We start from the raw sequence: 288,358 nt of genomic DNA, 5'->3' as shown, positions 1-288,358 counted from the left end.
CTCATTTTTTGTTGGATCTTCCAATCTCTCACACCTTAGCATGGCTCTCCTTAGAGTACCTCTACCAATTTTTAATTTTTTGCTTGTTTTTCTCATGAGTTGAGCTTTCTTCATTTGGGTACTTACTATTATTGATGTAAGTACTCATCTTGTGATATTACTATCTTTGGTGGGTGATTTAGAACCCACTTTGTCATAAGCACTCATTAGATTTTTTACAATGTTTTTTTCATTTGAATCATCCATCGTTCTTAGCCCAAGAATCTTCATGATAGGCATAAATTTCAAATTCCTCATCATTTCAACAAATAATTGGCATTGACCTATAATATTTAATTCTTCAAAGAATAATCTCCACATACGATTAACTTTTCTTTGACAAGCATGCTTCTAATCTTGTCAAGCATTGATTTCAAAATGTTAGTATCGATATCAATCAAATATTTTGGTCTTCTAAAACAAATTCTAGAAGGTGTTATAATCTCTTCCATTCCTTCAACATTTTGAACATCAACATAAGGTTGAGCATATTGTGTACCTTGAACTGAAGATGACGTGCCTTGGCAATAAGATGCAAATGATGGAATATCACCTACTTGATATGTTGATGTTATGTCTTCAACATGACATGATGGAGTGTCTACATCATCAGATCTACAAATTAGCATCTCTCCAATATGAGAGGATGATATGACTCCAACATTGGAAGATGGTGTAGCTTCACAATTCAATTTTCTTCTTGAGTGTAACAGTCTCGTTCATTCTCTTTGTCTTTCCAATTCTTCCTCTTTGTTTCTTTGTATTAGTGGTTCTTGATCCTCTTCAAAAGTCAATTCTTCATTATTGCTTTGCAATTTTCTTTGTTCACATAGTAGTTTCAGTTTGTCTCTTTTAATTGCCAAATCTCTCTCTCTCTCTTTATCTTCATTTGTTTGAGTTTTTGGTTTCTTCCTTGGATGATGATGATTTCTACATGTCAAATTATTTAAACATACGAATTACTTACAATGTGTAAATTAAAAATCATTCAAATACATATAAAAATTACAATTATTTCAATGAATACACAATATATATCAAACAACTTGTCAAATTTCTAACCATTTCGAAATAACATTTCATTCAAACATACAAATTTCAATGAATTCACTATATATTAAACAAAATGTCAAATCATAATCAAATTTGTATCTATATATCAACAAACAATATTTAAAAAGGATTGCACTAACCTTTTCTATAGAAATAATATTCAAAATGCCTTCAAATAGCATATCCAATGATTGAATTTGGTGTTTGCTAGCTTCAAAAAATCTTGAAATAGTTTTTGCTAACTTCCAATAGCTTGAAACCCATGTTTTCTGTCAGAATAACAAAATGCACAATAGACAAAAAGCAGAGAATGGATGAAATGGGACCCATACTTTCTTTGTGACCATTTTTGGGTGATTTGACATAGTGCATAAAGTGCGTATGTGTTATGTCAAAACACATCTCTCCCTATCCCACCATCCCCCATCCCCTACTCTCTCTCTCTCTCCCTACTCTCTCTCCTCTCCCATCCCCTAATCTCTCTCTCTCTCACTCTCCCTCTCCTACTCCCTCTCCCATCACCTACTCTCTCTTTCTCTCCTGCTCCCTCTCCCATCACCTACTCTCTCACTCTTTCTCTCCCATGCCCTACTCTCTCACTCTCTATCCTCTCCCATCCCCTACTCTCTCTTGCTCTCTCTCTCTCCCCTCTCCCATCCCCTATCTCTCTCTTTCTCTCTTTCTCTCTCTCCTCTTCCATCCCCTACCCTCTCTTTCTCCTTCTCCCACTGCCTACTTTCTCACCCTCTCTCCTCTACCATTCCCTACTCTCTCTGTCTCATAGACTCTCATCCCCCCTCTCTCTCTCAGGCTACTCTCTCTCCCATCCCCTTGTCTCTCTCTCTCTCTCTCTCTCTCTCTCTCTCTCTCTCTCTCCCTACTCTCTCTCCCCTCTCCCATCTCCTACTCTCTCTCTCTCTTTCTCTCCCTCTCCCATTGCCTACTCTCTCTCCCTCTCCCACTGCCTACTGTCTCTCACCCTCTCTCCTCTCCCATCCCCTACTCTCTAGATCTCTCTCACACACTCACATCCCCCCTCTCTCTCTCAATCTCCCATTCCCTCTCCCATTGCCTACTATCTCTCACTCACTCTCTCTCTCTCTGCTCTCTCTCACATCCCCTACTCTCACTCTCTCTCCTATCCCCCTACTCTCTCTCACACTCTCTCCCATCTCCTACTCTCTCTCTCCCATCATGTTCTCTCTCTCTGCCACCCCCTATTCTCTCTCTCTCTCACACTCTCTACCATCCCCTACTCTCTCTCTTATACACACTCCCATTCCCCTCTCTCCCTCTCCCACTCCCTCTCCCACTACCTACTATCTCTCTCTCTCACTCTCTCTCTCTCTCCCTCTCTATTCTCTCTCTCCCATCCCTTACTCTCACTCTCTCTCCCATCCCCTACTCTCTCACACTCTCTCCCATCCCCTACTCTCACTCTCTCTCTCCCATCCCATTCTCTCTCTCTTCAACCCCCTACTCTCTCTCACTCTCTCACACTCTCTCTCATCCCCTACTCTCTAGATCTCCCACACACACTCCCATTCCCCCTCTCTCTCCCTCTCCCACTCCCTCTCCCACCACCTAGTCTCTCTCTCCCATCCGCTACTCACTCTCTCCCCCTTAGGCTACTCTCTCTCTCTCCCCTCTCCCATCCCCTAAACTCTCTCTTTTATAGATACACACTCCCATCCCCCCTCTTTCTCCTCTCCCATCCCCTACTCTCTAGATCTCTCACACACACTCCCATCCCCCTTCTCTCTCCCTCTCCCACTCCCTCTCCCTCTCCCTCTCCCACCACCTACTATCTCTCACTCTCTCTCTCTCCCATCCCCTACTCTCTCACACACTCTCTCCCATCCCCTACTCTCGCTCTCTCTCTCTCTCCCATCTTTTACTCTCTCTCTTCCACCCCCTACTCTCTCACACTCTCACACTCTCTCCCATCCCCTACTCTCTCTCTTATAGAAATTCCCATTCACCCTCTTTCTCCCTCTCCCACTCCCTCTCCCACCACCTACTCTCTCTCCCCCATCCCCTACTCTCTCTCTTCCCTCTTTGATCCCTCACTCTCTCTCTTTCATAGACACACACACTCCCATCCCCTCTCTCTTTCTTCTCTCCCATCCCCTATTCTCTAGATCTATCATACACACTCCAATCCCCCCTCTCTCTCCCTTTCCCACTACCTACTATCTCTCTCTCTCTCAAGTTCTCTCTACTCTCTCTCTCCCATCCCTTACTCTCACTCTGTCTCTCCCATCCCCTACTCTCTCCCTCTCTCTACCATCCTATATGAGCTCTCTCTACCACCCCCTACTCTCTCTCACACTCTCACACTCTCTTCCATCCCCTACTCTCTCTCTTACACACATTCCCATTCCCCCTCTCTCTCTCCCTCTCCCACTCCATCTCCCACCATATACTCTCTCTCCCCCATACCCTACTCTCTCTCTCTCCCCTCTCCCATCCCCTACTCCCTCTCTTTCACAAACACACACACTCCCATCCTCCCCCCCTCTCTCTCTCCTCTCCCACCCCCTACTCTTTAGATTTGTCACACATATTCCCATCCCCCCTCTCTCTCCCCCTCCCACTCCCTCTCCCATTGCCTACTATCTCTCTCTCAAGTAGTCTCCCCCTCTCTACTCTCTCTCTCCCATCCCCTACTTTCACACTCTTTCCCATCCCCTACTCTCACTCTCTCTCTCTCTCCCATCTTGTATGAGCTCTCTCTACCACCCCCTACTCTCTCACACTCTCGCACTCTTTCCCATCCCCTACTCTATCTCTCTTACACACATTCCCATTTACCCTCTCTCTCTCCCTCTCCCACTCCCTCTCCCACCACCTACTCTCTCTCCCCCATCCCCTACTTTCTCTCTCTCCCCTCTCCCATCCCCTAAACTCTTTCTTTCATAGATACACACTCCCATCCCCCTCTCTCGCACTCTCTCCCTCTCTACTCTCTATCTCCCATCCCCTACTCTCACTCTTTCTCTGCCACCCCTACTCTCTCTCAAACTCTCACACTATCGCCCATCCCCTTCTCTCTCTTACACAGACTCCCATCCCCCTCTCTCTCCCTCTCCCAGTCCCTCTCCCATTGCCAACTCTCTTTCTTTCCCATACCCTAGTCTCTCTCCCCTCTCCCATTCCCTACTCTCTCTCTTTCACACAGACACACACCCATCCCCCTTCTCTCTCCTCTCCCATCCCCTACTCTATCTCTCACTTGCTCTCCCTCTCCCACTCCCTCTCCCATCACCTACTCTCTCTCTCTCTCTCTCTCACTCTCTCTATCTCTACTCTCTCTCTACCACTCCCTACTCTCAGACATTTTCACACTCTCTCCCATCCCCTACTCTCTCTTGAGCTACTCTCTCTCTCTTTCACACTCATGCACTCCCATCCTCCTCTCTCTCGCTCTCCCTCTCCCACTCCATCTCCCACAACCTACTATCTCTCACCCCCATCCTATCCCCTACTCTTAATCTCTCTCTCCCATCTTGTACTCTCTCTCTCCCCATCCCCTAATCTCAATCTCTCTCTCATCCTATACTCTCTCTACCACCCCTAATCTCTCTCACACTTCCTCTCTCTCCCATCCCTTCCTCTATCTCTTACAAAAATTCTCATTCCCCTCTCTCTCCCTCTCCCAATCCCTCTCCCATCACCTACTCTCTCTCTTTCACACACACCACACACTCCCATCCCCCCTCTCTCTCTCCTCTCTCATCCCCTACTCTCTAGATCTCTCACACACCCACTCCCATTCCCCCTCTCTCTCCCTCTCCCACTCCCTCTTCCATCAACTATTGTCTCTCTCTCTCTCACTCTCTCTCCCCCATCCCCTACTATCTCTCCCATCTCCCATCCCTTACTTTCTCTCTCTGCCACCCCTACTCTCTCTCTTACTCTCACACTCTCTCCCATGCCCTACTCTCAATCTCTCTCTCCCATCCTATACTCTCTCTTTGCCACCCCTACTCTCTCTCTCACACTTCCTCTCTCTCACTTCCTCTCTCCCATCCCCTACTCTCTCTCCCCGCTCTCTCATCCCTACTCTCTCTCTCTCTCTCTCTCTCACACACACACACACACACACAACCATCCCCCCCTCTCTCTTTCTCTTGCTTTCCATCTCTTCTTCCCTCTCTATGCACTATTTAGTTCTCAATAGTGCATGCACACTATAGCACACATGCACTATTGAGGCCCAAATTCAAAAAGTTATAAATAGCGTGTGTGCACTATAGTATGCACACACTTTGGGATGTATGCACCATTCAAAGCTTTGCATTAAACCATGTCTAAGGTTTGGGTTTTCCTTGGAGATCCAACCCAAAGGTTTGGAGTCTATAAACTAGTCTGAGACGTGTTTTGTTGCAAACATACAAAAAATGATTTATTTTTCTTGTGTTCTCTCTTTCAAGATTCCTTGTGGTTGAGCATCAATAAGAACGGGTTACATGACATTATAGGTCTCTATGTTAGCTATGGGTAAGTGCACAAAGTTGTGGTGCCAACAGGGGGGTATAAGTGGACACTTTTTTCCTGAAATCTGCAAATTTTGAACTTTAACAAGAATTTGAAGATAGTTATGCTCAAAAATTTTAGATATGACAAAAAAAAAAAGTCGTAGTCCTTTGAATCTAGTTTCTAAACTACTAATTTTTTTTCAAAATGGTTTAGTTTTAGGTCCTCAAAAAAGGGGGCCACAAAAAGTGGTACTGTTTATTCCAAAAAAACATAGCATAGTACAAAGTGTGGCCCCCCTAAAATTTTAACATTTTTTTGAAATTTTTTAATCGCTCTGGTCAGAAGTTACTTAACACTATGTAGTTTATCCCAAATTTTTCGAGTAATTTTACAATGTTTATATTTTTTTACGAATTTTTTAACTAGACACATCCCAAAAACATGAAATTTCTATGTGTTCCCCCTAGAAATAATTGAAAACTAATCTAAAATCAAAACTACTTTTTTTCAAAGTGTGTAGAATGGAGTCTAGTTTCTAAAAAACTAAGTTGTTACAAAATTCAATGAACGAGCTAAAATCTATAGCCCAATTAGTACGTGGTAGTTTTTGACAAAAAATGAATATATATTCAAAAGAAATTATAGATGAAAGGCTTGAAATAGTTCAAATTAAAAATAAATTATATGGTTAGATAGCTAACACAGAGACCTATAATGCTATGTAACCTGATCTTATTGATACCTAACCACGAGAAATCTTGAAGGGGAGCATAGAAGAAATAATAATCATTTTTTGTGTGCACTATAGGGTGCAAGCACTATAGTGTGCACGCACTATTAAGATGTAAGTTGCAAAAGAGAACTAGGTGGGGGGAGGGGATAGGGGAATGGATATGTGTGTGCATGAAAGAGATAGAGAGAAAGTAGGGGATAGGAGAGGGGAGAGAGTACATGATGGGAGAGAGAAAGTAAGAAAGAGTAGGGGTGGCAAAGAGATTATAGGATGACAGAAAGAGAGTAGGGGTGGCAAAGAGAGGAAGTGCGAGAGAGAGTATGGGTGGAAAAGAGAGTGCGAGATGGGGGAAAGAGATTTAAAGTAGGGGATGGGAGAGAGAGGAAGTGTGAGAGAGAGTACAAGTTGGGAGAGAGAGATTAAGAGTAGGGGATGGAGGAGAGAGAGAGTAGGTGATGGGAGACAGAGTGGGAGAGGAAGAACTTGAGAGAGAGGAGGATGGGAGTGCATGTGTGTGAAAGAGAGAGAGTATGGAATGGGAGAGGGGGAAGACAAAGTATCTCAAGAGAGAGTAGGGGATGGAATAGAGAGTAGGTGATGGAAGAGGGAGTGGGAGAGGGGGAGATAGGGGGAATAGAAATGTGTGTAAGAGAGAGAGAGAGAGAGAGAGAGAGAGAGAGAGAGAGAGAGAGAGAGAGAGAGAGTAGGGGATAAGAGAGAGTGTGAAAATTTAAGAGAGACTAGAGGGTAGTAGAGAGAGAGAGTGGAGAAGGAGAGAGTGAGAGTGAGAGAGAGAGAGTAGGTAGTGGGAGAGGGAGTGGGAGAGGGAGAGAAAGTGAGAGAAAAAGTAGGGGATGGAAGAGGAGAGAGGAGGGATGGGTGTGTGTGTGTCAAAGAGAGAGAGAGAGTCAAGAATGAGAGAGGGGAGAGAGAGATAGAGAGAGTAGGAAATGGTAGAGGGATGGGAGAGAGAGGGAGAGAGTGAGAGAGAGAGAGATAGTAGGCAGTGGGAGAGGGAGTGGGAGGGAGAGAGAGGTGGAATGGAAGCATTTAAGAGAGATAGAGTAGGCAGTGGGACAAGGACTATGAGAGAGAGAGAGGGGGGGGAATGGGAATGTGTATTTATTTATAAGAGGGATAGAGTAAAGGATGGGAGAGAGTGTGAGAGTTTGAGAGAAAGTAGTAGGGGATGGGAGAGAGAGTGAGAGTAAGGGATGGGAGAGAGAGAGAGAGAGAGTAGAGAGGAAGAAAGAGAACTTGAGAGAGATAGATAGTAGGCAGTAGGAGAGGGAGTGGGAGAGGGATAGGGAGAGGGAGAGAAATAGGCAGTATGGGAGTGTGTGTGACAGATGTAGAGATTAGGGGATGGGAGAGAGTGTGAAAGTGTGAAAGTAGGGGGTGGCAAAGAGAGTACAAAAATGGGGGAGAGAAAGTAGGCTGTGGGAGAGGAAAAGAGAAAGGGGGGATGGGAGTGTGTGTGTAAGAGAGATAGAGCAGGGGATGGGAGAGGGTGTGAGAGTGTGAGAGTAGGGGATGGATGAGAGAGAGAGTAAGACGATGGGGGAGAGAAAGTAGGTGGTGGGAGAGGGAAAGAGAGAGGGGGGATGGGGGTGTATGTGTAAGAGAGATAGAGTAGGGGATGGGAGAGAGTGAGAGTGTGAGAGAGTAGGGGATGGGAGAGGAGAGAGAGTATAGGGGATAGGGGAGAGTGTGAGAGTGTGAGAGAGTAGGGGATGTGAGATGAGAGAGAGAGCAAGGGATGGGGGAGAGAAAGTAGGCAGTGGAAGAGAGAGTGGGAGAGGTAGAGAGAGCTTGTACAAGATGGGAGAGAGAGAACTTGAGAGAGAGAGATAGTCGGTAGTAGTAGTGTGAGTGTGAGAGAGAGTAGGGGGTGGTAGAAAGAGTATGATGATAGGGGAGAGAAAGTAGGTAGTGGGAGAGGGAGAGAGAGGGGGAATGGGAATGTGTGTAAGAGTGAAAAATTAGGGGATGGAAGAGAGATAGAGAGTAGGGGATGGGGGAGATAAATTAGGTGGTAGGAGAGGGAGAGAGATAGGGGGGATAAGAGTGTGTATGAGAGATCTAAAGAGCAGGGGATGGGAGAGGAGAGGGGGTGAGAGAGGTAGAGAGAGTAGGTGGTGGGAGAGGGAGAGTGAGAGAGAGTAAAGCATGGGAGAGAGTAGGAAGAGAGAGAGGGAGGGGATGGGAGAGAGAGTAGGGAGGATAGAGAGTAGGGAGGATGGGGAGTGATGTGTTTTGAGAAAGTAGGGGCTGGCAGAGAGAGAGTATGGCGATGGGGGAGAGAAAGTAGGCGGTGAGAGAGGAAAAGAGAGAAGGGGAATGGGAGTGTGTGTGTAAGAGAGATAGAGCAAGGGATGGGATAGAGTGCGAGAGTGTGAGAGTAGGGGGTGGCAGAGAGAGAGAGTACGACGATGGCGGAGAGAAAGTAGGCGGTGGGAGAGGGAAAGAGAGAGGGGGGATGGGGGTGTATGTGTAAGAGAGATAGAGTAGGGGATGGGAGAGAGTGACAGTGTGTGAGAGTAGGAGATGGGAGAGGAGAGAGAGAGTAAGGGATGGGGGAGAGTGTGAGAGTGTGAGAGAGTAGGGGATGGGAGATGAGAGAGAGAGCAGGGGATGGGGGAGAGAAAGTAGGCAATGGGAGAGAGAGTGGGAGAGGTAGAGAGAGCTTGTACAAGATGGGAGAGAGAGAGAGTAGAGAGGGAGAGAGAGAACTTGAGAGAGAGAGATAGTAGGTAGTAGTAGTGTGAGTGTGAGAGAGAGTAGGGGGTGGTAGAGAGAGTATGATGATGGGGGAGAGAAAGTAGGCGGTGGGAGAGGGAGAGAGAGGGGGAATGGGAATGTGTGTAAGAGAGACAAAGTAGGGGATGGGAGAGAAGAGAGAGAGTAGGGGATGGGGGAGAGAAATTAGGTGGTAGGAGAGGGAGAGGGAGAGAGATAGGGGGGATAAGAGTGTGTGTGAGAGATCTAAAGAGCCGGGGATGGGAGAGGAGAGGGGTGAGAGAGGTAGAGAGAGTAGGTGGTGGGAGAGGGAGGGTGAGAGAGAGTAAAGGATGGGAGAGAGTAAGAAGAGAGAGAGGGATGGGATGGGAGAGAGAGTAGGGAGGATGGGGAGTGATGTGTTTTCAGAAAGTAGGGGTTGACAGAGAGAGAGTACAATGATGGGGGAGAGAAAGTAGGCGGTGGGAGAGGAAAAGAGAGCGGGGGGATGGGAGTGTGTGTGTAAGAGAGACAGAGCAGGGGATGGGACAAAGTGTGAGAGTGTGAGAGTAGGGGGTGGCAAAGAGAGAGAGTATAACGATGGGGGAGAGAATGTAGGTGGTGGGAGAGGGAAAGAGAGAGGGGGGATGGGGATGTATGTGTAAGAGAGATAGAGTAGGGGATGGGAGAGAGTGAGAGTGTGAGAGAGTAGGGGATGGGAGAGGAGAGAGAGTAGGGGATGGGAGACGAGAGAGAGAGAGTAGGGGATGGGGGAGAGAAAGTAGGCAATGGGAGAAAGAGTGGGAGAGGTAGAGAGAGCTTGTACAAGATGGGGGAGAGAGAGTAGAGAGGGAGAGAGAGAACTTGAGAGAGAGAGATAGTAGGTAGTAGTAGTATGAGTGTGAGAGAGAGTAGGGGGTGGTAGAGAGACTATGACTATGGGGGAGAGAAAGTAGGTGGTGGGAGAGGGAGAGAGAGGGGGAATGGGAATGTGCATAAGAGAGACAAAGTAGGGGATGGGAGAGAAGAGAGAGAGTAGGGGATGGGGAGAGAAATTAGGTGGTAGGAGAGGGAGAGGGAGAGAGATAGGGGGGATAAGAGTGTGTGAGAGATCTAAAGAGTCGAGGATGGGAGAGGAGAGGGGGTGAGAGAGGTAGAGAGAGTAGGTGGTGGGAGAGGGAGGATGAGAGAGTAAAGGATGGGAGAGAGTAGGAAGAGAGAGAGGGAGGGGATGGGAGAGAGAGTAGGGAGGATGGGGAGTGATGTGTTTTGAGATAGTGCATACGCACTATAATGCGTATGCGCTTTATAATGCGTACGTGCTATAGTGCATATGCACTATCTCAAATCACCAAAAAAGGGTCAAAAACCAACCTTGGGGCCCATTTCATCCATTTTTAACTTTTGGTCTATTATGCTCTCTGTTATTCTGACAAAAAACACGGGTTTCAACATCTACCAAACACTATTTCAACACTTTTGGAAGCTAGCAAACACCAAACTCAATCATTGGATACGTGATTTGAAGAATTTTTGAATATTCTTTTAATAGAAAAGGTTAGTGCAATCCATTTTAAAAATTGTTTGTCAATATATAGATACAAATTTGATTATAATTTGATATGTTATGTAATATATAGTGAATTCATTAAAAATTGTAAGTTTTAATGAAATGTTATTTTTAAATGGTTAGAAATTTGACAAGTCGTTTGATATATATTGTGTACTCATTCAAATAATTATAATTTTTATATGTAATTGAATAATTTGTAATTTACACATTTTAAGTAATTCGGATGTTTGAATAATTTGACATGTAGAAATCATCATCATGCCAAGGAAGAAACCAAAGATTCAAACAAATGCAGATAGGGAGAGAGATTTGACAATTAAAAGAGATAAAATGAAATTACTATGTGAACAAAGAAAATTGCAAAGCAATGATGAAGAATTAACTTTTGAAGATGATCAAAAACCACCAGTACAAAGAAACAAGGAGGAAGAATTAGAAAGAAAAAGAGAATGAATGAGATTGTTACGCTCAAGGAGACAATTGAATTGTGAAGCTACACCATCCTCCATTTTTGGAGCCATATTGTCTACTACACCATCTTCGAATGTTGTAATCATATCATCCACTACACCATCTTCCAATGTTGAAGTCATATCATCCTCTCATGTTGAAGAGACACTGATTTATAGATCCGACGATATACACACTCCATCATGTCATGTTGAAAGCACAACATCAACACATCAAGTAGGTGATATTCCATCTTTTACATCTTATTGCCAAGGCACATCATCTTCAGTTCAAGGTACACAATACACTCAACCTTATATTGATGTTCAAAATGTTGAGAGAATTGAAGAGATTAGAACACCTTCTAGAATTTGTTTTAGAAAACCAAAATATTTGATTGATATTGATACTAACATTTTGAAATCGATGCCTGACAAGATTAGCAAGCATACTTTTCAAAGAAAAGTTAATCATATGTGGAGATTATTTTTTGAAGAATTAAATATTACAGGTCAATGCTAATTATTTGTTGAAATGATAAGGAATTTGAAATTTAGGCCTATCATGAAGATTCTTGGGCTAAGAACGATGGATGATTCAAATGAAAGAAATATTGTAAAGAATCTAATGAGTGCTTATGACAAAGTGGGTTCTAAATCACGCACTAAAGATAGTAATATCACAAGACAAGTACTCACATTGACAAAAATAAGTAGCCAAATGAAGAAAGCTTGATTCATGATAAAGACAAGCAAAACATTAAAAATTGGTAGAGGTACCTTAAGGAGAGCCATGCTAAGGCGTGAGAGATTAGAAGATCCAACAAAAAATGAGTTATGGACATTTAGTGGTAGACTACTACAAAAGGATAAAGAAATTGGTGAAGCCTTGAAATCATTGATCGAAGATTTTTGGAAAAATAACACATGTGTTTCTCCTAATCAAAGAGATGTTGTAAGAAGGAGGATTGGTAGCCGAAATCACGAGCCACATGCAAAACATTTTTTCGACTCAACTCAAACACAATTTTTTGCAAAATTTATTGGTATGTATCCTCAAATTCGAATAAGTCAAAGATTTTTTGAGATGGGTAAACCTTTTTATGTGAAAATAAATCACACATGCACAACTTGTTGTTGTAGGATACATATTGAATTTTCTAACCATTTTGATGTTTTTAGGCACATATGCGTAGTGTTGCATTCTCAATTTATTTTGTAGGATTGTGACATAAAAGAGCCACCAAGATCTTCAAGGGAATTCATATCCAACATTTTATGTGAAATAGGGGACGACCAATAATTTCATAAGTCATCATGCTTGGATGGTACGTGCTTCTTTTGTGGTTCTTTGCAACTTTTATCAACTTGTCAACATATGGATAGTACACATGCAACTGGAAATGAAATAGTAGATTATAGAAAATTTAAGATAGTGACATATGCTCTAAAAGATGGGAAACATGGTAAAAGATGTGATCTAGTTATTGAAAAGATTCCAGCGTATGAGCTCATGAAGATTTTTCATGAAAAGATTATGTACGAGTATGCAAGGCATAACCATAAAGCTCGATGGTTGGATTTGCAATTCAAGTTGTGCAAGGATACATTTCCATTAGATACCATTGTTTTGGTTGTAGATTTTGCAGAGAACTACACACTACAAACACAAAATGAGGTGCAAGCAAAGTATTATACATCTCAACAGGTTTCTATATTTGTCCACATAACATTCATGCATTCACCTACAAGTACAGAGGATGACAGGAAGATTTTGAGGGAGTACCATTTTTACATCAGTGATGATCGATCACATTTTACGGAGTTTGTACATGGTTGTTTTCAACTATTTTATGGAAATTTGGCTAACAAGGGCATATCATATCGTCAACGCATTATTTGGTCAGATAATTGTGCATCTCAATTCAAGAATGCACGGATGTTCTATTGGTTGAGCAGGATGCACAGGTTGTGTAGAATTCAATATATGTGGAATTTCACAGAGGCTGGTCATGGTAAGGGAGAGCATGATGTTGTAGGAGCATGCATTAAAAGATCCTTGGCTCGTGAAGAACTAAAGTGCAAAGATGGAGCAATATTGATAGATGCAAAATCCATCATCCAATGGTGTAACGCTACAATGGGTCTAGGTAAGGAAGGTGAGTCTACAATTCGTAGATTTTTTGGTTGATAGATAATACTAACATTGAACCATATCAGGATTGTTGCACACTAACAAGATCTAGTGAGTTATACTCTTCTAGAAGCTCTGATGCAGGTTCATGGAGTATCCACACACGAAAAATGGCATGCTATTGTCCATCATGTGTAGAGGAAAATTGGGATGACTGTGAGTCAACTGAATGGGTGGAGAAACAGGATATATGAGTTTTGGACCCAATTGACACCTATCGTCCCCCACAAGCATTGGAAATGGTAGAGATGGATTCATGTATTGACTTTGACTGCTTGTCAAATTTAGTGCAACCTGGTAATATATATATATATATATATATATATATATATATATATATATATATATATATATATATATATATATATATATATATATATATATATATATATATATATATATATATATATATATATATATATATATATATATATATATATATATATATCTTTGTAATTTCAATATGTAACTTTATAACTTTTACCCAAGTATTTTCTAAATTAATGACCACATTTTGTACATTTGTCACTTTAGGCCATGTTTTTGTTGTTATTGCACCTGAAGACAATGAAGAAGGGATAGATTATTATTTGTGTCATTGTGTTGAAGACAAACAAAAATTGGATCACTCGATTATAGATGGTGAAGGTTTAGAGTACCATGTCAGTGCAGTGGTTGTAACATGCACATGGCTTAGACGATATCCTATGAAGAATCCTAACTTGTGGTTATTCAAGGATTGGAAAATAGAGAGGAAGATTCTTCATTATTCAAACCTTGTTGTCGCATCAAATGTCCACTTGATAAAATATGGTGGAAAACCACATAATAAGATTCTTTGGAAAGTTTGCGAGTCAGACCATGAGGCAATACTTGAGACCTTAAAATGTCGAGCAGATCCAGTTGGCTCATTAGATTGGATTGGGAGAGAGAGAAAAAGTGATTAATTGGATCCAAATACAATGTTACAACCTCTTCCCCAAGACTATCACATGACTAAGGTGGATCATATTTTTATGATGTGTAAGTGATGAGATTTAGTTTTGATTTGTTTAGAATATAGATACATTATTTGAATTTATATTAGATTCTTTAATAAGACCCATTTTTTTAATCTTATCTTAGTTTTTTTTACTGTGCTAATTCTTCATTTTTAGGTCACCAAAGAAGAGGGCTAATAAAGTTGATGCACAAGTGATAAAGGGTGAGATGCCAAAATCATCTGTGAAATGGTATTATCAATTCACATCCTCAATATTTATTAGTGTTCTTTGTTCAAGTACCATTGTATGCTAATCATCTTATGCCTGGAATTGCAGAGGTTAAATTATGTCAATACTAAGGTTTGTAGCATCAATACTAAGGTTTTTAGCATCAATTGGTTACACTAAGTATAGTAGTTGTATCATGAATCCTTCTGAACCAATATGACTAAGATTCTTGGAAGAAGACTAAACCATATCATTTGTCTACTCCCTCTTTATATAAGAGTTTATCAAACAATGAGAATGAAACATTGATTATTACTCCCCCCTCAATGTAAAATTCTCATTGATTGCATTTTGTAAAGTTTTAAGTCACTATCAACCTCTATATCATTGTATTCTTCTTATCATCAAATTACACAACAATGAGAATATGAATGATGACTTCTTCACATGAACCTGACAATTATAAATACTACACCTTAATAAATTTTTGGGCTTGGTCTTTACCATTCAAGCTTATAATACAATAAATTGGCTTCATTTGTATTTGGAAGTATTTATTATGTTTGTTCCAAAAGTCATTCTTCATTTGCCAATATGAAAATGCGACTATCATGAAAGGCATAGTCTTATAATTTGTAATTTGTATAATGGTATAAAAGCTTGGTTGTGGATTTGAATCCATGTATTTATTCTATTTATTCTTCTACCTCCTCCTCCGCTTGGCAATTTTGCAACACCATCTGGATGGAACTCTAGCCTTCCTCAAAACCATTATACATGACCTCTCCTTCTTCAAGATATTTTATAAAAAGTTCCTCAACCCTTGAACCTTTCAAAACCCCAATCTCAATGGAAGGCTTCTAGACCAAAGGAACTAGTAGATCCGGTTCTTTAAGAGAAAAAGACAACAAATCCAATTTTCTAGTGACTAGATGGAAAATTGGGGAAATCATTTCAATTAGTTGTAAATCGAAAGGAATTATAAGTAAACTATATCAATATAATAAGTAACTTAGTAATTATATCAATATAATTTAATTACTAAGGAAATGAATTTATTACTCTAACATATAGTACATTAATTTGCAGACAAAGGTGTTGAATTTGATGCTTAACAAATTTACATACATGTATAATAAATAATAAGTGTTGTAGCTTTGGGATCAATACTATAAAATGAAGGATGTCATACTACATTCACAGAGGTACCAAAATATTTTATTTGATATGGAGACAAAAGAAAATGTGTATTCTTCATAACTGCATTTGAGTCTCATGTATTATCATTTTCAGCTATTGACATCAGAGATACATTTACATCTTCATCATTGTATTGATCAACGAGTCCTTATTGCACTCACTAGTTCTAAGCCAATGACTAAGGTATGAAAGAGTTTACATTAAAATTTCATTAGTACTAAAATTCAATATAAAATACATAGGCACAATCGAGTGGTAACTTTGATGGTTTTTGTAGGGTCTTATTACTCATGACCATCAGTGTATCCCTGAGGTGTATATACAAAGGAATTATCAGCTAGCTGTAAGAAAATATTAAGTTTTATGTGTAAATATTTTTTATTCTTTTATATAAAATAGTTATTTATTCATATATAATTTTGATTGTAACATGTCAAGTTACAAAAGATTCTAGACTAATGGACTAGTGAGCATGTTAGGAAGACCTCGTTATATACACTGGTCATCTCCCACTTGTTGGCAATTAAAGACAATTAGGGATTTATTCTGTTCCCCTAGTTGGAAAGAGTATATATCTAATTATGTACATTTTACACCTATATGGCATTATTGGGCATATGTTTTGTATAATTTTTCTATGTATGTCATTTTTTACATATATTTCGTGTATGACATTATTAGACATATGCTTATGATGTTTCAAATTATATGATATTGTTAGACCTTATGGAATCAACTTTGATTTCTTGTTATCACATTGGTTTGATGCTTGTACTGAATCAATCAACATATTTTCCTTTAAATTCTTCCACATTTGGCATATCCATCTAACAATGAACTTAGGATACTCCCATCAAGAAGTGCATGATTGCATGGTTTTATGGTGGATGTCCCTCTCTTTTTTAAATTCCAATTTTATTCATCTACATGAGTAAGGGAGATCAATTCCATTTCTTTCAATTGTATTTAAAGGTCATTAAAGTTTTTCAAAAAATGTGATTAAATAAATATTATTCAGCATTTACCTTTATCATCAAGGTTGATTCATTCTTCCTCTTATTTTACCAAATAATTTGGATGAATCACCCATGGCTCCTTGCATTTCTTGATGAAAATTTTCAAAGACTTTGCAACATGTCTTCTCTTCTTCCATATAGTTCATGTTCATTGAAGACATTTGGTCAAACAATATATATGCTTTGTATATTCTCACAACACCAATAGTCATGGTACAATGCTTACAAGATCCATAGTTGAAGAGAAGCTATGTGAAGCTTCTAGAACCATGGACCTATACTTAATTTAGTATTATTGCATCCATGTTACTTATGAAAGTATAACTTTCACATAGATAAGTAGGGAAACCAAAATTGAAAGCCAAACTTAACATAGAAAAGTAAAGCAAGCCTCAACTATATTCTCATTAAACACTGTGAATTCAAATATCTTTGACAGGGCCTATCTCAGAGCTCGTGCAAGACATGGATGAGGTTTTAGTTCCTACAGGACCATGTTGTAGAGACCTACAATAAACTCTCTTGCTTTTTGGAGATCGCATTTTGTTTTCATTCTACAACGCCATCTCGGGTGATGTTGAAACTTGCAGTGTTGGTGAGTACAAAGTTGTCAACTGCCAAATCTCTCTCATCTTTCATCATGGGATCAAAATGTTTGCTCCATTAGCTCTAGGTGGCTGGGTAAACCCTATCCCCAACCTCATCTTGTCCCCTTCAGTGCTCAATTGTTCTTAGGCACGCTCAACCGAAATGTCCCTAAGGGTCACTAAATGCCACAGGGCTGCAATCTTTGACGGGGCATATCTCAAAGCTCGTGTGAGATATGGATGAGATTTTAGTTCCTACAGGACCATTTTGCAAAGACCTACAATAACCTCTCTTTCTTTTTGGAGATTTCATTCCATTTTCATTCTACAACACCATCTCGGGTGATGTTGAAACTTGCAGTGTTGGCCAGTACAAAGTTGCCAACTGCCAAATCTCTCTCATCTTTCATCGTGGGATCAAACTGTCTTCTCCATTAGCTCCAGGTGGCCAAATAAACCCTATCCCCAAAATTGTCTTTTCCCCTTCAGTGCTCGAATGTTCTCAGGCACGCTGAACCGAAATGTCCCTAAGGGCCACTAAATGCCACAGGGATGCAATCTTTGATGGGGCATATCTTAGAGCTCGTGTGAGATATGGATGAGATTCTAGTTCCTACAAGACCATGTTGTAGAGACCTACAATAACCTCTCTCACTTTTTGGAGATCGCATTCCATTTTCATTCTACAATGCCATCTCGGGTGATGTTGAAACTTGCAATGTTGGCCAGTACAAAGTTGCCAACTACCAAATCTCTCTCATCTCTCGTCGTGGGATCAAACTGTCTGCTCCATTAGCTTTGGGTGACTAGGTAAACCCTATCCCCAACCTCATCTTGTCCCTTTCATTGCTCAAACATTCTCAGGCACGCTGAACAGGAATGTCCCTAAGGGTCACTAAATGCCACAGGGTTGCAATCTTTGATGGGGCATATCTCAGAGCCCGTGCAAAATATGGATGAGATTCCAATTCCTAAAGGACTGTGTTGTAGAGACCTACAATAACCTCTCTCACTTTTTTGGAGATCACATTCTATTTTCATTCTACAATGCCATCTCAGGTGATGCTGAAACTTGCAGTATTGGCCAGTACAAAGTTGCCAACTGCCAAATCTCTCTCATCTTTCGTCATGGGATCAAACTGTCTACTCCATTAGCTCCAGGTGGCTAGGTAAACCTTATCCCCAACCTCATCTTATCCCCTTCAGTTCTCAAACATTCTCAGGCATGCTGAACTAGAATGTCCCTAAGGGTCACTAAATGCCACAGGGCTGCAATCTTTGATGGGGCATATCTCGAAGCTCGTGCGAGATATGGATGAGATTTTAGTTCCTCCAGGACTATGTTGTAGAGACCTACAATAACCTCTCTCACTTTTTGGAGATCGCATTCCATTTTCATTCTACAATGCTATCTCGGGTGATGCTGAAACTTGCAGTGTTGGCCAATACAAAGTTGCCAACTGCCAAATCTCTCTCATCTTTCGTCATGGGATCAAACTATCTACACCATTAGCTCTGGGTGGCTGGGAAAACCCTATCCCCAACCTTGTCTTGTCCCCTTTAGTGCTCAAACATTCTCAGGCACACTCAACTGGAATGTCCCTAAGGGTCACTAAATGCTATAGGGCTGCAATCTTTGACGGGGCATATCTCGGAGCTCGTGCAAGATATGGATGAGATTCTAGTTCCTACAGGACCATGTTGTAGAGACCTACAATAACCTCTCTCACTTTTTGGAGATCCCATTCTGTTTTCATTCTACAATGCCATCTCGGGTGATGCGTATCTTAATTATATTGTTGAAAAGCGTATCTAGCATGTCATTTTTGGAAAGACAAATCATGGAAGTTGGTAAATGTTTCATAAGTTAATGAAATGTATTACTACCAAGTTATGTAAACTTAGGATTATATGATCTCCAAGAGTTTGGTTATGTTCTTTAGCACACCTTGGACGCAAGGTAGTGTGTAGCTTCTACTCCCTCTTTGTGAGTAATGTTAGTCACTTTGTATATGTAAATTGGTTTTCAATTGGGTATGTTGTTTTCAACCTTAATGGTGATGAAGGATTAGCTTGAATCAGCTTGTAACTATCTAGCCACCAAATTTTCTGTGATTCCATCAAATGTGGGTTTTGTTCGTATTTATTTATTTATTTTTTATTTGTTGTGCTCTTGACCTTTGAGGCTTTGAATTTAAAGTTGTGCACTTTGGTTTTTGAAATTTTATGTTCTTGAGGTGGCTAGGAGGTATGTTCTATGTTGCTAGTTATGTGTTGTGATGTTCTCTATCAATTTCAATGTGAAACATTGATAGAATGTATAAGGGAGTAGATTGCGAAGAACATACCATTCTCCTTTTTGTAATACACTATTTATTGTATTTTAATTAAACTCACTTCTAAATCATATCTTCCACTTGGACCCATTCCTCTTTTGGCAATCCCTGAGATTGCCAATTCTTATTAATTTGAGTAGAGATAAGATGAACCAGATTAATACAGTGACCTATAGATCGAAGGAGGATGGTTAAGAAATGGTCTACCAGAGATTAGCCAAGGATAAGGATAGCATAATAAGAAAATGATTATTTATCTGGTGGATATAAGTCTTTTATATAACAAACCATTTATATGCATAGTAAAAGAACTGAATATAGATTTGAGACATATTGATCACCTGCAATCTAATCATCTTCACAAGTATGCAACTTTTGTTTCACTATTTCATGCGGGTTTATTGAACTTTCTCTATGAGGTCATTTACAGATGGGATGTTCAAAGGTTGAGTTCCTATGGGCTGTCAATACTTTGACTATACTTTAAGTCAATTATTATCAATATGGGAAAAAATGGAACTCGTTGTATTTTGAAGTACTGAGAAGATGGCCTTGCCCTTCCCTAGGAGTTTTAGAAATTTGAGACATTAGGTAAGAGAGTGAAAATGTTACTATCACTTCAACGCACATGACACAATTGGAAATGCAAATTTTGATGGTAATCATTTTGTGATAAGGGAGAGACTAGGGATGATCATTGTTACTATCTCTTTAGTAGTGGATTTTTGTTTTCTCTTGAATTTGGTGGTGGGGGATCAGTGGTAATTCTCCTTGGATATTCCTTCTTATGATGTTAGTGACAAGTGTTGCTCTTTGAAAACACTTGTACAATATTTTTTAAATTATTAGATAAAAACAAAGAATTGTAAGTATTAAACATGATTAGCCTTTAGTTCCTAGAAGATCTTTATTTCCCCATCAATGCATTTAGAAAGTTAAGTTTTAAGAAGATCATAAATAGAAAAAATTAGAGAAGTGATTTAAACATTTATATTGATTGGAAACATGTGAGTCTTGAGTTTCCTCTGCCTTTTAAAGAATGTTCCTTAGCTAGCATACCTAATTCCACATTCCATAAGAGTGTCATTGCGCTAAAGATTTAGGAAACCAACTACTCTAAGATAAAGCTTCCCGGTCAATAATAATCTAGCCTATCGAGGTACATAATACTTCTCAATTAAACTTGTGCTAATTCAGTATTAATTTTGTAATTAACGACAATTTCAGTATCTGTGTACAGGGGGTGACTGAGAAAACTATTTGAGATCCAATTTGAAAATATATTTGTAAGGATCTCGACCAAGGTCCACAACTTTGATGATTAATACATTCATTCAGGCTAGAACCTCACTACAAAAAAATAATATATAAAAAAGGTAGTGAATAACATCATGTCTAGACCCAAATCAACCAATGAAAGTCAAATCAGCATAATGTGGAATAACAATATATGCATTGAGTGGGTTGTCATAGAAAAGCTTCAGAATAAAATTCATGTCTAGAATTAAAAGACCTTAAAGAAAATGTATGCTTGTAACACAAATGGCCATTCAAAATTGAATATGATTAGAATATGTGAAATAGCATTACGAGAACTTGTAATGCTCTTGTGAACATTGTGTTAATTCTTGTAAGAATCCCTAAGATGCTTGTTATACTCAAAATTTTGTTGAAATTGAATTAATTTTTATCCTGTCGGTTAATTGGCTTAGGGTGATATATGCTTCTTGGATGAAATAATGAGTTCGTGATTAACTCTATATTAAGATTCATAGCATCTTCTAGTTATTTGAAAAGGAAATTTATAAATTAAGCTAATGTCATATGGCTTGCTTGAGAAAGATGTTCATGTTCTTATTGATGGGTACTAATGACTGTCCACATTTAGTTCTTCAATATCCTATTTGACAAGCTTTCCATAGACATTTCTTTGCCATACTAAGTATTTTTGAAAACATATTTGAGTAGAAGCACTAAAGTAGATACTACATGATGTTTTAAAAAATAAAGTAATGGGTTAAAGACTATTATTTCCAAGGTATTATGTCATAGTATTTTAATTGTAATGATCTTAGACTAATGATATTCTTGAAGGTAACTTTGACATGCAGCAAGAAAGAAAACCTACAGCCAAGGCTATATTGTGCCTACAACCAAAGCCATAAATGCTCATAGCCAAAGCCACTAGTGCACATAGCCAAAGCCATGGATGCTTATAGCCAAAGTTATGAGTGTTCGCAGCCAAAGCCATGAGTACATGAAGTCGATGATCACAATTGTTTACAACTATTCACCAGAAATAGCTTCTTTGTAGTTTTTGAGAAATACTAATAAAGAAAAAAAGAACATCTACTAGTTGGTAGACATAATGGCAACTCTCTAGCACATATATAATTTAATTTCATACACGACCATATCTAATTTAACGTCATACATGAACAAACATATAATATAAAATGATAACCAATAATGTCATACATCAAATATAGAATATCATATGTACATCAAATGTATGTTGAATATGTCTCTCTGATGCCTATATATATACATGGGGAAGGAAACAAGTCTATATATATATATATATATATATATATATATATATATATATATATATATATATATATATATATATATATATATATATATATATATATATATATATATATATATATATATATATATATATATATATATATATCTGTGTGTGTATCAAATATCTCAACTACATCTTTTCCTTCCCACGAGGGGAAGGAAACAAGTCTCTCGACGTCCTCTGCCCTCATGTGGAGGGAGACAGTGCAGATGACGGGGCCCTCCTGACATGCTCACTTGATCTCTTATTGAGGCTCTTCTCCAGGTCCAACTGATACAAAGAAAGTAGATATGAATCAATATTTATTATACGTTGAAATCAAATATATGTACACACAAAATCAATTATTTTCTTACCACCAACAAATAGTCACTCTGTAAGTCCACCTCAAATGCTCGTGGATGATCAGGCATGACAAGACTCTACAACAATTCAATAAATATAATAACTTATAAGTAACATTAGAAATTTTGAGATTAACTATTATAAATAACAACTAAAATGAAAAAAATTCTTTCATACCTTCGTCAGTGGCTGTAAGCTAGCCACAGTTGTGGCCACTCCATTATCAACAAACTGTCGCAAATGAGGAGGTGTGTCCGACATCATGAGCTGCATGTCATACAATACATGTTATATCTAACATGAAACATAGAATAAATATAATCAAATGAATTAAATTAACATGAAACAACTGTACTTGTGTGAAGCTCGTATGATGTCTCTGCTCTATGTCTGTGGTAAAGGTTGAGGGTCCTGTGGAGAGCTGATGCACATGCATAATTTTTTTTGTCAATCCTTAATATGATTACATAATAAATATATGTATTAATTAAAATTATTAAATTGATACATACCTCAGGACTTGTCAAAGGGACAAAAAAAGGGCCTGGAGGATCGCTGCTAGGCCCAACAACACTTTGACCCTAAATTTTGAACAATGTCAATAAATGCTAATTAATTAATCATTCACTATACATATGAAATGTGATCAAATTAGTAATTTACCTATGTGTCAATGCCAAATGTCTCGTTCAGGAACTCATCGGTGATAAGCCCATCATCCGCACCATCTCCAGCATGAGTGCCAAATGTGCATAGGGATCTGCATGAAGTGCACATGTGACCACAATGCATAGAAGGCTCCCCCCCAACTAATGGGCTTGTGGAATGGATGATGGTTTGAGTCAAAGAATTAATGGTCCCTAGAGTTTTGGCCTCTGCATGTTCCTTCACAACTGAAGGGAATATTCACATGCTCATGCTGTGGATGGACCACAGGTGCCCTAACTACATTAGGGTCACGACGTGCTCCTGGCCTCTCAAATGATGACCCCCCACCTCTACCCTGGGAGTCTAACATATCAAAATAATTGGGGATCTCCCCAAGGATAAACTCACAATATAATTTTTTCAAAAAATACATGGGGACCTTGTGATTGTTGCAAGGAGGGGCATCAAAAACCATCCACCATCTATCCCAAAAATTATTTCTAATAGCATCGTGTATGCACCAATGGATGGGGAATCGTTTAGTACCCTCTCTAATAGTATTTGGCTCACCAGGTTTTCTAAATAATGCACATATACTACCTTTTGATATTTCTTTTTTTTTAACATCTTCATATGACAATTTATTTGCATAAAATCTTTTTTGTTCATCCCTCTTAGCCTGCCAAATATCTAACTGACCACTAACTGAGGCTATCTAAATGTTAATGGATTCGAGGGATGATGCCAATTGAGCCCTCATTGGATTGGTTTTTCTGAATTCTTTCAACCGAGCAATGAGTCTTTCTAATTAAGTTTTGCCTCTCTGTATTTCATTTCTTATATTTTCTTGTGTGCCTGGCGGAGGTCTTGCAATTGGTTCAGGTTGTGGAATTTTTTGTTCTTCTTGAGGAGGGTTTTGATTTTGAAGTTCTTGAGGGTTTTGTGGATTTTTCGGTTGATTATGGACATTTCTTGATAAAAAATCAATTGAAATCCAACTAAATAAACAAATCTAAATGAAATTTGTAAAAACCCTACAAAAGAATATCAAAAACCAATAAAACAATATGGAAAACATATTAAATAATGCAAAGTTAAGTTTATATCACTTACCTCGTTGTCGTGGGTGTGCTTGTTGTCTTGGATTTTGTCGGTGAGGAGGCATTTTGGAAAATGGTGGTGAATTTTTGCTGTCAAACCCGCATATGCGCTATTGGAGAGCCAAAAAACAAAATGAAAATGATGGGCTGCGAGTCTACAGCCCATCATATAACTTTTTGGACATCAGAATAGTGCGTACGCACTATTGAAAATTAGAAAAAAAAAAAAAAAAACTTGTCATCTTTTTGGCACCACAACTCGGTGCATATGCCCCTATATAACCATATAATTTATTTTTAATTTGAACTATTTCAAGCCTTTCATCTATTATTTCTTTTGAATGTATGTCCATTTTTTTGTCAAAAATCAACATGTACTAATAGATTTTAGCTCATTCATCTAATTTTGCAACAACTTAGTTTTTTAGAAACTAGACTCCATTCTACACACTTTGAAAAAAAGAAGTTTTGATTTTAGATTAGTTTTCAATCATTTCTAGGGGGAGTACACAAATATTTCATATTTTTGGGATGTGTCTAGTTAAAAAATTCATTAAAAAAAATACACATTATAAAATTACCCAAAAAATCTGAGATAAACTACATAGTGTTAAGTAACTTTTGACTAGAGAAATTAAAGAATTTCAAGAAAAAATTTAAAATTTTAGGGTGGCTACACTTTGTACTATGTTACATTTTTTTGGAATAAATAGTACCACTTTCTGTGGCCCACTTTTTTGAGGACCTAAAACTAAAACATTTTGAAAAAAAAATTAGTAGTTTAGAAACTAGATTCAAAGGACTACTACTTTTGTTTTTATCATATCTTAAAATTTTGAGCGTAACTATCTTCAAATTCTTGTTGAAGTTTAGAAATTGTTGATTTCAAAAAAAAGGTGTCCACTTATACCCCCCTATTGGCACCACAGCTTGGCACACTTACCCAATACATAACTGAGTACTCTATCAACACAGAGAAACCCTTTGTTAACTGACCCAACTTGGTCAATACTAACTTTTGTTGACTTTCCTTTGGTAACTAGGTGAACTTGGTTAACACAACAACCATGCTAACTTTCCTTTGGTAATCAAGTGAACTTGGTTAACACAGGATCCATGCTAACTTTCCTTTGGTAACTGAATGAACTCGGTTAACATATGATTGTTGAAAATTTGATTGAAAAAGAATACTATCAAAGAGGGAGATTGCTTCAATGAAGAAGATTGATTGAGAAGAAGGGAGATTGTTGATAAAGAATGTTTTCAATAATTTTTTTGCCATTGATGTCAAACCTACTATTTGTTGGAATGAAAATTGCTTATAAGATCAAAGTACTATCACTTAGTTGATTGTTGAAGAGGATTTAATCAACAAAATGTAACAAGAGTACCTAAGGGGAAGGTTGAGTTATGATTTTTTAATGAAGTGCAAGGATCAGTTAAGACAATGCTAAAATGTTGTATTGATAACATACTTAAAGAGAAAGAGGCTAGCCACTTTTAGAAATAGTGGAAGAATAAGTTGTAATAAGGTTGACTACAAAGCTTAAATAAGTTCATCAGTGACTGTCAAGCAAGCTAGTTTGAGCCGAGTAGATTTTCAATTAGTGCTAAGCAAATGCAAAATTTAGTGTGTGTCAAGTGATACTGAAGGAGCCAAGCATGTTCAGGTGTTGAGCAAAGTAACATGTGTCGAGCATCAGTAAAACTTAGTGGATGTTGAGTGAATCCAAAGTTGGTGTCGAGCATCAGCAAAACATAGTTGATGCTAAGTAACACAATATGTGTCAAGCACCAGAATTTCAATAATGTCGAACTACTACATTATTGGAAAAGTCAAAGATTTGCCAAACCTGAGCCAACAAATTTTTTACCTTGAATTTTGTGAACTAGTTGGAGGATAGGGATGGTGAGCTGGTGGCACAGAATTTTATGTAAATTGTTTTTGAGAAAATTCAAAAGGATTCTTCATGATATTTCTAGGAGCAAGATATGGGTTAGATTCAATGAGTCTTACTTCATCCATTTGAATTGAAATTAAAGGAGGGAAGAATTGAGTGAGAAAAGAAATTTCAGACTTCTATTTAAGGAGTCACAAGCCAAGAAGCAAGAGCTGCTAGTGTGCCAAATTGTGAAGTGGTTGAAAGGTGTCAAGGAGAAAACATCAAGAGGAGAAGGAAGAACAAAGCACAAAGATTTGAAATCTGCAAGATAAGTTGTGAGCTGAATAGAGATCTAAAATCTACAAGATAAGTTGTGAATTGTAATCAAGTCAAAACCCCTTATAGTTACTCTCTAGAAATTGTATTAGTTAGGGTAAAAATCCTATGGACTTAGGTTGGTTTAACAACCATTTGTAAATGCTTTAACAAGGTGGCATTCCAAGTGAATGTTCTAAAGTCCTCTAACCAGGCCCATTTCTAATAGGGTGGTTAAATCCTTTAACCAGGTCACATTTAACAGTGTGTTGTTGCCTTTAATAGTGTAGGCCTTTCATAGGACATCACCTCAGAAGAGTGAGAATTGAGTAGCATGTTACTGGTAGTTTTTCCCAAATTGTGTTTTCACATAAATTATTGTGCTATGTGTTGATCTTTCATGTGTTATGCTTGGATGTTGATTTACAATAACTTGGTAAGAAGGAAAGTTTAAGCTTGGATGTATGAACAATTTAATAGGCTCACTTTAAAGTTTGAATTGTACATTTGGACTTTGAATAACTGATTCATCCCCCCCCCCTGCCACCCCTCTCAATTATTCTAAAGAATTTCTAAAAATTGGTATCAGAGCCATCTGTTGATTTAGTTTAAAGGTACTAGAAGTAGAAAGATCAAGATGTCCAAGATAGAAGTTCCCAAGCTCAATAGACACAACTTCGTTGCATGGAAAATTCTAATGAAACTACACCTAGGATCAATAGGTAACTATGCAATAACCTCAATCGGAGTGGAACATGTAGATCTAGTTGGGCCCCTTTGTACAAATGATTTGAACAAAAGGAAGGAGCACAATCAAGCAATGCTAGAGATTGCCTCTACATTTAGCTATGCTGAATTTGATGACATTAAGGAATGTGACTCTGTATTCAAGATGTGGAAAGCCCTATCAGATATCTATGGAGGACATTAGAATGTTCAAAGAGAAAAAGGAGAAAGCCTCAGAGGAAATTTTGATGACATGAAAATGGAGGAAGGTGAGAATGTTTCTCAATATGCCTCTAGGATGAAAGAAATGGAAAGTGCAATAAGAAGTTTGGTTGGTCATTTAGAAGATGATACCGTTAACAATAAATATTTAATAATCTTGTTCCCTATCTATGCTATTAGAGTTTCAGCCATCCAAGAAGAACGGTGTGTCCAATGAAACATACTAACCTTTGAAGGTATAGTGGGAAGACTCACTACTTTTGAGTTGTCCAACTTTGATAACTATAGACCTGAGAATCTTGAATCTACTTTTAAGGCCAAGTTGACATTGAAAGACATTGACAAGGTGAAATCAAATAAGAAGAGTAGAAAATGAAAACATGCATCCAGTGATAGCAACACAGATGAGGAAGATGTGGAACAATTGGAAGCATTATTGGTCAAAATATTCCATAGAGGCAAAGGTAAATTCAAAGGTAAGTTGCCTACCATTTTTTTTAATTGCAATGAAATAGGACATATTGCTACAAGGTGTACACAGAAGAATAATTACAATGAAGGAAACAAGTACAAGAACAAAAGAGAAGATGACAACATAGATTACAAGGACAAAGGCAGAACATGCTACATTGTTGAAGAAGATTCTGATGAGAATGATGATGAAGTAGTCTACGTAGCCATGAAGAATGAATCAGATGAAGATGATGCAACAACACTGGTAACTTGTGTGAACAAAAATGACAAATGGATCATAGATAGTGGATGCTCACATCACATAATAGGAGATAACAGTAAGTTTATTACCTTTATCTAGTATGATGGAAATAATGTTAGATTTGGTAATGATGCCCCATGTCAAATCAAAGGAAAAGGTTCCATCAAAATTACAGAGAAAATCTCATGTGATAATGCATACTATGTTGAAGGACTAAACTACAATTTACTAAGTGTATCACAGTTAGGCAATGTAAGTTGCAAAGTAGAATTTGGAAACAAAATAGCCAAAATCTATGACAATGATGGAAATCTAATAGGAAAAGGTGAAAAAACTAGGAGCAACCTATTTTACCTAGATATGGAAGATGCAACTTGTCTTATTGCTAGACTTGATGATGTTTGGTTATGGCATAAAAGGCTATGTCATGTTAACTTTGACAATATGATCAACATCAACAAAATGAACAAAGTCAGAGGTTTGCCTAAGCTAAAGAAGCCTAAAAATAAAGTGTTGCAAACAATGTCAACTAGGAAAGATGACCAAGTAAATGTAATGCACCACCAAGGGATCCAAAGAATTAACCTAAGTTTGCCAAACAAATTTTTTTTTTTTTTAAACATGAAAGTAAAACCATTCATAACATCTGTGGAAGCAATAGTAACATCCAATTAAAAGTAAACATAACATAATAGATTACATTCTTTAAAGATCCCTTAACGTTGAATTACATCTAAACCAATCATTCATCTAACATCACATTCTTATGAAATAACAATGATACATCCAACATTCTTAAACCATATACAAGTGTCCTTTTTGTAACTACATTTTAGTTTAGCTCAATCATCCATTGTACATGTTACAAGGTATGAAAGTCTTAAAAGAATAAACATCTCTATAAATAAAGTACATCAACATCCAATATTAATCTATGATGCAATTAAACTAAATGAAACCATAAACAATACTTGATACATCATTATAAAAGATATAAACATCCATCATAAAAGATAACCATATATCACAAACATAAATAACTAAGTGCACGATTCCTCCCAACCGTAAATAGCATCATTAGACCATCATAGATCCTAGCCATCCCTCCATGCATAACATTCCAAAGCACCGAAGAGATCATCGGTATTATCATAGTAGGAATGTCACTCCTATAACATCCTACTAACATGCAAAGTAAAGCATAGGATACCATCATCTAACATATACAAATCATCAGTATAAGAAACATACCAGAAAATATATCCATCACAAGGTATATCATCTATCATAATGATCCAAGAAAAGAATGAAGATAAATACAACCCAAGAATACTCCAGCCACGGTGTCTCAATGGATCTCAAATGATAAGAGTGGAAAAAACACTACCACCTGACCGCGTGGAACCTAAATGGTCCACTCCCACCGTGCTAAGGAGATAATCTCAAGTCCCAAATAGGCTATCAAAACCACATAGCATAAATCTCTAAAGTCCAAGAATCCTAAAAGTATACTACTCAAAGGTTCCAACACATACAAAATCGACATCTAAGTCCTAGAGGCACAACAATAAGTACCCCACCAAAGGTACACAAAATGTATAGAGGAGACTCATGCTACATACTAGGGAGTGTCATCACATGGCTGGTTGAGTTACCCTAGACTGGTCTCTCATTAGACCTCAGACCCTCAAGCATTGAGTTACCCTAGACTAGTTACTCTGAACCCCGGACCCTCAACGTGGCACATGTGGAAACCAACAAGCCCTCTCAAGAAGACGAGGCACTTCTCCCATCCTTAGTCTATACAAGCACTCAAGGAATGGGTGGTTTAAATATCTCTAACTTATCTTTTTAGTGTATTTTCTCCACATAAATTTTAATTATTAGATTATCACTTATTACATAACTTGCATTAGGTTACCCTGGTATTGACCACTTTGGGCCCCAGACCCCTATGCAAGCCACTCCCATAGTCATGTACCTAGACAACCTCTCCTAGGCACATAAATCCATAGTTGTGTCCCATACCACAACACTCATAAAGATCAAACTCGATTCCTTAACAAGCAACTTGATACTAAGATGGTTCTCCATACAAAATAAACTTCATAAATATAATCTCCAATATGAATCACAATATCCATTGATTCTCAACAAGCAACCAAAGAATATCTCAGAATAATACTGATCAAAGACTCCAAAATGGTTGAGTCAAACATGTCACAACATGACATCATCATTAAATAAATCAACACTTCAGTCTCATCAAGGTGACTAGAAAGCAATCCAAAGATAACTGATCGATGACTCAAAAATGATTAGCTCAAGTGTCTCATACACATACATCTCAGCTTCACACATGAAGATTGATAAACAATAACAATCAGTAAATACAAACATCTCATAGAGCATATGATCACATTACCATGGTTGGGTTTATAAAGATCAAAATATGACATCATCATGACATCACAATCATAACCCCCAAGCCTCTGGTAGACGTCCTATAACTGGTCAACACTAGTCAACCCAAAACTCAAAACAAGAAGCATAGAGAACACAATGCAAACACATGTTTTGGTTTATTAAAATCACATACTTGATTAATGTGTAGAGGTTTCCAATTTTTGTTTCAAGTATACTTCAAGCGTCTTAAGCTTTATCATTTGACCTACAAGTCAACCCATTTGTACCCCGATAGCATTATCCTTCTATTATTCAAAATTATATTCTAAGAATAGCTGAAGGATAAATATTAAATCATTTGACACTTAATAAAATCATTTACTTAATTTTGCTAAGATCAATGTTACAAATTGAATGACTCTTCTTAATGTTACTTCAACTTCTCAACATAATTAAAGGATCATTATTCATCTAAATTATAAGAGAGCCAATTACTAGTCTTTGAATAAGAAGATTATAACTTAATTAAAATGATCAATTTAACCAATCAATTAACATAGGTACACCATCCATGACCTATTATCATTCTAATAATTCTTAATTAAGACTTAATCAAATATTATTAAATTTGAAGCTTCTTAATTCAATCGTTATCATCATTGACAATCATATAATATCTAAAGTCATAATTCAAGTCATAAGACTTAACAACTTCAATATGGATAATCTACAATCTCGTTAAAAGAATTGTATCAAATAAATTTCTATTACATAACTTAATTATATTGACAACTCAATGATTATCAACTGATTAAAATCAATTATAATCTAAATTCAAAAATTATTATCTTTTACAAACTTCAATTAATAAATAATTTCCACTAGATTATCTCTAGTCAAATTAATTGGTAACTGTTTAAACCATTTATATTAATATTTATTAATAGTTTGTTAGACCCAACAAATAATAAACTTATCAAAACTATTATTAATTGATCTTAAAGAAGCCTTACAAACTTCATTGGTTAATATTTAACTAATTCTTAGCACAATTAAGGTGTACCATTAGTCTATTTAATAATACAAATGTATTAATAATTCAAACCATTGCTATATTATAACAACGTTTTAATTTTAACTATGACTCCTTGCCAAAATAATAATTCTTAAAAAATCTAAATCCAATTCTCATAAAGTATCAATGACTCCTTATCATTTCAATAAATCTCATATAATTCGTCATTTACGCCCCCAACAACTACTCAATTAAGACTAGATGAAAAATTATCCAAATTGGAATTTCTTAATTGAATTATTAATTATAATTATTTCATAAAGGATAACTAACCGTCTAACAAAAGAACTACCCTTGATATATTAGATCAACCTTCTTAAAGTATACCAAAAGATAATGGTTAATTAAATTTAAGGCTTGGATTAACCACCATATTCATGAATCCATAATTTCATTTGATCGCAATCAACATCTATTCAAACTCTAATGCATAGTTTAATTATTAGTTAACTTAATTATTCCTATAATAATTAAATTAACTTAATAATTTACATGACTATAATAATATCTCTACATTGACAAATTATTAATAATTAATAACATTATCAATGTTACCTAAATGTTATTATTTAATAATAATGTAAAAATATTATTAATCAATATTTTTATTAACTTTATTAATAACAATAATGTTTTTATTTATTAATGATTCGATTAATACCAAATTCTCAAGACATATTAAAGTTTCAAATACACTCTGACCATGGCTTAATAGTACCACTATCGCTGGTACCCTATGAGTACCCTGCGACCTTACCACATGCCACACATCTTGCAAAGAAGGTCGGAGGAAGGCACGAGGGGTTTAAATCGCGTCGACTCCACCCATTTTCGGCAATGGTCAAAGGCAGGTACCCTGCAACGTGCAGGCACCCGCAGGTACCTTGCACTCTGATCCATGCGGCAGCGTCAAGTGCACTGTCGTGGCAAATAAAGGAATGGGGTGCAGTGGGTATAAACCCCCGCCCACCCCAAAAGTTTAATATATATATTTTTTCATTTTATAAAATGTTTGCAATAACGTTTTCTATTATGCGCTAAAACATGCGATTCAGGTTTAATAAATAAAGTTTCTCATTACAACTTACACAAATATATATACATATATGTATATATGTATATATATATGTGTTTATATATATATATATATGTATATACATATATGTATGTGTATATATATATATGTATGTATGTATATATATATATATGTATGTATGTATATATATATATATGTATGTATGTATGTATGTATGTATATATACATACATACATATATATATACAAAATTTTCTATTAATTATTACTGGAAGAGAAATAGTGGAAAGAGAGTATGTGATTATCATGAGTGCACCTGGATATTGATGTTAATCTGTCATGCCTCAGAAGTGCATAGAAAATCCCTTCCTTCTCCATCATTCACAATTCCTCCAAGATCCAAGCCAACCGAATCCTCTAAGTGACTAGAAGTGTTAGAAGAAGCATAGTAGCATGTAGAAAATATATGAGCATATGAACTTCTCCAATGCATGTAAGCTTTAAAGCTTCCATTTTAAGCTTGTAGCTTGTAGCTTCCATTCAGCTTGTCCAAACACACTAGGAGAGCCTCTATTTAAAGGCCTCTAAGATGCATCTAGAGTGTCTTTAGAAACAACTAAAAGATAAGCATTATAACTAAGCATGAGTCTACTCCAACCTTCTAGATAAGTCTTAAGGTTGTAGACACCATGTGCTCAAATAAAATGCTAACTTCTAAGTGTAGACAACTTGTGCATTCTTAGAGCGCAAACTCCAGTGTTGTCTACATGACAACTCTTGAGAATTTGCAAACTCCTAAATATTAAAAATAATGCACATTAATTAATATAATATTTACTTTACTCTCTCCAATTTAATTTATTAATTTCATGCACTAACTTTAATAATTTCACTTTTTAATCTTAATATATTTATATTTTAATCACATGAGATTTAAAATCTTTTAATAATTTTAAAATATATTTTTCACTTTTAAATTTCATTTTCCAAAACTTAATTGCTAAAATATTTATTAGCTGTTAATAATAATATTATTTAGTCATTTATTTAAAAATGAACTCCAATATATTATTTTTAAAATAAATATTGTCACATTCCAAATTTAAACATTTAACTTTTATCTTCAAATTTAATTATTTTATTTAATTAATTTCTCAATTAATTAAATAAAATAAATATTAAAATATCATATTAATTTTCCATTAAATTAAATCATTAATTAAATCTTTTAATTAGGCTTAATTAATAGAAAATTCATCAAAGACTCACAAGGCAAAAATATGAAAACCCATCATAGCCAAAATACATACAAAATCAAACCAAGGGTTTATATCACGAATTACGTCATCTGACGCATTCGGAGGGTACTCAACTCAGATACTTGTCCTAATTTTTCAATTAGAACAAATGGCTTAAAGGGTTGAGATTTGGACTTGAGAATTATCTCCCCTTTCTTATCATTGAGATAATGTGATAGGGTATGCTCATCCTGGCAATTCAGGGAAGTCGATACCTGGTACCTGCAATCTGCATAAAAAACCATGCATGTACAAGCACAATATATACTAAACTAAACATGTAATGGCAGGAAATGGTGCATCGTGTAGATCCTAACTAGCAGGTGACTACGACTCCCTTCCTTAACCACATCAGACACACCATTCAAAAGCAAACACGCACACCATACACATGCAAGTATGGGGTAAGTATCCATAAGAAAATACATATGATAATAAATCATCTTACTAATTATCATTAATAATTGAAAGCAATGTAATAATCATCATCAATAATTGCCAACACTAAAAATAATCATCATACATACATGAAATGTAGAGTCTAAGTAATCTCATCACATAATAAACTGAATCCATAGCACAATATCTGTTAATCTGATAACAATACTGCTAACCATCAATATAAAACTAGCTCTTAAAAGAGTTCAACAACGATAACAAAATGCGAACTAGGGCAGGCACTACATCCACCCCCCTAGGATTAGGCTTACTCCTAGAAGCCTACAAGAATGAAAAATTAAGATACTCACTATGCGGGTCTCATTGAACCCTTTCTCTCCTATAGGGAAATATGATTCCACTAAGAACACTACAACATACATAGAGAAATATGATTCTGGTTTAATGATAAACCGAAAACCACATTGATCCAACATTCACTCTTTTAACAACTACTAAAATAGATCCCCTAATACATTCTAAACAAGAGCAACTTAATGCTCACAAAGACAATCAAAGACATACTACCTCAAATCATAGATGAAAGATACATGTTTTGCAACTACAAGGAGTTTCAATTTCCAATTTTACCCTCATCTAGGATTAAGTAGAATTTTCAGTTTTGAAAGCTAAGTGTTGAAGTATGAAAAATTTGCAAGTAACAATTTTAAGTTCTATTTCAATTCACCTAGTTTCAAGTTTCCAGTTTGAAAGAGATACACATGATAGTTCAAAGTTTTCATTTTGTTCAACTAATTAACAACTAGTAGCATTCCAATATACCTAGAGCTCCCAATGTTGAAACTCGAGCTCTGATACCAAATGTAATGCCCCGCCAAGAGATCCAAAGAATTAACCTAAGTTTTCCAAACCATTTTTTTTTTTTTAAACATGAAAGTAAAACCATTCATAACATCTGTGGAAGCAATAGTAACATCCAACTAAAAGTAAACATAACATAACAGATTACATTCTTTAAAGATCCCTTAACGTTGAATTACATCTAAACCAATCATTCATCTAACATCACATTCTTATGAAATAACAATGATACATCCAACATTCTTAAACCATATACAAGTGTCCTTTTTGTACCTACATTTTAGTTTAGCTCAATCATCCATTGTACATGTTACAAGGTATGAAAGTCTTAAAAGAATAAACATCTATGTAAATAAAGTACATCAACATCCAATATTAATCTATGATGCAATTAAAGTAAATGAAACCATAAACAATACTTGATACATCATCATAAAAGATATAAACATCCATCATAAAAGATAACCATATATCACAAACATAAATAACTAAGTGCACGATTCCTCCCAACCGTAAATAGCATCATTAGACCATCGTGGATCCTAGCCATCCCTCCATGCATAACATTCCAAAGCACCGAAGAGATCATCGGTATTATCATAGTAAGAATGTCACTCCTAAAACATCTTACTAACATGCACAGTAAAGCATAGGATACCATCATCTAACATATACAAATCATCAGTATAAGAAACATACCAGCAAATATATCCATCACAAGGTATATCATCTATCATAATGATCCAAGAATAGAATGAAGATAAATACCAACCAAGAATACTCCAGCCACGGTGTCTCAATGGATCTCAAACGATAAGAGTGAAAAAAACACTACCACCCGACTGCGTGACACCTAAATGGTCCACTCCCAACGTGCTAAGGAGATAATCTCAAGTCCCAAATAGGCTATCAAAACCACATAGCATAAATCTCTATAGTCCAAGAATCTTAAAAGTATACTACTCAAAGGTTCCAACACACACAAATTTGACATCTAATTCCTAGAGGCACAACAATAAGTACCCCACCAAAGGTACATAAAATATATAGAGGAGACTCATGCTACATACTAGGGAGTGTCATCACATGGCTACTTGAGTTATCCTGGACTGGTCTCTCATTAGACCCCAGACCCTCAAGCGTTGAGTTACCTTGGACTGGTTACTCTGAACCCTGGACCCTCAACGTGGCACATGTGGAAACCAAGAAGTCCTCTCAAGAAGATGAGGCACTTCTCCCATCCTTAGTCTATACAAGCACTCAAGGCATGGGTGGTTTAAATATCTCTAACTTATCTTTTTAGTGTGTTTTCCCCCCATAAATTTTAATTAATAGATTATCACTTATTACATAACTTGCATTAGGTTACCCTGATACTGACCACTTTGGGCCCCGGAGCCCTATGCAAGCCACTCTCATAGTCATGTACCTAGACAACCTCTCCTAGGCACATAAATCCACAGTTGTGTCCCATACCACAACACTCATAAAGATCAAACTCGGTTCCTTAACAGGCAAACTTATACTAAGATGGTTCTCCATACAAAATAAACTTCATAAATATAATCTCCAATATGAATCACAATATCCATTGGTTCTCAACAAGCAACCAAAGAATATCTCAAAATAATACTGATCAAAGACTCCAAAATGGTTGAGTCAAACATGTCACAACATGACATCATCAATAAATAAATCAACACTTCAGTCTCATCAAGGTGACTGGAAAGCAATCCAAAGATAACTGATCAATGACTCAAAATGATTAGCTCAAGTGTCTCATACACATACATCTCAGCTTCACACATGAAGACTGATAAACAATAACAATAAGTAAATACAAACATCTCATAGAGCATACGATCACATTACCATGGTTGGGTTTATAAAGATCAAAATACGACATCATCATGACATCACAATCATAACCCCCGAGCCTCTAGTAGATGTCCTATAACTGGTCAACACTAGTCAACCCAAAACCCAAAACAACAAGCATAGAGAACACAATGCAAACACATGTTTTGGTTTATTAAAATCACATACTTGATTAATGTGTAGAGGTTTCCAATTTTCGTTTCAAGTATACTTCAAGTGTCTTAAGTTTTATCATTTGACGTACAAGTCAACCCATTTGTACCACGATAGCATTATCCTTCTATTATTCAAAATAATATTCTAAGAATAACTAAAGGATAAATATTAATTCATTTGACACTTAATAAAATCATTCACTTAATTTTGCTAAGATCAATGTTACAAATTGAATGACTCTTATTAATGTTACATCAACTTCTCAACATAATTAAAGGATCATTATTCATCTAAATTATAAGAGAGCCAATTACTAGTCTTCGAATAAGAAGATTATAACTTAATTAAAATGATCAATTTAACCAATAAATTAACATAGGTACACCATCCATGACCTATTATCATTTTAATAATTCTTAATTAAGACTTAATTAAATATTATTAAATTTTAAGCTTCTTAATTCAATCATTCATCATTGACAATCATATAATATCTAAAGTCATAATTCAAGTCATAAGACTTAACAACTTCAATATGGATAATCTACAATCTTGTTAAAAGAATTGTATCAAATAAATTTCTATTACATAACTTAATTATATTAACAACTCAATGATTATCAAGTGATTAAAATCAATTATAATCTAAATTCAAAAATTATTATCTTTTACAAACTTCAATTAATAAATAATCTCCACTAGATTATCTCTAGTCAAATTTATTTGGTAACTGTTTAGACCATTTATATTATTATTTATTAATGGTTTGTTAGACCCAACAAATAATAAACTTATCAAAACTATTATTAATTGATCTTAAAGAAGCCTTACAAACTTCATTGGTTAATATTTAACTAATTCTTAGCACAATTAAGGTGTACCATTAATCTATTTAATAATACAAACGTATTAATAATTCAAACCATTGCTATATTATAACAATGTTTTAATTTTAACTATGACTCCTTGCCAAAATAATAATTCTTATTTATCTAAACCCAATTCTCATAATGTATCAATGACTCCTTATCATTTCAATAAATCTCATATAATTCGTCATTTACACCCCCAACAACTACTCAATTAAGACTAGATGAAAAATTATCCAAATTCGAATTTCTTAATTGAATTATTAATTATAATTATTTCATAAAGGATAACTAACCATCTAACAAAAGAACTACGCTTGATATATTAGATCAACCTTCTCAAAGTATACCAAAAGATAATGGTTAATTAAATTTAAGGCTTGGATTAACCACCATATTCATGAATCCATAATTTCATTTGATCGCAATCAACATCTATTCAAACTTTGATGCATAGTTTAATTATTAGTTAACTTAATTATTCCTATAATAATTAAATTAACTTAATAATTTACATGACTATAATAATATCTCTACATTGACAAATTATTAATAATTAATAACATTATCAGTGTTAACTAAATGTTATTATTTAATAATAATGTAAAAATATTATTAATAAATATTATTATTAACTTTATTAATAACAATAATGTTTTTATTTATTAATGATTCTATTAATACCAAATTCTCAAGACATATTAAAGTTTCAAATACACTCTGACCATGGCTTAATAGTACCACTACCACTATCGCAGGTACCCTATGAGTACCCTGTGAGCTTACCACACGCCACACATCTTGCAAAGAAGGTCGGAGGAAGGCATGAGGGGTTTAAATTGCGTCGACTCCACCCGTTTCCAGCAATGGTCAGAGGCGGATACCCTGCGACGTGCAGGCACCTGCAGGTACCTTTCACTCTGATCCATGTGGCAGTGTCAAGTGCACTATCGTGGAAAATAAAGGAATGGGGTGCGGTGGGTATAAACCCCAGCCCACCCCAAAAGTTTAATATATATACATATATGTAAATATGTATATACGTATATGTATGTATATATATATATATATATATGTATATATATATATGCATACATATATATATATATATATACATACATACATATATATATATATACATACATACATATATATATACATACATACATATATATATATAGACATATACATACATATATATATATATATATATACATACATACATATATATATATATATGTATATATATATATATACAAAATTTGCTATTAATTATTATTGCATTTAATGTATATATATATATATATATATATATATATATATTTACAAAAGAGAATTAGATTTAAAGGACTTTTCTAAACAAGAATTTTTCCTTTTAAATGATTTTTTTCTAAACATATCCATTAATCCATCCAATAGGTTTAACTATAAATTTGAAATCATCTTTCTCAATTTGATTCTAATTCGGACCCAAACCAGTTTAGATCTAATTTCTTTCCTGAATTGGATCTAGGGTTTTCTAATATTTTCTTTGCAACTCTACATATCTAAATTCCAATTTAATTGTAGATTCATTCACAAGAGTATTCAGACACCTATAATAGGCATGATGAAGACAGGAAGAGAAATAGTGCAAAGAGAATATGTGATTATCATGAGTGCACCTGGATACTGATGTTAATCTGTCATGCCTTAGAAGTCCATAGAAAATCTCTTCCTTCTCCATCATTCGCAATTCCTCCAAGATCCAAGCCAACCGAATCCTCTAAGTGACTAGAAGTGCTAGAAGAAGCATAGTAGCATGTAGAAAATATATGAGCATATGAACTTCTCCAATGCATGTAAGCTTTGAAGCTTCCATTTTAAGCTTGTAGCTTGTAGCTTCCATTCAGCTTGTCCAAACACACTAAGAGAGCCTCTATTTAAAGGCCTCTAAGATGCATCTAGAGTGTCTCTAGAAACAACTAGAAGATAAGCATTACAACTAAGCATGAGTCTACTCCAACCTTCTAGATAAGTCTTAAGGTTGTAGACACCATGTGCTCAAATAAAATGCTAACTTCTAAGTGTAGACAACTTGTGCATTCTTAGAGCGCAAACTCCAGTGTTGTCTACATGACAACTCTCAAGAATTTGCAAACTCCTAAATATTAAAAATAATGCACATTAATTAATATAATATTTACATTACTCTTTCCAATTTAATTTATTAATCTCATGCACTAACTTTAATAATTCCACTTTTCAATCTTAATATATTTATATTTTAATCACATGAGATTTAAAATCTTTTAATAATTTTAAAATATATTTTCCACTTTTAAATTTCATTTTCCAAAACTTAATTGCTAAAATATTTATTAGCTTTTAATAATATTATTATTTAGTCATTTATTTAAAAATGAACTCCAATATATTATTGTTAAAATAAATATTGTCACATTCCAAATTTAAACTTTAAACTTTTATCTTCAAATTTAATTATTTTATTTAATTAATTTCTTAATTAATTAAATAAAATAAATATTAAAATATCATATTAATTTTACATTAAATTAAACCATTAATTAAATCTTTTAATTAGGCTTAATTAATAGAAAATTCATCAAAGACTCACAAGGTAAAAATATGAAAACCCATCATAGCCAAAATACATACAAAATCAAACCAAGGGTTTATATCACAAATTACGTCATCTGATGCATTCGGAGGGTACTCAACTTAGATACTTGTTCTAATTTTTCAATTAGAACAAATGGCTTAAAGGGTTGAGATTTGGACTTGAGAATTATCTCCCCTTTCTTATCATTGAGATAATGTGATAGGGTACGCTCATCCTGGCAATTCAGGGAAGTCGATACCCAGTACCTGCAACCTGCATAAAAAACCATGCATGTACAAGCACAATATATACTAAACTAAACAGGCAATGACAGGAAGTGGTGCATCGTGTAGATCCCGACTAGCAGGTGACTACGACTCCCTTCCTTAACCACATCAGACACGCCATTCAAAAGCAAACACGCACACCATACACATGCAAGTATGGGGTAAGTATCCATAAGAAAACACATATGATAATAAATTATCTTACTAATTATCATTAATAACTGAAAGCAATGTAATAATCATCATCAATAATTGCGAACACTAAAAATAATCATCATACATACATGAAATGTAGAGTCTAAGTAATCTCATCACATAATAAACTGAATCCATAGCACAATATCTGTTAATCTCATAACAATGCTGCTAACCATCAACATAAAACTAGCTCTTAAAAGAGTTCAACAATGATAAAAAAATGCGAACTAGGGCAGGCACTACATTAAAATTTTAAAAGTAAAGTCTACATTTCCAAAGAAGTATTAGAGTTAGTGCATACTAACTTATGTGGCACAATAGAAGTACAAAAAAGCTACCAAGGAGATAGATACATAATGCTATTTGTGGATGACTACTCGAGGATGATGACTATCATGTTCTTGAAGCAAAAATCTAATGCATTTCAAATATTTAAGTGGTATTTGACCAAAGTTGAGAAGGAAACAAGAAAGAGTCTGAAGTGCTTGAGATCACACAGAGAAGGAGAATTTATATCAAAATAATTTGAGATATTTTGCAATGACAAAGGAATCAAGAGACAAACATCAATACCAATAACTCCCCCACGGAATGGGATTAAAGAAAGGAGAAATAAATCAGTAATAGACTATGCTAGAACGTTAATGATGGAGAAAAATGTTGCTCTGAAGTACTAGAGAGAAGCTATAAGTACTACTGTTTACACCCTAAATCGAGTACAAGTCAAGAAAGGAACAAATGCAACACCTTTTGAACTATGGTATGGTCAGTCACCTAATGTAAACCATTTCAAAGTATTTGGTTGTAAATGCAATATTCTTAAAGATGCTAGAAACTACAAGTTTGATGAAAAGAGTGATGAAGGCATATTACTTGGATACTCTACTAGAAGAAAAGCATATAAGTGTTTAAATACTAACATTAACAAGACTGTGGAGAGTGAAAATGTAAATTTTGATAAGCCTGCAGAAGTCCAAGTTGAAGAATCCAAGAAACTAGAAGATTATAATTTTTTTGTATAATTCTATGAAGGAATGCCAACTGAAGATGATGCTACCAATCAAGTTGGAAATCAACAACAAATTTGGGTATTAGCTAAGTTATAGATAGTGAATGTTGAGCTACATTTAGAAGCTAAGTTGCAGAATGAAGATAATGTATATTTTGATTCTAAAATTAGTACACATGGAAGAATTAATGAAATACTAGATAGTGATGTACAAAGTGACTCAAAAGTTGAAGAACCAAACATGGAAAGAAGGATAAAACCAAGACTATCTAGGTATGTGAGAAGACATCACCCTATAGCACAAATCATTGGTGACAAGGAAGCAAGACCAATGAAAAGGAATAGACTAAGGAATGAATCATGTCTACTGAATAAGATTGACCCCAAAATAGTGAAAGATGTACTACAAGATGAAGATTGGCATAAAGCAATGAAAGAAAAGAAAGATTAGATTGAGAAGAATAAAACCTAGACTCTAGTTCGAAGACTAGCTAATAAGAATCTAATTGGTACCAAATGGGTCTTTAGGAACAAACTTAATGAGAATGGTGAGATAACAAGAAACAAGCCCAAATTAGTTTGCATAGGATATGCACAAGAAGAAGGACCCAGACTACGTGGAAACATTTTCCCCTGTTGCAAGAATAGAAGGAGTAAGAACACTACTTGCATATGCTACTTACAAAAGTTTCAAAGTCTATCAAATGGATGTCAAGCCTACTTTTCTGAATGGTATACTAGAAGAGGAAGTCTACATAGAACAACCAAAGAGATTTTTTGATGATAGCAACAAAAATATGGTTTGCAAATTGCATAAAACACTCTATGGTTTGAAGCAAGCACCTAGAGCCTGGTATGAGATTGCACAAATATCCTCTAAAGATAGGATTTGATAGAATACATTATTGTAGAAAAAGGTAAAGATATTTTGATATCTAAAATCTTTTTTTGATGATATAATATTTGGAGGAAAACATGCTCTATGCAAAGATTTTACTGATCAAATGAAACATGAGTTTGAGATGTCAATGTTTGGAGAAATCAAATTCTTTGTTGGGTTACAAGTACATCAACTGAAGCATGGAATATTTGTGACACAATCAAAATACATCAACGAGATACTCAAGAAATTTGGATTGGAAGCCTCAAAATTAGTCAATACACCAATGGTAATAAGACATAAGTTATCCAAGAATGATGAGTCAGTTGAAGTGAATCAAACATTGTCTAAATCAATGATTGGAAAGTTGCAGTATGTTGTACATAGTAGATCAAACATTGCATTAGCTACTGGAATAGTGGCAAGATTTTTTGCTAACCCAAGAGAAAATCATTTGATGGTAATGAAGAGAATACTGAGGTACCTAAAAGGAGCTGATGACTTTGGTTTATGCTACAAGAGAAGTGAAAAGTTTGAGTTGAAAGCCTACACTAATGCAAATTGGGGAGGTAATATTGATGATAGAAAGAGCACAAGTGGAGGAGCACTTTTCTTAGGTAAAAGATTGATTACTTGGACCAGCAAAAAGAAACTTTGTACCTCATAGTCCACAACAAAAGCTGAACATATTGCTACTACTATAAACTGCACTAATATTGTATGGATCAAACATCTATTGCAAGGTATGAAAGAAGAGTAACTAAACCTATGATACTCTATTGTGATAATACAAGTGCCATCAACATATCAAAGAATCATGTGATGCATGCCAAAACAAAGTATATTGCAATCAAGTATCACTATGTAAGAGAATTGGTGGAAGACAAGAAAGTAAGGATGGAATATGTCAGCTCAAAGGAGCAGATTGCTGACATCTTCACAGAAGCACTACCTAAAGATGCTTTTGAAGATCTTAGTTGTAAATTAGGGATGATACAACTAGCCAAGGCTACTTAAGTAACAACAAATATTGTCCTACATCAAATGATTTAATTGTTGAAATATTACATTGATGCAGAGGATGCTTACTTTAGGATTTTTCCTGAAGTAATCAAAGTGTTCAAGTTCCAAATTAGTCACAAGCAAGCTGACAGAGGGAGAAAGTGAAAGTTTTAGAAGATGCTATACCTGCATGTTAAGATGCTAAAGTAATATGTCTTTGGCATTGTTTTCAAAGATGGAGAAGTAGCAAGAAACTGATTAACAACATTTGATCAACAATATTAAATTGGATAAAAGAAGAAGCAGCAAGAACTGATCGAATCCACAAGATTAAATGGATAGAAGGAGAAGTAGTTAGCATTAGAATAATAGAAGATTATCAATGTATATAAAGGGAGAAATAATGTAAGAGGGAGTCAAGAGCAGAAAAAAGAAAAGATATGCAAAAGGAAATAGTAGCTTAGAGGGAGAAATTGATATAGACAAGAATCAATTAGAGAAAGATAGTTTATCAGTAAAGAATTTAGACAGAGTCGTAAGCTAGTTTATGCTAATGATAGAATGAATAGTTTTGAATAATACTTTCTTTTTGGCATTTGATATACTATTTTAACTTAGTTAGCATTTTGTTAACTTGGTTGATTAGTTTGGTTTGCCATCAATTCCAAACAGGGAGATTGTTGGAAATCTTATTGAAAAAGAATAGTATCAAAGAGGAAGATTGTTGCAATGAAGAAGATTGATTGAGAAGAAGGGAGATTGTTGATAAAGAATATTTTCAATCATTGTTTTGCCATTGATGTCAAACTTGCTATTTGTTGGAATGACAATTTCTTATAAGATCCAAGTACTATCACTTAGTTAATTGATGAAGAGAATTTAATCAACAAGATGTAACAAGAGTACCTAAGGGAAAGGTTGAGTTATGGTTTTGTAATGAAGTGCAAGGATTAGTTAAGACAATGGTAAAATGTTGCATTGATAACATACTTAAAGAGAAAGAGATTGGCCACATTTAGAAATAGTGGAAGAATAAGTTGTAATAAGGTTGACTACAAAGCTTAACTAAGTTCATCAGTGAGTGTCGAGCAAGCTAGTTAGAGCTGAGTAGATTTCCAATTAGTGCTGGGAAAATGCAAAATCTAGTGTGTGCCAAGTGATACAGAAGGAGCTGAGCGTGTTCAGGTGCTAAGCATCAATAAAGCTTAGTGGATGCCGAGTGAATCCATAGTAGGTACCAAGCATTAGCAAAATGTAGTTGATGCTGAGTAACACAATATGTGTCGGGCACTAGAATTTCAATAGTGCCGAGCTACTACATTATTGGAAAAGTCCAAGATTCACTAGATCTAAGATGACAAATTTGTTACCTTGAATTTTGTGAACCAGTTGGAGGATAAGGATGATGAGCTAGTGGCACAAAATTTTATGTAAACCATTTTTGAGCAAATTCAAGAGGATTCTTCATGATGTTTCTAGAAGGAGCAAGATATGGGTTAGATTCAATGAATCCTATGTAATCCATTTGAATTGAAATTAAAGGAGGGAAGAATTGAGCGGGAAAAGAAATTCTAGACTTCTATTTAAGGAGTCACAAGCCAAGAAGCAAGAGTTGTTGTGCGCTAAATTTCAAAGTGGTTGAAGGGTATCAAGGAGAAGACATCAAGAGGAGAAGGAAGAACATAGCACAAAGACTCTGATTTGATAAGTGGTTAGAAGAAAGATTGCACTCGTAAATTGAGCATGGGGACTCAAGGAGACAAAGCTTGAAGAGGAGAAAAAGTTTACAGAGCTACAGAGATGGAAAGCCAGGTAATGTTGTGAGCTAAATAGAGATCTAAAATCTGCAAGATAAGTTGTGAACTATAATTAGGTCAAAACCCCTTATTGTTACTCTCTAGAAATTGTATTAGTTAGGGTAAAAATCCTATGGACTTAGATTGGATTAACAGTCATTTGCAAATCCTTTAACAGGTGGCATTCCAAGTGAATGTTCTAAAGTCCTCTAACTAGGCCCACTTCTAACAGGGTGGTTAAATCTTTTAATCAGGTCATATTTAACAATGTGTTGTAGCCTTTAATAGGGCAAGCCTTTCACAAGCCATCACTTCATAAGAGTAAAAATTGAGTAGCATGTTACTGGTGCTTTTCCCAAATTTGGTTTCCACATAAATTACTATGTTATCTGTTGATCTTTCATGTGTTATGCTTGCATGTTGATTTACAGTAACTTGCTAAGAAGGAAAGTTTAAGTTTTGATGTATGAATAGTTTAATAGGCTCACTTTAAAGTTTGAATTGGACATTTGGACCTTGAATAATTGATTAACCCCCTGCCCCCTCTCAGTTATTCTAAAGTAGTTTTAACAATGACCTACCTTCAATGCCTAATTGATCTCAATAGATACTAACTCTAAACTTAATTATAACTAGAATGCTCAACATACACAAGAAACTACCTTTGATTGCTGAGTGGGTTTGGCTAGCACTGACTATCAGGAAAGGCTTGACATTTTGTGCAACATCAAAGACAACATATAATTGAATAATTGTTTTCAATGGTAATAAGCTCTCGCGAAGCCATCATGAATTCCCAAATGGTAGAGCCCATTGAAGGGTCTAGGACAGTAAGAAATCTGGAAGGTTCCAAGTTATGTAAATATTTCTCTTGTAAAAGGCAACAACATTTGATAGAGGGTTTGTCATACATTTTCCAAAAAAATTTAGCACCAAAATCCCTGTTCCTATTAGTAATGTTGGGAAGTTTGACACCTCTTGTTCTATAAGAGGTTGACATGGCATCAATATAAATTAGAGGTATTTTCTTCTATCCATTCATTTTGTCTAACCAAAGAAATGTGCAAATTAAAGTTTCAATTTGAGATATGATATCTTTGGGGGCTTGTAGAATGGAGAAGTAATAATTAGGAATGGCAGAGAGAATAATTTTGATAAGGAAAAATTTACCCAAGAGGGATAACCAGCGAACCTTCCAAGCACTAATTCTACTTTTGATACAATCAATCACATATTCCAATAAAAGGATTTGTTTAATCACATAAAAAAGGGAACACCAAGATAAGTAGAAGTCAAATGATCAAGGGGAAAACCAAGAAGATGGATTATTCTTTGAGTAACCAATTGGGATGTATTAAAAAACATAAATTTTAGATTTAGTTGCATTGATACATTGTCTTGAAACTTGGGTATATAGATCAATAGCTTTCTTCATACTTTGTGCTTCTTGATATGTAGATGATCCAAAGAGTAAAGTATCATCAACAAAAAGAGAATGGGTAATGGACAAAGATGTACCCACAATATTGATACCTTTCCACAACCCTTTTGTATTAAAAGAGTTAATAAGTCTACTAAAGGCCTCTGCCATAATGATAAACAAGAAAGCAGAAAGAGGATCACCTTGACAAACTCCCTGGGAAGAGGAAAAGAAACTTATTGGACCATGATTTATGAGAATAGAAAAATGTGCACTTGAAATGCAAGCTTTAATCCATGTATACCACTTAGAATAAAAACCAAACTAACAAAGGATTACAAGAATAAAAGACTGATTCAGTTTATCAAATGCCTTCATCATATCTAATTTGGCAATAAATGTCAAACTATTATCTTCATTGATGGAATGAAGGGTCTCACGGGATATTATGGCTCCCTTAGTTGTTTCTTGACTAGGAACAAAAAACCCTTTTCCTGTCGATATAATTTTTGGAATAATGGGCTTAAGTCAAAAATAATTAGCCTTTTTAATAATCTTATATATGGTGTTACATAAAGGAATAGGGTGAAAATCAGCAAAAGAATAGAGATCATTAACCTTTGGGATGAAAGAAATATTAGTGGTATTAAAGTTCTTCAAATTGGAAATATTTTTTCTAGATTCCTCAAGCACCTCAAGAAACTCAAAACAAATCACATCCCAACATTTTTGGAAAAATAGTGCAGTAAACTCATTAGGGCCTCGTGCCTTATTAGTAGGCATAGAAAAAACTACAACACGTATCTCAAAAAGAGTAAATGGGGCCATTAGAATCAAATTTTCTTGTTTTGTAATCAAAGAGGGAATGTAATCCAAGATCTCATAAACAAGGTGAGAAGAGGGGGGATCCTATGATGGAGGGGAAAGTTGATTAGAGAAGAATGTTACAATCTCATTTTGAATACCCTTAGCATCAGAAATCAAATTTCCTACATGGTCATGAATTGTAAAGATTGTGTTGTTAGCCTTCTTAAGTTTGGAAGATGAATGAAAAAACTTAATATTCTTTTGTCTTGAAAGCATATCAACATTTAAACAATGGAGTAAAATATGTTTATTAATCTTAGCTAGTTTTTCTTCTACCACCTTTTTCTCCTCAATTCTTTTTAAAAAACATGTTTATTCCATATCTTGATAAGCCCTTTCACATACTACATTTTCTTGTGAAACTGAAACATTTTGGTTCTTGGCTCTAGTGGAGCATTCTTCCACCAGTTTTAAAGAGGCCATAAAAGTGGGGATGACAATACCATACACTTTCAAACTTAAAAGATGGTCTAGAAAGACTAGTAAAAGGAGAATTTGATGGAAGAATGAACAATTGAATAGGAAAATGGTCATAATTAGAATATGGATATATATCTGATTGGATAGTATAATTCCTCAATTTCCAACACTATGAACACAAAAATCTATCCAGTCTAAATGCAATCCTATGGAACCCAACTCTTCTATTAGTCCAAGTGAAAGATCCAGTTTGTGAAGGAACATCTAATAGAGAATTATTGTCAAAAAAGTCATTAAAATCCTGGGTAGCTCTAGGAGGGGGAATAATACCTTCATACTTATCTTTGGGATGAAGAATGGCATCAAAGTCACTAGAAATAATAAATTTGGTACTTACTAATTGTGAATAAAACTTCTAAGAGTAAGCCATAAAATTTGTTTATCTGACGTAGGGGTAGGGACATAAACATTAATCAAATGGAATGGAAGTTCATAATGTTGAATGGCTAACATTTTCCAATTGCTTCCTGATGAAGATGTTGAGCCTTAACAGTATTAGGATTCCACAATACAAAAAGGCCCCTAGATGAACCTAAGCTAGGAACATGTGAGGAATTCCATGTTGACCAACATCTAATAGATTTTTAAAAGTTATTTGTTGATAGCCTAGTCTCCTGAAGAAAGACTAAATCACATTGGATAGAATCATGACACTTCTTGATCCTATTATGTTTGTTAGGGGCATTAATTTCACTGGCATTCCATGTGAGGATCTTCATAGCTAACAAGGAGCACCCTTGGCACTCCTTGTTGATTTTTTAGAGGTAGGAAAATTACTATTCAAAGTTGACTAGATCCCTGCATCAACTTCTTCTTTAACTTTTGAAACTTTTGATGGCCTACCCTCAGAGTTTGAAGATTTTTTAGTCATAGAAGATGATGAGAGGGGGCTTTTGTAGCACAAAAAATTTTTGGTAGAAATCAAAACTAACATTACTAAGAAGTGGATCAACAAAGTGGGAAGTAGTTTGAATAGATCTATCTATTTGAGTAGGAGACTTTTTGACTGCCAAGCCAAGATCTAGAACATTCATCAATCCCTCCATCCTAGGTGAATCAAGATCCAATTCAAAGTTTACATTATCCTTAGGTAGTTCATGGGGCATTTTATCTTCATCAAAGAATTGGGGAGAAATTGGTACACTACACTCTTGTAGTGAAATTTGAGCATATTCAGTAGACAATGAATGTCCTTGGGAAACTAATGCAACTTATAATATAGAAAAAAAGAAAGAGGTTGATCATTAAAAATGAGCTCATTAACAATAATATCCATTTGAGAGGAATGAATAACATCTTCTTCATTGGCAGCCAAATATGTAGATGCAAGCATAGAAGATATCAATGATGTAAAAAGAGACTGATCTAGACTTATATACTTATCTCAATGAGTATTCCATTTAGAGAGAAGATGGGTGTAAAAAGAATTAAAAATTTAGCAACATCAAAGGAAAAAGACCCTAAATTAGGAAAATTCTTAAGAGAAAAAGCATTCACTGAAAGTGAACACTGGGGAGGAGTGAACAAATTAGACACAAAGTTATTAGGACTAGAATAGTCTCTGTGGGATACTACAAGGTAATTAAGAGAAAGAAACTAAAATTTTATAATGGTAGTTTAAGACATTTTTTTGTTAATTATAGAAAATAGAAAGCTATGTTTGTGGTGTAGATAATTTATTATATTGTTTTAACTAGCAGTTGCATGCTTTTGTGCATGCAACAAGAACCGATGGGATTTTTTTAAAAGAAATTAAATAAATTTATGATGAAAATGTTACCTAACAAATTGAAAAAACTAAAATAAAAACATAACAATTATTTAAAATTTGTCATATTTTCATTTGTTTGCTTATTCTTTAAACATAAACCATCTTAAACACTTTACAATTTGTAGAAATAGAGGGAAAATTAGAAACTTACAAAGAAGAAAGAAAATTTAGAATAAGATTGATAATGTAATAGAAACTTAATTTTTAAAAAATGAAATATTTATCATCAGAAAATCTTAAATAATCTTATTAAGAAAAAAGAGTAATTTAGAATAAAAACTTAAAAAATTAGAAACTTTTCTCAACATTGATAATGGAAGGAAACTTCAATTTTTAAAAATTATTTCTTAACATCATCAAAAATCATAAATAATCTTATTAAGATAAAACATTAATTTAGAGTACAAAATAAATTTATAGACTATCAAACAAAATTACATCAAGAGATTTTTACTTAAAAAAATTCACATAAGTTTATTACCTTTACAATTTCCTATTTTCAATATTTTATTATCTTAAAATAGAAATTTATGTAATAGTCAGATTAGTAAGTTTCCTTTTAATCTAAGTTTTGAAGAAATATGCTACTAATGGTAATCTAATATTTATTGTTAAAATATATTAAATGTAATAAAATCATATTACAACTATGTAGTAATTTTTATTTAAGATAACTATTTCATTATATATTCTTTTCTTCTCAAACTGATACATATTCCATTCTTTTAAAACTCTATACCCTATAAATTAGCACCATTTAATCTGAATGAACATATGCACAAAGGACATAATACTTAGAGTTCACAAGATCGAACAAAATGAACAAATTAATTCATAGAACAAAATTGTGTATAGCATTCAAAGGAATTATAGTTGAAAGATTCAAGGCCATTTTTTCATGGGAGATTGATCATAACAATTGAAATAAACATAATTTCATAAAGAAGAGAAAGCACAATGGTTAAACTTAATAAAAATCATTTTTCATTCATAAAAAATATGCTTTTACCCACTTTACATCCATGGACTTTTGATGTTTTGCAGGCTTTTCTATTTGATCTCTCACTGATTATCTAGTAATTTTCAATTTAATTTTTGTTTATTCTAGTGAGTACTAAAGAAGTGATACACAATTCCCATAGAAAATAAGAAACATATCAGAAATAATTTAATAGTATGTATTTTACACTTTTTCTAAACATATTAACATTTAAATATAAGAACATTAAAATCAATAAATAGATAATTATATATACAAAATCTAATCAGATAATAAAATTTACTTGTTTAAAAAAAAAAAATTTAACAAAGTAATATAATAGTCCTAAAGGCTCAATTTAATTGGGACCCTTATAAAATTAGATCCAAAACAAATTTAAATCTAAAACTAAAACTAACTCAAAACTATTCTTAAAATATGTTATACAACTTCAAAATTTCTTGGTCCTCTTCAAGAATATAGTCATTTTGTATGCTACATTTCTAATGAATATGAATCATTTCTTGGTCTTTACATGCAGGAATTTCCTCCCTCAGAATTTGATATCACAAATTAAGAAGACTATGTGAAGGTAATTAGATGCCTGAACAAAGTAATTATTTCATAAATAATGTAAAGGAACATACATTTGGGATTCAATATAGTATTTTCTATATTAGACAATAAGTGCATAAAATTTATCAAAAATATTTGCCAACTTTATGGGATCCTCAATACAACCTTTATCCCTTGTATGGAAAGATTCCCTTTTAATTTTGAAATATTAGGCTTTGATTTTTCCATGCTTATTTTAATTGATTTAGTAAACAAAGTACAACATTAAAGGAAAGTATGGAAAGAATAATATTTCAATTTTAGAAATTTTCTAAAGCAATTGGTTTTAAGTATATCATCGGAAAATCAATCAAAAAGTTTAAAAATCGGTGAGTCTTACAACATTTCTGTCAAAAATACAATTTTTTGGGAGCAAAGCTCCCACAATAAGCCTATCGGCTTAATAAAAAAAAATTATAATTATTTGTAGTAGTATAATATTATTTATTTTCTTTATTTAGTTGGTTAATATTAAATTTATGAAATATCAGCTATGATGAGAGCAAGGTGAAATTTTCAATTAGAGGAGCAAAGATGACAATATCAAAGAGAGTATCGTAGACAAAGAAGAGAACAAATGACATGTGCTCAAATAGAAGAACAAAGAAAAAGACACAACAAAGCTGATAGACAGTGATATGTCAGAAGAAGGGCAAATATAATAGCAAAAAATTTTGAGGTTGAAAATAGAGAGGAAATACATGTGCGTAAAAATTATCTCTAGAGGAAATATTTAAAAAAACTCTCATTCCAAAAGACATGAAGGGAAAGAGGTTGATGCCCAATCAATTGTGAGACACAATCAACCATTTACTAGAAATATTGAGTTAAATCTTCAAAATCATGAGAATCAAGTATAGATCAATGCAAGTGCTCAAGGTTTTGTAGAGAACATATAAACCCCATATTTTTCTCTTCAGTATAATTTTAAAAGATTTGAAATGTAGTTCAGAAATTAACTAGATAGATTTAAAACCCCAAACACATGTTATATTTGTCAAGAATCTTATCTTGGAATCAAAGTAGCTAGAAGCTTTGAAGGTCCAATATGCACTAGATGTCAACAAGAGAAGGGAACTCACAAGTTTTCCTCATCAAATAATATGGAACCTAAACCTCAAGTAGACGAGCTTTCAAAATTAACTCAAGTTGGGGAATGTTAATTTCCCATGTTAGTCCAATATTACAAGTTACACATGCAATGGGTGGTCAATATAAATACAAAGGCCACACCATAGGTTTTTCCCAAAATGTAGAGCACGTTTCAAAAGTATTACCACATATAATAGACAACTTGCCTATAACTATTGTTAGAAGAAGGGATCAATGTGGCACAAATTATAATTTTATAGTTGATAGAGAATGTGTCTATAAAGCCCTCAATTACAAAACAAAGCATGAAAATTTTTACTCATATGTTAGTATTGATGAAAATTCTCTCAATGATCTACCACGAAATAATGATGAAAAGATTTTCAAAAAATTGAAGATAATATATATTATACTTGATTATGATACAAATGAAATCACATTTGTGGGTCCACTTATTGAGATTGATGAAGATAATATAATTGAGCACACACCATCAATGGCTTCAAGACCACCAAATGCACAACAAGAAATGGAACTAATATATGCATGGGTTAATTACCCCAATGCAAATCTAACAACGTTGATTGATTGGATAGGTATTGGCATAACTCCAGTAGATGAATATATGACACCAAGGTTACTTGACATGGCATTTCCAACATTATTTATGGATGGTGCATGTGATTGATTAGAATCATGAATAAGACATGTGCATATTCATGTATTTGTGAAGCATCTAATTCGATATAGGGATCATCGATTTGGCTAACATCCAAGGTTTAAATATTTTATTATGAATATGATAATGAGGTCCACAAAATTCATCTGCAGTATTTACAAAAGGAAATATTGAAGACATGCCTATCAGTGTCAATGAGTTATGCCAACAAATGGTAGATATGCCACAATCTCATTTGGCCGATAAATTGATGCACTTTGGAACAAGTTTAAGAGGGACAAGATCTTATTGGGCTAAATGTCACACATAATTAATCAACATGCTTCACAAAATTGACACTCCAATAATATTCTTCACATTAAGTGCAATTGATATGAATTGGCCCAATTTGCATGCCCTATTGCTAGGAACATCACCATCTGATCCAAAAGAAGCTCAAAATTGGAGAAAACAAAATGTTATTAAATATCCTAATATAGTTGCGAATTACATGTAGTTGAGATTTACAATATTTAGAAAAGAACATTACATGTAGTTGAGACATACAATATTTAGAAAAGAATTATTTGAAAATGGAATGAATGTCAAAGATTTTTTGTGTAGGTATAAGTGGCAACATAGGGGTTCACTGCATGTGCACATATACTTGTGGATTAATGGAACACCCAATATGGAAATTATTGATTGGTCAAATGTGGAGGAAAGAAGAAATGCTAAGAAATATTTTCATTTTATTGTTCATGCTTGGAATCCTAGAGAAGATCTGCATCAAAGAAGTATACAAGTAAATTCATAAACAATTTGAATTAAAACTCTAATAGTATATTACATATATTTTTTATAAAAATATTATTGGTAATTTCACTTGTAGGCTTTCCGAAAAATTTGTCAACATCCATGCCTAAAAAATATGGTACAAATTCAAGAGATGGATAGTGATAATGATTATAAAGAGCTATTAAACTATGTAGAGAAACATATAGTATGTAGAGAGGGTGCATGGCTGCAAAAAAAAAAGGAAAGAAAGTTTGCAAATAATGATGAACCAACTAATATTTGTATATCAAATTTTCATATCTACTTAGAAAAATATGGCATGAATTCTTTTATTATAATTATTATAGGTACAATGCTCCTTGGCTAGGGGATCCAAATTATATGAAGATATAGAAATAGTTGTAAGAAATTTTGAATCAAAAATTAATGATGATGGAATGAATTCACATAATCGTCACATATTACAACAATGGAGAGAAAATATCAATTGGCAACATATTTTGTCCAAACATTTAGTGATAAAATACATTGAAAAGTATGCATCAAAAATTGAGGAAAACTCATAAACATACCACCAAATGTTGATGCACCTTTCAAACATGAAAATCCTAATAATTTAGTTGCACAAGCATATAGAAGGCTTCTAAAGTTGATATTTTATTGAAATGATCATTTGATTAGAAAGATTGCTGAAGAAGACTATGTATTTCAATCATTTTTTGTCACTGATGTCAAACCTGCTATATGTTGGTAAGACAATTGCTTATATGTTTCAAGTACTATCACTTAGTTGATTGATAAGGAAGATTTGATCAACAAGATGTAACAAAAGTACCTAGAGGAAAGGTTGAGTTATGATTATGTATTGAAGTACAAGAATTGGTTAAGACAATGATAACATAATGTATTGATGATCTACTTGAGGTTACAAAATTATTGGCTACACTTAGAAAGGTTAGAAAAATAAAGTTAGAAAAAGTTTGTTTGCCAAGCTTGACCAAATGGACAGTAGGTGTTGAGAAAAAAGTCATTCGGAGATGAGTGAAAGAAAAATCTAGTGGATGTTGAGCAAGTAAGTTGATGCCAAGCACCAGTAAAATCCAGTTGATGCCAAGTGATTTTACATTTGATGTCGAGTAATACAGTATGTGTCGAGCATCAGAAGATTGATAATGTCAAGCTATTGCATTATGACAAATATCAAAGATTAGCCAAATAAAAGCTAACAATTTTGTTTTCTTGGAACTTGTGAAATAGGAGGAAGATAAGATTGATGAGCTAGTGGCGCAGAATCATATGTAAATTATTTTGGAGGCAAATTTAAATGGATTCTAAGAGAAGTTTCTAGAAAAGACAAGATATGGGCTAGATACATTGTATCCTACCTAATCCATTAAAAACCCTAATCTTGATGATGGATAATGAGTGGGAAAATGTTCTAATTTCCTATATATAGGAATGTCTAGTCATGAAGCAAAGAGTTAGAGAGAATTTGATGCAAAAGTCTAATAAGGAGAAGAAAAGGGGTTTTGCTTCATCAAGTGACCCAAGTGAAGAAGTCTGGAATGGTGTACTAAGCTAGAAGGCTTAAAGAGGATGAATGCTTGAAGGGTGAACAAGCTATCAGAGCTACATAGATTGGATGCCAAGTAGAGTTGAGGACAGAACAAAGATCTATAATCTAATATTACTTTCTAACAATTGTATTAGCCTAGCGTAAATCCTTTGGAGTAAGGGTTGACTTAACAATCATTGGAAAATCCTTTAACATGGTGGCTTCCAAGCGAATGGCCTAAAGTCCTCTAACAAGGCTTACCTTTAGGAGGGTGACTGAAATCCCTTAACCGGTTCAGATTTAATTGTGTCAAAGGATAAAGGGGAGGAAGAGTTGGGAGAGAAGGTGATTGTGGATTCTTTACCTAGGGAAAAGCTTGAGGTGGAGGTTGTTGTACTTCTAGGTGAGGAAAAGATAGAACTGGTGGAGGCTATTGGGATCCTCTCCCTTTTTTGTAAGGTCTATATTAATGATGGTTATCCTCTCCCTTTTCTACAAGGTATCGAGGATCTCCTTGGAATCCCATTGAGAAATATGGTGATTGAGGAGGTGTGTGGGGAGTTTGGAGGACAAAAGTAAAGTGATAGTGGAGGATAAAGGGAAATAGTTGGAAGTGGTGGAAGTCGCTAGAGTGCTTAGTTGTAGTGAAGATGTAACCCCAACTACTAAGAAGATAGATAATAACATTACCTCCTTGTCCCTACTTGAGGAAGAAGAGGGAAAATGGAAAACTCAAAGAAGACAGATCAAAGTCTCAAGGAAACCTAAGGAGGAGAAGGAGTTGAAGTTGTATGTGGGAAAATCTAGGGAACAAAATTAAAAAACAAAGCAGATGGCAAGGGAGGTGATTAATGGTAGGCAACTGACCCTAGAGTCTATGATCAAGGGTAGAAGATGATTATTCTATCTTGGAATATGAGGGGGTGAATAGCCCTCAAAAATAGTTTACTGTCAAGAAACAACTGTCTAACATGAAAGTTGATATCCTTCTAATCCAGGAGGTTAAAATGACCATGTCTAATCTTGAAAGTATTGCTAGTTCTATTTGGTCAAGGGCTAATTTTTGCAACAGTGAGGCGGAGGGAGTGCCAAGAGGTGTGGCTACCTTTTGGAACCCAACTGCAAGTAAAGGGAATTTTATACATTGCTCTAAAAAATTACCTTATTACTGAAAACAAGGAAGATGATAAGATCTGGAATGTCATTAATGTGTATGCCCCAAACTCAAGACAAGGAAGAGGTCATCTTTGGGAGGAACTATTTGTTTTCCTTTCCCATACCAAGAATACTTTTTGCATGGGAGATTTCAACTCCCTATTATACCCCTCAAAGAAAACTAGTGATGTGGTGAATTTTATAGATATCATGAAGGATTTAGGTGAATTCATAAATAAAAATGATGTGATGGACATGGAGATGGATGGTGTCAAGTTTACTTGGTCAAATATTAGGAAGGGGGTTGACCTTATCCAAGTCAAACTAGATAGACTTCTAGTCTTGGTTGGCTAGAAGGATTTGACTTCTTCTTCTCTCATGGGATTACCCAAAATGGTCTCGAATCATGTCGTTGTCATTTTTAATTGGAAAGAGGTGATGTAGGGGTCCCAAGACCTTTTAGATATGAAATAATGTGGCAATCTCACCCTGAATTTTGTGCTCAGGTGGCAAAGTGGTGGGGGATAAAAGTTGAAGGAACTGTGATGTTCAGACTCTCCGCCAAACTTGATAATATTAGAGGGTGAACCCACAATAATGGGTTCCACTTTAGTGGAACGAACAAAAATGGAAAAAAATTGCAAAATCTGAAATCAAATTTACCAAATGTTCGTAGCAAACATATTTTTTAAACTATGTTCACAACAAACATATTTAAAAATGATTACATATGTTTGCAGTGAACATATGAAACGTCAACTTTCAACTTTTTAAAATGTCATTTTACCCCTTTTTTTTTCATTTTCTACGACGTTCACTATTCAAGCAAGGGTTGGAGCGAATGTGTGCTTTCTGTCAGCAGTGCCTTACCATTTTCCTTCAGATTCTCGTCTTTAGGTATGTCCATATATTATTATTTTAATGTTTATAATGTTTATAATGTTTTTAAAGTATTTTTTAATGTTTTCAAAGCATTTTTTAATGTTTTCAAAGCATATTTTAATGTTAATTTAATATTTATGTTAAACCTAATTATATTAACTTAGAAAAATTTAGAAAAAACATTAGAAAATTATTATATAAAAAACATTAGAAATTTTTTTTAGAAAATATTAGAAAAACATTATAAAAAACATTTTAAAAAAAATTTAGAAAACATTCAAAAATTTATAATAATATAAAATTTAGAAAATAAATTTTAAAAAAACATTAAAAAATATTAGAAATTTTATAATAATATATATTTTAGAAAAAAACTCTAGAAAAACATTAGAAAAAACATTAGAAAATTTATAATAATATAAGATTTAGAAAACAAATTTAGAAAAAACATTAGAAAAACATTAGGAAATTTATAAAAATATAAATTTTAGAAAACAAATTTAGAAAAATATTAGAAAAGACATTAGAAAAACATTAGAAAAAATATTAGAAATTTTTTTTTAAAAAATTCAAAAATTTATAATAATATAACATTAGAAAACAAATTTAGAAAAACATTAGAAAAAATATTAGAAAAACATTAGAAAAACCATTACATTTAAATATTAGAAAAATATTAGAAAATATATTTTTTTTAAATAGTTTAGAATTTAAGATTAGAAAACTACAAGAAAATAAATTAGGATTTCAACATTATAAAATATTAGAAAAATATTAGGAAAAAATATTAGAAAATATTTTTAAAAACATTAGTCTTGAAAATTAGAAAACATTAGAAAAATATTTTAAAAAATTAAAAAAAAATAGTGTAGAAACTAAAATTTAGAAAAATATTTTGAATATTCATATAAATTTATTAATGTTAATGTACATGTTATTGATTTTCTAATACATCTTAATCTTTTATGTTTACGTATATGTTTTATTCATGTTTCTATATATGTTATTCATCTTAATGCCTTATTCATGTTTTCAATATTCATGTTTATGTATATGTTATTCATCTTTATGTCTTAATCTAAACTATGTAATTAAATATATTTAATGGCATACATCTTAAGGGGAGATCATAAATTATACATAAGAATGCAAATTAAAATATACATATTCTATTTCATAGATATATGTATATATGTTCATGTTAAATATAGACATATATGTTTTCAATATTCATGTTTATGTATATGTCAAATTGATCTTAATTTCTTAATCTAATTGTAATTAAATGACATGTCTTAAGAGTCTAGATCCTAAATTATACATAAGAATGTAGATTAAAATGAATTTTTTATTTTGAACATAGATGTATGTATATTTGTTCATGGTTAATAGTAGACATGTACATGTTTTCAATATTCACATTTTATATGTACATATGTTAACGATTGATCTTAATTTGTCTTATAACTAAGTGTAATTAACTATATTTAATGACATGTCTTAAGGGGAGATCCTAAATTATACATAAGAATGTAGATTAATGCATATTTTATTTCGTTAATGTACATGTAAATATGTTCATGTTAAATGTAGACACATGTATGTTTTCAATATTCATGTTTATTTATATGTTATTATTTTTAATGCCTTAATCTAAGTATATAATTAACTATATTCAATGGCATGTCTTAAGGGGAGATCCTAAATTATACATATATAAAAATGTAGATTAATTTGCATAGGTAAGAATATAACATACATACATACATAAGAACATATAAAGAATGTATGACCTGAAGAATACATGTTACAACATTTAATTAATGAAAGTTAATTATAAGAACATAACTTGATTATATACAAACATAAAGAATGTACATCACATAAGGACATGTAAAATTTATATATATATGTAACAACAATAACTTGATCATAAGAAAACATAAACAATGTCTAGACATAACCCTAAAACTAACTATGACCAGGCTAAAAGATAACTCTAACCATGTAACCCTTTAAGCCTAACTCAAACTCTAACCCTAATTTCTAACCATAACTTGAAAACTGTAACCCTAATTTCAAACTCCTACATATTTGTAGACTTTCTTAAGACCAATAATGTATACATGTCCACACTGACTTAGCTCGAAAACAAAGAGAGGTACTTAGATCTACTCCTATTAAATATGTTAACAAAGAGAAGGAAGATATTATACAAGAAGTTCATGCAAGGTTCACAACATTGTCTATCCATTTTAATTCTTTTGTATCTACCTAGATTTTAGTCATCACCATCATACCCATAGCTCTGAATGATCTAATTGTTTAAAGTTACCAGTGTTATGTTGCCCTTAGAAAAATAATAGTCAAGATGGAGTGTGCACATGAGTTGCATTTGATATACCTGATCATTCACCAAAGACCATAATTTACAATTCCTTACTATAAGTTTCTTCAATCCTCAACTAGATTCAATAAACATGCTTTGATACCTTGAATGAGAGAGTTGATCTCTAGTTGCTTAGATTTGAAGCACAAGAACCAATTGTGAAGCTTAGGTTCTAATCTTGTGGCTTATTATTCAATTTTCTAAAGTTCAATTACATCATCCTCTCCCACATAGTAATGGATAAATTTCAAAGTCTCTTTACCTTGGGGCATTTACAAATTGGTCTATTGTCAAATGTTCTCTTATTGCTCAAGGGTTAGAGTGAATTCATTTATATCTCCAAATCAATGAAGAACAAGGGAAAATATGTGATATTAAATTTTTAGTTTTGAGGATAACATTCAATTTATTTCTCTTCTTTGTCATTGGGCATTATGAAATTTTTAGTCTAACCCAATTTAGCTAAGGTTGCAAATGAGGGATCCCATCTCAGGTGAAGATAGCATATTAACATGAATAGTCCTAATCTTCCAGCTCAATATCTTGTTAGGGGTACAATTCCCATGGGTATACTAGCCCAACAAGCATTTGAGTACTAAGTCATAGATATGAACTCTAACAATGTCAACTTGAAGTTTTAAATATGCAAGCACATTGAATTTCTTAGGGCATAAGGACCAAAATCATAAAAGCCCACAGGTTGTTTGAACCTTAGTAGAAACATTAATAAAAAATTATTTAGCCATCATATTAGACCTTGGACAACATATCTCGTGATAAAAGATTGAGATTCTTCTAAATTATTTAAAATCTAGTTTGGATAAAAGATTGAAAATAAGGGATTAAAAAGGGTGTCAAAAGTTGATTTTTTTTCCTCGAGATAACCTAAACTTGAACATCTATGAAAATTTGGAGATAAGGTTAAAATTAGTATGATAAAAAATTGAGTGCACATGCATTTTTTATTTCATAAATCTAAATTATAATACATCTTTAATCAAATGATACTATTTTCACTTATTTGAAAACAACACAGATTAAAATACATTATTATATATTATGACATTGTGTTATTTCTATTCAAGGAAAATATAGAAAATCTAGCTAATTTAACATATTTTTAATTAATAATAAGTAAATATATTATCACTTTCTTATTATATGTTTGAAAGTTTATTTTGAATAAATTATTGTTAAATGAAATATAGAAAATCTAAGTTTACTTATTATTTACTTACTATTAATTAAAAACGTGTTAAATTAGCTAGATTTTCTATATTTTCCTTATAGAAATAACACAATGTCATAATATATAATAATGTATTTTAAGTGTATAGTAGACTTAGCTAAATTTTAATCAATAATAAGTAAATATATATAGCTAATTTAACGCATTTCCATGTTTGAGAGTTTATTTTGAATAAATTATTGTTAAATGAAATATAGAAAATCTTTTCAAAACATGTCATAATATTGATAAACTTAGAAGACATTCTCATGAGAAATGGATTTGTGTGAATCACTACTCTTGAAACATGGGTCAATGAGATTGACTCATAAACTATATGATTAATTCCTTATAGAAATAACACAATGTCATAATATATAATTTCATGTATTTTAATAGAAAATTTGAATTGGCCTCATATAGAACTCAATGTTTTGAATTGCACTTTTTAGAAAATTATAAAAACATATTACTTAAATATCTAATAAGATGAACCCTTTATATTTCTTATACAATTAGTAATCAAACTATAAAATAGGAAAACTATATATATATTTTAGAATTTAACTACTCCAAATATTTGAACTAGGGGATAAAATAAGATCTAATATCCTTAGATCATGTTCTTATTTTATATATATTTTAATTGATGGCTTATGGACCAATGTCTTCAAATTTATAATTAATTACACATGTTTAGACTAAATTTAGAAGGATTCATGACCAACCTTTGTGACACTGCACGTGATGTCTCAACAAAATGAATTTACTTATATTATCACATGAAATTGAGCAATATTTTGAATTGTTTAAACTTTTAAATTTTGTGTATTAGCAAGTTTTGATTATCCCTAAATAACTCTAACTCTCATGTACATGTATATGCATTCAATAATATATTAAAATTTTATTAGATCATATGTACATGTTACAAATTATCTAGACATACATTATGATGTATGTTCAATTACATGTATAATTTTTAAGTAAAAATAAAAAATTGTGTGTATAGTAGACTTAGCTCTTGATACATTTCTATAGATATGGCTTCACACGATTAGCTTGTTGCAGCTCCTAGTGCGACACCTAATGCAGTTCCTACTGCAGCACCTATTGCAACACCTAATGTGGTTCCTATTGTAGCACCTGATGTAGTTCTTGTTTTGGCTCCTTGTGCAGCTCATTTTGTTGCTTGTGGTGGGGCTCATGTTGTAGCTTGTGGTGGGGCTCGTGGTGTACCTCGAGGTAGGGCTCGTTGTGTTGCTCATGTTGTGGCTCCTAGTGTGGCTCCAGGCAATGTAGGTCTTGGCATGGCTCTTGGTGCAGCTCCTATTCCAAGTCAAACTTCACCTATAGCTCCTGCTGGAGGTCATGCTGCACCACCTCCACACATCGATATCAATTCTTTATTTGCATTTTCAGAGTAGGAGGTTGCTAGACTACAATAGTCTATATTTCCCTCTGATGATGGTCTTTATAGAGACATATGTGCTACTATATGTAGGAGTTTATAGGATTTGAGAGCTAGATTTAGAGCTCACCATTCATTTACTCCTGACATATTAGCTTCCATATCTAGGGAACTTAAGATGCATCTTTTGATGATGTCAAGAGGGTGGCCCCCAAAGACGTCATCAAAAGAGATCTATTTCTAGGATATGAGGTAGCATAGGGTAGGGTGAGAGGCTACTGAGTCACATGATGCAGAGATCCTATTATTGCTAGCATGATCTATCCTTTATTTTTAGCTACACATGGTCGTTATCCTAATAATGACCAGATACCTCTTTATTTTGCACAGAAGCTATATGCTAAGTTTTGCATGGGGCTCAACGTCAACTACTTGGACATTCCAGATTATTGCGGATAGGGGCATGGTTGGATTGCAGATTGTAACTAGTATCACAGTGCACATCATCTGCCACCTCCAGATGTCAAATAGTTTGTTGGATAGAGACTGCCTCCTGTGACTCCAACACATGTACCTATTGTAGATAGATTTTTCATTGCTTCCCAAAGAGGAGCAATTGATACTATTGGACACATTGCATTTGCGACTTCTAGTATCACATCTAATTCTATTGGTCATTATATTCATAGTCGACATCCTCGTCCACCTGATCGACCATCTTCAAAGGCATCTAGTAGCACTTCAGGCACTTCCTTTAATGATGCACATAGAGCTTCTAGCTACCACTACCAGGTGATGTTCATGCTCTTTTAGGACATTATACACATATGGATTTGGCACTATATTTTTTGGAGGATATGTTGCAGATTATCTATTACATTTCTGATACACAGGGGATGCTAGTTCACTTAGTGATAAATGTTGTTAGACAACATTAGAGCCCCATAGTTCCACAAACACAGGCCACCACACTAGTGACAAATGATACACCTATGCATAGTTCACAACATTCAGCACCAGGCTCACAACACTCTATAGATGACTCGAGCATACAAGTTGGAGATGCCAAGATCATAGCTAAGGGTCTTGATGATTTTGGTGAGTAATTGTGAGGCCTGTCTAAGATTGATACTAGTTCGAGCATGGGTATTTCATTGTACATGGAGATGTTAGTCTGACCTGACAGCCATGATTCCACAACATTACCTAGCTGGTTACATAGCCCACTTCACTCATCATTCCTAGCAGTTGGACATGGTGCTAAGGGTGGTTTAGTAGCTGTCAAAGTTTCAGGAGGTGCATCAATAGACGATACAATGGAGTCTTTTGATCATCCTCCACCTCTGGAGACCCAGGTACATATATATATATATATATATATATATATATATATATATATATATATATATATAATTTTTATTTTTAAATTTAAATATGTACATGAAATTAAAAAATATGAATTTATTTAAAAATTCAATTCAGATAGATATTTAATTCAATCTTTAACTATAATATTTATCATGCAGGCATAGGTCGATGAGCACATGGTTACATCTAATGTTGGTTTAGGGCATTATGTACGTGAGAGAGATGATTCTATTAAGGCACCTAGTAGTGCTCAGGTACAAGTTTTAAATAGTTTGTTTTAAGTTAAATTTATGTTTCAAATTATATATATATATATATATATGTACTCATATTTAACTTGAACGTACACACATGTATATATATGTTTAGATGTAGAACTCGAATGTACATGCACATGTGTGTGTGCGCGCATACACACACACACGCACGCACGCACGCACGGATATGTGTACGATCATGGTGTGCCAAAAATTGGCGATCTAAAAAATTTATAGTTCTAAAATATCTCAAACCATTTCAAAAACTATTCCAACTTTTTTTCTACCCACCCTAATACTAAATGAAAACAATTAATATCTTTATAAGGTCTACTATATCTTTTTATACGAAACCTATATGCTCAACTTTAAAAACATCCTTAAAATGTGTTTTTGGCCTATTTTTATGTGATTTTTACTTTAAACATGTAGCTAACAACTTTTTTTTCACCAAAATTTGATGAAATGAAAAAGGGTTTCTTAAGAATGCTCTTATCTTTCCATAAATGTAAGGTTTGTCAAATTATGAGTTTAGTAAGTAATTATTACTTATTTTCTAATGGAGTTACGTATAAAGTGTTAACTAACACACTACTTGAAAAACAACAATAACTTTCAAATGGTACAACATTTTTTAAATCCGAAAGATTCATCACATTCTATGTTTCTCCTACTATAAGGAAAATAAAATTAAAAATTGAACTTTGTAGAGTTTTGAATTAGTTAAGGTGATAAGACACGAGAGTTTTTTTATTCCAAAAATACTAAAGTCAAAAATTATTTATTTATTATTTATTTAGAATAAAAATACCCAAAAATATGTGTCACGTCCAGGCATGAGTCTACTACTTATATGTAGAATATTATTAAAAAATATTATCATTTGATTTTGATTAAGGTGGTCAGACATATGTTTACTTCTTATTTTTGTTCTGAAATTTTTGTAATATTGCATTAAAATTCAAAATTTTGACCAATCAATTTTTATTTTCTTGAGATAAGTCTTAGTAGTTTATAAACTAGATTCAATTTGCTAGAGATTCTTTTCTCTCAACTCTTTTATATAAAGTTAATAACAAGTAAAAAATTACATGTCAAGTTGACATGACCCTAATTTTCTAATTTTTTATTGCCACTTAAGAGCATAGTTCGGTTGACCATGATCCTGCACACACACACGCACACATTGGCAGGGCTTGGTTGATGCGCCTCGGTGAGAGGATGTACAGGAAACTCGATCAGAGGGTCATTCTATTCGTATGCATCTTGAGGGGTCCCTCTAGTACTATAGTAGATCTTTATATATTTTTTGATGCATTTATATATTGGAGATAGTTTACAGACACACATATGTGTATTTTAGTACATTGACATGACACATGTATACATATGTTTCACTATTTATTTGATTATTTAGTACTTCAGTAGTTAGATGGTCACATATATATATATATATATATATATATATATATATATATATATATGATATTTTATATTTTGCTATGTACATGTGTTATTCAAGATTTACAGTTTGCATATGTATGTATTTCAGTCATAGAGATATATTGGATGTAGATGTTTATTCTTGAGATGTGTATATATGTGTACATGTGTTTTTTTTGTATTATAGCTATAGAATGTTCACGTTCTTGAAACGTGTACATGTGTATATACATGTGTTCTTTTTTTTGTATTATAGTAGACCATGTATAATTTTTAGATTATAGCTTTTAAACTTTAGATTTTATTGTCATCATTATAAAATAATCAAATTAACTTCTCTAAATACCTACTTCAATAGTTAAATAGTCAAAGAAGTTCCCAATTGATCTCTATCAAATCTAATTAATTTTTTTCAAAAATAATAATAAGTTATAGGGTGATTGAATTGAATTAATATAGGTGCTTAAAACTACTAAATGGACCCAAATGATTTTAGATTAAATAAATTTAAAACATTATATTTACTTGTAATCATTAAATGAAATAAACAATTAGTAAGACTAAAGATACATAAATTTGGTAAATCAATTAATAGGAATAAAGGTACAAATTTGTTAAATGTATTAGTAGGAAGTTAGAAAGATACATATTTCTTAAATTATCAATTACTAACCCGCTAAAGATAAATATTAGTTTTATGTGGATAAAAATATGTTAATTAGGTAAGCCAATACATTATTTTAGAAAACTTTTACAAAATATAATATTTAAAAACATATTAATTCAAACTAATTTAAACTAAGAGTATGACCGTAGATGTAATAAAATAACATTAAAATATATAGTTTTAAAATAAACTAATGATCTAACTAGATGAACTTATTAATTTTACAATTTTAAAAGCACATATAATTCACTTATGAAATTCAATAGTTTGAAAAAAAAGTTAACTTATGAAATTAATTTATTATTAAATTATATAGTTTTTTAATAAACTAATGATAACTAAGAACTTATGATCATACAATTAAAAACACATTTAATTCAAGATGAAATTCAATAGTTTGAAAAGAAGTTGATATTTAAGAATTCTAACATATTAAATTATCTTTGATACATGTATCTATAGATAATGATTGTGTAAGTGCGAACTAACTTAGCCTATTTATATATCAAGTTGTTAAATTATTAAATTCATCCATGGTGCAATTAATATTATTAATTTATATAGTTTTTTAATAAACTAATGATAACTAAGAGTATGATCATACAATTAAAAACACATTTAATTCAAGATGAAATTCAATAGTTTGAAAAGAAGTTGATATTCAAATTATTATAAAATAAATCTCAAATGTTAGTTCAACCATGATGTACACTTATAACATGTAATATCTTCTCATGATCTTCACTGTCTAGTCTCCACTTGTGATGTGCATGCTTAATTTTGACTAGATGTAGACAAAGCCTGGTAGCAATGACCAGGTGGTTGTATTTTAAAACCTTGTTGTTAGGTTGATAATCAACAAAGTGTATTCCATGTTGGACTATTTTGTCTCGCTTCAAATATGTTCCCTCTATCACAACAGAACCTGCACCACAAATTTAAGTATTTTAAAATTTGATAAATATAAAATTATATATATATATTCATATAAAGTTACCTATGGGGAACAACATTCCATCACTTTCTTCAGGGTCATATAACTTTGTCCTCTCTCTAGTACATCACAATAAATAATAACTGACACCTTCATAATTTCCAGGCTTAGCAATCACTGGAAAGATATCTTCTGAATAAAAAGTATAAATGTGCATGTGTATAGTACATATATAAGACAGTTCAAATTGATAATTAAATAACACTTGTTCAAATTAATTTTTATGATACTTACCCACTTTTACCAATCCAGAGATATGATTATAATAATCAGAAATCAATGGAATATCATCAAAAATTTCATCATCTTTATCAAATGTATCAATAACATCAAGTGGTATCGAAATCCATGCACCTATATATCCATGTGCTTGACTGATGCATTCTTCATAATCTTCATCAATGCAACTATGACAAAAACATGAATATTCTCGTCTTCAATGTCCAATTGCAATTATCTGTACTCATGACTGAATGTAAGGAACGTGTGTTTTCTATCCTTTTGCAACCATGCATGTTTTTTTCTATTAACACCTTAAAGTTCATTAAATTGAAAATATGGACAAATTAAATTTAAACTTCAATGAATTGAAAAATAAAACTTAACAAAAAAATTTATAACTTAATTTCATTAAAATTAAACAAATGTACACATCCATACTGTTATCTCCCAAAAGACTTTATATGGTACCTATTGACTCATTTTTTATGATGTATTAACCTCATCTAATGAAAAATGTGTCTTACACCATTCAACAACATCATGTGCATCATTTATACGAACTCCTTGATAATTCATTTGATACTTTCATAGAGCATGTTTGATGCAAGCTCTACCACCATCATGTTCACCTTTTCCATGACCACTCTCGAAGAAATTCCATATGTGTTTTATATTCTCATTGTGATGATATCTACATAATGTATAAAATGGTCTATATGATTTGAACTGTGTGGCACATCCATCAGACAAAACATAATTTTTATCAACATTTATGTTTCTTTCTTTCAAATAAGAAAAGAAGATATTGAAGAAATGTTCAACATAGTGAATGTCATGTTCTTTATCATCACTTATATAGAAATGATATTCACTTTTAATTACTCGTGCTTGACTATACTCTAAACACCATCCAAATCTAACTATGCATGTCTATAACAAACATGTACCATAATAGTGACCTACTTAGAAAAGTAATAATCTGATTGAATTGCTTTCTGATGAACAAAGGAATAATTCTCTGCAAAATCAACAACTGATACATCTTTCCAAGTGGGAAATTATCTCTCAAAATTTGAAACTGTTGTACTTGCCACTTTGCAAAAAATGTGTGACAAATATAAGGTTGAATCAATTTCTTAAATTTGTCTATAAATGTTAGAACATGTAACTCCTCTTCAACATATTCCAACCTTTTTGTCTCTTTTCCCAACTTTGTTTCATTCTTGACATACTTGTAACTTTTGCAATTCAATTTTTTTTTTGCATCAATATTTTCTATTTTCAAAGGAAATAGAGTCAATTCACCACATGTTTCACATAATCCTTTGATGTAATTTATTTGACCAACTGGATCATCTATTTTGTCACATAGAATGGATGATATAAACTCACTTCTCCTATTAGGAGGAGCAGCATGAAAATGATATGTGTCTTCTACAAACTTTTGAAATACTTGATAGTGGAGATCAAACTCAATATGATGACAACAACATGTTTCAAACGCTTTGTTTGACCTCACTCCCATCTCCACTTGTTCCACTTCTATCAAGCCTTCTTTAACATTTCCTTCACCTTGTTGATTGGCTGCAACAAATTTATAAATAAATCAAATTAGATTAAAAAAATAAGATTGAAACATAATTAAATTCAAAATCATAAAAACATACCTTGTTTAATTCGATGATAATGTGCCATAGTCTTCTAAAGATTTCTTTTTTTTGCTTCATCAGATCTCTTCCTTGCATATTTTTTTTACCTTCCTTTCTTGTTTCCCATTATAAAATCATAAAAAATAGAATTTACTCCTTGCCTCAACATAAATTTTGTACAATAACTATATAAAAATGTTGTTGTATGAATTCGCAGTACAACTTTACTATTTTTAAGCTGACCTATTTGAAGCCGACGTCAGCATTTTTTCTTTTTTTATATTTGCACAAACGCAAAGAAGTATATATGTTTGTGTGAACATATCAAGTTTAATTTCCATTTGCCAAAAATGTTTGGGCTGCATGTTCGCAGTGAACATATGTTCGCAGCAAACATACATAATATGTTCACTGCAAACACACAAAATTACATTTTTTGGGCCCTTTTTTCTTTTTAAATTTTTTTTTGCTCTTTCGACACCCATAATTGTAGATAAATGATCTCCTATTGTAAAATAAAAAATTCCAAAATGTGCTACTCAAAGCAAGCTTTCCAATGACCATAATTGTAATACATATTTTAATCATTAAGACTTTCAAATATGAGTTTAACTCATCATAGGTTCATTACCAATTGAATATCAACTAACTTTGACACTTCAAGAAAATTAGTAAATTAGGTCAAATTTTTTTTTTTTTAAATATCTATGAAATAGCTTATTGAGTTAGCTTTCTATTAAAAAAGAAAAAGAAAGATTCATTATAAATTGACTTCAAGTTATCTTTGTAAAAATGAACGTATGTTTGAATTATGATTGGTGTCACTTTAAAACTTCATTATCTTTTCTGAAAAAGAATTACCAACGCCAAAAGAATTACCTCATTATCTTTTTTTAAAAAGAAGTTATATGTGTCAAACGGAATGTCACTCTTTAAAAATATTGAATTTTATTATGTAACACTTTTTGGAGGAGAAAAAAAAATTGACATAAATAACTTTTTTTTTTAGATTAACAAATTTGGTTACAAAATCATAATAGAGTACTAAAAATCACTAGTTTATGTCATCTTGAAATTATTTATAGTTTTAGAGATATAGTCACTCGAATGTGAGGTTTGTTTCAAAAATATTGATTTCAGCATCAAAATTGGTCAAAAAGTGGAACCCATTATTGTGGGATCACCCTAGAAGGAATGTTCAACCATGGAAAAAGAAGTAATTTGGTGATATCTTTAAGACAAAGAAGGAGGTGGAAAGGAAGTTAGAGGAGCTCCAAAAATTGATGGAGGAGGGCTTGGCTTCAGAAGACATGATTCTAGAAGAGGAAAATTGTAGGAGGGTGTGGAAAGATGCAATTTAAGAGAGAGGAGACTTTCTAGAAGAAAAGATCGAGGGTTTTATGGCTCAAGCTTGGAGATAGAAATATTGTGTTTTTCCACTGATTGGCCTCCATCCACAAAAGGTGAAACACCATTGATGTTGTGAGAGACAATAATAATGCAAAGCTAACAAAAATAGAAGAGATTGGTAGCTAGGCTAGGACATATTTTAAAAATTCTAGGAGGAGCATAGAACTACGAATGAAGAGGATAGACTATGGTTGCTTAACTCCATGTCCACTGTGATATCAGTAGAGGAGAATGAGGAACTAACATAGCTGGTCATGAAGGAGGAAGTTCACAAAGTTTTTTTCTATATGAAACCCTATAAGTCCCTAGGCCCTTATAGTTCCCCTCGACCTTTTTCCAACACTTCTAGGAGATGATTAAGACTAATCTGCTCTAGGTTGCACATGATTTCTTTAGAACTGGGAAGCTTCTAAAGTGACTTAATAAAATTTTTATTGTTCTAATCCCCAAATTCAAGGACCCGAGAGCTCTTTCAGATTTTAGACCGGTTAGCCTATACAACACTACTTATAAAAAAATTTCTAAGATATTGGGGAATAGATTAAAGTCATTGTTGCACAAATTTATTAGGAAAACCCAGAACGGGTTTGTCCTAGGTCATCAGATCCTTGATGCTACTATAACTACTCATGAGGTACTTCACTCAATGGAGAAGATTGGTAATCCTAGTATGGCATTGAAGCTAGATATATCAAAAGCTTATGATAGGATCAATTGGAGTTTTTTGTATGAAATTATGGTGAAAATTGGTTTTAGCTAGGGAGTTATAAATCTAGTTTAATTGAAGATAAAGATTGTCAATTATTCAGTATTGGTGAATGGATCACCTTGGGGTAACTTTAGTGGGGGAGAGAGGCTCAGAGGCCTAAGACAAGGTGACCCTATGTCTCCTTGTCTGTTCATTATGGTTGCTGAAGTGTTGGGAAGAGCATTCTTGAGAAAAATGGGAAGGAGGAGAGATAAAAAGGTATTAAACCTGCTACCTTACTACTAGTAGAGGTGATCTAACATTTCATTGATGACACTTTCCTAAGTGGGGACTCATTTGTGGAAAAAGTAAAAGCCTAGAAATTTGTCCTAGAGATATATGTTGTCAATCCAGGACAAAAAATAATAATTTGGATAAAAGTAAGGTATTTTTCTTCAAATCTATGCCCGATATCTAGTGAAGGATCATAAATATCCTAGATTGCAATATTGCCCTTCTCCCTAATACATACATGGGGTTTCCTTTAACTAAGAAAGAAATAATAATTTTTGGAATACCATTCTGGAAAAGATGCAAAAGAAGTTCATTGGGTGGAAAGGTAAAACCTTGAGTAGCACAGGTAAGCTACAACCGTTGGCTTCATCTCTTCAAGGAATCCCAATTTACTTCCTCTCCTTATTCAAAATCACTAAAAGTATGCTGGAGAAACTAGAGAAAATCCAAAGAAATTTCCTTTGGTTGAGGGGCAGAGAGAAGAATAGATTAAGCCTAGTGAGTTGGGAAATCTTTTGTAGACCCAAAAGTAGAGGAGGTTTAGGAATTAGAAGGATTCCTAATTTGAATAATGTCCTTCTTACTAAGGTGGGGTGGAAACTAATGAAGAATGAGGCTAATTGGTGTAAGATTTTAAAAGCTAAGTATCTGGGAAACTTTAATGTTACCCATTGCATTTGGAGAAATGACCTCCCATTGGGTTCAAGGATTTGGGGTAATTTTCTTAAAAATAGAAGTTTAATTAGCAAGGGAATGAGATGGCTAGTGGAAATAGCTTTCAAGTTAATTTTTGGGAGGATACTTGGCTAATTGATAAACCTCTAGTTAGAATGAAGTATGGGTTCCTCTGGAACCACCTCTAGGAGCAAGCAGGGAATAAGGTGTTCAATTTTATTAGTCCATGGATGAAGTGGAAAAAGTTAGAATTGCAATGGAACTTTTTATATGGTGAGCAACTGGTTGAGGAGGTAAATGAGCTCCTTAAAGGCTACAAAATCCCAGGAGTGGCTAAAAATGATACTTTTATTTGGAAGGCGACCACCATGGGGGATTTTACTATCAGTTCTGCCTACAAAATAGTTTTTGAAAAGGAATTAGAGCCTATGTACTGATGAAAAATCTAGTTTAGCCATTTGATCCTGAAGGTCAATATTTTTTGGTGGACCTCTATACATGGGAAGATTTTTACCATTGATAACCTAAGGAAAAGGGGATCCCAATTACCTAACAGATGTTACCTTTGTAAGAGAGTGGAATAGAATATTCTTCATTTGTTCCTTGAGTGTAACTATGCTATTAATATATGGGTTGGGTTGTTATAGAAGCTGGATATGGTTTGGGTGTTTAATAATGGGATTGACCAATTTCTTCAGAGTTAGCAATGTCCATTCACCCACACCCTCCTTATCCAAATGTGGAAGGTAATCTCCCCCCCCCCTGCCCCCCATGTTTTCTAGGGCATTTGGAAGGAGAGAAATAATAGGGTTTTTAGAAATGAAGAAAGAAATGAGGATATTGTTTTAGATATTATATGCAAGCTTTTGATGGAAAATATGAAGAGCTACAAGTGGAGGAAACTGGTGATCCCCCCTAATTAGATGGAACAAAGGATAGCTAGAAACTAAAATCTTGCAGAAGGGTCCATGGAGATTGATAATTCCAAGCAACTTGGTGGGAAAAGGAAGAGATGGAGACCCCCTAGGGAGAATTGGGTTAAAGTTAATTTTGATGGAGCTGCGAGGATGGATGTGGAAGTTAATTCCCCCCCCCCCCCCCCCCCCCAACACGTTTTTGTTGTGGCATTTGGAAGGAGAGAAACAATAGGACTTTTAGAAATGAAGAGAGAAGTGAGGAGATTGTTACAAATATTATATGCAATCTTCTGGTAGAAAATATGAAGAGTTACCAGTGGAGGAAACCAGTGATCCCCCCCAATCAGATGGAACAAAGGATAGCCAAAAAATGGAATCTTGAAGAAGGTTTCATGGAGATTGATAATTCCAAACAACTTTCTAGGAAAAGGATGAGATGGAGACCCCCTAGGGAGAATTGTGTAAAACTTAATTTTGATAGAGCTGTGGGGATGGAGGAATTGGATAGAGGGGGTATAGTCAAAGACAACGAGGGAAAAATGCATCTGGCCTATGCTGGACACTTGGGGAAAGTCTTGAATAATGTTGCAGAAGTAATGGATCTATTCTAGGGTTTGAAAATGGTAATTAGTGTAGGATTGGAGAATGAGGAGATAGAAGGTGACTCAAAAATTATAATTGAAACAATGAAAAGAATCATGAACAAAGGTTGGGCAATCAAAAGGGTCGTGGAATATATCAGGCATTTATTGATCATCTTGAAAAGATTTGAGTTTCACCATATTTTTTAGGAGACAGGATGGCGGTGATAGGATTGAATGTGCAAGGTCTATGATGCTGGAGAGAATTTAGAGTCTTACCAAACATGGTAAGAGTCTAAGTGAACAAAGACATTAAATCATGACTAAGTTTAGTTTGGGGGTTTTTTTATTAATAATGACAACTCATTGTTGAGTGGGCTAATGAGGTGGGTTCATTATGGATAGATGGCAAGGTATGAAGAAAGGGGCACTTGTGATAATAATTTTGCATGGCTCAAAAGGGAAGGTATATCGAAGTATGATACGGGTGTATTTTTAATGATTTTCTTATGCATGTCCTCATACTTGGTGCTAAGTAAAAGTTCAAATTTTAAAAGGTTTGGATTTATTGGAAATGATGGAAAAGATTAGAGTTGGTGTAATGATAGTCGACATGTGACAACTAAGCCAAGATTTGACATGGCTATTCATAAAATTAAAGGCCTTTATGAATACCTAAATCCACCCTTTTTTTCACCTAAGTGTGACTGCATTGATAGTAATTTCCTCTGGTTTTTGAGAATGGAGAGAATTCTAGTGGAAGTTGCTAAGATGGGTGGTGATCTTCTTCACATTGAGCCTTCAATGGTTGAGGATGGTGCCCATAAACTATTGGTTTGGTATATGCTTAAAGAGGGAGGGTTTATCCCATTCATGAGGGCACTGAATAGATATGACGAAAGTTGTTCTCTGCAATTTGTTAACTCTTGGGAGGATAGAAAGGTTACTGTTAATGGTATTTCGTTCCATATTTCTAAGGAAATAATCTCTTTGGCAATGGGCCTTGTGATGAAGGGGAGGAAGTGGTAGAAGGTGACTAGGGTTGCTTATGAGGTGAGCCTAAATCATTTTTGCTGGAGGGTGAAAAACCCATTCGTCATAGGGGAGGGTTTATGAGAGAGAAGCTTTCGGAGCCTTGGAACAAAGTTTTCTTGGTGCTGATGAAGTATTTAATGCTTGAAGGGAGGTATGGTGTTTGCTACTATCATCATTTTCCTCTTCTAAACCATTTCCATCACTGTGATCACATTTTTATTCTATTTTTTCTATTACATGATTTGGTTGATATGATTGCTGATGTTAAGGAGAAAATGAGAAAGGGCATTAATTATACTATTCTCCATCAAGGGTTGATGTTCTACCTATATCAATTTCACCTAGCTCTATTACCCCCTAAGATTGTCAAGGTGTACATCCCTACTCTCCCTAACCCCCACCCCCACCAAATCCTGCTCAGAATTATTAGACCTAGAGCCCCTATCCCCCAACCTTCTCCTAGTGGGTCCCCTATAGAGAGGAAGAAGAAAGGTAAAGAGAAGGAGTTGGAGGGCTCTTAGGATGAGGGGAGAGGTGGTGGAAGGAGGTTTGGGAGAATTTTCAGATGCAATGCAAAAAGGAAGTTGAGGTATGGGGCCTTGTAGGAGGAGGATTTTGATTCAAAGGAGATGGCCCATCCTAAACAAAGATTAAGATAGAAGACTTTAAAATTTGGTGGGGGAGAATATGGAGGAGGAGGTGGTGGAGGTCTCAGACTCCTCAATGTTTGGTTTAGGAGGTGTGTCTAAAGGTGGGAAAGAGACAACTCATGTTTCAGCTTCCATTGCACTGGGGTGTGTGGAATGCATGCAGAACCAGTTCCCTGACATGGTGGAAAGAGCACCCTCCCCTTTGATGATATCCTCACTTGCTAGGGTTATAACCAAAGACAATTTTATCTCTAATCCCTAGTTTTACAAGAAGTTGCTAAGGATTTGGTAGATGGTAATCAACGTGGAAAATAGGAGGTCCCCAAAGAGGCTCAAAAACTAGCTGACAAAGAGTTGTGAGAGAAAGTGTATGCCCTAGAGGAAAGAATGAGACTTCTAGCTAAACTCACAATCAAGGTGACACATATTGTAGCTACTACTTTGCATCTGCTTAAAGATTACCAAGAGGAAGATTTGACCAATGAAGATTTCAAAATGTTGTTCGACTCCTTGGCTGAGGACTAAGCTAGCATCCTCCTTAAAAGGAATGATGAGAAGAAGTCCAATTAGGGTCTTTTCCTCTTTGTTTCTATGTTTTTTGTTTTTTTGTTCATAAACTTTGTTAGTTCTAAGGTGGTTGTGCTTTTGTTTATAGACTTTTACAGTTTATGTTGCTATGGTACATACAATAGTAATATGATGCCTACTACAACTCTTATTTTGATCTTTTCAACTGATTTTTTTGTGATTAAAAGCATTAGGGGGTAATTTTTTCTGGTGGTTATCTGTTAGTTGTTGACCAATTTGACTATTATAAGGGTCAGCCTCCTTGTTTGGCTACTTTTTAATTCATAAACATTTCCCATTTGAATATTCATAACCTTAAATTAGAACTCAACATTCTTGAAATGAGTGAAGAAGAAACAAACAAATATAATATGCCAGCAACAAATTACGAACAACAAATCAACCAAAACCCCAACCACAAATTATAAACAACAAAAGGGCAAACACTCCAGCCACAAATTAGATAACAAATCAACCAAAACCCCAACCACAAATTAGATCGGCACTCACAAGACTAAACCTCGTGTTATTCTATAGTGTGTACCACACTTCACCATAAATACCAACCATAAAATTCTATGAATCTAATTGAAAAAATACAAAACAAAAATATAGAAATCATTTAGCATTATTTCAAACCGGGCTTCCAATACAAAATCTATCTGGATCAATCAAAAGTTAATTCTGACTCCGGATAAAATAACATTTGAAATTGACACAACCTGATGATTTTCTTGGTCAAAGTAAAATTAAAATTTTTATGTTCTTTTCAAATGACTCGCTTGCCTGAATTTTACTAAAAAGGTACTCACTTAAATTTTCAGACCATTAATATAATATATTTTTCATAATTGCTAGTTAGAAAAATAGTCCAACACCCAAATTCAAATCCCCAAATCAAATATTAAACCCTACTTCTCACTCTAAGGCTATCCTATTCAAATTAAAGATAAACAAAAACACCATGTCAAAACTAAACAAACTAAAAATATGTCTAATAAAAATAAAGAAGGAAATTTACCTCTGATTCAGCTTTAGTCTCCTAAAATATAAAGATGGTCTTCCCAATAGAACTTTCCACTTCAACCTTCAACAGATGGTCTTCTCTTGGGTTTCAAAATTTAGAGCAATTACAAACACCAAATGAAGCTAACAATTCTCGACGAGCACAGTGAAAAATGAATCGTGCGGCAGCAAAAATCGCCTGCAATTGTCTCTGAAAACAGGGTATTAATTTGTTTATAAGCTTGGTTGAATTAGTTTACCTTGAATATTTTGAGGGGGGAAACTTTTACACTCTCATTTTTTTTCCGGGGAGGATGACGTGCAAAGCCCTTAAACGATCAGTTAAAAGATAAGTTATATATCTTGATTCATCATGCATTTTATCTTCAATCAATCGTAATTAGTTTTTGAAATAATATTTTCTTAGATATTTAAATGTGTAAGATTAATAACAAATGGTTTGTATTTGATATTTAAATAATCTAAAAAAGACCATAAAAATATTTATTATTAAAAAATAATTTCTAATTCATTATATAAATATTATGTGATGGAATTTGGATTTAAAGAACTATAATTTGGAATTGCATTAACATTCTATATTTTGTGGTTTGATTTGTTCTATGGCCATGTTCCTATAATTAGGATTAGGTTATATGATGTTTTAAGTTTTTTAATATTTAGTTAAATCAATACAAATCCACTCTAAATCTAAAATATATAGAAAAGAAATTGGTAAACTTTTGGCACATGTTTGCATTCTAAAATATCTTTATTTTTTATTAACATAATAATATTTTTAATTATTTTAAAATTAGACATATGAAAAGTAAATTAATAAATATAATATAAAACTTGTGAAATTTCAATTGGAAAACAATTTTGATCGTTTGAAACTAAAATTTTGTGTAAGAATATGTTAAGGCAAGTTCACTCCTCTAGTATTCTTTTATTAAAATAAGATGCTATTTTTAAATTATATTTGTTACAAATAATATTTAAAAGTAGATTGATATTTATGACTTAGAAAATACAATAGCACTAATCTACATTATACAAGGTTGCATAGCAATTAAGTTCTTACCAAAATTAGGTAGGATTGTTTAAAATTTAGAAAATATTATATATATATGTAAATATTAAAAAATGTCGAGATAAGTAATACTAAAAGTTAATAATTATTAATTTAAGTTTAAATATCATATTTTGTTTTTGATAATAAATATTTACATGTAATAAATATTATAATTAATATAAAATATTTTTTAAAAATATAATACATAAATCAATCAATTTATCAAATAGTATAGATATAGATATAATATATAGATAATATAAACAATTTATATATTTTGAATTGATTTTAAATTTCATTTTTAAATATTAAAATATCAACTTATAATATTTTAAAATTATAACATATTATAACTAATCAAAACATTCTAAAATTTATAGAATGATGATATTGAATCTGAGATCTATAAAAGAATATGTTTTGTTTTCGAAAAAAAAGGAATTTTGATAGAGAAATGAGATTTGACCAAAACAAAATTGGATATCCTAAAAGATGACACATTTATGTGTTTTTACCCATTCAAGAAATTTGTTTATTAATAAACCATAACCAGAATAACCGAGTGTTGTTCTTAAATTCCTATAAATTTAGTTTTTATCATATTTGTCATTCTAATTAAATTAGATATGCTTTTGTATCAATTAGAAAATATAAAAGATCACAAATATGATCTAAATGTTAATTAAAAAAATTACACAATTAAATTTAAAAAGTAGCTACATTAAGGCAAGAGTCTACAATGCATCGATAAAGTGAATTTGTAAATTTTTTAATCAAAGAACTTTTAGAAATAACTTTTTTTAAATTTGATTGATTAAAATGTTTTGGGCAATATGAATTTTTTTTCCTAAGCATAGAAATTTTTGAAAACTAATATGCTAAAGTTGATGTACAGAATATTTAGATGAAAATTTGACTAAACTTATGTTATTTTTTCAAAAGATAAAATTTAAAATAACTATTATATAGTACATTAGATATACACACACACACACACACACACACACACACACATATATGTACATGTATATATATATATATATGTACATGTATATATATATATGTATATATATATATATATATGTATATATATATATATATATATATATATGTATATGTATATGTATATGTATATGTATATGTATATGTATATGTATATGTATATGTATATGTACATATATACATATATATATGTACATGCATATATATGTACATGCATATATATATGTACACGCATATATATATATATATGTACATGTATATATATATATATATATATACATACATATATATATATATATATATATATACATACATATATATATATATATACATACATATATATATATATATATACATACATATATATATATATACATATATATGTATGTTTATATATATATACATGTACATATATATATGCGTGTACATATATATATGCATGTACATATATATATATGTGTGTGTGTGTGTGTGTGTGTGTATATCTGTTTTGGTCAAATCTCATTTCTCTATCAAAATTTTTTTTTTTCGAAAACAAAACATATTCTTTTATAGATCCCAGATTCAATATCATCATTCTATAAATTTTAGAATGTTTTGATTAGTTATAATATGTTATAATTTTAAAATATTATAAGTTGATATTTTAACATTTAAAAAATGCTCTCTAAGAAAAGAAAAAAAAACAATAGTAAATCATATTAAAAAAATTAAAAATCTATATTTATTTCTAGAGGAGTCCTCTTAAGATTGATCTTGAGTACTTATAACAAAGAAAATATACAACAAAAATAATTATATCTTTTTTTTCCCTAGCTATACATGTCATCTATAAGATACTTTCAAATTAGAATAAAAAAAGATTATTTGCATATACTTGTTTGATGGGAACTACACTCTATATTTTTCTGAGTTAAAAAAAATACTTCAAAATTTTTAAAAATGAATAATTTCTTATTCAAAATTTTTATAAAAATTATAGGCATAAATTCATCCAATTTTACACGTTTGATCAGTTTACATCATCTTCAAATTCTAAACACAAATACTATTTTTATCTCATTAAAGTTGAATAATGAATTCTAAGACCCTTTTTCTTTTTAAAAGATGACATAGGCTTGTGCTTTTACCCAAATACCTTGGTTATGGTGGGTCTGACTAACAGTGAGCTAAGGCTAGTAGAAGATTTTTAGCTCAACTTTCGATTGCCTTTGACGACCATGGGAAAAGAGTCAAAAACAAGATGATTCTAATACGACCACCCTTAAACATCACACACTAAGGAATAAATTAAGCTTGGAAAAGTAAGTAAATTTTGACTATTTAACACTTTTTAGTTTAGGAATCAAGCTTTAGTGTGTGATGTTTAAGTCATCCCCTCCATGTATGAATAATGCCAACAAAAAGAAATAACTTGTTCACAAATTACCACATATTATAAAAAGAGGCACACAAATTTGTTCTCTCCCTCTAATTTCAAGTCCAATTGGACAAATTAGTTGTTTTTATTCTATTCTATTTTGAGTGATTGTTCTATTAGATTGGAATGTTTGATTGTTGATCATATTCAAAAGTGTTTATGACCTTTAAAGTCATATGAATTCAATATGAAATTATGATAAATAGTACAATTGTAGCTTTCATTGGAATTGGCATTACCCTGAGCTCATTTATAGGAAATCTAGAATTGATTTTAATTGTATTTCATAATTTTTCTTTAATAGATAGGAAAGCATCATTTTAATAACGGACTCTCATTCTCTGCGAGATAATAAAATTTTACAAATAATTTGACCGACACTCTGATTTTACACTTAGCTAAGCATATTTTCATACAACGTCACCTGCAGTAGTCAATTTCCAATATAGAATGATTTGTTGCTTTAAATTTTTAGGCTCTTTACAACAGGGATTGCATTATCATATTTCATTTACCATTTTCATACACAAATTTAATCTAATATCTAACGAACACTACAATTTTTTTTTTCCTTTTTTAAAAAGCAATCAACAACTGACTACAAAATATTCATACAACAAAGGTACAATGTTCTTCATACTTAATCAAATCAAATACTAAATCCTCTCTTGTCAAATGTTGTTGCATGTGCGCTGACAATGCTAAAATTTTGGTAGGTACCAATCTGAAGAAGAGAAATGCACAGCTACGCATTACATGTTTCAAAAAGCCTACTATATATATGCATTCAACTAATACTCAAGAGATAAAGACTTATTAAGACTTTTAGCTATTACAAGGTTAAAGGATTGCAATACACAAATGATGTAGATTATGTAAATATATTTTAATTTTTTTTTCTTAAAGAAACATTGAAACAACCACTGTTTTCTCATTAAAAATTATTCAATGTATTCATTGTCTTTGAATACAATGCAATTATTACATATCACACAATATTTGCCATCAAGTTATAATAATTTAATTAGATAAAATAGTACTTTAAACCTAACAATTAATAATTTGATAATGATAATGTTTAATATAGTTTAATTCAAATTTTAATATTTTCATAATATTTTAGATATTAAAAGTTGTAATATTTAATTTATACTTTTAAAATTAATTATTATAGATATGGCTAGGTCCCTATTTCCACAATATAAACACATATGTTTGCATGCCAACTTGAGAATGGAGGATTTTGGTATAATGTCATTTTTTTCCCATTTGCGGGGTCAGTTATTAGGCAATTTAGGCCCTGCTTGTTTTGGTACATGAGTTTTTATTTGGTCTGCAGCTATTCATCAGAGGCTTACAGTTGTCCAGCTTTATCTGGCTCTTTTATTTCATATAGTTTTTAAATAGCTTTAATGGGTTGGGGCCCCATTATAATCCTCAAATTATCAATAAAATTACAAGTGTGACATTTTTTAATTTAAAGAATGGTGTATTCTATCTCTAGTTGAAATCTTGTACTCTTTAAAATGAAAAACAACTCTAGGAATAATTTATTGTTAGAAATTGTGGTTGCCATTGTTTGGGTGGTTCTTATATTGATATGTTACATTAAAACAAATGTATTCTGTTACAAGATTGTTGAACTCTTATATGGTTTAGAATGTAATCAGTTTCTTATTCATAATGTATCTATATATGAACATGGTTTAAGTTTGACGTAACTTTTACTATTCCTACAACGAAAAAGGTCTTAAGTGTTTTGGCAATTGGTGTACCAAGCATGCAAGCTGGTGAACATGCATTGCTTCATGTGGGATGGCAAATGGGATAGGGGAAGAAGGCAATTATTCTTTTCCCAATGTTCCTCCTAAGGCCGATCTTATATATGAGGTTGAGTTTATTGGTTTTCAAGAAGCAAAGGAGGTAAGTCTAATTCTTCTCTTTTCACACTAATTGGTCAAGCTATATATGTAGGCACTAAATGGGTAAGAGTAACAGAGGCTCAAATATTAAATGCTACAAATTGTGTGATCCAATTTCCTTTGGAATGGCTAGTATTAGGGACAGAAAAGGTGAAGGATGTAGTTATATGTCAATGCTACTTTTATTTTGTATCATTGTTAAATGTTAATGTCTTTTGATAAGATGAGAGGTATGCTATGTCTAGTGTTAATTTTGAGTGCTTGTTGCACAATAAACCTAGGTCAAATTCCTACTACATATTTATAGTCAAACAAATTGGTTCTATGTTAATAGTCACTTCAATGTTTTGTGCTATGATCAAATACTAATTTAGCTAGCCCAAAGAGTGGTTCTTAGCATATCCTGGTATATAATCTCTCTTAAGATGATAAATTTGGCATGCCAAATGGAAATGGTTGTATATATGAATGAATTGGAATGTCGCATATGTGTAATTCAAATAACTCTTGATATTTCAGATACTGAATATGTATTCCATTTTTGTGGTGTTGAGATTTTAGAGCTTATATCTTTTGCTATTGCAAGAATGGCATCATTATCATCAAGTTCCTACTCAATTTCTATCATTTGGTGCTGATTATATGTAATTACCTTGATGATTTTAGCATACTATAAGAATTATTCTTCTTGTTACAAACTGATTTATAATGTCTTAATGTTGGTACACTTAAACTTTGTACTACTAAAGGCAGAATTTTATACAACAGTGAAAAAGAGATCTTTCTTATAACTATTGTTATAACTATTTTAATGAAATTTTGTTATCTATTTTCTATATAAATTTTATGCCCTATTCATTTTTAGTAAACATCAAAAGTAGTTGTTCCAGTGCTGAAGTTTTTGTGGAATAAAATGCATAATTTTCATACAATGGTGTTCAGTTTAGGATACTTTTCTTCTTCAACTTGTGTACTATACTATATTGTACTTTGAAAACCAACTATCATGAATATGAAATCCCTTTATTACTGTGATTATATAATATATCATTATTCACAATTGAAATTTTTTTGGTCAACTTTGGCAATATCAAGAATGCATAATGAGGCATGTTACACTTCAATAGTTATGGTTTTTCTTACATTCTTGGATGCCTTCATTTCAAAGAATACATGGCCATGTTATATGTTTATGTTCTTATTTGTTCCATGTTGTATCAATAAATTGTTTCTTATCCAAGCCCTTTAGTTTGCAACCTTTTAAATATCTGCAAAGATAAAGTTGGAGTAGGAGAATTTTTCTTCTCAAAGGTGTCCTTTAATTGTAAATTGTCTATTCCATTATTTGTTTAACAAACAAGACATATCTATATCAACAAATTACAAAGAGAGTTTTTCCTTATAAAGGAGATCGAAACCCTAAAAAGGTCTAACCTAGGTTGCATAATAATAATTAATAAAAGAATTAATTATTATATGCCTAAATTTTAGCTTAAGTAGACTATAGTTAATTAGAAAATATCTAATTACTCTAACACATGACACATCACCAATCTTTATCTAGTCAATTTGACATCATTATTCAATCACTCAATCCTATTTCAATCCTTTTTGAAACCATCAGAATTAATTTAAATCATCATCATGACCATCAAAATTGGGTTATCCTTGCATTAAACTCATCAATTGGCCAATCATTAACTAATTTGTCACTTGGGAATAAATAACCCTTAGTTTATTCTTGTCTCATAACTATTTGATCATGCTAATTTCCCCTTTCTCCTAACTTTTGCAATAAACTAATTGTCGCCATTTCTTGAATAATGGGAATTTTGTATTCTTAATTCCTAATTGATATTTTGACAGGATTTATAAATTTCAAAATTTAGAAATACTAACTCTTACACCCCTTTCCCAATTTTACTTTTCATCTCCTAAAATCGTGCTTCATGACTCCCCACTTATTTACCTCCAAACTTCTTCCACTCTTTTCCCTAATCTTTTCTTGTTAATTTTTTTATTAATTTTTTCCACATTCCCTTTCATCCTTTTTCTTAATTTCTGCAAATATTTGTGCATAGTAACTTGTGCAATCAATTTTTCACAAATATGAAAATCCTTTCAATTTTTACATTCAATTTCCTATTTTTATATGTAGCTTTCAACTCTATAAATTGAGCCTTTTTCTACTTCTTGGGTTAACCACTCCCCTAGTACTCCCACTCTTTTACTTTTCTTCCAACTACTTTGTCAACTTTGTCATCAGTGAGAGAAACATCACATCTTTTGTATCAGAGGAGAGAGGAAAAAATAAGATCAATAGTTGAAGAGGGTTTTCATTTTGTTTGAAATATTTTATATTCAAGTTATCTTTATGATACAATTATCTAGGTTGCACATGTTTTTGAGATCTATGGTTGTCTCAATCATGCTTTATAACTTTTTATATGGTCTTATAGTTTCTTTAGGTGTATCTTTTCCTTCTTCTTCCTCGGCATCACTACCATCAAGTTCACTTTCCATTGTACCAATACTAGTTGAAAGGGCTACTTCTCCCATTTCTCTTGTTTGTCAAAATACATAAGACATTGAATGATAAATTTATGCTTCCTAGGGACAATTTAAGAAAATAATTCAAGTACTTGAAAATGCATCAATTAAGGACAAGTATACTTTTGATAGAAAGACGAAAGACATCATACAATCATTACTCTAGCACCTAAATCATAAGGTGGATGTAAAATTAGCGAGAATTTATTCTTGTTATTCTTTGATATTTCAACCAATTCAAAATTTTGATTGTGATAAGGAAGTTTCTAGGCCATTGTATGTTAAGTGGATTCAAATAAAGATAAGATGGGGTTACTAAATTTAGGTTCAAAATAACATAAGGAGAGCCCCCTTTTAGGTTCAAAATAACATAAGGAGAGCCCCCTCAAGATATAGCCCACATTCCAATATGTAAAAACTTTGCAAGATTTCCAAATGCTCCTTGAACATATAGAGGATAGGATGAGGGGACTTATGAGTAACTTCAATGGAATGAAATATACTCTCCTATCAAGAAATGTCGATCAAAGGGGAAAGGTAAAGTTACTACAAGCCTAGAAAGAAGAAGACGATTAAAAAAATGAATGCTGTAGTGGAGTAAATTTGTGATGATCTTGATGCAAGAGTCCTAGAAGATAGTATGGACAAAATCATTGTAATGAGTATATTCTTTTATAGTTTTAAAAAATAAGCAAATTAGCATGCATTCAAGTATACTCCATTTATGAATAAGTTTAATGACATGATGGGTTTTGATTGGCCTACTGATGAAGAGTATAATGGATAATAAAAAATGTTTGCTCAGGAGTGAAGTGGAGTAGCGCACACTTAGTTTAGCTAATATTTTTGTCAGTATTACATCATTTTGAGTTTGATATCACCTCCAAACGTTAGCCTAGTAGTCACAAGTAGTAGGAAAATATTTACATAAAAAAGGACATGATGAATATATTCTTGGTTAGTAGTTTCTATTTTTTTATATATGTAGCTTCCTTTTTAACAAGAATTTGATTGGCCAATGTATTTTTTGGCAAGTGTCTCCTCTTTCTTGTAGCTCATTACCACCCTTGATCCTATAATAAGGTAATCAAAGCCATAGGATAGGGTCCAATTTTTTATAATTCAATAGAATTCTTTTGAAGTTTATTAATCCTATGAAGTTTTTGTGTTATTTTGAACAAGTATTGTGAACTTTGGCAAAGCAATTTTGAAGAACCAAAATCTATTTGTCACAAATTTTATGTTTATTGGAGTATATGGTTTATTGAAATATAAGAGAAAATCTATTATAAATGAAAATTATAGAGCATTTCTGATCAATTTCTCTCCTTGTTTAAATCTTATGCGTTTTAATTTAATTAGATCAAATATTTGATCATTTTAGTTCATTGTTGTGATTTATGTAGTTGAATTCATGCTTTAATTCAAAGAATAAATTAAAATTCTTGAAAGAATCACTTTAGATTTATTATATTCTACTAAGGGATTTTGATAAGTAGTGTCAATCAAGAATTTAGTTAAACATGTTGTAATGCAGAGGTATTTTAGACACATAGTTATTATTTGATAATCTTTTTGTAAGATGCTTATATATGTCAAATTTTGAAAAGACCAATGAATAGGGCAATCATCTAAGATGTGAGTCTTTTTTGGTTTCACATATGTTCATATTGCATATCATTTCATACAAAAGTGAATGAACTATGGAATTTACTATGAAATTAACTTGTGATATGCACTTCACTGACATTCTCTCTCTTTCGGTTACACAATGGGAAGACCTTGTAGCCAAATACTAAACTAAATTCATGGTGCCTATATGAACTAGTTACTATTATCTTTTTAATTCATGAATTTGTCAACGACTATTTTTATTCATGATGGATGCATGAAGGAATCAAGTTGTAACTATCCTTATATTTCACTTACGAGCTAGCACTATAATCTCTTTGATGTATGTTGGAGCTTCTCACTATGTATATGCTATGTGGTAAATCTATCTATATAGTGTACCTATGATGTGTATAAAATAGACCTTGATTATATGACTTATTCTTGAGATAACCATATGAGTTTGATTTGTGATATGACCTGTATGCATATGTGTAAGTTCTTAAAACCAATGATTAGCAATAGTTGGTATGAAATGAAAGCATAATGAAAATTGGTATCATTTATTATGATGGGATTCCATAAGTAATTAATAGTCTAGATCAAAGAGATCAAACAGCTTATCAAGAGGTGAGAGTAAACTCCTCCTAAGCATGAACTAGCCTTTGACTTCTCACAAGAGGATACATAGGTAGGACCATTAAGAGTGAACCCTCAAGGCTGAGGTCTAGGTCAAGAGATGACCCAAATTATGGATGCTTAGCATTATTAAGTATAGACATATATGATTATACTAGATCATTGACACCATGATAAATGAATGAGATTTAAAAATATCACTTTTGAATTAAATGGAAGATATTGGTTAGTTATGTTAATGATCAATGAAAAAATAAGAAATTATGTTGGCCAAGAGATAAATTTTTCATAGTACCTCATTTAATTTAGTCAACTTCTATAGTTCTCATTCATTTGATATTTAGATTAATATTTAATACCATCTATTCTTATCTTTCATAAATTAGTTATCTCATCAAAATTATCATATTTATAATTCTATACTTTATCTAACTAGGAGTAAAACTTGGATGTCTCAAAAGCATTTAATACCATGCTTTTATAATAGCCGGAATGCCCAAAATCTTATGACTTGAAAACTCAAGTAATTTTTTTAAAACTTAAAGGTGTAGTCCCCATTACATTGCCTACTCCTTGAGAATGTAGAAGTTATATAGATAAATTTTGCATATGCGCTAGCTATCTAATCATGTTTCTTAAAATTCAAATGCAATAATTGATTTGCTCACTTATAATAAATTGCTTAATTTATGCATTTTTGTTAGAATGTACAAAAATAAACAAAATCTTATTGAGTGAATGAGAATTATGATAGAATAAAATAAACTCTCTTTTAAACAAATACTATAATGTCTAATCTTCGTATAATTTATTTACGTGATAAAATAACATTTATTTATCTTAAAGAAATAGAAATTTTAAATTATATTCCAAGATTTATTATTATGTATTCTTATCAATTATTATTATATTAAACATGAATAGATCCGAACCCAAACCTCTTCGATTAGAGGCTCACAATTTACCATTATGTTGTAGGCTCTTGCCTAATTCAATAAAATTATTTTACTTTCAATTGATTGGCTCAATTATTTAGGTTCTTATAAGAGTGGACTACCCTAAACTAAAACACATTTAATCATTTTTAAAATAAAATAAAATATTAATAGAATAACATATTATTATGCATATTTTTCAGATAAATAAAAATAGTTTTATAGATAAATGTTTTATATTGAAAACCTGTATACTAGCAGTTGCACATTTTTGAATGTGCAACAAGAAGCTGATAGATGTGATATGTTTTTGTAAGAAAGAGAACAACATTAAAAGGAAATTTTCAACTACATAAAGAGTCTGACCAAACTATGGAGTGGAAAAGTCATGACATCTAAACATCCAGGAGCATCACACTTCTTATTCTCAATGGTTCTTGCAAAAGAGGTTGAAAGAGAAGTTTCTAATTTTTTCCCAAAGTTAAATTTAGTAGAAGACTAAATATACAAATAAATCACATCAAGTGTCTATAATAATGTAACTCGATTCATGCACATGTTAGACAATCACACAAACATGAAGATAACCAACTCCATGGACATGGTAAATATTGCAGATTTGAGATTCCATCAGTTTCTGAAACCATAATAAAAATGGATACAAATATTTATATTTACATCTAACTTACCAAGGAGTAAATCTAATTCAGTGCTTGAATTTCAAACATAACATATTAAAATTTAGAACGAGTTAAACTTTTTTTTGCAGATATCATATATAATCCAGTAACAAATAGTAAGTTTTGTTAGACCAAAAAAGTACACATACGCCCCTAATGGAAGACTAATGTACAAAAAAATTAGAAGATTTCAAAAAGAATTAGAGAATACTTTCTACGATGCTATAATTGCAGTTAATTAGAATTCTAAACAATGTATAAATTTAAAAAAAATCAATAAATTTTTAAACAGAAACTCAATATTATCAAATCAATTGGCAAACAATAGAACATTCTAGAACTTGCCATTTGTATTTGGAAAGAACAATGTGACAAATTTGTAAATTCCAAATAGAAGCTAGTGTGGATGAAATTCCATAGTTTCATGATTTATCATATGGTAAATCAAGTGCAATTATTTTGTGTACATGAGAATAAGCTGAATTTAGTTGAGCCAATTTGAGTAACCTACAACTAAACTAGTAAAATTGTTAATATGTATATTTTCTGAGTAGTAGACAACATGAATTTTTGCTTGTAATTCTATTTGTAGTAAATTAGTAGAGTCAAATAGCTTATATGGCACTCAAAAAGGATTTATCACGTTTCCTGCTCCAGATATGAGAAGGGATAGATGCATGTTCATTCATTATTCCTTGAAAAAATAGTTATATGAAATTATACGATCAATTCAATGCTTTAAAATAATTCATAGAGATAGTGTTGAATTGATCATATACTTAAGAATTCTTTATCCTCCTACTAGAATTAGTTGTATTGTATTATAGCTAGGAACACCAAATCCACTACCATTGTGGCATGATCTAGTGGCATGATCTCTCCTATTATGCCATAAACTAAACCCTCCTTTAGGAGGGTAAACCAATCGAGTACAAAGGAAACAAAATAGGAGTTATGAATTACAAAGTGATATAACTCAATACTTTTTTTTTTGGAATAGTCTTTGCCAAAAAATTTAACTTCATCTAATTTTAGTATTTGTCACATTCATTAATACCTAGAGGCATTGCTTAAGGCTATCCCTCGTAGCTTAGAATTTTTTTGATGGAAAATTACACTTCAATACTGTCCTCGGTAGCATGGACCTGTATCTATATAGGGCTGGAAGTGGATTGATTGAACAAACCTTTGGTTGTTGCAGGCCCTTGTGCAATGACATCTGTCTTTGCTAGTCCATCTTCTACAACAGCAATCAATGCACCTTATGTAGCTCTAACATTGCTGGTTGCAAATAATAAGAGGAAGAATTCAAATTCACTACCTGAAGCATCACTAGCTACAAAGAAATCTCACGGTGTAGCACATCAAATAAACATGTTTTTTTTGTCTTTTTACACATGCTATGAAAACATTTACTTTTTAAAGGTTTCCATCTGTATTTCTACAACATCCATAACATAGTGCTAATGCTTGAACACTGCATAGTGCATATTTTATTATGGCAATATATGGTTCCTATGTGCATATAAAGACATGTAGATAGCCATTGTTTCATAATGATGTGATTTTATTTGTTGTAGAAAACTCTCAAGGACTTCAGATGGGAGTAAAAAGAAATTACCAAGCAACTCAAGTAGGATAGACATCACAAGCAACTCAATCCACAACTTTGTTTTGGAAATGGTTAGATTTCCTATTCTGGCATCTATAGGTCTTGCTTGTGTAAAGTGTGGGATTTTATAGTGGTGGGCATTGCTAATTGTCCAAATTTGTTGCAGTAGTATGTAGACACCTAAATTTGATTACACCACTTTGGTAATCTAATTTAGCCATCTCTAAAGGCATCATTAATTAAATTCTTATTTAATTAATCCTTTGCCATCCCTAGCTGATTAATTTAATTAATCATCTATAGTCCTAATTGATAAATCAAATAAACCTATTATTTATCAATTAAATCCTATTCTTCTATCTAATTCCAAAAATCCCCATTTATTAAATAAATCTATTTGATAAATAAAATCCTCAAATCCAAAAACCCCTAACCTATCCCTAATCCTCCATTTAGCCTAATCCACCCCATCCACCCATACTAACCAAGCTTAGCCACTAACTCACCCACTCTCATTAATGCCATCCACTTGCACATCTCTAACATCCCTAATCTAATCCTAAACCCAAGCCTAATCCACCCCCTAATGTTGTCACATTCCCTAAACAAGTTTAAGACTTCCCTAAACCAAACCAAAGTCTCCCCTCAAAAATCCCAACCACCAAGTCATGAGTGCTCTTACAAACCATAAAACAAACCATAAAAGACTCTTACAAGCCCACTCATGACTCTTACATCCATCTTCCACACTCTTCCCTCTTCCACACTCATTCCTCTTACATCTCTCTTACATACTCAACCCCACTCATCGTGCCTTTAACCAACCCTTTACCCTACCCTCTCACACTCATCCTCCTTGTGACAAGTGTCACCTTCCCATTGGTGCTAAACAAGCACAATCCATGTGCTCCCCTTTGAGTGCATCTTAGCCCTCCTTAACCATCTCCCCATCCTTGCATCTAAGCCCTCCATCCCTCTACCCCTTGGCCTATAAATTGAATCCCATCCCAAGCCATTTCAACAACAATCCTTGAGCTAAAGTTATCATGCCTTTTTGAGAGCCAAAATCCATACCCATACCCTTATAATGCCAAATTGAGAGCTCACAAAGCTACCAATTTGCCATTACCCATCTCCATTGAAGCAGCTTTGAGCATCTTGAGCATACATCCACATCAAAGGACACATCTACAAAATAAAGAAAGTATGGAGTGTTTTCTCTTTTGAGGTTTGCACTTCTTGTTTGCTTTTCTTTGTCTAAACATATATGTGAATTTAGTTTTGGTTTGTGAATGTTTACTTTATTGTTAATGGGCATATGCACCGAGTTGTGGTGTTAAAAAGGTGACAAGGAAATTTTTTTTTTCCTATTTTAAAAAGCACGTACGCGCTATAGCACGCATGCGCTATAGTGCATATGTGCTATAGCGCGTACGCACTTTTAAAAAATAAAAAGTATATATGATGGGCTGCAAACCCGTAGCCCATCATTTTCATCAGGATTTTCTTCTACTCCTACAACGAGCAGCGCGTACGCGAGTTGAAGACTCAACATTTGCACCACCATTTGCCAAAATGCCTCCTTGTCAATGAAATCCAAGACCACAAGCGCACCCACGACGATGCCGTAAGTGATATAAACCTATTTTTGCATTGTTTGATATATTTTTCATATTGTTTTGTAAGTTTTTTATATTCTTTTGTAGGGTTTTTACAAATTTCATTTAGATTTGTTTATTTATTTGAATTTCAATTGATTTTTTATCAGGAAATGTTCATAATCAACCAGAAAATCCACAAGAACATCAAAACCCTCAAGAACCCCAAAACCAAAACCCTCCTCAAGAAGAAGAACAAATTCCACAACCCGAACCAATTGCAAGACCTCCACCAGGCACACAAGAAAATATAAGAAATGAAATAGAGAGAGAGGCAAAACTGAAAATTAGAAGGAATCATTGCTCGGTTGAAAGAATTCAGACAAACCAATCCAATGAGGGCTCAATTGGCATCATCCCTCAAATCCATTAACACTCAGATAGCCTCAGTTAGTGGTCAGTTAGATATTTGGCAGGCTAAGAGGGATGAACAAAAAAGATTTTATGCAAATAAATTGTCATATCAAGATGTTAGAAAAAAGGAAATACCAAAAGGTAGTATATGTGCATTATTTAGAAAACCCGGTGAGCAAAATAATGTTAGAGAGGGTACTAAATGATTCCCCATCCATTGGTGCATACATGATGCTATTAGAAATAATTTTTGGGATAGATGGTGGATGGTTTTTGATGCCCCTCCTTGCAACAATCACGAGGTCCCCATGTATTTTTTGAAGAAATTATATTGTGAGTTTGTCCTTGGGGAGATCCCCAATTATTTTGATATGTTAGACTCCCAGGGTAGAGGTGGGGGGTCATCATTTGAGAGGCCAGGAGCACGTCGTGACCCTAATGTAGTTAGGGTAGCCGTGGTCCATCCACAGCGCAAGCATGTGATTATTCCTTTAGTTGTGAAGGAACATGTAGAGGCCAGCACTCTAGGGACCATTAATGCTTTGATGCAGACCCTCATCCATTCCACAAGCCCATTAGTTAAGGGGGAGCCTTCTATACATCGTGGTCACATGTGCACTTCATGCGGATCCCTATGCACATTTGGCACTCATGTCGGAGATGGTGCAGATGATGGGCTTGTCACCGATCAGTTCTTCAACGAGACATTTGGCATTGACACACAGGTAAATTACTAATTTGATCACATTTCATACATATAGTGAATGATTAATTAATTAGGATTTATTGACATTGTTCAAAATTTAGGGTCAAAGTGTTCCTGGGCCTAGCAGCGATCCTCTAGGCCCATTTTTTGTCCCTTCAATGAGTCCTGAGGTATGTATCAATTTAATCATTTTAATTAATACATATATTTATTATGTAATCATATTAAGGATTGACCTAAAAAAATATGCATGTGCATTAGTTCTCCACAGGACCCTCAACCTTTACCACAGATGCAGAGCAGAGACATCATACGAGCTTCACACAGGTACAGTTGTTTCATGTTAATTTATTTCATTTGATTATATTGATTCCATGTTTCATGTTAGATATAACGTTTATTGTATGACATGCAGCTCATGATGTCAAACACACCTCCTCATCTGCGACAATCTGTTGATAGTGGAGTGGCCGCAACTGTGGCTAGCTCACAGCCACTGACGGAGGTATGAAAGAATTTTCTTCATTTTAGTTGTTGTTTATAATAGTTAATCTCAAAATTTCTAATGTTATTTATAAGTGATTATATTTATTTAATTGTTATAGGGTCTTGTCATGCCTGATCATCCACGAGCATTTGAGGTGGACTTACAGAGTGACTATTTGTTGGCGGTAAGAAAATAATTGATTTTGTGAGTACATATATTTGATTTCAATGTATAATAAATATTGATTCATATCTACTTTATTTGTATCAGTTGGACCTGGAGAAGAGCCTCAACAAGAGGTCAAGTGAGCGTGTCAGGAGGGCCCCGTCATCTCCACTGTCTCCCTCCAGACAACGGTAGAGGACATCGAGAGACTTATTTCCTTCCCCTCGTGGGAAGGAAAAGATGTAGTTGAGATATTTGATACATATATATAGAGACTTGTTTCCTTCCCCATGTATATATATAGGCATCTGAGAGACATATTCGATACACATTTGATGTACATATGACATTCTATATTTGATGTATGACATATTTGATGTATGACATTATTGGTTAATATATGATATGTTTGTTCATATACCAATAATGTCATATATGAACAAACATATCATATATTAAACAATAGTAGATGTTCTTTTTTGCTTTATTAGTATTTCTCAAAAACTGCAAAGAAGTTGTTTCTAGTGAATAGTTGTAAACAATTGTGATCATCGACTTCATGTACTCATGGCTTTGGCTGTGAACACTTGTAACTTTGGCTATAAGCATCCATGGCTTTGGCTATGTGCACTAGTGGCTTTGGCTGTGAGCATTTATGGCTTTGGTTGTAGGCACAATATAGTCTTGGCTGTAGGTTGTCTTTTTTGCTGCATGTCGAAGTTACCTTCAAGAATATCATTAGTCTAAGATCATTACAATTAAAATACTATGACATAATACCTTGAAAATAATAGTCTTTAACCCATTACTTTATTTGTTAAAACATCATGTAGTATCTACTGTAGTCCTTCTACTCAAATATGTTTTCAAAAATACTTAGTATGGCAAAGAAATGTCTATGGAAAGCTTGTCAAATAGGATATTGAAGAACTAAATGTGGATAGTCATTAGTACCCATCAATAAGAACACGAACATCTTTCTCAAGCAAGCCATATGACATTAGCAAGTAATTTATAAATTTCCTTTGAAAATAACTAGAAGATGCTATGAATCTTAATACAGAGTTAATCACGAACTCATTATTCCATCCAAGAAGCATATATCACCCTAAGCCAATTAACCGACAGGATAAAAATTAATTCAATTTCAACAAAATTTTGAGTATAACAAGCATCTTAGGGATTCCTACAAGAATTAACACTATGTTCACAAGAGCATTACAAGTTCTTGTAATGCTATTTCACATATTGTAATCATATTCAGTTTTGAATGGCCATTTGTGTTACAAGCATAAATGTTCTTTAAGGTCTTTTAATTCTAGACATGAATTTTATTATGAAGCTTTTTTATGACAACCCACTCAATGCATATATTGTTGTTCCACATTATGCTAATTTGACTTTCATTGGTTGATTTGGGTCTAGACATGACGTTATTCACTACCTTTTTTATATATTATTTTTTTGTAGTGAGGTTTTGGCCTGAATGAATGTATTAATCATCGAAGTTGTGAACCTTGGTCGAGATCCTTACAAATATATTTTCAAATTCGACCTCAAATAGTTTTCTCAGTCACCCCTTGTACACAGATACTAAAATTGTAGTTAAATTACAAAATTAATACTGAATTAACACAATTTTAATTGAGAAGTATTATGTTCCTCAATAGGCTAGATTATTATTGACCGGGAAGCTTTATCTTAGAGCAGTTGGTTTCCTAAATCTTTAGCGCAATGACAGTCTTATGGAATGTGGAATTAGGTTTGCTAGCTAAGGAACGTTCTTTAAAAGGTAGAGGAAACTCAAGACTCACGTGTTTCCAATCAATATAAATGTTTAAATCGCTTCTCTAATTTTTTCTATTTATGATCTTCTTAAAACTTAACTTTCTAAATGCATTGATGGGGAAATAAAGATCTTCTAGGAACTAAAGGCTAATCATGTTTAATACTTACAATTCTCTGTTTTTATCTAATAATTTAAAAAAGATTGTACAAGTGTTTTCAAAGAGCAACACTTGTCACTAACATCATAAGAAGGAATATCCAAGGAGACTTACCACTGATCCCCCACCACCAAATTCAAGAGAAAACAAAATTCCACTACTAAAGAGATAGTAACAATGATCATCCCTAGTCTCTCCCTTATCACAAAATGATTACCATCAAAATTTGCATTTCCAATTGCATCATGTGCATTGAAGCGATAGTAACATTTTCACTCTCTTACCTAATGTCTCCCATTTCTAAAACTCCTAGGGAAGGGCAAGGCCATCTTCTCAGTACTTCAAAATACAACGAGTTCCATTTTTTCACATATTGATAATCGTTGAATTAAAGTATAGTCGAAGTATTGACAGCCCATAGATATGCCCTCTCAAAGATCGTAGCCCTGTGGCATTTAGTGACCCTTAGGGACATTCTGGTTCAGCGTGCCTGAGAATGTTCGAGCACTGAAGGGGATAGGAAGTGGTTGGGGATAGGGTTTACCCGGCCACCGAGAGCTAATGGAGTAGACAGTTTGATCCCATGATGAAAGATGAGAGAGATTTGGCAGTTGGCAACTTTGTACTGGCCAACACTACAAGTTTCAGCATCACCCGAGATGGCATTGTAGAATGAAAATGGAATGTGATCTCCAAAAAGTGAGACAGGTTATTGTAGGTCTTTGCAACATGGTCCTTTAGGAATTGGAATCTCATCCATATCTCACACGAGCTCCAAGATATGCCCCGTCAAAGATCGCAGCCCTGTGGCATTTAGTGACCCTTAGGGACATTCGGTTTTGGCGTGCCTGAGAACATTCAAGCATTGAAGGGGAAAAGACAAGGTTGGGGATAGGGTTTACCCAGCCACTCGAAGCTAATGGAGTAGACTGTTTGATCCCACGACGAAAGATGAGAGAGATTTGGCAGTTGGCAACTTTGTACTGGCCAACACTACAAGTTTCAGCATCACCTGAGATGGCGTTGTAAAATGAAAATAGAATGTGATCTCCAAAAATTGAGAGAGTTTATTGTAGGTCTCCACAACACGGTCCTATAAGAACTAGAATTGCATGCATACCACACACGAGCTCCGAGATATGCCTCGTCAAAGATCGCAGCCCTATGGCATTTAGTGACCCTTGGGGACATTCTGGATTGGCGTGCCTGAGAACATTCGAGCACTGAAGGGGATAGGAAGAGGTTGGGGATAGGGTTTACCTGGCCACCCAGAGCTAATGGAGCATATAGTTTGATCCCACAATGAAAGGTGAGAGAGATTTGGCAGTTGGCAAGTTTGTACTAGCCCACATTGCAAGTTTCAGCATCACCCGAGAGGGCATTGTAAAACAAAAATAGAGTGTGATCTCCAAAATGTGAGAGAATTTATTGTAGGTCTCCTCAACATGGTCCTGTAGGAATTGGAATTGCATCCATACCTCGCACGAGCTCCGAGATATGCCCCGTCAAAGATCGTAGCCCTATGGCATTTAGTAACCCTTGGGGACATTCTGGATTGGCGTGCCTGAGAAGGTTCAAGCACTTAAGGGGATAGGATGAGGTTGGGGATAGGGTTTACCCGGCCATGCGGAGCTAACAGAGTAGACAGTTCGATCCCACGAGGAAAGGTGAGAGAGATTTGGCAATTGGTAACTTTGTACTAGCCGACATTGCAAGTTTCAGCATCACCCGAGATGGCATCGTAAAATGAAAACGGAGTGTGATCTCCAAAAAGTGAGAGAGGTTATTGTAGGTCTCCAAAAAGAGTGTTTAAAAATGCAAAAACAGTGGGGGGTCCTTTGTATGGTTTGGGAGTTTGACAGTTAAAACTAGAAATTGTCCTAGTAGTAAGTGCTGGTAACAGTTTTGAAATTTGATTGTTGAGTGTTGAGAAACCTCAAGTTTGGGATTTTTCTTGTTGTTTTGAGTCTATAATAACCATTTCCATCTAAAAAGTCAAGTGTTGAAACCATTTAAGAAGTATTTGCATAGTTTTCCCTAAAATTTGAGTGCATAAAAAGGGGTATGTGATTGCTCCCAAGGTGGATTTAGTGTTTTCTCCAAACAAGAGTTGCATTTTATGTTTGAAGTCATCTAATATAACCAAAGTGAAGGTTTTTGAACCATTTTGGGGTTCTAGAGACGTTGCAAAGTAAGAGTTCTAGAAAGCCCTAGGGTAAAGGGGCTAGAAAGGAGGGTTTTGTAAAAACCATTGTAAAGTTGATCATGAGACCAAAAGAAATAGAAGAATCCTTGCATTTGATTCATGTCTTAAGACTTTTTTGGGTCATGGGAGTTCCAAAAGTCAAGGGATTGTGAGTTGCTTTGTAAATGGCCTCAAACTAGGCCTAGTTGGCAAACTGAAATAGCCAGTTTTGAGTGATATTTTACAAAACAAGTGTAGTTGGTTTTGGAGTATATTTTAGAGTGAGGAAAAGGGTATTTTAATCACCCAATAGTTTTAGGAAGTTCTATGGAAAATTTTGGAGAAAACAACAAATTAGTGACTAGCAAGGGCTAGTTGGAACAAGCCTAGAAGAGGCAAAATTGAGAAAGTGTAAGAGATGAGTTGCTGAGAGTGTGCAAGGAGTTGGAACATGTTAGATGAGATTTTTTGAGATGATCCAAGGTGTTGAGGCCATGATATGATGCCAAGGACGAGTTTTGGTACTTGCATAGGGTGTTCCAACCAAGCTACAAATGCATAGGATAGGACCTTGTAAGGTACTTGCAAATTATGGTTCTAATGCCGACAAAATAGAACTCCCACCAAACTTGAAAATTTACCTTATCTTTAATGTCAAGGACTAAGTTCAATATAAAGGGCCTACATTCATAGAAGGACAAACAAAATCAAAGGTTGAAGAAGTCACTATCCCATTATAATCTCAACCAAAAGCTGAAAAGGTTATGGATTCAAGAATCAAGAAGAAGACTTGTCATGGCACCTATATGGAGCATCTTATCAAATGGAAGGATCAACCAGAATTTGAAGTAACATGGATAGATGAGAGTGATTTTGGAAAGAAAGGTATTCCTACAAAATTCCTTCAGATTTATCCACCATGAGTTCTTTGTCACATGGGGAGAATGGTGCAAGAGCACCTAGTGAGTTTGAAAATTTTGGCCTAATTGGGGCTCTAGACCTAGTAGGTCAAGTAAGAAAGAAAAGGACATCTATGATTTGGGTTGGTGAGTGGAGTCTTGTGATGAATAGGAGAGTTTGGAAATATCAAGTTGAGGACCATATAATAACCCTAGATATTGCATTGGGGTTTGTGCCCAAATTTTCCTAGTAGAGAGAAAATGCCTTCATTTGAATATTGGGGTGATTGAAGTTGACATAGTCAATTGGTGTGCATAGATCCTAGGGAAGGGGATAGTTGGGAGATATCCTCTTGGGAATAGGGTCAGGAAGAAACCCTATAGGATCAGAAGAAGTCATTGGTTAGTTTGGGCATAGTGGCCTAAACTAGCAGGGTGGGTCTCCTTACATTACTGTTGGTTAGAGAATTCCAATTTTTATTTGTTCAAGGCTAAGAGACATATAAAAAACTACATTTTCAATTATGATCTCAAGGCCTACATGGCAGTCCAAGTACATGGATGGATGATGAAATAATTATTCTTGAATTGGCTAGACCACTTTGTAAGAACAATTCCATGTGGGGTGTTTCTCTCAAAAAGGTGTCTTCTAGTATTTGATGATCATGGAATCCATATGACATGGAAAATAATTGATAAAGCAAAGAAGTTGGGCATAGATTGTGTGTCACTTGTAGCGTATACCATCTATAGGTGTCAATCATTGGATGTTAGTTTTTTCTCACCATTAAAATCTTACTTAAAACATATTTGAAATGTGTGGTTGGCTAGGAACCCTCAAATCAATATTGGTCGTGAGGAGTTAGGAATGTTATCCAGAAAAGCCTCCAATTTGGCACTTACACATGATAATATAATGAGTGGTTTCCATAGGATAGGGATATGGTCTTTGAATAGGGAGGTTTTAGTGAATGATATAGGCCCAAGAAAGTGCTTCATTGTTGATGAGGATGGAAAATAGGGATCTAAACCACAACCCACAAGTAGTGGATCAGAAGAAACAACTATTGTAGATGATGCAAATATTGATGAGTTGTAAAGCGAGGGGGAGGAAATCACTATTGAATCCTTCCTAAAAATCAATGGCTTATTAGATGAACCAATTAACACTTTATTGAGGAGTTATGGACAAAATATGAAGGGACTAGGTACAATTGCACCTAAAAATACCCAACCAGAAAACCTAAACCAGCCAGTGGACTATTATAGGAGATAAAACCTTGAGCATACAACAAACATTGATATTAGATTAAGCTTGCTAATGCAAGATTCACAACCAGATTGGTTGTAGGAGGTTGTCACAAACCTTGGGTAACCAAATACTTGTGGGGATGAAAATGTTTCCCTTTTAATTCCATCCCCACCACATGTTGACCCCAAGGACGTCATCTAATGCTTTGCAAATGGTGGCAACCATGATGAAATAAATAGTTAACAATTTTTTGATACCCAGGCCCAAAATGACTATGATGGAGATGTTGATTTTATATGTTACATGCCACTAGACAGAAAACAACATAGTGGTTTACCCAGTAGATTCCTATAGCTACCAAAGAAAAGGATACAAAATTCTAAGGAACAAGAGAGACTAAGAAGTTATTTGAGGCTAATGCACTTTACATGAAGGAAATATTCTGATATACCTTTACATGAAGAAATATTTGAGGCTAATGCCCAACATACCTCTTCTCCCATAGCATAAATCACATTCTGATATGTTCAATGCTCTAACCCCTAGATTAGGAAATATTCTTACTTAATAAGTGTAACCCCAAGCATTGTCACCATAGTTGGCAACAAATGGTGAGAGTCCCAATCAACTAGTGAAAAAAATGACTAAGTTGATGGAGCTGAATCCTACATTACACACATCTCCTAGTAGTGGACAGGAGGATGTTGGGATTGGGAGCATAGCACCTATTCCCTTTCCCAGTTTTATGGACAATTGATGGGAACTCAAGTAGATGGGAGAAATTCCAATTTTTTTGAAGCGATAAAGTTTTGTGATGTATTTAGAATATCTAAGATAGACTTATTTTTTATGTGAACTAAACCATTCTTACATTACTATTTAAATGTATTTGTATTGTTATAATAGTTTGATTGTTGGTCATGGTGTACTACTAGCATACCTAAAATTTTAATTAATTTTATTGGTAAATTAAGTCGAGAGATATCTAATTTAAAATATGTAAAGTTTAGAAATATAAATAGTTCATCATAGACATATTATAGAATTAATTTATTTTAAATAAAAGAAATAATCATAAAAAATAGATAGAAATAAAAAATAGTAATTTTATACAAAAAGTTTTAATTTATTTTAAATAATTAAATAATAGAAACATCATAGAATTAATAATTTAGTATAATCATAACAAATAGACACTAAACAATCCCAAATTCAAACATATGAAGGTCCAACTAGAATAATGACTTTAAATAACCAAATACCAAAGCCAAACAAAGGAAATGGGACTTTTACCTCAAATGAATAAATTATATGAAGAAGGGTGGCTGGCTGTTTGAAAATCTACTTATTTTTCTTCTCTCCCTCCTATCATCCAAGAGAACATGCAATGAAAGAAAAATATCGTCACAATAAGAAAATATGAAAAATATTGTTCTAGCTTTAAAAAAATTGGAGACATCAAAACATAAAATCTAGATTCTAAACAAATCAAAACATAAAATCTATGATTTAAACTAAATCTCATCACTTACGCATCATAACAATACGGTCCACCTTAGTCATGTGGACAGTCTTGGGGAAGAGGTTGCAACAATGTATTTGGATCCAGTTGATCACTCTTTCTCTCTCTCCCTCTCTCTGTATTCAATCTAATGAGCCAACTGGATCTGCTCGACATTTTAATGTCTCAAGTATTGCCTTGTGGTCTGACTCATGAACTTTTCAAAGATTCTTATTATGTGGTTTTCCACCATATTTTATCAAGTGGACATTTGATGCGACAACAAGATTTGAATAATGAAGAATCTTCCTCTCTGTTTGCCAATCCTCGAATAACCACAAGTTAGGGTTCTTCATAGAATATCATTTAAGCCATGTGCCGGTTACAACCGCCGCACCGACATGGTACTCTAAACCTTCACCATCTATAACCGAGTGATCCAATTTTTGTTTGGCTTGAACACAACGACACAAATAATAATCTGTCCCTTCTTCATTGTCTTCAGGTGCAATAACAACAAAAACATGGCCTGCAGTGACAAATGTACAAAATGCGGTCATTAATTCAGAAAATACTTGCGTAAAAGTTATAAAGTTACATATTGAAATTACAAAGATATATAAATATATATATTACCAAGTTGCACTAGATCAGACAAGCGATCAAAGTCAATAGATGATTCCATCTATACCATTTCCAGTGCTTGTGGGGGACAATAGGTGGCAATTGGGTCCAAAACCTGTATATCCCATTTGTCCACCCATTCAGTCGACTCACAGTCATCCCAATTTTCCTCTGCACATGATGGGCAATAGCATGCCATTTTTCATGTGTGGATACTCCATGAACTTGCATCAGAGCTTCTAAAAGAGTGCAACTCACTAGATCTTGTTAGTGTGCAAAAATCTTGATATGGTGCAATGTTAGTATTATCTATCAACCAAAAAAATCTACGAACCGTAGACTCACCTTCCTTACCTGGACCCATTGTAGCGTTACACCACTGGACGATGGATTTTGCATCTGTCAATATTGCTCCATCTTTGTACTTTAGTTCTTCACGAGCTAAGGCTATTTTGATGCATGCACCTACACCATCGTGCTCTCCCTTTCCATGACCAACCTCTGTGAAATTTCACATGTATTGAATTCTACACAACTTGTGCATCCTGCTCAACCAATAGAACATCTGTGCATTCTTGAATTGAGATGCACAATTGTCTGACCAAATAATGTGCTGACGATATGTGATGCCCCTGTTAGCCAAATCTCCATAAAATAGTTGAAAACAACCATGTACGAACTCCGTAGAATGTGATCGATCATCGCTGATGCAAAAATGGTACTCCCTCAAAATCTTCCTATCATCCTCTGTACTTGTAGGTGAATGCATGAATGTTATGTGAACAAATATGGAAACCTGTTGAGAAGTATAATACTTTGCTTGCACCTCATTTTGTGGTTGTAGTGTGTAGTTCTCTACGAAATCTACAACTGAAACAATGGTATCCAGTGGAAACGTATCCTTGCACAACTTGAATATCAAATCCAGCCATCGAGCTCTATGGGTATGCCTTGCATACTCGTAAATAATGTTTTCACGAAAAATCTTCATGAACTCATACACTGGAATCTTTTCAATGACTAAATCACATCTTTTACCATGTTTCCCATCTTTTAGAGCATATGTCACTATCTTAAATTTTTTGTAATCTACTATTTCATTTCCAATTGCATGTGTACTATCCATATGTTGACAAGTTGATAAAAGTTGCAAAGAACTACAAAATAAGCATGTACCATCCAAGCATGATGTCTTGTAAAATTGTTGGCCGTCCCTTATTTCACATAGAATGTTGGATATGAATTCCCTTGAAGATCTTGGTGGCTCATTTATGTCACAATCCTGCAAAACAAACTGAGAATGCAAAATTACGCATATATGCCTAAAAATATCAAAATGGTTAGAAAATTCAATATGTATCCTACAACAAGTTGTGCATGTGTGATTTATCTTCAGATAAAAAGGTTTACCCATCTCAAAAAATCTTTGACTTATTCGAATTTGAGGATACATACCAATAAATTTTGCAAAAAATTGTGTCTGAGTTGTGTCCAAAAAATGTTTCGCATGTGGCTCGCGATTTTGGCTACCAATCCTCCTTCTTACAACATTTCTTTGATTAGGAAAAACATGTGTGTTATTTTTTCAAAAATCTTCGATCAATGATTTCAAAGCTTCACTAATTTCTTTATCCTTTCGCGGTAGTCTACCGTTAAATGTCCATAACTCATTTTTTGTTGGATCTTCCAATCTCTCACGCCTTAGCATGGCTCTCCTTAGAGTACCTCTACCAATTTTTAATGTTTTGCTTGTCTTTCTCATGAGTCGAGCTTTCTTCATTTGGCTACTTACTATTGTCGATGTAAGTACTCATCTTGCGATATTACTATCTTTGGTGCATGGTTTAGAACCCACTTTGTCATAAGCATTCATTAGATTCTTTACAATATTTTTTTCATTTGAATCATCCATCGTTCTTAGCCCAAGAATCTTCATGATAGGCCTAAATTTTAAATTCCTCATCATTTCAACAAATAATTGGCATTGACCTGTAATATTTAATTCATCAAAAAATAATCTCCACATATGATTAACTTTTCTTTGACAAGTACACTTGCTAATCTTGTCAGGCATTGATTTCAAAATGTTACTATCAATATCAATCAAATATTTTGGTCTTCTAAAATGAATTCTAGAAGGTATTATAATCTCTTCAATTCTCTCAACATTTTGAACATCAACATAAGGTTGAGTGTATTGCATACCTTCAACCGAAGATGATGTGCCTTGGCAATAAGATGCAAAAGATGGAATATCACCTACTTGATGTGTTGATGTTGTGCCTTCAACATGACATGATGGAGTGTGTATATCCTCGGATCTACAAATCGGTGTCTCTTCAACATGAGAGGACGATATGACTTCAACATTGGAATATGGTGTAGCGGATGATATGACTCCAACATTAGAAGATGGTGTAGCTTCACAATTCAATTGTCTTCTTGAGCGTAACAGTCTCATTTGTTCTCTTTGTCTTTCTAATTCTTCCTCTTTGTTTCTTGGTATTGGTGGTTCTTGATCCTCTTCGAAAGTCAATTCTTCATTATTGCTTTGCAATTTTCTTTGCTCACGTAGTAATTTCATTTTATCTCTTTTAATTGCCAAATCTTTCTCCCTATCTTCATTTGTTTGACTTTTTGGTTTCTTCCTTGGCATGATGATGATTTCTATATGTCAAATTATTCAAACATTTGAATTACTTAAAACGTGTAAATTATAAATTATTCAAATACATATAAAAATTATAATTATTTGAATGAATACACAATATATATATAAAACGCCTTGTCAAATTTCTAACCATTCGAAATAACATTTCATTGAAACATACAAATTTCAATGAATTCACTATATATTAAACAACATGTCAAATTATAATCAAATTTGTATCTATATATCAACAAACAATATTTAAAATAGATTGCACTAACCTTTTCTATACAAGGAATATTCAAAAAGTCTTCAAATCGTGTATCCAATGATTGAATTTGGTGTTTGGTAGCTTCCAAAAGTGTTTGCCACCTTGAAATAGTGTTTGCCACCTTGAAAGAGTGTTTGTTGTGTTGAAACCCACGATTTCTGTCGGGATAACAGAGTGTAGAATAGAACAAAAGCAGAGAATGAATGAAACGGGCCCCAAAGTTTCTTTTTGACCATTTTAGGTGATTTCACATAGTGCGTATGTGTTATAGCACGTACGCACTATGTGAGAACACATCACTCTCCACCCTCCCTACTCTCTCTCTCTCTCTCCCTACTCTCTCTCTCTCTTCCTACTCTCTCTCCCCTCTCCCATCCCCTACACTCTCTCTCTCCCCCCTCTCCCATCCTTTACTCTCTCTTGCTCTCCCTCTCCCACTGCCTACTCTCTCTATCTCTCTCACCCTCTCTCCTCTCCCATCCCCTACTCTTTAGATCTCTCACACACACTCCCATCCTCCCTCTCCCACTTCTTACTCTCTCTCTCTCTCTCCCCCATCTCCCTACTCTCTCTCACACTCTCTCACATCTACTACTCTCTCTCTCTCCCATCCCCTACTCTCTCTCACACACACTCTCCCATCCCTTACTCTCACTCTCTCTCTCTCCCATCCCATTCTCTCTCTCTGCCACCTCCTACTCTCTCTCACACTCTCTCCCATCCCCTACTCTCTCTTACACACACTCCCATCCGCCCCTCTCTCCCACCCGCTACTCTCTCTCTCTCTTGGGCTGCTCTCTCTCTCTCTCTCTCTCCCCTCTCCCACCACCTACTATCTCTCTCTCTCTCCCTCTCTACTCTCTCTCTCCCATCCCCTACTCTTACTCTCTCTCTCTCTCCAATCCCCAACTCTCTCTCTCACTCTCTCCCATCCCCAACTCTCTCTCACACTCTCTCTCATCCTTTCACTCTGTCTCTCTCATCTCGTACTCTCTCTCTCTGCCACCTCCTACTCTCTCTCATACTCTTTCCCATCCTTTCACTCTGTCTCTCCCATCTCGTCCTCTCTCTTTGCCACCCTTACTCTCTCCCATCCCCTACTCTCTCTCTTTCATAGACACACACACACACACACACACACACACACACACACACTCCCATCCCCCCTCTCTCTTCTCTCCCATCCCCTCCTCTCTATATTTGTCACATGCACTCCTATCCCCCTCTCTCTATCTCCCTCTCCCTACTCTCTCACACTCTCTCCCATCCCCTACTCTCACTCTCTCTCTCTCCCCCATCCCATTCTCTCTCTCTCTGCCACCTCCTACTCTCTCTCACACTCTCTCCCATCCCCTACTCTCTCTCTCACTCTCTCCCATCCTTTCACTCTATCTCTCCCATCCTTTCACTCTGTCTCTCCCATCTTGTACTCTCTCTTTGCCACCCCTTACTCTCTCTCACACTCTAACACTCTCTCCCATCCCCTACTCTCTCTCTTTCATAGACACACACACTCTTATCCCCCCACTCTCTTCTCTCCCATCCCCTACTCTCTACATCTATCACGCACACTCCCATCCCCCCTATCTCTCTCCCTCTCCCTCTCCTACCGCCTACTAGATCTCTCTCTCTCAAGTTCTCTCTCTCCCTCTCTACTCTCTCTCTCTCTCTCCCATCCCATCCCTTACTCTCACTCTCTCTCTCTCCCATCCCCTACTCTCTCTCACACTCCCATCCCCTAATCTCACTCTCTCTCTCCCATCCCGTATGAGCTCTCTCCGCCACCACCTAATCTCTCTCACACTCTCACACTCTCTCCCATCCCCTACTCTGTCTCTCTTACACACATTCCCATTCCCCCTCTCTCTCTCTCCCTCTCCCACTCTCTCTCCCACTGCCTACTTTCTCTCCCCCATCCCCTACTCTCTCTCTCCCCTCTCCCATCCCCTACTCTCTCTCTTTCATAGACACACACTCCCATCCCCCCCTCTCTCTCTCCTCTCCCATCCCCTACTCTCTAGATTTGTTACACACACTCCCATACCCCCTCTCTCTCCCTCTCCCACTCCCTCTTGCACCACCTACTATCTCTCTCTCTCTCAAGTACTCTCTTTCCCTCTTTACTTTCTCTCTCCCATCCCCTACTATCACTCTCTCTTCTATCCCCTACTCTCTCCCATCCCCTACTCTCTCTCTCTCTCTCTCTCACCCCCATCCTGTACAAGCTCTCTCTACCACCCCCTACTCTCTCTCAAACTCTCACACTCTCTCCCATCCCCTACTCTATCTCTCTTATACACATTCTCATTCCCCCCCCTCTCTCTCTCTCTCTCTCTCACTCCCTCTCCCATTTCCTACTCTCTCCCATCCCCAACTCTATCTCTCTTACACACTTCCATTCCCCCTCTCTCTCTCTCCCTCCCACTCCCTCTCCCATCGCCTACTATCTCTCTCTCTCACTCTCTCCCTCTCTCTCCCATCCCCTACTCTCACTCTCTCTCTCTTTGCCACCCCTACTCTCTCTCTCTCACACTCTCTCCCATCCCCTACTTTCTCTCTTACACACACTTCCATCCCCCCTCTCTCTCCCTCTCCCACTCCCTCTGCCATTGCCTAATCTCTTTCTCTTCCATCCACCCTCTCTCTCCCTCTCCCACTCCCTCTGCCATTGCCTACTCTCTTTCTATCCCATCCCCTACTCTCTCTACCTCTCTCTCCCCTCTCTCATTCCCTACTCTCTCTCTTTCACACACACCCATCCCCCCTCTCTCCTCTCCCATCCTCTACTTTTTCTCTCACTCGTTCTCCCTCTCCCACTGCCTACTCTCTCTCTCTCTCTCTCTCTCTCTCTCTCTCTCTCTCTCTCTCTCTCTCTCTCTCTCTCTCTCTCTCTCTCTTTCTCTCTTACACACATTTCCATCCCCCCCTCTCTCTCCCTCTCCCACTCCCTCTCCCATCGCCTACTCTCTCTTCCATCCCCTACTCTCTCTTCCATCCCCTACTCTCTCTCAAGCTACTCTATCTTCCCCCTTTCCCATTCCCTACTCTCTCTCTTTCACACACATGCACTCCCATCCTCCTCTCTCTCGCTCTTCCTCTCCCACTCCGTCTCCCACCACCTGCTCTCTCTCTCCTCCATCCCCTACTCTCAATCTCTCTCTCCCAACTTGTAATCTCTCTCACACTTCCTTTCTCTCCCATCCCCTACTTTCAATCTCTCTCCCCCATCCCGTACTCTCTCTTTGCCACCTCTACTCTCTCTCTCACACTTCCTCTCTCTTGCATCTTGTACTCTCTTTGCCACCCCTACTCTCTCACATTTCCTCTATCTCCCATCCTATACTCTCTCTGCCACCCCTACTCTTTCTCACTTCCTCTCTCCCCTCTCCCATCCCCTACTTTCTCTCTATCTCTCTCACACAAACAAATATCCATTCCCTCACCCCACCCCCCCATCTCTCTCTTGGTTTTGGTTTGCAATTTAGGTCTCAATAGTGCGTGCGCACTACCTCGAATTCAATAGCATTTTAATAGCACGTGCGCGCTATAGGGCACACACGCTATTCAAAGCTTTGCATTAAAACCAAGCCTAAGGCTTGGTTTTGCCTTGGAGATCCAACCCAAAGGTTTGGAGTTTATAAACAGGTCTGAGACGTGTTTTCTAGCAAACATACAAAAAATGATTGATTTTTCTTGTGTTCTCCCCTTCAAGATTCCTCGTGGTTGGGTATCGATAAAATCAGGTTACATAACATTATAGGTCTCTGTGTTAGCTATCTAAACATATAATTTATTTTTAATTTGAACTATTTTAAGTCTTTCATCTATAATTTCTTTTGAATGTATGTTTATTTTTTGTCAAAAACCACCATGTACTAATTGGGCTGTAGATTTTAGCTCATTCATCAAATTTTGTAACAACTTAGTTTTTTAGAAACTAGATTCCATTCTACACACTTTGAAAAAAAGAAGTGTTGATTTTAGATTAGTTTTCAATCATTTCTAGGGGGAGCACACAGATATTTCATGTTTTTGGGATGGGTCTAATTAAAAAATTCATTAAAAAAAAAATACACATTATAAAATTACCCGAAAAATCTGGGATAAACTACATAGTGTTAGGTAACTTTTGACCAGAGTGATTAAAGAATTTCAAAAAAAAAAGTTAAAATTTTAGGAGGACCACACTTTGTACTATGTTATGTTTTTTTGGAATAAACAGTACCACTTTCTATGGCCCCCTTTTTTGAGGACCTAAAACTAAACCATTTTGAAAAAAAATTAGTAGTTTAGAAATTAGATTCAAAGGACTACGACTTTTTTTTTTGTCATATCTTAAAATTTTGAGCATAACTATCTTCAAATTCTTGTTGAAGTCCAGAATTTGTTGATTTCAGGAAAAAGGTGTCCACTTATACCCCCCTTTTGGCACCACAACTTTGTGCACTTACCCTAATGTTCTTTGCATACTAAATCTTGTTCTACATAGTATACTTCTTAAAATGCACATACATTTCCTTATCTATGTGCCTATTTACTCGCAACAATGTGTTGTTTCTAATTGATCTCTCATTTTTTTGGCAAATGTAGGCAAAACCTATGAATCACTTAAGGGGCCAAGTTTGCCAAATTTTTGGGGATGATGTTGGGCTAATTGTTGATGAGGATCTATTTGTAGCATGCATTGAGTGTTCTTTTCCTGTGTGCATGGCTTGCTATTATTAATGAGAAAAGGGATGAGAAAATGTCTTGTCTGCAGTGCAAAAGTAGATATAAAAGACATCCAAGTTTGAACATCTGTTAATTAAATTTTATTTGATTAATATATTCTAAAAGTCAACAGTACTGAAATATGAATTAAACGTAGGGAGGATACTAGTTTCTAATTATATGCAATATGTGGAGGAATCCAATTGCAAGATGACTTGAAGAGTCATTGTTTTGTAGATAATCTGTTCTCTCTCTATTTTGGAATGATGACAAGTAAGGATTTTAATTTTTCTACAAATAGGATGCCGCTGCGTGGAAGGTGATGAAGAAGAAGAGCATTCTAGGGACTTGGGGAATGATTATCATCACATGCCCCCTGGTGGTAGAAATGAAAAATAGAAGATTGTAGAGGCAATGGTGCATTGGCAAATGAGTTATGGCTGAGGGGAGGATGTTGGTGCCCCAAGATCTATTAGGCAGGAGACTTGTCAAACTCATATGACTTTGGTTGCCAATGGTCAAGTGGTGAGTCCCAATGAGTGTTTCAGTAGTTTGCACTACCATATGCATTTTAACTTTCATTTTTCCTATAAAAGCTCTTACCATTCATTTGGATTGGAGTTCTATAACCTTCCATACATGGATTGACTCTCTTTTAATCAATTATAGGTGTCTAGAAGATTTCCAACATTATATCTTGACCATGTTGTCGATGCACCTCCTTCCAGGTGATGGTGGCAGCAAGTGGTTCTTGCTCTTGATTATTATTAAATGAAATTATTTGATGCCTTTGACTATGATAAAGTACTATAAGTAACATATTGTGTTCTTGTTTTGTATTTATTTTTCTAGGAAACTTTTTTGTTTGTTTGATCTTCCCTTTGATTAATTTTTTGTTGGTTTTTAAATTCGTGTTTTGAGGTGGCTCAAACCCTAAGCAAAATTGGGGAAGAAAGAGGTCAAGAAATTCACATTCTTAAATCTTCAATGAAATGCCAAAAAAAAGAGAGACCTACAAGTAAAAGATCCCCAATCTATACTCATTCTAAAGCCACTATGGGTTAGGTGATTTCACTGCTACAATATTACATGCCACAAATATTATGGCATGTTGTTCTGCCTGTCCAGATACAAACTCTAAATTTGTTCCTTTAGCCATTCGAGGAAAAAATTACAAGACATTTAGCAAAGTCATACATGATTTTTTTATTGTATGGCTTATCAAAAAGAGCTTCAAACAAGTAGGTCCTCTAATTATCAATGGGCCCCATTATGCATCTCATCTCATTTTTTATATAAAATTTTGTTAATTTTTTTGGTGGACTTGATCAAGAAGTAAGACATAATTCTAATTTAGTATTCTTTTATTTATCACATTAAATGGGTCACAGGGGTTTCATAAGGTGGATCCTAATCGATGTAAGTTCGCAGATGAATCCTTTCTAAGAGGGCAAAAACAAAATCTCAATGACATCTGTCAAAGGAGGCTTAATTATCATGAGGGCATGGAATTGGGCTTTGCGAACAACAATGGACTACAGGGGCTTAACAAGGAGGAGGACACTATTATTGTATAGATTGTTCAGGAAGGAGGAGCAGAAAAGCATTGATAAGGATATGGAGGAGTTGGACCGACACTTGAATTTGATAGAGCAGAGGCCTTACCAAATGATTTTGTTTCTATCTACAATGGTGAAAAATATGAATATGATTACCCAAATACTTCAGAACAAGGGGCATCTCAAAGGCGAAAAAAGAGGAGGCGGTTGCCCTACAAAGAAGAAGAGGGTTTCAAGGCTAAATAAGGGTTTGATTCCTTGATTGAATCTATGATTGAAGCCAAAACAACTAAATAAAACAGCTAACAAATCAAAGCATAAAAACATAAAAAATTTACGATAACTGTAAGGCCCCACTAGTACTCTCTTTTAGGTCCGGATGAACTAATTATGGTTAGGAGTTAATTGAGTTATGATTTGCATTTCGGGATCCTATAGGAGACTAATGTAGGTTTTGATACTTTATCCAGTAACATTAGGTCGATAAGATAAGACCACATGGAAACGAGATTTAAAATATTCGAGACAAGAACCTGACCATGAGACACTAGGGATGATCTTCTAGGCAGTTAGGAAGGATAAAATAACTTTCAGCCTACTAAGATCAACTATGAGTATAGATTATGATGCTAATTAGATACATGGATATGTTTGAAAATTGGTTCTAAATTATTATGATATAATTACTGAAACATTCTGACAGTCTGTGGAGTTAAACTTGGAAAATCACACAAACCCCTCATAATGTGATAAGGGGATATTGCTTGGAATGTCACTATGTTTGACCTTTATGTTTAACTTGATTGAAGTTACCAATTAACCGATCTGTACATATCCATTTTATATTGTTTTTTTTTTATTTACTAAAGATGACTTAGAGTTTCATTATTATGTGAGGAAGTGTTGTGATGATACTCTAATTGAAAATGATTTATGTTAAGAAAGACTACTGTAGTTACAAATGTTTGATATTTCAATGTTTTAAATATTTTATGAGAATGTAATGTTTTGAATATACACTTAGATGAAAATTAAATGGAATATGATATTGCAATGTTTTATTGATAGTACCTAGAACAGACATGATTAGATGATACTTACTTGTATACGTTAATGAGAAGTATGAGATAGTGGATTTATGTTGTATGTGTTGTATGTACTCTATACTATTTTATTGTGTTACTGATGTTTAAGTTGAGTGTGCAGGAAAGTGGAACCATGGAGATTAATGGGGAAACAAGGTTCAACCTTATGTGAACACGGTTAAGCCAAGGTGAATCTTTGGAAGATTCTAAACCTCGTTGTATTGTGTTTCCTTCGTAATGTGATTGTGCATGAGTGTTATAGTCAGAGAGCATGATTAATTAGAGACATGTCATCGTGATGTGAAAAGTGTTTTAACGTGTGCGAGTGTGTGTGTCATTTGACACTTGTGTTGTTTATGTGTAAATGACATGTCAGATAGGATTCTTTGGCATGAAGTTACTTAACCTAAGCCTAATCCTCATTTTGAAATCAATTAAACCACCTTGGAGAAGTGTTAGGAAGAGTCACCTTCTTGACGAGATTCAAGTTATAAGATGACAGGAACTTTAGAGAGCCTAAAGTGAGTCCTAAGTGTTAATTTTCTGAAAATAAGTTACCCACATGGTAATGGTATGGGTTAGGGGTTTAAATATAATCATAAGTGGGTCTAGGGGACCTAGGAGACCCTCAAAAAAAGTCATTTCCAAGCCAATTCGAAAATCATATTATCACATGACTTCTTCCCTCATTACACCACTTGGTTAAGTTATCATTGGTGGAAAGATACAAGGAAGTAAAGAGGGGTAGGTGAGGATGAAAGTGGAGGTCTTTATAGGAAGCTTGTGCCAACCTTGAGGATCATTCACCCCCTCTCTAATTTTAGAGACAACCAGGGAATGGAAAGGAGAAGTTTGAAATCCAAGCAAGAAGAGGTCTTCATTCCATTGCCATAGCTTGTAAGCAGGTTAGTCCTTCATGCTATGCTTTCTTTATATCTTATAGCTGAAATGGAAAATTGTAAGAGTGCCTTTGGTAGGAGTGTTCTTGGTATTCTTGTGTTGTGATAATGTGATGTACTCTTGAAAATTTCTTGTTTTATTTCTACTTGGTTTTGTTTTCTTCTTTGTGCTTGAGCGTTGCTATGGGTGTGGGACTTGCACTCACCCTTGTGGGAAGGGAAGAGGAGTCCAGGGTGAATGGGCAGCAGTTGGATTGCATAGTTGAGGACCCTCGAGTATGGGCTCCATTGTATGCCATTGTCATATTCATATTTTGCCTTGGGGGAGAAAAAAAAAAAGAGAAATGGTGAGGAAGGAAGTAACCGAAGTATGGGTTTGTAGGAAGCTAAAGCTATTGGTTGTGTGTGGTGGAGGATGTTGTGTTGGTAGTGTGTGTGGTGGAAGATGTTTATGAAGCCCCGAAAGGGAATGATATTATGAAGCCCCGAAAGGGCCTTGTATTTTGTTGATTTAGCCCCGAAAGGGCATGATTTTTATGGCAGATATGATATGAAATGGTAAACCTCCTTGTGTTTCCACCTTCACCCAATGTTTATTATTCCATTTGTGAATCATTGTTGAATCATTGTGCAAGCCTTGGTTGGGAATTGTAAATGTGTTGTTAAACTATGATTTTCATGTTGGCTTCTTTTTATTATGATGATGTTTGAATGTATCCCTGTTGAGCCTTGTTTCCCCTAGTGCGGGGGTGGTCTCTTCGAGGCCTAGGTTGGGAGGTGAGCCTCCATGCTTCTCCATTGCTATCTCTCTTTTGTAGGTTCTTGTGGAGGAGCTTGGAAACTTGGAGATTCTTTTTGTGTTCTCTCCCCATGTACATAGGTGAAGGAGATGTTATTGTGTTTGAGTTGAGATAAAGAGCAAACCTCATTTTGTTTGTGAGTCTAAATCAATTGTAAAAGAAATGTTATTGATTGGAAAGGTGGTATCCTTATTTTGTGGAAGGTATGTCTATTGTGTAAATTTAATATTGATTCCATCACCTTTTGGTGTTGCAAGAGAGTATCATTGAAGAGGATCTTAATGTAATGATATTGTAGCTTCATTGTCCTGGATAGGAATATCTGTCAAGGATTTAAAAGACTGATGTTCTTGAGTGGTATGCAAAAATTGCCAAATCCAAATTTGATGTCATGAAAGAAATTGTTTTGATAGAAAGGATAATCCTTGTTGAGTATTATTATCAATTTAGTTAATTGCATAAGAGTTGTGAGAGTAAATTCAAATTGAAATCTGCATGAGAATATAATGTTAATCCTTGGGCAAATGAATTTGTAAATTTCGTAATCCATAGTTAGGAACAATTCTGATGGTTTCTTATTAAACCTTGTCATGAAAAGTATATTCAATGCATTGAGTTTAATGGTTAATTGTTGAACGAAATTCATCGACTTAAACTGTACAAGTATTCAAAAAAAATACTCCAAATTTGCATAGTAATATCCTATAAGAATATTACAGACTTAGACGTAAGAAATCCATAGAGAACAAAGAAGTATATTGTGTGAGAAAAATAGACTTGCTATAGATGAAATTTCAACACTCTAGAATTTGTATGGGATGTGGAAATAAATTCTCAGATAATACAGTTGAATAAAATAATTGAAGAAAAATTAACCTACATTTAAATAATAAGATATGTCTTGTTTTCAAAAGAAAACAAATCCTCTATGATTTGATTGCCTTGTCACAAACAATAAATAAGTCTAATTCTATACAAAGATCGAATATTAATCAGAAAAGACATTAATGGATAAAATAATAAAAAAAGTCAATATATTCCTCCAATAGTAATCATATAAAAAGAATGATTCTAATTTTAAAAGAAAAAATAGATTTCCATCCCTTCCATCTCGCCTAGGGAGGAGAGCATACGAATTCTAAGGAGGGACAGGATTAGATTTTGGTAAGACCCGAGTCAGATCAAGGTACCTTGGAATATGATGAGGCCTTGTGACCTTTCGTGTGGCCATTCAGAGCTATAGACATGCGTGTACCTAGGGAGAAACGAAAGCCATTTAGCCGCCCACTTGCTATTTATGAGGAATGGAGAGATTAATTGTTATGGGGGCACGTACAAGTATGAAGTAAAGTATTTTACTTTATTTATTTATTTTCAGATTTCATCGTGAGCAGAAGTCATGGGTAGAGGGATGTTATATTATGAATGTTAATAGATGTAAAAGGAATAAATATAGGTAGGAAAAGGGTAGAAGCCTATAGAGCTTAGGACTTAGGATAGTGGGATAGGAGCAGTATGGGTGAAGTTTTAAATTCTTATTTTTTTTAATATGTATTCATAAGCAAAGGATTAAAATGGTTAAAGTTACTATTTGATTAGGATAATGAATTGAAAGAATATAGAGTATGCACCATTGAATATATATATATATATATAATTTATTTTACTGGAGTGGATTAAAGCATAGGTTGGGGAAGAGTTTTCAATTAGCTTTAAGGGTGATGAAATCAAGTAGGCTAGTAAGGTTTTTAATTCATAACTAACTTTATGAGAATACTTATAACAATAGTAACAACAACAACAACAATAATAATAGTAATAATATAGGTATGTAATAAATATGTTTGGATAAATAATCTAGAAAATCATCTATAGAAAGCCAACACATGTATACAAATCAAATACATGACAAAAGTATTTAGTCACCATTAATTAATTAATAATCGTAAGGCATGTCATTTGCTTGGAATTATCGGAGATATATATTGTACTAATCAAGTAACTATGATGTAATGAATTGACTTGGGATTTAGGCAAAATATTGAAGTCATTAGTATTCTAACGTTCACAAAGGTAATTGTAAGCAAGTAGTTATCTAGTAGTAGTTGGATTTGAAAATTGATTGGTATCAATATTGTGACTACAAGAAATTGGGTATGATGTGTAACCATCATTGCTAGAAATGAAATGTAATGTTATAGATTTCAAAGGCTAAGAGAATTAAGTAATTCAAATTCAATTTTGTTATTTCACTAATGTTATGTGAAAAGTTCCTTTGATCAAATGGGCTATGAATAATGTCTCATGTAAATGGATAAAGTTCTATATATTAATAATATTAAATTTAAAATTTAAAAAAAATTGGCATTGTTTTACCTCGTAAAAATTGGGCATGACAATAACATTCATACAAATTTGAGAAAAACTCACCACATTGTAATAATGCAAACAGGTTTGAAGGCTTCAAACTATATCAATTCAAAATGGGAAAAATGAACAAATTGTAAACCTCAAACAACTATGTTGATATTTAAACATGGGAAGTTAAAAAAGCTAGACATGGAAAAGGAAATAACAAGAAAACCCTATAGAGGAGGAGGGAAAAATAATAGAAATATTTTCTTGGATTTGGATGAGAATTAGTAATCGAAAATTTTCTAACATTTAGAAAATCCGACGACAAGGCTAACAATTTGCCGGCGGAAATAAGCCTATCAACTTAAAAATATACTTTCAAATAAAATACTATTTTATTTAATTAAACTATTCTAGTTTATGACAAATAGCCATAGCCAATGTTAGTTCATTTGAAAAAAAAAATAGAAACATTTCTATTTATCAAATATATTTTCTCAAACAAATAAAAAACTATATATATATATAATATTATTTCAAAATTGATTGCCATAGATTAAAGATTAAATGCATAATAAATCAAGATATGTTACTAACTTTTCTTTAACTGAATTGGTTAAAATCTCTCACTTTATAATTACATAAAAACAAAAATCTTTTCTTCTTTCCAGTTACATTAGGAAGGCAATTTCTAAACTGGTTGTTTAAGGCCTTGCATGTCTTCCTTCCACCCATAAAAAACAAGAAGATAATAAAAGTTTCCCGCATCAAAATAATTATAAATATCTGTTGAAATTCATCGTTCTTTGTCAGAAGCAAAGCAATTGAATTTCGAGGCAAGCATGAATCATGTAAAGAAAAGGAGGATGAACAGCACAGGTGTAGATAGTATTGAATCACAACATGTGATTTGCTCATGTGATGATGGTGCATCAGCCTCATCCTCTGCCTCTCCTTCTGCACTTCAAAAACAATTGGGCTCTTCTCATAATCATCATGCACCAGTTGTAACTCTTTCTACTCCAAGAAGGGGGATCCGCTTGAGTGATACAACTCCAAGAGGCATTAAGAGAAAATGTGGTTGCATAGAGGAAACCACCCAAATCATCAAAGACCACAGTATCGAATCTGATTATTATATGGGGTCAATTTTGGGCAGAGGCAAATATGGAGTTGTAAAGATGTGCAAGAACAGAGTCACAGGAGAAGACATGGCATGCAAGACTGTGTCCAAAGATTGTCCACAAAATGTTTACAAAGAAGTGGAGATTATGCAGCATTTGTCTGGTCACCCCAACATTGTAACACTTCATTCAGTGTATGAAGATACAGACTCTTTGCATCTCGTAATGGAGGTTTGCTCTAGAGGATGTTTGGTTGATTATTTGAAAAAGAAATTTTATTCTGAGAGAGAAGCTGCACAATTGGTCAAACAGTTGCTCAGTGTAATTCTACACTGCCATGAGATGGGAGTTGTTCACAGGGATATAAAACCTGAGAACATTCTTCTCACAAGTGATGGACAAATGAAATTGTCTGATTTTGGCATGTCTCTGCATGTTGCAAATGGTATGGGATCCAAAACTTACAGTTCTTTTCATTTTATGAATCCTAATCATTTTAAAATAGATAAATTAGCAAGATTACTGATCAATTGAAACTTCTTGTTTGTATTGAATATAGGCCAAAATTTATCAGGTTTGGCGGGCAGTCCAGCATATGTTGCCCCTGAAGTTTTGGCAGGGCAATATACGGAGAAGGTGGATGTATGGGCAACTGGTGTCATCCTCCATGCCCTCTTGATTGGTAGATTACCATTTTGTGGGGATTCTGCGGACGCCATTGTTGAGGCAGTGAAATATGTACAGCTGGATTTCCACACTGATAAGTGGAAGTCTGTTTCTGAACCTGCAAAGGATTTTCTTTCCAGAATGCTTTCAAGAGATGTTGAGAAGAGGGTTTCTCCAGAGGAAGCTTTGAGTATGTATATTTTTCTAGTTTTGAAATTTTTTGATATAAATTTTTATATTTGTTGCGAGGTTTTTCTTATGCATTTTCCCCTTTCTTTTACAGACCATCCTTGGCTTCTGTTTTATACAAAATCTAATATGGAGCTATTTAAGCCAAACAGAAAGCAAGACAGGGATAATTTAAGCCCAGAAGAGAAGTGCATATGGAGGAATCTGCAGTCCTCACTTGTTGATGTAGTTGATAATGCTCTTTTGTCACTTTCAGAAAAAGAGTTTCAAAAACAAGAAACAAATATGGGTCTTGTAGATGTTCTGTGTGCTGCAATTTCGCAGATGGGAATATCAAAACATAAAAAGAGCTATCTGTATCTTGGGCAAAGCCATATTCATTCAAGATTGCCTCTTTATACAGCGTGCTAACCGTTGTGCACAATTATATTGATAATCCTGTGAGGCAGGAGCTTATGAAGATTCAAATATTGAATCTATTTATGTTTGTGTAGATTAATTTTTTGAGAAAATGGCTGTTGAACAGCTTGTACTGTACCCTAAGGTGGTGCTCAGTTGATACATTCAAATTTTATACTCTTGACTGGAAATAGAGCTATTGTACATATGTTGGTTTGGCAAAGAAGCTACACGAATTGTAAAAGGTTGAAAAAATGACCATTAAAAAATGTTAACCTATTTAGAAAGAGTGATATGGAGATTAAAAATAATGTTTGAAACAAATAATACAAATTTTAAGTCTCAATTATAAAACCTTTTAAAATTAGAACTATTGCAACTATACAAAATAAAAATGTTTTAGAAGGGAAACGAGTTGGAATAGATCATGTAAAAGTACAGAAATTAAAAGAATTTGACATTTGTATGTAAAACAATGGTTTTAGCCGATAGGCTATTCTGTTTCCAATTGCTACTGACTTCGTCTTGAAATTTAAGTAAACAATATAAGCAATTTTAAATATCAACGTTGCTACAAATATCATGAAAAAGAATCAAAGGTTTGTTTTCAAAGAAAGGGGCAGTACTGAGATAAAACGCCAAAGATTTTTATCTCCAGTGGTACTGCTTACCAACCCCAGAAGCATTCAACTATAAAAAATAGTTAATAATAAAATCAAACATTGTGCTTTCTCACAAACTCAGATTGTATCCGCCTCATCAAATCTCCCAAGAATAATTCAAAATAGATTACTGTCAAATCTAATTCTCACAAGAAAACGAAGCAGATGCCGCTCAAATTCATTCCTTCCCATGCTTATCAGGTTTGAAAGAAAATCTATTAAAAAACACCAACAATATTCTCGTAATGATTTTAGTGCATTGAACATACAATAAAAAACGATAAATTATCGCTGGCAAGTGCAGATGAGACTGCAACACACAAAGATAGGCAGTAAATTCGGGGAGAGAGAAAAAACAGTAAATAGGCCTATGACATGGAAATTAATTTAATAGAAGTGTTTTTCTCACCTGAAAACTATGACCATTTAGTATGTGTCAGTACGAAAAGACCTGCCTTTAATTTTTTGGGGGCAATATTACTCTCGTTTGTAGCTTAAATTTTTAAGAAATATTTGTGGATTGGCATGGAGAATATTCCTAGGCAATTAATTAATTTGGAGACACTTTGCATTATGACGAAAACTTCCACAAGAACAAGAACAACCATCGATTTTGTGCAACATAAAAGGTAACATCATATAAAGATTACCAAAATAATAGAACTATAAAATAATTTATAGTTAGTACATTTTGAAATTGTGTGCACATAATAATTTGAATTTGAATGGATAATTCTAACTTATTTATCTTAGTCAACCAAACATCAATCAAATACAATATTCAATACCAACTAGTCAAATACAACCCCACAAATCAATTAAAATGTATCTCATAATTGATATGACCATACCAACTAGTCAATTTTTTATAATCAATTAATAAAATTATTTTGTTTTTAGTAGTTTGTAAGTCATAGATTAATTCTATGAAAAACTATTTCATTTGTTAATACTTAATTATTCTTATAATATTATGACATTTTTAAAATTTTATCCTTGTGAGTTAAATTCTAGGTGCCATATAGACTTGTTTATTCATGAACTAAAATAGATAAGATCTTTGCTAAAACCTAATTTAACTTACTGTACATGTAAATCACATTCATAAAAACTATTTATTTATATATTTAAAAATTATATACTAATTATATCTATTATATTTTTCATTATAAAAATTATAGATTTCATAAAATGTAGAAGCCTCATTGCAACAAGCATTTGTTAAGCATTTGTTAAGTATATTCCTCTTGATGGTCAAGGTTTAATTGGAGCTATTTTTTTCCCCAATATTTCTTTAAACTTCCTTATTTAAGTAAAATATTTCAATACCATGATTGGTAGCCTACAAAATGTCCATCCTTTGCCTTTAAGAATTCTCTCTTCACACATGATGAGAAAATATATGAAACCTTCTTTAAAGCGTAAAAATCATTCACAAATCGCTCGCCAAAATTGTAAATGGTCCCCTCCTAGAAGTGTTGGTACAAGTATTGATATGTAAATAAATAATTTTATTTTAACATTTAAAACTAAATCAAGCAACCAAAATTGTTACAGTTTAAATACTATCCTGTTAAATTGCCATGCACGCCGTCATGCATTTCAGTTTTTCATATCATTGTGAAATCGTTATCCAGTTATGTGTGCAGGTTAATTTAACAGTTAGTTTGCACGTAGTTGATTCGTAGATGCACAGATTAGAAAGAAAACTCTCCATTTTACCGTCAATATTCAGATTGTGTAATCTGTATAAAGACTACAATTATAATGAGAAAAGACTGTAAAGCCCCTATGTTTTGTTTTAAGTGCTATCAAGTTAATATTTTTGTTAGTTCTTACAATGAAGAAGAGTAAGAGATAGAGTTGCTGGCTGTCTGGATTAGATACCTGTTGTATCCAACTCACATCTAGAATTATATCAATTTGTACATTTTGGAGTGACTTAATGGACACATTCTAACGATTAACTAATAGTGGCTAAGAGTAGAACCACTATTATAATTTCAACAAATGAAAAACCCAATGATCATTTTACACTATTATCCCAGCTTACCATATACATGAGAAGAAAGATTTACTAAGATCGATTTTGGTAATATAGTTGTTCGGTTCTTAGTCTATTTTAGTTTGTTATAGGGTGAGAAGGTGGCCAAGAGACATACGTGGCATGTATAATGACATAATTAGTTAATAATATATAATGCTTCTTAGAGTACTTCTTAGAAGTGGAAAAAGTATAAGTAAATTAAATGGTATCAATTTATAAAAATTATAATAAAATAAAGCAAATTTCTTTTTAAAAGTAATATTATAATATCTAACTTTCTTGTAATTTATCTTAAATCATTTTATTATTATTTTAAAATAAGATAAAGTATTATTTATTTAAATCAAATTCTAAAATTTCTTAAAGAACAAAATTTTTGAAATTATATTTCTTATTTTTAACACTCTAAATCTAGCCCTCTTATCCATGCAAGACGGTACCTCTCTTTGTTGTAAACTATGGATTATTGCCCTCTTTATTTTGAGTGTGACCTTTACACAATGTGCTTGAATGCATATGCATCTCTTTGTACCTTTAGTAGGGTATTTGTGCTAGTACATCATCTAGTGGATTTGATCCTCTTTTAAGTTTTTGACTTAATTGGGTTTTTATGGAAAAAAATTCTACTGTTACGTGTTGTGGTGTTTTTTAGGATATAAATTTTGATGTTTGATGGAACAAACTATACAATTTGGAAGGGTAGAATGATTACACATGTAATATGCATGAGAATGAAGTATTAGGAAGCTACAAATAATATTAAAAACCTCCCGATTTGACTACTACCCTTGATCAAAATAAGGGATTTGGATATACATGAGAGCCAAGGAGGCCCTATATAGTGTCTTATTAGATCTAGAGTACAATAATGCCATGGAATTAGAGGTCGTATAAGGGATATGGGTAAAATTTGAAACATTGCATGTAGGAGATACCTCTGTAAAGAAAGTGATGAAGGGCCATGACCACCGTTACAAACTTATTGCCAAAATCATAGCAATATGGAGAGAAATAGATGACAAAATGCTTCACAGAGCATGCTTTTATTATACTTGAAAATCCTTACAATATTCTCCAAATGAGAGAACTCAAAATTCTTAAAATATGATAGTTTACAAAAATAAAGCTTCTGAACCAAGAGCTTCTACAAGAAGAGCTTACAACCAAAGAGCTTCACCAAGAAGAACTTCCCAACCAAGATCTTACACATTAAGATCCTTCACCTATAATGCTTCTATACAAGAAGAGATTACACCTTGAGAGCTTCACTACAAGAGCCTACACTTGAAGAGCTTATACATGAAGAGCTTCTACTTGAAGAGCTTGATTACAAATGATCATAAGCCTTGCTTATATAGGAACTTAGCACCCAAGATATTATGAACACAACTAATGTGGGATAAAAGGTAAATATAATTACCTCACAATAAATATTTAATTCTCACCCAAATACAACTAAGTACCACCATGTGGCCAAACAAATATTGCATGCATGATTTAAGGAACTTTTCACAAACTTCTAAGATGCCACCTACACACCTCAATAAATGAAATCACAACAATATGTCTTATTTTTCTATTTATGCCACCTATGCACCTTAAAATAGATATTCCTTTTCCCCCTTTTTTTTCTTTTTAATTTTTTTAAAAATATATTTTTCCTCTAATTTTCGTCACTTTCTCCATCGTCCAATTTTTTTTTAAAAAATATTTTTAATTTTTTTTTTATTATTATTATCATGCCTCCTTTATTTTTGTGATGTAAGATACTCCTGCATCAAACACCCATGGTAGGAAATTTTTTGTCGATATGACTTAACAAAATGAAGTAGCCACTACTAACATTTTTTTTCTTCTCTTCCAACACCTAGCTGGAACAAGTATCCACTACTGATATATTTCCTTCTTTCTTATTTTCCAACATCTAGTTGGGACAACTATTTGCTTCTGAAAATACTCCTCTGTAATGGACCATGTCCAACTATAACTCTCATCCTTCCTCTTTTATTTCGAACCAACTGGCATTAGAAAGGAAAGTTGTAAAGTTTGAAAGGAAAGCTTCAGATCTTGAAGATGAGAATACTAGTACCTATGTGCAAAAGGTGATCAAACTTGTTTGTGAAAATAGATGGGTGAATGCACCAAGTTGTATTGCCAAAAATATGACACATTTTTTTTCTTAAAAATTTTCAATAGCGCACACGCACTATGACTTGGGTAAGGCTTGTTAATCCCAAGCCATAGCACATACACGCTATGGAAAAATGGATTTCTCAATAGCATGTGCATGCTATAGCATGTATGCGCTATGGAAAAATGGATTTCTCAATAGCACATGCACGCTATAGTGCATACACACTATTGGTTATCACTTACAAAATAAAAATTCGTACTCTCTCTCTCTCCCCCCTCTCTCCCTCCACCCTCTCTCTCCATTTCTCCCTCCCTCTCTCCCTACCCCATCCTCTCTCTCTCTCTCTCTGCATCCTATCCCATAATCTTTCCCTCCTCCCTCTCCCCCCCTCTCTCTCTCCCTCCCTCTATCATCCACTACTCTATGTCCCCTCTCTCTCTTTATTAACTTCCTATCCCACATACTCTTTGAACCCCCATTCCTCTCTCTCTCTCTCTCTCTCTCTCTCTCTCCCCCCCTTCCCTCTCCATTTCTCCCTCCCTCTCCCTACTTCATCCTCTCTCTCTCTCTCCCTCCCTCCCTACCCCATCCTCTCCATCTTTCTTTGCATCCTATCTCTTACTCTTTCCCTCATCCCCCCCCCTCTCTCTCTCTCCCCCTCCCAATCCCACCCTCTCACATCCCCTACTGTGTGTCCCTCCCACTCTTTCTATGCATTGTATCCCATATACCCTTTGATCCCCCATCCTCTACTCCCTCTCTCTCTCTCTCTCTCTCTCTCTCTCTCTCTCTCTCTCCCATCCCCTACTCTATGTCCCTCTCTCTATTTCTATGCATCCTAATCCATGTACTCTTTGAACCCCCATCCTCTACTCCCTATCAATCTCACCGTCTCTTTCCTATCTACTACTCTCTCTCTCTCTCTCTCTCTCTCTCTCTCTCTCTCTCTCTCCCTCCCTCCCTCCCATCCCCTACTCTATGTCCCTCTCTCTTTCTATGAATCCTATCCCATGTATGCTCTAAACTCCCATCCCCTACTCTCTCTCTCTCTCTCTCTCTCTCTCTCTCTCTCTCTCTCTCTATCTCTCTCTCCCTCCCCCCTCCCCCCCTCCCTCCCTCTCTCCTTCCCTCTCCATTTCTCCCTCCCTCTCTCCCCATTTCTCCCTACCCCATCCTCTCTCTCTCTCTCTCTCCACCTCGCTCCCTCCCTCTTCCTATCTCTCTCCCCCTCTCCCTCTCTCTCTTCCCCCTCCCTCCCTCTCCCTCTATCATCCAATACTCTCTCTCTCTCTCTCAACCCCTAATTTGTGTCCCTTTCTCTCTTTCTATGAATCCTATCCCATGTACTCTTTGAACCCCCATCCTCTCTCTCTCTCTCTCTCTCTCTCTCTCTCTCTCTGCATCCTATCTCATACTCCTTTCCTCATCCCCCCCTTCTCTCTCTCTCAACCCCTAATTTATGTCCCTTTCTCTCTTTCTATGAATCCTATCCCATGTACTCTTTGAACCCCCACCCTCTACTCCTTGTCAATATCTCTCTCTCTCTCTCTCTCTCTCTCTCTCTCTCTCTCCTCTCTCTCTCTCTCCCTCCCTCCCTCCCTCTCCCTCTCCCTCTCTCTCCCCCTCTCTCCCTCTCCTTCTATCATCTAATACTTTACGTCCCTCTCTCTCTCTCTCTATATATATATATATATATATATATATATATATATATATATATATATATATATATATATATATATATATATATATATATATATATATATATGCATCCTATTCCATGTATGCTTTGAACCACCATTCCTCTCTCTCTCTCTCTTTCTCGCCTCTCTATCTCTCTATCCTAATCCCACCCTCTCACATTCCCTACTGTGTGTCCCTCCCTCTCTTTCTATGCATCATATCCCATGTGCCTTTGATCCCCCATCCTCTACTCTCTCTCTCTCTCTCTCTCTCTCGCCTCTCTATCTCTCTATCCCAATCCCCACCCTCTCACATCCCCTACTGCGTGTCCCTCCCTCCTTTTCTATGCATCATATCCCATGTACCCTTTGATCCCCATCCTCTACTCCCTATCTCTCTCTCTCTCTCCCACACACACACTCTCTCTCTCACTCCCTCCCTATCCCACTCCTATCCCCTACTCTATGTCCCTCTCTCTCTTTCTATGGATCCTATTCAATGTACTCTTTGAACCACCATTCCTCTCTCTCTCTCTCTCTCTCTCTCTCTCTCTCTCTCTCCTTCCCTCCCTCTCCCATCCCGTACTCTATGCCCCTCTCACTTCTATGAATATTATGTGACCTACACTTTGAACTCCCATCCCCTACTCTCTCTCTCTCTCTCCCTCTCCCTGTCTCCCTCCCTTTCTCCCTTCCTCCCTCCCTCCCTCTCCATTCCCCTCTCTCCATTTCTCCCTCCCTCTCTCCCTACCCCTCTCTCTCTCTCCCCCTCTCCCATCCCCTACTCTATGTACCTCTATGCATCCTATCCCACACATGCTTTGAACTTCCATCCCTCCCTCTCTCCCTGCCCATCCTCTCTCTCTCTCTCTCTCTCTCTCTCTCTCTCTCTCTCTCTCTCTCTCTCTCTCTCTCTCTCTCTCTCCCCTCTCTCTTCCTCTCCCATCCCCCTACTCTGTGTCCCTCTATGCATCCTATCCCACGTATGCTTTGAAATACCATACCTCTTCTCTCTCTCTCTCTCTCTCTCTCTCTCTCTCTCTCTCCCCCTCCTCCCTCCCTCCCTCCCTCCCTCCCTCAATCTCCATTCTCCTCTCTCCATCCTCCCTATCCCATCCTCTCTCTCTCTCTCTCTCTCTCCTCTCTCTCTCTCTCTCTCTCTCTCTCTCTCCCTCTCCCACCCCCTACTGTATGTCCCTCATTCATCCTATCCCACGTACGCTTTGAACTCCCATCCCTCCCTCTCTTGCTACCCATCTTCTGTGTGTGTGTGTGTGTCTCTCTCTCTCTCTCTCACTCTCTTTGTCTCTGTCTCTCTCCCTCTTCCTCTCCCATCCCCTACTCTATGTCCCTCTATGCATCCTATTCCACGTACACTTTGAAATCCCACACCTCTCTCTCTCTCTCTCTCTCCCCCCTCTCCCTCTCCCTTTCTCCCTCTCTCTCTCTCTCTCTCACCTCTCTATCTCTCTATCCCAATCCCACCCTCTCACAACCCCTACTATGTGTCCTTCCCTCTCTTTATATGCATTGTATCCCATGTACCCTTTGATCCCCCATCCTCTACTCTCTCTCTCTCTCTATATATATATATATATCCCACTCCCATCCCCTACTCGGTGTCCCTCTCTCTATTTCTATGCATCCTATTCCCATGTACTTTTTCAACCACCATTCCTCTCTCTCTCTCTCTCTCTCTCTCATACACACATTCTCCCCTCTCCCGTCCCCTACTCTATGTCCCTCTCATGAATCGTATCTCATGTACACTTTGAAATCTCATCCCCTACTCTCTCTCTCTCTCTCTCCCCCTGCATCCCTCCCTCCTTCCCTCTCCATTTCTCCCTTCGTCTCTCCCCATTTCTCCCTCCCTACCCTATCCTCTCTCTCTCTCTCTCTCTCTCTCTCTCTCTCTCTCTCTCTCTCTCTCTCTCTCTCTTCCATCCCCTACTATATGTCCCTCTCTCTTTCTATGCATCCTATCCCACATATGCTTTGAACTCCCATCCCCTACGCTCTCTCTCTCTCTCTCTCTCTCTCTCTCACTCCTCCCTCCCCCCTCTCTCTCTCTCTCTCTCCCTTTCCCTCTCCATTCCTCTCTCTCTCTCTCTCTCTCTCTCTCTCTCTCTCTCTCTCTCTCTCTCTCTCTCTCTCCCTTGCTCCCTCCCTCTTCTCTCCCTCTCCCATCCCCTATTATATGTCCCTCTATGCATCCTATCCCACGTATGCTTTGAACTCCCATGCCTCCCTCTCTCCTTTCCCCATTCTCTCTCTCCTCTCTCTCTCTCTCTCTCTCTCTCTCTCTCTCTCTCTCTCTGTGCTCTTCCCTCATTCCTTCTATCTTTCTATTCTTCTCTGTCACTCTACATCATATCCCCTACTTTCTTCCCAACCTCTAATCTCTCTCTCACTCTTTACCCTCTCTCCCTCTCTACCTCTCTCCTTCCCTCTCTCCTTATACATCATTTCTATTAAAATTGAAGAATTAAATAGTGTGTACATGCTATAGTGTGTATGTGCTATTTAAGTTTTCAATTTAAAAAAAAGGTTTAAATAGCGCACATGCACTATAGCGCATACGTGCTATTTAAGCCTTGAATTTTTAAAATGCTTTTAAATATCGCGCACGCACTATTGCATGCACACACTATCTAAAGCATTGGATACCACCAAGTCTAAGGCTTGGATTTTCCTTGGGGATCCAACCCAAAGGTTTGGAGGCTCTAAAATAGTTTGAGATATGTTTTGCATCAAGCATACAAAAAATGCTTGTTTTTTCTTCTGTGCTCTCGTTCAAGTTTTCCTATGGTTGAGAATCGATAAAATTATGTTACATAGTACTATAGATATGTGTGTTAGCTATATAACCATATAATTTATTTTAAATTTAAATATTTCAAGCCTTTCAGCTATAATTTCTTTTAATGCTATGTCCAATTTCTCTCAAAAACCAACATGTACTAATTGGGGCATAGATTTTGGCTCATTCATCAAATTTTGCAAAAAGTTGGTTTTTTAGAAACTAGACTACATTCTACTCACTTTGAAAAAAAGAAGTTTTTATTTTGGATTAGTTTTCAATAATTTCTAGGGGAGCACACATATATTTCACATTTTTGGGATGTGTCCACTTACAAAATTCATAAAAAAAATACACATTATAAAATTACCCAAAATTTTTGGATGGTATTAGGTAACTTTTGAGCAGAGTGATTAAATAATTTCAAAATATAAGTTAAAATTTTAGGGGGGCCACACTTTGCACTATGTTATGTTTTTTCTGAAAAAATAGTACCTCTTTTTGTGGCCCCCTTTTTTGAGGGCCTAAAACTAAACCATTTTGAAAAAAAGTTAGTAGTTTATAAACTAGATTCAAAGGATTACTACTTTTGTTTTTGCCATATCTTTAAAATTTTGAGCGTAACTATCTTCAAACTCTTGGCGAAGTTCAGAAATTGCTGATTTTAGAAAAAGGTGTCCACTTATACCCCCCTTTTGGCACCACAACTTGGTGCACATACCCAAATATACTAGTGGAACATTAAAAGAATATGAACTTGTCATGAATAAACTTTGATCCTTGCCATTTTCTTATATGAACAAAGTTGATGCAATTAAGGAAACCAAAATAGTTTCCACTGTAATTAGAGATACATTGGTTGGTGAGTTATCTTATTATAAAATGGTAAGATTTGGTGATAATTACATATGTTTGAAACTTCATTTAAAAGTTACTCATTCCAAGGAAAAGTAAAAGTATGATTTTGGTGAGAGCTCTTCAAGTTCTTTTAAGTATGGTTCTAGATATGCACATTGTCCTAATTTTTTTAAAATTGGATGCATTATCACTCTTATCAATGGGAATATGAGCCATTAGAGTGGTGCTCTCAAATTGACTCACTCAAAGTTGGTAATGATGAAGCACTGTACACAATTGCAAGAATGAAGAGAAAATATTAAGGAAAATCTTATCTCTAATTTCTTTTCTAAATGAAAAATGAGAATACATTGTATATCAACATCAAACACAAGATAACAAATTTAAGTGTACAAATTTTTAAATCTAACAATAGAGTCACTAATTTTTTCTTTAAGACCTTATTTACATTGCATCAAATTAGTTAAAGAAGTTTGAAGACCAAAGCTATTTTTTAATTGTTAAATGAAAGCATTATCGAGCTTTAAAAAAAAATAGAATACAGAGGCAAAGAAAAATGTATACCATTGCAAGGATTTGCCTCAAAAGGTTCGAGTGAATAACTTTGTTATGAACTTATAGTCGTGAGGAAAATTACACTGCGAGGTTTAGAAAAATTTAATATGATTTATATCATCATGCTTACCATTATCTCAAGATGTGTAATCTCCATAGTGTGCAAGATAATGGCTTGGTTAATGTCAAGTGATTAATGACTAGCAATATCACTAGTAGGAATGCTAAACTTGGATTGAGTCAAATAAGAAAGTTATTTTTGCAAAGAAAAAATACTTTCAGCTAAGCTATTAATGATAGTATCAATAGAAGAAATGAGAGAAGGAACACTAGAAATGGTAGGAATCTATTATGAGAAGAAAAATGAATGGTGGAAGGAGCATGATGAATTTTAGGAGGATTTGATGAAGAATATTTAAATATGAAATATTAACACAATTCTATGAAGGCATAGATAAGGGTAATGACACACACAAAATACTTGTAGGAAGAGATGAAATAATAGGATTAGGAAGACTCACATGTGTGGGATTGGGCGATTTAATTGAAGTGGTGATGATGTGTGGAGCATGAGTAGAAATGCTAGGATTAAAGTATAAATAAGTAAAGAGGTTTCAACACTTGTAGGAGGAGGAACATAACCTATATCTCGATCACATTCTATTATAGGTTTAATATTAGAAATAATGTGATGAGAAATACTACGAGAGAGTTTAATATATTTCTCATCATTTTAAATTAGTTTCTTTAAATTTTCTATAGTCGAAAGAGTCTTAGGATTATGATGTTCTTGAGATAACCAATTTTCAAACTTTTCAAAATCCATGAGTAAGAAATTGGACTTGAGAAAGAGGAACTCTTAATGCTTCATCTTTATCATTTGAATAATGAGAATATTTATTCTCCATTATAGGTGTAACATAAAAATTAGGTGCGCAATGATAATGTGAAATATGGTGTATATTGAAACCCAAATTTTAGGTGCACATTAGGGAAAGAGAAAGATTGACCTTCAAGCATAATTGTCCAAAGGGTCCAAATTAGATAGCACAACCCAAAATGCATGTAAGGGGTCCAACTACTAAATCCAAGACCTTTCAAGTTTGTATACTCAAATGATCTCTTTCTATTGGTTATTTTTGTCCCTTTTTATTTATGTGTCTTGATTTGATTGTTTTTAATAAATTGGCTTAAACTAAGTATATTGACTAATTGAAATGCAAGTAATGTAAAATAACATATGATGGATAAACACATGAAAAGATGAGATACATGATACATAAAATTAAGTGAACTATAAAATGAAAAAAGGTATCAAACTCACCTTGAGGGATGGTAGAGGAGTACCACTTAAAATCTAAAACCTAACTATTAGACTATAACAAAAATAGAAATTGTGTAAGATATAGAACCATAAGATTGAAATCTGTTGATTCTAAGAATCTAGAGCCGCCAGGTAAGGGACGATCTGGAGGTAAGGGTCAACCTAAGGTAAGGGAATATATGGGAAGAGTTGAGGTATTCCTTTACCTTGTCTATATTGAAAACCTTCAAATCTAAAACTTTGATAGAAACCAAAAGCCTTAAATCTAAAATCCAAATTTGTTGCTTCAAAATTTTGCAAATTTTCTCTTTTACACAATATAAATAGAAATTTTTTCATGGGGATAACTTTTCCTTCATCAAGCTCCCATTTAGGGATTAACCTTAAAATGAGAAAGAATGTAAAAGTAAGACAAATGTAAATATTGTAATGCCTAGCCTTAGTTTACTTTATATTATATATGTTGAACTCTTTTAGGCCTATTTCATACATGTATTAGTTTCAGAGATTTATGGTATGATGTTATTTCATAACTTCAAAATATCAATTATGATCATAATTGATTATATTGCACGTGTTGTCTAAAGATTATGATTACTTACATGTTAATATTGCTTTAATGATTCTTACTTAGTAAATGTGATTTCTTTCATAACGATGTCAAATGATATGTCTTTAATGATGATCGTTTTACATTCATAGTAATGCATTTTTGTAACTGGGTATTTGATGAGTTGACTCATGATTTATAATGGTACTTACCCCACACAGGCATGTGTATGGTGTGTGTTTCTATTTTACTTTTCTGTCTGACATGTTTGATGTGGTTAAGGGAGGGAGTTGTAGTCACCTACTTGTCAAGATCTACACAATGTACCACTCCTTGACATTGTTTGTTTAGTTTAGATGTACATACATACATACATACATACATATACATGTACATATACATATACATATACATATACACACACTGATATATATATAGGCATATACATATATATATACACACACACATATACATATATACATACATATACATATACATACACATACACATATACACACACTGATATATATATATATATATGCTTATACACACACACACGCACACACATACATATATACATTAATATATACATACATACATATATATATACATATGTGTGTGTGTGCACACACACGTGCATATACTCATCTTTTATGTAGGATGCAGGTACCGAGCATGGACTTCCCTAAATTGCCAGGATGAGCATGCCCTACTGGAATATCTCAATGGTAAGAATGTGAAGATAACGATCAGGTCCAATCCTAGCCAGAGCCTAAATACTTGTCTTGCAAGGAGGACTTGTAACTAACTCTCTACCCCTTTTTAAACCCGCGAGTTTTTCTTTATGTGTGTTATTTGAGTTTGGGTTTTGAATGGTTTTGCTTATGAGGATTGGACTATGCTATTAATTTGGTAAAATGTTTAATTATAATATTTAGATCAATCACATAATATTATAATTATTAAATATTATTTAAATAAAAGGAAGAATTATGATATCATAATATTTAATTAATTGAGAAATTAAATTAATTAAATATTTATTTTTTATTTAAAAGATTTGATTTAAAAAGTCTAAATGTGAAAGTTGGAAAAAGGATAGATTAAAATGATCAAAGACTAAATATTTATTTATCATGAATATTTAATTAATGATAATGAAATCATAGTTCCACATAATTAGTGGGCTCTAATTATTGTTAATGATTAAACTAATTGTATGCAATTTAATTGCACATTAATTAATAAAATTGTAATAAGATTTTTGAGTGGGAAATAAGTTTTTTTAATTTTAAAGAAAGGACATTTATTTATTTTATTATAAAAAGATAAATCTATTTTGTGAAAAGAATGTAAATAAATAAAGAATATTTATTTATTTTATATTAAAAGAAAGAGAATTTTTTTTAATGTATTTCTTTTCTTTAAAAAAAAGTAAAGTAATTTTTTTTTTTTAAAAATAAATAAATAAAATAAAAACTATTATTTAATTTTAGTTGTGTTACCTTCTTTTGTAAGTTTACTCATTTTAAAATTTTTAGTTTTATTAGTTATATTTATTTTTCTTTATCTTAATGTGTTTGTAAGAATGCATACAAATGATTTCTAAATAGGCCAAAAGAGACATAAGACTAATACAATAGATAGTACAAGTCATGACGAATCATTTGAAGCAATGAAATCGATCCCTAAACCTTAAAAAACCAAGATATCCACCATAATGCAAAAATGAAAAAGATTGAATAGAATGTGCTTGGAGAAAAATTTGGAAAAACAACCATCACTAAAAAGAGGTTAGAAAGACCTTTCGAGGACAATGATATAAAGAATTCCCAAATTAGAGATCAGATGCTCAAGATATGTCTCTAGGAGTGCAAAACTATACCCCTGAATTTGATAGCAAAAAAAGCCATTAAAAAAGTATTGAAACCAAAAACTAACTATACCATTGTGATGGACTAAGAACCAACTTTTTGATGATATCTTGTTTTCAAAAAATAGAGTTTATATGCATGAGATATGAGAAAAACAACGAAGAGGTGACACTCATGTAGTGCTAACATGGCATTGATGTCAGCAAGCGATATGCCCAAATTTGATGGTCAAATGGTCATCAAGGCAAAATAATGCTTGAAAAATGACCCCTATCGAAAAAAAATCAAGTTGTCAGAAACAAGACAATGAATGAAAAAAAATGTTGTCAATATAAGAGCTGGTGCCAGATTAAAAATTTGGTGGCCAAGTGAATACGTAGCCCCAAACAAAGTTGCATTGCCCAAACTGAGGAGGCAGATTTTATGATGTGGGCCAAGAATACTACCCAAAAACAAAAAACTCCACACAAATAGCTGCAAGTCTCCAAAAGTATCAAATGTTGGGAATGGAGTACCAGAGGAGGAGGTATTAGTAGGAAAGTAGCCTACATTTCCTTCAAAATTCATGTGCAAATCAAGGGCTAATACATTCTTGTTGGTATTGAATGCCAAAAAATATGTGAGGACCTCCAATCATGACCCAATTATGTCCATTAATGGTGGAAAATGGGTGCCAAAATACTCCATCAAATCTAAAGTCAAAGCCATCAATCAAGATTAACCTCAAAGCCATTGCCAAACAGACCGCCCACCATGTTGAGTATTTTAAAACTACTTCTTGATTTTGAATAGTTAATTAGAGGCTTTTGTAAAGCTCATCTCTAGGTTGAATGCCTTCAACCAATGTCACAATTTAAGCATAAATACTCTGACCTTTAATAAAGTTCCCACAAAAAAAAAATGATGATCAGAGCTTGAATAAGGTGCTATGAAAGAGATAAGGGTTAGTATGGGCATCAAGCTCCTCCATGATACCAAACACTGTCAATTCTTTAAGGAAACCAAAAACCACGCCAATTCCAATCAACATCGACACCTCCACCTCTGAAAGAAACCACCAAAAAAGGCCATGGAGAATGAGCTAAAAACCAACTGGAACACATAAAACCATGTAGCCATCATACTCAATAAAATACAAGCTCATTTATTTAGTGATCCCCTCCAAAAAAGATTGCATGGAGTCATGTGAACAGAGGTGATCGTAGGCCACCAATTGCTAAATAACAAAAAAATGACTAGGTCAAAGATGAAAGTGCCAAAAATTAAGGCATAACCACTGTTCATTTTCCAATCAAGAAAAAAACAAGTTGTCCCCCAAAAATTGCATTGGTTTGTGTTGGGCTCCAAAAAAGGGTACAAAAATATGGAGAGAATAGCATAAACTGCCAAAAAAAAAGGTCAGCATTTTAGATCATGCATAAAAAAAAAAATCACCCTTCAAAAATAATGCCACCAATCATTTTGAAATCTTGTGTGGACCAATCAGTGTATGAACCAAGGTTCAAAGTGCATGCATGACACTAATACATCGATTCCTAGTCAAAAGCACGCCATTGATCACACTGACTGGGATCATTCAAGGTGAAGCCTTGGGCACAAAAAAGGTGCCAAAAAACAATGTGCAAAAACCAAGGTACTGATGTGGGTTCCAAAGCCAATGCAAGGAATTTTTTTTATGCAGGGCCCAAGAAGTCTATACAGGTACAAGTTGGATAGAGGGCTCATAGATGGCATGACCCAAGAAAACATAAGCCCTCCATTTTGGAAAAATATCCAAGGCTTGTATTCAAAATCCTTTTGCCAAAACTCAAAATAAGTTTTTGTAAAAAAAATTTGCGATTTATTTTAATAAAAATAAAATCATCACCTTGACTTGTGTGCCTGTGTAAATACGACCTAGATGCAAATTTTGTTTGCCTCATATTTCAACAATGTCCAAATTGGACATATTTTATATGGAAATAGGGGTTTTCGAGGGCTCTGAGCTGAATGACAATGTCCATTTTTTCTCAAAGTACTTCTAAAATTAGTGACCCCCAAATCCAATAAAAAACTATTGCAAGCTTAGATCTAAAAACCGATGTCAAATCTCTCATGAATAGAATAGGGGCATGAAAATCTAGAGCTTTGATACCATGTTGAAGTTGGTGAAATATCAACCCCATAGCTCCCAAGAATCACCTGCATGCAAACACCTATCACAAAAAGAGAGAAGCAAAAACTATGGAGGTTGAAATTACTAGATCCATAGATGAGACATTCTTGATGAGAAAACAGAGAAATTTCTATTATCAAAAGTGAATCAAAAAATAATTGCAAAGAGAGATCGTCCTTATAAAGGAGACGAAAACCCTGAAAAGGTCTAACTTAGGTTGCATAAAATAAAAATTAAAAGAAAGAGAAATTTTATTTTATTAAAAGAAAGAGAAAAAAATTATGTATTTCTTTTCTTTAAAAAAAAAAGTAAAGTGATTTTATTTATATAAAAAAAAAAAACAAAGAAAATAAAAACTATTATTTTATTTTAGTTGTGTTACCTTCTTTTGTAAGTTTACTCATTTTATAAATTTTAGTTTTATTAGTTTCATTTAATTTTCTTTATTAAGAGGTCATTATGGTAATTTGAAAAAGAATTTTTTGTGGAGAACAATCAGAGAATTTAGAACAAAGATTTTAGAAGAAAAGTTACATGTTATGCATTTAGATTTTGAAGTAAAAAACAAGGCAAAATAACTAAAATAAAAATGTAGATGCAGTATGGCACTCTATCTCAGTGTGTTTGTAAGAATGCATACAAATGTTGTCTAAATAGACTAGGAGAGACATAAGACTAATACAATAGATAGTACAAGTCATGAAAAATCATTTGAAGTAATGAAATTGATTCCCAGACCTTAAACAACCAAGATATCCACCAGAATGCAAAAATGAAAAAGATTGAATAGAGTGTCCTTGGATAAAAATTTGGAAAAACAACTAGCATCACAGAAAAGAGGTTAGAAAGACCTTTCAAGGGCAATGATATAAAGAATTCCCAAATCAAAGATCAGATGCTCAAGATATGTCTCTAGGAGTGCAAAACTATACCCCTAAGTTTGATAGAAGAAAAAGCCATTAAAAAGTATTAAAACTAAAAACTAACTGTACCATTCTGATGGGCTTGGAACCAACTTTTTGATGATAACTCATTTTCAAAAAATAGAGTTTGTATGTGCAAGATATGAGAAAAACAATGAAGAGGTGACATGAAGTTTTGATATAGTGCTAACATGGCATTGACGTCAACAAGTGATGAGCCCAAATTTGATGGTCAAATGGTCATTGAGGGTAAATAATGCTTGAAAAATGACCCCTACTAAAAAAAATCCATCTATCAGAAACAAGACAATGAATGAAAAACAATGTCATTAGTATAAGAGCTGGTGCCAGATGAAAAATCTGGTGGCCAAGTGAATACGTGGCCCCAAACAAAGTTGCATTGCCCAAACTGAGGAGGCTGATTTTATGATGTGGGCCAAGAATACTACCCAAAAACAAAAATCTCCACACAAATAGCCGCAGGTCTCCAAAAGTATCAAATGTCGGGCATGGAGTATAGGAGGAGGATGTATTGGTAGGCAAGTAGCCTACATTTCCTCCAAAATTCATGTAGAAATCAAGGGTTGATACATTTTTGTTGGTATTGAATGCTCATGGAGACAAGAACTATCCAAGGCAATGACTAAGACTACCAAAAAAATTGTGAGGACCTCCAATCATGACCCAACCATGTCCATTAATGTTGGAAAAAGGGTGCCAAAATACTCCATGAGATCCAAAGTCAAAACCATCAATCAAGATTAACCTCAAAGCCATTGCCAAATAGACTGCCCACCATGTTGATTATTTTAAAACTACTTCTTGATTTTGAATAGTTAATTTGAGGCTTTCGTAAAGCTCATCTCTAGGTTGAATGCCTTCAACCACTTTCACAAAAGCATAAATACTTTGACCTTTAATAAAGTTCCCACAAAATAAAAATGATGATTAGAGCTTGGATAAGGTGCTATAAAAGAGATAAGGGTTGGCATGGGCATCAAGCTCCTCCATGACACCAAACACTGTCAATTCTTTAAAGAAACAAAAAACCATGCCAAATCCAATCAATATTGACACCTCTACCTCTGAAAGAAGCCACAAAAAAAGGCCATTGAGAATGGGATGAAAACCAACTGGAATACACAAAACCATGTAGTCATCATACTCAATAAAATACAAGATCATTTATTTTGTGATCCCCTCCAAAGGAAACTGCATGGAGTCATGTGAACAGAGGTGATCATAGGCCACCAATTGCTAAATAACACAAAAAAAACCAAGTCAAAGATGAAAGTGCTAAAAATTAAGGCATAACCACTGTTGATTTTCCAAACAAGAAAAAAAAAGTTTGTCCCCCAAAAATTGCATTGGTTTGTGTTGGGCTCCATAGAAGGGCACAAAAATATGGAGAGAATAGCATAAACTGCCAAAAAAAAAGGTCAACATTTCAGATCATGCATAAAACAAAAATACCCTTCCAAAAAAATGCCACCAATCATTTTGAAATCATGCATGGAGAAATCAGTGTATGAACCAAGGCTCAAAGTGCATGCATGTCACTGATACATTGATTCCCAATCAAAAGCGCACCACTGATTGTGCTAATTGGGATCATTCAAGGTGAAGCATTGGGCAGAAAAAAGATGCCGAAAAATAATGTGCAAAAACCAAGGTACTAATGTGGGTGCCAAAGCCAATGTAAGGAATTTCTGTTATGTAGGGCCTAAGAAGTCTGCGTAGGTACAAGTTGAATAGAGGGCCCACAGATGGCGAGACCCAAGAAAAAACAAGTTCTCCATTTTGGAAAAATATCCAAAGCTTGTATTCAAAATCTTTTTCCCAAAAAATTAAATAAGTTTTTGTATTTTTTTTTGATTTATTTTAATAAAAATAAAATCATTGCCTCAATTTGTGTGCTGGTGTAAATAGGACCTAGATGCAAAATTTTTTTTCCTCATATTTCAATAGTGTACAAATTGGAAATATTTAAAATTGAAATAGGGGTTTTTGCATGCTTTGAGCTCAATGACGATGTCCATTTTTTCTCAAAGTACCTCTAAAATCAGTGACCTCCCAGATCTAGTAAAAAATTGCTAAAAGCTTAGATTTGAAAACCAATGCCAAATCTCTCATGAATGGAATAGGGGCATGAAGATCTGGAGCTCTGATACCATGTTGAAGTTAATGAAATATCAACCCACATCTCCCAAGAATCACTTGCATGCAATCACCTATCACAAAATGAGAGAAGAAAAAGCTATGGAGGTTGAAATTACCAATTCCATAGATGAGACATTCTTGATGAGCAAACAGAGAAATTTCTATCATCAAAAGTGAATCAAAAAATAATTACAAAGAGAGATCATCCTTATAAGGAGATCGAAACCCTAAAAAGGTCTAACCGAGGTTGCACAATAAAATTAATAAAAGAATTAATTATTATATGCCTAAAGTTTAGCTTAAGTAGACTAGAGTTAATTACAAAATATGTAATTACTCTAACACATGACACATCACCAATCTTTATCTAGTCAATTTGACATCATTATCCAATCACTCAATCATATTTTAATCCTTTTTGAAACCATCATAATTAATTGGAATTATCATCATGACCATCAAAATTGGGTTATCTTTGCATTAAACTCATTAATTGGCCAATCATTAACTAATTTGTCCCTTGGGAATAAATAAACCTTAGTTTTTTCTTGTCTTGTAACTATTTGATCATACTAATTTCCCCTTTCTCCTAACTTTTGCAATTAATTAATTATCACCATTTCTTGAATAATGGAATTTTTATATTATTAATTCCTAATTGATATTTTGTATGGATTAATGAATTTCAAAATTCAAAAATACTAACTCTTACACCCCTTTTCCAATTTTACTTTTCATCTCCTAAAATCTTGCTTCATGACTCCCTACTTATTTACCTCCAAACTTCTTCCAAGTGCTCTTTTCCATAATCTTTGCTTATTAATTTTTTTATTAATTTTTTCCACCTTCCCTTTCATCCCTTTCCTTAATTTCTGCATTTATTTGTGCATAGTAACTTGTGCAATCAATTTGTCACAGTTATGAAAATTCTTTAAATTTTTCCATTCAATTCCCTATTTTCATATGTAGCTTTCAACTCTATAAATTGAGCCTTTTTCCTACTTCTTGGGTTAACCACACTCCTAGTACTCCCACTCTATCACTTTTCTTCCAACTACTTTGTCAACTTTGTCATCACTAAGAGAAACATCACATCTTTTGTATCAAAGGAGAGAGGAGAACATAAGATCAATACTTGAATAGGGTTGTCATTTTGTTTGAAATTTTTTTATATTCAAGTTATCTTTATGATACAATTATCTAGGTTGCACGTGCTTTTGAGATTTGTGGTTGTCTCAATCATGCTTTAAATAACATTGTATATGGTCTTATAGTTCCTTTAGGTGCATCTTTTCCTTCCTCTTCCTCAGCATCACTACCATCAAGTTCACTTTCCATTGTACCAATACTAGTTGAAAGGGCTACTTCTCCCATTTCTCTTGTTTGTCAAAATGCATAAGACATTAAATGATAAATTTATGCTTCCTAGGGACAATTTAATAAAATAATTCAAGTACTTGAAAATGCATCAATTAAGGAAAAGTATACTTTTGATAGAAAGAAGAAAGATGTCATACAATCATTACTCTAGCACCTAAATCATAAGGTGGATGTAAAATTAGCGAGAATTTATTCTTGTTATTCTTTGATATTTCAACCAATTCAAAATTTTGATTGTGATAAGGAAGTTTCTAGGCCATTGTATGTTAAGTGGATTCAAAGAAAGATAAAACGGGGTTACTAAATTTATGTTCAAAACACCATAAGGAGAGCCCCCTCAAAATATAGCCCACATTCCAATTTGTAAAAACTTTGCAAGATTTCCAAATGCTCCGTGAACATATAGAGGATAGGATGAGGGGACTTATGAGTAACTTCAATGGAATGAAATATACTCTCCTATAAAGAAATGTAGATAAAAGTAGAAAGGTAATTTTAATACAAGCCTAGAAAGAAGAAGACGATTCAAAAAATGAATGTTGTAGTGGAGTAAATTTGTGATGATCTTGATGCAAGAGTCCTAGAAGATAGTATGGACAAAATCATTGTAATGAGTATAATCTTTTATAGTTTTGAAAAATAGGTAAATTAGCGTGTATTCAAGTATACTCCATATAGGAATAAGTTTAATGACATGATGGGTTTTGATTGGCCTACTGATAAAGAGTATAATGGATGATAAAAATTATTTGCTAAGGAGTGGGTTAGAATCTGAAAAGATTAATAACCTAGAAAACTAGTGAAAAGAATAAATATCTAAACTATGAATGCAAATGATACAAAATCAAAATAGCAACACAGAGTTAGTCTCCAAGAGAGTAATACAAATGCTAGAAGAAAAATAGCATTAAGAGGATGCAAAAAACAAGAGATGCAAATAAAAGCCAGGTAGCATGCTTATATAGGCTAGGAAGAGGGAGGAGGTCGCAACACCAACCAATTAGGAGCAACCATCTATTGAACTAAAGATAGCAAAGTATCTTTCCAAGATAGCTAATGGATGCTCACATGTAGGAAGGTGAAACCTCACAACCATTCACTTAATAAGACATGCTTTATTAACCTAAGCGAGATTATTAAAAGTGTAGGAAAAATAAAAAACTACACTAACACCCCTCCATAAGTGAAGCTTAGGTGGATGTAGAAATGGGTCCTAGCAAGTCAAGCCTGATGAGGTACCCATGTACATAAGATTTCCCAAAAGAGAGAGAAAAGAGACCCCCCCAAAAAAGGTCAAGACTTCGAGTGAGAGGAAGAGGCCCCCCCAAAAGATGAAGCATCCCGCACCCCCAACAAAGCTCACATATGAAGGAACTTGCTCTCAGTGAAGGGTTTGGTGAAGATATCAACAACTTGCTTTGAAGTAGGACAATAGTGAAGGTCAATGACATGACCATGGATGAGCTCCTGGATGTAATGCATATGGACCTCTATGTGCTTGGTCCACTGATGATGAACTGAATTTTGTGAGATCTAAATGGAACTCTGGTTGTCACAAAATATGATTGATGGCCATCTAATCTGGATACCAAATTCAGTGAGAAGATGTTGAAGCCAAATGGTCTCAGTGGCGGCATTTACAGCCCCTCAATACTTAGCCTCAGTAGAAGATAGAGCAATAGTAGACTGCTTTTTGCTTGACCAACAAATAGGACCTGACCCAAGTGAGAAGCTATACCCTGAAGTAGACTTGCAATCCTCAGAATCACCTACCCAATTTGAATCTATGTAGCCCACCAAATCAAGCTCAATACCTGCTGCGTAGTGAATCCCACAACTATGAGAACCCTGAATGTAGTGAAGGATCCACTTGGCTGCTTTCTAGTGCAACTCATGGGGCTCCTGCATGAATTGAGAGACCATGCCTACAACATAGGAGATGTCAGGTCTCGTATGAGTCAGATAAATGAGACTCCCAACAAGTTGGCGGTACAAAGTGTCATCAACAAGTGGAGAAGAACATTGAGCCTCAAGTTTGACTCCAAAAAGGAAGGGAGTCGAAGCAAGCTTAGAGTCAGCTATATGAAACCTCGAGAGAAAATCTAGAGCATACTTGGATTGTGTGATGGTGATCCCAGAAGGAGACTGAAGGATCTCAATCTCGAGAAAGTAATGCAACAAGCCCAAGTCAGTCATCAAAAAATTATCCTGAAGGGCCACTTTGATAGCCTTAATGGTGGGTGAAGAACTTCCTGTGATCAACAAGTCATCAACATACAAAACCAAAAATAGAAGTGAATCACCCTGTTGCAAAATGTAGACATTAGGATCAGAATGGCACCGAGTGAACCCAACTGATAGAAGGAAGGAGTCCATCTTGGCATACCAAGCCTGAGGAGCCTATTTGAGGCCATAGAGAGACTTCTGAAGATGGCACACAAGTGAAGAATCCTGAAGGAATCCCTATGGCTACTCCATGTAGATCTCCTCATGAAGGTCATCATGAAGAAAAGCACTCTTCACATCTATCTAATGTACTTCCCAATGATTAGTTGCAACAATGGCAAGAACAATTTGAATGGAATTCATTCGGGCAACTGGTGCAAAAGTCTTAGAGTAGTCAATCCTAGGAACTTGGTAGAATCCTTTGGTGACCAAGAAAGCCTTGTGTTTGTCAACTAACCCATCTGCTACAAATTTTGTCCGATAGATCCACTTACATCGAACAAGTTTTCTTCCTTTAGGAAGAGGGACAAGATCCCAAGTGTGGTTCCTCATCAAGGAACTATACTCTTTCTACATAGTTGTATCCAACTCAAGAATACCAGAAGCCTCATGAAAGGATTGTGGATCTAAGGTAGTAGCAATGAAGACATGTGGAGCATCCTGGAATTGTGAACGAGTTTGCCTGGTGTCTGATGGATCCCCAACATAATCACCTGCAGACTACAAGGTCTGTCTAGCCCAAAGTGGATAGGAAGATGGAGAATCTGGAGGGGAATCATTAACCTCTGAATGATGACTAGGAGAGGAAGGAGGTGAGTTCTCTGAATCACTTTCTGCATCAGAAGTAGAGGTAGAAGATTGTTTAGCTGAATCTCACTCATCAGAAGATCTGTCATGTATTCCAAGTGACTCTAATGTCAAGGTAGAAGGAGTTGGAGAAGTGATAGAAAGTGAGCTTGAAGATCCCTCCTCAAACTGAACACTCCTCTCAATGAATAACTCATGTGTAGTAGGGTGGAGCAACCGATAACCCTTCACACCATTAGGATAACCTACAAATATGCAAGGTCTGCTTTGCGGATCCAATGCCTTACATTTCTCTATAGGAATGTGGGCCCATGCAGGGGAGCCAAAAACTTGAAAGTGCTTAACTGATGGTTTTTGACAACTCCAAGCTTCAAAAGGAGTAACTCCCTTCAAGGCTCGGTGAGGAACATGGTTATGGATATAACAAGCATAGTTAATGGCTTCTGCCAAATACTGTGGTGCAAGAGATCTATAGTGAATCATACAATTTGCCATTTCCTTCAAGGATCTATTCTTTCATTCTGCAACACCATTTTGCTGAGGATTGTATGGAACTAAATGCTATAAATCAATCCCCTCTAAAGTGCAAAATCTTTCAAACCGATGGTTGACATACTCACCACTATTGTCTGTGCGCAAAACCTTGATGGCTTTCCCAGATTGCTTTTCTACAAAAAATTTGAAGTCTTGAAAATGATCAAATACCTCTTACTTCTGTTTGAGAAAGTACACCCATGTATATCGAGAAAGGTCATCAATGAATGTGAGGACATATTGAGTCCTGCTGAAAGAAGGATGTTGAAATGGACCAGCCAAATCACTATGAACTAACTCTAGTATCTGTGAAGCTCTCCATGCCTTACTTTTGTCAAACTTTTCCTTAGGATGCTTACCAAGAATGCAACCTTGGCAAACACCTCCTGAGAATTGAACCAAAGGCAACCCTATGACCATGCGCTGCTAGTTGAGCTGATGCAAATAGCGAAAGTTAAGATGGCCAAACTACTCATGCCATAATTTACTCACATCATTAGAGTGAGTGAGCAAAATAGATGAAGGAGGATCAAGAAAAAGTGAAAAAATAGATAGAGTCGTGAGTAATGATCTTCTCTCCCAACTACAACTATAGAATCACTATGCAACTCACGTATCTCCACTGAATCAGGAGTGAACTCAACCCGCTTGCCTAAACCTGTGTGAGTGATCTGGTATATTGATAGGATATTATATGATAATGAGGGTACACAAATAACATCATGGAATATGCCATCCCCCACATCAACAAACCCTCTCCCACACACCTCAATAGAAGTGTCATCACCCATCAAAATAGAAGGCATAGTACATGGCTCCAAGGATGCAAGTTCTTCCTTAGATGAAGCCATGTGGTGCGAAGCACCCGAATCAAGAACCCAAGTGGATGGTGAGGAAGCAACTGCAACAAGAGCCTTGCCCTTTCCTTTCCCCTTGTTGTTTTCTTTTTCCTTGTTAGACTCTTCATTAGAACTTTGTTTGATAGACTCAGGAATACTAATATTATTCTTCTCAAGAATGTATGTCAAGTGATCAATTTCTTTCTTCAAACATTTATGTTCATCATGACCGGGTCTTTCACAATAGGCACATTTAACCTTTTCTTTGTTAGGCTTATCACCCTTAGAGGATGAGGTATCAATAGTTGCTTTTGAAGCAATTGGTATCTAATCCTTCTTTTCCTCACTATTATTTTGTTTCTCATCCTTACTATTGTTGTTACTACTTTATCCTTTTTGTTCTTTTGTGCCTTGGTTGGTTGCTAAGGCATGTGACTTAGAGGACTTAAGAGTGCCCATCTAGATTAGCTTGTCTTGTTCTCAAGTGAGATTGACAGCAAAATCATCTAGAGATGGCATGGTGAATTGAGTACCAAGTGCACCCTTAGTAGCATAGAAGGTAGAGACAAACACAGAATATTCTAAACTTAGCTTAGAGAGAATACTAAGAATCAGTTGTTCATCTTTCTTTTCAATTCCACATTGTTTTAGCTGCAGCCTTAGTGATTTCAATTTGGTGAAGAAATCTTAGATTGTGTTGAAATTGCCTGAACTTAAACTAATTAATTCATTTTCCAACATATGACTCCTCATTGAATCTTGTGTGCCAAATAGTGTTTCTAGCTTTGTCCATACTTCATTTGGTGTATCCAAAGACTCAATGTGAAATAGTAAGTCAGGAGAAACAGACAAACACAATGTTCCATATGCCTCATCACATTTGTTAAACCACTTAGGCTTATCTTCATCTTTATTAGGTTCAGTTTCAAGTTCCATAGTTATCCTATTTAATCCTGCTTTCCTTAAGTTAATTGTCATGTGTGATTTCCACTCAAAGTAATTGTATGGAGTTAGGATTGTAGACACCTAAAAATTCTTTAGAAAATAAAGTATTTTTATTTTTTGAAAAAGTCCCTGATGACATCATCATTTATTAATTAATTAATTAATTTATTTTTATGCCATTAAATCCCTTTATCTTAATTAAAAAAATTTAATTAAGGAATCCCTCCCAAAAATGTTTAAATCTTATTTAAACATTATTTCCTTATTTATTAATTATTTAATTAATAAATTGACCAAAACTTTCAAAAAAAAAAAAAAAAATTGCCCAAAACTTGGCCAATTTCCTTAAGACCACTAACCTCTTCCAAAATCTTCTAATCCTTCTTTAATTTTGATTAAAGGCTAATCCCATCATTTCCTACCCCTAATCCCAACTCAAAATATTTAATTAAGATTAAATATTAATCCTCATGTTTATTAAAAAAGTTTTAATAAATATCTCCTCAACCCAAACCCTTGAAATAAATAAAACTTTATTTATTTCCTAAAAATCTAATTTATCCTCATCCTAAGAAGTTCTAGACTCTTCTAGAAAGTCTTCATCCTCATCCTAGGAAATTCTAGACTATTATAGAAAGTCTTTATCCTCATCCAAAGTCTAGACTCTTCTAGAAGATTTCTTTAAACCTAATCCTAATCCCCTCCTAACCTTGTCACATTCTCTAAACATGGGTTAAAACTTACTAACCCAAGCCAAAGTTAACAAATATTTCCTCCTTCACCCACCCTCATTAAATGCCATCCACTTGCCTAACCCTAAGCTAATCCTAAACCATCCTAATCCATCCTCTAATCATTTGCACAATCCTAAGAAAGCTTAAAACCCTGCTAATCAAGCCCAAGTCAAAATTTCTCTCATCTCCCTCAAAATATCTTAACCATAAAACTTTATGAAGCCCACTAGGCCATAAATGACTCTTCCAAGCCCTTTTATTGCTCTTACAAGCCATTATGAGGGTCTTTATGAAGATTTTATTCCTTGAGCCTCCTTTGTTGACTCATCCTTCCCCTTTCCTCCATCCTCTCACCCTGTGACATGTGTCACTCCCTGATTGGCTGTAAGAAAGCACAATCCATGTGCTCTCCTCTCATGCAATCTGAGCCCTCCATGAGCTTTTTCCCATCCTTGCATCTTAGCCCTCAAACCCTTAAGCCTCTTGCCTATAAATTGGATCCTTCCCCTTTTCAAAATAACACAATCCATGAAGTAAAGTCATAATGCCATTTTACATCAAAACCATACATTCACACCCAAATTCCAACTCCATTTGAAGCCCTTTTTGAAGCATAAGCTTGAGCATACATCCTATCTATTTAGACAAAGCCACTCAACAAGAGAGCTTCTCATTGAGAGAGTCCATTAATGGCTCATATTCTCAATTGAGAGTTCATCTTAGTCTATCTTGAAGTTTATGAATTTTGTTTAGTTTGTAGAAGCTTTATTTAAATTTGGTTTCTATTAGCATACTAACATTGCTCATATACAAGGATGGGCATATTTTTTTGATCCATGATGAAGAAATGCAGAGAAGAAATGATAAAAAGAAGAGAACCTAGCCATGATAATGCCCCCCCCCTTTTACTCAATCAAAGAACCGCCCCCCCAAAAGAAATATGATTTGGCACTTTATTTTAGTGTGTTTACAACTACCACTAAAAGGAAATACTTAGTGGTCTTTATTTCAATGCATTACAAACCCTCATGAAGAGCATATGTTGAAAGTGAAACTTAGGCACAATAATCAAGGAAACAAATAGCACCACTGTAATCTACTCAAAAAATTATGTACTTTCAAAAAAAAATCGCCTCAATACGAGGTCGTATCAAAAAGTTATGATCCTCTGAAGTTTCTAAAATGATCATATATGTAGCTTCCTTTGTAACAAGAATTTGGTTGGCCAATGTATCTTTTGGCAAGTGTCTCTTCTTTCCTGTAGCTTGTTACTACCCTTGTTCCTATAATAGGGTAATCAAAGCCATAGGATAGGGTCTAATTTTTTATTATTAAATAAAATTCTTTTGAGGTATATCAGTCTTATGAAGTTTTTGTGTAATTTTGAACAAGTATTGTGAACTTTGACAAAGCAATTTTGAAGAACCAAAGTCTATTTGTCACAAATTTTATGTTAATTTGAGTATATGGGGTATTGAAACATAAGACAAAATCTATAATAAATGAAAATTATAGAGCATTTCTGACCAATTTCTCTCCTTGTGTAAATCTTATGTGTTTTAATTTAATTAGATCATTTTAGTTCATTGTTATGATGTATGTAGTTGAATTCATGCTTTAATTGAAGGAATTAATTAAAATTCTTGAAATAATCACTTTAGATTCATTATATTCTACTAAAGGATGTTGATAAGCAGTGTAGATCAAGAATTTAGTTAAACACCTTGTAATGTAGAGGTATTTTAGATCACATAGTTATTATTTGATAATCTTTTTGTAAGATGCTTATATATTTCAAATTGTGAAAAGACCAATGTATAGGTAGTCATCTAAGATGTGGGTCTTATTTGGTTTCACATATGTTCATATTGCACATCATTTCATACAAAAGTGAATGAACTATGGAATTTACTATGAAATTAACTTGTGGTGTGCACTTCACCAACATTCTCTCTCTTTTTGTTGCACAATGGGAAGACCTTGTAGTTATCCATTTATATGAGCCAAATACTATTTTAAATTCATGCTGCCTATATGAACTAGTTACTATTGTCTTTTTAATTCATGTATGAGTCAACCACTATTTTTATTCATGATGAATGCATGAAGGAATCAAGTTGTAACTATGCTTATATTTCACTTATGAGCAAGCACTAAAATCTCTTTGATGTATGTTGCAGTTGCTCACTATGTATACGATATGTGGTAAATCTATCTATATAGTGTACTTGGGTAAGTGCAAGAAGTTGGGTCTCACTTTTGGGCAAAAAGTGGAAGTGTTTTTCCTATTTTTGAATTTTTTTTTCAATTGATGTCAAAATTTGAGGCATCTAGAGATTGAATATAAAAAAATTATAGAAATAAAAATTTTAGTGTTCAGAATCTAGTTTTTGAATATGTAATTTATTTGTGTACTCATTTGATAGAGTTTGTTTGTGGTATGGATATTTAAAAACCACTTTTTCAAAATGCATCTTTCAGGACCATACCACACTCATGTACGAACACCATAATTTGACATAAATAAATTTATTTTTGTAAATCCTTTTAAAGGGAGTTACCTAATACACCTAAGATTGATGACAATATTTTTCCTTAATTTTTTATTCAATAATTATTTTATTATTAATTATTAATTAGCTATAAAGGTAAATTTTAAAACCTCTTGTGTACGGACACCATAATTTGATCAAAATTTCACTTTTTTCAAATTTTTTTTTTTTAAACCTCAAAAGAATTATATGCAGATTGATGACATATAAATTAATTTAAGAAAAATTACAAAATAAAAAAGTTATTAAAGTTTTAGTGAACTTTACTATTTTAAATTTAGGCACCACCTTTCATTAAAAAATAATGCAAAAATAGTAAATAAAATCAAAGCACTATAAAATTTATATTTCTGAAATCAGGACAGTGAGAGCTCTAATGAGTTTTCGTTTCAAAAAAAAATTGATCAGGAAGACCCTCTAAAAATTATGGCAAGGCATGAATTTGTCAATTCAATGCCTTAGCCAAATCTTGAGAGGTCAAGGCATAGGCTTGGTCTCACCAAGCCAATCCCAAACAAAAATCTGAGTTGGGAGAAAAATATCCCACCCAATGTTGTACGAAATGGGCACTTGTTATTTGAAATTCAAAAAATGGGTACCCATTTTGAAAATGTCAAATTGGCATACAAAATCCCCACAAAAAACAAAATTTTAAATTTTTAGAAACGGGTACCCATTTTTTAAAAGTAAAAAACAGGTACCCATTTTTGTACCCATTTTTTACTTTTCAAAAATGTGTACTCATTTCTAAAAAATACAAATTTTTTATGTTTTCAAAAATGGGTACCTATTTTTTGAAAATAAAAAATAAGTAACCAATTTTTTAAAAAAACGAGTGCCCATTTTTTAAATCTAGGATCGGGTGCCCGAGCCTAAAATAGGTATCAATTTTTTACAAATGGGTACCTGTTTCTAAAGGAGTACAATCTCAATCCATGGACTTCCATGGAATTGAGACCCAACTCCTTGCTTCTACCCACCTATGATGTGTATAACATAGTCCTTGAATATATGACTTATTCTTGAGATAACCATATGAGTTTGATTTGTGATATGACTTGTATGCATATGTGTAAGTTCTTAAAACCAATGATTAGCAATACTTGGTATGAAATCAAAGCATAATGAAAATCGGTATCATTTATTATGATGGGACTAAGTTAATAGATCACATAAGTAATTAATAGTCTAGGTCAAAGAGATCAAACAACTTATCAAGATGTGAGAGTAAACTCCTCCGAAGTGTGAACTAGACTTTGACTTCTCACAATAGGATACATAGGTAGGACCATTAAGAGTGAACCCTCAAGGCCAAGGTCTAGGTCAAGGGATGACCCAAATTATGGATGATTAGCATTATTAAGTGTAGACATATATGATGATACTAGGTCATTGACACCATGATAAATGAATGAGATTTAGAAATACCACTTTTGAATTAAATGGAAGATCTTGGTTAATTATGTTAATGATTAATGAAAAAATAAGAAATTATGTGAGATAAATTTTACATAGTACCTCATTTAATTTAGTCAACTTCTATAGTTCTCATTCATTTTATGTTTAGATTAATATTTATTACCATCTATTCTTATCTTTCATGAATTATTTATCTCACCAAAATTACACACACACACTTATTAAAATATTATTCTATATTTTATCTAAGTCAGAGTAAAACTTGCAAGTCTCAAAAGCATTTAAAACCATACTTTTATAATAGTTGTAATGTCCAAAATCTTATGACTTGAAAACTAAAGTAATTTTTTAAAAACTTAAAAGGTGTAGTCCCCATTACATTGCCTACTCCTTGAGAACATAGAAGTTATATAGATAAATTTTGTATATGCACTAGCTATCTATTCACATTTCTTAAAATTCAAATGCAATAATTGATTTGCTCACTTATAATAAATTGCTTAGTTTATGCATTTTTGTTAGAAAGTACTAAAGTAAACAAAATCTTATTGAGTTAATGAGAATTATGATAGAACAAGGGATGCATGTGTAAGAATTTGGCTTAGGCTAGAATTCACCCAAGACCAAGGAACTCAAACACAAGCACAACAATAGAGCAATAGAGAGAGTATGATCATAATGATGATATATTCATTCAATATGCCATATGTATATGAGCAATGTTAGTATGCTAATAGAAACCAAATTTAAATAAAGCTTCTACAAACTAAACAAAATTCATAAACTTCAAGATAGACTAAGATGAGCTCTCAATTGAGAATATGAGCCATTAATGGGCTCTCTCAATGAGAAGCTCTCTTGTTGAGTAGCTTTGTCTAAATAGATAGGATGTATGCTCAAGATTATGCTTCAAAAAGGGCTTCAAATGGAGTTGGAATTTGGGTGTGAGTGTATGGTTTTGATGTAAAATGGCTTCTCAAAATGGCATTATGACTTTACTTCATGGATTGTGTTATTTTGCAAAGGGGAAGGATCCAATTTATAGGCAAGAGGCTTGAGGGTTTGAGGGCTAAGATGCAAGGATGGGAAAAAGCTTATGGAGGGCTCAGATTGCATGAGAGGAGAGCACATGGATTGTGCTTTCTTATAGCCAATCAAGGAGTGACACATGTCACATGGTGAGAGGATGGAGGAAAGGGGAAGGATGAGTCAACAAAGGAGGCTCAAGGGATAAAATCTTCATAAAGACCCTCATAATGACTTGTAAGAGCCATAAAAGGGCTTGTAAGAGTCATTTATGACCTAGTAGACTTCATAAAGTTTTATGGTTGAGATATTTTGAGGGTGATGAGAGCAATTTCGACTTGGACTTGATTAGGAAGGTTTTAATCTTGTTTAGGCTTGTGCAAATGATTAGAGGATGGATTAGGATGGTTTAGGATTAGCTTAGGGATAGGCAAGTGGATGGCATTTAATGAGGGTGGGTGAAGGAGGAGATATTTGTTAACTTTGGCTTGGGTTAGTAAGTCTTAACCCATGTTTAGGGAATGTGACATGGTTAGGAGGGGATTAGGATTAGGTTTAAAGACATCTTCTAGAAGAGTCTAGACTTTGGATGAGGATAAAGACTTTCTAGAATAGTCTAGAATTTCCTAGGATGAGGATGAAGACTTTCTAGAAGAGTCTAGAACTTCTTAGGATGAGGATAAATTAGATTTTTAAGAAATAAATAAAGTTTGATTTATTTCAAGGGTTTGGGTTGAGGAGATATTTATTAAAACTTTTTTAATAAACATGAGGATTAATATTTAATTTTAATTAAATATTTTGAGTTGGGGTTAGGGGTAGGAAATGATGAGATTAGCCTTTAATCGAAATTAAAGAAGGATTAGAAGATTTTGGAAGAGGTTATTGGTCATAAGGAAATTGGCCAAGTTTTGGGCAAAAAATAAATTTTTTATTTATTTTAGGATTTTTGGTCAATTTATTAATTAAATAATTAATAAATAAGGAAATAATGTTTAAATAAGATTTAAACATTTTTGGGAGGGATTCCTTAATTAAATATTTTTAATTAAGATAAAGGGATTTAATAGCATAAAAATAAATAAATAAATAAATAAATTAATTAATTAATTAATGATGATGTCATCAGGACTTTTTCAGAAAATAAAAATACTTTATTTTTTAAAGGATTTTAGGTGTCTACATTTTGCCCCTCTTTGATGTGATGCTGCAAGTGGCATGGCATCAAAGATAAGAAAATAAGATGCCCAAGGCTAGAGCAGAAGAGGAGAGAATGGACTGTGAGATGCCCCCTCAAGAAGGCAGCGGGGAGAGAAAGTGAGGCTCAATGGCTTCTTGAAAAATACAAGAATTTGGGATGAGCAAGGAGACTCAGATTGGCAAAGAGAAGGGGCTAAATTAGCTCAAACTCTCACTATGGGAGAATGATAAAGGAGAATCAGATGCACAAGAGGAAGCAAGCTTAAGACTTTAGGGAAGGTGGAGGATGAAGGAGCGGAGCGCTATAAAAAGGAATCCAGGATAGGGAGATGGATGAGGGGATTAAAAAGCTGATGCAACAGGATTTCAAAGAGTCAGATTGGTGGAAGATGGGTTTCGGAGATCCCTAGGACTAGGATTGTGGATCTCAAAAGATGAGGCTTGGTGGATTGATTTGGATTAGTGGATCCCTAAGACTAGGATTGTGGATCCCTAAAGCTAAGAGTGATGAGTGATTCAAAGAGATATTGATGCATAAGCTGGGGTAGGAGAGACAAATGCTGGATATGGATGGGGGATAATGGAGATGAAGGAAAACCATTGAAGCTTTTTGAGCGGGGGGATACTTCAAAGAGAAGTACCACCATGTAGTTGAGCACTAAATTTGCTATAGGACTATTGGTTAATTGCCAAGGTTACCAAGAACATCAAGGCCTTTTCACCAACCATCCAAAGGACTGACAAACTAACTCAAAACAAACACACAAGGATTGCCCCAACATCACACATGAATCTTGAAAGAATCAGAGTGGAACCGACACTGGGTAACCCACAAGCAAAAAAGAAAAACAAACAAATGACATGATCAAGACCTTACGCTCTGATTGCCCCATTCACAGCATACCATGATATGGAAGATCATGGCAACCTTGAGGACGGAACAAGGAGATTGCTTGGAAAAGATACTTCAAGACCCAAAAGGGAAGATCCCAAATCAAAAGAAAGTGAAAATCCAAAAGAGAGCCGTTTGCCAACGAGATGGGTAGGACAAGGTACTAACGGACCAAGATCAGACATGAGGAAAGCTATATACTGCAAGGACCTATCGAAGAGCACCGAAGCTGGTGGATTTGGATGAGTGATGCGTCTGGCAAGCTGAACTAAGAAAGATAACACTTTGGTGATAGGAGATCTAGCTAAAGGATGCATTGGAATAGCTAACCAAGATGTGTGATGGGTGCAAGATGCTAATCAAGGATGAACTGACAAAAACACTAGATAGATGCAATGGTACTAAGCTAAAGAGGATGTACAAGCTGACAGACCAAGATATTTACAAGTGGGCTAATCAAGATATGGTACAAGCTAACAGGCCAAGATAGTTACAAGCAGGCAAAATCTCAGGATGATAGGATAGCAGGATGGTTCGATGTTGTGCAAGATGCGAAAGCTAAGGGTGGGGTGATAGCGAAAGATATGGATTTGGCAGGATGCATCCAATGATGATGAGAGATTTTGTGACCAAGGATAGCTAGAGGAGCAGGATGACATGGCTAGATAGGATGGTAAATAGCTAGGATTATGATGGATATAAAGAGATGACATTGGGTTTGCATGAGGATAGCCTAGAGCTAGATACCAATGACAAGGGAGGATGGACAAGACAAGATCTCCAAGGAATATAGTGCCCCCAATCAGAAGATAACATGCAGAAGGAGGTCTTATGATGGAAGTGATAGGATTGAAGCTAGGATGGAAAAAGCTGAAGGGGCTAGGGAGATGGATGATAGTTGAGATGATTGGCTGAAGCTACATAAGATTAGTGGATGGTGTGAGATGGAAGCTGGAGGATGGAGGATAGGTGGATAGATTGGAAGATGGAGTTGGATGTCAAGAGATGACCAAAAGCATGAGGGTGATAGGCTAAGCTGGGGATGGCGGGATTACACATGACACTTGTTTGCTAAGTTTTCATCATGGTACTTGTCCAAGGTGCTTGAATTGCCAAGTTTTCACCAGTGGACGCTTTATTTTTCTTTTCTTTTTTGACTTTTTAACTTTGGACTTAGCTGGAATGATTTTGGCTTTCTTCAACTATTTTGGCTTTTTTGGGATTTTTCACTGGCTGTTGGAATGTTCAATTTTGTTGCTAGCTGTTGGTACACCGAATGTGTGATTTATGCAATAGATCGGATTAGATGGGATTGATGGTAGGAGATGGAGGGATGAAAATGCTGGAAAGGAGCATGAGATGGGGATGCTTGCAAGAGCAACATTGGCACATGTTGGGACGGGTGTGAAAAGAGCATATGGGGGATAGATGGTAGATGCGGGTGTGATGGACGATTTGTGGAAGCACTCTTGGGGATATAGGCACCCAAGATGGAGTTAGGAGATGGGGGACATGAGTCACTAGATGGGGGATTAGCAATGGTGGATGCCATTATGCATTGGGTTTCAACTTTTTTCTTGGGGATCCACATGGTTTTGGATTTTCTTTTCATAGGCTTTTGCATTGTTTTGAATTCTTTGATTGGATTTTTCCTTTTTGGAGTATGTATTTTAGAATAGACATATGATTGCCTAGGATGTGGATTTTTAGCTTTATGCATTTTGAAGTTGGCATTCACATTGCTGTGGTAAGCTTTGGGAAGATGGTTAGGAGAAGCTTTGTGAGATGAAGAGGATATGAAAGAGCATGTAGGGGGATGATGATGGATGATGTGACCTAATATGTGCCTTTGTTGATCTTGCATAGGAATGGATGGAATAGGATTTTTATGATGGCTAATAGGAGGATGGAGGATGGTAGATTTTGGGACATAGGGACCCAAAATGGATTTAGCGGATGAAGGGGGGTTATGGTAGGTTGTTTTTTTTTGCAAAGATGGTGGAGGGGGGATGACATAAGATTTCTTGAAGGAGTGATGGGAGGCTGGCATGGTGGGCTTGGAGATAGGCTTGGTTTGGGGGTGTGGTGTACCAACACCTTTAGATGGTGAGCCTTTGGATACATATCCAAGACCATGAAATCCTAGATTTTTTTGTGCAATAATAGGCTCTATGATTCCTTTCTCTTGTGGTCCTAAACCTTGACCTTGATAATGCCATTGATTGAGCATTTGAACAAGCTGAGGAAACTTTTTGCTTGCAAAAAATGGTAGAAGTGATTTTTTAGGTGTATTGCAATGGGGAGATACTGTTCTTAATTCTTCTGTTGAGAGAGGGCCACCATGGATGAATGTAAGTGAACCAAGAGGATAGATTATAGATGGTGGAATAGCTTGGATAGGTGGTAAGATGGAAGCATGGAGCGGGGGAGATGGAAGGATAGGATCTTGATGTAGCTGGTGGGATGACAAGATATCTTGTAGTGGAGGAGACATGGCTTGAGGTTTTGGAGATGGAGGAGATGGTGACTGCACTATGGATGGAAACATAGTACGATGATATCTTCATTTATGCTTTGGGGGATGTCAACATGCTTTTGGGTAGGATCTTGATAGGATTGGTTTGGAGTGGATGGTGCGATAGGAGGTGAAGGGATGGATTCTTCAAAGGCAACGGATGGATAGATGGGAGATTCAGTAGTGGAGATGGGTGAGTAGAAGATGGATGCATAAGGGTCATTACGAGAGATTTTGGAAATGCTTGGAGGTGATGTGGATAGGATTTGGAGGGATTTGATAGGTGGTGTGATTTTGATGCTTGCAGGAAGTGGAAGGATTTTAAGCAATTTGATGGATGGTATGGGGATGATAGCTATGGGAGATGGAGGTGATATTATTGATGGGGAAGCTTCATCACTAACTACTTCACATGGTTGGATTAGATGACATGGCTTATCGACTGTTGGAGGCGACTTTTCTTGTATTTCCTCTAGGAGATTCCTTGGAGACTCGTGTGTCGAAGGTGGAGGTGGATTGACAGGAATAGCTAGTGTGATGGGGGTGGAAGATTGGAAGCTTAGTTGATGGGGTGATGGAGGGGAAGCTGGAATATCAGATGGCATGACTAGATAGTTTGGAATAACTCTTGGATTTTGGGGGATGCTTGGGGGAATGTTTCTAAGGCTTTCAATATACCCATCATAGTCAACAAGATTTTCATCATCATTGGAATAGGAGGTGGCGGGAGCAAGGACAATGCGACCAAACACATCATGATAGGATTGGTACTTCATGCTTTGATGATGAGTTTGATGGGGATGGGGTCTTGTGTATGGATGAACATGAAAGCTCATGGTTGGATTTGGGTTAAGCACAGATTTTGGATTGGTTGATGAAATATTTCCTAGGGAGACTCAAAGCTGTATGACAGACCTAAGGAGGATTGGCTGGAGATTTTTGGCTTTCTTGTGGATGGAAGACTTCAAGGGCATGCTGTCAAAAAGTGAGAGTTTTGCTTTCCTATGCGCTGGATTTGGTGGTGGCTATGCCAACTTGAGGATAAACTAATGATCCTATGGGCATGACACGAGATTGACCACTTGTGGATCCCAACCTTTAGCTCAAGGTGATGAGGGATGCAAGTGACAAAGCTAGATTACCCTAGACAATGCTCTGTTAGAGGGATAACCTTGGTGAGATTGGTTGATTGGTCGGATTGATTGGATAGCAAACTCTGGCAGAGTAACAACAACTCTTTAAAGGCTTGGGTGATTTTGGATTGGGTTGCTAGCTGGCTGGGGGGATGATTTGGATGGACTTTGGATTTGGGATTGTTCTAAAGCAAGGAACTAGATAGATTCGATTGCAGCAGGGGAGCTTGGATGATTTTCTGATGAGGTAGTGACTACGCTAAGTATGCCTTGAGCTGGGAGATTTTTGCTTTTCTGGGATTTTGACCAAAGTTGGCAAACATTCATTCAAAAGCTATGAACAAACAAGCAAACAAAATTTTGGAGCAAGCACGTCAAACACACCAACATCCTAGGAAGCTTTCTACAAGGATGAAATTTGGTTTAGCTAGGGAGTCCTCGATATACGCAAGGTACATGAGGCCCAAATTCGTAGATGAAACCAAAAAGATGTCACACAGCCGAGAGGAGCGGTAACCCACTTCTCCTCTTTCACTTCTCAAGGGTATAAAGTTCTTTGAGGCTTAGCCCGAGTGACAAAATTTTGATCCCAAGAGAGGTGTCTTTGGATTCACCTCCCGATCTTTATACTCTGCCGGAATGCTGGAGTTGAGGTCGTCCCAAGGGGTGATGAAATCCCCAAGCAGGCCTCCTAAAAACCTAAGACAAGATTTTGGATCCTAATCTTATGCACCCAAGATAGCCTCAAAAGACGACAAGGGGAGAGAAGACTTGGATGATCTTGGGCTAAAAGACAGAATTCTTTTCCAACTGACGCTTAAGTTTTCTGATCTAGACTTTGCAAGCACTCATGTTTAAGATACAATGTTTATTCCAACTTTGAAGCATCGACAAAAATAAAAACCAAATTTAAATAAAGCTTCTACAAACTAAACAAAATTCATAAACTTCAAGATAGACTAAGATGAGCTCTCAATTGAGAATATGAGCCATTAATGGGCTCTCTCAATGAGAAGCTCTATTGTTGAGTAGCTTTGTCTAAATAGATAGGATGTATGCTCAAGCTTATGCTTCAAAAAGGGCTTCAAATGGAGTTGGAATTTGGGTGTGAGTGTATGGTTTTGATGTAAAATGGCTTCTCAAAATGGCATTATGACTTTAATTTATGGATTGTGTTATTTTGCAAAGGGGAAGGATCCAATTTATAGGCAAGAGGCTTGAGGGTTTGAGGGCTAAGATGCAAGGATGGGAAAAAGCTTATGGAGGGCTCAGATTGCATGAGAGGAGAGCACATGGATTGTGCTTTCTTATAGCCAATCAAGGAGTGACACATGTCACATGGTGAGAGGATGGAGGAAAGGGGAAGGATGAGTCAACAAAGGAGGCTCAAGGGATAAAATCTTCATAAAGACCCTCATAATGACTTGTAAGAGCCATAAAAGGGCTTGTAAGAGTCATTTATGACCTAGTGGACTTCATAAAGTTTTATGGTTGAGATATTTTGAGGGTGATGAGAGCAATTTCGACTTGGACTTGATTAGGAAGGTTTTAAGCTTGTTTAGGCTTGTGCAAATGATTAGAGGATGGATTAGGATGGTTTAGGATTAGCTTAGGGATAGGCAAGTGGATGACATTTAATGAGGGTGGGTGAAGGAGGAGATATTTGTTAACATTGGCTTGGGTTAGTAAGTCTTATCCCATGTTTAGGGAATGTGACATGGTTAGGAGGGGATTAGGATTAGGTTTAAAGACATCTTCTAGAAGAGTCTAGACTTTGGATGAGGATAAAGACTTTCTAGAATAGTCTAGAATTTCCTAGGATGAGGATGAAGACTTTCTAGAAGAGTCTAGAACTTCTTAGGATGAGGATAAATTAAATTTTTAAGAAATAAATAAAGTTTGATTTATTTCAAGGGTTTGGGTTGAGGAGATATTTATTAAAACTTTTTTAATAAACATGAGGATTAATATTTAATTTTAATTAAATATTTTGAGTTGGGGTTAGGGGTAGGAAATGATGAGATTAGCCTTTAATCAAAATTAAAGAAGGATTAGAAGATTTTGGAAGAGGTTATTGGTCATAAGGAAATTGGCCAAGTTTTGGGCAAAAAATAAATTTTTTATTTATTTTAAGATTTTTGGTCAAGTTATTAATTAAATAGTTAATAAATAAGGAAATAATGTTTAAATAAGATTTAAACATTTTTGGGAGGGATTCCTTAATTAAATATTTTTAATTAAGATAAAGGGATTTAATGGCATAATAATAAATAAATTAATTAAATAATTAATTAATTAATGATGATGTCATCAAGACTTTTTCAGAAAATAAAAATACTTTATTCATCAGGATTGTCTACACCATATATGCCATATCATAAGAGTACACTAGGAGTGCCTGTATATAAAGGCCTCAGGAGAGCTTCTAGAATGCATAAAAGTCAGCATCATGATAAGTCATACAACCAAGCACATGTCCACCAGATATGGGTTATCCTCCATTAAGTAGGAAAGTAAGTGCGATGATGTGAGGATAAGCCTACAATGGTGTAGCACACAAATCAGTGGTGTAGACAACATGTACTGAATTAAGAGTGCAAATAACTATTTTATCTACATGACAACTCAGTGAATGATGCAAAATCCTATGTTGTAGACACCATGTGTATAATTAGAGTTGTGTACTTCTGTGAAAGTATAAAAACTCCTAAGTGTCTCACCTAAAAAAATAATAAAATAATGCATTAACCTAAGTAAAATTAAGTAAGTGTAAATAGTAAATACTTATTACACCAACACCCCCCCTTAAGTGCAACTTAGGGAATTCCCTTAAGCTTATGAAATCTAGGATGAAGTGCATAATGGGTCCCAGCTACTAGGCCATGTTAGGTACCCATGTACATAATGATATGCAATCTCTCATAAAGCAGAGAAAGAGGGAAAACCTCATGGGAAAAACCCTCCTTCAAAAAGAGAGATGAAACAATGTATGGATGGAGTAATCAAGACCCCCCCATTTTGACATACATCCAGTATATACATAAGAGAATGATGAGAAGAGGAAGAGAGATGGAATAGGCTCCCCCCCACAAAGAAGAATGCCTGTTAGTGACTACTCTGAGGAAGAAGCTAATCCAAGACTGTAGAATGGTGCTCCTCTCCTTAGGAAGAAATAATGCTAAAGGTACAAATGAGACGGTTCCGCTATGTGTGGAAAGAATCCCATGGATAAGTGATGTCTCTGAAACATGCTCAACTGGCTGAAGAACTTGTCTCAAAAAATTATCTAATCACTCAACTTATGAAGAACCCTTTTGCAATTATTGATCATAAGTATTCACAATCACTTCAACCTATGACAATTGATCATGTAGAGAATGAATAAGAGGATCTGATGGTGCCCTCGTGACAACTGAAGAAGATGCTTCTACATCAAGAAGAAGAGGCAGATCATCAATACTATCCCCCAAATCTATCACTAAAGCTAGACTTGGAAGACTAGATGTACCCTACTGTGCTGGACCTATCACTATGGTGATGTATGCATGTGGACTGAACTGATGCAGTGACCTCTCATAGTAACTATCGATAGAACCCCATGTGTCTGAATATGTTGAAGAAATATCACTGGTGTCACTATCAATTTCCACTTTGTATGATGTGTGGAGAGGAGTAGAGGACAAGCTTGGTGAACTTTCCTGAAAGTGAACATCCTTCTCCACAAAAATTTGATGTGTCTCAGGATCCAATAGTCTATATGCCTTCACATTGTCTTCATAACCAATGAAAGTACAAGGTCAAGGTGACTATGCGTTACAACCCCTGGAAGATCTATTTTTCCATGTAGGACAATTGAAGACTCTGAAGTGTGTCACAATTGGTTTTTCCCTACACCATGCCTCAAAAGGAGTCTTTCCATCTAAGGATGGATGAGGAGATTGATTAAGAATGTGAGTGGCAATACAGATTGCTTAGACTTCAAGTGATGGATCTAGAGACTTGGCTTGTATCATGCAACTTTCCATAGACTTAAGAGTGCGGATCCTTAATGCTGCAACATTTGTCTTATTCAGACTAAATGCTGGTGGAGTCTGAAGATCAATGCCCTTGAGTATACAAAATTCTGTAAGTCTTTTGTTCACATACATGCTTCCATTGTCCATTCGGAGAACTTTGATGGCTTTCCTAAATTTTCGTTCTACATGAGTCTTGAAAGCTAGAAATTTGTCCAACACTTCATTCTTGTTATGAAGAAGGTAGACCCAAGTGTATCTTGAAAAGTCATCTATGAAAGTCAATATGTAGCGACCCTGGGTGAATACAAAAGGGCCTGCTAATACCATATGAACCATCTGTAGAACACCTTGTGCTCTTGAAGACTTCCCTCTCTGCAACTTCCCCTCTGGATGCATATCCACTAAATCTATTGAACATTCACCTTTGGAAAAGTTGATTGGAGGTAGACCTTTGACCATTCTATATGTGCAAAGTTGCTAAAGATAGTGGAAGTCAAAATGATCACACCGCTCATTCCATAATTGCATTGTTGAATTTGATTGTGATAACAAGGCTTTTGAAGGAGACTTGGGCACAAAATGGGAGAAAGAGTACAACATTTTGTCATGATTCACCTTCCCCACTACAACCAAGAGTCATCTTTTAGATTGTGCACCTTTACTGACTCTAGAAGGAACTCAACTCTATGTCCATCTCCAAGGTGAGTGATTTGGTAGGTTGATAGGAGATTAGAACTTAGGTTTGGAACATAGAGAACATCTTGAAACTCTTCATTTTCCATCTCTATGTTTCCTTTTCCTTCAACTTCCATTTTGGTATCATCTTCCATAAAGATGTGTGGTACCTTTGACTGCTTCATTGAAGAAAAAACCTCCTTTGAAGAACCCATATGATATGAGGCACCTAAATCAAACATCTATTCCTTTGAAGAATTTGAATTTACCATGAGTGCTTACCCTTTTCCCTTTGAATTTGAAGAAGAACCTTTCTCCTTATAAGCATTAGGCATTGGAACATTATGTTTCTTCATGATGTTGGTCAATTCATCAATCTTCTTAAGTTAACACTCATGCTCTTCATGACCTAATTTCTTGCAATAGGCACACTTCTTCTTCTCCTTATTGTTGTTGTCCCCCTTCTTGTTTGAATTTGATGAAGACTTGCCTTGTTGATTGGATTTTAGTGTTGTCTTTTCTGCATCCTTTGACTTGTTCTTCCACTTCTTCTTACCCTTTCCTTGATTTGAAGACTATCCAACCAAACTTTGAGAACCCTCATTGTTGGCCACCAATGCTTTAGACTTAGGTGATTTGAGAATCCCCATTGACTTCAACTTCTTTTCTTCAGTAGCCAATAGATCAGCATATTCATCAAAAGTGACTTTCTTATAGGCAGACCCTAAGGTAGTCTTTGAGGTGTTAAAAGAAGATACAAATGTGGAATACTCCAATGGCAGCTTGTTATGTATGAGATAGATTAGTCTGTTATCTTTGATAGAACTCCTACAATCAGTAAGCTTTGTCCTTAGTTAATTCACCTCAAGATGATGAAATCTTATATTGAATCAAATGACTTAGGATCTAAGGAGACAATCTCATCTTCAATTTTGAAAACATCCTCTTTAGACACTTTACCATATAGGTTTTTGAGGGTATCCCAAGCTTCCTTAGATGTAGAACACTTCTTAATTTGATACATGATCTTATCATCAACCCCCAAACATGTATCACCTAGGGCTTTCCTATCCATTGCTACCCAAGCAAAAATATCACTTGCTGATACTTTATCACTTGTTGGTTTAGGAAGAGTACCATCTAAATATTGTGAAACTCTATTATGCATTAAGTGATACCAAATTTTGATGGACCATGTAGCATAGTTATGAGGAGTTAATTTTGGAAACTTAAAGTTCCCAATAATGCAGAAAATGAAAGAAAAGTGCATAAAAGAAAGAACAGAACACCAAGAACACCCCCCGTTTTCACTAAATCAAGAAACTCCCCCAAAATAGATGCTTTGGGCACTTTATCATTAGTGCAATTACAATGGGCCACTTGCCAATTTTGGCCTTCATGGAATTATAATTTTGCTTGTTACAACCTCTTAATGAATTGCAAATCTGAAACTTTACAATGTGCTACAATTCTGAAGCAATATAAAGCAAAGAAAGACCCTATTGCTGAAAGTGACACTTTTGTCCACACAACTAGGCACATGTCCACTAGATATAGGTTATCCTCCATTAAGCACAAAAGTAAGTGCGATGATGTGAGGATAAGCCTACAATGGTGTAGCATGCAAATTAGTGGTGTAGACAACATGTGCTAAATTAGGAGTGCGAATAACTATGTTGTCTACATGACAGCTCGGTGAATGATGCGAACTCCTATGTTGTAGACACCATGTGCATAATTAGAGTTGCGTACTTCTATGAAAGTACACAAACTCCTAAGTGTCTCACCTAAACAAATAATAAAATAATGCATTAACCTAAGTAAACTTAAGTAAGTGTATATAGTAAATACTTATTTACACCAACAACATGTATCTCGAGTCCCTGCCTAAGGTGGTGGGAAATAGGAGAAAGTATGTGAAAGTGATTAATTGAAAAAGAGTGACAGTAAACTCAGTAATAGATAAATAATATGCTAGAATTAGTAAATCGATGCCATGGGAACATTGCTAAAATATATTATTAGCTCCACATTCTCTTATTCTAAGGGCATGTTATAGAATAATTTATACAATATATAATGTTATGAGAGTACTATTGAGAGCTATTTAGTTAAACAATCACTTATTCTAAGAACATGATATAGGATAGTTTATGCAACATATAATGTGCAACTAAGGTAAAAATAAAAATTTCTTATATACAAGAGCAATTAATAAGACTTCAATCATAACTAACTAATGTGACTATCACATTAGGTTATTTTAAAAATGTCACATACATAGATTATCTTTTAAGCCATGTCCCCATTGTCTACCATAAAAAGAAAATGCATTACAATAGAAAATCCCTTGTTTATTTTAAGACATAAAATTTAAAGGCATAATAGTAGAGGACCAATGCTCAGGAGAAAGCATCATAACTTCTACTATCCCATTATTTCAATACATTTACAATCTTCAACTAAAGAATATATTGCACTAAATTGTACATTTTATAATATTCAACTAAGGAATATATTGCAAGATTGTACTATTGGACTTCGATGTCCATCTTTCATAATTGTTCTCTACTCTATTTTATTTTCAGACATTTTTAGTTGATTAAATCAAGAACACTTGTTTCCAAAATAATCTAGCAATAATATTAATCGTTGCTACCAAATATAGGAGACTTAAAGCATGTTTGTTAAAAGTAGAAAATGCTAGTAAGAAAAATGCAAATTGGTTTGCTTTATATTTTATTGAGTTAGGTTTACATATCTAAAATACATTTGCATGTGAAATTACTAGAAGTGTACTCAATATTTAGTTCTTTATAGTGGGTTATTAATTCTAGCTTAAGATGCATATAAGTAGATATTTAAAATGTGTTAATTAAAGATTCATAATATTGAATAATTCATCCCTAGATTTATTACTCAATATACATAATGTAAACATTATATTTATTTGTGTTTTAGACATATTTGATCTGCATGGCTCCTAGATATGGAAAATTGCAATTTTTTTAAGACCTATCAAATTTAGTCTATTCATTATTCAAGTGCAATAGTTTCACATATTGTTTTGATGAGGTTACCAAGTACCCACAAGCTCTAGGGAAGCCAACTTTGAGATATGCTCTCAGAAAGATATGAAGAGTATAAAATATTTTCCAATTTTAATTAGTGATATACTTCATAACCTATCTATTACTATCACATCTTGCTTCATGGGGTTTAAGAAGTATCCAGAATATATGAATGAATTGCCACTAATTTATCCTTTAAGAATGATTTGTAGAGCACATAATCTCTTTTAGGGTTATGTAGTGATACCTGACGACCTGCCCCTCTTTATTACAAATGTCAACATTCATTCTCTTTACTCCATAATCTGACCTTTAAAATTATAAACAATTACCACTAATCATATAGATGCTATTATAATTTCTAAAGAATATTCAAAATCAGAAGTAAAAGACTAGATTAGTCAATAATCACCATTCCATAACTAATAGACTAAGGGAGAAAACTAGGAATAATGGATATGTTGACAAATTATATTTTATTGGCACTTCTCAAAATATGAAAGATTCTACCCAAACAATCATTTCATTGATACAAGCTCAGAAGTTGTTCACCTATAAGGAATTCCTATAACACTGGTATGGAGATCCTTCTGCACCTCGGGAAGTAAATTTCAGTGTACTTTTTGATGCAAGGATCATACTTCCCAAATAGGTGCTTTGATGGCTACCAACATAATGATTGTTAGATAAATGGTTTAAGCTATGGCTTCTCTTATTTTTTCTTTTCCATAAAAGATCTGGTTAATCATTATAAAGTTGTAATGTAAAACTACATTTAAATGTGCTCAATTTAAGAAATTGAACTATTTTTTTTTTTATGAATAGTCCTTTTCAATTAATAAAATTTACTAAGGTTACAATTCACCAAAAAAAAAAGGGGCCGGGGGATACAAGATCACCCCGCGAATGAGTTGAAATGGCCAAAGCTGGAATAAACAACATGGCCGCAGCCAGAAACTATAAACTATTCATCAAAAAAGAATATTTTAAACAACCTCAAGCTGCCAAGGCAGTACCAACAGAGGGAGGAGGATCATCTTTATCAGGAAATCCCCACGCATTAGTGGGATTGTGAGGCAGACTGGGAACAATCTAGCCATTAGCAGCATCTGCAAGATCTGGGGTAGTCGTAGTCTCCGCATCCTTCTTGTCTAGCTATGGAGAAGAAATTTCCAAGGCTAGCCAAGGAAACTTGCCAAAGTACACCTTACCAGGGGGAGGAGCTGGAGACCGGCCAGAAGCATGCCTAGGGGGGGAGCCAAGGACTAGCCAGAACCACCATGCGGTGGGGAAGTAGAGCGGTGCCTCCAACCACCATGACCACCGCTGGAAGAGCAGTGGCAGGGACCCTAGGAGCACATCGTGTGTGAATGGCAGCCAAAGGACTGGCATCGAGAATGACGACTTCGAGACAAGGAGGCATCGACCAAGGCATTCAGAGGCACTTTGGCAATGGTGCAAGGAGCATTGCCCCAATGATTTAACAATTCTTGTAAGTGTGCAACTTCCAGGGAAACTTTATTAGCTTGCACTCGTATCTGCATAATGACATTGTTACAAATGCATGCCTTAGTGTACATTGCAATGTTAACATCCAAAAAACTATGAGCAAATAAAACTACATTCCTATCTTTCCATAGAGAAAACAAAATTTGCATCCTGAAAGTATGCCAAATCTGGGAGAACTTTCAAGGAAATCTAGGGGAATCACCCAGCAAGATCATGTGCCATGAAAAAGGTTTGGGCCTGAAAGGCTTGAAAAAATCATGAATCCAGTGCCAATAATTCTGAGCATGCTTGCAAAACCAAAAAATATGCAAAAAGGACTCAGGTTGGCCACAAAAGGGGCATCTGGGATTAGGAACCCCAATGTGCTTGAGTCGAGGCCCTAGGGGAAGACCTTGGAAGGCAAGGCACCAAGCAAAGTGAGCAATCTTAGGTTCTGTAATGGCACTCCAAATGGTGTCGAATCGTTTTCTCCATTGAGAAAGCGAAAAATGCAAATGCCACCGTTGATTAAGCGTGTCCACCATCGAAAGGTGGGGCGAAAGCCATCTATATCCCATATTGGGCTTATAATTGGTAAATGGAGTGGCAGGAAACCACTTCCAATCATACCACCAAGGACAAACAAACTGAATCCCCACTTTATGAAGTAAGTGCACAGGGATGGAAGACAATAGAAAGTCATAAGTCTGGCGATCAGCATGAACCATGCGGTATTGAACTTCCATATCCTCCCATGACCTGAAATTCATGGTGACTCTTGAAAAAATGTCCTTGGTAGTACGGATGCCACGTTTAAAGAAACGCAGAGCACTGGCACCTTGAGTCTTGGCAAGAGGAGTACTCTGGAAGGAAAATAGGGGAGACCACCAAATGTTCTATTGATTTAAGGGTAGCCCATTGCGAAACTCATCACCAGCCCAATGAAGCCAAGGTTTAACAACTTCTCAGGCTTTCTAGATGCTCTTTATAACAAAAGAGCCCTGCATGACCACTGGTTCACGCATAGTGAGAAGGGTTTGAAAACCAATCCCCTTCCACGCCGGTTTGTTAGCAGGGAAGCCTGAAGAGATGCAATGCATGACAAGAATTTTCCAGGCTTCATCTCCAAAAATAGCTCTAATAATCCATTTAGCATAGAGGGCAAGGCCCTACTTCCAAGTGGAAAGTAGGCCGAGACCCCCAGATTCCCTTGGGAGACAACAGAAATCCCAAGCAACTCTGTGAAAACCATGATGGTCAGAACCAAAGGCCCAAAGAAAATCTCTGAGAAAACGTTCTAATTTGAGATAGGAAGCTTTGGAGGGAGCCCAACAAGAAGAATAATACACATGGGTGGTAGCCAAAATCTTAGAACAAATATGGAATTTACCAGCAAGAGAAAGCGGCTTAGTGATCCAATAATCAAGCTTTTTGCTAATCTTTGTAAGCACAACATTCCAAAGTTCCACAAGGGAAGCCTGGAAAGCAAAGGGAATGCCAAGAAAGTGGAAGATTTCTCCATGAGTAACCCATTTCCATTGGAATTGGCTGAGCCAAGGTGGAGCTAGCAAAAAAGACTGTCAGTAGCAGAGCATTTTATGCCATTGAATGGCAGAGCCAGAGGCTTGACAAAAAGTGTCCAGACAATTTAAAGCATTTTTGATGTTTTCTTCATCTTCAAGAAGAGTAAGAAAAGAATCATCAGCAAAATGACCATTGACTAATTGGCAGGAAGAATCAGGTAAGGAAATGCCACGGACCAATCTTGAAGACACAGAGTGAGCAAGTAAATAACCAAAACCTTCAGCAGCAAGGACATAAAGCGCTGGAGCTAGTAGACAACCTTGTCTAATGGAACGAAAAAGTCCAAAAGCTTTAGATTGTGAATTATTGATGGTGATGCAAGCATTAGCGTCACCAAAGAGCATCTCGATAGACTAAAGGAAATTGGGAGCAAAACCTAGAGCCTGAAGCATAGCCAAAATGTAAGGCCATTCAATGCAATCATAGGCTTTAGCAAAATCTATCTTTAAAAAGATAGCCTGCTACTTGGACTTACGGGCCCATTCCATACCTTCCTAGATAGCAATGATGTTGTCAAGAATATACCTAGATTTGATGAAGCCAGTTTGTTCAGGCCGTACAATTAGAGGAAGCATATGTCGGATTTTGAGCTATTGAATTGGTGCAAAATGGAAGTTTAGGAAACATTACATTTTAAGATTTTAATTTTAAACTAACCTAAACATGTGACTGAATGTCATTGTAATGTAAATTTGAATATATATTATACTTTTGAATAAAATACATTCGACACTTTTGGATTAAAATTATGAAATTATTTTGAGATCATCTCTCTTATTACAATTTTAAATTTCACAAATACCACTTAGCAATTCCAATTGCACCCGTAATAAATATTGAGTAAAAATAAGAAGCAAGAAGCAACATTACTATCATTACAGAAGAAAATTAAATTCAACGTCATAATTTCCAAATAGTACTGGTGATGCTTTTAAGAAAGTAACTCCCAATAATTTCCAGTTGCATCTGTTGTAACAGTTTTCATGTGCACAAACCCCATCACAAATTTCCAAATCCATCTGCTGTGACTATGAGGGAGACACTATGAAATATACAAAACACAGGAAGCTATTATGCAATATCTATGAGGGAGACATTATCAAATATACAAAATAGATGAAGTTTTTATGATAACTTTGCAAAATTACAATTGGCATGGAAAAGGCCAATGATTCTTTCAATACTTTGAGTCAAAAGGCTCAAAATAATTTAATTTTAGACAAAAGGCTCAAGATGCTTTAGATCAAAGTATAAAAAATCTTAAACATAAAACTTCTAAATGAATTTCTATAACAGATATAAAGCTTTTAAATATGTCTCAAATTATAAATTAATGAAAAAAAATTATCATTAAAAATATATCTAAATTTAGGAAAAGAGAATACACAGATTTTGTGGTAAAATCACTTGAAGAAAGAAATCCTAACAAATTTTATGAGAAACCTAATCCAATCACATATAAAAAAAGTTATTAATCAACAATAGGTATAGACAATAGTATTGTTACCTCAAACCATTGTGTTGTTAGTCTGCATGCACAAGACACCTTAAGATTATAGGAAAAAATCTCGATAGCCACTAAAATATTACAAATAAAACATCACAATTTCCATTTGAATTAATCCAAAAGAGCCACATGATACACAAAATTTTAAGAATTTTTTGCAATTTTGAGGATAGAGATTAATAACACAAAGTCATTCCAAAATATTAGACTAAGATAGATGTATTCTGAGTGAAAAATAGTCAAAATAACTATTATATTAAATATCAAAGTTTGTCATCAGAAATCCTGTTAGCTAAATATAGTCATAGTAAAAAATTCAAAAGAAACGAATCTAAATCTATTTACTTGTTTTCTACAACATGAATATTAGCTGCATTGGTTGTGAACAAAAAGACACACAAAAATTCAACTGATCAATGATGAGGACATATTGACAAGGCACACATCAATTTCTATTGCCGACAATTGCCACAACTCTAGAAGCCCTGCCTTGCATAGGACAGTAGTAGGGAGCTTTTCTTTGGTCTAGTTGTATGTTAAATACTCTCATATTCTAACAAATCAAGTCAAAGTCACTTTAGGAGAAATGAGGAAAGAACTAAATGTGGGCAGATTAGTGTTAGGGCACTCTTAAACTACCATCACTAAAGCAAAAATGTTACAAAAGACCCACAAATTGGGTAAGCATATAACTTCAAAAGTGTTGTTACTTAAGTATGCAAGATGATGTATACAATCTTAGAGGAACACATAAAATAAAGAGAAAATACAAATTCAAAATGGCACCAAGAAAAATAACAAATTAATTGCAAAGGATAACAAATATTAGCACATGACAATACACAATACAAATAGGCATAATGCTGCAAATGGACAAAAATAATTTGACCAATCTCAAAGTTGAAGTCAAATTATTGATTTGCATCTCCGCTTCAATGATATTAGTGCTGATGAAATTAGTTAGACCAATCTAAAAAGGTTGAAGTCAAATTATTGATTTCCATCCCCACCTCAATAATATCAATGATCAACAATGAGTGTTGCATTCATTGTCTATAACACTTGAAAATATAGTTTCTGGATGAAGTCAAATCATAGATGGTTGTGTTCTTTTTTGTATCTATGTTTGAATAATATGTAGTTAATGTCCCAACATGTAAAGCAAGAGGCTACCTGTCTTTTCCTTTCTTGACCATTTTTGTGGAAGCATGGTGATTCATGATGACATCAATTCCATCACATTCTCCATGATTAGTAGCGATTATTCACTTTTATGTCATGTTGCATAAGTCTTCATTCTTGCACTTGACCAGTTTAGCCACAGATAAAATAATTCTCATTTGCGTTATAGTAAAAATCATAAAATAAATATCAATATAAACCAGTTCTTGTATCAAAAAAATAATTTTGGTATAATTAAAAAGGTCTATATCTGGAAGTATAAACTGTAAGGTTTAAGTGTTTCCAATAAGAAATTTGCATTGCAATTCATCTGTTAAGAGTAGAACTATCGGATTTTAAGCTCCAAACTCTTATGTTTAAAGAAAATTTATAGCATAGAAGATTAGAGTTTTCTTGATTAGGAATCAAAAAAATTGATGGCATGATTAGGAATTATTAGACTCATGACATCTTTAAAGTTATCCTAGAATGAAGTAGTTGAGTTCAATTAGTGGAGCACAAAAGGTGAGAGTAGGCGAGAGCGATGATATATTTCTTTGTTATATGATTCAAGAATGTACAAATTATACGAGGCATGATATCAGGGACAAGAGTAGGATTATATCCTAAATAAATTTTGGAGAATGGATTACGGAGATTTGAACATAACATGTTTTACTAGGTCAATATACTGTGAGTTTTAATTGTATTTTGAAGATAGACGAGATCCCCAATGTCCAACATGTGAGGTTTATTTACCATCAAAATGTAACTTCATGCATCTTGGGGAATTCGAGAATAAGGTTATGTTAAATTACAATAAAGATTTATTCATAATTTAGTAAGAATTTAGTAAGAAAAGTGAGAAATGATGAAAAAACATAAATGGTAATGTTTTAATAGAGAGATTTATACATTTGATTATGTGGTAATTTTCATCAAAAATACATATTACACTTTATGATCCATCATATTTCTCTCCTTTAACTCTCTTTTATCATATTAATCTCTTTTGTGGTGATGGATCACAAGATGTAATCTGAAATATTTTACAAAATAATACTTCATGATCAAATCAAGAAACTACTACAATAAATAATTATATGAATCATGAAAATCTAATCTCATAAAAAATTTACTACTGTGAATTTTCAAATATAAAAGTTTACACACATATGAAGAAATAAAGCAATAATAAAATATATGAAAATAATTTCTCTAGCTATAAAAATTAAACATAGATTTTATAAAAATTCATATAAACGATATAGAAAAAATTACCGTAGTGCATAAACAAGAATATAAGGAATATGAGTAAAAGAGGTCAAGACCCGAATTAAAGAGGAGAGTAAGCAAAAAAATGTATACAATCTCATGAACGCCAAGATAGAAATGAAGCAATTCAAACTCTGCAATTATTTCCTCTCAAGCCTATAGAAGTTTAGAAGAGTTAGGTATTCTGTTCAACAAATACAGAACAATGCCTCTGGATCAAAATGAGAAAGTAATTTCTGAGAGAACATAAACTGGAAGCTGAAAGGCAATGTATGAATTACACGCGGAAGGCCACACATGCAGAAGGCCACGTCCACTATTCTGCACGGGTCTTCCTAATTCTTGACATGACATGCACTATTCCCACTGCTTGCCATGAATTTTATGCTGAATTTTCTAAGGAAAAAATTAGAAAAGTGCCAGGAAATTAAAGGGAGGCCAATGAAAAAATCTAAAATTTGTACCACAAAATTAAATTTAATAAAAATTAATTAATAGACCTTAGTATATAGCCAATTTTTTGTTGTTTACACAGAGATTGAGGCAGGAACAAATGCAAAATAGAGCATCGAAAACTTTAGTCTCCGCCTTAGACGGCAGGTACTAATAAAATAAACTCTCTTTTAAACAAATACTATAATGTCTAATCTTCTTATAATTTTTTTAACATGATAAAATAACATTTATTTATCTTAAAGAAATAGAAATTTTAAATTATATTTCAATTTTTAACATTCTAAATCTAGTCATTTTCATACCCACCTATTATTGTATTTATCATAGACAATATACTATTGTAAACACTTGAATAGATTTGAACCCAATACCTCTTTGATTAGAGGCTCACAATTTACAGTTGTGTTGTAGGCTCTTGGCTAATTCAATAAAATTATTTTACTTTTGGCTCAATTATTTAGGTTCTTATGAGAGTGGACTACCCTTTATTTTTTGATACACAATATATAAACATATGAAACTAAAACACATTTAATCATTTTTAAATTTAAATAAAATATTAATAGAATAACATATAATTATACATATTTTCATATAAATAAAAAATGATTTTACAAATAAATATTTTACATTAAAAACTTATTAATAAAATATAGTTTCAAACAAAATACTATTTTACTTAATTAAACTATTCTAATTTATGACAAATAGCCATAGCCAATGTCACTTTATTTGAAAAAAAAGATAGAAACATTTCTATAGAAACATTTCTATTTATCAAATATAAAATATGTGTATCTTAATATTCAAAAATCATATTACATAAACATTTCTATATTTTCTCAAACAAATAAAAAACTATTTACATATAATTTGAAAGATTCCAAATTCATTATTACTACTATTATTATACATTAAAATTTTCATCAAAAATATTATTTCAAAATTAATTACCATAGATTAAAAATTAAATGCATAATAAATCAAGATATGTTACTAACTTATCTTTAAATGATTTAATGTATAAAATCTATCACTTTATAATTACATAAGAACAAAAATATTTTCTTCTTTCCAGTTACATCAAGAACGTAATTTCTAAACTGGTTGTTTAAGGCCTTTGCATGTCTTCCTTCCACATATAAAAAATCACAACAAGATTAAAAAAGTTTTCCACGTCAAAATAATTATAAATATCTATTTAGAGGTAAACAAAATTCAATGAACCTGATAAACAAATTAATGCCCCATTTTCTGCGAGATAATTGCAGGTGATTTTCACTGCCGATCTTGTTAGACGATTCATTTATCACTGCACCCATCGAGAACTGTTATTCATTTGGGATTTGTAGTTGCATGGGATTATTGAAATCCAAGAGAAGAAAGTTAAGGTTTGGAAATTTGTTTAAGGTTGAAGTGGAAAGTTCTGTCTGAAGATCATCTTTATATTTTAGCAGGCTAAAGTTGAATCAGAGGTAAAATTCCTTCTTTCTTTTTATTAGATATATTTTTGGTTTGTTTACTTTTGACATGGTGTTTTTGTTTATCTTTAATTTGAACATGAATGACCTAGAGTGAGAAACAGGGTTTGTTGGATTTGGGGATTTGAATTTGGCTGTTAACTTGAAAATAGATTAATGATTATGAAAATAATGTTATATTAATAGTTTGAAAATTTAAGTGAGTCCTTTTCTCAGGAAAATTCAGGCAAGCGAGAGCGAAAAGAATCTTTAAAAAGAAAAATTGTTTAGACCTAGAGAATTTTTAGGTTGTGCCGATTCTAAATGTTATTCTACTTTACCCCAAAACAATTAGCTGATAAAAGAAAATTATATTTGTCAATCAGTATGTTTCCGGTGGCAGAATTAAGATGTGACTGATTGAAATAGATTTTGTATTGGAAGTCCGGTTTGAAAAAATGCTAAATGATTTCTACATATTTGTTTTGTGTTTTTCAATTGAATTCATAGAATTTTTTGTTTGGTATTTGTGGTGAAGTATGGTATAGACTGTAGAATACCACATGGGGTTTACTCTTGTGAGCACTGATCTAATTTGTGGCTAGAGTGTTTTCAGTTCTATTGTTTATAATTTGTTGGGGATTTGGTTAATTTTTTGTTTATGATTTGTGGTTGGGGTTTTAGTGAAATTGTTGTTCGTAATTTGTAGCTGGAATTTTAAATCCGTTTGTTTTTTCTTCACTTGTTTCAAGAATGTTGCGATCTAATTTAAGGTTGTAATTTTGGAAGGGTATTATTTGTTATAAAGTCATTGAAACATTCTTATAGTATCATCAACCATACGATGTTTGAAATTATAAACCATATTTTTAGCTTGAAAGGAATGAATTAGAATATATTGTAGTTTTCTTCAGTGCTTTTTATAGATTGTCCCCTATTTAGCAAGTTTTCAATATTTCTGAATCTGATGTAAATTGGGCTGTGGGTTTGTAACATCCAAGGAAATTTGATCAAGTTTATCTCACAAATTGAAATTCATCGTTCTTTGTCAGAAGCGAAGCAATTGAAGTTGGAGGCAAGCATGAATCCTGTAAAGAAAAGAAGGATGAACAACACAGGTGTAGATAGTATTGAATCACAACAGGTGATTTGCTCATGTGATGATGGTGCATCAGCCTCATCCTCTACCTCTCCTTCCACACTTCAAAAATAATTGGGCTCTTCTCATAATCATCATGCACCAGTTGTAACTCTTTCTACTCCAAGAAGGGGGATCTGCTTGAGTGATACAACTCCAAGAGGCATTAAGAGAAAATGTGGTTGCATAGAGGAAACCACCCAAATCATCAAAGACCGCAGTATTGAATCTGATTATTATATGGGGTCAATTTTGGGCAGAGGCAAATATGGGGTTGTTAAGATGTGCAAGAACAGAGTCACAAGAGAAGACATGGCATGCAAGACTGTGTCCAAAGATTGTCCACAAAATATTTACAAAGAAGTGGAGATTATGCAACATTTGTCTGGTCACCCCAACATTGTAACACTTCATTCAGTGTATGAAGATACATACTCTTTGCATCTCATAATGGAGGTTTGCTCTGGAGGATGTTTGGTTGATTATTTGAAAAAAAAAAAATATTCTGAAAGAGAAGCTGCACAATTGATCAAACAGTTGCTCAGTGTAATTCTACACTACCATGAGATGGGAGTTGTTCACAGGGATGTAAAACCTGAGAACATTCTTCTCACAAGTGATGGACAAATGAAATTGTTTGATTTTGGCATGTCTCTGAATGTTGCAAATGGTATGAGATCCAAAACTTATAGTTCTTTTAATTTTATGAATCCTAATCATTTTAAAATAGATAACTTAGCAAGATTACTGATCAATTGAAACTTCTTGTTTGTATTGAATGTAGGCCAAAATTTATCAGGTTTGGCAGGCAGTCTAGCATATGTTGCCCCTGAAGTTTTGGCAGGGCAATATACGAAGAAGGTGGATGTATGGGCAACTGGTGTCATCCTCCATGACCTCTTGATTGGTAGATTACCATTTTGTGGGGATTCTACAGACGCCATTGTTGAGGCAGTGAAATTTGTACAGCTGGATTTCCACACTGATAAGTGGAAGTCTGTTTCTGAACTTGCAAATGATTTGCTTTCCAAAATGCTTTCAAGAGATGTTGATAAGAGGGTTTCTCTAGAGGAAGCTTTGAGTATGTATATTTTTCTAGTTTTGAAATTTTTTGATATAAATTTTTATATTTGTTGCGAGGTTTTTCTTATGCATTTTCCCCTTTCTTTTACAGACCATCCTTGGCTTTTGTTTTATACAAAATCTGATATGGAGGTATTTAAGCCAGACAGAAAGCAAGACAGGGATAATTTAAGCCTAGAAGAGAAGTGCATATGTAGGAATCTATAGTTTTCACTTGTTGATGTAGTTGATAATGCTCTTTTGTCACTTTCATAAAAAGAGTTTCAAAAACAAGAAACAAATATGGGTCTTGTAGATGTTCTGTGTGTTGCAATTTCGCAGATGGGAATATCAAAACATAAAAAGAGCTATCTGTATCTTCAGCAAAGCCATATTCATTTTAGATTGCCTCTTTGTACAGCATGCTGACCATTGTGCACAATCATACTGATAATCTTGTGAGGCAGGAGCTTATGAAGATTCAGATATTGAATCTATTTATGTTTGTGTAGATTGATTTTTTGAGAAAATGGCTGTTGAACAGCTTGTACTGTACCATAAGGTGGTGCTCAGTTGATACATTCAGATTTTATACTCTTGACTGTAAATAGAGCAATTGTATATATGTTGGTTTGGCAAAAAAGCTACACGAATTGTAAAAGATTGTTAAAATGACCATAAAAAAATTTAAACCTATTAGAAAGAATGATATGGAGATTAACCATAATGTTTGAAACAAATAATACAAATTTTAAGACTCAATCATAAAAACTTATAAAATTAGAACTATTGCAACTATACAAAATAAAAATGCTGTAAAAGGGAAACGAGTTGGAATAGATCATGTAAAAGTACAAAAATTAAAAGAATTTAACATTTGTATGTAAAACAACGGTTTTAGCCAATAGGCTATTTTGTTTCCAATTGCTACTGACTTCGTCTTGAAATTTAAGTTAACAATATAAGCAATTTTAAATATCAAGGTTGATATAAATATCATGAAAAAGAATAAGCAAGCGAGTTGAATACAGACGAAAACTTCCACAAGAACAACCATTGATTTTGTTTGGTTCTTAGTCTATTATAGCTTTCCAAATATACCTAATTCAATTTTAATTCTAGTTTTTCAGCTCAATTACTTGCAGTGACATCATCCTTTTAGATTAGAACGGTTATTGGCCAGTCTATGGCTGCTATGTTGATGGATTTTACACATTAAACTTTGCAAAACTCATGCATGGTTCCTGCATGTGCTTCTTGTTTGTAGCTTGCCACGGGTATCTCTCTGGAGTGCAGATATCCTTGGGGTTGTAGCTCTCAACTCATATGAAATGAATGTGAAGTTTGCTAATGATAAAGAAATTGTCACTACCCTTGTAACAATGATAGGAATCAGAAGCTAGATATTTCAAGAGTTGCTTACAATACATTGATGGATTTGGCAACAACATCAGTTGGAAGAGAAAAGCTTGGAGAAGTTGGTGCTATTGAATAACTTTTGTGAGGACAAAAATTAATATATGCTTCATGTGTTGGAACTAAGTTGAATTATTTTTAAAGAAGATTTTTTTTATATTATCTATGCTTTGTAACCACTACTATTTATATAGTGAAGACATATGTTTTAGTTGTTTTCTTATTTTAGTAGTTTTAAAAGAGGGTTTGTCATGTTTTTTCAGTTTTTAAATATTTGTTAAATATACCTAATTCAATTTTAATTCTAGTTTTTAGGTGGCCAAGAGAGATACGTTGCATGTATGATTACATAATTAGATAATAAAATATAATACTTCTTAGAAGTGCAAAAAGTATAAGTAAATTAAATGTTATCAATTTATAAAAATTATATAAAGTAATTTTCTTTTTAAAAGTAATAATATAATAGCTAATTCTCTTGTAATTTATTTTAAATTATTTTATTATGATTTTAAAACAAGATAAAATATGATCTATTTAAATCAAATTCACAAATTTCTTAAAGAACAAAATTTTTGAAATTATGTTTTCTATTTTTACACTCTAAATATATCTCTCTTATCTATACAAGGCAATACCTCTCTTTGTTGTAATCTATGGGTTATTGCCCTCTTTATTTGAGTGTGACCTTTACACAATGTGATTGAATGCATATGCATCTCTTTGTACCTTTAGTAGGGTATTTGTGATAGTACATCATCTAGTGGGTTTGATCCTCTTTTTGATTTTTTCCTTAATTGGGTTTTTAAGGAAAAAAATTCTACTATTATGTGTTGTGTGTTTTTTAAGATATATATTTTGATGTTTGATGGAACAAACTACACAATTTGGAAGGGTAGGATGATTACACATATAATATGCATGAGAATGAAGTATAAGGAAGCTACAAATAATATTAAAAACCTCCTAATTTGACTACTATGCTTAATCAAAATAAGGGATTTGGATATACATGAGAGCCAAGGAGGCCCTATATAGTGTCTTATTAGATCTAGAGTACAATAATGCCATGGAATCAGAGGTTGTGAAAGAGTTATGGGTAAAATTTGAAACAATGCATGTAGGAGATACCTATTTAAAGAAAGTGACGAAGGGCCACCACCACTATTACAAACTTATTGCCAACATCATAACAATATGGAGACAAATAGATGACAAAATGCTTCACAAATGATGTCTTTATTATACTTGAAAATCCTTACAATATTCTACAAATGAGAGAACTCAAATTTCTTACAGTACGAGAGCTTACAAAAATAAATCTTCCAAACCAAGAGCTTCCAACTAGCTTGCACACAAAGAGCTTCTACAAGAAGAGTTGACAACCAAAGAGCTTCACCAAGAAGAACTTCCCAACCAAGATCTTACACATTAAGATCTTTCACCTCCATTGCTTCTATACAAGAAGAGATTAAACCTTGAGAGCTTCACTACAAGAGCTTACACTAGAAGAGCTTATACATGAAGAACTTTTACTTGAAGAGCTGATTACAAATGATCATAAGCCTTGCTTATATAGGAACTTACCACCCAAGATATGATGAACACAACCAATGTGGGATAAAATGAAATTATAACCACCTTACAATAAATATTTAATCCCCACCAAATACAACTAAGCACCACCATGTGGCCAAACAAATATTAAATGTATGTTTTAAGGAACTTTCCACAAACTTCTAAGATGCCACCTACACACCTCGATAAATGAAATGACAACAATATTTCTTAGTTTTCTATTTACACCAACTATGCACCTTGAAAATAGAAATTCCTTTTCCCCTCTTTTTTCTTTATATTTTATTTTTATTATAAAAATTTCCTCTAATTTTCTTCACTTTCTCTATCTAGTTTTTTTTATTTTTAATAATTTTAATTTTTTTTTATTTTTTATCATGCCCTCTTTATTTTTGTGATGCAAGATGCTCCTCATCAGACACCCATGGTAGGAAAAATTTTGTGGATATGAGTTCACAAAATGTAGTAGCCACTGCTAACAATTTTTTTCTTTTCCAACACCTAGCTAGAACAAGTATCCACTGTCGATGTATTTCCTTCTTTCTTATTTTCCAACATCTAGTTGGGACAAGTGTCTGCTACTGAAAATACTCCTCTATAATGGACTATGTCCAAGTATAACTCTCGTCCTCCTCCAATTTGGTGATTTTTTCCTTTCCTCTCTTATTTTGATCCAATTGGCATGAGAAAGGAAAGTTGTAGAGTTTGAAAGGAAAGCTCGAGACCTTGAAGATGAGAATACTAGTACCTATGTGCAAAAAGTGATCAAACTTGTTTGTGAAAATAGATATACTAGTGGAACATTAAAAAAAAATGAATTTGTCATGAATAAATTGTGGTCTTTGCCATTTTCTTATACCAACAAAGTTGATGTAATTGAGGAAATCAAAATAGTTTCTATTGTAATTAGACATACATTGGTTGGTGAGTTATCTTATTATAAAATGGTTATATTTGGTGATAATTACCTATGCTTGAAACTTCATTTAAAGTTACTCTTTCCAAGGAAAAGAACAAGTATGATTTTGGTGAGAGCTCTCCAAGTTCTTTTAAGTATGGTTCTAGATATGCACATTGTCTTGATTTTTTTAAAAATTGGATGCATTATCACTCTTACCAATGGGAATATGAGCCATTGGAGTGGTGCTCTCAATTTGCATCACTTAAAGTCGATAATGATGAAGCATTGCACACAATTGCAAGAATGAAGAGAAAATAGTAAGGAGAATCTTATCTATAATTTCTTTTGTAACTTTTTTACAAAAATTACATTGTATATAAACATCAAACACAAGATAATAAATGTAAGCATGCAAATTCTTAAATCTAACAATACAGTCACTAATTTTTTCTTTAAGACCTTGTTTACAATGCATCAAATTAGTTAAAGAAGTTTGAGGACCAATGCTATTTTTTAATTGTTAAATGAAAGCATTATTAAGCTTTAAAAAAAAAACAATAGGATACAGAGGCAAAGAAAAATATATACCATTTAAAGGATTTGTCTCAAAAAGTTTGAGTGAATAACTTTGTCATGAACCTATAGTTTGGAGGAAAATTACATTGTGAGGTTTGGAAAATTTTAATATGATTTATAAGGTCATGCTTACCATTATCTCAAGATGTGGGATCTCCATATTCTGTAGGATAATGGCCTAGATAATGTCAAGTGATAGATGACTAGGAATATCACTAGTAGGAATGTTAAACTTGGATTGAGTCAAATAAGAAAGTTATTTTTGCAAAGAAAAAATAGTTTCAGCTAAGCTATTAATGATAGTATCAATAGAAGAAATGAGAGAAGAAGGAACATTGAAAATGGTAGGAAGTTGTTATGATAAGAAAAATGAATGGTGGAATGAGCATGAAGAATTTTAGGAGGATTTGATGAAGAATATTTGAATATGAAATATGAATACAATTATATGAAGGCATAGATAATGGTAATGACACACACAAAATACTCGTAGGAAGAGATGAAATAATAGGATTAGGAAGGCTCACATGTGTGGGATGTAGGATTTGAGAAAATATGCAAATCAAATCCATGAACCCCTCGAATACTTGCATGTAGAAAACATGTCACAGAGGAGAAAAAGATAAGAAGAGGCAAGGGTTTGGTCTAAAAATATGAAAATTGTATTCTCAGATAAAGAAAAGATATGTGTTAAAAAATACAAAGAGAGATCATCCTTATAAAGGAGATCGATACCTAAAAGGTAACATAAAACGCTTTAGGGTATTTAATAATTACAAGATAATTATTAAATACAAGAAGAGTATTTAAACTAGGTTGTATTATAATAATTAATAAAAGAAATTAATTATTAGATACCTAAAGTTTAGCTTAAGTATACTAGAGTTAATTAGAAAATATCTAATAACTCTAACACCCCCCCTTAAGATAAACTTAGGGAGTAGCTAAAAACATGGAAACTACAACTGAAAGAGGATTTAAGTCCTAAAAAACAAGGCCTAATAAAGTACCCAAGCACAACCAAATATTTGAAAAGAGGAGAAATAGAGAAAACCACATGGGAGAAACCCTACCCCAAAAAGAGGTGGAAAAATGCTGAAAAACTATTGAAGGACTAAAGAAGCCTTCAAACTAGGCAATGTCCTAGAAAAAAGGAATGAAGAGTGATCATGAAGAACATCACTAAAGCATGAAGAAGCCACAAACTCTATCAAAAGTAACTACTGATCTGAAGAACCTCCACTGAAATAGAAGGTTGCATCCAAAGTATGAACAAAAAGAAGAGTGTCTATATGGTAAATGATCCATCTCACCAAAATGCATAGGTATCCAACCACTGCAATTGCCTAGTACATAGGATCAAATACTAAATACATAACTCACTCCATCAAACCAAGGAACCATTAGAAAAAATAGAAGAACCCCCCCTAATGTAGACAGGGTGAGGTGACAAGCAATTGAGAAGGTAGGCCAAAATTCTCCTACAAAAAAAACCAAGAACATTGAGATTGAGGAAGAGGTACAAACAAGGTCTATAAAGGCATGTGTCATCGACACATCATGGGGCTAATGTCATGGAAGGTACACTTACTTGACAAAGGAGGAGGGCACTAAAAGGAAAACAACTATCCCCCCATGGCACTTTATAATGTAGTGTGAGTACAATAAGTCCCAATGATGAAAAAGATCCTGAAAAGTAAGGAGTGGCACTCTATCTTAGTGCATTTGTATAAAAATGCTTACAAATGATATAAACAATGATCAAAAAGGGAAATGAGATGATATAATAGATAGTACAACCCAAAAGAAAAGATTCCATGCCATGAAAACAATCCCTGGACTTAAAACACACTAGATATCCACCATAGTGCAAAAAGACAAAAAAACATGATAGAAAGACCATGGAGAAGAATCTAAAGGAAATTAAAAAATTTCTCAAAAGAGGACTAAACTAGCTTTCCAAAAATATAACAATTTCAAAAACCAGAGATGGGATGCTCAAGATATGCCCAAAGAAGTGAAAAATAGAACATCCAGCTTTGACTACCAAAATAGGCAACCAAAATGCACCAAAACTAGAAAACTCTTGCACCAATTCTTCGCCTCAGAACCAATTTTCTGATGCTTTTTTTAGATTAAAAAGAGAGCTCCATATGCTCAAGTTATGGCCAAAAAAACCAATAGTGGGTCAAAAATTGCCTTGAACTGCATGCAGGAGGTTGTACATCCTTGTAGGGAAATTTTTTTGCCTCCAGGATCAACATTGTCCAAAATGGACAAAATTTATATGGAAACAAGAATTTTGATGCATTCTAGATGCATCTTTGAAGTTCATTTTGCCTCAAACTACTCCAAAAATTAGTGACCCCTCATTTTCTTAGGAAATACCCAAAAAGCTCTAGATTTGATTTGTCAAATCCTTGCTCCCTCTTTTTCTCCAAATTTTGAACAAGCTATAGTAGATTTGGCTTTGATACCATGTAGGATTTGAGAAAATATGCAAATAAAATCAAATCCATGAAGCCCTTGAATACCTACATGTAGAAAACATGTCACAGAGAAGAAAAAGACAAGAAGAGGCATGGGTTTAGTCTAAAAATATGAATATTGTATTCTCAGATAAAGAAAATATGTGTCACAAAATACAAACAGAGATCATCCTTATAAAGGAGATCGATACCTAAAAGGTAACGTAAAACTCTTTAGGGTATTTAAGAATTACAAGATAATTATTAAATATAGGAAGAGTGTGTATTTAATAATTACAAGATAATTATTAAATATAGGGAAAGTATTTAAACTAGGTTGTATCATAATAATTAATAAAAGAAATTAATTATTAGATACCTAAAGTTTAGCTTAAGTAGACTAGAGTTAATTAGAAAATATCTAATTACTCTAACATGAGATTGGGTGATTTGATTGAAGTGGTGATGATGTGTGGAGCATAAGTAGAAATGCTAGGATTAGAAGTAGAAATAGGTAAGAAGGTTTCAACACTTGTAGAAGGAGGAACATAACCTATATCTTGATCACATTCTATTACAGGTTTAATATTAGAAATAATGTGATGAGAAATACTACGCGAGTGTTTAATATATTTCTCATCATTTTTAATTAGTTTCCTTAAGCTTTCTATAGTCAAAAGAGTCTTGGGATTATGATGTTCTTGAGATAACCAATTTTCAAACTTTTCAAATCCATGAGGAAGATTTTGGACTTGAGAAAGTGGAACTCTTAATGCTTCATCTTTATCATTTGAATAATGAGAATATTTATTCTCCATTATAGGTGTAACATAAAAATCAGGGGCACAATGATAATGTGAAATATGGTGTATATTGAAACCCAAATTTTAAGTGCACATTAGGGAAAGAGAAAGATGAACCTTCAAGCATAATGTTTCAAAGGGTCCAAATTAGATAGCACAACCTAAAATGGGTGTAACGGGTTCCACTACTAAATCCAAGTCCTTTCAAGTGTGTATACTCAAATGATCTCTTTCTATTGGTTATTTTTGTTACTTTTTATTGATATGTGTTGATTTGATTGTGTTTAATAAATTGGCTTAATGTAAGTAGATTGACTGATTGTAATTAAAGTAATGTAAAAGAACATATGATGTGAGATACATGATACATAAAATTAAGTGAACTATAAAATGAAAAAGAGGGTATCAAACTCACCTTGAGGGATAGTAGAGAAGTGCCACTTAAAATCTGAAACCTAACTATCAAACTATAAAAAAAAATAGAAATTGTGTTACATGATACATAAAATTAAGTGAGTTCTAAAAAATGAAAAAGAAGGTATCAAACTCACCTTGAGGGATAGTAAAGAAGTGCCACTTAAAATCTGAAACCTAACTATCAAACTATAACAAAAATAGAAATTGTGTAAGATATAGAACCATAAGACTGAAATCTATTTATTCTAAGAATCTAGAGGCACCAGATAAGGGATGACCTGGAGGTAAGGGTCAACCTAAGGTAAGGGAAAATATGCTAAGAGTTGAGGTATTCCTTTACCTTTTCCACATTAAAAACCTTCAAATCTAAAACTCTGATAGAAACCAAAAACCTTAAATCTAAAATTCAAATTTGTTGCTTCAAAATTTTTCAAATTTTCTCTTGCATACAATATAAATAGAAATTTTTCTGTGGGGACAAGTTTTTCCTTCATCAAGATCCCATTTAGGAATTAACCTTAAAATGAGAAAGAATGTAAAAGTAAGACAAATGCGAATATTGTAATGCCCACCCTTAGTTTACTTTATATTATATATGTTGAACTCTTTTAGGCCTATTTCATCCATGTGTTAGTTTATAGACATATGGTATGATATTATTTCATGACTTCAAAATATCAATTATGATTACATATTTGATTATATTTAATGTGTTGTCTAAAGATTATGATTACTTACGTGTTAATATTGCTTTGATAATTCTTAGTTAGTAAATGTGATTGCTTTCATAATAATATCAAATGATATGTCTTTAATGATGATTTTTTTACATTCATAGTAATGCATTTTTATAACTGAGTTTTTGATGAGTTGACTCATGATTTATAATGGTACTTACTGTTGTAATATCTTATTGGAAATAATGCTTCTAAGAGGGGGGGGGGGGGGGGGGTGGGTGAATCAGAGGTACTAGCTTCTGACCTATTTTTTAAATCCTTAATAACATATCTTTGAAATGAACATGCATCCATATAAACATTAAGCAATCACAAGAAATAAATATGCATCGCCACATAACACTTGAGATTTTGGTAACCCAGAAACCCTCCAAGAATAAGAAGGTAAAATTGGGGTGGGGATGATACCCACAAAATCACTGAAGCAATAATGTTTGACCACTTTTGATGATTTTCCTTATTAAAGGCTTTACACTGTATAAATAGTGACTTGGTTAAAGGATTTACAAACACTTTACATGAAGTGTTACCCTGTCAAAGGATTTAATCACCTATTTAAAGGATCGACAAAATAGATGTTAAGCTAACCTATCATCATAGGATTTCCTTTCTAATACAATGGCTAAAGAGTATTAGGTATAATAAACCTGATAGCTTACAATCCTTGATTGCTGAATATAGGCACTTGATCTGCTTTCTTCTGACCTTGATCCTCTAAGATCTGATACTCATTTGTATCCCCTACTTTTTTCTGATTAACTGGATATTTAACTGCTGATCTCTTCCTCTAAGTCTTTTTATTCTTCACTCTGAACTCCACTAGTGTTTTCGTTTACTCCTTCATCCATTTACATGATTCAATGAGATTTTGTCTTCCTTATAAAGACATTCGAAGACTTAGGGTTAGACATGGATCTACAATCCATATTGAATCTTTGATTCTCGATCATTCCTTGCACTTTTATCATTGGTTGCATGCCTTCTCCATTTTTCTTATTGGTTGCATGTAGATTGCATAGGAAATATAAATGATTTGATCTTATCACTTAAATCCTTCGAGATTCATCATATGTTGGCCATGAAAATGGTTTACATCTGAGTTTGTGAAGTTACAAACTCATATGATGATTCTGAGTTACCCGACACTTACAGATTCCTGATGCTTGGCACCTTCTGTAACTCGGCTCTTGTATCATTCCTATCTTGCTTGACATTGTTTATGACTCGACACCTGAATATTGCTCGGCACTTGGATCATGCTCGGCACCTGTAGTCACTTGGCATTTGATCTTCACTTGGCACTTGAAGGCTGCTCGGCACCTGAAGATCACTCGACACCTAATGGCTTTCCTGACTCAGCACAAGCTGTGGCTTGACATACATAGTGTACTCGGCTTTAATGTAGAAAGTGGTCAAGTGTGTTGGAACTCAAGAGTCAAAACCATTCTTAGACTAACACTTACCCCATACATGCATGTGTATAGTGTGCATGTCTATTTTACTTTTATGTCTGTCATGTATTATGTGGCTAAGGAAGGGAGTTGTAGTCACCTACTTGTCAAGATCTACACAATGTACCACTCCCTGTCATTGTATGTTTAGTTTAGATGTACACACACACACACACACATGCACATATACATGCCCGTCATTTATGTAGGATGCAGGTATCAGGCATCAACTTCCCTGAATTGCTTGGATGAGCATTCCCTATCACAATAACTCAATGGTAAGAATGTGAAGATAACGATTAGGTCCAATCCTAGCCATTGCCTAAATACTTGTCCTACAAGGTGGTCTCATAACCGACTCTCTACCCCTTTTAAACCCATGAGTTTGTCTTTGTGTGTGTTTTTTGAGTTTGGGTTTTGAATGATTTTGGTTATGTGGATTGGAGTATGCTATTAATTTGGTAAAATGTTTCATTATAATATTTAGATCAATCACATAGTATTAGAATTATTAAATATTATTTAAATAAAAGGAAGAATTATGATATCATAATATTTAATTAATTGAGAAATTAAATTAATTAAATATTTATTTTTTATTTAAAAGACTTGATTTAAAAAGTCTAAATGTGAAAGTTGGAAAAGAGATAAATCAAAATTATTAAAGACTAATTATTTATTTATCATGAATATTTAATCAATGATAATAAAATTAGAGTTATACATAAATAGTGGGCTTTAATTATTATTAATGATTAAACTAATTATATGCAATTTAATTAATAAAATTGTAATAAGATTTTTGATTGGGAAATAAGTTTTGTTTTATTTTAAAAGAAAGGATATTTATTTATTTTATTATAAAAAGATAAATCTATTTTGTGAAAAGAATGTAAATAAATAAAGAGTATTTATTAGGCAAGAGCCTACAACACAATGGTAAATTGTGAGCCTCTTACGTAAGAGGTCTTGGGTTCATATCTACTTGAGCACTTAATAAATAATAATAAATTAATCATAACACATAATAATTAATCATGGCTTTAGTCTCTTACCGATCAAAATAAAAATATAAATAAAGAGTATTTATTTATTTTATATTAAAAGAAGGGGGAAAAAATTACGTATTTCTTTTCTTTAAAAAAAAGGAAAGTGATTTTATTTATTTTTAAAAAAATAAGAAAACAAAGAAAAACTATTATTTTATTTTAGTTGTGTTACGTTCTTTTGTAAGTTTACTCATTTTAGAAACTTTAGTTTTATTAGTTTTATTTATTTTTCTTTATTAAGAGGTCATTGTGGTCATTTTGAAAAAGAAATTTTTTTGGAGAACAATTAGGGAATTTAGAACATGGATTTTACAAGACAAGTTAAAGGTTATGCATTTAGATTTTGAAGTAAAAGTTTTTTTTTTCAAAGCTTGGGAGTAGAGTCTACAATTGAGTTTTCTTCTTCTTAACAAATCAACTTGGTGTTTGAAGGTAGGGGTTTTAAAATCTCTTTTCAATTTTTGTTGGAAAGATTGTCTTCTCTTATTTTTTTCTTGATCATGAATAAATTTATTTACAACTACTTGTGTGTCAGTTTAAGGGTTTGAAAGATGTGATTTTTCTATAACTTTTATTTAATAAATTTTATAAAAAATGTAAAGATAATTTTAGACAACCATTTGGATTTTATTTAACTTATATAAAAATCATATATGATTCTTTTGTATAGACATGGTCAAATATTGAATGTCATGCCAAAACTAGGCCTATTTGAGCTTGATTTTTCAATTAGAGATACACAAACAATCACTTATAAAATTTGCAAAATATATATTTAGGAAAATATATTCTTTGTGATTTTAAATAATTCCAATATGAATAATTTTCTTGGTTTTCATGAAGATCCAACTATTCAAACAAAAGTTATGCTCTTTCTTCTAAACTAATAACCTTCAAATCTAAGTAGTGCTGCTAGGGAGATTCATATTTTACACCATTCAAATGAACTTTTCTTTAAGACTGGTAATAATGAAAGATATGTGAAATTGAAGTATCTTTCCATCAATATAGGTTGTAGATCAGTATCATTTTATATGAGATTATAACATTTAAATCACCAGCTGATTTACATAGAGAAAATGCATAAAAACTCACTATTATGAACTTTGAAGATATTTTATCTTTATTGTTAAATATTATTGATATTAATAATAATAATAATTGGAAGGGTTTAATTTTCCCTCATCTTCCTACTCCATTGTGTCCATCCAAGATTTCTCTTATCCGTGCTCAAACCAAGTGGATTCCTCCAAGTTGAGGATTATTTCAAACTCAATTTTGATGGGGCCTCTAGAGGAAATCCATGCAACTTTGGCTATGGCATAGTCATTAGAGATTTTAAAGGTCATGTGATTGCAACAAATGCATCTTCTCTCCCTCGGTGTACTAATAACAAAGCTGAGGCCTTGGCCTAGCTTTTTGGTTTGGATCTTGCAAAATCACTTTCTATACTTAAGCTACATGTGGAAGAGGATTCATCAATTATTATTAATGCATGTATTAAACTTCATGTATGTAATTGGTCCATATAGTATATATTACATCAAGTATGGTCTCTTCTTGATTCAATATCTGAATGTTACATCATGCATACTTATAGAAAAGGCAATCTTTTAACTGATTGTCTAGCTAATTTGGGTACTACTGGGGTTTATATTAACTCTTTTCTTTCCCCACTTAACATCCTTGATCTCCCCAACTCAATTAATATTATGACAAAAGAATATGTTTAGAATAAGGTTGAGTCCTTTTCATTTTTTATTTGATTGTAAACCATGACTTCTCTATGATTTTGCATGTTTTTACTTTTATGGATCTCATTTATTGTTTTGAGATATTATATGTAGGTCAGGGTCTTGGATTACACTTGCATCATATGGCTTTCTAATATCATTGTCTTAATTGAAGTTTTGGATGTAGCTTAGGGATGGTAATTTCTATGACATTTTTTGTAAGGCCCACACTAGTACCCTATTATAGATCTTGACGAAATAAATATGATTAAGAGTTAATTAGGTTATGATTGACATTTTTGATGATTTAGGAGATCCTATTAGAGACTAAAGTTGAATATGGTTATTATAAGTGTAATACCCATTTAATAACACTAGGTTGGATATATAATATCACATGGAAATGAAACTCTATATGTTCAAGCTAGGGACCGAGCAAGGGATTTATGGAATGATTCACTAGTCAAATTAGGAAAGATAAATTAACATTTTCTCTCGTAAGAAATAAAAATGGATGTGGATTATAACAACAACAAAACATAACTGGTTGCATTCATAGATTGTTTTTAAATCATGATGACATAATTTTAGAACATTCTAATGGCTTGAGGGATTAAACCTAGAACACACACACACCCTTGTAATGTAATAAATGGGTATTTCTAGGAACGTTGTTATGTTTAAATTGACTGAAAAGATACTAGCTACATGTTCCCATATCAGTGACCTACACTTAAGACATTTACTAGGATCCATTTATTTGTTTTAATGATGTAATAGTTATGATCTTAGTGTTTCATGGTTATGATAGACAAGTATTGTAATATTGTTGGAACAATAATTTTGTTATGTTAAGAAAGATAAATGTTGATACACATATTTTGATATTTGCAATGTTTTGAATGTTTTAAGGAAATGATTAGATGAAGTTAATTGTATATGTTGATGTGAATTATGTGATATTGGATCATTATGTACTAATCTATATGTATTCTATAATATTTCATTAGGCTACTGATGGTTAAGTTGAGTGTGCAGGAAAATTGAACCATGGAAATTATTTGGGGAAACAAGGTTCAAACCTATGTGAACATAGAAAAGCCAAGGTGAATCTTTGGAAGATTCAAAACCTCATTGTATTGTGTTTATTTTATAATGCGATTGTGCATGGGTGTTATAAGTTTAAGATCATCATAAATTTGAGACATGTCATCGTGATGTGTAAAGTGTTTTAATGTGTGGGCGTCATTTGACACTTGTGTTGTCTATGCATAAATGACATGTCATATAGGGTTTTTGGGCATGAAGTCACTTAACCTAAATTTAATCCCCACTATGAAATTAACCCACCGTGGAGAGTGTTAGGATGAGTCACCTTCATGATGGGATCCAAATTAAAATTTGATAGGAACTTTAGACAACCTTAAATGTAATGACCCTACTCAAATCTGATCTCAAAATGCTGATAAAGATTCAAGAAAACACTTTGCATATAAGGGTCATATGAATGATATAAAATTTTAGTTTGTTTTTATGGCTCTTTCCTTCACTTAGCATCAATAATAATGCTTGCAAGAAGACTCTAAAATGACTAAATAATGACCTAACATGAATGTAAAACTTATTTTGACAATATTCAATGCATATATGTGACTGAAACTACTTGCAATATGCAGCTACAACAACTTGTAATTTTGACAAACACTTGGGATGCAAAATTATAACACTATTTATGCCAAAAAAGAGAACCTACAGCCAATTGACATTTTGTCAAACAATTGACATGCAAACTAATAAGCTGATCATGAATGATAAATACATATTCAATTATACTATATCAGACCAGCAACTTATGTCTCCTTTATTGCACAAAAAATGTCAACTACAATGCTAGTATGAAATGGCCAAAACTCTTGGCTTACATCCGCATGAATAATGCTTAAATCTGTTACAACTTTCACCTACAACCTTACCTCCTAATATGCATCTAAATGATAAGAACAATGCATGTAATATCCAAAGGAACCTGATTGTAGATGGCTGTAATATTTTTCTCCAATGCTGCCTTTCTGCTTTGCATTTTTCTATTTTGCTTTTTCACTTGCTTTTTTCTGATCTTCTTTTTTTCTTTGGTTTTTCAGACTTGCTTTTTTGGACTTTTTTTGGACCTTCTTTTTCAGATTGCTTTTTTGGATCTTCTTTTTTGGACTTCTTTTTTGGATATGCTTTCAAAGACTCAAACCCTCAGGTAGTCTGAATATACAAATTAAGCTCAACTTGAAATGGTTGAATATCACTTCCAAAGTGCAATCCTTTAGAAGGTCTTTCACTTCCTCAGTTATGCAATCTCTTGAGAGCTATCATTCTCACGGATTATGCTAAATATTTGCAGACTATCAAGCTCCACAAATGCTCATAGAAGTAGTTGAGTTACCAAATCCCGTATATCCAAATGGGAGCCCAAGCCCTCTATTTATCTACTTTCCTAAGAAGTTACTACCAACTTCTAGAAACATCATTTTCTAAGAAGTTACTAAGAACCTCTAGAAACATCCATTATAAAATCCCATTATGATTTACTTTTTATAATAAATAACTTTGTAAAATAAAAGTGCAACTCAACTTAGAATTATAACATGTAGGCCCCGTATAAGAAGTGATGATAAAATATGAATAAAATAATATCTCCAAGAGCATAATAAACCATTCAATCCTCAAATAAATGCTAGAATGACTCTCTCATCACAACTACTCATCTATGAGAGTCTGTGATAGACTGATCTGGCACACAAAATGATGCTAGCCAAAATGGGGACATTACAGTCCGTCCTTCTTGAAATTGCTTGTCCCTAAGCAATGATCGAACAACAAACCAGTCAATCCTCCTAGATCCCAAATGAAGTAGTATGTGACATCCTTGTGGACATTAAACCAACTACAAATCAACATCATCAAGACCAACCACATGTCATGTAACATAGCACCCAAAACTTGTGTGGGTGATGTACAAGTCAGAATGACACCAAAAGGCGACTCTGTAGAAGATCTAAGAAATCTCTTCTTCCCTATATCAACCCACATAATATATATTGGACTAAAATCCTAGTCATCACCAACATGCATTGAAAAAGATGTAGCTATAGGAAAACCATATGCACTCATGCTAATTGTATCAACAATAGGTGTAGCCGTATCAAAATATATGGACATAGGAACAACACTAACAACTACAATAGAAAACTTAACCGAATCTAGAGTTGATGAAATCTCATAATCAACATGTGTGCCATCATTAGAACACACATCAACCACTGCATGCATACCACTAAACTCCTCATTGGATGGTTCAACTAACATAGAAGTGGTTGTTGATATGACAATATCCTCGCATTCTCCTAGTTCCACTATTGCTGCATTGTCATCTGCTGACAAAGCTTCATATGTGGACTCCTGACTCTACACATATGACTCAATGCCAGATTTTGAATCAATTATACTAGAGCGTAAACCCACATTGACTAACTCCGCTAAAATACCAACATCATAGCTGGGTGGCTCTATACGTGTCTTGATCCCACCTGAGGAATCAACTACCTCCTACATTGGAGCAACATACATTTCATCAATATTGATGCCCATCTATCTAGCCATAAGATGCAACATCATATCCATTTGCCTATTTTGCTCATGTTGCATCATATGCATTCACCTATTTTGTTCCTCTAATGTATTCAGTAACCTGAACATTAAATTTTCCTGATCTAGACTGATATACATTTTGTCAAACATTTTTCTCTCTATTTGGTTATTCCAAATTCCTAATAAGACCTCCATAGGATGGTAGGACTTATGGATCTAATACCACTGTAATGACCCTACTCAAATTTGATCCCAAAATGCTAATAAAGGTTCAAGAAAACACTTTTCATACAAGGGTCATATGACTGTTATAAAATTTTAGTTTTCTTTTATGACTCTTTCCTTCACTTAGCATCAATAAGAATGCTTGCAAGAAGACTCTAAATTGACTAAACAATGACCTAACATGAATGTGCAACTAATTTTGGCAATATATAATACATATATATGATCTAAACATGAGAAATGAACACCTACAACCAATTGACATTTTTACAAATAGTTGGTATGCAAACTAACTAGCTGATAAATAATGATATTGAATTGCTCAAATGACACCATCAACTATTATCTCCTTAATTGCAATGACATTTTTTATACGATGCTCATGAAATATGGCCAAGACTTTTTGGCATTTACATGGATTACAAAAATGATAATGTTGGTATAATACACACCTATAGATGAAACTTATCACACCTAAAATGCAATGCTAACAAAGGAACCTGGTTGTAGATGGCTGTAATAATTTTCTCCAATGCTGCCTTTTCTGCTTTGCTTTTTCCGATCTTCTTTTTTCACTTGCTTTTTTTGGATTTGTGTTTTCACTTTGTTTTTTTGAACTGCTTTTTCAGACTACTTTTTCAGATTTTCTTTTTCAGATCAGCATGTTTCTTGGAAGCCTTATTGAAATATTGCAATTGCAAGATTTGTTGTTTCACAAGGATATGGCGTTCTCCTCCTTGAAGAGCCTACCTTCACCCAATGCTTATGATTCCATCTGTGAATCATTGTGCAAGCCTTGGTTGGGGATTGTAAATGTGTTGTGAGATTTTTTTATCCATGTTGATGCTTGGGTTGTGATGATGTTTGAATGTATCCCGGTTGAGCCTTGTTTCCCCTAGCTCGGTGGGTGGTCTCCTTGAGGCCTAGGTTGGGAGGTGAGCCTCCATGGTTCATCATTTTTATCCCTCATTTGTAGGTCCTTATTGAAAGATCTTGGAAACTTGGAGTTCTTGTTATCTTACATGTGCATAGGAGGAGAAGACATTATTGCAATGAGATGTTATAGAGAGAAAACTTCATCTTGTTATATGAGTCTAAATGTATTGTAAGAGGATGTTATTGTCTCCATTGTGTAGTTAAAAAGTATCTCCATTGTGTTTAATTGATATGTTGATTCCACCACCTTTGTGTTTTATGAGAGTATCATGGAAGAGAAATTCATTGTAATGATATTGCTATTTCAATGTATTGAATATGAGTGTATTGATGTGAAGAGTTAAGCATCATTGTAGAATATGCATTTTGAGATAATGGATTTGTATTTGGCTTATGGTCATGTTATGAATATTAATCAGGAATTTAAAATATTTGAAGGTTCTTGAGTTGTATACATAAGGTTTCTCCAATCTTTTGAATCCATAGAAAAGAATAATCAGGTTTGTTTCATATAAGAATTCTATCATGTTTCTATATGTGTTTTTGTGTTGGGATTATTGTCCAAATGAATAAATAAGATCATTAATTTAGACTATCATAACATAATTTAGTAATCCCTAATGTATCATTGCAATAAATATCATGATGCCTTAGACTATAGTAGTAGAAAAATAAATAGATGACATATAATATATAAGGTATAAAACATAAAACTTGTTGTAGACACATAATTTACTCTCTGGATTTTGTATGGAGGAAGTGGAAATAATATCTACCCAATACAGGCAAACATAATAATAAGGGAATATACTATGGTATCTTCTAAATAAAATAATGGAATACTTAGATAACAAGCAAGACATAACATAATAAAATAATCTAAGGAAATAACCTAAGGTACAAATCACTATCATTTCAAATTAGTAGTTAGAAGGAATTAAAGAGGGAATTCCAAGTAAGGGTCAACCTAGTAGTTGGATGAGACATTTAACAATAAAATAACAAACAAAAAAAATTAAATCATGAAAGTTGCTGACCAAATTAAACCAGGCCATCATTACTTGTCTAAATGTAAGAAGAATGCATGGGGAAGAGGGAGGGAAAGGGTCCCACCTTTCCATATCCCCCTCCCACGGCTCCCAAGGCACATAAAGCACTTTAAATGCTGCCCAAAAAAACCTAAGTTAAGTTAGCACACTTTCTTCTTTGCAATATTAAGCTGCCCACCTTAAGAAAGGAGTCTTGGTTGGCTGGGAAAAGAGGGTGGTGGACCCATGTCTTGGGCATGTATAAAGGAGTAAAAAAGTGTTTGATTTTAAAAGTCAACTTGGGGTGGATGGTTAGATTGATAGGACTAATGAAAGGTAAAGTACTTTGCATGGGATGGAGTGATGTAGGAAAAGAAAGCTATACCAAGATGCTATATTATGCAGACAAATTGTATGTGGGTAGGTTCATGAATTGAAGGATGGTAGTGTGTAATAATGGATATTTATTTAATGTTTAAAGGATAAGTTAGTGATTAGAAAATGGGAGGGATCAAATTGAGAGTAGTGGATTAGCTAGTAGTTAGGCTAATGGAAGTAGTTAGCTAGTTAGTTTTTAAGTGATAAACACACTCATTATTATTTAATTGATATGGTATTAGTGCATTGATAAATATAAATTGAATGGTATAATATTAAATATAATAATATAATTATAATAAATAATATTTGGTGATTATGAAGATGTGTGATGTACAAAAAGAATTTATATAGAATTTTATTTAGTATAGTTGTAATATTAAAATAGTGAGTATTATAAATTGTAATTACTATAGAATAATAAATTTGAGTTAGTAATGGCGAAATCAAAATAAAAATAATTGAGGCTTAAAACTAATTCAAACATGTAAGTTGCTATGTGTTATTATTTTAGGTGATGATATGGGAAGTGGCAAGTTCAGGAGTAAAGTAGAAGATGCGATAATTAATTATTAGGAAAATTTGATTTAGTGAATTATAATTATATAGTTAAATTGAGCCAGAAGTTGAGTTTTGGAATGAGTATAGATTATTAGTATACAAGTCTATTGAATCTACTTTCACATTAGCAATAATTCAAGCTAGATGTTAATCAGTGCTATTTAGTAGATAACCAATAGTATGATATTAGTAGAAGTAGAATCTTAATAAATCAAGCATATTTATATATAATGACGTGGGATTGGTCTAAAAATGTAATGAGTTAAGGGTTAAAACTAGTAGTATTATTGGGTAAAGGTGTAATACTTAGTTAATGGTAAAGTATAATAATAAGCAGATATGACCAGTGATACTATGTTAGATAATATGGAAGGACGAAGGTAATGTCATATGAAACTATACATGTGAATACAATTAAAATGTGAAACTAAGTCCAAAGGATCAAACATGATGTCTAAAGCCCCATTTAGAAACATCAGTACATCACAATACTCACTATTACATTTAACCTCATTTTTTGAAATTTTTTTTTGACCATTCACTAAATAAGTTTAATTTGGTCGGAATGTCAGAATGTTAAGGCAAAAAATTTCTTTTTTTAACATGTGAGCCTCGTGTTGGTCAAAATTTTGACCAACACGGGGCCTATGCATTAAAAAAAAAAAAACATTTCTCACTTTCATTTTGTCTTTCCCACGTGCGGCTTTTCTGTGTTACAACAGATCAATTTGCATTGGATGTCAGGAGATAGCAAGCTTTTCAAGACAAGCATTTCACTTGATAAAATGCTCTTCATATTTTCCACAACACCAGCTTTGAGCTCTTGAATCCACTGATTCATCCCCATTTAGTTTTTCACTTTTTTCCAAGCTCTTGAATCTCTTTGGAGTAACCCATTTTCATTTGCTTAAGCTTTTGAATCTATTTGCTGCAAAACCATTTCATATCTTTAGGCTTCTAAATCCTTCTGTGTGCTGGTGGTTTTCTATTTGGTGATCTGGGTTTGCTTCATTATGTCGTGGGTAGGTTTCGATAGAGATTTAATGAATCTTGATTTGAACGTTTGTTTTTTTGGGCAGTGATAACTTAGTGGGTGTGGCACACGATGTTTTTAATACATTCTTTAGTGAAACTAGTGCAGGGAAACATGTGCCCAGAGCCATGTTTATAGATCTAGAACTAACTATTATTGACAACATTCAAACTGGGGGCTATCAACAACTTTTTCATCCTGAGCAGCTGATCTCTGGAAAGGAAGACGTTGCCAACAATTTTTCTCATGGTCATTATATGGGTAAGAAAAGGAAACTATGGTTTCATATTCTTCTATTATTTTAAATGAATGTTGTGTGAGTTTATGGGTTGATTTTAAGTGATTTAGGGTTAGCTTGGATCACACTGTTAAGATTTACATTACTACCCAGGTCATGTGGATGTTTTTCTTGAATTTCAATATTAAAGTTTTCTTTTTTCTTTTTTCAAAAAAATATTTCGTGATGCGTATGAGATCCTGCACTTTTGTGAAATGTGGCAAGTTTGGATGTATACGTATAGATGGGAAAGAATAGAATGCACTTCATTATGTTTAGATCATAACCTTGGTCACAAATCATTATGAAATTGTAATGTTATATGTACTCAAAGGTTGCATTGGGACTTAGTTCCTTCTCTAGAACTTAGGAAGTTGTGAATTTTCCATGACTCTTTTGATTTGATGTCTCTCTTGTTGGAATATTTAATACGGTTGTTGTTTGCCCCTGGAGCCAAATGCCCACCTACCACCATGAACGTTCAAAAAATTTGTTACAGGTAGGTGAGTTTTCAAATTTGCAAATGAGGGGGAAAAATTTTTAAATAGAAGACAAAAAGGAATGATCAGTTTCATTCGACCTGGAGACAGTAGAAGGAGAAGAAGAAGAGCTTAGAAGTTGCAGAGTAGAGAAAGTGATCAGCAGGTCCAGTTTATTGCAGGGATAGAGGAAGTTCATTTCATGCCTGTAGTTGCACGTGTTTCTTCTCTGATCATTTTGTAAGTTGAATAGTTTATTATTTTCATTCATCCTGTTGAAGCAATGATTGCTCCAGGCATTATTGTATGCAACCATTAGAGCTGCAAGTTTGAAGTTTTATCAGTTTAAAGTTTAGGGTTATTTTAGGGTTTTTTTGGTTGAAGCCGAATGCTCCCAGATTTGTAATAGTTTGAATCAGAGTTGGATAGGAAGCAAGTAGGCATACTTGAATCCATTATTTTCCTTCTTCTATTCATTGCATTTTGGAAAGTTTATTTGAAAGTTTGAAGCTTTGGGTCTCTGGTTTTAACGGTGGAAATATTTGCGTTATAAGTTTGCACTCGGTATTGTCTTTGGTAGAAGTCATTCTCTACAGTGGCTACTGAGTACACTTGATGCCTTCTTCTATCGAGCTCCATTCTCCTATGGCTACCGAGTTCACTTGGTAATCACTTTGGTTATCGAGTTGCTTATCCTTCATTTATCGAGCTCACTCGGTAAACTCTCCTGCCACATTTTTTTTTTTGGGTTATCGAGCAATTCTATCACTCGGTAATAGTTGTTCCCGAGCAGATTTTTAGGGTTAGGTTGTGAGTTTTAAAGTTGTTTTATTATTTCTCACATGGTGTCAGAGCTTTGAGGCCCCACATCCAAAGTGAGTTAGGGCATTTGTTTTCTTGGGATATTTATCATGGTAGGACATGCAGGAAAGATATGGTAGCAACCACCCTCCTTTAATGGACAGAATTATGATACATTTGCAAAGAAAATGAAGACCATTATGGTAGCAAATGATTTGTGGGAGTTTGTGGTCAATGGATTCAATGATGTGATTGATCCAACATAGTATTCTATCCTCACAAATGCACAGAAGACTCATTTGAAAGAGTCAAGGAGGAAGGATGTTAAGGCATTAAGTTTGATTAAAGCAGCAATGACAGAGACAGTATTTTCAAAGATTGCAACAGCAAATTATGCAAAGGAAGCTTGGGATATCCTTGAGACAAAGTTCAAGGGGACTGATAAAGTCCGCATAGTAAAGCTACAAAATATTAGGAGGGAGTTCTAGAACATTTAGATGAAGGAAAATGAATCAGTTGTAGACTTTAGTTCAAGGACCACCAATGTGATTAACTAGCTGAAGTCAAATGGAGAAGACTATCAAGAGAAAAGGATAGTGGAGAAGATATTGAGGAGTTTACCTCATAAATATGACAATTTGGTCATGAACATAGAAGAGGCAAAAGACCTCATTGTTTTGACAATGGATGAGTTGATGGGTACACTTCAAACCCATGAGCATAGGATCAACAGATCTACATCTTCTTCTACCCAAGAGCAAGCATTCAAGGCTCAGTCAAATCCAAGAGGAAGGGGGAGAGGAAGAAATGGCTTAGGTAGGAACTCTAGAGGTAGAGGCCAAGGTAATGGAGGACAAAGAAATGCTGCAATAGAAAGCTTAGGAAGAGCAGATGGAGCAAGTAGCTCACAAAATACTTCAAGAGTAGGTAAGAAAAACTAAAACTCTAATAAGAGTAATGTAGAATGCTACTACTGTCATAAATATGGGCATTATGCAAATGAATGCTGGAAGAAGCAGAATGATCAGTTAGGACAAGCAAATGTGGCTGATGTGAATATGGGAAGTGGACCTAATGCTGCTACCTTCATCATGTGTAATGTTGGTGAAGAAGGAAGCCCTAAGGTTAGGTACCTCAACAGTGGATGTAGCAACCACATGAGTGGTAATGAAAGCTTGTTTTCATTCATTGACAAGAGTTTCAAATCAGAGATTAAAATGGGTAATAATGGAACCCTACCAGTTGTGGGCAAAGGATCTATTATGGTCCGCACAAAGAAAGGTGAGAAAAGGGAAATACAAAATGTGTATTTTTCCCCTGGTATGAAGCACAATTTGATGAGCATTGGTTAGCTCATTCAAAATGGATACAAAGTGCTGATGGAGAATGACATGTGTGTCATTCAAGAAAAGGATGGGAGCAAGAACCTACTTGTAGCAGTTCAAATGACCAAGAACAAAATGTTTCCCTTGAGGATAAAGACATGTTTCTCATCTCAAGTTGGTGTTGCACCTCCCACACAATCAGCTCTAAGGAGTGTGATTGAAGACCCCTCATGGCTATGGCACCTCAGGTATGGTCATCTTGGCTATGTTGGTTTAAATTTATTGTCAAATAAAAGAATGGTACAAGGTTTGCCATGAATAGGAAATTCATGTGACAAGTGTGAGGCTTGTATTTTGGGTAAGCAACATAGGCTTCCCTTTAATTCTAGGAATTTTAGGAGGGCTAGATATCCATTAGAGTTAGTGCATACTGACCTAGTCAGTCCTATGCAAGTTACTTCCATTGGAGGGAGTACATATTTTATGACATTCATTGATGATTTTAGTTGTAGGACATGGGTGTATTTCTTAAAGAACAAATCTGAAGCATTTGATAAATTTGTAGAATTTAAAGCCCAGGCTAAAAGAGAATGTGGACATTATATCAAGGTCCTAAGATCAGATAGAGGAGGGGAGTATACCTCTAATTTTTTTGTGAATTTTTGCAAGAAAGAAAGAGCTCACAGCCAGCTATACACCACAGCAGAATGGAGTGGCTGAAAGAAAGAACAAGACCATTGTTGAAATGGAAAGGAGCATGATGAAAGAGAAAGGTCTCCCAACTGAATTTTGGGGAGAGGGTGTGGCAACAATAGTTTACCTAATTAATAGGTGTCCTACAAAGGCTGTTCATGATAGAATTCCAATGGAAGCTTGGTCACGGATAAGATGGACAGTTGAACACTTAAGGGTGTTTGGATGTGTAGCATATGCACATGTGCCTAAAGAGCAAAGGAAAAAAATTGATGACAAAGGTGTGAAGTGCATCTTCATAGGGTACATCCTAGAATCAAAGGCATATAGATTGTATGACCCATTGAACAACAAGATGATGCTTTCAAGAGATGTGAAATTTCTTGAAAATCAGTCTTGGTATGGTTCAACTGATGAGTCACCGAGCACTTCTAGTAAAGTGCCAATTATGAATAAAGAGGATGTTGATGAATAGCAAGAAGAAGGAGTAGATAGAAGAAAAGGCAAGTAGCCTCAGTCATTACCGAGCTCCTCTAGGCATGACTGAGTGTCAGGGCCAAGCAGCAGTAGTGAAGATTCTGCTCCCACACTCTCCTCCTTGTTACCAAGAAAGACCAAGAGTCTTAGGGAGATATACCAAGATGAAAGGTATGAAGATTATGATGAGAGTGTTAATTTTGCATTATTTTCTCATAGTGATCCAATTTATTTTGAAGAAGCTATTAAGGAGAGGAAATGGTGTAATGCCATGGATGATAAAATAGATGCCATAGAAAGGAATGAGACATGGGAGCTAACTGAATTGCCTCCAAAGAAGCAAGTGATTGGAGTGAAATGGGTCTATAAGACCAAATGAAATGCTGAAGGAAAGATTGATAGGAATAAGGCAAGGCTGGTAGTCAAGGGTTACAAACAGCAGTATGGAAGAGATTATGATGAGACCTATGCCCCAGTTGCAAGAATGGAAATCGTGTGTGCTGTCATAGCAATTGTAGCCCAGCACAAGTGGAAGGTATTTCAAATGGATGTGAAGTCTTCCTTCCTTAATGGTGTATTGAAAGAAGAAGTATATGTGGAGTATCCACCTGGTTATGAAGTTGCAGGTGAAGAACATAAAGTATATAGATTGAAGAGAGCTCTCTATGGGCTCAAGCAAGCTCCACGGGCTTGGTACAGTAGGATTGACTCATATTTGATGAGAAATGGCTTTAGCAAAAGCAATGGTGAGCCTACTCTTTACATCAAGGCAGCAAATGGAAATGTTTTGATTGTTGTCTTGTATGTAGATGATTTGATTTTTGCTGGAAATGACAAGGCTCTAATTGGTGAGTTCAAAGAGGTCATGAAAAGTGAATTTGAAATGACAGACCTTGGTCTCTTGAAATACTTTCTAGGCATAGAAGTAAAACAAATGCATGATGGCATCTTCATCTATCAAGAAAAATATGCAGGGTAGATCTTGGAAAGATTTAAAATGCAGAATAGTAAGGCAGCCCCCACACCAATAGCAGTAGGTCTAAAGTTGAGCAAGGAAGACTCTAGCAAGAGAGTGGATCCAACACTTTACAAGAGTATGGTTGGAAGTTTAATGTATTTGACTGCAACTCGAAAAGACCTAATACATGCAGTAAGTCTAATTTCCAGATTTATGGAAACACCAAAGGATTCCCATTGGCAAGCATGAAAGAGGATCCTAAGGTATGTGAAAGGTACCAAGGGATTTTGGATTTTGTATACTAAAAATGATGAATTCAAGTTGGTTGGTTACAAAGATAGTGATTGGGTTGGAAGTATAGATGATAGGAAGAGCACTTCTAGATACATGTTCCATATGGGATTGGGTGCAATTTCATGGGCATCCAAGAAGCAACCTATTGTTGCTCAATCTACAGTAGAGGCTGAATACATAGCAACAAATGCAACAACATGTCAAGCTATTTGGTTAAGGAGGATCTTGACATATTTGAATGAAAGGCAAGAGGATGGAACCACAATTTATTGGGACAACATCTCATCTATTGTATTGTTTAAGAATCTAGTCTTCCATGGGAGAAGCAAACACATAGAAATCAGATATCACTTCATCAGAGAGTTGGTGGAGAATGGGGATATCAAAATGGAATTTTGTAAGTCTGAGCAGCAGCTAGCAGACATTTTTACCAAGCCATTAAGCATTGGAAGTTTTGTACACCTAAGAGAGAGTTTTGGTATAGTTGATTTGGATCAGCAGTGATCCTTGTTTATTTGGCTCGAGACAAAGGGGGAGTGTTGGAATATTTAATACGGTTGTTGTTTGCCCCTGGAGCCAAATGCCCACCTACCACCATGAACATTCAAAAAATTTATTACAGGTAGGTGAGTTTTCAAGTTTGCAAATGAGGGGGAAAACTTTTTTGGCAGAGGAAAAAAAGGAATGATCAGTTTCATTCAACCTGGAGACAGTAGAAGGAGAAGAAGAAGAGCTCAGAAGTAGCAGAGCAGAGAAAGTGATCAGCAGATCCAGTTTATTGCAGGGACAGACGAAGTTCATTTCATGCCTGTAGTTGTACATGTTTCTTCTCTGATCATTCTATAAGTTGAATAGTTTATTTTTTTCATTCGTCCTGTTGAAGCAGTGATTGCTCCAGGCGTTATTGTATGCAACCATTAGAGCTGCAAGTTTGAAGTTTTATCAGTTTAAAGTTTAGGGTTATTTTAGGGTTTTTTCTGGTTGATGCCGAATGCTCCTAGATTTGTAATAGTTTGAATCAAAGTTGAATAGAAAGCAAGTAGGCATACTTGAATCCATTATTGTCCTTCTTCTATTCATTGCATTTTGGAAAGTTTTATGAAAGTTTGAAGCTTTGGGTCTCTGGTTTTAACGGTGGAAATATTCACGTTATAAGTTTGCACTCGGTATTGTCTTTGGTAGAAGTCATTCTCTGTAGTGGCTACCAAGTACACTTGGTGCCTTCTTCTACCGAGCTCCATTCTCTTGTGGCTACCGAGTACACTTGGTGCCTTCTTCTATCGAGTTCACTTAGTAATCACTTTTCCTGCTGAGTTCACTTGGTAATCACTCTTTTACTGAGTTCACTCAGTAATCACTTTGGTTACTGAGTTGCTTATCCTTCATTTATCGAGCTCACTCGGTAAACTCTCCTACCAGCTTTTTTTTCTTTTGGTTACCGAGCAATTCCGTCACTCGATAATAGTTGTTCCCAAGCAGATTTTTAGGGTTAGGTTGTGAGTTTTAAAGTTGTTTTATTATTTCTCACATCTCTTTGGCATCAGCTCAGATTCTACATCTGAATCCCTATTTCCCTTGCCCACATTTTATGTTCTAGTAATTTGTTGATATTTCCCTATGGAAATGTGTTGTTTCCCTACAATATTCACATGTCCTTGGTTATGGTTCACTGCACCAAGATCTTGATGACATATTACTCTAGTTATGCTGAAGGCATCCCTTTACTGAAGTTTCTGATCTAAGTTTTCCAATCTACAGTTCATATTGTACAAGAGGATGGCAAGACAATCAAAGTCATTATAATTGTTGAATATTTTGAACCGTAAATGTTTCATTTTGAGTGGAAGTTGAGATTGTTGAATATTTTGAACCGTAAATGTTTCATTTTGACTTGAAGTTTGAGATTCACTCTAACCCATTGTTACTACTGCCTCTTTACCTGCCACCATCAAGTCATCAGAGAGTCTCGATAGATATCAATGTCTTCCACATATCGATGTTTGTAATTTCATATATACAATGATATCAATGTCTTCAAGGAATTGGAGTACTCGATTTTTGACATTTATTTTGGTAAAAGAAAAAATGAGGATCTATTAAGAAAGGTGACACCTCCTACGAGTACATATCTAGCATGCGATCATCAGATCCATCCATATCTTGGACATAGTCACAAATCATTTCATATTTGGAATATTTTGCCGCTGCTAGATCTAGGATCGAGTCACAAATCAATTCATACTGGGAGTGCTTTGTCATCATCCTTCTTTTCACATCTGTTGTGTCTACTTCCACATTTTTTAGCAGCATGTTTGTCACGCTTCCAAAAAATTCTCCATCCATATGTGACAAGTGTAGTAACGTCCCTTCATAATCAAGATGTGTGATTTATAAAGATGGGTACCCTTTGGAGTTGCATAGATGACGCTAGAGTCGTGATGATACTCGGAGCTCAGATTGGAGACAGGATAGCTCAAGCTAGAAATCACAAGAGGAGGAGATCCACCCCTTGCTGCCATTGCTCTGCCTAAAAGATAGCAAAGCTTGAGCCCCATGCTACCATCTACCCTCACTGGCCAACTTTGCTTTGAATGCCAAGTCTATTTTCCCTGTTTCTCCATGAAAGCATTGCCCCAAGCTACGGAAGATGTGTACAGTGCACCATTTTCATGCATACAAAATAGAAACAAGAAAAATGCCCCACCATGCCATTCTCAGGAAAGTTCCTACGGTTTCCATTTCTTCACCACTTCAAATCTTTCAGAGCCTCAATACAATTTATGGGATTTGTATTGCTCAGAACTGATCACTAAGCACTATTTATTAAGTAGAATTTGCATGGAAATTATGAGTTTCAATTAGGGCAGCATTGGATGCTCTTGGAGAGAATTTAGTTTCAATTATTTTGGGCGTTTTTGTTTTAAAGAGGATTTGATGCTCTTGTCTTATACTATTTGTTCTCCTTCACATGGTGTATGATGTTTCAGGCCTGCTTTTGAGAGTACGAATGATATGTGGCTAAAAATAATGATAACAGTGCAGGATGTGCAACATTTTGAGTAGCAAAAAGAGGACCAAGTGTGACAAAAAGTGTGTAGAGAGGAGTAAAAGGAGAAAAATGACCTGAGTAAAAAATACATTCATTAAAAGTACAGGTTTAGTGAATTTCAGTCTTGGGAAGAGCATAAATTACCATGCCTAAATCGCAGCCTTGCAATCCTATTTGGCTGTTGGTTACTCATCAAAAACAACCAAGAAAGAAAAATTTACTTAAGCTATTTACCACTTCCAAATTTTGATTATTTGATTATTTAAGTGAAAAGCTATTCGTTAATCAATTTTGATTAATCAATTACTTCTCCAAATTGTAAAGTAAAGTTTTATTTGTTTTTTATTTAAGCTATAGTTACAAAAAAATTTCACTATAGCTTAAATCTGTGAAAATTATAACATATAATAATGCAAATCATGTTTCTCAGCTTCTCCAACTATACCCATTTCTATATTTGCATTTGTTAAATATACACACCTTAATTAATTAATATCATTTGATTGTTGATTGGATTGCTTTAAAGGTTTATTTATTTCTCGAAAATAAATAAATTCATGTCTTTTATAACTTCATTCTTACAATTTAATGACATTTTATGATTTCTTACTACTCATATTTCCTTGCTGATATTGATTCTTGCTTGTGTGATGTGTCTTTTATTGAGAAAATAAGCAATGGTAAACCAAGATATCATGGGTCCATACAAAGATGTCTGGGTTGATGCACAAAGAAGTGTTTCTAGAGTTTTAGTGAAGGATAAGTGCAATGGAATTTATTTGAATTACCAAGGGCAGACTCCAAGGATAACTTATCCCCTTACACCAAATGAAAAAGATCAACCTTATGTCTTTAATTCCACATCAATTGTGCTTAACATTGGAAAATAAGAAGTTAAAGGGTGGCAGATTTATATTGGGTTTCAGCACAGGGAGATGCTGGTGGGTCTGAGCAATGTTGTGCTTGAAGATGACTCCAATTTGCCTACCAATGTTACCAATGGCACTGTTTTCTCAAGATTCCCACAGACAAATCTCAAGACTGCTATTGAGACTACTAGGGATTTGAACCAGATCTGGGTGCAGATTCAAATGAGTAGTGTTGAGTTTGGGGTTGATGAAACAGAAATCCCTATGCCCTCACACTTCAACTTGATTAATGAAGGCTACAAATGCAGTACCCCCAATGTTACTAGTAAGTAATTATTTTGGTCCTCTCATAGTTCTTTTGTGGCGAATGGGGAAATTATTAAGGCATGGACTTTTATGTGTACTATTGTCGAATACTTTTTCCCTAGCTTTCCATTCTGAAAATCTATAATTAAGGAATATGATATGATTAGATGTTTGATGAAATTTGCTTAAGTAGTTGTTAATTTTTGTGTACATTTTATATAAAAATTGAGAAAGCATCTGCTAATTTATTGCTCTATTTTTTTGAAACTTTTTTTAAGATTTTGATCTGGCTATTTGTTATTAATTTATGTAGAAAATGAACCCAATTAGTAGTGTTAAAGGTTCGTAGGATGTAATAGAAATGTTAGTAAGAGTGAGAAATCTAGATATTAAATGCATTATTTTGAAGTGGTATTCTTTTTTGGATTATATTCGACATTGATTCAATAGCTAAGGAGCATCTCTTCTATAAATTGATCCTCTAGTTTCACGACCAATCTTGTCTAGTGGGGCACACATCACATCTAGTAAGTTGAATGTTATATTTTAATAGTTTATCTCAATTTTAACACTTTATCACTTCTCATGGGAATTTGAACTTGAGGTTCCTCTTTAGAAGTCCAACAATTTAACCATTTGAGTGCATCTCGTGGGAACCAAAATTTTATTGCACTTTCCTACTATATTATGTTAAGAGGAGATTTCTAGTGTTAATTGGGCATGCCACAGTAAACATGATGCTAAAAAAAACCAACATTCTCCATTTTATTCAATCATTAGTTCAACAGGTTCACGGTTAATACTTGTACTACAAGAAAGAGAGAGATTTTTAAATTTGACTCTTCTTAATTCATGAGATCAGATTTCCACAATCCATGATATTTATGGTTCTTAGCTTCTAGATTAGTTTGTGTAGAGGATTTTACCATCAATGTTTTGAATCACACTACGTGATCCATCATTAGGATCGAATCACACTACATTTACTGTTACACCTCTTGCTCTCTCATCATGATGATGGATCACGTAGTGTTATTTGAAATGTTGATGGTAAAAATATCTACACAATCTAATCCAGAAGCTAAGCACCATAATCCTCTTTTTAATACTCATGTTATAGTGTATCGATAAATCTTAATTGTCTTTGGTAGTGTTGCCTGCGGAAAAAAAAACCCAATTCTTTGTTGTTTTTATTAATTGCCATAGTAGGGTCGTGGTTAAAAATAATACTAAAAATAACAGCAAGGAATTGAAAACTGGCTGCTCATTTTTATTGTTGTGGAGAAATTTTTTTGTCCCTAGTCGAGGCTGCTAAGTTAATGATATATTGATAGTAAATTACTTCAATAGCATCATCATAAGTGGTAGCATTGCTGGAAAGAAAGGGTAAGAGATTTTAATCTTGATTTTCAGGCTTTACATTTATGCTAGAATAGATTTAAAACTCTTACTCGGGTCCTTTTAGAAACTTGAGTTTAAAATTAAAATTGTCTAGTAAGTGATAGCATGCAACAAAAAATGAGGAGTGTGGAAGGTTACTTTTTCTTTTTGTACACTTATGTTGTGACAAGATTTTTGATTTGATCTGGTAGTTCGTTACAAATAGTAGGTGGAAAAAATAATCACCACTAAATCTAATTATTTATTCAATAGTGTCTAATGATTTCAACTAGCACTACTTGGGCCCTTTCATAGTTTTTACATTTATTTAGAGGCTATATTTTTCCTAATTTAGTATCTTTTTGTAAACATTATGTAGAAAAAAAATTAACTCTTTATCTTATTCTTTAATTAGTTAACTTTAGTAGGATCATAATAAGCATAAACTTTGCAAATAACAACAAGGAGTACAAAAATTGATTGCACTTTTTAGCATGTATGTTTTGGGACATATTTTGTCCTGATATGGTCCCATGTAGTAAGCAATTTTTTAACTAATCCTAATTAATTGTTAGTCAGTTCTTTGTTTAACAATATTGCATTGGATTCCTAACAGGCAAATCAGAACAATCAATTTGACGATCAAATTCTCTTTTTGAGATTTATGCTAGAGAAGAAATTTTCTATTGGAAACACTTAAATGAGCTTTATATTTGAAGCATTATATAAAAAAACATACACAAAATAAGTCATATAATAAAAAGTGGCTGGTTGGCATTCATAGCCCATATATCCAAGTGAGAAACTAGAAATGATAAACACATCAATCAAAATCACCAAGAACACACAACCACACCAAGAGGAGGGGGAACAGTCACCTCATTGGGGAATCAACCAAGGGGAAGGCTTTAGGAGGGAGGATCAGGGAGCCCTCAACGATCTGGAATCTTGGATTTCAAGCTAGATTGACACTCCCTGGCAATGCATGTTGGTCAACATGGTTGCGAAACTTAAATCAAGATTTATGTTGATAACTATGTTAATTAAAAAGGGGACATTATAGTTGGTAGGAGAACATTGTTCTTGTTATCTTGAGGGATGAATGATTATGGATGCAACCTAGCCAAAGAGTTTGAAGGGCCTTGGGAGAGAAAAGAAGAAACTTGTATCCATTCATAACACCATTCAAAAAAATACAAGCCTTGTGGAGAGAAAAGAAGAACTTGTATTTGTCCATAACACCATTTAAAACAATAAAATGGGCAAACAAATGAAAAATATATTGAGGGTTTTCATGGAGTGCCATGAAAAAAAAACTCAAGCTCTCATGAATCAAAATGAAAGAATGACACTACTTCTCCAAGCCATCCAAAATACGAACAACAATAATCCTAGAACCAACCAAACCAATGGGAGGATTTCCAGGTTTAATCATTTTGAAAACAATAGTTCACCATTGAGGTCAACTCAAGGATGTGTAGACCCTCCTTTATACCATTAAATGAGCTAGATAGAGAAGAAGAAAAAAATAATGAATGAAATCATTAATTAGAAGAACTCTTTGAATCATATTCAAGATTTGACCTTGAAATGAGGAGAAACATTCCATTTAGAGAGTTTTGTTAGGCCAGATCAAGAATTAACCATTGATAGGAACGGGTCAACCAGTAAGCAAAATAACTCTTCCTGATTTTGATGGGCTAGGGAATGTCACTACTCATTCATGGGTCCAAAAATTGGATACTACCCCACAATGGAAGGAGATGCATAAATTTGGAGGGGGTTACTCACAACTGGTGGCACCATGGTTTGCTTACGCAAGGGAATTTAAACATAGCGTCGTTTGATGACTTTTCCTACAAAATCATTGACATATTTGATCAAAAGCATTTGGAGAGTCATTCCAAAAATTAACCCAATTAAGGCAAGAATGGACCATGGAGGACTATGTGCTTTTTGTCTTGGTTACTAGAATAAGTGAAAAAGAGACTCACATACCTACTATGGAGGGACTATTGGAATTGATCAAGGGCCTTGTAAGTGCCTTTGATCTTACCACTCTCCAAGGTGCAATCCTAAGAGCCTCACGACTTGATACTACTGAAACAAGGGCTAAAGGTTACTCTAAAAATACATCATCAAGAGATAAATCCTTCTATAAGGGAGACAAGCACCTAAAGACAACCATGAAAGTTTTTGGATAGAAAATTTATGTTACAAGTGCAAGGAAAATTGAGAGAATGGACATTTTTTCAAGTGAGAAGAGCTTGAAAAGAAAGGCTTTTGCTTCAAGGAAAAACATAAATTGAAGTTGGAACATATATGAGAAAAAAGAAGACAAGTACACAAGATGGAGACGAAGAAAAAGAAAAAAAAGAGAAAATCCAAGCAAAAGAAAAATGTGCGATGAAGAAGATCTTGAAAGCATCCTGTCAAAGAAGCAAGGAAAATAAACAAATGGTGACAATCATTTGGAAATCCAAATTGAGGTGGGTTAATAAGGAGCTTTGGTGTGGAGCAAATCTAGTAGTGGCAATGCCCTTAATCCTTAAGATCTAGTAGAAAATTCCAACCATTCTCAGCAAGTAATTTTTTTTCAATATCTAAACAATCATATGTGGGTGAGGACGAAGATGCATTTGGGAGAACCAATATAGGTCTCTCCTCTAAGCACGCTTTCGAGTTGGATGGAATTGTCTTGGCTGGATGTTCCTACCACTTGTGGCCCAAGGGTTCAAGTTGTCTTTGTTGGATGTTTTGCATCCTTTGGTTTAGTGGTGTATAGCCTTAGGCACCCTGTGTTATCCTCTCCAATATCCATGATGCTTGGTTTTGGGAAGTGAATAAACAATCAAAGGAATGGAAAGAAATATGTTAGTGAGAGGTGGTAGACATCAGTTCCTTGGAATTATTTAGGCTATCTCAAGGGATGAAATCATCATGGTGGATGTTCTTGTCACTTTTGGGCTAAGAGGTGAGTTGTCTTGGTCAAGTGCAGGCTGAATATTATTTTTGTATGACTTGGGTTGCTTTGAATTAAGTAGACCACCCTAAGGGATGGAATCAGCATGGAATGTTCCTAGTGCTTGTGGGCCAAGGGACAAGCTATCTTGGTTAGGCATTGCACGCTTTTTGGCTTAATTAGGTTAAATAATAATAGAGCACACTTTGTAGATTTCCTCTACAAATCCAAAATATGATTAATTGTGGGAATTGAAATGATTGGTTATTCCATAGCTTATCTAGAATAAGATGATTATTGTTAGGCATGTATAGGTTAAGATAATTATGGACATATATGTATACATATCTATATTTGTTGATTAGATCCTAACCCTAAATAGAAATAATTTGTCTTATGAAATATACTTCAAATATAATCTAACATCATTGCTGGACCTAAACTAGGATTTATGTTTATAAATATATTACGTCCCTCATTTCAATTAAATTTGTGATTTTAGGGCAATTTTAAAAAGGGGATATTACAATTACTATTTTAGTAGATGCTTTCTAACTTTACCCATTTAGAGGCTTTTTTAGTACAATTCCTTCCTAGGGTATGTGCTCTATTTGCTTTGAATTATGGCATAAGGAAGTTCTGCAAGCTATTGCAAAGTCTCTTCAAGACATCATATTTGTTGATTTAAGTGCATCTTTTTGTACTGGACTTTTTGTTCGTAGCTTAGACTTTGAGGAAAAATATTCAGTAATAGGTATCTAAAATTTAGGAAAAGATAGTCAAATATTTTATAGAAGTGCCAACATTTACTCAAAATGAAGAAGATGTCACCAATTCGTTCCTTTGGGAGCATAAATTTGCGAGGGTCATTTAGTATTGTGAACTCGACTAAGAAATTTAGCAGTTTTTCTAAAATATCTACAGATAGGGGTTATGCAAGAAGATGAATCTGAGATATATGTGTCCATAGTAAAAGTCTGTGCACTATATTTGCTTATAAATATGGTCAAAATAACAAATTTCATTCATTATATCTACACGCCTCTCTTAAAGCTAGTGTGATATTATTTCAGGAATTTGCATGTGTATGTCAAAGTGTGTTACAACTGACATTTTTGTAAATTTCATGGAATGTAGGCATTTTAGAAAGCAAAAATAAATTATATTAACATCTGTAGATGACCAAGAATAGGTCAATGAGAATCATGAGATGACAGGATACTATAGCGAGTTCTTGGAAGAGAAGAAAGGTATCACCAAGGGGAAGAACAGAGGTAGGGAAGCAAAAAACTTCAAAATGCAAAAAAATAGGGAACTCCTAAAGCAAGTGACATCAAGATTGGGGAAAAAAAAATTGAAGATCATTGATCTTATCACTATCTGGACTAGAAATGGAAAAGTTGTATGTGCCACTATTGATCAGTGTGAAGGGACTAGTACAAGATCTAATAATTTTTTGAGGATTGAAATAGGAACCCTATAGTGAAAGCTCATAGCATACATCTGGCCATGACTTGAGAGGTGGCTAGAGGGGAGATCATCTAAGGAAACAAGAGGAAGCAGTGCTCTGTTGTTGAGAACAAATAGGAGCAATATGCTCTTGAGAAGTCTTATAGTTTATTATAAGTTAATACAAGTTTTTATGACTATTAACATGAGGGAGTTAATAGTTACGATTTTATTTTCTCCAAGTATTTTAAAAAGTTAAATGTAGCTTTCTAAGAAAAATGTTAAGAAAGAGTAATGAATAAATTAACAATGTTAGCTATTTACCATGCAGTTATAATATAATTTTTAATTGGAATTGTTTTTCCACTATAGGTGAAAACTTTCGTGGACATCACAACAGTCCTATTTATGTGGTTTGTAATAAGTTGAACATATCACATGGCACAATAATTAATATAAGAATTTTTATAAGTGACAATCATCTAGATAATTTTTAGTTAAACATCGAAAAAAGTTCAAATTGTTTCATTTAATTGCACCTTTTAATAGATTGAATTAAATACATATTAAACATCTGCATGTGTTTAAGAATGAAGTCTTCAGGTGTTTTGATATTTGTAGCTGAGTTTTGAGATATCGTAACCATATTTTCCCTCTTCTCTCCGATGATTGGTGATGGAGCTTATCTGAAGTATGATTCAAAAATTGTAATCAGTGCTTTCAAAATCTTAGCTACAAAATTTTCAATATTTTTGCAAGGATAACAAGTTCATGTTTGTAGCTTATGCATGAACATGATAATTATTCTGCCCAAGGTTTTAGGGACCAAATACTTTTTTGTTCTCTTCTATTGTCATTATTTTTGTAACAGATTCACTCTTGTTTACAGGCGACTGTAGGACATTGTAATATTTCTAAACCTCATAGCTGGAATCCAATTGAGCATAGCAAATGGACAAGGTGAATACTTTTCTTGCTTATTTGATTTCAAATTTTAGTAAATCTACAAATTGCAATTACTCTGTATGTTGTCAAGATATGAACACATTGCATCCTAGTTATCAAGATGTAATGCTTTTGAATTTCCCCTTGTGAGATAAATATATTAAATGGATATTATTGATATGGCTTTGGCTAATAAGTTTCATTTGGAAAGATTTGATTTACTACCAAACTTTTTACAAGGGTATTTTCAAGAATAAAAGTTTTGAATAGTAAATAAGTTGAATGAAAAGAAGTCACTTCATTTGAATATGCTTTTGTAAGATATATATATATATATATATATATATATATATATATATAAATGATATTATTAATATTACTTTGGTTAATAAGTTTCATCTGCAAAGATTTGGTTTACTTTCAAATTTTTCATAGAGTTTTACAAGTAGTTGAACTAACGAATAGTTCATTTATGTAGATACACTCCTGTCCTACTAGAATCACACCATTTTTTCCTGTAAAGAAGCTAATCATCTCTTGGTTTATTATTGTGTGGGAAAAAGTAAAGTCTTACCAAATAATATAGTGCTAATTGTAACTAAAAGGTATATTAATAAGAATGAGTTTGTTTTAGCATACGCTTGCTTTTGACATTGAAGTTGGAATTTTGACTTCAAGTTTTTTCTGTCCACCAAAAAATCTCTCCATGCTATCCTCACAAAATTCCAAGAATGACTTTCCTTAGTATCACATTGATATGAGCATGACACAGTTTAAATTTTGGGTAAAACAGGTGCTTCTCTTATTCTTGTTTTCATGATAAATATTTGACCATGGAGCATTTATAAATATATAAAAAATGGAGCAGTGAATTTAATTGTGTTGTATTTAAATATCTCCCTTTTTTCATGTTAAGAATCTAGTTGTCTCTACGTCAATCATCATGTGAAAAAAAAGTATCGAAGTCTTTTACAATGCTATAGTGATACCTGTAGCCTAAAGTTATGATAATGAGAATGAAATTTTTGGCATACTCTTTTGTTTTCACATTTTGCTTTGGTTTTTTGACTAAAATGTATATTATGTTTACCAACAAAACTCTTGATGCTGTCCTCACAGAAATCTAGGGAAGATGTTTGGAATGACTCACTAGTATCAGTGTACATGCATGACAAAGTTTAGTTTGGGTAGAGTAGGACACTTCATTTTTTCATGTAAATATCTGATGGATTGTATTCACATATCTGAGTGGAGACTTATTTATATATCAGAGAATTTTATCTTCCTCTTCTATTCAGTTGTACACTTTCACATTTATTTGAACTTCATTTTGAGGGGACTTGATATTTGTTAAAATGGCATTGATATGATTATTATTCACTATGGCCAAACTAACATTCATGAACATTGGTCATTTCCACTTTATTCCATAGCTCAATAATAATTTATAATTACTATATTGTGTTTCTTTCTACAGTTGGAACGGGCTTGGAAATATGGCTTCCACAGAAGCAATGAGGCTATTTGTTAAGATATTAGAGGTGGTTATAACTTATTAGCATCCAATGCTTCAACTTGCTATTAGGAATGATTGTTTTATTAAATTATTTATCTGTGGTACTTGTAATCAACAAAGGCCCGCAATTTGTAAGACCTATTTGATTGTTTTGTTTGTTTTAGGAGGAAGACCCTATATGGTATTCAAAGGTGCTAGATCCCAAACCTAAGCCAACAATTGAAATAGAAGTAAGTTTCATATATGGTTGTATCAGCAATCTACATCTTGTGTTTTATACACAAGATAACTTAATACTTGTGTATTCTAAATTGTTTTGTTTAGATCAATTCTCTCTCTTTTATTTATACACTTCTTTCAACATTAATCATATATATTAAATTCTTTAAATTATGATGGCTAGCTCTACTTACTCTACACAACTTATGATGGCTATATATTGTTTCAGTTAAATACTATTTTGGTGTTTGTAAGTGAGGTTTGGATCGATAGTTTGCAACACCTCATTTTTCCACTGTAGGAAGCTACATTGCCAGTGATGGATATCAATGAGGAAGCCAATCTGGTGCATGCGCACTTTCATGGACTTTCTAGACCAAGATTTAAATTTATTCTTTGCTCTCCTCTCATTTCATCTCATCAGCCTTTTAAAAGATTTACCAATCAAATGTACTATGGTAGAAGCCATTAATGCATGACATAGCCTTTTAACATGTTTGTGGCAACATTTTGCAGGTGAAGCAAGCTGTGTACATGGACAATATTAGAGGCACGATCACTCAAGGTTGCCATTGCCTATTTATAGACATGGCTGATCTAAGGAATTTCAGCCATGATTTAGCTCGCAGGGTGATAAGGAGTCCCAATGAGTACATTAAGCCCTTATCTGATGCACTAGGGGAGGTTACAAGAAATGTGGATCCCAAGTATCTACAAGAGGGCCAAAAAATTCAAGTTGGTTTTGAAGGTCATTTTGGCTTTCACAAGCTTACTCCTCAGGAGCTCCTTTCTCCATTTGTTGGCACCATGGTTAGCGTTGAGGGTATTGTCACTAAATGTATGTATATATTGCCGCAAGCATGATCCCCCTATTTAAATTAGCTTGAAAATTCTTGATAGATTGATGAACATCAGATGCCCTTTATTATCCTTATCTATTGGTTATGACTATATACATTATTATGTAAAGAATTGATACTTTTGAGTGAATAGTAAAAAAAGGTGTTAAAACAACAAATAGAGTTCACTTGTAATTGTGTTAGAATATTGGAGTTCTAGATACTAGGGTATAAGAAGGATGTTTAAAACATTGCATTCCATCTTTTTCTTTTGTTTATTTTATGTTGTTGAATTTGTGACTGGATGAAGAAAAATTCTGATTGCTGTTAGGTTGTGTGATAATTTCCTTGGACATGATTTGGTGTCTTAAATTGTTTTACCTCACCCCAAAGATTCTACAATGTATGATTAACTACTTTCTTAACATAACATCATCACTAGATTTTTTATATGTTCTCATTTGGTTCAATTGTCAAGGCCATCTTTTTAGCTGTGTTTTTGTCGTAGGATTGTAGGTTTTATACCTGTTTAATTTTGTGACTAAGATCACTTCTTCCAGGGCATTTATGTGATAGAAGTTGCCTATTTATGACCAATAGGTTCTTTAGTAAGTGTGAAGGTTGTTAAAAGTGTCCATTATTGCCCTATCACTAGAGAATTTCAAGCTCATGAATATCGAGATATAACATCAATAATTGGCCTACCCACAGGGTCTATTTATCCTACACAATTAAGTATTCCATTCATTTCTACCATAATATTTCTAGTGTTTTTTCACAGGGTAATATTTTTTGTAGCAACTATTGATTGCATATAATTTTAAGGGACTAATGCAAGTTAATTTGCTAATGTTATGGTAGGATGATCAAGGGAATCTCTTAGTTACTGAGTTTGGTCTATGCAAGTATAGAGACCATCAAACAATATCTATGCAAGAAGTACCTTAGAACTTTGCTCTCGGTCAGATACCTAGATTAGTAGATATTATTGTAGAGGATGATCTGTTGACACTTGCAAGCCATGAGATCATATAACAGTGGTGGGAATTTACAAGGCAATTCCTAGCAAAGGAAAAGGTAGTGTCAATGTTGTCTTCAGGTACCTTTCCTTTTGAATAATCAATCACAAGTGACACAATTCATTCATGGTAGCCCCTTTTTGGTTTGGAACCCTTTTCCAATTTAGGCATGTTTGACATATTTAGCATTCCATTCAATGCAAGACTGTTATTGTTGCCAATAATGTGTTTAAGCTCAATAAAGAGATAAATACCCCTATTTTTATAGGTGATGACATAAAAACCATTAAGAAAATAGGAAATAAGTAGGATACATTTAGTCTACTGGCAGAGTCAATTGCACCTTCAATCTATGGGCATACTTGGATAAAGAAAGTTGTTGTATTGTAGCTACTAGGGGGTGTTGAGAAGAATCTGAAGAATGGAACTCATTTGAGAGGTTAAAACCCTTAATTTCATACTTTCTATATACTTCTCTTTCTAATGGTTGTTGAGCTCATGCATCTCTATCAATTTCATTGCAGGGATATAAACATGATGATGGTTGGTGATCCTTCTATTTCCAAATCCCAACTCCTGAGAGCCATCATGAATATTGCTACCCTGGTAATATCAACTACAGGACGGGGGTCTTCTGGTGTTGGTTTGATAGTTGCTGTCACCTCTGACCAATCGATAGGTAATTAGTTTTTAGAGATTTTGATTTTATGTATGTTCTTGACTATTATCTATACATTTTTTGTTGTTAAGAGGCCTAGTTTGTCATGGCCATATGCTTTGACGATGACCAATTTGACATTATTTCATTGGTCAAAGACTGGATGGTTTTGTGAAAATATTTGTTTGTTCTTGGCTAATTAGTTTAAATTAATTCAGGCGAACATAGGCTAGAAGCTGGAGCAATGGTTTTAGTAGACCGTGATGTTTGCATTGATGAATTTCACAAGATGAGCGATCAAGACCATTTGTCTATACATGAGGTTATGGAGCAATAGACAGTAACAACCGTTGTCACCTCTGACCACTCTCAATGCTGCCTTCATCTTGAATTGGACTTCAACTTACTTTATCTTAAAATATGATGCTTCCCTCAAGGTTCAAATTCCACAAGAGAGCTAGAAATGCTCCTCATAGAGGTTGATTTTAGCTTAGAGCTAGAAATGAGCAAACAACTTTACATAAACCTTCCACATTCTTCCTATAAAATCTTCACCTCTTTGTTGAAACATGAAAATTTCATGTTTCTCTTTTTAAAACTTTGAACTATAAACTCAAAATTTGTTGTTTTAACTTCAAATCTCTATACTTTAAATTTTCCTCTTATTCTTTAGGTGGATTCTAGTGATGGAGCTGGAAATGGTTGAGGAGAAAGACCAAAATTTTAGACACAAGCTCGAAATGCAATACTAAGGTCAAAAATTGGACAAGAAGCTGGAAGTGGGCTCTCAAGGAGGTTGGAATTTAGAAGGGGAGTTGGAAATGCTTCTTAGCTTGACCAAATTTTAGGAAATGAGCTAGAAATGTAGAAGGTTTTTGCCTAAGACATTCATTTGTCTGGAACTTAACTTGATTTTTCAATTGAATGTGCAAGAATCCTTAAGCATTTCCTTGTTCTATATAAGATTCTTAAACACTTTTTTCTTTAACATTTGCATCTTTCTATCCCACTTGACTTACAAAATGAAAGAATTTGCACCACTACTCGTGCTTTTAGTTTGACTTGGTTCACGATTTCTACATTTCCATGACCCACCTTGATGACTCTCTTGTCAATGTCTCCACAATACTTTGTGGGCAACTTGTTAACAACTTCCTTGGTGATTTGCTTGATACTTTCTACCATTTTCTTCCAATCCTTGATGAATCTTAGAATGTGGGTTAATGACTCACTCACTTCCTAAGGAGAGGACCTAGAGGCCAAAGCAAGGCCAAAGCAACTACCAAAACTAAGCCTAAAATGACTAGACCAGTAAGCAAGCGATGGGGTCCCCATTTGCAATGGGGAAATATATGGAAAGGTCACAAAACTACTATTATACACACACCCATTTAGAGTGGCCTTTTTTTGTTTCTACTATTTTCTAGGCTCTTCCCTTACCTTTCTATTTATCATTGTACTGGCTTAGCAATTAATTTTCTTAGGTTCACCCCATGCTTCAATTAAGCCCACTTTTTTTTCGTTCTCTTTTCCCCACGACTATAGCTATTTTTCTTCATTCCCTTGCTATTGTAGCTGCTATACATTCTGCTACTTTTCATTTATTTCTAGTTATTTCTACTAGACATTGGTATAATTTCTTTCTTTAGTTGGCATCATCAATATTTGAGTTTTCTCATTTAACATGATGCAAATCAATGGTTCTAACTTCTTTTTTATTAAAGCAATTTCCTGAACCAACTATCATCTATATTGTTCTCATGCATCTCAAGTAAGAGGGATTTATCACATGCTTAGTGTGAGGATCCCGATGTAGTAAGAATAAGATAAAGCACTCTATTTGGTAGTTGATGTCAAACATGATGTTGGGGTGTAAGGAAGTAATAAGCTATGAACACTGGGGGAGATACATTGGATAATGTAGATTACATCAAGTGTTAATTCTTTACATTTGTATGCAATTTTCATTTTTTCTTTAATGACACGTATGGTTGTAGCTTTCACTATATAAGTCTAGAGCTTAATTGTTTTTAATAGTACATAAGAGACAACACTTATAATAGTTGCTTGGGAAATAAACTTGTCTTTTAAATGAGTTTTACTATTTCTTATTTCACACTGATGCACACCCAAATCATTTGCAGTTTTGTAGTAATGAGCAATTTTATGTAGTTTGGTGATGATTAAGCCTATCAATTGAATAATTATTTTTCTTTTTTAATGTGTAGCTAACATTCTTGCAAAGCATCAGCCTCTAGTGACAGATGTACAAGGTACACATGGTGCCTCTTAGAGGTCTAAACAGGCCTCAACAGTAATATAAAATGTGCATATTAGAACCAGTGATGTAAATACTATCTTTTCTTATGTAGGCTCAATATAGGCTACAACTTGATCCTACTATTGAAGAGGTAAAGAAGCTTTGTTTGTTAATTATTTGTTTGAGTATTAATCCAAATAGATACATATGCCCCTTTATAAGTTAATTATTTGTTTGAGTATATATAATATATTTCTTGATAGTGTCTTTGGTTGATATGCAACATCAAGACTTGGGTTCTGGTACTTCTTTTGCAGTTGCAATGAAGGATTGTATATTACTTGTGGCTTATGGAGCAAATGAGATTCTTCCTTAGAGTGCTAAATTTCCAACTGATATCTTCACTTCATGTCTCACAACACCTATTAAAATTTCATTGTGATGGTATTATCCTATTCTCATACCTCTAATCATCTCATTCTTTTTACTCATGATTGGGAAACTGCAATTTGTGATGCGCTAATAGCTAGCTCCTTTGCTGGGTACAACAACTGGACATATTAGGGAGTGAATTAATAGCATGGTTTTTGGTACAGAATCAATTTAATATAGAGTTTGGGTAATGACTATTTATCTATCTTGTATCTTAAATTATTCTCATTTCCCTTAAATATGTGTCACAATGGATATAGTGTTTACATGTATCATAATATTGAAATGATTCTCTGAGGTAGGGAAAAGTTGTTTACTATGCACAAATAGCTCACTTATAATGGAATGTAACTTAAAAACATTGGGATACTGAAATTAGTGATCTGATCCTTTTATTCCTATCACATTGGGAAATTTTTGGTTTTTGCAATGTATGTTACTAGTTTTGGATTTCTATTTGCTAAACATGATTACATATTTATCTAAAAGAACATAAAGAATTACCAAAATGCCCATATTTGAAGAGGTACATTTATATTATGTCACTTCCCAATTGTTAAATTTACTATTATGCTCAATATTCCATTCTTGTTATACAACACTTTGAATAGTTTTTGTTAGCATTTGAATGATCTTTTGAGAATAATTATTGCAAGCATATGAATAATTGTTTTAATTGATTTTAGGTCCTTCCTAATTGTTGTAAGGTTTTGTGCAATTCAAATTTCTTCTTGTGTTGCATGATTTGTGATGGAGCATATTTAATGTCATTAAATTACATCAAGTTGAAATCTCATTTTACAATTAAGAGTCAACTTTGTGAGCGTACTCGAATAGTCAACTTGGTGACATGACTTGGTGAGCTGACTAAAAGAGTCAACTCATTGAGGTGACTAGGTGGGAGTGACTTGGTGAGTTGAATTGGAAAGTTTACCTAGGGGATGGGCTTGGTGAGAAAACTTAAAGAGTCGACTTGGTGAGCACACTTGAATTGTCAGCTTGGCGAGTGGACTTGGGGACTTGGTGGGACATGTGGGCGAGCCAACTTGGTGAGGCAACTTGGCGAGCTGACAAGTCAAAGCTGCAAAATTAGATTTCATTATTAGAAAGTTTGTCATTTTTATGCATGCATTAGTTTTTAGTTAATAAATTCTTTCTTAAATTTATTCTTTTTAAACCCCCATTCTAACTATTTAAAGAAGACAATTGTGTGTATTTTGACCAACCATCCATCATATGGAACTCATAAAAAGTCTTATAACTTGCAACTAACATGTCTTTACTTCTACCACTACCATTATTAATCAGTACAAGCCAAATTATCATTCTCTAATGCTGCCTACTGGTTAGACCATTGCAATATAGTGCAACAATGATATAAAGAAAATTTTGAGGAAAATATTTCAGTTCAATACCAAAATTGTCCACTCATATCCATATGTTCCTAACCGTCCTAGAATGGTTGCCTTGAAGTTCCCAATTCGTGGCTTTCGTTATCTGATAGAAGCTTGCTCGTTATAACTAGAAGTAGATTCAAATCCAAAGATGAGTCTATTTTTTTCTAATTCTGGCATGTACCTTTAGGAGAATAGCAATTGAGTGGTCAACAAAAATTCTCTCCCCTTTTTCAGGAAGAGTTTCTCCATTAAACATGAATGTGGCATTCATCTGGCTAGTTCATATTGCTCTAGGCCATGGCCAAGAAGATTTTTTGACTGGCATGAAATATAGCTTCTAGTACTATATCCTAGATCAAAATCTGGCCAAACTTTTGATGGATGCCTATAGCTTATCCCAAAGCTCTCATTCAACAGTTATGAGATGATCAATCAAGAGGAAATAGTTGAGAGCTTAGAGTGACACAATTTTTAGATGATCATATGAAATGAAATGGGCATGTGAGTAGAAAGAAACTAGAAAGACATTGTGTACAAATGAAGACATGAAATGGACGATTTTGGAGCACTCAACATAGACACTCAAAATTCAATACATATCATCATTTGAGATCAAATGGGTGTATGGGATTATATGCATAGTGAATAATAAAAGAGGGAATTGAACCCTCCCTAAGGCTCACAATTGTTGAGGTCCACTTCAACAATTGCCCTTCCTGTGAAATTGCCCTCTAAAACCTTTCTAATGAGATAATGTTTATGAGCTCTTCATCAGTGGGATGGAACGTGAGTCCAGGAGGCAATTGTGCATCACTCGTATCATGAACCATGATACGAGTGATGCACAATTGCCTCCTGGACTCACGTTCCATCCCAGTGATGAAGAGCTCATAACACATTATCTCATTAGAAAGGTTTTAGAGGGCAATTTCACAGGAAGGGCCATTGCTGAAGTGGACCTCAATAATTGTGAGCCTCAAAATTTTTTTGACCAAACATTAGTCAAAATTTTGACCAATGCCTGACAGTTTTCTACCAAGCATTGGTCAAAAATTTGACCAATGCTTGGTAGAAATGCCTAGTAGTTTTCTACCAAGCATTGGTCAAATTTTTGACCAATGCCAAACAATTTTCTACCAACCATTGGTCAAAATTTTGACTAATGCTTGGTAGAAAACTTTAGGGCATTGGTCAAAATTTTGACCAATGCCCTACAATTTTCTACCAGGCATTGGTCAAAATTTTGACCAATGCCCTGCAGTTTTCTACCAAGCATTGATCGAAATGTCAACCAATGCTTGGCAGAAAATGTGCTGGCAATGTCAAAAGTTTTCAACCAACGTATTGGTCAAAATTTTGACCAATCAATAGGTTGGTCAAATTTTTGACCAATGTGTTGGTTGAATTTGGTCGAAGTTTGGTCAAAAACTAGGTCAAAATTTTGACCAATAAAGGTCAAAAAATGAGCCCAAATGTACTAGTGACTCCTAACTATATCACTCTAAACTAAGCTTTTGTTTGAAGAGATCTTTCCCTATAAGTAAAAGTAGTAGGAATCAATATCCAACATATCCTAATGAACATAACCATTACTTGTGACCTTGAGTAGATGTAGGAGGAATGTCTAACTAATCGACAATCTAGTTGTAATATACATATGTCTATTTGAGGCTCTTTAAGATTTAAAAAAAATAAAATTAAATAATAATTATAAATAAATAAACTTAAAATAAAAATTAAAATAAAATAAAACTAAAATAAAATAGTTGTGTTTTTCCCTAAATTTTGGGCATGACATTTTTCCTTGGGCTCTGAGTCTTGTCTTTGGCACCAATCAATGAATTGTATTCATATGAGTTTTGGGCTCTTTGCAAATACTATATTCTCAATTTGAGAATCTCTAGGACAAGATTCATTTGCATTCATAGATACTCTCTCTTGATCCAGTGTTTCTTCTTCTGCATTCCTTTTTGTATTAGGCAATGGCTGGAATTTTTCTTTTCTGGTTCTTTTCTTTGGGAACTCTTTTGAACTAGTTATTATTAATATAAATATAATGTTTTGCCAAAAAAATTTAAAAATTAATTATTAAATTATTATATAGCGAACACACTAAATTTATCTACACTTATATATTATATAATCAAATTTTTTTTTTTGAAAATAATCTAATCAAAATCATTTGATGAAACCTTGTATTATTTGATGTGAGGTTTTGTTGTATTTCTTTTGAAATGGGTTTTGGAAATTTTAATGTCATGTTTTATTTTGTGATCAATTTTATGTGAACTATTTAGTTGGCAAAACTAGGATGTGCACCAGAGGCGTGTCTTTTAAGATTTCTTTTATGATGTTTATTTGACTAGATGTTAGGATGTACTTTATGATTCAAAATTGAGGCTTATGTTTATGAGATTTTTATTTGGTGAGCATATATGATGACTTGGGTTTTGAGAACCAACTTTATATTTTGGGGTTTCCTATCAAGGAATTAAATTTGATCATTATGAGTGTTGTGCTATGTGACACAACTATGGTTTATGTGAGTTTTAGGTAGGTAGTCTAGGTGCATGTCTATGGGAGTGGCTTGCAATGGGGGCTGGGCCCCAAAGTGACTGCCAGGGTAACACATTGTAAGTTGTGCAAGAATAATAACATAGTAATTAAAATAATTTCCTTCCCCATGCCTTGAGATAAATTAAAATGTGTGAGGGTGGGGCTTTCCTTTTTTAGTATCCCATTTAATAATCAACCTTGATAGATACAAGTACAAAAAATTATGTCAGCGGAGTAAAAAAATGAAATTATTCACCTTACTTGATGAAACCCTTGTTAGGAAGAGCTTCACAATGCTAAATGTTCTTGATGCTAAATATTCAACAAGAAATATAGGAAATATCCATAAATGTAATGGATCTAATCAATACAAAATCATGGTTCTATGGATTTATATCTCCACAAATTAAGGAGAAGAATAATGTCACAATGCAAATCTCTTCCCATGATGGCCTAAAAAGTACTAGATCTTGAAGAAGAGATGCTCACAATCAATCATTGAATCTTGAGAAATGCTTGAGAATGTTATAAGAAATTGATATGCTACTTGAGTGGTCTCCTTGCATATGACATTTGGTTGTATTCTTATGGATTTATTATGCAAATGAAGTGCCAAAGTTCCTTTATATACTAGTTTTGAGATTTTAAAAAAAAAAGCAATCCAATGGGTCCACAAAATAAAAATAAATTAAACACCCAAGGGAAATTTGGGGCTGAGACAATAAAAGGTTAGGATATAGGTTGACCTAGTAAACCCATATCAGGATTATTCAAAGGAGAGATAATCTCATGGTTTCAAGGATGGTACAAAAAGAATTGGGAAAGAAACAAGATAGTGAGAAAAAAAGTCATTTGAGCACAGATGCATCCATGGACCATAAAATTGTTGGCTTTAAAGGAAATCATAGTATTGTCAGTTAGTACAACATACTTAATCATTAACTAAGCAATATTGTGTTAGCATGAATGTTTATGATATTCTGATGGGGGAGTACTCTAGCATTGTTGAGAAACAGTTAGCATGAATGTGTGTTGCATTCATGACTATGCATGTCATTGATGTCAATATACTATGAAGAATGGTACAATAACAAACAATGAATGAGGTAGTACAGATAAAGCATTGATGATGAGGTCAAGTGTAGTTGAGGATATGCTCTATACTGTGTCTTCATGATATGGACAAGTTAACATGCAATAATTTGAAGACATGTGAGAATTATTTATGATTTACAAAAGATAGTATGTAGACAAAGTACCTAACAAGTAGTTTCTAGTGCTCAAATTTATCTCCTAACAGGGATAGAATCATGATGAGTGAAGTTAGATAATGACAAAAGACAACCCGATGATGATTTTAGTGAATGCATGAGGTCCAAGGTCACACATGTGAAACATTGTGAAGACTATGAGCTAATGATGTTGTATAATTAAATGAAAAAGGGATTATTGTAATGAGGTCCTATAATAATTCATTGTGAAAGCCTCAAGGAAAACTCAGTGATTCTTTTGAGGAATTTTTATAAAGGAAGGCCAATTTTCTTGTTTGAGATGTGTGTATCAAGTTTGTGATGCAAAGAAGATTGGTTAATGTGAGTAAGAAATCTAAGGGATTATATGCAAGGTTAGAGATTTGGTATTGAAATATGAGAGTATTTGGTGCAAACAAGGCACAATAAGAGGACATAGAAGGAGTTTGATTTACTATACACTATTATTATTTTGCAAGGAATAATATATAGGATAATTGTAAAATAATTTTGGTGTTAGTTTTTGGTGACTAATCAAGGAAGTACTGTACATACTCCATAATTCCTTTGAGGGGTCTAGGGTCAGGCCAAGAATTTTTTATTTGGGGTTATTTTATCAACATTTTATGGCTGACATGTTGTAACTAATTTTAACCCTAAAGTTGCAAAATACTTGTATAAAAGGTCTTAGGGTTAGGGATATATTCATAAGGTGTGATGCAAAAATTGCTTCTTGCAATGGTATTGAGCTCTAAGGGATTACAGATTGTAATCAAGTTGTAATCACAGGATCATAATAATATTAGACTTGTTATTTGGTGGATGTAGTGCAAGGTTTGGATGAACCGCATTAAATATATGTGTCTTGTGCTCTCTTTTGTGAAATCTATTATTTTTTTTTATTGGTTATATTTGCATGTAATTGTTATTTCTATCCATGGTTTTATCTTAACATTTGGTGGTCTTGCCCCAAAAGCTTTTTGTATAATGGGTCCATCCTTCTTCTACAAATCCTAATAGGGTTTGCACAACTCCTAATAGGGTTGGAATCTCCTCACATGGATTCAAAGTCTCCTAATAAGAACTTATATGTACTAAATGCATTTCATTGGCTCCTAACATAGTCCATCCTCTTACAAGGAACTTATATATTAGTACATCATTTTGTGGGTACCATCCCCACTAGGGTTTTCCCTACAATGAAGGATTTCCCTAGTTAACATATTTGGTGTTATTGTATATGTGTATCTTCTTATGGTTGCTGATTATATTGATCACATATTTAAGGTTTAATAAGGTTGATAAAGTGGAAGACTTGGATAAGGATTAGACGATGCCTAGAGAGAAGATGGTATTATTTGGGGAGGTTAAAACTATTCATGAAGATTAAGGAACCCTGGAGGGTAACAAGGTCATTGAGGAACCAGAGGAGATGAAGGGCAAGGAGCAAAATGGGAGCCTGGACTTCCTCCATAAGGAAAAGATGAAAGCTAATATCTCTCTTTTGGTAGACACTTGGTTGTATAATGAAACATCTTTTTTTAAAAAGATCGTTAAAGACTTGTAGGTTACTCTTGAAGTTGAAAAATGAAAAAGAATCATGCTAGAAGAAAAGGTGGGGAATATCCTTGAGAAGTTACTCGACTATGAGGAAAAATTGTGGCAACTGGTCAAATATAGTGGGAGAAATATGTATATGGTTACCTTTAGCTTATGTTTTGTTACCAGTCTTGGAATAAGGAGCACAAGGGAGATTGTTTCCTCAACGTCTATTTTGTTGATAGGGGGTCCTAGTAGGCAGATGAGGTTGAGTAGCAAGAAGGCCATTGATGCTACTTGTGGTTCAATTGTGAAATACTCTATGGAGTTGGGAAGAATATAGCAAGGGCTACAAAGGAATTTTTGTAGGGTGATTTTTGTCTATTTGTTTTTTGGCATATTTAGGTTTGTGTCTCTAGTCTTGGTATTTGGAATTGGTTGTTTCTATGCCTTCCTTTTTTGGGTTTTGATTAGATCTTTTTAAAATCCACAGTTAGTTTCTAGGTCCTTGTAAAATCTGTCTTTTTTATGGTTGTATTTGACTTTAGGTTTTGAGACCTTGTAAAATATGGGGAGCGTGGTTAGTTTATTGGACTTTTTAGTAGACTTTGGTTAACTATTGTATGGGGTTTTGGGTCCCCTCAATACCTATTTTTACCTTAATCTAAAAATAAGTTTGATAAAAGTTTTATTGACAAGATAATTGATTCACCCCCACCCCCCTAGTTATCTTGGTGTACTTTAGTTTCTAATAATTCGTATAAGAGCCTCAGGTCATTGAAGGAAAAACTTAATAGCCTAACAAGATCAATGGCAGGTCATTTTAAAAAATAAAGTCCAAATTTTAATGGAGTTATCTATGTTGACATTGCAGTCATGTTTGTATTAGTGACATACACTTATTCGGATTGTAAGCATCTACCGAGCACATTGTACAACTAATAGTGTTAACCGAGCATTTTAGTTGCTACCTATATATGTGAAAATGTGGCCTATGCTAACACACACAATTCAACATGGTCCTTATTTGCAGATTCATCCCGGAATGAACATTGGATTATTCATCTGAGAATTAGCCTACAAGGCGACCTATTGCCTTCTATCTAGAGGGATTTGCTTATTAGATATCCTCAGATTTGAGGTGTTTAAGCAACTAGATCCTCTACGAATGAAGGATTTGAGAATGAGATGCAAATAATCTATATGATTGTGCAATTTAATCTAGAATAAGAAATAAATTTTAATCTAGAAACATGTAAAAGAGATTATGCTAGATGAATATGCATATTAAATCTATATGAGAATTAAACTAACAATGAAAATCTATATGAGAATTCGATGAGATTAAATGAGAATGCAATTTGATAGCAATTCGATGCAAATTCTCTTCAACCTCTTTTTCAAAATGAAGAGATGAGGGTCTCTTAAATAGACTTTCCTAGAATCCATCAACGGTTGAGATTGATTTCAATCAATGGTCAGGATTGAAGATGAAGTTTAGTCATAAAGGAAGATTCCCAAATTAGAGGGAGTTAACTGATTTAATTTGAGTAGAATAAGGAGTTAACTGATTTAATTCCTTTTTTATCAACAGTGAATTGGGAATTTCCTCTTTTGAATTGAAGAGAGATTTTCGTGAGATATTTAATTTAATAAAATGAGATATGCTCTCATAATTACCTTTTCTATTTAATTAAATAATTCTATTTAATTAATTAGAGACACTTTTCTTATTTAATTAAATAACTTCATTTAATTAATTAGGAATGGCTTCCCATTTAATTAAATAACTTTGTTTATTTAATTAGAAGTAAGTTCTCCATTTAATTAAATAATTTTGTTTAATTAATTAAAATAGACACATTTATTAAATTAAATAAATTTAATTCCATAGTACATTAGCCTTATTATATAATTTAATTTAATTAAAGTATAAATACTTTAAATTAAATTAAATCTTAATCAGTAGGTTTAATGTGACTAATATGAGTGCGTACTATAGGAATTAAATAGAAAAATATGATGAATGCAGATTAAGGTTTTCTGCATCTGATAATTAAGTCAAGTAGCAAGTAGTAGAATGAGAATTGCCTATTAGAATAGGACTTCAGGATTGATCAGAAATAGGCCATAATTGGTATCATGGCAATGAGCCAATTTTGGGGTATTACATTTTGCCCCTCTTTGAATGAATGTGTGAGCAACATGTTCAATTCAAAGATAATTAGAAAGCATAATGTGAAGATGAGATTGGTTCCGAAGGTGATGACACAGAGACCAATTGATAAGCTTTTAAGGACTATCTCTAGAATAGAGCTTAATCCCAAGGGATCCAAGCAGAACAGCTAGATACCTAAGATTGATAGCATTTAAAAGACTATCTCTAGAATGAAGCATAATCTTTAAGGATCCAGATAGAATGTCTAGATACCTAAAATTAATAAGCATTTAAAAGGTTTCTTTAGAACAAAGTTTAACCTTTAAGGATCCAGATATAACACCTAGATACCCGAGAGTGATAGCATTTAGAAGACTATCTCTAGAATGGAGCATAACCTTCAAGGATCTAGATAGAAAACCTAGATACCTAAGATTGAAAGCATTTAGAAGATTATCTCTAGAATAGAGCATAACCTTCAAGGATCCAGATAGAACACCTAGATACCCGAGATTGAAAAAAAAAGATAACAAGGTCCAATCATGAGTCATAGAATCATCCCTAGAACAAGGCTTGATCCTTAGGAGTCAGGGTTTAGATTGTCCCAACTACTTGTCCATTGTACTCTAAGAAGAGTTTTTATAAGGTTGATCAATTAATGAACAGATAGATGGAAAAGATGCTAGATAGAAGGAAAGAAGATGCCTTGAGTAATAAGTATTCAATGATGTAATCATCCTGCCCCCTTGGGAGCGAAATCAATAGATGACACACCAAAAATAGATGTGAAGCAATATAGCAATAGATACAGAAGAAATTTGAGATGTAGAAGAATGTAGAAGAGATCAGAATGATCAAAAGAAGATTCAGAGTTGATTTGAAATGATTGCAAAGTCACAAAGACCAAGTTTGACCAAAATTTGATCAGATTTAGCCACGATTGACTTGAGTTGACTATTTCCAAAATGGTTTTTGAAAATATGGAGAATGTAAAGTTGAAAGGATTTCAAGAATTAGAAAGTATCAAAAAGATTTGGGCTGCACAAGCATTCGATCGTGTCAGTCCCCAAAATTTTAAAATGCATTTTTTAAGCTCTTAGGTTGTTAGATTTTGAATTTGATCCCAAAAATGGATTCAAAATGGTCAAATTAGCCAAGGGTGTGATTTTTGTGCAAATCTGAGCACTTTGAAAAATTTGGTCAACAACTATATAAGGGCCAAAGGGGTCATTTTCAATTCATTTGTGCTTTTTGTCTTCTATTGATTTGAGCTTTGAGAGAGACATGGCAGTTAGCGTGAGACATCATCGATTTGAGCGCTCTAGATGTCACAGCCGCCCAATAGACTACAGACCACTAGTGAGTCATTGATTCCCTTCCTTTGTACTTTCACTTTCACAAATTTTGATGTCATTTATTGCACATTTTAGCATGTTTTAGGATTGTCCATTCGATCTTCGTGCGAGACCTGTCTCTTCTTGCACGAAGATCTTTTGTCTTCACATGAAGAAATAGGTTGCATTGTTTCTTTGCGCGCGATGGGAGGATCTTTGTGCGGGAAGCATTAGGTTTCATGCGAAGATTGAGATTCTTCGTATGAGGCAATTCATTTCTCGCATGACTATGTAATTCTTCGCACGTCGATGTAATTCTTCATGCAAGATTGGATTTCTTCACGCAAGACTTTGACAACTTCGTGCAATATTTTACTAACTTCAAGCAAATTTTCACGTACTTCACACAAAAGTCCATGACAGTCATGCTTAAAAGTTTCAATTTTGCACTCAAAAATTGCATTTAAATTTGTTTCGATGCATCGTTTCGACTTGATACTAATTGTTTCTTTTGTTGTTTCTTTTTGTGCGTGCAGGAGGTCTTTGGTGATGTCACATTTAGATCACACTATCTGCCATATGAAGAGTTGTTGCAGAGTCTTGATGATGCAGATCAAGAACACATTGCTCAATTGGGTTTGTCTTCTTTGTGCTGGATTCTAGCCATGATGGTGAATGACGACCTTCTCACTACATTGGTTGAGCGTTTCCATTCAGAGAAGAACACATTCCACTTTTTGATGGGTGAGATGACCATCACACCAGAGGACATATGGAGGATCTTGTAGATTCTCTTTCATGGTGCTTGGGTCATTTATGATACAGTGCCTCGAAGAGGGTCAGAGGCACTGTCCGTTGTATTTGGGTGAGAGCTACCGAGGGGTAGGGCTATCAGCTAGGATGAGCTGATGCACACCAATGGATCAACACACAGGCTGGCATCTGTGCTGGGTATCTTCTTGAGTTGCTTCTTATGTCCTGATAGAGGACAACATGGTTTGGAGTGCAGGTGGGGAGTCATGCTCCATAGGATGCTAGAGGCACCTGAGATCTTTGGGTGGGGTCAGTGCATGTTGGTGCACCTTTTCCATGAGATGCACAAGGTCATCTTCCATGAGAAGAAGACCATGGCAATGGGAGTATATATTTTATAGATATGGGCATGGGAGCACCTTCTTGTATGTAGGCCCATTTTTGAAGATGCCAGAGAGCCCATGGAGCCCTATATATGTAGATATCAAGGGCACATTACCCAGGCCCACCTGGGTAAGACAAAGCAGTGGAGGATACATCTTGATGACTTGGTGTCTGTTGTATGGTGACCCTAGAGAGAGACAAAGGATTGAGATGATGCCCCTAGAGAGCTACCATTGATGTTTAGTTCTCGACCTCTTGTGGGCACAATGACATCAGTTATTGAGAAATTTGTGATCTCACGAGTGTGGTGACAGTATGGTCGACCACAGGACATTTCCACTGAGTTATGCACCTATGGCAAGGTGCAGAAGGATGTTGATTGGGGATGGCCAGCATGGATGGACCCAAGATGGTCCATGATAGATATTCACAGCCTAGCTGCAGTTTAGTGGGACTACCTGCCAGAGGTAGTTGATGCTGGGATGACGCCTACATATCAGGCATTTTTGATCAGCCATCTATTCCCACATTTTACAGATCTAGTAGGGGTGGGAGAGCAAGCAGAGAGACAGGTGCCCCAATAGTAGCAGGCATAGTCATCACCACTAGTTCAGCCATAGCAGCAGTCATAGTTCTAGCATCGAGTTCAACTGATGCAGATTCCCCCACGTCAGATAAGATCAGACCTTGGTGCCAGGGGTAGTGGGATAGGACACAGTTGGTAGCAGAGATAGAGGATAGAGGAGCAAGTTCCTCAGTAGGAGGCTCCATAGCAACAGGTGCCACCATAGTAGGAGGCACCACCATAGCAGTAGGGACCAAAGATGCTAGATGAATATATGCCAGATCAGCCGACAGTTGGGGTGCAGGATGTAGTATGATGATACCAAGAGTGGATCCATCAAGCCTCCTGACAGTTGGGGGACCTGCAGATTGTAGTGGCAGTCCGAGATACATAGCTGGTGGAGCAACAGTGGGATATAGATCTTTGGAGAGAGCGCGCAGAGACTGCAAAGCAGAGATTAGAGCTAGCATAGGATGAGATCCGGTTTTAGTCAGCTTGGGCAGCGTATTACTATGCTACATATACTAGCATGGTGCCAGATGAGACACTCCAGGTGCAATGCTTTTCTTAGTATGCATGAGAGTCTAGGGGTGCACAACCTCCTGTTAGGATAGATATGCCACCACCACCTCTTCCACCTACTACTCTTGCTCCTCCTGGAGGTGAGGGTATCAGATAGAGTATATGACTATGATTTTGATCCCTGGCTATGTATCGATTGGTATGCGAGCACCACGTGTATCATTTTTTTGATCGATTGCGCTCGAGTAGCGCCCATTTTTGTACTGACCCATTCTTTATATATATATATATATATATATATATATATATATATATATATATATATATATATATATATATATATATATATATATATATATATATATATATATATATATATATATATATATATATATATATATATATATATATATATATATATATATATATATATATGAGATCTTGATTCGAGTATCCTGTGTACATTTCATTGTCTATTTTTCTTTACTTCAATGTACTTGAGATGTATGTTAGACTTGGATAGAATGCATATGTATGGACTGACATCTCACGTAGTGTTGCATGTTTTTGCTTAACAATGACAATTATTCCATTGAGGACCGTGAATCGATGAACCAAACACTTGTACAGCTGTGAAGAAACCTGATATGTTTGAAGATGCCCCTGATCCTTCATCACACAGGGGAGAAATGGAATTACAACCAAATTGCATGTTTATGCATGTGAAGTATGTAATGCAAGATTATGCTAAATGCAACCCCAGGTCTGATTGCCAAGCCTCGACAATTTATCATCACTAGACATAGAACAAATCTCGTATGTTATAGAATTCCCACTGACATTTCAATCATGGGAATATGAATAGAACATACATTATAGGTTTTTTGGGATTAAATGTAAGCATTTGAGGCACAAGAAGTCAAAATGACAAGAACATTTGTCCCTTTTAATGTAGCAAGTTAACATAAGCATCGGAGCATAAACGTTAGGATGACCTGAATGTTGCTTGCATGACAGGCACACCAAACATGTAGGAGATCCCTCTTATGCTAAGTATTCAGTATTCATTCTGTCCGCAATGACCCTTGCATTTGTAACCTGAGACAGAAGTGCGCTAGATATACTCGTAGTGACTCGTACATTCACTTAGTAGGATGAGTATCGATTTTTACTGTAGCATGAAGAGTTCACTCCAACAAACAAGGAGAAGAACCAACATTATTGGTGTATTCATACAAAAGGAGTTGAGGTACACATGGCCATCCAATACGAGATGGAGGCTCTTATAGTGGACACCCCTTTTATAGGAATAGATCAACTTATTGGAACTAAACCACAAATAGAAAGCAAAGAAAAGATCATGCTCCCAGTCATTACTTCTCTAGTCGAAGATGACATCATTGAGTTGCTCAAGGAGATATGATAAAATAAAACAAAGAAAACAAAGCAAATGCTCAGCATATCCAAACAAGTATATCAATTTTGAGTTCAATGTTTTGGGATTGATGTCAAGTGTCAGTGTCCAGAACACATTTGAGAGAAATCTCTTCAATAGGGTGACGACAGTAGGCAGACGTAGTCAGAATGATTAGTGACTAAGGTCAAAGAGAAATCCTAAGAAGGACTAAGCGACAATAGACAGACACAACTAGGACAACTGGTGATCGACGCAAGAGAGATCTTCCATAAAAGAATATGGAAATGTGACCCAAGCAATAGTAGGCAAACACAACCAAAATAACTGGTGACTATTGCGAAAGAGATTCTATGAGAAGAATATCGAAAATAATGACACTAGTGATAGTAGGAAAACACAGCTGAAATAACTGGTGACTGTTGTGAAGGAGATTCTATGAGGAGAATCTTGAAGAGAGTGACACTAGCGACAGTAGGCAAGCATAGTGAGAATCACTGGTGACTGTTGTGAAGGAGATTCTATGAGGAGAATCTCAAAAATAGTGACACTAAAGGGGGAATACCCCCGAGCTATGACAAGGCTCAATCCATGGATACATGAGCAAAAAGTAGGAAAAGTAGGAAAGCGAAAGCATGAAAGTGACTGTACATAATAGATAGAAGATGCGATGCAAGATGGAGCATTGGGAACAAGAGGTGCCTATTCACCAAGTTTTCACCTTCTTGGCAAGATTTTTCTTTTTTTGCTACCATGATGCCTATTTCCAGGTTTTCACCAATGGCACTTTTCTATTTTTAAATTTTTTTTGTATTTTTCTCTTTTTGATTTTTTTTTGGTGTTACCAAGGCACCTATTGCTAGGTTTTCACCAGGGTAACAATTTTTTAAGGACTTTTTCTAATTTTTTAATATATTTTTTCAGAGATTACTAGCTCTCAAGAAGGATCACCTTGATTTTGTTTTAGTGTCTAGCAAGGTGTAGGACAATATGTAGTAGCAAGCTGGTGGATAAGTGGAGATGGATAGGCAAGGAGTATGAAGCAATGAATGTTACCCTCAAGGAAAGCCTTCACAAGATTACCCAAGCTAGGGAAAAGGATAACAATATAAGTTCATGGTGTAATGAAGGGTATCGTGTAAGTAGTCCAAGAAAATGAGCATGTCAAGAGATTGGTAAGAACTAAGTATTCTTCTTTCTTTCATTGATCAAGACCAAAGGTTAACTAAATAGGATAGAAAAGTTTGTTATGGAGGTTATGAGCGAATGACTTCAGGAATGAGGACATCTGAAGGATAAGCAAGATCATGATAGGATGTCATGGATGGAAGAATTACACATGATGCCTTTTTACCAGGTTTTCATCATGGTACTTATCCAGGGTGCCACAAGAAGTGGTTTTCACCATAGGACAAATTTATTTTTATTTACTTTTTCTACCAAGGCACCTGTTTCCAAGTTTTCACCAAGGCACTTTTTTTTTATTTTTTTCCCTTTTTTTTTGGATTTTTAGAGTTTTTGGAAAGAATTCAAACCTTTCTCAAGTTAGATAGCACTCTTATAATGTAAGTTATGATAAGCCAAGGCCATAGCAAGGAACACTCAAAGATGCTGATAAGGTAATGGAGGGAGATGGTAGAAAAGATATATGGATGATATGGTTTTAGGCTATGGATGAGATAAATGGGATGGAATGATAAAAGATGGAGGATAGAAGGTGGAGTGGATAGGGTAGTGAAAGGAATGTGCAAGGGTAGAAGAAAAAGTGGGCAAGATCAACATTGACACACACCTTGAAGGGTAGTGGAATGATGGAGGAAATATGGATGAAATAGTTTGAGGTTTAGATGTATGAGGTGGTAGAATAATTTTGGAGGGAGATGGAGTGGAAGGCTTTGAAACCTTTTTAGGAAGATGTTGGGAAGGAGATGGAGTGGAAACCTTTGGAAGCTTGACTGTCAACTTGGATTTGTTTTCAATATTCAGGTCCTTCAAAAGAGACTTGGGGATCCATATAGCTCTTTATTTTTCATTAGATGCTTTAGAATGCACCCATACTTTCCTTGGTTGAGCTCTTTCAATAGTGGACCTTTGCGGTCTCTTTTGTGTATTTTCCTTCTTGACATTCACATGTCGATTAGAGGAGACATAGTGAACATTTGAAGATGGATTCATGCACTTGTGTTTGAGTTGATCATCCAAATTGCTTGCAAAGGACTTGGAATTTATGGATGAATGAGGCCAATATGACTGGTTTAGATGGAAATGTGGATGTGAAGAGTTCAAGCATGTGCATCTTTGTTGATCTTGGGGTAGGGTAGGAGGAACGTGGAATGAGCTAAGAGTGGAAGTAGGAGATAGAGGAACATAAGGTCCCAATATGGATGGAAGACTTGAAGGTTTTAGCTTAGATGGATAGGGACCAAGGATAGATTTAGGAGATGTGAATGGAGCATGAGTAGGGATATCAGCATCTTTAGAGTGAGCAACATGACCAAAGCCATCAATAGATTTATGAGTAACTGTTATAGGAGCAATACCTTTGACAGGAGTATTTAAAGCTTGAGCATAGTTTGGAAGTGAATGTAGTGAGGTAGAATAAGAGAGCGAGAGAACACATTTCTCTTCAAAAGGAATTTTGGGTAACATAGGAAAAGTATCCTTCTCTTGGTGTTTTATAATCTCCTTAAGGATGGTGGAAGGAATATCTTGATCTTGCTTAGTAGAGGCAAATGATATGGGAGATGGAGGACTATGTGGCTCTTGAGATGGAGGGATGACATCTTGGAAGACTTGAAAGGGGATGAAGGAATCTTGGTCTTGATCAACACTTGTTTCTTCATCATTTAAGTGGTCCTCTTGACATGAAACCAAATCCAAAGATGAGGGAGTATCTAAATCTGTATTCAAATATATTTCTAGAGTCTCCATAACAGGCTCTTGAAGTGACAATGGAGGAATAGTTGGATTGGGGATAATAGGAGGAGCAACACATGGAGGTTTTGGATCTTTTCTTTGCATAGTATGGGAGACGTTTGTAGCTAAGTCAAGATTAGGTTGAGTTTCCTTTAAAGGTAGTCCTTGAGGGTACACATAGTCAACTGGGGGAGTAGTGAGTTCTTTTGGTGAATATGTGTTGGAAAGATTGAACAATTTAGAAGGTGGATGTATGTTGGAGGAAGTAGAAGTTGTGTTTGAACCATTACTAGACATGGTTTCATGAGGTTGATCCTTCTTGAGAGTAGAATCTTTAGTAGTTGAGAGCTTAGATTTTTGAATTATACCATTGTCAAAGAGATCTTGGATCTTGTTTTTCAGCTCCTTACAATGGGAAGTTTTATGTAAATTATGTCTATGATAGACACAATAGTTACTCATAAAGGAAACTCCTACCAAAGTGAGCTTAGGTAAAGTAATGATTTTTTCTTCAAGAATTTCTTCCAAGGTTAATTCATAAGATTTTCCCAAAGGTGTGAAATCACGCTTTGGCTTAGGTTCCCAAGGTTTGTTTTCAAAGATATTCCTAGATTTCTTGGACGTATGTGAGGTGTTCTCAGATGTCTTGGATTCAAGATTACAAGAATGTGATTTTTGGTTGTCATAGGAGAAAGGGAAAATTTCTCTCAAGGAGAATTTGTTCGATGATGTGTTTTCCTCTTCTTTTAGTCTTTGAAGTTGAGCACTTATCATTTCAATTTTTTTCTTCATGTTTGTAATTAGAATCCCTTCTTCCTCACTAGAAATATTGGATTTAGCACATTTGTTGTTAGCCATTTTGATGTACTATGTTTCAAGTACTGACAGCCAAGGTTTAGAACATAAGTCAAGTTGCCACAGTCATAAACAATGACAAAAAGCAAAAGCTTATACAAGGATCAGACTAGAACGTAGTCTCAGAAAAGCAAGATAAGTGTGCAGTATACTAAGGTACAAATAGTCTAATTTGAAGGCTAGAACAGCCAAAGATTATGACTATCATGACACAGAGTACAAAAAGCACTCAAGGAAAAGAGCAAGATAACTGAGAGACAAGACTAGTTAAAGTATGGATTGCAAGTCATTAGCTAAGCGAGATGCCACTGTTTGGAACTGTTTGCAAATAGAGAACAATAAATGGATGCAGAAAAAGACAGTGTTCAAGATGCAAACAACTAAGATAGACTGAATGTGATAATGCTGACACAAGATTTCATGCAAAAAACCTTTACAGGCCGTGCGAAGAAGTGTAGGAAATGATCAATCTTAACAAGTTTTTGGCAGTGTTTTAGCAGAGTTTCATACTAGAATCTACAATGGTCGCGCAAGACAGGATCTCAGATTTGGCGAGAAAATAGAATAGCAAGTCCCTAAAGTTAATCGTCACATGACTGCAGTGAAAAGTTAAATTGTTTTGATAGTTTCAGTTTAACAAGAAAAATGTTTTGACAAATTTTGATCATTTCAGTAACCAGGCAGATAAACAGGCACATAGAATAGCAAGCAGGTGATTTCAAGCACATCTGAAAATAATGAGCAAGGGAAAAAGCAACCTTGCGCATGAACAATCAAGTGACTTAGTTTGTGTAATCCCTAGGAGAGCTATTTGTGTATGTTTTCAAAGAGTTTTGCAATCATTGTACACATTCCTAGAAAGTGAAAAGTTTGGCCTCTCTAAGGTTTTTAGTAATGTTTTGACTCTGCAACTTTTATGACTCACTTGGGTGACCTCCAATCTCGGCGCACCGACGTTTCAACACAGTCCAAGAACTTAATCTTCAAGAGCTACTGGGGAGATCTGACAACCCATAATGAACCACACCCATGGAGATTTCCTCCACAAGGACATTTATATAGCGGTTATCACTACCACATCAAAAATGGCTATTACCACTTGAGGTTCTGTCCACAGAGTTTGCCTTGTAGAGGGATTGTTTGCTATGGTTAACCCTCTCTAAAGGTGACCGACTCACAATAGTGTACCACAAGGGGACTTAGCTTCCAGATCCAAGGTTTTGACACCTTTTCACTTTCAGCCCAATCAAAGCAAGTAGATTAATCTGACACGCTAGACTAAGATTATCTCTTAAAGATCTATGATGTCAACTTCCAGTGATCTATCAACCTCTTTAGGAAAAATATGCCTCAATCAACAAGTTGAAGACTCATTTATCTGTGAGATGCTCAAAGTATCCTCCCCACCTACAAGGAATCCATTGTAGAGAGGAGTTTTCCTAGGAACCCACTCTCTTAAGATCCACGAATAGTGTTCATGGGGCCTTATTACTATGTGTGTACAGATGTTAATTCTTGAAAGCAAATCTATCCAAAAGTAGTCAAAGAGCACAAGGTGGTACAATTAATGCTTTAACTAATGCAAGGTGAGTCCAAAGATGTGGAACATTTAACCCCTCACACAAGCTAAAACAAGCCCACAACTTAGAAACTAGTGAGCTCTAGAAAGCACAAAAGGGTTTCCTTGTGGAGCATTTAACGCTTCTTTCCTATAGACCCCTCCCCTTTAACGTGGTGCTGATCTTGTAACCACAGGGTGAAACGAGGGGCTGACATAATTAGCAAGTCTACTAACCCAAAATAGCTATCTAAATCTATCACTAGTACCTAAGCTTGCTAAATGAATACTAATGGAGATAACACCCTAGTATCAAATTATGCATGTGTTGTAAAATGAAAACATGGAAGGAAACACACACAAGATTGACATGAAAGATATTTTTTTTAGATTCAAATGAAGTGTTATCAGTTGAAAAAGGTTACCTGGTGATCCTCACAATGCACTTATTAGATTTTACCTAATTTTTAACAATTCTTGTGCTGTTTTCGAAGCTAGCAAAAAGCGAGATGCATTTTTATTTTATTTTTGCTTTCTTTTGTCATATTTGGATGGCCTTTCTTTCTTCCTTGCTATTTTCCAAAAACCTGCAATAAAAATTATTGATTAAAATTCCAAGATTTGCATCATGAGTTAATGATTTTTTTTATGAAAACACATTATTTTTTTATATTAAAAATAGAATTATGATCCAAAAAATCTGAAATTTTTACTGTAGTCTACAAAAAGCCTCCCTAACATTCAATAAAATTCTCGGATTGAAATTATTTGATTGATGTCAAGAATTAATTTTTTTTATGAAAATACACAAAAAAATTATAAAAAATCATTTTTTGCTCAAAGAAACCCAAAATTTTTGCTATGATCTCCTGAAATATTTCCAAATCTGTAATATAATTTTCAAATTAAAATTCAATGATTTGGGTTAGGAAATAATTTTTTTCATGAAAATACATTAAAATTTATTTTATTTTTGATCAAATAAATCCAAAATTTTTACTATGAACTAAGGATTGCATGCCAAATATGCAATAAAATTTTTAGATTGAAATAATGAATCATTTGAAGGATATGATCAAATCTTTCAAGAACCCCAAGATTTTTTTGCCTGCAACTCAGCCTGCACAAAGGGTTAGCCTTAAAAGCTAAAATAAGAACCTTAAAAAAAACACTTGATTAGAACCATTAAGTTGTTGCAAAAAAAAAATTCAGAAAAATAGACTGAAGATAAAATGCAAGAAAAGAAGATGGCGCTAGAAACTTGGTTCAAGCCTTACGGGGGCACCAGAAATGTATATGTGAAAATGCGGCCTATGCTAACACACACACTTCAACATGGTCCTTATTTGTGGATTCATCCCCGAATGAACATTGGATTGTTCATCCGAGAATCAGCCTGCAAGGTGACCTATTACCTTCTATCTAGAGGGATTTTCTTATTAGATATCCTCAGATTTGAGGTATTTAAGCAACCAAACCCTCTACGATTGAAGGATTTGAAAATGAGATGCAAATAATCTATATGATTATGCAATTTAATCTAGAAAAAGAAATGAAATGAATTTTAATCTAGAAACATGTAAAAGAGATTATGCTAGATGAATATGCATATCAAATCTATATGAGAATTAAACTAACAATGAAAATCTATATGAGAATTCGATGAGATTAAATGAGAATGCAATTTGACAGCAATTTGATGCAAATTCTCTTCAACCTCTTTTTCAAAATGAAGAGATGAGGGTCTCTTAAAAAGACTTTCCTAGAATCCATCAATGGTTGATATTGATTTCAATCAATGGTCAAGATTGAAGATGAAGTTTAGTCATAAAGGAAGATTCCCAAATTAGAGAGAGTTAATTGATTTAATTTGAGTAGAATAAGGAGTTAACTAATTTAATTCCTTTTTGATCAACAATGTACTGGGAATTTCCTTTTTTGAACTGAAGAGAGATTTTGGTGAGATATTTAATTTAATAAAATGAGATATGCTCTCATAATTACCTTTTCTATTTAATTAAATAATTCTATTTAATTAATTAGAGACACTTTTCTTATTTAATTAAATAACTTCATTTAATTAATTAGGAATGGCTTCCCATTTAATTAAATAACTTTATTTAATTAATTATAAGTAAGTTCTCCATTTAATTAAATAATTTCATTTAATTAATTAAAATAGCCACATTTATTAAATTAAATAAATTTAATTCCATAGTACATTAGCCTTAGGATATAATTTAATTTAATTAAAGTATAAATATTTTAAATTAAATTAAATCGTAATCATTAGGTTTAATGTGACTAATATGAGTGCGTACTATAGGAATTAAATAGAAAAATATGATGAATGCAGATTAGGGTTTTCTGCATCTGACAATTAAGTCAAGTAGCGAGTAGCAGAATGAGAATTGCCTATTAGAATAGGACTTCAGGATTGATCAAAAATAGACTAGAATAGTATCATGGCAATGAGCCAATTTTGGGGTATTACACTACCAAGTCCCTCAGATAGTTTCAATTTGCATTGAGCAATTACTACTTTGGTGATGATCAATAGTGTAAACCAAGCATCTTAGTATGTTCCAAGTTTGTTAGTACAAACTGAGTTTAGTAGTTGCTACCGAGTTCCCAGTGATAGTAATAAGAGTCTAGTGTTAATCGAGCTAATCAATGTTAACCAAGTGATTTAGTTTATATACCAATTTTTCATAGTATTTGCTAAGTTACCAGTGCAAACTGAGTTCAAGACTATTTGGAAGTGATTAGTATCAATCAAGCTTCTATGTCTACTGAGTGCATGATGATGCTGAACATTGATAGTGGATGTTGAGTATCAAAACCTCATCGAGTTAGTCTTCAAAATCTGAGTTCCTATAGTATGAGCAAACTCTATGCATTTTGTGTAATTTTGTATTTTGGCCGAATTTGTAATTTGATTAATTGGATTGATATTTATGTAATGTATTGTATCATATCCAAAGTGTGAAAAAAAAATGATAAAAAAAGGGGTAAAGAAAAAGAGAGTAGAAGAGTGAAGTACAAGGACATGAGTAGTATAAGGAGCAACAAAGATTCATCTATTACAACAAGGTGATTTCACACTTAAAGGTATCTCATTCAGAAAACCAAGTTGCAGATCAGAGATCAAGAAACTATTTCATCCTAACAGGTGGACTAGTCATATCCTTTAACAAGGTAGACCTAACAGTCTTATGTAAATCTCTTTATCAAGTGCATACTTCATTGTATGTTTGTAAATCTTTTAACAAGGTGGACCTAGCAGTCCTTATTGCTCCTAACATGGAAAATCATTAGAAGTGATCATTGTGAGCCTTAATAAACCAAATTTATACTACAGTATCAAATCTTGTGGGTGTCATCCCCACCCCATTTTTGCTTTCTATTTGGAAGGTTTCTGGGTCATTAAATCTTGTGTGTTAAAGTGTTGTGTATGCTTTCATGTTTTTAGTTTCTCATACATGCAACTAATTTAGCATACATATGAAGGATTAATTGGTAATTAAAGAATTAAATTTTAATTTTCTAAGTTACTGATTTAGCCCTCCCCTCTCAATAACATAGCCTTTCATAATATTTCCAACAATCTATGATAGTTGAAAAGAGGAAGATGGGAGGTGGGATGAAGGTATGATTTTCTTAATTTGTTGGACATGTAAATAATTTGGTCATTTTTTCATCAAAATGTCCTACGAGAGTAAAGAAGATTAGAAAGCCTTACAATTAAGGAATATCTAAGGATTTTCCTTTTGATGAAGATAAATTTTATGCAATATTAGAAGAATTCTTGAATGATATTGACGATGAAGATGATGAACTTGGATTTTCTTAGAAAGAGGAAGTAATAGAAGAAATAGCTTTAGTAAAAATTGTTGAGAGCACAAATGTAAAACTAGATAAGAAGTTTGGAGTTAAAGAAAGAATATTTAATTATAATTCTAATGGTGAAGAAGCTAATCCTAAGTCTATCCAAGAAAAAATTGAAAATTTCTATGAGACTAACAATGATTTTTAGAATGACATTCAAGTTGTGGAATAAAGAGAACAAAGATCTAAACCTAGAGTAGAAGTAAGAATTAAGTCAGTGACACCAACACCAAATAAGAATTTGACAAAGAATCACCCTGCTAATTAGATTATTGGAAGAAGAGACAAAGGAGTTATGACAAGAAACATAGTTCATGAAGAATTGTGTTTTTTTTTTCTCAAGTTGAACCAAAGAGTATAGATGAAGCACGCAAGGATGATCATTAGATTCAAGAAATGTAGAAATAGCTAGATTAGATTTTGAAGAATAAAACATGGGATTTAGTCCCTAGACCTAAAGATATGAATATGATAGGAATCAAATGAGTTTTTAGATATAAAATGAATGAACAAGGTGAGGTTGTGAGAAAAAAATAAAGATTGGTATATAAATGATATTCACATTAAGAAGGTATAAAATATGAAGAGACATTTGCACCTATTGCTAAAATTGAAGCATTAAATATGTTCTTGGATTATGTAATAAGAAGTTCAAAGTGTATCAAATGGATGTGAAGTCAACATATCTGAATGAAGAACTTGAAGAAGAAGCCTACATTGAGAAACATGTAGGATTTCCTTTGATAGAAGAAGGAGACATGGTATGCAAGATGAAGAAATCATTGTATGGATTAAATAAGGCACCTAGAACCTAGTGAGAAAGGTTGGACATGTATTTAGAAAAAATGGGATTTTCTAAAGGTACTCCAGATAGTAACTTATATTTTAAAGAAATTGAGAACAACTTGTTGATCATTGTGATATTTGTGGATGATATGATATTTGGAGGTAATGATAAAGAAAGTGACAAGTTTGTTGTTGAAATGAACAATGAATTTGAGATGAGCATGATTGGTGAGATGAAATGTTTTTTAGGTTTATAGATTGTGAAAAAAAATGACACTATTTTCCTATCACATACTAAGTATTTGAAAGACTTGTTGAATATATTTTTCTTGGAAAGTTGTAAGCTTTTTGGTACACCTATGCTAAGTGGTCACAAGTTATCTAGCAAAGATGAGACACCTATAATTGAGTAGAAGTATAAACCCATGATTGGATGTTTGCAATATTTGAATCACACAAAACCAAATATAGAAAATATAGTTGCTATAGTAGAAATATTTCAAGAAGACCCTAAGGAAACATAAAGAATATTTAAAATTTTGGGTTGTGGTATGAGAGATCAAATGACTTTACTCTATGTACATATATTGATGCAGACTAGGGAGGGAGTATGGATGATAGAAATAATACAAGTGCTAGAGCATTTTTCATTAGAGGAAGATTGGTTTCTTTGCTAAGCAAAAAATAAGATTGAATTTCATAGAGTAGAATAGAAGAAGAATATGTAGCAACAAAAAAAATTACAATAAAATCATATAGATGAAACATATGTAGAAGGATATTGGGATAAATTTTCTAGAACATATTATCATAAATTGTGATAATACAAGTATAGTAGGAATGTCTAAATATCCTATATTAAATTATAACACAAAGAATACATATATTTGAGAGAGAATGTTGTAGAGAAAGAAATCAAATTAAACTAAGTTAATACAAATGAGAAGATTAGAGATATTTTTATGCATTTTTTTTCCTAAGGAAAAATTTGAGTATTCTCAAGATATGTTTGGGGTTATGCCTTGCCTATTGTTGGCTCCTAATTTAATAATGATTTCAACTAGCAAGTAGCTAGAAAAAATGAATATAAGGGAATATAACTCCTATGATGGGTGCACTCTGATTAGAACCTAGGCTAATTATAAGTCTATACTCCTACACTTCAGGCTATGCAAAACCTTGTTAGAATTCTTTAAAATAACTAAGAGCAGGGGGGGGTGGTGAATTAGTTATTCAAGGTCCAATAATTTCCAATCCAAATTTTTCTAATAAAATGAGAGTGAATCAAAAGTACTATCCTTTTTACTTTCTTATCATGCATGCAATTAAACATTAAACAATCATGAAAAGTAAACATGCATCACACCATAACACAAAGGATTTTGGTGACCCAGAAGCCCTCTAGGAATAAGAAGGTAAAACTGGGGTGGGGATGACACCCACAAAATAATCATGCAATTGATTTCAACCACTTCTTATGGTTTTCCCTATTAAAGGCCTATCCTGTTAAAGGCTTTAAACACTATTAAATGTGATCCTATTAAAGGATTTCTACACCCTATTAAGAGTGTGCCCTATTAGAGGACTTAAGAAAATTCAACTTAGAATGCCACCCTATTAAGGGATTTACATAGAGCTGTTAAGCTCACCCAAATCCATGGGATTTACAGTCACCTTCTCAAAAGAATCTTTTATCCCTCTCTAAGGATCTCCTATCCTTCTCCTAAGGATCTCTTATCCTTCTCCTGAGGATCTCTTATCCTCCTCTTGAGGATCTCTTATCCTTCTCCTGGGGATCTTCTATCCTTTTCTTGAGGCTTATCCACCTAGCTGTTAAGCTAACCTAGCAATGCAGGATTTCAATGTCTAATACAATGGTAAGAGAGTATTAGAAAGGTTTTGACATGATAAAGATTTCAACTTTAACTTTGCAGATTTCATATCACTCTTCAGTTCTTTTCTTTGCTTGTCTTTTCTCCCTTGTAGTGCTGACAACTTGTTCACCCTTCAAGATCTATCTCCTTGAGTTCTTCCACTTGTTATGCCAATGCACTCTATGGTCACTGGATCAACTCAAAGTCTTGATGCTCTGTGCTTACTCCTCACTATGTCCTCTTCTTGTCACTTCACACTAACCTTCTCTTGGCTTCTTCACATGATCACTCTTATGATCAACTCCCTCTCACACACACGCTTGATCTCTAAGCTGCAACTCCTTATAAATAAGTTCTGTTCTTCATTTCCCGCTCATCAATTTGATTTAATCTTGAGAAAATGATATTGTTTTCCCTCCAAATTGTTTCTTCCAAAAAATTCATGATAAATCCATCAGTATTCACCTTCAATTGGTTTGCATGGTTTACATAAAAGTTTGTGAGATCTACTCATCATCCTTATCATCCAACTTATTCAAAAAATTTAATGTAACAAACTTATTGTTACTGATCTAGCAAATCTTTTGACTTAACAAATAATGTAGCAACTCAACATCATTGGTTTACCGATGCTCAACACTAAAGAAATTTTCTCAGCATCCATTACCTTTTTCTGATGCTTTGCACCTAAAGTCTTTTCCTTAGTTGCACGGCACTTGAACAATTACTTAGCACCTAAACAATTACTGTGTTACTCGAAACACCTGAAGGATTGCTCAACACACACAGAAGTTGAACTTGCTCGGCTCTCTCAAATGAACTTAGTTAGGCTTTACAAATGACTTAGTTAAACTTTGCATCTTTGATGTGTCTCAGTGTGTCCATCCTTTTAGAGTATGTCAGTAATACACTATTTCATTAATGGATTAGTTGATCCTTATACTTCATTACAACATTATAACTTCAACCTTTCTCTAGGTGCTCTAGTTACATCTTATTGATTGCCTCCTTGTCAATCAACCAATTGATAGTATTTGGATCACTTGAGCAATTATCATTCTTGCAAGTAGCAAGTTTGACATCAATGAAAAAAAAATGATTGAAAACATTATTTACTAGTTCCATCATTCTTCATTCATGATCTTTTCAATCATTTCCAAAAATCTCCCTCTTTGGCATTGATGGCAAACCAAATTGATCAATTGATTGAGTTGATCAACTTAGTTACCACCAAAATTACATACCAAATAGAAAACTTGTTGTCATTACATATCTTCCTCTTTTTATCATGTCTCCTTCTTTTGCTGATAAAAATTGAATCCTTTGTTTTGCTTCTCCCTCTTGACTATTGTGTCCTTACTCTGTGTTCCTGATCCTTCCTTCATAGTTGCTTGTTGATCATTTTATTATCTCTTCAAAATCTCTCTCTTTCATCTCTTATTTCATACATTCTCATACATCTCCATATCTTTACCTTTCACTGATTAGTTTCTCATAAATCTCCATCTTTGACATAAATGCCCAAGATGTAGCATCTTCAACATGCTAAATATAAGCTTTTCATCTCATGTTTTCTTCCTCTGTCACCATGCTTGTGACTGATCTAGAATTTCTATTCCTGTTGTCATCCTCTACATCATTCTTAGGATATTGCAAGGATCTACTCCTATTGATATAGGGCAGCTTCTTTGTTGCTTTAGACTGCTTGAGTTAGGGGCATTATCCCCAACTTGCCTCTAAGATATTCATAAGTATCCTTGGGCAATGGTTTGGTGAAGATATCTACAGTTTGTTCCTTTGTGTGAATGTACTCCATCTTCACTTGTTTGTCTTCTACCAATTCTCTAACATAGTGATACTTGGTTGCAATATGCTCAATTTTTGCATGCATTACTGGATTCTTGGATATGTTTATAGCACTTGTATTATCACATTACAGTATCATAGGTTTGGTTACCTCTTCTTTCATTCCTTTCAATAGATGTTTGAGCCACACAATGTTTTTGCAATTGACTACTATTGCCACATATTCTGCTTCTATAGTGGACTGAGATGTGCATGGTTGTTTCTTGCTAGTCCAAGTAACTAGCCTTTTACCTAAGAATAATGATCCTCCACTTGTGCTTTTCTTGTCATCAATGTTTCGTCCCCAATCTACATCTGTGTATGCATTGAGCTCAAACTTCTCATTCTTTTTGTAATATAGGCCAAAATTATCAGTCCCTTTGGAATACCTCATTATCCTTTTTACTGCAATGAGATGATTTTATTTAGGATTAACAGAGAATCTAGTCACTATTCCAACTGCTAATGCTATGTCTGGTATGCTTTGTACAACATATTGTAGTTTTCCAATCATGGATCTGTACATTGTTTGATTGACTTCAGCTGATTCATCATTTTTGGATAGCTTATGTCCTATTGCCATTGGTGTGCTGACAGGTTTGGAGTCTTACAATCCAAATGTCTTGAGTATCTCTTCGATGTACTTTGATTGTGTCAAAAATATACCATTTTTTAGTTGATCTACTTGTTTCTCCAAACATAGACATCTCAAACTCATGTTTTTTGTCAGCAAAACTTTTGCAAAGTGCTTCCTTTCCTCCAAAAACTATGTCATCCACAAAGATTTTAGATACAAGGATATCCTTACTTTCTTTTGATTTGATGTACATTTTGTTGTTATCATCAGTTCTTTCAAATCCTATTTGCACTAGATACTTGTGAAGTCTCTCATACCAAGCTCTAGGGGCTTTCTTTAATGCATATAGAGCCCTATGCAATTTACATACCTTATTTTTGTTATTTTCATCAACAAATACTTCTAGTTTCTCTATGTAGACTTCCTCTTCAAGTATACCATTCAAAAATGCAGACTTAACATCCATTTGATAGACTTTAAATCCTTTGAAGGCTGCATATGCTAGTAAGGTCCTTACTCCTTCCATTTTGGTAACTGGAGCAAAAGTTTCTCCATAGTCTAGTCCTTGTTCTTGTGCATACCCTTTACAGACTAGTCTGGCCTTGTTCCTTCTGATTTCACCATTCTCATCTAGCTTGTTTCTAAACATCCACTTAGTTCCAATTACATTCTTGTTAGCTGGTCTTGAGACTAAGGTCCATGTCTTGTTCTTTTCAATTTGTTCTATTTCTTCTTTCATAGCATTGTACCAATCATCATCTTTTATGGCTTCACTTACTATTTTTGGTTCCATTTTTCTGAGTAGATATGTCTCACTTCTGAGTCTATTCCTTATCATTGGTCCTACCTCTTTGTTTCCAATAATTTGATTTGTAGGATGATGTATTCTTACATACTTTTCCAATACTAGTTCTGTCCTTGTTTGCATGTTGTCTCTTTTAGAATCTGAATCTTCATGTGTATTTTCATAAGATATTTCTTCATTTTGTTCCTATTGACAATTCTCAAAATTTGAATGAACATTCTCTGTATTCTGTAGCTTGGCTTTTGAATGTGTTTGCTGCTCAGCATTCACTGTCTATGACTCAACAGATACTGGATTTTGTTGCTGATTGTCATTCTGAATTGCAACTTCACCATTATTAGGTATACCTTCATAAAAGTATACAAAGGTCTTGTATTCTTCTACTTTCTTGGTGTTCTCAACACTTTGAACTTCTACAAGCTCATCAAATTTCACATTTGTGCTTTCTACTACTTTGTTAGTGTTAACATACAAGCACTTATAAGCTTTGCTTCTAGTAGAATAACCAAGAAATGTGCCTTCCTCACTCTTTGCATCAAACTTTCCATTTCTAGACTCTTTATAATATAGCATTTGCATCCAAATATTTTGAAATGTTTTACATTAGGAGAATGCCCATACCATAATTCAAAAGGTGTTGCATTTGTACCTTTCTTGACTTGAACTCTGTTGAGTGTGTAGACTGTAGTACTTACAACTTCTCTCCAGTACTTGAGTGCAACATTTTTCTCCATCATTAAGGTCCTAGCACAATCAATAATTGATCTATTCCTTCTTTCTACTATACCATTCTGAGGTGGAGTCCTAGGTGCTAATGTCTACATTTTGATTCCTCTTTCATTGCATAATTCTTCAAATTCTCTTGATGTGAATTCACCTCCTCTATTAGATCTGAGAAATTTTAGGCTCTTCCCAGTCTCTTTCTCAACTCTGGCCAAGTACCATTTGAACATTTGGAATGCATTTGATTTTTGTTTCAAGAACATGACTGCCATCATCCTTGAATAGTCATCTACAAATAGCATTATGTATCTATCATGTTTGTAACTTTGCACTTCAATAGGACCACACAAGTTAGTATGAACTAGCTCTAATACTTCATTAGAAGTATAGGCCTTGCTTTTGAAAGTTGACTTGGTCATCTTCCCTAGTTGGCATTGTTTACACATGTTGTTATTAGGCTTCTTCAACTTTGGTAGACCTCTAACTTTCTTCATTTTGCTGATGCTTATCAGGTTGTCAAAATTTATATGACATAGTCTCTTGTACCATAACCATACATCATCAGTTTGAACAATGGGACAAAAAGCATCTTCCATGTCTAGGTAGAATAGATTACTCCTAGTCTAGTCATGTTTTCCTATTAGACTTCCTTGAGAATCATAAATCTTAGCAACTCTATTTTCAAATTCAACCTTACATCCTATGTTGCCTAACTATGAGACACTTGACAAGTTATAATTCAGGCCTTCAACATAGTATGCATTATCACATGATATCTTTTCAATAAGCTTGATACTACCTTTCCCTTTGATTTGACATGGTGCATTGTCACCAAATCTAACACTATTTCCTTCACATTGAATAAAGTAAATGAACTTAATTTTATCTCTAGTAATGTGATGAGAGAATTTGCTATCTATGATCCATTTGTTATTCTTGTTCATGCGGGTTACCAGGGAAGTTTCTTCATCTTCATCTTATTCATCTTTCATAGCCACATAGACTACTTCCTCATCATTCTCATCAAAGTCTTCTTCAACAATGTAGCATCTTTTTCTTTTACCTCTGTAGTCCTTGTTGTCCTCTTTCTTGTTCTTGAAGTTGCACCCATCCTTGTAATTTTTCTTTTGTGTGCATCTAGCTACAATGTGACCAACTTCATTACAATTGAAACAAATGATTGGTAGCTTACCTTTGAATTTGCCTCTTCCTCTATGAAATCTTCTTGCTAGTAATGCCTCCAATTGGTCTACGTCATCTTCATCAGTGCTACTATCACTAGATACATACTTTCCTTTTCCACTCTTTTTCTTTGTTTGCACCTCCTCATTGTCTTTTATTATCATCTTGGCTTTGAATGCAAATTCAAAACTGGCTTGTAGTTGTCAAAGTTGGATAGCTCAAAGGTAGCGAGTCTTCCAATTATTCCTTCAAATGATAATGTGTTCCCTGGTACACATCTTAGCTCTTGGATGGCTGATACTCTTATAGGATAGATAGGAAGCAAAGTTCTCAAGTATTTTCTACATACTATTTCTTCTAATAACTGTCCTCCTAAGCCTCTTATGGCACTTACCACTTCTTTCATCCTTGCACCATATTGAGAAACATTCTCTCCTTCTTCCATTTTCATGTCATCAAATTTTCCTCTTAGGCCCTCTCTTTTGGCTCTCTTGACATTATCATCTCCTCCATAGATTCTTGATAATGTTTTCCACATTTGATGTGCAGTACCGCATTCTTTGATGTCATCATACTCAACATAGCTTAGTGCTGAAGCAATATATAACATCACTTGATTGTGCTCCTTCTTCTTACTCATGTCATTTGCAGTGAGGGGTCTTGCAGGGTCTACATGATCAAATGTGATTGAGGTCTATGCATAGTCACCTATTGATCTGTGGTGCAGCTTCATCAGACTTTGCCATGCAACAAAGTTGTCTTTGTTTAGCTTGGGAACTTCTCTCTTGGACATCTTGATCTTCTTGCTGCTAGTACCTTGAAACAAATCAGTAGTGTGCTCTGATACCAATTGTAAGAATTCTTTAGAATAACTGAGAGTGGGGGGGGGGGGGGGGGGGGGTGAATCAGTTATTCAGGGTCCAATAATGTCCAATCCAATTTTTCTAATAAAATGAGAGTGAATTAGAAGTACTATCCTTTTTACTTTCTTATCATGCATGCAATTAAACATTAAACAATCATGAAAAGTAAACATGCATCACACCATAACAAAAAGGATTTTGGTGACCCAAAAACCCTCTAGAAATAAGAAGGTAAAATTAGGGTGGGGATGACACCCACAAAATAATTGCACAATTGATTTCAACCACTTCTGATGGTTTTCCCTATTAAAGGCTTTACACATTGTTAAATATGACCCTATTAAATGATTTCTACACCCTGTTAGGAGTGTGCCCTATTAGAGGACTTAAGAACATTCAACTTAGAATGCCACCCTGTTAAGGGATTTACATAGAGCTATTAGGCTCACCCAAGTCCATGGGATTTATAGTCACCTTCTCAAAAGAATCTTTTATCCCTCTCTAAGGATCTCCTATCCTTCTCCTAAGGATCTCTTATCCTTCTCTTAAGGATCTCTTATCCTTCTCCTGGGGATATTCTATCCTTTTCCTAAGGCTTATCCACCTATTTGTTAAGCTAACCTAGCAATGTAGGATTTCAATGTCTCATACAATGGTAAGAGAGTATTAGAAAGTTTTTGACATGATAAAGATTGCAACTTTAACCTTGCAGATCTCAGATCACTCTTTAGTTCTTTTCTTTGTTTGGCTTTTCTCCCTTATAGTGCTGATAGCTTGTTCACCCTTCAAGATTTGTCTCCTTGAGTTCTTCAACTCGTTATGCCAATGCACTCTATGGTCACTTGATCAACTCAGAGTCTTAATGCTCTGTGCTTACTCCTCGTTGTGTCCTCTTCTTGACACTTCACACTAGCCTTCTCTTGGCTTCTTTACATGACCACTCTTATGACCAACTCCCTCTCACATGCATGCTTGATCTCTGACTTTTAACTCCTTATATAGAAGTTTTGTTCTTTATTTTCTACTCATTAATTTGATTTAATCTTGAGAAAATGATATTTTTTTCCCTCCAAATTATTTCTTCTAGAAACTTCATGATAAATCCATCAGTATTCGCCTTGAATTGGTTTGCATGGTTTACATAAAATTCGGTGACATCTACTCATCATCCTTATCATCCAAATAATTCAAAAAATTTAATGTAACAATCTTATCATTACTGATCTGGTGAATCTTTTGACTTAACAAATAATGCAACAACTCAACATCATTGGTTTATTGATGCTCGACACCTAAAGAAATTTGCTCGGCATCTATTACCTTTTTCTGATGCTCAACACCTAAAGTCTTTTCCTAAGTTACTCAGCACTTGAACAATTACTCAGCACCTAAACAATTATTGTGTTACTCGGCACTTGAAGGATTTCTCGACACACACTAAAGTTGAACTTTCTCAGCTCTCTCAAATGAAATTAGTTAGGCTTTACAAAAGACTTAGTTAAAACTTGCATCTTTGATGTGTCTTAGTGTGTCCATCCTCTTAGAGTATGTCACCAATACACTATTTCATTAATGGCTCAGCTGATCCTTATATTTCATTACAACATCATAACTTCAACCTTTCTCTAGGTGCTCTACTTACATCTTATTGATTTCCTCCTCCTTGTGCATCAACCAATTGATAGTATTTGGATCACTTAAGCAATTGTCATTCCTGCAAGTAAAAAGTTTGACATCAATGAAAAAAAAAATGATTGAAAAAATTCTTTACCAGCTTCATCATTCTTCATTCATGATCTTTTGAATCATTTCCAACAAACCTAGGAAGGTAGACCTTAGATTTGTCTATATGACCAATGAAAAATATAGATCTAAATCTAGATAAAGAAGATTAACCCTTGAATCTTCTTCAATCACATAACAAAAAGATATGAACTAACTAATAAGATGACCTATTTATTCACAAGTTAAGTGGGAGTTTTCCTTTCAGCTCTACAAACATAAAAGAGGAAATGATTTTGATATTTGAACGATTTCAGCATAACCTAGATATGAAACAATAATGTTTACATTCTCCTAGATTAGATCAATGCCTAATTCATTGGGTATTATACAAACTACAATGTACATCAAGATCCTTCAGATCTATCCATCTAATTTTTAAATAAGACATCAGTTCTCACAATGAATCTCATGCTTATCAAAATCCTTCCATGAAATCTACAACCCTATCAAAATACATCAAGCATTTACTTGATTGTTTGAATCAATGGTAAAAAATCAAGACAAACAACTCTAAACATGTTGCAACTGGGACCTATGTTCCTTGACCACAAATCATAAAAGATTGTAAAATTTAGAGATATGAGACAAGAATCAAAATGAAAGTATTTCCATTTTTTTTCTGTATTCATTTCCTTGAGACAAATATGTTCAACATGCATGAAAATAACTCATAAACCAAAAAAATAGAACTTATCACTATAACTTCATTATTACTATTTAAATAGAGTGAAAATATTAAAAAGGGGTGGAATTTGATGTCGGAGCATACTAGGCTTGATTGCAATCCTGCATGTTAGAGGTAGTTGGCTAAGTGTTGTGGACTCGGTCACCAAATAGTGGTGCTTGATTACTGAAGGGTCTAGTTGTGGTTGAGGTGCTTGATTATTGTTGGTTGCTTAACACCTGTTATGTTTGGTAGATGTTGGTTTCTCAACTTGTATTGGGTTGTTCAGAATTCACTGTAGTGATCGACATATGTTGGTTGCTTGACATGCACTGGAAGCTTGACATGCTAGTGTTTTGGCTAATGCATGGCTTGGTCTTTCTGATGCTTGGTCTAGTCTTGGCTTCTGTAGATGCCAAGTTGTATGTGTGTTGACTTTAGTATTTATTTTATATTATGGCTGAGTTATGGATCAACATATATTTAATGTAAGGGTTTTAATTTAATCTATAGTGAATTGGGTTGACTTGTGGCTTAGTTGGGTATAAGTAGGGGTTTTTTTGGAGTTTTTAGGGGCCCGTTTGGTTCTTGGAAGATGATAGGAATTGGATTTTTCAAAATCTAGATTTGAATTTTTTTTTGTTTATTTCAAAATTGGCACAATGTAAATAGCATATTTGACTTTTAATTTTGCCTCAAAACTAGGTTTTTCAACTTCCTACTAGCAAGTAGGAATTGAAAATTAAAACCCAGCTATGTTTTTTAAGGAGTGTAAAAATAATAGATTGGACTAATTTTTGAAATTTTCCTTAAACTCCAAGCTTACACATAAAAATGTGTCTTCACATGCATCTTCCAAGTGAAACAAATGGTTCAAGTAAAATCCCAAAAATCGGAATGAAGATTTGTAAAACCTTTATTTGACTAAACCAAGGTTTGTAGAAATCCTAGTTTTTTAAATTCCACAAAGCAAATAGACCCTAAGAGAAGTGATCCAAATTGGAGAAGAGGATGCAAACTTTGAAGGGATAGTAGCTATGGATTGAGAATTAGGGAATAGGTTGGTGGACTTGAGGATACAAGTATAGATTCTTCTTGGTGTTCTTATCCAGTTATGGATCTGGGCTAGCTATTGGATCTTGTTGGATCTTGTAGAAATATTATTGTAATTGTTGATGTATTTGGACCTAAATTGAAAGGCCTTACAATTAGGTATATTGCATGTAATAAGTTATCTATGAATAAAGAGTTGTGGTTTGGTATCAGGTCTTTCGTTGTTGTTGCTTTGTTGTTGTGTTTCTACTATGTCACTATTTGTAGGTATCCAATTTACCTCTAATAGGGGTACCCTTAGATTCTCACTACATCAGGTGGTATCAAATTAAAAGTGTTCTTGAATGTGTAGACAAATTGATGAAGATGAGGCAGTTTGCACTGGGACTTGGGTGAAGACTTGAAGAGAAGGTTAATCTAGTGGAGCTAATTGATCTTCTAGATTTGTGATCTATTGTTTAGGGTTTGTGAAGATCTTGGAAGATGCCTTCGATAAGGTTGAATCCTAGTGATATTAGTGATGTTGTGGAAGAATTAAGGATCTCAAAGAGGATTAAAGCATAATTTAGATATGAGATGATGTTGCTGAAGAGTGACATGATTCTTGAAATTGTGAGTGTTTTAGGTGGTGTACCTAGGCATGTGGGTACTAAATATGGTTATGAGGAAGTACTAAAGATGGTTATGATGAAGTAGTAAAGATGGTTATGAGGAAGTTTCTAAAGGCTTTGAAGTCATTAATCTAGTGGTGAGGACATAACTAATCATGTCAAGAGACCTATTGGAACTAGGGCTATTCAATTTTCTAGACTTGGGTCTATGTTGAAGCTTAAGAATAAGATGGAGGTTTTTAATTTATCAGGTATGTTAGAAACAATAGTCCACCAAGATAATTGAGAGGGGGGCAGGGGGTGAATCAATTATCTGATAATTAAAACATTTGTCTTCTTTAAACAAACTTAACCATTCAACCAAAGTAAACAACAACCATAATAAAATATACATAGATAGTTACACCAAATATGTTGACTAGGGAAAACCTTGATCAGAGGGAAAACCCCAATGGGAATGATGCCCACAAGATGATGTACTAATATACATATTCCTTGTTAGATGATGGACCCTATTAGGAGTCTATTACAACATTTAGTACATAGAGTCCCTATTAGGAGACTTTGAATCCCTATTAGGAGATTCCAACCCTATTAGGAGTTGTCGTACAATGTATGCAAGATGAGCCCACTGCCCAAACATGCAATTTCAACTACAAGAAGAGCTCACTACTCAAACATGTAATTTACTATTATGTTCTTCTTCCCTTTGTTCTATCAACCAAACCAATCACTATCAGACCTTGTAGACTAGGTCATGAATCTTAGATCCAAATATCAAACCTTGAATCACTTAGCAAAACCTCGATAATGAAGTTTCCTTCACTTTCACACTACTCTGCTCAACTTCACATTCTTCTCTTACTATTACTTATCATCAATCATAAAACTATATCATTCCATACCATGATAAGGGAAAATGTCCTTCCTTTATAACAAGTCCTCAAAACAATTCCTTATGTTTTCTATTAGACCTTCTCAATTAATTATTATAGGACCACATTAAGAACACATTACACTTAGTGATAACAATAATCTTTCACCTTGCATCTTGAATAACTTTTTGTACACACAATATTATGATGAGAAAACTTAGCCATGTCATCGTCATAATGTCTTCTTCATGTTCTCAACCTCAAGTTTTAGAATATCAACTCATCTAAGAGATATAACAAGCTTACCGAAACATGCCTCTATAAATTCTATCTTAGAGAAGACATCACAAAAACTTACATAAATTCTTCTAGACTTATCCTTTCTTCTTTTGATGTTAACTAAATATAATTGATACTCAAAAGTATCTCCTATAACCTTGGATGGATAGAATACTCAACTGGCCATCTGTACCAACTTGATCTTTCTATTGTTCTTCTATCAGATAAAATAGAAAACTACTATGTTGACATCGATGACAGACTTAATCATGAATTTAACATATCATCATAGTAACATAGCTACAATACTCCCCCATAGGAATATCACAAGCATTCATGCTTCCATCAAGGTCTTTTGACTCCTGAAGACCTAATTGATTGGATTGGTGAATTGGAAGACTACTTTGAGCTTGAGGATATTGAGGATCTACTCAAAGTGAGGTTGGCACAAACTAAGTTGAAAGGACGTGCTTCTCTTTGGTGGAAAGAACTACAAAGAGATAGAGAGGAGGAAGGTCAAATTAAGATCACTAGATGGAGATTGATGATGAGTAATTTGAAGATTAAGATCATTCCTAATGATTATGAACTTGAGTTGTTTAAGAGGTTGCAAAATTTGAAATAGAAGGACATATGTATGAAATATTATACCAAGGAGTTCTACAAGTTGACTATTCAATCTGGGCATAGAGAATTGTCATAGGAGAAGGTAGCTTGGTACATTAATGGTTTGAGATTCAATATTTAGGATGAGGTTGGTATGCTAAATATCTCTTTGGTTGAGGATGCTTATCAATATGCCTTGAAGGAAGAATATAAGTTGAAGAGGAAAATTCAAGGTAATATTAGAGGAAAGGAGAAAAAGGATAGCTCAAAAAAGGCTAAATTGAGTATAGAAGGTGAACCAAATTCTGTTAGAAGGACATGACAAGGTGAATTCAGAGGTAATTATTTCAAATGCCGTGAAGAACAGAATAGATATTTTGAATGTCCCCATGGTAAGAAAACTACCATTTTGAATGAGGTTGTAATCCAAGATAGTCAACCTAAGCAAGGAGAGATCTTATAGGCTTGGTGAGTGCTGATTGGTCAGAGGACACTAGAATCTTGTCAGAGGACTAATTTTTTTAGGACTTGTTGTAAGTCTGGTTGTAAAGTCTACAAGGTGATTGTGGATGGTGGTAAAATTGATAACCTTGTTATCGAGGAATTGGGTCAGAAACTTGGTTTGAAGAGAGTGATACATCCTTATCCTTATAATATTAGATGGTTGCAAGGTGAGCATGCTTTGGAAGTAAGGGAGCATTTCCTTCTTGATTTCTAGATTGGACAGTATAAGGATAAAGTGTTGTGTGATATTATGAACATGAATGTAGTTTTTAGATGTTTCTTGGTAGACATTCGATAATGACTACAAGGTTGTGCATGATTGTGTCAAGAGTGTATTAAATATTGCAAAAGGTGGTAGGAAGCATTATCTAATTCCTTTGCAGAATGAAGAGCTTGGTAGGAGGAATCTAAGTATTGGTATCCAAGTTGACTTTGCAAATTTTGAGAAGGTTAGAGATCAACATCAAAACTGAACCTCTAGCACACCTAGGATGGATGTGAAGATGCAAAAGAAGAATAAGGGAAAGAGTGTACAAGTTGAGGATTTGGAGGATATGTATGTAAAGAATTAGTTTGGGATTTATGTGCTGAATCCCAGAAGATGTTCTTCTAGTTACTAAAAACATCTTTTTAAACTTGGGGTGTTTGATGTAGGAGCATCCTAGGCTTTCTTTTAGTCCTCCATACTGGAGGTATTGGCTAAGTGTTGTGGACTCGACCACCAAAAAATGGTGCTCAATCATTGAAGGGTCTAGTTGTAGCTAAGGTTCTCGATCATTGTTGGTTTCTTGACACTTGTTATGCTTGATAGGTGTTGGTTGCTTGACATGTATTGGGTTTCTAAATATTCACTACAGTGTTTGGCATATGTTGGTTGCTTAACATGCACTAGAAGCTTAGCAATGCTATTGTTTTGGTTGATGCTCAACTTGATCTTCCTGACACTTGGTTTGGTCCTTGTTCCTATAGATACCAAGTTGTTTGTAAGCAAAATTTTGGTATTTATTTCATGTTGTAGCTAACTTGTGGCTCAACATATATTTAATGCAAGGATTTTAATGAATTGGGCTAACTTATGGCTTAGTTGGGTATAAGTAGGGGGTTTTGTGGATTCTTTATGAGAAGTGATCAATCTTGGAGAAGAGGATGTAAACTTTGAAGGGCTAGTAGCTATGACTTGAGAACTAGGGAATAACTTGGTGGACCTAAGGATGCAAGTGTAGATTCTTCTTAGTGTTCTTATCTAGTTATGGATCTGGACTTGCTAGGAGTAGTGTTTGAGTTATATCTTGTAGAACTATTACTATAATTGCTATTGTAGTTGGCCCTAACCTAGAAGGCCTTACAAATGGGCATATTGCATGTAATCAATTATCTATGAATAAAGAGTTGCAGTTTGGTATTAGATCTTACAGTGTTGTTGTATTTCCACTATATCATTATTTGCAGGGATCCATTTTACCTCCAATAGGATAAACCTTAGATTGTCACTACATCAAAATCATAGCTAGAGCCTTGCTTAATAGATAGGATCCAACCCTACAGAATGAAAATAGAAGATAATATGTAGGAGCAAGAAGCTAAGTCAAATCTGATTATTGGTTGCCACCTATCATCTTTATTTTCCATCTTCTATTATAGGAAAACCTCTCTCCTCTCTCTTCAACCAAAACTTGAATATGATCTTCATTGTTGTAACAAAATGGAAAATATTGCATCAAAATGATGAAAGCCCCTCTTGGATAAAACATCAGATATGCTACTAAAACCAATGTTAAAAACTCCACTAAATTGATTAGAAAGAAAAGTAACACTATTGGAGTAAACTTCACCATGTTTTTCACCTACCTAGATGGAAAATTTGCAAGGAAAGATATCTAACTATCATGATTGAACTACAAACAACCAAGAGTGAAAAGAAGTTGGAGAAGACTTACTCAAAAAATTCCTTGAATAAATATTTACCATGGAAAAATGAATGTAGTTGGACTACAAAAATGGAAAGTTTTCGTTGAGACATTTGCAACAGTATGTGATACTCATAGGTTTGGCCAAGATTTGATGCATAAACCCTTCATTGAAAACTAGGCAGGGTAGAAAATTGAATGTGCAGACCATTCTCCAAATATGTGATTTTAGTATAAAGTAAAAACTTTATAATAAAATAATCTCAATTTAAAATAGTGGGTCCCATTAAATTTTAAAATATCTTTTAATATTCCCAAGATGTGTGTTTACAGTCAACTAACAGGTGGCATGTGTCATCATCCTATTGCCTACTCTTGTCTTGGTCATCACTACATCACTACTCCATCAACACCCTTTGTTGGACCTGTTGCATCATCACCACATGGTGCCTACTAATTTTTTCTCAAATACATGTTAGCATTCCACCCATCTAGCTCCACTCAGGCATCCTTTCCACATGTCATAATCACAATTCATCATGATGATATTACCATTGCTTTGCAAGATCCAAGATTGTACCATGTGTTATTCATTGATGTCATTTCCTTTTCCTCGACTACCACATGTCACTCTTTGATTCATTGATGTCACCACTTGGATTTCCACATCATCACCCTTCTTGCTAGCCACCTAGGCTTGCCACACCATGTGGTGAAATCTCTCTTTTTTGCGATACTAACACATAGGGATTGTAGATGAGCATGATCTCACCACATGTCCACTTGGATCTAGTCACAACTATGGGGCCTACTTCCACATGGTGTAATTACACTTCATCTCAGTGCTAACAAGCCTTAACTTACAAATAAGTGAATTTGTGCCACTTGTCCTTTGCACCACCTAGTCTCCTCAAAATGCATGCTATGTGTGAAGTACTCATTGGTCAGTGGATCCAAATTAACAACCAAGTTATCTCCACATCATGCACACTTTATTCCAAAAATTAATTACCTACACACCAAATCAACTGGGTAGGCCTCCTACACAACCTTGGTTCTTATCTATAAGAGGGTAGCTTAAGACACTTAATGTATGAGCACTCTCATATAAAATCATAGTTACAAGCTTTCAACGAATAAATGTGGGATTAAAATGAGAACTTCTCCTAACTTCAAATCACCATTTAGGCCGCACATTCTAATTGTCAAAATAGAACTCTAAGCTAGCAGCTCCTTTTAAGTCACACCCCCATTCTTCCAAAATCAATATGTCTAGATTTGCAAGGTAATTGATCATCTAGAAATCAAGTAGTTTGGATTCATTCACTGTCAGATTTTGACTTGTGCATCTCCACACATTCACACACCTCAGATTTGGCAATTTTGGGGAAAATTGTTGAAGACCCTCATGTTTTTATGGCTCTTGCATGAGAAAAATGGATAAGAGATTCAAAGTTGGGCAACTTTCCCCTATTCACAATTGTATCAATGGTGATCTACATGAACATGCTTTATGTATTTTCCACCCAAATTATATGCCCTCACTTTAGTCAAAATTGCATAACTCCTTATAGAAAACTTTACAAAAGCTAAGAAAACTCATGGTAAGTTGTAAAAAACATCTTCTCATGAGAAAGGTTCTAAGTAGCAATTTCCACACAAAAAATATGCTCAATTTTTCCATGAGCTCCATTGTTGACTAGATACTAGCTATATACACTAGCTTGATTGACAAAATGCAAAATAGTTGAAAGATTCCATTTTACTTTTAAGTGAAAAGGGCATTGACTATTTTTAGTAGGTAAACCATCATACAAATTTGAGGAAATTTTCCTTCACAATTTCTTTCCAATTCACAATGCAAAATTGAGGCTCTTCCTCCAAAATGGTGAAGATGGTTCATCTTTGATATCTACCTCTTGTTTTCTTGGGAAAGAACTAGTACACTCCATTATTTACCCTATGTTATTTTCATATATTGGAAAATGATCTTGGCAATGGTAACTCTTAATAGTGATTGCAATAATGGTAGGGGAAAGGTCAACCACACCCTAGACTTGTGCTCTATGGAAAACTCTAATTCCCCCCTTTATTGTTTGGTGTATGTCTAATCTCCATACCCATCTCATGCGTAGATCCGTGTCCAAAAAGTGTTTAGATTGATGAAAATGGTTTTGTCAATTTATTTAAGATGTCTATGAGTTTGGCTTCTTGTGATCAACAAAATAAAATACTATTTCAAGTAACGTAGCATTTCCTTCCTCAACTATGATAGCCAATAACTCTAAACTCAAATAAATGTTGACCAATGAGGTAGTTCTCTTCGTACATGGGTGCAGATCATCCTTGGTTCCATTAGACTTTTATTTGATGATTTTGGAAAGTAGTTTCATTTGATTAAACTAAGACACCATTAGTTATAAAAAATTATCCATATGTAAAAAGCTCACACCATAAGATTTGCATACCCTATGGTATTGTTTAATTGACCAAAAAGATCTAATTAATAGTATTATCTTCTTCACTTGCAATCAAAAGAATGATGTAGTAAGTCAGGTGTAGTAAGAATGATGTAGTATTGTTTAATTGACCCAACTATATGTTTTTTTAATTTCAATTAACTAGCCTTCAAGTTGATCCATTGAGTTCATTTCACTAGTTGGATTCAAAATGAATCACTAACTTAGAGTTTTAAAACTCATTTTCAACCTTTTCTATCAGTTATCAATTTTGTGTTAGGAGGCCCTTAAACTGGTCCTTAAAACTAATGAAAATGCCTAATGAGACCTCAAGACTTGGCACACTTTCTCTCTTATCAAAAAAATCCCACCCTACAAATTTTTATCTCATAAAAATATCTAGGCCAAAAGATATTGACCATCAAGGTCACCTACTTCAAACTATCCTGGACGTGAACAAGTTAGAAATAAATAATTGCATTTGGTTTTATCTTTGAAAATAGGTCAAATGACCACTTGGAGATATGAAACTTGAGGCATAGGTTCACTTTTTTATGGAGAATAAGGATGTTAAATTTAGGCTTATGATGAATAACTAGGAAAATTTGGTAGGTGTACAAAGTTGAGCTCTTGGAATTGCAGAACCAAACAACTTGTCAAAACAAAATATTTTTTGCAAACATAATAGACTGGAAAAATGTGAAAATGGATTGGCAAAAAATTTCAAGTTGGCATACCAAAAGAATTTCTAGGATAGATCATAGTGGTGAAATCCATTTGGCTTCAGCTATAATGGTTTCAAAATTATAACATCCCAAATAGGGCCCTCAATCAATTTTCATATTTAATTATCAGTAAAACTCTTGAAATTAAATTGGAATTGTCTTTGAAAACTAGTCAAACAGACTCATTACAAGTTCAAATCTGGAATTTAATATGTCTTTGAACCCTAGAATGTAATAGAAAAATAATTTCTTCATTAAGATCAACTGGGTCATAGTTGTGATTGGTTATAGGGCTAACAAGAAACTATTATAAAAGGCAACTAAGCAGTTTTAAGTTTTTGCAAATGGAATCAACTTGAAAAAATTATCAAACAGATTCATTAGACTTTGAAAATATAAAGATAGGATTTATTTTATGACTATAATGTAGTGGTATGGAAATTTATTCAAAATTATTAATGGGTCATAAAATGTCCACTATCAAATAAGGCTTCCTAGAATTCTTGACAATGTGTATCAACATGACAACAATAAGAAACCAAATTTGTAGAATTCAAAACCTTATCAAAGCATATCAAAATAACTTTAAATCCAGAACATAGGTTATCTAATATGCATACTAAGTACTCCCAAAGTGATGGTTCATAATTTACTAGGTGCAAGATATTCAATTGTAAACTAGGCTTCTATCCTCTATTTGACACAAGAAAATATTCAAATTATGATAAGTGCTCAAAAGGACACCTCATTGAATGAATCAAAACTTCCAACCAATATCCTAAGGTGCATAAATATGCTAAATGAAAGACAATATAAACTTGGAACATATGACTTGATTCAAAAAGACCACCTAGTACATAGGCACTAAAAATACTTATAGGGGCTCATTTCAACAAAGTTCTCAAAATGGTATTCAAAATGAGTTTGTAATTTTGTGTCCCAACACCTAATTTAGAGTAGATGATGTAGAGAGTGCATCAGTCTAGTGGTATAGAGAACTATTCTTTATCTAACCTAAATGTTGATACTTCTTTTATGGGGGAGTATCTGTGATTGATCAAAGTAATGAAGGACTCTTTTGTAGTTGGTATGAAACAATGTCTTTGGACACTTGGGCTAGTTGTAGATTGACATAATTATATCTTTATCATTGATTTTAATGGGGGAGATGTCATATGAGAAACATATTCTGATATTATGGGGGAGATGTGTAATAATGTGAGAGAGATGAACACATAAGAATGGGGGAGATGAGAATAACATCTTCTAGCACATTGGGAGAAGTACTTTGAGTTATATCAATGCAGAAGAAATATGAACAATTAATGTCCATCCATGTAAGCATGGGGAAGAATTGTTCCTATAAGTTTTAGATTTGATTGATGAAGAGGATTTGAAAAGAAGATGACTACAATTGCAGTGATATTTACCATGAATATTGATGATATTCCTATGGGATAGTACTCTAGCATTGTTGAGAAATAGTTAGCATGACTATGTTTGTCATTGATGTCAAACAATTGTAAACAATGATAGAGTAGTAGATAGAGACTGAGGCTATAGAGATTGAGTATTGATGATGAGGTCAAGCACCATTGAGTATATGTTCTACAATGTGTCTTGATGGTTGTGACAAGTGCATTCCCAAGAATTCAAAGTCATGTGAGAATAATTTGTGATTTAGTGAAAATAGTATGCATACATAATACCTAAAAAGTGGTTTCTAGTGTTTAGATTGTATTTCCTAACAAGAATATAATCATGATGAGAAAAGTTAGACAATGATAGAAGAAAACTTGATGATGATGTGAATGAGTGCACGGGGTCAAAAGTCACATGTGTGAAACATTATGAAGATTGTGAGCTGATAGTGTTGTGTAATTATGAAAAATGGATTATCTTAATGAGATCCTATTATAATTAATTGGGAAAGTCTCAAGGTTGACTCAATCAATTTTGTTGAGGACTTGGTATAAATGAGGGATATTTTTCTTGTTTAAGATATGTGTATCAAGTGTGTGATGTGAAGAATATTAGTAAATGTGAGTAAGAAATCTAAGGGATTAGATGCAAAGATAAAGATCTGAGAGTATTTGGTATAGACAAGGCACAATAAGAGGACATAGAAGGAGTTAACATTACTATATACTCTATTATTTTGCAAGGAATAATATAGAGGCTAATTGGATAGTCATTTTTGTGGTCTTGCCCCAAAAGCTATTTGGACAATGGGTTCATTTGCCTTCTACAACTCCTAATAGTGTTGGCATGAATCCTAACAGGTTTGGAATTGCCTCATAGAGATTCAAATTATCCTAACATGGACTTATATGTACTGAATGTATTTCATTTTCTCATAACATAGTCCATCCTCTTACAAGGAATTTATATATTAGTACATCATTTTGCTCATACCATCCCCATCAGGGTTTTTCCTCTGATCAAGGGTTTTCCTAGTTAACATATTTGGTGTTATTATGCATGTGTATCTTCTTATGGTTGTTGACTATATTGATCACATGTTTATGGTTTGATAAGGTTGATAAATTTTGTATTGATCAAATAACTGATTTAACCCCCCTTTATGTTATCTTGCTAGACTTTTCTTTCTAACATATTGGTTAGTTATCACTATGATCAAGTCATGAAACATGCTAAGTGATTAAGTAACAAAGTGAAGAAGTTTAGTTGGTGTTAGGGCATATATCATTTTTGACTACACACAAGAATCATTGAGATTTTTGATGGTTTCCAAGTGATTTAGGAGGTAATAAGCATCAATAAATCGAGAAGGTAAAATCAGTTATAGCCAAGTAGAGTTCATGCTAAGGGAAAACATGTTAGAATAAGTAGAGCCAAGTGCCATAAGCTAAATGAGATAAGTAATAGAGTTTGATGTATTTGAGTTTGGAATGGTACAAATGTTGGAAATATTTAGGACTAGCTAAGTTACTAAGAGGGGAGGGGTAAATCAATAACCTAAATTTTTTTAACAATTTTAGTACTTAATAACATAAACCAATTATTATTAATAGATATAATCTATTGAATACATGAGAAATTTAAAGCATATAAAACTTTGAACACAATATTTGGTGACAAGAAACCTTCCAAATAGAAAGTAAAATTGGGGTGGGGATGATACCCACAAAACTTCAATACTACAATATAAAGTTGGCCTGTTAAGGCTTACAATGATCACTTTTGATGATCTACCCTGTTAGGAGCAATTAGGACTACTAGATCCACCTTGTTAGAGATTTTACAAACATACAATGAAGTATGCACTTGGTAAAGAGATTTAAAGAAAAGACTATTAAATCTACCTTGTTAAAGGATTTGAAGTTGATTCACTTGTTAGGATGAAATAATAGATCTCTTACTTACAACTAAAATAATGATTGAGATCCTTGAAATATTGATCACCTTTATGTGATAGATGTAACTCTACTACTTCTAATATGGCCTTCCAATACACTTTGCTCTATTGCTGATTCACATTTGCATTCTTATCTTTCATTCACATTATCTCATATCAAAATTACACTTGGGTATGATACAATACGTTACATATATACCAACCCAATTCACATAATTACAAGGTTAGCCAATATACAAATTAACACCAATATTACAGAATTGGCCCAAATGTAGAAACTTGAGTTCTAAAAACTGACTTGGTGAATTTCAATACACGACATCCACTATCATTACTCAGCATCATCATGCACTTAGTAGAAGTAGAGGCTCAATCCATACTAATCACTTCAATGTAGTTTCAAACTCGGTATACATTGGTGACTTAGTAGATACAGTGTCACTTGGTAGAAACTAAATTCCATGTTTACCATGCCTGCACTTGATAAATACTAATCATCTCATCACTCGATTAACACTAACTTCACTTCACAAGAACTGATGACTTGGTAGACATTATGAAGCTTGGTAACCACTGAACTACTTGGTAAGAACTCCTAGACTTCACATTGCTTGAATTCACTTGGTAACCACTAGAATGCTTGGTAAGAACTATGAAACTTGGTAACCACTAAATTACATGGCAAACACTGGAGATTGATCAAAGAGCTTGGTAACCATACAAAATTTGAATAAGTGTTTTCACTAATAAAAAACTTGACTTAATGCCAACAATCTCCCCCTTTGGCATTAGGGACAAAAACACTTATTAGCCAAAACTTATATATAGTGTAGTGTGATACTTAGCTTGGTATGACATGCTGATTTTGAGATTTTTCAAAATTTATCTTCGTAACTTTGTTGTATTTACATTTTGCATATATCTCCCCCATACAATATACATATTGTGTCATACTAAGTGTATCTTCTAGTATGGAATCTTTCTCTCATGATATATACAAATATTTCTCCTCCTTGATTATATACATGTCTCTCCCCCTTTTTGACAATAATGCCAAAGATTTATACACAATGTACGTATATAGAGACACCAAAATATGAGAGAAATTTATAATGTACCTTAAGAATAAGAGTTAAGGTCGTGTCCTAGGTTTCTTGCAAAACTTTGTAGGTTTGAAGAGTAACTTGTACTTCTATAGAGAGCTCAATCATATGATCTGCAATTGAAAAATTATTGTCATGGATCAATGTTTTGGAATAAGAAATGTGCTTTTTTATTGTATCCATGATGGGAAGGATCAAATTTTAGATGTCTATGAGTGTAGATCAGATCCTTGCTTCCTCTCTCAATAATTTTTCTTGCATATCTGATAAGAATTTGATCTTCATATGATATGCAGAGCTTGAATTTGCTAACTACCTCTTCTAATTGCAAAAAAATGTGTTGAGAAGAATAAATGTCAACACCTATAGCTTCACTCAAAATATTCTTTGCATCCTCAATAATCCCATATTTTATGTCACTTTCTTCTCTTAATTGCTTCTTCTTGGCTTTCTTTTGGAGGACCTGACTGACTAATCTCATTTAATTGATAGTGGCATTGTCAAAATCTAATTTGGGAATTTCAATACCCTCATCTAGATCTATATCTTCCTCTATTTCCTTTCCACTAATCAAAAGTATTGGTTGAGTCTTTGGTTCAACTTCTAAAATTAATGCTTTAGATTTTGGAATAGAAACAATAGTGGAAATAGTAGGACTAGCAGTGAAAACTTGTACAGTGCCTATTGGTGGAATACTTACAGAATCCAAAATTGATGTATTTTCTTAACTTCTCAAAATTAAGGTATTCACAAGTGAAGTACTAACAGAAGTATTTACAATTGAAGCACTTACTAAAGCATGTACAACTGAAGTAGCCAAAACTGAAGAATCCAAAACTATAGTTACTGCTAAAGAACTCAAAATTGTGGAACACTCTATATCCATTGCTAAGACTAGCTCAATGATTGAAGGATTCTACAACTCGATGGATGAAGTGGTAGAAACTTCCATCTGTGATGTGTTGAGCTGAGAGGTAGCAAGGAGTGATTGGACATTTAATGTATCAATGGTTGTCACAATCAAAGTTGTTGAAGTTGTCTCCACTCTTGATGATGTTGCAATTTTTGCTAGAGAGTGAGGAAGGGAGGCTATGACCACCATAACTATCTTGACTTAGTAACTCTCTTCTTCTTCTTGCCTGGATTGCTCTTCAACTTCTTCCCCATTTTCTTCTTCATCATCCTTCATCAATTCCCAATATTCTTCAACATCAATGGTGAAAAAAGGAGTATTGTCTTCATCATTTTCTTCATCCTTATTACTATCATCATCATCATCATTGATTTCAATAGGATTTTCACTAGGTTTGTGAAGATGGAATACATTTTTCCATAGGTTTGTAGCATTCTTCACAACATACTCAATATCTTTCATCAAAACTAGACAAGTGTTGAACTTTAAAGTCACTTTGTTCTCATTGTCTTTTAATTATTTATTTACCTTTGCATCTATCAAGTTGGGTACCAACGATTTTAGTGTTTGAGAAAAAAAATCTTTGACATTTTGTTTGGTGTTCTCTAATCTAACTTTGACCTTATCCAAAAAAATAGGGATTTGTGATGCAAACTAATTAGGAGAGAATTTCCATCTGCCTAACTTGTCCATGATCAAATTTTCAACTTCTTTCTATTCTACTAGAGTCCTGGTCTCATATTTGAGTGCTTTGAAGTTGTTTATTCCAGCACCTTCTCTTAATGACTTTAGCCTTTGTTGAAATGTAGGAGGAGGTCAGTTGAAGACAACATCACTATCATATTTTCCTACTTTCTTCTTAGATCTTCTTGTGAATATTGTAGTGGATGGCTTTGGTGGCTTGGTGATGATCACCTTGCCTTTCTTCCTCACTGGTTCTTCTTCCTTTTCAAGTTCCTCTTCATTTTCAAATTCCTCCACATCTTCTCCTTTTCCCTTAGTAATCATAAGAGGGGTACTTTTTTTTTCAACTTTGATATCCTCCTCTTTCCTTTGTTCACCACCTGTGGAAGCTTAATCTCAAGTTTAATTCTTGATTTAGCTTCATCATAGCTTCCAAAGAGTGGTGCTTGTGGATCTATAGGATCATTTACCAAGGCTTCAATAATTTCCTTTGCCTCATCAATGTTAACCTCATATGAAAGAGGTTTTACCCACACAATTTTGGGCCTTACTGCCTAAATGTATACTCTGTCACTGTCAGCCATAGAAAAAACATCATCCTTATAATCTTCAACCAACTTATTTGGTATCCTGAACCTATTATTCATCTTTTCTTTGAAATTTTCAAAATAATTATCCATGATACTATCAAAATTTTCACCCATTTCAGCGATAAACTCATTTATTTGATATAAAACTGGTGTGTCTTTTCTCCATATGACTATGCCTTTAGAGGGGAAAAACTTTTGAACATAGAAAAATAAACATGTCAACAATGAACTAAATTTGTATGGGTTATTATTTGATGTTCTAATTCTTTCCATATTTTTATTTAGCTACTTCAACAACAAATCTACTAGCTCATATGACAAATTCTTCTTTACGACCTTATAAGCTAAGTCCACTACTTCACATGACACACTATTGAGTCGACTTGAGCTATAAATCTTATAAGCTATCACATGAATACCAAATTTAAGTTTTGTTTTATATACACTGCTAATTTTCATTCCTCGGCCATCCCACTTGGCTCGGGTTTTCTTTTGTAACTCATCCTGACCTAGGGTTTTAGTGACTTTAGCTTTGGTAAGCATGTGAAGACCAGTAATGCAATGAATCATTTTCTTTGTAATAAAAATGGGTTGCTCTAACCATAATTGACCATTATGAACTCGACTCAAGATATATCTAATCCATTTGATTTGAAAGTTTCAAGGTAGGTGAGGAATATGAGTTAAACTTTTTTCTTCCAAATGTTTATGCTCAAGTTTGAGAGTTCCATCCACATAGAGTTCACTTAGGGCATTATCCATTTTGAGGGTTCCTATCTCTTGAACTACACATTTAAAATGAGTTTGAATGTCATTTATGAGAAGTACCTTAGGTGGTATCTATGATTGAGCTCCATTTGTGTCGAGGGTTTCGGCAATCGCTAGCACCAGTTTGAAGTTAGGAGCTTTCCATTGAACACCTCACACTAACATTTTAGATCCCTTCTTAACCTTGCTGCTACTATTGGATGCCATGATAACTTAGTAAGTTGAGAAAATTCTTCAAAAATCTTTTGCTACAAATTCTGCTCAAGATTGTTGGGATGCTATGCAAATTGCTCTGTTCACAATATACTGAATTCATGGTGAAAATGAAGTCGATTTATTGCCTTTTGATAAAAAGTTCCCATTAATGCTAAGTATGATGAGATCCATAATGACATAGTGCATGACAACCTATCACCCACTATCTATACAAATCATTTAGTGAAAGCTTGTAACTCAACAACCAAACATAACCGTGTTACTCCTGACTTCACTCGATAGAGTCCATGACCCAACTTTGCTTGGTAGAGAAGTCAATTTAGTGATAACTATTGTTGATCTTACTGATGATTCCTCTGTATCTTGAATACCAATATGAATCTTTTCTTCCTTTCAATTGGAACTGTTTAAGATGTGACCTTGAAAAAATAGTTCCAATTCTTCCTTAAGAACTTAATTGGAAATGGTGGAATCACCCACTTCTTGTGTGACATGACTATCATCACTTGAACTAGCTTTCTTGGTAGATTTAGGAATCCAGTGTTGTTTCATCTACTTCCTATTGCTATCAGCTTTTGCTTTCTTTTCATCTTCAACTCTACCTATATTCATGCAATTCTTAGCTATATGACCAAGTTTAGTACATGTGTAACATCTTATGGTAGTATCCTTTCTTCTCATGTGATGTATAACACAATTTATGCTAATGTGTCCATATTCTCCATAGTAATTACATCTACACCAAGTGTTGTAGTCCCAACCAAATATTTCCTTCACAAATTGTTCAATTGCATTGAATGGTTTAGATCTACATTTAGATGCCTTGTGACCTTATTTCTTGCATTTGTGACACTTGCCTTGAAACTTTATTTTTTCTTTGCATTCATTAGCTTTATGACCATGCTAACTACAATTGTAGTATTTTTCATTGAATTTTTCCTTTTCAAAGTTCAGATCATTTCTTATTCTTTCATTTTTAGATCTCAGATTCATGATTTCTTCATTTGCATTGGAGAGCTAATTAATAAGATTTTTCTTGCTAAAGGGATTGATTTTGAATTTCATTGTTCCTTACCTCCAAGTCTTCTTTTGCCTTATTTTTCTATTCTAAAATTTCACACAATCTTATTGACTAAATTTCTTATTCTCTTTTCAATTTTCTTACTTCTTCTTGTAGGGAGCCATTCTTTTCTAGGAGTTCTTTGATTGCATCATTGCTTCATTTGAACTGCTTGAGGGGATAAAATCTTCAATCTTCTCTTCAACATACTTTTGGTCATTCATCTGATTTCCAAGTTCCTCCCTTCTTTTTAGGGATTGAGAAAGATGTTCTTTTTCTTTCTTGAGTTGAGCTATGGCCATCTCCAGATCTAGCTTTTCATTATCAATAGCTTTGTCAAGTTTGAATATCTCCATTGTCCTTGATCTTTGATCAAGATATCAAAGTTTATCATGAGAACCACAAAGCTCTGATACCAATTGTTGGAAATATTTAGGACTAGCTAGGTTACTGAGAGGAGAGGGGTGAATCAGTAACCTCAAATTTTTTAACAATTTTAGCACTTAATAACATAAACCAATTATTATTAATAGATCTAATCTACTATATGCATGAGAAACTAAAAGCATATAATAGTTTGAACACAATATTTGGTGACCCAAAAACCTTCCAAATAGAAAGTAAAACTAGGGTGGGGATGATACCCACAAAACTTCAATATTGTAGCATAAAGATGGCTTGTTAAGGCTTACAATGATCACTTCTGATGATCTGCCTTGTTAGGAGCAATTAAGACTACTAGGTCCACCTTGTTAGAGGTTTTACAAACATACAATGAAGTATGTTCTTGGTAAAGAGATTTAAAGAAAAGACTATTAAGTCTACCTTGTTAAAAGACTTGAAGCTGATCCACCTGTTAGGATGGAATAGTAGATCTCTTACAACTGAATTGCTAATTGAGATCCTTGAAATACTGATCACCTTTATGTGATAGATGTAACTTTGCTACTTCTGATATGGCCTTTTAATACACATTGCTCTACTGTTGACTCACATTCACATGCTTATCTTTCATTCACATTATCTCATATCAAAATTACAGTTGGGTATGATATAATACATTACATATATACCAACCCAATTCACATAATTACAAGGTTAGCCAATATGCAAGTTAACACCAATATTATAGAGTTGGCCCAAATGTAGAGACTTGGGTTCTGAAAAATGACTTGGTGAATTTTTGATACACGACATCCACTATCATTACTTATAAGCATTGTTATGCACTCGATAGAAGTAGAGGTTTGGTCCATACTAAAAGCTTTAATGTAGTTTCAAACTTGGTATACACTAGTGACTTGGTAGATATAGTGTCACTCAGTAGAAATTGAATTCCATGTTTACCATGCCTGCACTCAATAAACACTAATCATCTCATCACTCGGTTAACACTAACTTCACTTCACAAGAACTAATGACTTGGTAGACACTACAAAGCTTGGTAACCACTGAACTGCTTAGTAAGAATTGCTAGACTTCACACTACCTAATTTCACTTGGTAACCACTGGAATTCTTGGTAAGAACTATGAAGCTTGGTAACCACTGAATTACATGGCAAACACTAGTGACTGATCAAAGAGCTTAGTAACCATATAGAATCTAAATAAGTGTTGTCACTAATAAAAAACTTGACTTAATGCCAACAACAAACTCATAGGTAAACCATTTTTTTGAGTTGGAAGCATGTTTATATGATCAAGAAATCAATGATAGAGGTAATTATGCCTATAACTAAGGACCATTAATCCATATATTTTGTGATTAACCAATTAGAAAAATAGAAAGGTCAAGAAGCAAAAAGAATGAATTGTGATTTTTGACCAAGATCTAGAAGATTTATAAGATGGATATATAAGGAGGGGTTAAGACCTAATTTTGAGTAGTTAGGTTGTTGAAGTGTTCTTGAAGTTGTAAAAGTTTTATAGATACTGATTCACCCCCGCACCCCCCATCTCAACATCGTACTTTTCCTATTAGATTTTTGATAATCAGTATTGGAGCTATGTTCTCTAAGAAGAAGTCTAACCACTTGAGAGTCAAAGATCTAGGAGATGGAATCCTTAAAATGGGAAAGGTGATTAAGAATCATAATCTTCATGTATAGATTGTATTGGAAAAATTTAGGGTTATAAAGGAGGAATTGAAGAAATTCTTGAAAAGAAGAAAGGAGATGACAATTCAAGAAAATGACACACAACACAAAGAAGGAAGAATCAAGGACCTATTTGATGAAGGAATATTCAATGAACATGATGCAACAATAGAAGATCTATTGGAGAGGAACAATATTCTGAATGAAGAAGTAAAAGCACTGAAAGGGGAACATGAAATACAATCAATGTGTGTAGTAACTAAACAACACAAAAATGATGAAGAAGAAAAGGTAATGGATGAATAAGATAAAAGGTAGATCACTATGAGTCTTGATGAGAGGATCAATGAAGTATAAAGGCTAACTCAAAATCAATTTGACATGATCAATTAGCTACTAACTATGAATCATGAGATTTCTAGGAAGGTGGACAAGATTGCAAGTCTAAGATCTAAGAACAATCAACTAAAATTTGAATTAATAGTTGAGAAGGAGATCATGGAAAGAATAAATAGATCTAAAGATGCTATGCAACAAATTAATGAGAAACTAAGGACACAAAGAAGACCTCATGACACTACTAGGCCAAGCTACATTGATTTCATATCATCTACCAAGAAAGGATAGTAATCAAAGCACAAAGAATAAAGGAATGCTAAGAACTAAAAGCTTGCATGCTATCACTATGAAAAATCATGCCATACAACAAGCATATGCAACATAAAAACTAGTAAGTCAAATCCTAAACCTAAATTCAATCATAATCATTTCAATTATAACAAGCATGGACATCAAGAACATGAATGTAGATCAAATACCATCAAGACACAAGGTACTTCTAGGTTTGAAGGTTATTGTAACACATGTTAGATGTATGGTAATAAGGCACAAGATTGTAGATCTAAAGAAAAGAAAAGTTGGACACCTAAAGGTCAAGGCAAAGCTACTAGGCAAGGTAGTACTATAAAAATGGATTACAATACTTGGGTCAGTTGTCACTATTGTGAAAACTATGGACACATTGTAGAAAATTATAGAAGGATACATCTCAAAGGAAGACCAGGAAACTAGAGGTATTTTAGACCACTATGTTTGTCATAATGCCAGTCACCTGAGTAGAGACTGTATGAATTGAGCACCAATATCAAATAATCAAGAGAACAATGGAAAGTCAAAGGTCGATGTTGAAGAAGTGAGAAACCAGATGAATCAATCTTGGAAAAAGAAAACTAAAGAAGAAAATAGTGAAAATGATGAAGTTGTGATCACTCAATCAGGGTAAACTTTAAGTGACTTCACTCTAGAAAAGATATGAAATATTGGTGAATCCTACATTATTTAGAAATATTAAAATCTATATTATTTAATTGGTGAATCTTAAATTATTTAAATATTTTTAGACCTAAATTTTATAAAAGTGTGGCAAATTTTAATTTTTGTAAGAGCTAAATTATTAGCCAAAATTTTGTAAAATTAACCAATTGGCTAATATTAGCCACTAAAAAATACCCCACACTCAATCCAATGGATTAGGTGATTCCCCACCTCAAATTAAATAAAGGGGTAAGCATGGAACTATATTCTAAATTTGTTAAATCATACATCAGATCCTAATATTGAAAGTGTTAAATTCCAAATTAGCATATTGTTAGATGCACAATGACAACTTTGAAGTTTAAACTGACTAATGAGGGGAGATCAAGCTAATAATATAGAAATGGTTGTGTGTTAGTATTGGAGGATGAAGGTTTTAAGTGATTGAGTATGATCACTAGTGTTAAACAAGTTGTGACACTAGCTAAGTTGAAGGAAGTACGAAGTATGTTTGCCAAGTTTTCTAGTGAAATTTGAGAGAACTGTCATACACCCACTATATGTACAAAGAATTTATGAGGCCCTAAATATAATGAATTTTATTGATCAGTTTGAACACATTAAATTTTACATTTCAAAGTAGAGGAGAGCTAGAGAAATTTTAGAGAAAATCTAAGTGATTTATGTGAATATTCCATGGTGTGCCATTAGAAATTATAGTGATTTGAAGGTTGTATTATTACTGAGCAAAGAAGAGTCAAGTTTCACACCCCAAAAACATGGAAATGGCATTAAGTTTGATGGTTAACAAGGATGAGGCATTGAAGGTTAGTGATATGCAATTAATTCATAATAAAGTTGTAAAACCACCAAAGTTTAAGCCATATCCTAAGATTGCATTAAAGGGTGATGCATCTAGGGTCCTATCATCCATCGCGTGTAGGTTTATAATGTTCTACAATCTTATTTCATGTTACACATAGAAGATTGGTGAGATAGGTGATTTTGAGCCAAAAGATGCTTATGATAGGTTATACATTGATGGAAAGCTAAAAGAGGAGCACAAACACATTATCGATGCTAGATTTACATGTGCCTTAGGTTTCCCTAAAGTTTTCAAGGTCAAGTGGATCAATATTTTATTGAGTTGTGTACATGGAATGACATTATGGATGGAGGAAAGACCAGTGGAGATTACTAAGAAAATTATACACTGAGCAACTAGTTACCCTACAACTGACAAAGTTAAGACCATCATATGAAAAAGAAAAAGTATGATTGAAGCTAATACACTGGCAGTGTGGAACAAGCATGGAATGCCAATTTCCACCATTCAGGATGCCAAGATTAACTTTTTTGTGAGGGTAATAACTTAACTATTCTACCAATCTAGTTGGCTAGACACATTTTTGTGTATTGTGGTTGATGTCACCTGGAAAATTGGAAAGAAAGGTCATTCGTATGACCTAATCGAGTTGCAATTACAACAACTAGAGGAAAACCTAAAAATTATCAAGAAGGAAAATAATACCATGTGTAAGTTTGGTTCTTTTTTAGTTTTCATATTTTTCTATGTGTAAAATTTTTTTCCTACCAAAGGAAATGTTACTTGGTAAAAGAAAAAGCTGGTCACCCAATAGATTAATGAGTTTATCAATTAGTTGGGAGATGATTTTGAGATTGTGATGGATGGATACTTTGATGAATTCAATCATAAAATGAAGGAAAGCTCTAGGATCCATAAGTGTTTGGTTGATAAGTATTATCAAAGTATATATTTTTTGGCAGACATAAATTAGACCTATATCCAAGTTGTCATATTTAGAATTGCATGTCCAAAGCCACTAGTTTATGAAATCAACATTGATGAGACAGTTGCAATAATCACATCATTGCTAGATGAAACTATAGTTAAATAATCAAAGCCATTTGAAACATATGGAACTAAAAAGGTTAATATCAAGATGGCAACAAAGGTTCTTAAGCTGAGCATGAAGAGAAAAGGGATGATCAAGAGCCTAGAAAGAGTTTTGGGAGAAGGTGTTGAGATGGAGGAACCTCTATAGATCATTGAAGGAAAAGGAGAAGATATATCCAATGATGAAGAAGAAGAAGAAGGAGATGGAGATGAAATAAATTATTAATAAGAAGTACATAAAGAAGAAGAGGTTGAGGGTAAAGGAAAAGAGATAGTTGTGACTGAGCCAAAAACTAGCAAAGGAAAGAAAAATTATTCAAAGCTTACCCCTAAAAGACAAAGAGTGACAAGACAAAAAAGAAAGGTAGCTTCTACTATACCTGGAGAGACATAGAAGAAGGGACTTGTAAAAGTTACAGGACCTACTCAAAAGAGGAGGTAGAAAAGAGGAAGGATAATCTTGAAGGGGTTGAGCAAAGCCATATAGTAAAGAAGCCAAGGAGAAGGATCATAGTTGAAAAAGAAGATGATGATGAAGAGAGAACCGAACATGAGGATACAAGTTAGTTTAGAGTGGTTGTACACAAGAAGACCTAAAAAATTAATGAGGTGTGTAATAATATAAGGGGTAGTGTAGGATTGTTAGGATTTCATTTTATTATGTTTGATAATTTGAGCAATGAAGATAATAATAAAGTGGAAGCATCATTGCTAGATATGATGGTAAATTTTAAGTATACACCATTAGAGCTAGGAAAATTGATACCCAATGAGATATATGGTAGAATAGATGGTAAATGGAAATATTCATTGAAAAATGAGAGGAAAATTAGAGAGGGCACACTTTCCCAAATAATAATTGAGTTGAATATAAAATAAATTTCTAAATCCATGAAAGAATTCAATAATAGATATTTACCTAAGAGGAGGGATTCCTTAACTTTGAAAAATAAAATTGAACCTATTTTAGAGGAAAGAAAAATGATCTAGAAGAAGATATATGGACTAATTGTTGATGATGAACAAAATGAAGAGGAAGAAAAAGTTGAATAGGAACATGTGGAAATAGATTACACTAAAGATATTTATGATGGCCAAGATATCTTGTTGATACATTCAAAAATTTGGTGCAAATAAGTGAAGGGAAGACTAAGACAGTGGTCATTGATGATGAACCACAGAAGATCCCTGATAAAATAATGTTAAGTGAAGGAAACATCACAACTGACTTAAGGAAGCAAAGTAAAGATGTTTTATAGATCGAGTTAGTAGAGATGCCAACTCATGATTAGTTGTTAGACCCCAATCCTATGATTGTACAAGGCAAGGACTATTCAAATACTGATCTACAAGAGTTCACACAATAGATACAAACTACACATGTTATCACTACTATTCTAGTTGTTACAATAAGTCAAGATCAAGTACAAGGAGATATAAGTAAGAGTAGTTTTGAGCAATAATTTGTGCAAGCCAATGAAGAGAAAAATTTCCAAGTGCAAGAACAACAAAATAATGCCAATGAGGGAAAAGTAGATATAATTACTACATAAGAGATAAATGAGAAGATCCATAATGATCAAGTGGAACAACCCACTATAGGTGAGAAACCAATTTCCTTAGAACCTTAGATTGAGGAAGTAAAGGAGGCTGTGTAACCAAGTTCCACAAGTGAACTCACTTTACATAATGAGAAGGAGAAGAAATTTTTTCCTGAACATCAAGTAACTACTACTACTACTGAGAGTCAAAATATAATTTTGGAGTGTGCACAAATTGAGGAGACACATATATTAAGCATAAGTGTATAATCTAAAGTTTTAAAGTTGACTATGTTGAGCTTTAACAACCTAGATTCAAAGGGGAAGAGAATAAAGAAAAAGAAAATCAAATCTCCAATTGAAATTCATGGTAAGCCTATTACCTTAGATGAAGTGATTAAGATTCCTAATTAGGATACAAAAATTTGACTCCTAATCAGTTGAACAAATTGACTGAGCTATTTTCATGAAAAACCAAACAAGGGGAAACAAGGAGAGAACATCAACAAAAGTAGGTTTTACATGAGATCAAGGTGATATTTCTTGAAATAATTGATGTAGATAATCTAAATGAACAAACCCCAATCATTGAATGAGTAGTTTTGATTGTGAAAAATTTGAATGAACCTAACATTGATACAAGATAAAATATCATGTAGAGGTCAGAGAGAAATTTTGAGAAGAGAGTGATGAAGAAAGTTGCAACTAAAATTATAGTACAATAGGTTGAACTTTCTACCCTTAAGAATGATTTTGAGATTTTTTTTTCAAAATGTAAATACATTATTTACGAAGTTATGTTACATTTCATCATTTACAAAAGGATAAGAGACCAGATGGACAAGATTGATGTTAAGTTGCAGCATAGTGGAGATACACTAACCTTGGATGCAAGTTCAAGCCTAGATCATTTTTTAAAGTTGAGATATTTTTAGGGAAAGGAATCTGAGTTTCTATAAGAAGAGAGAAAAATAAGAGAAGAGATTATCACAATTCAATCTTTTTCAAAACCTCATTTGGAGGTCATGCAAAGACACTTGGAGAAGCCCAAGGATATGATTTAGAGTAATTATAATTTATCCATTCGATACAGTATTTTAGATTTGGTAGAAATATTATCAATTGAATACCATATTCTTGAAACACTCAAGAAAAATTGGGATGGTACTATGGATCTAATATTGCAATGGAATACACCTTTTTAAACTAAGTATGGTTTACTTCCTAGTCCATAGCTTACTATTTGAAGGAAATCATGATGGGAAAAAAGGGGGAAATGTACATAGATTAGAGATCAGAAGTAGTTAATGTTAGAAAGTAAAGTCCACCATGATAACTAGGGGAGGTGAACTAATTATCTGAAGAAAAAAAGCTTTTATTATCCTTATACATTTGAAAGATGTGATCAACATAAAAACAACCATAAGAAGGAAATCATACACAATAACACCAAATATATTAACCAGGGAAACCTTTGATTAGAAAGAAAACCCTGGTGGGGATGGTACCCACAAAATGATGAACTAATATATAAGTTCCTTGTAAGAGGATGAAATCTATCAGGAGTCAATGAAATACATTCAATAGATATCAATTTGTGTTTAAAGACTTTGAACCCCTATGAGGAGATTTCAACCTTGTTAGGAGTTGTAGAAGGCAAAAGGACCTTCTATCCAAATAGCTTCATGGGAAACACAACTGAACTCACTATCCAACTGGCCCTTATATTATTCCTTTCAAAAAGATAGAAAATAATTAACTATCCAGTAGAACTCTTTGCCAAATATAATCATTGTGCTCATCTACTGTTCCTTTTCTACACCAAACACTTCTCAAATCTCAAGACTAGATCCATAAAATTGCATCACAATAATCCATTAGAGCTCTTACTCACATACAATTCACACTTCAAATTTTCTTTGTTTCTTGAACACAACACTTAAAAGTACTTCAATCACAATGAAACACACTTTTTATTATACCAAGTCCTCAAATTAATTCATTGATTTGGGCTTGAGGATTTCTCAATTTACTATCACAATAGGATCTCATTAAGATAAAATAATACACATTATAATAAATCTTCTCATAATTACATGCATCACTAAAACATTTTGAATTTCTTGCTAGGTACATAAGCCAAAAACATTCTGTCAGCTTCTATTCTAGAAAGTGGTGAAATTTTTTCCTCATAATCAATACCTTCTTGCTGAGAATATCCTTTGCATACTAGTCTTTCTTTATTTCTCACAACCTCACCTTGTTCATTCATTTTATTTCCAAAAACCCATTTAGTTTCTATAATGTTCTTGTCCTTAGGTCTAGAAACCAATTCCCATATATCATTGTTCTCATTTTAGTCTAACTCCTCTCTCATAGCTTGAATCCAAAAGTCATCTTTGCTAGCTTCATCTATAATTTTAGGTTCAACTTAAGAAATCAAACACAACTTTTTATGTACCTTGTTTCTTGTCATAACTCCTTTACCTATGCTTCCAATAATTTGTTCAACATGGTGATTCTTTTTCAAATTCTTGTTTGGTGTTATTGTTTTAACTCTCGCTTATGTTCTAGGTTTAGATCTTGGTTTCTCTCTCTATTTCATAACCTAACACTCATTTTGTAAGTCATTATTAGTTTCATAAAATAACTCAATATTTTCTTGGTTCATTTTAGGATTACCTTCTTCATCATAATTGTAATCAAGTATTCTTTCTTTAAATCCAAACTTCTCATCCATTTTAACATTTGTTTTCTCAATAATAGTCCTAGTCCTCTAATTAAAAAATCTATAAGCTTTTCTTTTCAATGAATAACCAAGGAACATATCTTCATCACTTCTTGAATAAAACTTACAAATATCATCATTTATCTTAATGTAGCATTTACTTCTAAAAAGTCAAAGATACTTCACTGATGGTGCATGTCAAACCATAATTCATAAGGAGTCCTGTTTGTACCTTTTTTGGGTTATAAATTATTCATTGTATACACTACTATATTTACTATTTCTTTTTGGATACAATTATTAATTGTTTATTGTCTTTTATGTTACACAAATGTCATATCAGTCATCAGATAGAGTCTACCAAGCTCAGATGATCAACAAAGCAATTTACAATGTCTACCGAATATTTTTGATCATTACACAGTAAAGTCAATTGTTACCGAGCTCACTCGGGCATCAAAGTATTTTTTTAATAGAAAGTTAGTGTTAATTGATCTCCCAAGGTTAACAGAAAAAAGTTAGTTCTTACCGAGATCACTCAACCATCAAAGAATTTTGTAGCAGAAAGTTAGTGTTAACCGAGCTCCCAAGGTTAATGAAGAAAAGTCAATGTCTATCGAGATCACTCGGTCATCAAAGATAATGTTGCAGAAAGTTAGCTTTTACTGAGATCACAAGGTCAGCAAATGAAGGTTAGTGCTAATCGAGTTCACTTGGTCTCCAAAAGATTTTTGCAAGGTTTGTAGTGTTTACCAAGCCTCACTTGGTTAACACTAGAAAACCATTTTGAGCAGTGGTTACTGAGCTGGGTCGGCCAGCGAAGGATTTTATTATTTTGATATTAAGTTCAATTATTTCATGTAATGAGTGTAGCCAACTGATGTAATTATTTTTTTAGTTTTTGTAACTTATATTTGAGCCGACTTGATAATCTGAAAGGTATATATATAGATGTTCAAGTTGTGAATTGAAGTGGGGTGATATAGAAATGAAGATGGAATAAGCGAATATTAAGTGAATTCTAATGAAGGATTAAATATCTTGGAGGAGCTACAAAGTTTTATTCAATTAGTAAGGATCCAGTAAAGCAGAATAGAGATCTGTAATCAATAAAAGATAAGTTGCATATCATTTAGGTCACTTCATTGTTGCTTTCTAATCATTGTAATAGTGAATCCATAATCTCTTTACAGAGTTGGTTTAACAGCCATTTTGTAAATCCTCTAACAAGCTGACAGTTCAGTTGAATTTTTCTTAAGACCTCTAACTAGGCCACTCCTAACAGGGTGATTAAATCTTCTAACAAGGTCACACCTAACAGTGTGTATTGTAACCTTTAACAAGGTTGGCTCCTAATAGGGCTATCTTCAGAAGAGTGAAAATTGGTGACTAGTTACTTGGTGGTTTTTTCCATATTAAGTTTCCATGTTAAATTTGGTGTCTCTTGTGCTCATTTATTTAACCTTTGCATGCATATTAACTACTATGAATGCTAGATGATGAATAACTAGTTAACCTACCAAGTTACAGTATTCCTACACTATTTACTAAGTATCAGTAGTAATTAAGCATTATAGACATCTAAGGGATTTTTGGAATTGTTTTTGTGGTAACTGATTCACCCCTCCCCTCTCATTTACTTCATCTATATTTCCAACAATTGGTATTAGAGCTTTTGGTGCTTGCAGGATAAGATTTCAAGGATCTAAGCCAAAGATCAAGATGTCTTATAAGAGATAAATTCCAAGACTTAACAGAGATAACTTCTCAACATGGAAAGGGTTGATGAGACTTCATCTAGCTTCTATTGGAGATACAAGAGTAAAATACCTTGATGAAAAATATGTAGAACCATCTGGTATACTATCTATCAATGATATTTTTGAAAAGAAGACCCACAACATTATGATGATAGATATAGCATCTACTCTAAGTTATGAAGAATTTGATGACACCAAGGACTGCAAATCTACCTTTGAAATGTGGGAAAAGCTAAAAGAAATCTATGGAGGAGATTATAATGTAAGAAGAGCCAAAGCAGAAAGTCTAAGAGGACAATTTGATCAGATTAGGATGAGAGGGGATGAAAACATCACAAAATATTATGAAAGAGTCAAAGCATGTGTCAGTGCAATCAAAGCATCTAGAGGAGATATCAAGGAGGAGACAGTAATAAGTAAAGTTCTTAGAACTCTACTTCCCATTTATGCAATCAGAGTTTCTGCAATTCAAGAAAGGAAGATGTGAAGCAAATCATAAGATAAATCTAGAGGCCATAGTTGGAAGATTAACTACATTTGAGCTAGAAAACTTTGACAACTATGTTCTAGCTTCCAAGAACATTAAATCAACATTTGAAGCCAAGCTTTCACTCAAGGAGAAAGGTAAAAAGAAAAAAGAATCTCAGTTAGGAACTGAAGATGAATCAAACCAAAGTTCAGACAGTGATCTTGAGGTGATTGAAGCTTTACTAGCAAGAAAATATTCTAGAGGCAGAGGAAAATATAAAGGTAAAGTTTCTCTAATCTATTTTTTATGTGAAGAAATTGGTCATATTGCTGCTAGGTGCCCAAACAAGTAGAACAAAGATGAGAAGAAAGGTTACAAATACAATAGCAAGAAAGACTTCAAATCATTCAAGGATAAAGGTAAGAAAATATGTTTTATGGCTAAAGATTCTATTGATTCTAATGATGAAGAAGAAGATGAAATTGTCTACATTACTGTGAAAGATGAATTTGATAATGATGAGAAAATGGAACTCATTTTTCATATGAGTAAAAATGATACATGGATCATAGATAGTGGTTGTTCTCATCACATGACTGGTGATAAAACTAAGTTTGAATACTTTGAAGACTATGATGGTGGCAGTGTAAGATTTGGTAACAATGAACCTTGTTGTATAAAAGGAAGAGGAAGAATCTGTCTAACCAAAGAACTTATATGTGATAATGCCTATTGGGTAGAAGGACTAAAGCATAATTTTTTGAGTGTGGCACAACTACTGAATAATGATTCAAAGTAGAATTCATGCATGGAAAAGCAAGACTCCTGGATGACAAAGGAAAGCTGATTGGATCAAGCACTCAAACTAAAGGTAACTTGTTCTATCTTGAACTAGGTGAAAATGTTCATGTTTTATTGCTCAAATTGAAGAAAGTTGGTTATGGCATAAAAGGTTGTGTCATGTCAATTTTGATAGTTTGGTGAAGATAAGCAAATTCAAGAAAGTAAGAGGCATTCCTAACATAAAGAAACCTGAGGTCGGTCTATGCAAGAATTATCAGATTGGTAGAATGGGAAAGACTAGTTTTAAAAGAAAAAGTTATTAGTCTAAAGATATATTAGAAATTGTGCATACTGATTTATGTGGACCCATTGGAATTGAAAGCTATACTAGAGAAAAGTTCTTCATTCTTTTTGTTGATGATTACTCAAGAATGATGACTATCACGTATCTAAAGAACAAATCAGAAGCATTTGAGAAATTCAAATGGTATTTGGCTAGAGTAGAAAAGGAAATAGGGAAAATGTTGAAATGCTTGAGGTCAAATAGAGGTGGAGAATTCATTTCACATGAATTCAATAACTTTTGCATTGAAAGAGGAATCAAAAGATAGGTATCTGCCCCTGGAACTCTTGAGCAAAATGGAATAGCCGAAAGGAGGAACAAATCTATCATGGATTGTGTAAGAACCTTAATGATTGAAAATGGCATTGCTATCAAATACTGGAAGGAAGCTATCAGCACTACAGTTCATACCTTAAACTGAGTACAGCTAAAAAAGGACTCATTCAAAACTCCCTATGAGCTATGGTATGGCTATAAACTTAATGTAAGTTATCGAAAAGTATTTGGAAGTAAATGTTACATTTTGAAAGAATCTAGAAAAGGCAAATTTGATGTGAAAAGTGATGAAAGAATATTTTTGAGATACTCTTGCAAAATTAAAGCATATAGATGTTTGAATTTGTCTACTTACAAAGTCATAGAAAGTGCACATGTGAAAGTTGATGAATTTGTAGAAAGGACTGAAAAAGAAAGAAAAAGGGAACCAGAAGATTATAGAAGGTTTGTTTTCATTGAACCTGATACATTACCAGTCAATCAAGAATCTTCTGCTACTAAGTCATCAATAACCAAGTTATAGGAAGTTCAAACCGAGCTCCAACAACATGAGTTACATTTAGATGCTACCGAACAAGTGTTTACCGAGTCTAAAAGACCTGAGCCAATATCTACTGAGATAAAATAGCCAAAACTTGAAGTTGAAGTGCAAGAGGATAACAATGAAATTCATTCAAAAGGCAAGGAACCTATATTAGCAAAATATGTTAGGAGACATCATTCAGCAGATCAGATCATTAGAGACAAATCTGAAGGAACCATGACAAGAAGTAAGTTGAAAGGTACCCATTTACTTGCTGATTTTGAACCTAAAGATATCAAAGATACATTGGGAAATGATAGTTGGATTGAGGCCATGAATAAAGAAATAGAGCAGATAGAGAAAAACAAAACATGGACTCTTCTACCCAGGCCAAAGGATAAAAATGTGATTGGAACTAAGTGGATATTTAGAAACAAGTTGATTGAAGATGGTAAAGTATCAAGAAATAGCTAGACTATTATGCAAAGGATATGCTCAAGAAGAAGGAATAGACTATGGAAATTTTTTTGCTCTTGTTGCAAAATTGGAAGGAGTCAGAACCTTACTTGCATATGCTGCTCACAAAGGATTCAAAGTTTATCAGATAGATGTCAAGTCAGCATTCTTCAATGATATACTAGATGAATAAGTTTACATTGAACAACCTGAAGGTTTTATTGATCTAGATAAGAAGAACATGGTCTGAAAATTTCACAAGGCATTGTATGGTCTGAAACAAGCCCCTAGAGCACGGTATGAAAGATTGCATAACTATCTTATTTAGATCGATTTTCAAAGAACTAATGATAATAGTAGCTTGTATATAAAGGAAGGACTAGATAATAAGATTGTCTTGGCAAAAATATTTGTAGATGATACTGTTTTCATAGGGAATGATGATCTTTGCAAAGAATTTTCAGAGAAAATGAATAGAAATTTTGAAATGTCTATGTTTGGAGAGATCAAATTCTTTGTTGGTCTTCAAATTTAGCAGAATAAAAATGATATCTACATCACTCAATCAAAATACATCAAAGAGATATTGAAATTTTTTGGTATGGAAGATTGTAAACTAGTTGGGACTCCTATGTGTACTGGATTAAAACTTACCAAGGAGGATGAATCAAAAGAAGTAGATCAAACATTGTATAGATCTATGATTGGAAAGTTGCAATATGTAGTTCACACTAGGCCAGATATTGCCCTTGCAATTGGTATTCTAGCAAGATTTTTAGCAAAACCAAGAGAAAATCACATGATGGAAATCAAAAGAATAATGAGATATTTGAAAGGAACTGAAGATTATGGTTTATGGTACAAATTTGGAGGTAATATGGATTTAAAAGTGTTTACTGATGCTAATTGGGAAGGAAACCTTGATCAAAGAAAAATTACAAGTGGAGGAGCATTCTTTCTTGGAAAGAGGTTGGTTTCTTGGACAAGCAAAAAGTAGAATTATACATCCCAATCTACAACAGAGGCAGAGTATGTTGCTGTAGTAGTAAACTGTTCTAATATTGTTTGGTTTAAATAGTTGTTGGAAGGCATGAAGGTAGAAATCAAAGAATCAGTTGTTATGTTTTGTGATAATACAAGTGCAATCAACATACCTAAGAATCTAGTGATGCATTCCAAAATCAAGCACATTGCAATAAAATATTATTTTGTCAGAGAATTGGTGCAAGATAAGGAGATCAAATTGGAATATGTCCATACAAAAGAACAAATTGCTGGCATATTCACAAAACCATTACCTAAGGATGCATTCTTGTATCTAAGAGGTAAGTTAGGGGTCACTCCCCTATTTGAAGTTCACTAAAATTAAGTTTTAGTGATGCATCAATGCATACCAAGTTGAAGATCTATCAGTTGATGCAGCATAATCAGGAAATATTGCATATGAATTAGTACTAAAGGTACATTAAAATCCATTTGAGTTGTGTTGTCTTTAACATGTGTTGTCAAAGAGGGAGAGTTTTATTGTCATATCTTTTTGAAATTTGTTTGAGAGGAAGAGTTTACTATGTAATTCCTTCACAGAGGGAGATTACTAAAAGAGGGAGAATTTGCTATCTAATAGAGAAAGTTGTTCTGATAGAAAAAGACTTCTTAGACTTGTTTTCAAATTTCATTCTACTATGACATGTTGTGTTGCCATCAATGCCAAAGAGGGAGATTGTTGGAT

At 34.1% G+C, this 288,358-nt stretch overlaps 1 pseudogene; it reads left to right on the top strand.

The window, feature by feature from the left end:
* Nucleotides 1-117,987: 117,987 nt before the first annotated feature.
* Nucleotides 117,988-232,316, top strand: LOC149528356 (uncharacterized; annotated as a pseudogene).
* The last annotated feature ends 56,042 nt before the right edge of the window (nucleotides 232,317-288,358 follow it).

This window comes from Cupressus sempervirens, chromosome 11 (assembly GCF_028749045.1).
Source record: "Cupressus sempervirens isolate cs-2001-9-10 chromosome 11, ASM2874904v1, whole genome shotgun sequence".
Classification (NCBI taxonomy): domain Eukaryota; kingdom Viridiplantae; phylum Streptophyta; class Pinopsida; order Cupressales; family Cupressaceae; genus Cupressus; species Cupressus sempervirens.
The sequence above is the reverse complement of the archived record's forward strand: the minus strand, read 5'-3'. Positions and strand labels throughout refer to the sequence as shown.